Source organism: Jaculus jaculus, chromosome 7 (assembly GCF_020740685.1).
Source record: "Jaculus jaculus isolate mJacJac1 chromosome 7, mJacJac1.mat.Y.cur, whole genome shotgun sequence".
Classification (NCBI taxonomy): Eukaryota; Metazoa; Chordata; class Mammalia; order Rodentia; family Dipodidae; genus Jaculus; species Jaculus jaculus.
Window position 1 is genome coordinate 70223691 of NC_059108.1, and position 285769 is coordinate 70509459.

A 285769-nucleotide genomic window follows, 5' to 3' on the forward strand; every position below is an offset into this window, starting at 1 on the left:
AGAGAGAGAGAGAGAGGAAGAGAGAAACAGAGAGTGAGAATGGATGCACCAGGGCCTCCAGCCACTGTAAATGAACTCCAGACGCATGTGCCACTATGTGCATCTGGCTTATGTGGAACCTGGAGAATTGAACCTAGGTCCTAAGGTTTCAGAGGCATGTGCCCAAACCACTAAGCAATCTCTCCAGCCTTTGTTTGACTTTTTATTGTTTAGATTTTTGAGTTCTTTGTAGATTCTAGAAATTAGGCCTCTGTCAGTTGTATAGCCAACAATTTTTTTTTTTGCTTTTGTTTTTTTGAGGTAGAGTTTCACTGTAGCCCAGGTGAGCTGGAATTTACTTGTAGTGTCAGGTGGCCTTGAACTCATTGCTATCTTCCTACCCCTGCCTTCTAAGTGCTGAGTTAAAAGCGTGTACCACCATGCGAAGCAGATCTCTCTACTTTTGTAATGTAGGCATTTAGGACTATAAACTTTCCTCTTAGGACAGCCTTCATTGAATTCCATAGGTTTTGGTAAGTTGTGTTTTCATTGTCATTCAGTTCTAAGATATTTTTTTCTTTTTGTTTTCAAGGTCATGTCTCACTGTAGCTTAGGCTGTCCTGGAATTTGCTATGTAGACTCAGGGTGGCCTTGAACTCTCAGAGATCCTCCTACTTCTGCCTCCCGAGTGTTGGGATTAAAGGTGTGCACCACCGTGCCCAACCAGTTTGAAGAATTTTTTTAATTTCCTTATTGATTTCTTCAACAACCTATTCACTGTTCAATACTGTACTGTTTAATTTCTAGGGATTTATGTTTTCTGAAGTTTCTCTTGTTGATTTTTAGTTTTACTGTATTGTGGTCTAATAAGATACAAGGAGTTATTTCAGTTTTTCTAAATTTGTTGAGACTTGTTTTATGTCCTAATATGTGATCTGTTTTAAAGAAAGTTCCATGAGTAGTTGAGAAGAATGTGTATTCTGCAGTGTTTGGTTTGGATGGAATGTTCTGTAGATGTCTGTTAGGTCCATTTGACCTATGGTGTCTTTAAATCTCTTGTTTCTCTGTTTACTTTCTAGCTAGATGACTTGAAAGTGGGAATATTGAAGTCACCATTATATAATGTTGGAATTTATCTTTAACTTTATATATTTAGCATATTTTGCCTTATAAAATTAGGTGCATTTGTGTTTGGCGCATATATATTTAGACAATATTGGGTGCATTCAGGGTGGTATGGCCATAGAAGCATATATGTTTAGAATTGTAATCTCCTCTCAGAAAATTGTGACCCTAATCAGTATAAAGTGTCCTTGTCTCTTCTAATTAATTTTGGCTTTCTTTCTGTTTTTTTCTTTTCTTTTTCTTTTCCTGAGGTAGTGTCTCATTCTAGCCCAGGCCTACCTGGAATTCACTCTGTATTCTCAGGCTGGCCTTGAACTCATAGTTGTTTTCCTACCTCTACCTCTCAAGTGCTGCTATTAAAAGCGTGTGCCACCATGCCTGGCTTTTCTAAATAATTTTGGTTTGAAGTGTGTTTTCTCAGATATTAGAATAGCCATACCTATCATGGTATATTTTCTATACTTATGGACATTTTCAATAATTTTTTTAAAAAATAGGCATACCTGCTTGTTTCCTAGTCCATTTGCTTGAAATATTTTTTCTCTCCTTTCACTTTTAAGTAGTGCATTTTTTTTTTCAAGGTCGAGTCTCACTCAGTCCAGGTTGACCTGGAATTCACTATGTAGTCTCAGGGAGGCCTCGAACTCATAGCAATCCTCCTACCTCTGCCTCCCAAATGCTGGAACTAAAGGCATGCACCACCATGCCAGGCTGTAGTGCATGTTTTTACTATGAAGTGAGTTTCTTTCTTTCTCCTTCTTTCTTTCTTTCTTTCTTTCTTTCTTTCTTTCTTTCTTTCTTTCTTTCTTTCTTTCTCTGTCTCTCTCTCTCTTTCTTTTTTTCTTTTCTTTTGAGAGAGGGTCTCTCTCCAGTCCAGGCTGACCTGGAACTTACTCTGTAGTCCCAGGCTTGCTTAAAAACCACAGTGATGTAGCCGGGCATGGTGGCACACACCTTTAATCCCAGCACTGGTAGAGGTAGGAAAATCGCCATGAGTTCAAGGCCACCCTGAGACTACATAGTGAATTCCAGGTCAGCCTGAGCTAGAGTGAGACCCTACCTCAAAAAACAAAAACAAAAAACAAACAAACAAACAAAAAAAAACACAATGATCCTACTACTTCTGCCTCCTGAGTGCTGGCACTAAGGGCGTGCACCACCATGCCTGGCTTGAAGTGAGTATCTTTTTAAAAAAATTTATCTATTTATTTATTTATGAGAGAGAGAGAGAGAGAGAGAGAGAGGGAGAGAGAGGATGGGTGCTCCAGGACCTCCAGCCACTGCAAACGAACTCCAGATTTATGTGCCAACCTTGTGCATCTGGCTTGTGTGGATCCTAAGGAATCAAACTGAGGTCCTTTGGTTTTGCAGGCATGTGCCCTGAGGTGAGTTTCTTCTTTTTTTATTTTTTTTTAAATTTAAAAAATTTTTTTTAATTTATTTATTTGAGAGTGACAGACACAGAGAGAAAGACAGATAGAGGGAGAGAGAGAGAATGGGCGCACCAGGGCTTCCAGCCTCTGCAAACGAACTCCAGATGCGTGCGCCCCCTTGTGCATCTGGCTAACGTGGGACCTGGGGAACCGAGCCTCGAACCGGGGTCCTTAGGCTTCACAGGCAAGTGCTTAACCGCTAAGCCATCTCTCCAGCCCGGAGGTGAGTTTTTTTTAAGTTATTTATTTATTTATTTGAGAGCATCAGAGAGAGAGAAAAAGAGGCAGATAGAGAGAGAGAAAATGGCCATTCCAGGGCCTCCAGCCACTGCAGATGAACTCCAGATGCATGTGGTACCTTGTGCATCTGGCTTATGTGGGTCCTGGAGGACCATGCCTTGAACCAGGGTCCTTAGACTTCACAGGCAAGTGCCTAACCACTAAGCCATCTCTCCAGCCCCTGACATTTTTTTTTTTAATTTAAAAATTTTTATTAACATTTTCCATGATTATAAAAAAAAATCCCATGGCAATTCCCTCCCTCCCCCCTGACACTTTCCCCTTTGAAATTCCATTCTCCATCATATTACCTCCCCATCTCAATCATTGCTGACATTTCTTAAAGGTAGCAAAAACATGGATCCTGCTGAACAAGTGACCCACATCTTTAATACCAGCAGTTGGGATGCTGAGGTAGGATTGCCATGAGTTTCAGGCTATCTTGGGCTGTGAAGTGAGTTCTAGATCAGCCTGTGCTAAAGTAAGACCCTGCTTCAAAACAAAACAGAACAAGAAAAGGATGGATGGCTAGCCAAGCCAAATGAGCCAACGGGTGCAATAGTGGCACATCTGTTATGAGGTAATCCAACCACCTTCTAATTTGACTGGAGGTCCACTCCATGGGAGGGAATACATCCCTGATACTGGAAACCTACAACAGGCATAGTCATGAGCCCTAGGGGTGTAACTTCTATCGCTGTCTGGCTGAATGTATATACTGTGGTCACCAATCTTCCCAGTAAGCACTTCTCTTAATGTTCACACCCATATGCTAATGCTACTCTAACTTTTGGTTAGAGAACCTTCTCTTTTCAGATGACAGTGACCTTGTGATGACTCAGAAGTCATCATGGTGCTGAGAAGAAGTGACAGTGGAATGTTCTACATTGAAATATCTCAATCACACCTTCCATGGCTCAGAGTCCATTGCAGAAGTGGTGGCAGGAAGAATGTAAGAGCCAAAGGAAAGGTAGGACTCCTTACAACATGCTCCTCCAGACACAAAATGGCCTGGATATCCATGACCTCACAGTGCCTGACACTACTTACTCAAGACTATCATAATAGGAAGAAAAGATGATGACATTAAAATAAAAGAGAGACTGATTGAGAGGGGGAGGGGATATGATGGAGAGTGGAGTTTCAAAGGGCAAAGTGGGGGAAGGAAGGGAATTATCATGGGATATTGTTTACAATTATGGAAGTTGTCAATAAAAAACAAAAGTATAAAGAAAAAAATGAATTCAGTTTTCTCATCCAAACTGTTAGTCTATGTCTTCTGATTGGGGAATTGAGACCATTAATATTCAGAGTTATTATTAAAAAATATTTTCTGGGGCTGGAGAAATGTCAGCTAGTCCATAAGGAGGAGGTTTTCAGCTCAGCTCCAGCTTGATTTCTCAGTGAACTTATGCTTGATGTTTTTCAGGATTTCTATCTCCCTTTTTTGTTTAATGTATATATTTTTTATTGACAACTTCTGTACTTACAGACAATAAACCATGGTAATTCCCTCCCCTCCTCCACTTCCCCCTTCACAACTCCACTCTCCATATATCCCCTCCCTCTCTCCATTAGTCTCTCTTTTATTTTGATGTCATCATCTTTTCCTCCTATTATGCAAGTCTTATGAAGGTATTGCTAGAAACTGTGAGGTCATTGATATCAAGGCCCATTTCTGTCTGGACAATTGCATTGTAAGAAGTTGTACTCTTCCTTTGGCTCTGACATTCTTTCTTCCACTACTTCCACAATGGACCCTGAACCTTGGAAGGCATGATAGAGATGTTTCAGTGCTGGACACTCCTCTGTCACTACTTCTCAGCACCATGTTGCCTTTTGGGTCATCCCAGTGGTCACCATCATTTGTAAGAGAAGCTTCTCTAACCAGAAGTGAGAGTAGTGTTAATATCTGAATATGAACATTAAGTGTACTACTTACAGGGAAGTTTGGTGAGAATAATATATGCATTTAGCCAGACAAGAACAGGCATTGCATTCCTAAGGTTCATGACCTCTCCTGCCATAGGCTTTTAATTAGATTTTCAGTAATAGGCATGTATTCTCTCCCATAGAGTGGGCCTCCAGTCCAATTAGAGAGCAGTTGGTTTCCCCCAGAGCAGATAGTCCACCATTGCACTGTTCAGTCATTTGGCCAACCTGCCAAACTTGAAGCTTCCAGTGTTCAATGTTTTCACTACTGAGGACTTCTGTCTCCCATAGGGCTGCATGCAGTGTAGGTTTTTTTTTTGTTTCTTGTTTTTTGGTTTTTGGTTTTTTTTTTTTTTTTCCAGTTTTCAGTTGGCTGGTCTATAGAGAGAAGATTTTCAGCTTAGCCCCAGCTTGATTTCTCAGTGACCTTGCTGCCCAGGCATGTGACATTTTCAGCAATAGGGTCTTGCCATCTCTTTCTTGTGGGAACCAAGAGCACTGGCAATAGCCTGTTTTGGAGGTAACAGGAGCCTCCCTGGCCATCAGCTCACTGGAAGGCATCCCATCCCTGGCACTGAAAATTTTCTAGTAACAGTCTGTGGCTTCTGGATGTGTCATTATTCAAAAACATAGGTTTCATATGTCTTATTCAGCATATCTTGAATTTTGATTGACACTTGCCTCACCCTTTTTGTACTCACTCTCTTCCCTGGGCCTTGCTCAGGCCATCCACTCCCTGCAATTTATTCTTCTGTTTACATGTATATAATACAATCCCCTAAAGTCCTTCCTTCTACTCCCTCCCTTATAGCCTTTTTCTTGCTTACTGGCCTTTGCTACTGATTTTTGGTTCCAGTTCACACACAAGTATAAACATTTGGAGCTAGGATCCATATATGAGAGAGAACATATGGCGTTTGGCTTTCTGGACCTAGGGTTACTTAGTATAATTCTTTCCAGATCCATCCATTTCCCTGAAAATTTCATAATTTCATTTTTCTTTACCACTGAATAGGTCTCCATTGTGTAAATATACCACATCTTCATTATCCACTCACCAGTTGAGAGACATTTAGGCTGGTTTCATTTCCTAGCCATTGTGATTAAAGCAGCAATAAACATGGTTGTGCAAGTATCTCTAAGGTAGTGAGAAGAGTCCTTAAGATATATGCCTAGGAGTGCTATAGCTGGGTCATATGGTAAATCTATTTTTAGCTGTCTCAAGAACCTCCACACTGATTTCCACAATGGCTGTACCAGACAACATTCCTACCAACAGTGTATAAGGGTTCCTCTTTTGCTGCATCCTTGCCAACATTTATTGTCATTTGTTTTATTGATGATAGCCATTCTGACAGGAGTGAGATGGAATCTCAAAATAGTTTTAATTTGAATTTCCCTGATGGCAAAGGATGTAGGACACATTTTTAAATGTTTGTATACCTTCTGTATTTGTTCTTTTAAGAATTGTCTATTTAGTTCCATAGCCCATTTTTAAATTGTGTTGTTTGATTTCTTATTGTTTTGTTTTTTGAGTTCTTTGTATATTCTAGATATTAATCTTCTGTCAGAAGTATAGCTGGCAAAGATTTTCTCCCATTATTTAGGTTGTCTCTTTGCTCTATTCATAATGTCCTTTGCTATACAAAAGCTTTGTAATTTCATGAGATCCCAGTGGCTGATTAGTAGTTTTATTTCCTGAGCAGCTGGAGTTATGTTCAGAAATTTATTGCCTATACCAATATGTTGAAGGGTTTCCCATACTTTTTCCTCTAGCAGTTTCAAAGTTTCATGTCTGATATTAAGGTCCCTGATCCATTTGGACTTGATTCTTATGCATACAGAGTGGCAAGGATCTGTTCTCATTGTTCTACATATAGATATCCAATTTTTCCAGCACCAGTTGTTGAAGAAGCTGTCTTTTCTCTAATTAATTTTTTTTTTTTGCATTTTTGTTGAAAACCAGATGGCTGTAGCTGCCTTAATTAATATCTGGGTCCTCTATTCTATTCTATTGATCTATATATCTGTCATTAGTACCTTGCTTTTTTGTTACTATGGCTTTCTAATATAGCTTAAATTCAGGTATTGTTATACCAGCAGCTTTATTTTTGTTGCTCAAAATTGTTTTGGCTGTTTGAGCTTTTTTGTGCTTCCAAATGAATTTTAGGATTTTTTTTCTATTTCCTTGAAGAATACTATTGGAATTTTAATGGGGATTGCATTAAATGTGTAGATTGCTTTTGGAAAGTTGACAGTTTCACAATATTGATTCTCCCAATCCAAGAACATGGGATGTCTTTCCATTTCCTAGTGTCTTCTGCAATTTCTCACCTGAGTGTTTTAAAGTTCTCATTGTAGAGATCTTTCATTTCCTTGGTTAGGTTTATTCCAAGGTACTTTATTTGTATTGAGGCAATTGTGAGTGGGAGAGATTCCCTGATTTCATCCTCTGCATGTTTGTTATTAGTATGTAGGAAAGCTGCTGATTTCTGCATGTTTATTTTGTATCCTGCTATGTTGCTAAAAGTGCTTATCAGCTCTAACACTTTGCCGGTAATCTTTAGGGTTCTTTTTGTATAGAATCACATCATCTACAAATAAGTATAAGTTGATCTCTTTCTTTCCAATTTGTATCCCTTTTATGAGTGTCTCTTGCTTTATTGCTGTAGCTAAGACTTCCAGTACTATGTTAAATGAAAGTGGGGACAGTGGACACCCTTATCTTATTCCTGAATTTAGTAGACAAGCTTCAAGTTTTCCCCCACTTAGTTATATGTTAGCTGTAGGTTTGTCGTAAATAATCTTTGTTATGTTGAGATATGTTCCTTCTATTCCCAATTTCTGTAGGACTTTTACCATAATGGGATGTTGGATTTTGTTGAATGCCTTTTCTGCATCTAATGAGATGATCATGTGATTTTTGTTCTTCAGTCCATTTACATAGTGTATTACATTTATTGATTTGCATATGTTGAACCATCCCTGTATTTCTAGGAAAAAGCCTACTTGGTTAGGGTGAATAATCTTTCTGATATATTCTTGAATTATGTTTGTCAATACTTTGTTCAGAATTATTGCATCTATGTTCATGAGGGAGATTAGTCTGTATTTTTCTTTTTTTGTCCTGTCTTTGTCTGGTTTTTGTGTCAGGGTGATGCTGGCTGCACAGAAGGAGTTGGATAGTATTCCTTCCTTTTCTATTTTATGAAAAAGTTTGAGAAACATTGGGGCTAGTTCTTCCCTGAAGATCTGGTAAAATTCATCAGTAAATCCATCTGGACCTGTACGTTTTTAGTTGGAAGATTTTTTAAAAAATGGTTTGGATCTCTGTATTTGTTATAGGTCTATTAAAATAGTGTGGTGGTTTGAATAGATTAGATGGCCCCCAATATATTCAGCTGTTTATTTGTTTGTAGTTTGCATTCTACAGCCACCTGGCTGTAGGCAATATCACTGTGTGGATCTTAATGTGTGCTGGTGGGTTTCAGATTTCAGTCTAAAGATATGCAAAGTGTGCCTAGCTGGAGTTCCTGAAGTGTGCTGTGCTGTGGCTTTTGAGCTTTAGGCTTGTACTTGTCTCTCTCTGCTTGGACCTGTGAAGGCAGGCTAGCTTCTTCTGCCATTATGGAACTTCCCCTGGATCTGTAAGCTTCAATAAATCCCTTCCTCCATTACTGTGCCTGGTCTCTGGAAGTTCATCTCAGCGAACCTGAAGCTGTCTGCTACAAATGGTTTATCTCATCTTGATTTAATTTTGATAGGTCATATAAATCTAGGAAATCATCCATGTCTTTCAAATTTTCAAACTCAGTAGGGTATATGTTCTGAAAGTAGGTCTTTATGATTTTCTGAATTTCTTTGATATCTGTTTTAATGGTGCTTTTTCAACTCTAGTTTAATTAATCTGTGTCTCTGTTTCTTTCGGTCAGAATTGCTAAGGCTTTATCAATCTTGTTTATTCTTTCAAAGAACCAACTCTTTGTTTCATTGATTCCTTGGATTTTTTTTTTTTTTTTTTTTTGGTTTCTATTTCATTAATTTCTGCCCTAATCTTTTTCTTTTTTTTTGGGGGGGGGGGTTGAGATAGGGTCTCACTCTGGCCCAGGCTGACCTGGAATTCACTATGTAGTCTCAGGCTGGCCTCAAACTCACAGCAATTTTCCTACCTCTGCCTCCTAATTGCTGGAATTAAAAGCATGTGCCACCATGCCCAGCTGCCCTAATCTTTATTATTTCTTCCCATCTATTGATTTTTAGTTTGCCCTGTTCTTCTTTTTCCAAGGCCCTTAGGTGAAGCATTAAGTTGTTTACATATGATCTTTTAAATGTCTTAATATTAGGCACTTAAAACTATAAATTTCCCTCTTAGGACTGCCTTCATTGTGTCCCAAAAGTATTGATATGTTGCATTCTCATTATCATTTGGTTTTGTGAATTTTTTGATTTCTTGTTTGATTTATTTTTTAAAAGTTTTTTGTTTATTTTTATTTATTTATTTGAGAGCAATAGACAGAGAGAGAAAGAGACAGAGAAAGAGAATGGGCACGCCAGGGCCTCCAGCCACTGCGAACAAACTCCAGATGCATGCACCCCCTTGTGCATCTGTCTAACGTGGGTCCTGGGGAATTGAGCCTTGAACCAAGGTACTTAGGCTTCACAGGCAAGCGCTTAACCGCTAAGCCATCTCTCCAGCTCCTATTTGATTTCTTTTTTTAAGATTTATTTTTATTTATTAGATACAGAGAAAGGGATGGGAAGGAGAGAGTGAGAATGGGTGCATCAGAGCCTCTAGCCACTGCAAATGAACTCCAGAAGCATGCGCCATCATGTGCATCTGGCTTATGTGGGACCTGGAGAATCAAATTTTTCTGTATTTGTTAGGATTTGCTTTGTGTCCTAATATATGGTCTATTTTAGAGACTCTTCCATGTGCTGCTGAGAAAAATGTGTATTCTATAGTATTTGGATGAAATGTTCTGTAGATATATGTTAGGTCCATTTGTTCTATGACATCATTTAATCCAGATGTCATTCTGTTTATTTTTTGTTGGGATGATCTGTCAATAGATGGGGGAGGGGGTGTTAAAGTCACCCATTACAATTGTGTTTGGTATTACCTGTGATCTGAAGTCTAATACTGTTTGTTTGATGAAATTGGGAACACTCATGTTAGGTGCATATATGTTTATAATGGTAATGTCTTACATTGAATTTTGCCTTGAATCAATATAAAGTAATCTTCTTTATCTTTCTTAACTAATCTTAGTTTGAAGTCTATCCTATCAGATAGTAGGACACCAACCCCTGCTTGTTTCCTAGGCCCATTTTCTTGGAATACTGTTTTCCATCCTTTCATCCTAAGATAGTGTCTGTTTTTTATGGAGAAATTAGTTTCTTGGAGGCAACAAACAGAAGGATCCTGTCCTTTAATCCAAATTACAAGCCTGTGTCTTTTGATTGGGGCATTGAGGCCATTGATAATAAGTTATTGGGCTGGAGAGATGGCTTAGCGGTTAAGGCATTTGCCTGCAAAGCCAAAGGATCTTGGTTTGGTTTTCCAGGACCCACATAAGCCAGGTGCACAAGGGGGCACATGCATCTGGAGTTCATTTGTAGTGGCTGGAGGTCCTGGTGCACCCATTCTCTCCTTCTCTCTTTCTCTCTCTCTGACTCTTTCTCTCTCTTAAATAAATAAATAAATAAATTTTAAAAAGAGTTATTGTTAAAAGGTATGTATTTGCACTTACCATTCTTCTTGTTTTGTAGTGCTTCCTTTTTTCCCTTTACTCTCTTGTGTTAAGCATTTTTTGAGTGATTTATTTTCCCTGTTTTCTCATATGTGTGCTTTCCTTTCTCTTCAGCATGGAGGATCCCTTCAAGCATTTTCTGTAGAGCTGGCTTAGTTGTCACATATTCCTTTAGCCTGTTTTTGTCGTGGAATGTCCTTATATCTCCATCAATTTGGATGGATGGCTTTTCTGGGTAAAGTATCCTTGGTTGACAATTGTTGTCTTTCAGAACTCAGAATACATCATTCCAAACCCTCTGGCTTAAAATTTGTGTTGAGTATTCTACTGTGATACTGATGGGCTTGCCTTTATAAGTGACTGGCTTTTTCCCTAACTGCTTTTTTTGTGTGTTTGATAGTTTAATTATAATATGGTGAGGAGTGGTTCTTTCCAGGTTTTGTCTGTTTGGTGTTCTAAAGGCTTCCTGTATCTGCATTGGAGTAAAATTCTTCTCCTTCTACTATACCCCAAATTCTTATGCTTGATCTTTTCATAGTGTCCTGAAGATCTTGAAATTCCCATTCATGCCTTCCTATTAGCTTGTCTTTCTCTTTGTTGGACTGTATTAGATCTGCCACTGGGTCTTCTAGTTTAGATATTCTGTTCTCTCCTTCATCCATTCTACTGGTGAGACTTTACTATAGGATTTTTTATTTGACTTATTGTGTTTTTCATTGCTAGCATTTCTGACTGGTTTCTCTTTATTATTTCTATTTCCTTATTCATGTCTCATATTGACTTCCTTATTTCAGTAAATTGGTTTCCTGTGTCTTTTTTTGATTCCTTTGATTTCCTTGATCATATTTATAATCATTCTTTTGAAATCTTTCTAAGGCATTTCCTCTAAATCAGTCTCAGTGGGGGTCATTTCTGATGGATTTATGATTTTTGGTTAATTTATGTTGTCTTGAGTTTTTTGTGTTTCTTGTATAATATATGGATTTTGGCATCTGCATTAAATTGATGCTTGGATTGTCTGATTATCTGCAATACTATGAAATATATCAATCAATCTGATGTTATATATCTTCAGGGTGTGGCTCTTAAAAGACTCAGAGTAACCACAAAAGTGACTCTAGGTATTTGGTTTGTCTGCTATGTGAGTATTCTAGTAGGCTGGGTGGAACAAAATATAGGAAAATTCTAAAATTTAACTGAACATTATACACATTCCATGAAAACCAGCACAGAGTATTTATGCAAGAGTAGGTATTATGACAAACAGATCTTCTAACAAAGCCATAGTCCCTAAGGATGTGTGCTGCCCCACATCCTTAATCTTGTCAACTGGGAGGCTAAGATTTCTGGTCTGTAGAGAGTTCCAAGGTCAGTTTGTGACTGAGTGAGACCCTGCCCAACAAATGACAGAAGAGGAAGTAAAGACACTATAAATCAGGAAACACCAAATGACAAGCCCAAAATATAGCTTATTTAAGAATGGCAAATCTGACCATCCATAAGATTTAACATATAATTTACCCTGACATGGATGGTGCAATTAGCACTTTGAATGCAAGCCTATATACTGGTGATTTTTTTCTTTTTTGGTGGGTACTGACCTGGTGTAAACCTGGATGGCTTTAGTCTCAGTTATGCTTCGCACTCACTTGGGTCCCCCTTTGCTGTGCTGTGGGCTCAGGTAGGCTGGCTGGGTTGGTGAGTCACTGCTCTGATAGCCTGTGCCAGGTGCTGTGTAAGTGAGTTTCCTTCCCCAGGTCTCAGGTGCTTGCAGGTGTTTGTGCTGGCAGTGGGGGCAGGAGAGGCTATGGATGGTGGCTGAAGTTCTCCTGCTGATTCTCACAATCCTCTTCCTCATGAGCTGCTCCGCTGACCCCGGCTGTCCTCCTTGTCACGTTTCTTGAGTTTGTGAGGAGGCTGGTGTGAGCGGAGAATCCCCTCACCTGAGTTTTCCTGCCTATCAGGCAGAGCCTGGCGGCCATGGCTGCAGGGACCTGGTGCCGCTGCTGCTGGAGCCGCTTCTGACTGCCTCCGTGGTCTCCAGATGCTCTGGATCTCTCCTACTTCTCTGCTGTGGTTGACAATTTCTTATACACCTTCACATTTTTGTAGAAGTATATATTTTGCTAGCTTTTTTTATTCCCTCCCCTAGGCTGCTTTGCACGGTTCCTGTGCCACCATCTTAACTGGAAGTCCTGATTTTTATCTCTTTATTGAGTTCCCTTTTCATGTCCTAATTTTGTCTAGCTGGGTTTGTGTGTGTGTCCTCTTTGAACTCATTCAAAATTTTTAAAAAATGTATTTTATTTTTATTTGAATGATAGAGAGAGTGTGAGAGACAGTAAGAGAGAGAATGGGTCTATCAAAACCTCTTTCTGGGCTGGAGAAATGGCTTAGTGGTTAAGCGCTTGCCTGTGAAGCCGAAGGACCCCGGTTCGAGGCTCGGTTCCCCAGGTCCCACGTTAGCCAGATGCACAAGGGGGCGCACGCGTCTGGAGTTCGTTTGCAGAGGCTGGAAGCCCTGGCGTGCCCATTTTCTCTCTCACCGTCTATCTGTCTTTCTCTCTGTGTCAGTCGCTCTCAAATAAATAAATAAAAAATTAAAAATAAATAATAAATAAATAAATAAAAAATTAAAAAGCCGGGCGTGGTGGCGCATGCCTTTAATCCCAGCACTCGGGAGGCAGAGGTAAGAGGATTGCCATGAGTTCAAGGCCACCCTGAGATGACAGAGTTAATTCCAGGTCAGCCTGGACCAGAGTGAGACTCTACCTCGAAAAAAGAAAAAAAAAAAATTTAAAAATTAAAAAAAAAAGAGATCGTGGTCGTGTAAACAAAAACTTTAAAAAAAAACACAAAAAGCCTCTTTCTACTATAAACTAACTCTAGACACGTGTTTCACAATGTGTGTCTGGCTTTACTCGGGAATTGAACCCCAGGCCAGCAAGCTTTGCAAGCAAGCACCTTTAACCACTGAGCAATCTCCCCAGCCCCTACAATAGGATCTTTATTAGACTGAATAATGAACATCCAAAAACATGAAGTCCTGACTCTTAGAATTTGTAAATGTTATGCTATAAGGTGGTATCTCCATATACATGATAAGTTGTTAAATTATGATAGGAATATATTTATGGATTACTCAGATGGGCCCCCAAATCCAGTCATGAATATCTTTATAAAATAAAGGACAAGAAGATTTGACAACACAGATGAGGAGGCAATATGTCTAAGGAGTGAAGATTGTGGTGATGTGACCACAAGTCAAGGAATGTTGAGAGCCTCTAGTTTGGAAAAGCCAAAGAACAAATTCCTAAATCATCCAGACGGAGTGTGGCTTTGTGTCACCTTGATTCCAGACTACTAAGACTTGTTTCAAATTTCTGCCCTCCAGAATGTCATACAATGAATTTCTAATGTTTCAAGCCTCCAAGTAGCCATAGGAAACTAGTAAGACATGAAAAAGAATTTAAAATTTAACTTAAGTTAAATTTATGTAATGCAAAAATTTATGCTCTAAGTCGGATGTGGTGGCACACATCTTTAATCCTAGCACTTGGGAGGCAGAGGTAGGAGGATCACTGTGAGTTCTAGGCCACCCTGAGAATACAGAGTGAATTCCAGGTCAGTCTGTGCTAGAGTGAGACCCTACCTTGAAAAACCAAAAAAAAAACAAAAAAAAAAACAAAAAAGAAATTATGCCCTAAAAACTGCAATGTGTCAGGAAAAGAAATGAAAGAAGACATAAACAAGTGGGATGATATCTCACATTAATATATTGATGATATATTGTTAATATGGAAATAGTCCCCACATTAATCCACAAATTCACTATAATCTCTATCAAAATTCTATCTAGGTTCTTTGGCCAAAATTGACCTTTAAATTTATATGGAGCTTTCCTCTCGGAGGAGGTTAAGGTGCAACTTTCTTCGGTGGTCCCGAATCCGGGTTCATCCAACACCAGCCGCCTCCACCATGCCACCTAAGTTCGACCCCCATGAGATCAAAGTGGTGTACCTCAGGTGCACTGGAGGCGAGGTGGACGCCACATCTGCCCTGGCCCCCAAGATCGGTTCCCTGGGTCTGTCTCCAAAAAAGGTTGGTGATGATATCGCCAAGGCAACCAGTGATTGGAAGGGTCTGAGGATTACAGTGAAGCTGACTATTCAGAACAGACAGGCTCAGATTGAAGTGGTGCCTTCTGCTTCTGCTCTGATCATCAAAGCCCTCAAGGCGCCACTAAGAGACAGAAAGAAGCAGAAAAACATTAAACACAGTGGCAATATTTTGATGAGATTGTCAACATTGCCCGACAGATGCACCACTGGTCTTTGGCCACAGAACTTTCTGGAACCATCAAAGAGATCCTGGGCACTGCACAGTCTGTGGGATGCAATGTGGATGGCCGCCACCCACACGATAACATAGAGACATCAACAGTGGTGCAGTGGAATGCCCAGCTAGCTAAGAAGCATAAGAAAGAATATATTTCAATAAAAAAATCAAGAGAAAAAAATTATATGGAAATGCAAGGCGCCTAGGATAATCAAATTATCTTGAAAAAGAATACATTTGGAAAACATACAGTTGTTTTCTTTATTTTTTTTCTTTTTATTTTTTTTTTAAATTTTATTTATTTGAGAGTGACACAGAGAGAGAAAGAGACAGAGAGAGAGAGATTGAGAACGGGCGCGCCAGGGCCTCCAGCCACTGCAAACGAACTCCAGATGCGTGTGCCCCTTGTGCATCTGGCTAACGTGGGTCCTGGGGAACCGAGCCTCGAACCGGGGTCCTTAGGCTTCACAGGCAAGCGCTTAACGGCTAAGCCATCTCTCCAGCCCTTTTTTTTTTTTTTAATTTTTTTAAATTTATTTATTTGAGAGCGACAGACACAGAGAGAAAGACAGATAGAGGGAGAGAGAGAGAGAATGGGCGCGCCAGGGCTTCCAGCCTCTGCAAACGAACTCCAGAGGCGTGCGCCCCCTTGTGCATCTGGCTAACGTGGGCCCTGGGGAACCGAGCCTCGAACCGGGGTCCTTAGGCTTCACAGGCAAGCGCTTAACCGCTAAGCCATCTCTCCAGCCCCAGTTGTTTTCTTTTTTAATCTTCTCTCTCTCTCTCTCCCTCCCTCTCTCTCTCTCTCTCTCTCTCTCTCTCTCTCTGTGTGTGTGTGTGCTTTCATGGGCATGGGTGAATTTGGTGCATGTGTACATGTGTGTGTACCAGAGGTTGATACTGGGTGTCCTCCTTGATTGCTGTCTAGGAGGCAAGCTCTTTCCCTTAAAAAGGGCTTGCCTAGCTAGCTAGTTTGCCCTGCAGAGTATCCCCTGTCTCCACCTCCTAATCTCTTGGATTTCAGGTGGGCCTCCATACCTAACCAGCATTTACATGAGTGCTAACAATATGCTTACAATTTATCACACTTGTGTGGCAAGAGCTTTTATCCACGGAGCCATTTCCTTATCCTTACTTCTCATTTTCAAAACTTATTATAAAGCTCGAGTGTTGTACTGGCATGAGGACAGACATATAGATTGCTGGAACAGAATTCTGAATCCAGAATTAACCTTAAACTTTTATAGTCAATTGACTTTTCAAGGGTGCCAGGACAATTCTATGGAGAAAGAACAGTCTTTTCAACAAATAGGCTCATGTGTCTGGAGTTTGTTTGCAGTTGCAAGAGGTCCTGGAACACCCATTATCTCCCCGTCCTCTCTCCTTGCAAATAAATAAAAAATAAAATATTTAAAAATCTTGCATAAGGGCTGGAGAGATGGTTTAGTGGTTAAGGTGTTTGCCCACAAAGCCTAAGGACCCATGTTTGACTCTCCAGGTCCCATGTAAACCAGACACACAAGGTGATGCAAGCATGCAAGATTGCACATGTGCACAAGGTGGCATATGTGTCTAGAGTTCGATTATAGTCGCTGGAGGCCTTGGCACACCAATTCTCTCTTTTGCTCTCCTGCATAAGAAAAGGGCCAGTCTGTTGGGTTTGCCTCAAAAAAATCTTGTATACAAATATTCATAGCAGAACTTGTCATAATTTTCCAAAGTGGAAATAATCTAAATATCTCTCAAGTAATGAATAGCTAATAAAATATACAATCAAATGTGATTCATCAATAAAAAGAACTAAAGTATTGATAAGTACAGCATGTGAATAAAATCAAAAACAGTGTGGTAAGTGAAAGCAGCCAGTCACAAAACACTACAATGTTGTATACTTCCTGTAACAGAAATGTCCAGAACAGACAAATCTTTACAGACACAGGGTAGGTTAGTAGTTATCCAGGGCTGGGGTTGTGGTGGGGGCTGGGAAGAGTGACTACTGAAGGGTATACTAGTTTGCTCTGGGTGGTAAAAATGTTCTAAAAATGATTATGGTGATGTATGAAATTTTTTGTGAACCTCTGAATCATCATCATCATCATTATTATTATTTTATTTTATATTTTAGTTTTTCGAGTAGGGTTTCACTCTAGCTCAAGCTGACCTGAAATTCACCATGTAGTCTCAGGGTGGCCTCAAACTCATAGTGATCCTTCTACCTCTGTCTCCCAAGTGCTGGGATTAAAGGCATGTGCCACCGTGCCCAGTTGAATCATTTTATTTATTTTTAAAAATGTTTTGTTTATTTTTATTTAATTATTTGAGAGCAACAGACAGAAAATAGAAGATAGAGAGATAAAGAGATAAAGAGAATGGGTGCACCAGGGCCTCTAGTCACTGCAAACAAACTCCAGACACGTGAGCCCCCTTGTGCATCTGGGTTATGTGGGTCCTGGGGAATCGAGCCTTGAACCAGGGTACTTAGGCTTCACGGGCAAGAGCTTAACCACTAAGCCATCTCTCCAGCCCTCATTTTATTAAAAAAATATTTTTTTAAAGATTTTATTTATTTATGAGAGAGAGAGAGAGAGAGAGAGAGTGGGCACGCCAGGGCCTCTAGCCACTTCAAATGAACTCCAGATGCATTTGCCACCATGTGCATCTGGCTTACGTGGGACCTGGAGAATCAAATCTGGGTCCTTAGGCTTCACAGGCATGCACCTTAACTGCTAAGCCATCTCTCCAGCCCTAAAGAATATTTATTATGCCAGGCATGGTGCTGCATGCCTTTAATCAGAGCACTTGGGAGGAAGAGGTAAGAGGATCCCTGTGAGTTCAAGGCCACCCTGAGACTACATAGTGAATTCCAGGTCAGCTTGGGCTAGAGTGAAACCCTACCTTGAAAAACCAAAAAAGTTTTAAAAAATTATTTATTTTCAAGCAGAAAGAGAGAGAGAGAGAATATGCCAGGGTTGCTATAAACAAACTCCAGGTACAAATGAATACTTTTTGCATCTGGTTTTATGTGGGTACTGAGGGATCAAATCTGGGTTATTAGGCTTTTCAGGCAAGCACCTTAACCACTGAATGATCTCTCTAGCCCTGAATCATTCTTTTTTTCTTAAATTTTATTTTATTTTTTTGGTTTTTTGAGGTAGAGTCTTGCTCTAGCCCAGGCTGACCTGGAATTCATTATGTAGTCTCAGGGTGGCCTCGAATTTACAGCAATCCTCCGACCTCTGTCTCTCAAGTGCTGGGATTAAAGGTGTGTGCCACTATACCTAGCTTATATTCTTTATTATTTATTTATTTATTTGTATGAAGAGAGAGATAGATGGAAGAGAGACAGAGAGAATGGGTGTGCCAGGGCCTTCAGCCATTGCAAATGAACTCCAGCTGCATGCACCACTTTATGCATCTGGCTTTACATGGATATTGGAGAATAGAACTCTGATCATTAGGCTTTACAGGCAAGTGCCTTAACCACCGAGTCATCTCTCCAACCCTGAATCATATTCTTATTTTTTATTTATTTTATTTTTATTATTATTTATTTATTTAAGAGCGACAGAGAGAGAAAGAGGCAGATAGATAAGAGAATGGACATGCCAGGGTCCCCAGCCACTGCAAATGAACTCCAGATGCATGTGCCCCCTTGTGCATCTGACTTACATGGGTCCTGGGGAATCAAGCCTCGAACCAGGATCCTTAGGCTTCACAGGCAAGTGCTTAACCGCTAAGCCATCTCTCCAGCCCTTATTTTTTATTTTATATTTATTTATTTAAGAGATAAAGAAAGAGAAATAAGCAGGGAGAGAGAGGGAGAGAGAGAAAGAGAATGGGCATGCCAGAGCCTCCAGCCACTGCAAATGAACTCCAGATGCATGCGCTCCCTTGTGCATCTGGCTTATGTGGGTCCTGGGGAATCAGACTTGGGTCCTTTAGCTTTGCAGGCAAGCACCTTAACCACTAAGTCATCTCTCCAGCGCATGAATCATATTCTTTAAATGGTGAATTGAGGCTGGACATGGTGGTCCAGACCTGCAATACTAGCAGTTGGGAGACAGGGACTGCAGAACTGCACCAAATTTAAGGACAGTCTAGTCTGCATAAGGAGTTCCAGACCAGGCAGTGCTACATAGTGATACGGGAATTGGAGGTGTCTTTGAGAGCAATGGAGCTACTGATTGGGATTTAGGGTGCCAGACATTCACAGCCGCACAAAACTTCCACTGACTCAGTGGTCTCCAGTTTCTTGTCTTATGAATTTTGATGACAGGCTATAGCAGGTGAAGTTTAGAAAGATTTTGTTATAGAGCTTAAGAGAAGGAAAGACAGAACTCCTGTATAGCAGGACTGAGGTGCCTAGAAAATGAGAAAGTCTGACTGGTGACTCTGATTGGGTTCTTAAAATTTTTTATTATTTATTTGCAAGCAGAGAGAAAGGGAAATATCCCTTCTTGGAAGGGGGTGATTATCTCTCCCACGAAAGAGGTTACACTTTAGGGAAGAAGAGATAAGGAAAGACCAGCCCCTTCTAACATTGACCTCTAGCAAGTGGGTCTTCCAGGGATCCTTTAGGGAAAAAGATGAGGAAGAGCCCAGATCCCCCTTGAAGGCTCCAGGACATTTCCTGCTTTTATTTTCCGGGGCCTTGCTACCCCTAAAGTGCCTCAATAGTGAGATCCTGTCTCAAATAATGATATTGATAGAAATAAGTAAATGATGGATTGTATAGTATGTATATGAAATTTCAATAAAGCTGTTACAAATTTTGTTAGGGTTGGGCAATGTTGTACATGTCTGTCTGAGCACCTGGGAGAGGTGTACTGCCTCAAGTCCAGGGATATGAGGACAGCTGGGCAACGTAGCAAGACCCTGTCTCTAAAATTAAAAACTTTTTTTCTCAGTATGCGTTATGAGTAATTGCCAGTTTATGGAGCTGTTAAGTGATCTTGGTGATCTTGTGTTCTGTGCTTTTAGGTTGAATCTGGAAGAACTTTAGAAAGTTTCATTGCATTAACTAAGATTTTCTTGTAGCACAAGAGATGGTTGGTATTTTAATTTAAAAAAAAAGACAATAATCATGGAAGTTGTTAGTAAAAAATTTAAAAAATAAGACAAGGCAGTGGAACTTGTTTTCTCAGATATCATAATAGTTTGTTCATGATGCATATTTTCAAGTCCAAAGAAAGCAAAACCTTGTGTCAGGTATGAGCAATTATGTTGAAATAGAAGCTTTATGAATGATTCCAATAAACGTACAAAAACTATTGGTTAATTGGTTATGTTGTTACAGCTGAGGTTTCCAGTGGGTCTGAATCTGCAAATAAATGTCACAGGCAAGAGCACTGGTTAACACCTTGCACATTTTTCTGAAGTCCCGAAAGGCGTAGACACCATGACATTCCCACCCGGTGTGTGAGATACAAAATATTTTCTTTCCTTAAAGTTAGAAGAAACTCAGTCCTGGGTTATGTCTGTCGTTTGGGGGAAGATCCAAGAACATCACCTGTCCTTTTGGAGATCGGATGAAGGTGCGGAACGCTCATTATTCGTCCAGCCAGCAAGAAGCGAGTGAGTAGACTTATTTGAAAAGATGGGGCGGCGCGGGGACGACGGGGAAGGAAATCTGCACCGCCTGGGTTTGAACCGCGTTCTGCTGGGGACTGGTGGAGCCGGGAGGAAGTCGGGTGGGTGGCCCCCAGACGCGCTGCGACAAACGTCCGCAGACTGGAGGGAGAGAGGAGAGCTGTACCCGAGTGCACACGATGAAGGTGGGCCAGTGCTCTCGCAATTGGCTTCTGGACCCTGCCTCTGAGGTTCTCTAGCTTAACACTATTCACAGGTGAACAAAAATCCACGGTCACACAAGAAATGTCACAGGCCCAAGCCGACCAAGGGCACGCTGGGAGGTGCAGCCAGCAATGGCGGCTTCTCTGCGTGGCCGCCTCCGAGCAAAGTCAACGTCCGACACCTAGCGGCCTGCTTGAGCAGTACACGAAACGCTCCGAGGAAAAGACTGGCACTGCGGCATCTGGGAGCCAATACGATCTCAGTTAGCTCGGCTAATTCCTCTTTCTCATTGGGCCCTTTAGCCTTCAATCAGTCATTTGTTCAGCTTTTATTGGCTTAGAGTCATTCCACTTCTGTGGAAGCGAGAGAGGTCGTATTCCTATTGGTTTAAACTCGTACGCGGAGGTTGTCTATCAAATCTATGAAAGCCACCCTAGCGCTCCGGAAATGTGGCGCCGGAAGGGGTGGGCTTTGTAAAATGGCGGCGGCGGTAAGTAGGTTTGGTTCTCTTTTCAGGCAATTGTTGCGGACAAAAGTTTGTGTTTCCCTGAGCAGTTGGAGACAAACTACAGTCACTCGGGAATGGTGATGAGATTTGCTTCAGGGAAGTGTTCGCCCCGACCCAGCCAGAGCAAAAATAACAGTCGAGAGAGCTGGGGCTGGAGTTACAGCTCCTCTTCAGTGCCCGTGGGGCTGCGTCCGAGGTGGGGCTGGGTCCGAGGCGAGGCTGCCTGTGTGCCCGGGGCGCCTGGCCCAGCCTTTAGTGTCTAGAATAGGAGGTAATTTCTTCCCCAACACGGTCCCCAGTAAAGACTGACTTCTCTATACCGCCCCTCCCTCCTGTAGGGGATGCTGGAGTCAGACTTGCCAAGTGCCGTGACACTTCTGAAAAGCCTCCAAGAGCAGGTGAGTAATGTCTCCCCAGTGGAATAGATTAGTCTCGAATTAGCTTTGGCTTTGGATCATCTGAAAACTTTAGTGATCTAGGGGCAGATAATTGAATGTCACAGAACGCCTTAAGTGTAAAATGAGGGCTGGAGAGATGATGTAGCGGTTAAAGTGCTTTCCTGCAAAGCCAAAGGGCCCAGGTTCGATTCCCCAAGACCCACTTAAACTAGATGCATAAGGGGCACATGCGTCCGGAGTTCGTACCCATTCTCCACCCCAGCGCCTCTCTGTCTCTCAAATAAGTAAAAATAAAATACAATTTTTTAAAGTATGAAATGGTTAATGAAAACATTTCATACCAAAATTCAAAGGAATTGATTTCTGCTTAGTATCTTTTATTTTATTTTTTTATTTTTTTGAGGTAGGGTCTTGCTCTACCCCAGGTTGACTTGACTTGGAATCATTGTGTGCTATCAGGCTGGCCTCAAACTCACGGAGCTCCTCCTACCTCTGCCTCCCAAGTACTGGGATTAAAGGCATGTGAGACCGCCCCTAGTCTGGTTTCTTTTCTACTAATAGTCAACAAACAGATGTTGGGAAAAGGGAGATGATTCGCACTGTAGATGTCTACTCAATACATGTTTACATAGATTACATACATTGTAAGTTCAGTTAGTATTGAAAAATCAAGAGTCCCCTCCCCACCACTGTTCACTCCTTGTGTCCTTGGTAAAGATGATGTTTTTCCCAACATAGGGTCTTGCTCTAGCTCAGGCTGACCTGGAATTCACTCTATTCTCAGGTGGCCTTGAACTCTTGGCAGTGCTCCCTCTGCCTCCCAAGTGCTGGGACTAGCATCATGTGCCACTCACCCAGCTTTTAATTTCTTCTTTTTTCAATAATTTTTAAATTTTTTTTGCAAGCACAGAGAAGGAGAGACTGACTACTGGGCCTTTTGCCACTGCAGACGACCTCCAAACACATGTACCACTTTGTGTATCTGGCTTTATGGTGGTACTGGTGTATTAAACCTGGGTCATCAAGTGGTGCAAGCAAGCTTTTTTAAGTGCTCAGCTATGTCCCCAGTCCTTCTCTCTGTCTCTAAAATTTTAGAAAGAAATGAAAAGTTTTTCTTTACCTTTTGAAGTACTGTCAGAGACAACATGTTCATTACTGTTCAGTAATTTCAGATCATTTTGAGGTGGCATTGTTCAGCTTTTGCCCTTCACAGTTCACAGACATGACATGTGTGGTCTAATCAGATAATGGGGTGGGGGCTAATTTCAGGTGATGGCTGTGACAGCGCAAGTACAAGCTCTGACTAAGAAAGTTCAAGCTGGAGCATATTCTACGGAGAAGGTAAGGTATACTTGAAGAGGGAGAGAGCGAATATTGTATACCCTCAAATGATATTCTTGATACTGCTTTCATTGTAGATCTAGTACTTTAAGTATCCTAAGTGTTAGAGTTCCAAAGATGAATAATACTTTATGTGCTGGAGTCTACTGGAGAAGGCATATCAAAACATTGTGAAGCATTGTGAAGCCTGAGGACCCTGGTTCAAGGCTCGATTCCCCAGGACCCACGTTAGCCAGATACACAAGGGGGTGCATGCGTCTGGAGTTTGTTTGCAGTGGCTGGCAGCCCTGGCGCGCCCATTCTCTCTCTCTGCCTCTTTCTCTCTCTGTCTGTCACTCTCAAATAAATAAATAAAAATGATAAACAAAACAGTAGGCATGAGTAGTGACAGTTGTGTTACAGAGTATTGAGGGGTGCTGTGCTTGCCAAGGAGAGAAATTAGCTTCCAGAAAAGCAGAGGAAGTCAAGGAAGGCTTTTCAGAGAAAGTAACAGGGTTTGAGGAGCAAGTATGAGTTAGAGAGACTCCCATGTACAGTGGCACAAAAACCCTAAAACATTTCATTGTTCTGGGGAAGAAAGTAAATGATTTTTGTGGATGTGAGTTTGTAGGTAGGAAATAAGACTGGAAATGTAGTCCTGAAGAGCCTTGTAGGCCAACTGAGGGACTACTGTTGTGTTTCATCTGACTTTAGGCAGTATTGATCGGGGTATGCTACTTAGTTTTTTATATACAGTAGGTCCCCTCCCATCTTCAGTTTCACTTTCTGTGGTTTCTGTTACCTGAGGTTAACTGCAGTCTGAAAATACTAAATGAAAATTTTCAGAATTGCCTCATAGCTTAAAATAACTTGTAGTATATAATTATAATTGTTCAGTTTAAGTTGTTATTATTAATCCCTTACTGTCCCAATTTTGTAAATTAAGATTTGTCATGGGGGGGCTGGAGAGATGGCTTAATGCTTAAGGTGCTTGCCTGTGAATTCTAAGGACCCAGGTTTGATTCTTCAGCTCCTACATAAGCCAGATGCACATGGTAGTGCCTGTGTCTGGAGTCCGTTTGCTGTGGCTAGAGGCCCTGGTACACTCATTCTCTCCCCTCCCCTCTCTCGTTAGGCATTTTGGAATGGATAAATAGGTTGTTAATCTGTCATAAGATACCATTGATGCAGGGTGTGGAGCTAACAACTTTAATTTCAACACTCAAGAAACTAGACTACCAGGCATGGTGGCACACGCCTTTAGTCCCAGCACTCAGGAGGCAGAGGTAGGAGGATCACCATGAGTTTGAGGCCACCCTAGACTACATAGTGAATTCCAGGTCAGTTTGGACAAGAGTGAAACCCTACCTTGAAAAAACAAAAAGAAAAAAAAAAGAAACTAAGACTAGAATGAGACCATGCCTAAGGAACAAAAAAGATGCCATTGATACCATTGGCTTGATGCGTCCCACTTTAAGATGCTAATATAGGAAAATCTGGGGCCTGGGGGAAATGGCTCAGTTGATAAAGTGCTTGCAGCTCAAGCTAGAGTACCAGAGCTCAATCTTTAGACCCCATATAAAAAGCTGGAAGCCATGGCAGGCTTATGTAGTCCCAGCATGCTAACACCAACAGGAGATAGGAATTTCCCATGGTTCCCACATCAAAGAACAGCAGAGCAAAAATCCAGAGCCAGAAGCCCTGCCTTAAATAAGGGAGAAAGGCAGAAGACTGACCCAAAATCTTTCTTCTGTTCTTCACATGTACATCATGCCATGCATGCACCCACACTGAGACACACAAATACACACACATGTACACACAAATAGTAAAATTTATTACTGTATTCCTTCTTGTTTCTTTGCTTTTTTTTTTTTTTTAAACAGGTTTGGTATGTCTCACAGGAAGGTCTTGAACTCATGGTCCTGTTGCCTCCAACTCCTAAATGCTAGGATAATAGAGATGTACTCCCATGTACAGTGAAATACGGGAGTTTTTAGCCAGGCATGGTGGCACACGCCTTTAATCCCAGCACTCAGGAGGCAGAGGTAGGTGAATTGCCATGTGGCCACCCTGAAAGTAGATAGTGAATTCTTTCTTTCTTTCCTTCTTTCTTTCTTTTCTTTTCTTTCTTTCTTTCTTTCTTTCTTTCTTTCTTTCTTTCTTTCTTTCTTTCTTTCCTTCTTTCTTTCCTTCTTTCTTTCTTTCTTTCTTTCCTTCTTTCCTTTCTTTCTTTCTTTCTTTCTCTCTTTCCTTCTTTCTTTCTCTCTTTCCTTCTTTCTTTCTTTCCTTCTTTCTTTCTTTCCTTCTTTCTTTCCTTTCTTTCTTTCTTTCTTTCTCTCTTTCCTTCTTTCTTTCTCTCTTTCCTTCTTTCTTTCTTTCCTTCTTTCTTTCTTTCCTTCTTTCTTTCTTTCTTTCCTTCTTTCTTTCTTTCTTTCTTTCTTTCTTTCTTTCTTTCTTTCTTTCTTTCTTTCTTTCTTTCCTTCCTTCCTTCTTTCTTTCTTTCTTTCCTTCCTTCCTTCCTTCCTTCCTTCCTTCCTTCCTTCCTTCCTTCCTTCCTTCTTTCTTTCTTTCTTTCTTTCTTTCTCTTTCTTGAGAGCGACAGACACAGAGAGAAAGACAGGTAGAGGGAGAGAGAGAGAATGGGCGCGCCAGGGCTTCCAGCCTCTGCAGACGAACTCCAGACGCATGTGCCCCCTTGTGCATCTGGCTAACGTGGGACCTGGGGTACCGAGCCTCGAACCGGGGTCCTTAGGCTTCACAGGCATGCGCTTAACCGCTAAGCCATCTCTCCAGCCCTAGATAGTGAATTCTAGGTCAGCCTGAGCTAGAGTGAGACCCTACCTCAAAAAAAAAAAAAAAAAAAAAAAAAGAAAAAGAGAGAGAGAGAGGAAAGAAAAAATATGATAGTTTTAAAATGAGGATTTGATAGGCTATTCTCAAGAATCGTTGGTATCAGTCAATTTAAAGGACAACTCTGGGCTTTTTTTTTTTTTTTTTGGCGGGGGTTGGGTTTTTCGAGGTAGGGTTACTTGGCTGACCTGGAATTCACTGTGAGTTCTCAGGCTGGCCTTGAACTCACAGAGATCTTTCTACCTCTGCTGGGATTAAAAGCATGCACTGCACACCCTTCTCTAGACTTCTTAAAATCACTTGAACTAGAAAACCCCTGATGTTATCTGTATTCCATAAATTAGTCTTTTGAGATGGGGATTCACTACACACCCCCAACTGGTATGGAATTTTCTATGCAGAAAATGCTAGCCTTGAACTTGTGTTGATCCTCCTACCTTTGCCTCCTGAGTGCTGGGGTTACAGGTGTGAGCCACCAAACAAGCCATGATATTTGTTTCATATGTTGAGCTTTTGATGAACTGGCTAATGTTTAAGCCGAATATTTGATAGGTTAAAAACAAAAAGCACGAGCTGAATGTGGTGGCACACACCTTTAATCCCAGCATTCAGGAGGCAGAGATAGGAGGAGTGCCATAAATTCAAGGCCACCTGAGACTACATGGTGGATTCCAGGTCAACCTGGAATAGAGTGAGACCTTACCTTGAAAAAAACCAACAACAAAAACAGGAAAATTATTGTAATGTCAAAAAAGAAGGGCTTTGTTTTGAGGCCAGGTCTCACTCTAGCCCAGGCTGACTTGGAACTTACTCTATAGCTCAGACTAGCCTTGAACTCACAGAAATCCTTCTGTTTTGGCCTCCCAAGAGCTGGGATTAATGTTGCAAGCCATCATACCTGGCAAGAATGAAGGTCCTCTCCCCCCCCCCCACCCCCAAGATCCTGCCCTAGCCCAGGCTGACCTGGAATGCACTTGGCGTGTGCATGTCCCTGTGACCTACTGAGTTTAATTAGGTTTGTTTGCCTGGTCATAGCTGAGGGCTGATATTTATTAGAGCACATGTAGTTACCAGTGACTGCACGACTAAAGAAAATGTCTCTTCCTCCCTCTGCCTCAGCAACCTTTCACTGTCAGTAAGTCCCCAGGAAGGGATGTGGGCCTTCTCCACCTTCCATGATGGAATGTTGATGATGGGATCAGTTTTCACTTTAGTCTTTGTTCTTATCTGCTTGTCACCCAATTTAATAGTGCTCACGCATATGAGAGACATTTCTCATATTTTGATTTCACTGCACTGGGAACTATTCTTTGATCTATGGTTTCAGTGTTTGCCTACTAACCTTCTTAGGTCATTGTGTATTCATTTAACATATAACAAATGTTTACTAACTTATCTTTCTGTCTTTTGATGTAGGGTCTTGCTCTAGCCCAGACTGACCTGGAATTCACTATGTAGTCCCAGGCCTTAAACTCACAGCAGTCCTTTTACCTCTGCCTCCTGAGTGCTAGGATTAAAGGCATGTGCCAGCATGCCCAGCCTAACTTACTTTTTTTGTCAAATATATTTATAAGGTGCTTTACAGGTTACAAAGTGCTTTCATGTTATCTTACTTGTGCCAGGAGGAAATAATATACTACAGATTCTGCAGGTCACGGTCACAAGGTTAAGTTACCCAGTATTTGACTACCTCATTCAGAATTTAAATTTAACTTGTCAGTCTTTAAATCCTTTACTCATCTACTGATATCACACTAAAGCTAATATAAAGAACTAAACAGGGCTGGAAAAATGGCTTAATGCTTAAGGCACTTGGCTGCAAAGCCTAAGGACTCATGTTTGCCTCTCCAGGTCCCACACAAGCAAGATGCACAGTGATGCAAGCATGCAAGGTCGCACATGCACACTAGGTGGCACACTCATCTACAGTTCAACTGCAGTGGTTGGAGGCCCTGGTGCGGCAGCCCCCCCCCCCCCACTTTGTTGCATAAAGAAAGCAGAGGTAGAAGGATCACTGTGAGTTCAAGGCCAGTCTGAGACTACAGAGTGAATTCCAGGGCAGCCTAGGCTAGAGTGGGACTATACCCTGAAAAACCAAAAAAAAAAAAAATTGTGTAACATTTGATTTTTTTCTGGCTATAAATATAAAATGAGCTTTTTTGGGGGGATGGGTATTGAACCCTTGCATGTGCTAGGTAAGCACTCTACTGTTGGATTACATATACCCCCTAACTCTTAAATGCAGTTTTAATTTTGTAAGTTTGGAAGATACATAAAAGCACAAAGAAGAGCTGGAGAGATGGCTTAGCAGTTAAGGTGCTTGCCTGGGAAGCCTAAAGACCCAGGTTAGACATACATAAAGTACTCGTTAAAAAAACATATCAGCCCAGTGTGGTGGCACACACCTTTAATCCCAGCACTCAGGAGGCAGAGGTATGTGGATTGCCGTGTGGCCACCCTGAGACTACATAGTGAATTCCACGTCAGCCTGGGGTACAGTGAAACCCTACCTCAAAAAACAAAACCAAAAAAATTTTAAGAGTGTACCTTATAGAGGCTCAGTTGGTAGAATGCTTGCCAAATATGAATTAAGCCTTGGGTTTGATCCCTAGAATGGCATAAAACTGTAGAAAATATCTGTAATTGCAGCACTTGAGATAGAGGCAGGAGCACCGAAGTTCAAGGCCATTCTTAGCTGCATAGTTTGAGGCCAGCCAGGGCTAGATGCGACAGATCTCAAACAAAACAGGGCTGGGTATATAGGTCAGTTAGCAGAGACCTGGGTTCGATACCCAACACCCCATAAACTGAACACATCTATAATTCCTAGCACTCATAAAGTAGAGGCAGGAAGATCAAGGCTACATAGGGAGGTGGTTTTTTTTTTTTTTTTAAAGATTTATTTATTTGAGAGACAGAAATAGGAAGAGAAGGGACTGGGAGAGAATGGACATGCCAGGGCCTCTATCTGCTGCAAATATACTCCAGATGTGTGTGTCCCCTTGTGCATCTGGCTTATGTGGGTCCTGGGGAAAATCTGGGCCCTTTGGCTTTGCAGGTAAGTGTCTTAACCATTAAGCTATCTCTCCAGCCCTCCATAGGAAGTTTTAAGTCAATCTGAACTAGAGGAACCACACCCAAATACACTATACAAGCTCCTTCTTTTCCTGGATCCTTTGGTTTTACAGGCAAGCAAGCCATCTCTCCAGCCCACATATATTTTTTTTTGTTTTTGTTTTTTTGAGGTAGGGTTTCATTCTAGCCCAGGCTGACCTGGAATTTACTACGCAGTCTCAGGGTGGCCTTGAACTCACCATGATCCTCCTACCTCTGCCTCCCGAGTGCTGGGATTAAAGGCATGCGCCACCACGCCCAGCTCCACATACATTTTTTAATGCATAGAAAGTGCCTGGAAGGCAGTACAAATTACTGCCTTTGGATAGTGATATGATAAAAAAAGAAATGTAGGGCTGGAGAGAAGGTTTAGCCATTAAGGTGCTTGCCCCTAAAGCCTAACGACCTGAGTTCAGTTTCCCAAGTGGTGCATGCATCTCAAGTTTGTTTGCTGTGGCTGGAGGCCTTGGTGCTCCCATTCTCTCTCTGCTAGGTATGGTGGCACATGTCTTTAGTCTCAGCACTTGGGAGGAAGAGGTAGGAGTTCAAGGTCAGCCTGAGACTACATGGTGAACTCCAGGTCAGCCTAGGGTAGAAAGAGACCCTATCTTGAAAAACTTAAAAAAAAAAAAAAAAAAAAAAAAAGGCTGGATGTGGTGGTGCACTCCTTTAATCCCAGCACTCTGGTGGCAAAGGTAGGAGGATCACCATGAGTTCGAGGCCACTATGAGACTCATAGTGAATTCTAGGTCAGCCTGAGCTAGAGTGAGAAGAAAGTAAAGAAAAGAAAAAAAAGAAACAGCTTTCTCTTTTCCACTTCTGCCCTGATACTATGGCTGTCTGTTCTTGCAGTATTTTCCCCATCATGAAACTTCCCCTCTTAACTATAAACTAGGAATAAACCCTTCCCTTCCATAAGAAACCAAATCAACCAATCAGACAAACAAAAAGAAATGGAGTGCTTGTACTATACAAAAATTCATTTTTGAGCTGGGGACATGGTAGTGCGTGCTTTTAATACCAGCACTTGGGAGGCAGAGGTAGAAGGCTGGCTGTGAATTTGAGGCCAGCCTGAGCTATAGTGAATTCCAGGTCAGCCTGAGCTAGAGGGAAATTCTCCTTGCAGTGGGGGGTGGGGGGGTGCACAGAGAATATTCATTGAGTTGGAGAAATGGTTTAGTGGTTAAGGTACTTGCCTATAAAGCCAAAGGACTCAGGTTGGATTTTCCCAGAACCCACATGAGCCAGATGCATCTGGAGTTCTTGAGGCCCTGGTGTGCCCATTCTCTCTCTTCTTTTTCTCTCTAGTAAATAAAAACATTTTTAAAATAAACATCATATAGTACCCCCCATTGGGACCATAGCTTTTTTTTTGTTGATATTAGTTTAATTCAGTATCAGTATATATAACCATTATAAGCCATCTCTCTAGCCCACAGCTACTTTTTGAGACTACAGTGGTCTCCCATTATTCACAGGAGGTACTTCCTTCCCCCCACCCCCCAAGGTAGAGTCTCTCTAGCCCAGCCTGACCTGGAACTCACTATGAAGTCTCAGGTCTTGAAATCACAGCAGTCCTCCTACCTCTGCCCTCCCAGTGCTGGGATAAAGGTGTGTGCCACCTTGCCCAGCAGGAGATACATTTTAAGACCTACTAGGTGCCTGAAACCACAGATACTATCAAGTACTAAATATACTATATTTTTCCCTGTATGACTTGCAGTTTTTTATATAGTACCAGAGTTTATTCTTCCATGTTTTAGCCTTCATACCTTTTTCATCACTACCCTTACATATATGCTGAGGACATTATTAAGTAAAACAAGGGTTACTTGAATAATAGCTTTGTGGTGATTTGAACTTGAAGTGGCTGGTGGGATTTGCATTGTGGGTACATTAGATAGAGGATGATTCATATCAGGTGGATTGGAATGGGATGGCACTAGATTTTATCACACTTCGTGGAATACACGATTGAAAGCACAAATTATAGTGGGCATGGTGGTGCATTTCTGTAATTCCAGCATTTGGAAGGTGGAAGAAGGACTTTAGTTCAAGGTCGTTATCAGCTACACAGAATTCTAGGCAAGCTTGGGCTACACAAAACCCTCTCAAAAAAACAAATGGGGGCTGGAGAGATGGCTTAGCGGTTATGCGCTTGCCTGTGAAGCCTAGGGACCCCGGTTTGAGGCCCGATTCCCCAGGACCCACGTTAGCCAGATGCACAAGGGGGCACATGTGTTTGCAGTGGCTGGAGGCTCTGGCGTGCCCATTCTCTCTCACTTTCTCTCTCTGCTTCTTTCTCTGTCTGTCACTTTCAAATAAATAAATAAACATAAAACAAATAAACAAACAATAACAAAAAAAAAAAAAAAAGGGAGCCGGGCATGGTGGCGCACACCTTTAATCCCAGCACTCGGGAGGCAGAGGTAGGAGGATCACCGAGAGTTTGAGGCCACCCTGAGACTACATAGTTAATTCCAGGTCAGCCTGGACCAGAGTGAGACACTACCTCGGGGGATAAAAACAAAACAAAAACAAAAAAAATAGAGCTGGAGAGATGGCTCAGCAGTTACAGGTATTTGCTTGCAAAACGTGGCCCAGGTTTGATTCTCCAATGCCCATGTAAAGCCAGATGCACAAAGTAGTACATATATCTGGAATTGGTCTGCAGTGGCAGGAGGGGCTGGAGAAATGGGTCAGCAGTTTAAGACACTTGTCAAACCCTGACAACCCAGGTTCAATTCCCCAGTACCCATGTATAGCCAGATATACAAAGTGGCATCTGGAGTTCATTTGTAGTGGCAGGAGACCCTGGTATACCCATGCTCATTCACTCTCTGTTTCCTCTTTCTCTCTGTCCACATAAATAACTTTTTTTTTTAAATTCCATTTAGAGCCAGACATGCAGCCTTTAATCCAAGTGCTTGGGCGGAAGAGAGAGGTAGAAGAATTGCTGTGGGTTTGAGGCCAGCCTGGGACTACAGAGTATGTTCCAGATCTGCCTGGGCTAGAGGGAGTTCCTACTTTGGAAAAAAAGAAAATTTATTTATGGTTTTCTTTCCTTCTTTCTTTCTTTTTCTTTTCTTTTCTTTTTTTTTTTTTTTTTTTTTTTGAAGTAGGGTCTTACTCAACTCACACTCAGACTGCCCTGGAGTTCACTATGTAGTTTCATGGTGGTCTGTAGCTCTCAGTGATCCTCCTACCTCTGCCTCCCAAGTGCTGACATTAAAGGCATGCGCCACCACACCTGGCTATTTGTGTTTTTGAAACTACTTTATTTGCAAGCAGAAGAAGATTGGGGGGAGGGGGTTGGTAATGGGCACACCAGGGCCTCTGGCCACTGCAAACGAACTTCAGATACATGCGCCCCTTGGTATTTCTGGCTTTACATGGGTACTGGAGAATCAAACCCAGGCCATTAGGCTTTGTAGACAAGTACTTTAACTGCTGAGCCATTTCTTCAGCCCCTAGTTTGTTTTGAGACAGGTTCTCTGTAGCATAGCTGTCCCTGACTTTGTGGCAATCTTCTGCCTCAGCCTCCTAAGTGCTGGGATTATAGTCATGAGTCACTTGGTATTTTTGTGCTGCAATTGACTATGGATAGCTTAAATCACAGAAAGCAAGACTGCGATAAGGAGGGATACACCTCAGATTTCTTATATGAACTGATTGGGGAAAAGTTGAACTTGAAGAAACATCTTGATCTTTGCCTTAGTTACCACCCTTCCTCCCCTACCCCCTCCCTCCCCCCGGCTTCTTTGGCTAAAGCTAAGCTTGTATCTCTACCATCAGGGTCTCAGTTTCCTGGAAGTGAAAGACCAGCTCTTGCTCATGTACCTTATGGATCTTAGCCACCTCATCCTGGACAAAGCCTCAGGAGTATCTCTTCAAGGACATGCTGCAGTCTTGAGACTGGTGGAGATTCGCACAGTATGAGCTTCTAAATCCTCTTATTAAAGCAGGTGTTCTCATGTTTAAGCAAGGGAAAAGAGACATTTTTATCTTAATTTGCCCTACTTTGTGCATGTTTGAGTTGTCTTGTCTGGCAGCATCACAGGGACTCTGATGTGTGCTTGACTTGAGAAAGAAGATGTAATTCTTTTTAATTACCACATTGTAGGTTTTGGAAAAACTTCGTCCCTTGGACCAGAAACTGAAATATCAAATTGACAAATTGATTAAGACTGCAGCAACAGGCAACCTCAGTAAGTGGGAGGACCTCTGTAAAGTTGTGAGTCATCATAAAGTTCCAAATTGTAAAGTCTCTTGGGTTTAATATTTTAGGTGAGAGTGATCCACTTCGTTTTAAGCCCCATCCCAGCAATATGAAAAGCAAGGTAAGAAGTTTGCATTTTCCTCCTGATTTTCTAGCTTGTGTGGAATGCTTCAAGGTGAGGTCTCCTTTATCCTTTTTCATTACACTCCTATCTTCTCAAGCCACTCCAACATCGGGTTTCACCTCACTTGTCTGACTCATGCTTCTAAGTTTACAAGTATCTTTTTCCTTTTGTAGTTGAGCTCTGAGGATGAAGAAGAAGATGGAGCAGAGGATGACCAGTCAGGGGTTTCAGGGAAGAAATCTGAAAAAGGAGTATCTAAGAAGTACGTTCCACCGCGCCTGGTTCCAGTACATTATGGTATGATTCTGGCTGCTGCCTCCTTCACAGAAGTTGTGTTTCTCTTTTTCTTTTCTCTATTCTGGGATAACCCGTGTGGATTTTTATCACATAGATGAGACAGAAGCTGAGCGAGAGAAAAAGCGTCTGGAGCGAGCTAAGAGACGGGCATTGAGTAGCTCTGTCATTCGGGAACTTCAGGAGCAATACTCCGAAGCCCCAGAAGAAATCTGTGATGTCCGCCATCCTCATGTCACTCGCCAAAGTCAGGAGGACCAGCACAGGTCAGAGTCCTTTTCAGTTAGAAATTCTTTCAATCTTTCTTGGCTTTTCAACTATCTTGAACTTCCAGGTCCTGGCTCTGGTAAGCCCCCCTTGTCTCAGCCCAGCTGGGCTCACACTGGAAAGGACTTATATACCCACATGGGCTCCCTATCCCCTCTTGCCTTCCACATTGCAAGAGCTCTTTGTTCCTTCTTTTCTCTTTCCTTCTCTTAAGTCAAATAAAATCTATCTTAATCTTTAGAAAAGAAAAATTGGGGCTGGAGAGATGACTTAGTGGTTAAGGCACTTACCTGCCCCAAGGACCCAGGCTTGATTCCCCAGTACCTACTTAAGCCAGATTCATAAGGTGGCACATGCTTCTGGAGCTCCTTTGCAGTGCTTAGAGGCCCTGGCATCCCCATTCTCTCTGTGTGTCTATCTGCCTCTTTCTCTTTCTCAAATAAATAAAATATTTTTTTAAAAAACAATTTTAGCGAGGCATGGTGGCACACACTTTCAATCCCAGCACTTGGGAGGCAGAGGTAGGATGATTTCCATAAATTTAAGGCCAGCCTGGAACTACATAGTGAATTCCAGGTCAGCCTGGGCTATAGTGAGACCCTACATCAAAAAACAAAACAAAACAAAACAAAAACAATAAGAAAGAAGGGGGGGGGGAGGGAGAGAGGAAAGAAGAAAGAAAGAAAAGAAGGAAAGAAATTCTTTAAAATCTGTAGAGCCCTGTCTTCCTACTTAGGATGAATATGACACCAAGCAAACCAGCATTATGTAGAAGATAGAATGAAAGGCTTGGGATTGATTATAGTTCTAAGGGGATACAAATAAGAGCTAGAAAGAAAAATGGGGGGCTGAAGAGATAGCTTAGAGGTTAAGGCGCTTGCCTGCAAAGCTAAAGGACCCAAGTTCAGTTCCCCAGGACCTACGTAAGCCAGATAGATATGATGGAACATGTTCTGGAGTTGATTTGCAACGGCTGAAGGCCCTGGTGTGCCCATTCTCTGCCTCTATCTCTCTCTCAAATAAATAAAGTAAATAAGTTAAAAAAATTTTAATAAAGAAAAATGCTTCCTTTCTTCCCGCCATCTGCTTAGGCTAAGAGAATGCCATATGGAGAAGAATGTATGTGGTTCCATGAAATAGGGCTTTTTCAGGTCATGTATGTCACACTTTTCTCTTGTGCAGAAGGCAATAATGACAGTTTTTTGTTGTTGTTTTGTTTTTTAATAACCGAGTATCCTGTAGTTCAGGAAGAATAGTACTAATTTGAATATGGGCTTGTCAACTTCACTGGGATATAGTCTTTATATTTGATGGATTTGTGTGAAAGGGTGAATATAAGTTCATCTCTAGAGATGAAGGAAGACTAGCAGAATTTCAGTGAGGAAGTTTGGTACTGTACATTCCATATACCCTTAATAAATTTCCCAAGAACTCTCTGAACAAAGATGAGTAATACCAGAGTCCAAGTTCTGGGTTATGCTTTCCATGATCATGGGCAGTGCCACCTAGAAACTGTCTTTCTCTGCCAGGATTAACTATGAGGAGAGTATGATGGTACGTTTAAGTGTCAGTAAGCGAGAGAAAGGACGGCGAAAGCGAGCAAGTGTCATGAGTTCACAGCTTCATTCCCTCACGCACTTCAGTGACATCAGTGCATTGACAGGAGGAGCTCCTCATCTTGATGAGGTAAGACTGAGATGCAGTGGTAAGAGGTAACTCCTGCTTTCTGCCAAATATGTGTGGGCTTACTGAGGAACTTCGGAAGGGATGCCAGCACTTGGTAGTATGCTGCCCTTCCTTCATTTCTCCATCTTCTCCAGGACCAGAACCCTATTAAGAAGCGCAAGAAGATCCTTAAGAAAGGTCGGAAGAAAAAAGGTTAGTGAACCCTGGGCTTCAGTGATCAAGTGCACAGTGGGAAGTTTGAGTTGGGATGTCCCCTCTTAGGAATTACATCCTGGGTCTTGTCTATTTCCACAGTATCTCTTCCAAATTTGGCATTAATCTTTTTAGGTCTTTCTGAAGCTGGAAATCAGTGTCACTCACATAATGTGTCACCTGAAGGAACCATTATTGTATATTAATTTAGTTCCTACTACTACTGGTTTTTTGTCCTAGAAAGATATAGAGAGTACTGTCTGGGAACCCATTCTTGTTGAGCCCTTATCTATAGATGTCCTCTTTTCCTTGTCCTTCAGCTTTTCCACTGTCTTTTGCCTCATTAGCGGTTTCTCTTCTTTCAGGTTTCCGTAGGAGGCGGTGACGATGGATGTACATATTTATATATTTTGGTCATCTTGGGATGTTTCTCGTTTCGCTGTATGTAGGTTTTTTTTTCCCCTTGGAATTTATTAATTGCTTGCTTCATACATGTAGGAAGATATTTACTAATAAAACTGACTTTGCTTATGAATTAAAGCCCCTTTTGCACCTGTATTATATGATGAGTTTCGGGTGTGTGGTGTGCTTTTGGTGAATGGGTGGTGGATAGGTGTTTTTTTAGGAGGCTTAAGAAGTTTGGTTTGGCCGGCTGTGTTGGTATACGCCTTTAATCCCAGCATTTGGGAGGCAGAGGTAGAAGGATCGCCGTGAGTTTGAGGCCATCCTGAGACTACATAGTGAATTCCAGGTCAGCCTGAGCTAGAGTGAGACCCTACCTCAGGAAAAAAAAAAAAAAAGTTTGGTTTGTTGCTTTCTTCTGTAATACATTCCTCCCCCCATGGAAATTGATTTCTTTACAAAAAGGATTGAGAAGTTAGAGTAGAAACTCTTCCTAACTCATGTTGACCCAACTTCCTGTATGATTTGTTAGCAATACATGTTTCTGAAATATGTTGATTTTAGGTTTTGTTAATTACCATCTTGGCCACCAGGTGGCATTAGGGGCTTAGGAAATCAGTGGTGCTCGACTGTAATCAAAAGCTAATTCCACTTAGCAAGAATTATTCTTGTCTCCACTTTTCTGAATGCTTTTCTTTCAAAAATGACTACAGCTGGTAACTGTTCAGTTTTGGAACGACTTGTAGAGCAGGAAAAGTGAGTGAATGAAGGGGCTAGTGTGAAGAATTAGTACAGTCTGGTGCTTTTATATTTGCTTTGGCCCTCCTTCAAACAAGGCCCCAGTTTACCAGTCAATAAAGACCAGCTCTTTTTTTCTAAATAGGAATTGTTACATTTTGTGTGGTGAGGAGGGGGAGAGGCAGGCCCATGTGTGTGTTTGCATGTGCATGTAGATGCCAGATGTTGATGTGTGTTGTTCTAAGTCACTCTCCACCTTACTGTTTGAAAAGAGGCAGGGTCTCTTGCTGAACCGAGAGCTCAGTAATTTGGCTAGAGTAGCTAGCTAGTAGCTTCAGGGATTCCCTGCCTCCGGGATATAAACCTAGTCCTTATGCTTGCATGGCAAGCACTTTATCCCCCATGGCATCTCTGTAACCCAAGGCTAGCCCTTTAAACAATATGTAAATGAATGCCAGCAAGCAGAGAGACAAAATTCCTAGTGTGGCTGCCAAAAGAATAAAATTCCTACAGAAATACGAGCCAAATCTAAGTCAGGAGGTTGATGGGAATCACATGTCTGAGGTTTTAAATAATGTCTTAGGGTAAGAAGTTCCACCAGCTTTAGAAATGTAGGTGAACAGAAGGATGGAATGAGTTGAGTCTATAAATGTAATTAATTAGGTATTTTATGTTTTGATTTGAGCCAGAGCCTTTTTAATGATTCTGGAGCTTGCGGCACTCTGCCCATTCTCTGACACCAAGTTCTGGGGCTGACCTTGGCCAACAATGTCAGGATTCGATTTAAATTCTAGAACTGGGGTTTAGGTTTATGGAAAAACAGATCTGGGGAGCTTCTTTAGGCAAGAGATAGGGTGTCAAATCATCCTTTGATCTCCAGCAAGTTCAGACATTCCTGCCTTTACCTTCAGGGGCCCAGTCACCCTAACTGCCTAACAAAGCTACCTGACTGCATTTCATTCACCCCATCTTTTGAGAAGACACTGTTAGAGGAAAGAGGATGATGACTGGTCAGTCTTTAGCTGCTTTCAGCTGAGTGAAGTCGTAGATTAATTGCAGTTAGAGTCTCTCCCAGAGTGGGGACTATCTAAGGGACCCCAAAAGTGTATTGAAGGAGTACAGAAAGACAGTCCTGGAAGAAAATGTTGTGGAGAAAGAATAAAAACGAGGACTTAAGAGGAAAGTGGACACATAGCAAACTGGATGCCTTCAGGTTGCCCTTTTTTAAGAAAAAAAATATTAGAACAAAAGAGGCAGAGAAAGAATGGACAAACCAGGACTTCCAGCCATTGCAAAGGAACTCCAGAAGCATGTGCTACCTTGTGCATTTGGCTTACGTGGGTCCTAAGAAATTGAATCTGTGTCCTTAGGATTCGTAGGCAAGTGCCTTAACCACTAAGCCATTTCTCCAGCTTGGGTTTCCATTCTTGTAGACTCCCAGGCCTTGGAGAGCATTCGAGAGAACCCAGGTAGATGGAGTTGGATCATCTCAGGACCCTCTGAGTGTGAGCTGACTGAGATCCTCTCTCAGAACTGTCCACTGAATGGCACAGTCATGTCTGGCATGGTCTCTGCTCTCCTGTGGGACTGGAATGTGTCCATGCCAGCTGTTTATGTAGGATCTAGAGATTTGAACTCTTGGCAGTCTCAGGGTCTCTTAGGTCTCATGCTTGCAGGAAGGGCACTGTAACTGGTGAGCCATCTCTTTAGTCCTTTAGTTTTTTGTTTATTTATTTTTGGTGGGGGGAGAGAGCAAAAGAGGCAGATAGAGAATAGGCATGCCAGGGCCTCTTGTCACTGCAAACAGACTCCAGACACATGTGCTGCCTTGTGCATCTGGCTTACGTGGGTACTACAGAGTTGAACCTGGGTCCTTAGTCTTGACAGGCAAGCACCTTAACAGCTAAACCATCTGTCCAGCCTCGCATTAATTTTCTTTTTTTAAAAAGGCGGGTGTGGTGGTACACACCTTTAATCCCAACATTTGGGAGGCAGAAGTAGGAGAATCGCCATGAGTTTGAAGCCACCCTGAGATTACATAGTGAATTCCAGGTCAGCCTGCACTAGAGTGAAACCCTACTTCAAGCCTCCCCCCCCCAAAAATAATTTTTTTTCAGAGACTTTGGGTCTCATGAACATCTGATTTCAGTGTGTAGCTTTCCTGACCAGTGTCATGGGCAAGGATATAATTTGAATTGTTACATTACTAAAACCTTGTTGATTGTGAATCAGTCTACTAAATTTGTATTTATACTTAACCTGCCTGATTGGGACAAGAGTCAATATGCAGTCCATTTACCTGGTAGAAATTAGAGGACTGACTTTAGGATTGTCTCCTGCTAACTCTGTAATCAAATCACTTAACATCTCTGGCCTTTAATTTTCCTCAGCTAAAAAATAAGTATGTTTGAATCTCTGAGATTCCCTCCAAGTTGAACTTTGAATTATTATAGATGGTCCCAGGATATGCTTGCTTCTGAAGCCTCTGACTTTTAGTTCCTGGGAGATCTGAATGAGCCTGATGTGTCACAAGATCTCATGCTTCTGATTCTTCAAGTGACTAGGCAAGGGCCAGTAAACCTTGGTCTAGAGACCAATGGACTGGAAAGATTGGCTTAGCAGTTAAGGCGTTTGCCTGCAAAGCCAAAGAACCTCGGTTCAATTCCCCAGGACCCACATAAGCCAGATGCACAAGGGGGCACATACGTCTGGAGTTCATTTGCAGTGGCTGGAGGCCCTGGTGTGCCCACCCCCCCCACCACCACCCCGTGTCTGCCTCTTTCTCTCCTGCTCTTTCAAATAAATAAATACAAATTTTAAAAAACATGTCTAAGGGCTGGAGAGATGGCTTAGCGGTTAAGCGCTTGCCTGTGAAGCCTAAGGACCCCGGTTCGAGGCTCGCTTCCCCAGGTCCCACGTTAGCCAGATGCACAAGGGGGCGCACACGTCTGGAGTTCGTTTGCAGAGGCTGGAAGCCCTGGCGCACCCATTCTCTCTCTCTCCCTCTATCTGTCCTTCTCTCTGTTGCTCTCAAATAAATAAATAATAAAAAAAAATTAAAAAAAAAACATGTTTAAAAAGTTGGCCTAGAGATTCATTTCCCTTTCTGGCTAATTGGACAGGTGGTACAACTAAAATAAGCTTTGGGTGTCAGGTGTGGTTGTACATGCCTATAATCCCAACTACCCAGGAGCTAAAGCAGAAGGGTTGAAAAGGTTAGGCCTACCTGGACTGCATACTTCAAGGCCAGCCTGGACAACTTAGCAAGACTGTTTGGTAAGGGCTGGGAGTGGGAGATGGCTCAGCAATTAAAGGTGCTTGCTGTTCAGTTCTCCAGCCACCCCTTGTATAGCTGGCAGGTGTTGGATTGCAGCATCAAGAGACCCTGGCCAGTCCATATATAACACCCCCCACACAAACACAAATAGATTTAAAAAGAGGGGAGCTGGAGATATATCTCAGAGGAAGAGTACTGTCTAATGCATATAGGCCTTCATTCAATCCTCAGCACCATAAAACCACTTATCTAAGCCAAACAAGGCTACAAGGCTACAGAGGGAACCCCCCCCCCCCCCAGGCGGCACCCTCCTTCAAAATACAAAAAAAAAAAAAAAAGAAAAAGAAAAACCCTAATCCTCAATTTTCTCCCTCCAAGGTAGGGTCTCATATTCTAGCCCAGGCTGACCAGAAATTCATTATGTAGTCTCAGGATGACCTTGAACTCATTTTGATCCTCCTACCTTTGCTTCCCAAGTGCTGGGATTAAAGGTGTGTGCCACCATGCCAGGTTTCAAATCTTGATAAAAGTATAGACAGCAGTTGGGCATGGTGGCACATGCCTGTAATCCTAGCACTTGGGAGATGGAAGCTCCACATGGTTAAAACTACCACATTCACTTGTTAGTTGGAACAACTGCATTTGTTTCTAATATGTTTAATCTTAATAACTAATTTATTTGCAAGCAAAGAAAGAGGGGGAATGGGAATGGGTATACTAGGGCCTCTTGCCACTACAAGCAAACTCCAGATGCATGCTCTACTTTGTACATCTGGCTTTATAGGGCTGCTAGGGAATTGAATCTGGACCATCAGGCTTTGCAAACAAGCAAGTGCCTTACCCTCAGGCATCTCTGTCCCTGCTTTTAGTTTATTTATTATTATTCTTTGTCTGTGTGTGTATGGTATATGCACATGTATGTGCCCATGCTGCACCCCTTTGAGCACACCTGCAGTAGCCAGAGGAATACTTTTAGTGTCTTCCTCCATTACTTTTCTACCCTTATTACTTGAGCTAGAATCCTTACTGATTCTGAATTTTGCCAGCTTTTTTTGTTTGTTTTCATGAACTCCTGTAATCCTCTGGTTGGCTGCTGCTTCCTACAGGACTGGGGTTATAAATGGGCATGGACATGCCCAGCTGTTTATACAGGTCCTGGAAACAAATTCAAGTGGTCTCTCAGGCCTCCTCAGGCCCTCATGCATTCATAGGGACTGCCCTTTACCATCTTTTCAGCATACATAAATATATGTATTTGGCGGCGGCAGGGGGGCGGGTCTCAAGTAACCTAGGGTGACTTTGAACTTGCTATGTAACTGACAATGGCCTTAACCTCTTGATCCTCCTGTCTCTACCTCCCAAATGCTAAGATTACAGTGCCACCCTGCCCAGATCCTGTCTGTGCCTTAACAAGATTTGAGGATTAGGGATTATTTTGCCAATTTTTGGTGTTTTGAAGCAGTGAGGGGGGTCTTACTCTGTAGCCTTGTAGCCCAGGTTGGCCTTGAACTGATGGTGATCCTCTTACCTCAGCCTCCTGAGTGCTAGGATTATAGACATGAGCCACCAATCTGGGCCCTTTTTCTTAAAAAAAACAAAACAAACAAACAAACAAAAAAAAGACTTTAGGGGCTGGAGAGGTGGCTTAGCAGTTAAGGCACTTGCCTGCAAAGCCAAAGGACCCAGGTTTGACTGCCCAGGACCCATGTAAGCCATATGCACAAGGGGGCGCACACATTTAGAATTTGTTTGCAGTGGCTGGAGGTCCTGGTGTGCCCATTCTCTCTCTCCCTACCTGACTATTTCTGTACCTCTTTCTCTCTCAAATAAAATAGGAGCCAGGCGTGGTGGTGCACACCTTTAATCTCAGCACTTGGGAGGCAGTGGTAGGAGGATTGTTATGAGTTCAAGGCCATTGTGAGATGACATAGTGAATTCCAGGTCAGCCTGGGCTAGAGTGAGACCCTAGCTTGAAAAAGAAAAAAAAAAAAGAGTTTAGGGTTAGAGAGATGATTTAGCAGTTAAGGTGTTTGCCTACAAAGCCTAATGACTCAGGCTCAATTCCCCAGTAGCCACATAAGCTAGATGCACAAGGTGGCACATGTGTCTGGAGTACCCATTCTCTCTATTTGCCTATTCCTCTCTCTTTCTTTCAAATGAGGATGGAGGAGTACAAGTGTCTTAAAATTCCTGAAACTCTAAAGGACTTTTGCTCTTTATTTAAATACAGGAAATTTATAATCTTTTGTTTCCTACTACCTACTGCCCCATCTCTGTTAGAGGCCCTGCTTAAAAAAAAAAAAAGAAGGCTGGAGAGAGGGCTCAGTGGTTAAAGTGCTTGCCTTCAAAGCCTAAGGATCTGGGTTCCATAGCGCATCCTTCTGGAGACCCTGGTGCACCCATTTTCCCTCTCTCGGTCTCTCTCAAATAAATAAATAATACACACACATTGATTTTTTGAGGTAGGGTCATGTTCTAGCCCAGGCTTACCTGGAATTCTCTCTGTAGTCTCAAGGTGGCCTTGAACTCACAGCAATTCTCCCAAGAGCTGGGATTAAAGGCGTAAACCACCACACCTGGCTGAATTTTTTTTTTTTTTTTTTTGCGAGGTAAGATCTTGCTCTAGCCCAGGCTGACCTGGAATTCACTATGTAGTCTCAGGGTGGCCTCAAACTCATGATGATCCTCCTACCTCTGCCTCCCGAGTGCTGGGATTAAAGATGTGCACCACTGCGCCCAGCTGGGTTTTTTTTTTGAGGTAGGATTCTTTGGCCAGACTTACCTGGAATGCACTCTGTAGTCCCAGGCTGGCCTAATTCTTACAGGGTTCCTCCTCCTTCAAACTCCCAAGTGCTGGGATTCAAGACAAGCGCCACCATGGCTGGTGCTTAAATTTATTTATTTAAGCTGGGCGTGGGGGGCCATGCCTTTAATCCCAGCACTCAGGAGGCAGAGGTAGGAGGATTGCTGTGAGTTTGAGGCTGTCCTGAGACTACATAGTTAATTTCAGGTCAGCCTGGACCAGAGTGAGACCCTACCTTGGTGTGTGGGGGAGGGGAGTTATTTATTTATTTAAGAGCAAGAGAGTACATATGGCTTTAAGTGGGCACTGGGAATTTAACCCAGGCTAGGGAACTGAATGTGGTTAGGCAGGTTTTTTATTCATTTTAATTTAATTTAATTTATTTATTTGAGAGAGAAAGAGGCAGAGAGAGGAAGGGAGGGAGAGAATGGGTGCGCTAGGACTTCCAGGCCACTGCAAACAAACTTCAGATGCATATGCTACCTTTTGCATCTGGCTTACTCCAGCCCTGAAATAAATATTTTAAATATACAGCCCGGTTGGGGGGAGTGTGCTAGAGAGGTGGCTTAGCGATGAAGGTGTTTGCAAAGCCTAAGGACTCATGTTCTACTCTCCAGACCCCACATTAGCCAGATGCTCACACAATAGCACATGCGGCATCTGGAATTTGATTACAATGGCTGGAGGCCCTGGCATGACAGTTCTCTTGCTCTCGCTAGCTTGCTCACACTCTCTGATTTAAAAAAAAAAAAAAGCTCTGTACTATGCTGGCCTCTTGGTATAGCACTAAGAAGGATAGACAAGATTCTTACCTTTGTGGGCCATAAAAGTAATTTAAGTGTTTACTTTCTGGATGTGTTTTCTCTGGCCTTTTGACATCATTCAAAACAGGATTTCTGGGCCTGGCGTGGTAGCGCATGCCTTTAATCCCAGCACTCGGGAGGCAGAGGCAGGAGGATTGCTTGAGTTCAAGGCCATCCTGAGACTACAGAGTGAATTCCAGGTCAGCCTGAGCTAGTGAGACCCTACCTTGAAAAACCAAAAAAAAAAAAAATTCTGGGCTTGCGAGATGGGTTAATGGTTAAAGTGCTTGTTGGCAAGGCCAAAGGACCCAGGTTCTATTCCCTAGTACCCATGTAAAACCAGATGCAGATGCACAAGAAGGCAAATGTGTGTGGAGCTCATTTACAATGGCTAGACACCCTGGTACACCCATTTTTCTATCTGCCTCTTTTTTAATTTAATTTAATTTTTTGTTTTATTTTTATTTATTTGAGAGTGACAGACAGAGAGGAGGAATGAGGAAGAGAGAGAGAGAGAGAGAGAATGGGCGCGCCAGGGCTTCCAGCCGCTGCAAATGAACTCCAGACACGTGTGCCCCCTTGTGCATCTGGCTAACATGGGTCCTGGGGAATTGAGCCTTGAACTGGGTCCTTAGGCTTCACAGGTAAGCGCTTAACCTCTAAGCCATCTCTCCAGCCCTCTTTTTTTGTTTTTTTTTTTTGTTTGTTTGTTTTTTCAAGGTAGGGTCTCATTCTTGCTCAGGCTTACCGGCTCACCTGGAATTTACTATGTTGTCTCAGGGTGGCCTTGAACTCGTGGCGATCCTCCTACCTCTGCCTCCTGAGTACTAGGATTGAAGGCATGTGCCACCATGCCCGGCTCTATCTGCCTCTTAAGAAAAAATGAAAGATTTCCAGGCTGGAGGGATAGCTTAGTGGTTAAAGGTAATTGCTTGCAAAGCCTAACGTTCCCAAGTTCAGTTTCCCTGGTACCCATGTAAAGCCAGATGTACAATGTGGCACATGCATCTGGAGTTCATTTGCAGTGCTAAGAGGCCCTGGTGTGCCCATTTTCCCTCTTTGCTTGCAAATAATAATTGTTTTGTTTTCTTTGAGGTAGGGTCTTGCTTTAGCCCAGGCTGACCTGAAATTCACTATGTAGTTGTAGGGTGGCCTCAGACTCACAGTGATCCTCCTTCCTCTTCCTCTGGAGTGCTGGGATTAAAGGCGTGCACCACCATGGCCAGCTTAATATATTTATAAAAGACTTCAGCCAGGCATGGTGGCACACGCTTTTAATCCCAACACTCAGGAGGCAGAGGTAGGAGGATCGCTGTGAATTTGAAACCAACCTGGAACTATGGAGTGAGATCCAGGCCAGCCTGGGCTACAGTGAGATCCTACCTTGAAACAAACAACAAAAAGACTTCCAACAGTTATGAGAATTATTTCTGAGGACATTTATACTAGGATCATTAAAGAGCAAAATATATTGAACAGAATTTTATGTGTAGTATCAATATAGAAAGCAAGTAGTATAAGTGGGGTTATTTTTATTGAAGTAGGCATGAGGAGTCCTGGAGTTTCATACTCTTTTTTTTTTTCTCTTAAGCCTTTTTTCTCTTAAGATTTCTGAGGATCTACATGGAACTATTATACTTCGGTAGAGCATAGTTTAAGTATAGTGCAGCAAGAGAACTAAAGATTTAGAATTTCAACTTTTATGGCTGTTGAATTTGTACTCATTTAGTTCTTGATTCTTCAGACTGAATTGCCAAATGATAACAGACCATTTCAGTGTTTACAAGATAATATTATTAGTGCACATGAGCACCTGTTTAGGGTTCTTTGATGTAAGGGTTTGGGTTATTGGCTTTATTCTACATGATTAATTTAGCTTCTCTGCCTATTTTTTCATCTTACAGAATGGGGAAGAGAGATTGGCAAAGGTCTGTTTTAGCTTAAAAAGCTTTATTTTGTTAGAATTTTATGAAGGTTTTAGGAAGTGTCTGCCAGGAATTCCTAAAAGCCTTCATGGATACCTTATTAGAAAAATATATTTTGTTGGGCTGGAGAGATTGTTCCGTGGTTTAAAGGCGCATGCTTGTCTTGCCTGTTGGAGTTCCATTCCCCAGTGCCCATGGAAAGCCAGGTGTATAAAACGGCACATCTGGAGTTCGGTTGCAATAACAAGGGGTCTTGGTGTTCGTGTTCTCATTCACCCCCCCCCACACACACACACTTACTTCCTCTAAAAATAAATGAATATGTCATTTAAATTTATTTGCAAGCAGAGAGAATGAGAAGGGAAGGTGTATGCCTCTTGCCACTGCAAAGAACTCTAGATGCAGATGCATGTGCCAGTTTGTGCATCTGACTTTACATGGGTACTGGGTAATCAAGCCCAGGCCTAATGGCTTTTCAAGCAAGTGCCTTTAACCACTTAGCCATCTCCTCAGCCGAAATAAATATATATATTTTTTAAAGAAATAGACTGTCGGTGAGGAAAAGTTTGTGGGATTTCAGAACCATGGAGAGCTCTCTTTGCCTGGGGCAGTCCTTAGAGCTGCATAATGAAGACCAGCCCTTTTTCAGAGTCCAGTTTATGTAGCCTCTACTTCTGATTGGCACTGTCTTGGAGGTCCTTAGTCTTCCCTGGGATGTTTTCTCTGTAACTACCAGATTCATTTCATGTCAAGTATTTGACCAACCTAATGAAGGTGTATGAGTACAGTCCCGCTTCTCCTGTCTGGTAACCTCATTTATATTGTTAGACACAGGATTTTTACCATCACTTTAGAAAAAATTTGTCCCTTTTCTTACAGACCCTTGAGGAGACATAAAAGTTGCTTTTTTCATTCTTTAGGGCCTCTTTTTTGTCTATATACAGAAAAATGTCAGTGCTCTGGCTCTCTGCTCAGTCTTGCTTTTGTATTTCTTTGATCTCATTGTTCAGAAGGTCCCAGAGAAGCCCCAAGAGCCATGCCTTTGCATGTTCAAGCTATTGATGCTTTTGAAATAACAGCATCATTGTATAAGAACTATGTTAAAAGTCTATCTTGAACAAATTAGGTCAATATGTGGCAGTAGTCACTGAGTCCTGAGGTCATGACACCCCTAAACAGAAGCACACTTGATGACCATTATATTTAAGGGTATGAGAAAGAAGGTCATTTTGAGAGAAAAATGGAGAGAAAAATAGGCCCTTTCAGTGGAATCCAGGAAATGCTGAAATAGGCTAGGTGATTTTTGTGGAGTGCTGCTGTCAGCTAGTGAAGGACACTGGTAGGAAAGAGCTGGGCCTCATGATTGGGGAAGCAGTTCTAAGATGTGGGTGCTGCGATAAGGCTGTGTTTCTTAAGGACCAGTCTGAAAGGATTGAGTAGGGTTGGGAGAGAGAGGGAGGGAGAGGTGGAGGAGGGAGGGGCAGAGCTGTGTGAAGGGACCTTGGAAAGGATGGGCTGTGGAGGACTGCAGTTGGAGGGGGAGGGGGAGGCTGCTGCAATCTGAGCCTATCTAATGGGGGAGGGGAGAAGAGGGAGCAATCCTGATCTCCACCGCAGCTTCATTGGCTCCCTTCCCCCACCCTTCCCAAGGAGCCAGAGTAGTGCTGGCAAATCTGTCTTCATGTATTTATTATTAAAAATGTGATGGATCCTTCCTCCCTAGAAGCACAGCAAATACTACTGATCACACTTCCCTCCCCCTTCCTCTGCAGAGCTTTTACATTCTCTCTTTAATTCCTCCCTGTCCTTCCCCCCTTGGTCTGTCTGGCTGATGGAAGGACCTTTCTTTTCTCCTTTCAGCTTGGTGGCTCCCTGGGGCTTTCTAATGGTGGTTGGGAGTTTCAAGGCAGTACTGGGGAGGAAGCAGCTGAGTGAGGGGCATCTATTACCTCAGGGTGGGAGCTGTACTCTTCACTGTCCAGTGAGGAAAGAAAATCACTTGGAAATACCAATAAAATCCTTCAGCTAATGAAAAGAGAAGATAATGCTCACATTCTTTTAGTATCTAGCATTCTTCCCCTTTCATGCCTTTCTCTCTTCTGCTGTCTGAATTCTGAGGGCAACCCTCTTGGAATGGAAAAACTGTAAACAAACAAACACATGAATTCTCTCTTCTTGTGTCTCTCTCTTCCCAGGAGAGACACAGACAGTTTATTCTTATGCCACCGTGTTGTTACTGAGAGGTTTGAAGGGCTTCTTTTCCACCTGCACTGAGGCCCCCATGGCTAGGCAAGGGCCTCTTTGTTGCTGTCTGTAACCCTTCACCACACCCTAGGTGGTGCTACTGTTCCTCAGCAGGCAAGGCCCTCCCTAGCATCAATCCTTCCCACCCCACCACCCTCCCCTCTCTTTAGCCCTCTACTGCCTGATTGTTATTCTACCAACGTCTACTCTTCTGTTCCCTTCCTTAAATTAATTTTGTGGCTCTCTTTTTCCTTCAGTGCCATCTTCTTCCCCTCCCCCTGCTTGAACTCTCTTACTTTCTCTGTCTCTATTTTTCTTTCTGTCTGCAGGATTTCCATCTCACTCTCCTATCTAGAATGTACACTCTACCCCTTTTCTTTTCATTCTCTCTTCTACCCATGGCATCTTACAGATAACTCTTATTGTGAAAGGCTATAGATGAGAGTGGTTTAGAAGAGAACAGGGCAACAAAAACAAAAGGTCAGCTTTGAAGACTAGGTTGGGAAAGTCACAAGACTCTGGAAAGGAAATTGATAGAGATGAAAGAAGACAGGTATCTTTCCATATATATCCAGTTATGGGATTTAGATAATGAGAGCTTAGCTGATAAGAAGTCATATGGTATGACCTCAAAATTTGGCTCCACATACTTGGAAAATGAAAGTAGTAAGAACTCAGATATTAAGGGCTTCATTCACAAACTTTTGGGTTAGATTGTACCTGATAGCTGTAGTTTTGTTTTGAGACTGGAGGAACACTATGCCCTAAAACCCATGTGGTTCCCAGGAGATACCCTGCTCTTGAGCTTTCCAGTCCTCAACATGTATTTGCTGAGGAGGGAATCCATGGCACTTAAGTGGTGGGTAATCTGGCTATCATTGCCCAGCACAATTCTGGCTGCAAGACTTGTAGCCTGCTTCCCTTTTCTAGTCCATGTCTCTCCTTTATCTCAGCAGAATTTATGTGGCTGCTCCATTCATCTCACATCTCCCTTTGTTGTTTTGCTTTGCCAGGATGTAGCTCAAACTCATCAGACCATCACTCTAGCTCTTGCTTCATCTTCTTAACTTTATTTGGGGACCTCTTATTGTACAACCAGTTCCCTAGACCTCTCAGCTAATTCAACAGTACTGTTAGTTCTCCAACTTCTGAGATAACTAGTTTTCCTTGGATAGATTATTCTTTATGAATTCATAGTATCCTAGTAACTCCCTGGATAGTGCTGAGTCTTCATACACATCTTAGGAATTGTCCACAATATTTCTGCTCCTTTCTGCTGGTGGGAGGAAGTCTTCCTTGAGTGGCAGTTCTGGAATGGCTGGCTTCCATTTCCCCAGCATGTGTGAGTCAATGCTGACTATTGAACTAAGGAGAGGCAGTTTGCCAGAGCCCTGGGAAGAAGCACAGTAAAAAGCAAGGTGTAGAGCAATACATATTTTACTTTATTATCTGAGCCTGGGTGATGTCTGGGAAATTTCTTCCCTGTCAACCACTTGTGCCTTCCTCAAATGTATTGGAGGCAAGTACACCAGTGATCTCTCCATTTTCCTCAAATGATTTTTCTGCTGCCCTTCTTATCTCTTCCCCCATTTGAGGGACTCTAGTTAGGGTAGTATTCTCATATAACAGAGATAATGCTTTCTGCTCTAGAGTCTTTTGGAATAGTGATAAGTTTCATGTACTTCTAGGTACTGATGTCCTATAGCTGAAAGTGGTTGAACTTTGTTTTCCTGCATTCAGACCATGTGGAAGGAAATAATTTGTTCAAGACCATATGAATAAATCATTAGCAGAGTTGGCATCAAACCCATGTCCTCTGATGTTGCATCTGACTTTTCCTTTACTACCCCTTGAAAATTAGTGTCCCTCTTTCATCCCCAGGGTCACTGACATCCTTGAAGTGAGCAGGCTAATTTATGTCCAAGCCAGACTGGTTGGCTTGCTGAGGTGACTGACAGCAGTGAGAAAGGAGATAGCCAGACCTGGGTGAGGGACCTGGCTCACTGGTGAGGGGCTGGCATTCCCCAATCCTTGGGCTTCAAGAATGCCAAGGTAGGGCTGGAGAGATGGCTTAGCAGTTAAGGCATTTGTCTGGGAAATTTCTTCCCAAAGAATCCTGGTTCAACTCTCCAGGACCCACGTAAGCCAGATGCACCAGGGGTCACATGCATCTGGAATTTGTTTGCAGTGGCTGGAAGCCCTGGTGTACCCATTCTCTCTCTCTCTCTGCCTTTTTCTCTCTCAAATAAGTAAATAAAATATATTAAAAAAAAAAAAAAGAATGCCAAGACAAAGGGAAAATTGCCCCTCTAAGTTGAATTCAGTCTTTCTACTGATTAAGCCCTCTTTCCCTTCAAAATTACCTCAGGGCTGGGTGAGCTAAGTAGAGGCTGGAACTCTGGGCTTGATTTTTTGCTGTTCAGTTGTAGCAAACTCCTTATTCTAGCACCACCCAAATAACATAACACTCAGTGGATACCACATTCCGCTTTTCCACAAGCTAACCTTAACTTTACAGAATTTCTTTCTAGTGTCAAATCATCAATGTGGCCATGTTAGTAAATGCTCATACTTTTTCTTGTTAATTAAAACCTTGAGTAGACAATAGGTGTAGAAAGGATTTGTATGTTTCTACTTTGATTAAGTCTATGGCAGCTTACTGTGAAAACTGCTTTGTTTCATCCATCAGCCCTGGGTTAGCCCTACTGGTGGGCTGTGGAGAACAGAAAGCCCTTGCATTTTGATTTCCCCTCCCAGTTTTTGATTCACTTGCTGTTTGCTCATACTGGAGGCCCCTGGTGATAAAGAGATAAACCAGAATTCTTGGCTAGGTAGACCCTGTCTCTTAGCTGCAGTGACTCCTCTGCCATGGCATTTAACTATGTGGCACTTGACACCAGGAAAACTTTCTCTGCCTCATACCCATCTCCATTTCCTTCATTTAAGTCTTAGGTAATCTATCACTGATGGCAGATCTTCTTGCCCTCCTTAGCAACTCCCAAGACTTTAAGTACCAAAGCTTCCTAGATCCAGCTTCCCAGCAAAGGGCTGTTTCTGAGACTAACCCATCAGGTCAATCCCCCTAAAGAATGTATTTACCTTCAGAAAATCAGATGACACCCTAGAGAGCCAGGTGAGTGCTGCTAAAAATCCCATTCCTCACTCATTTCCCTGGTGGAGCTCCTGGAATTGGATTCTGCAGGCACCTGTCATATTAGTTTCCTTGCTGTTCATCTGGAAGTTTTTCTCCATTGCCTTTGATAAATTCCTGGTTTGACAGAAATGTCTGGTACCTAGGACCATCTTGTGAGTTGAGCTTCTGTCTCCAGCAGCTTGATTGACCCAGAAGGATCTACTTCTGCCCTCTCCCTGCACCCTCTCCCTGTCCTGGGAGGGTGGAAGGCTTCTGCAGAGACATCCCGTACTTCTATACATCTTGGCAAATAAAGTGTGACTCTGCCCTGGCTACCTCTTTCTTCATTAGTTTTTCTTTGCCTTCCCTTCTCTTTGTTTAAATCTCCTTGTCCATCTATTCTCATCTATGCCCACTTCTCACTCCCACCCATCTTTCAGTAGCCATTCTCCCCATCACCCGCTTATCCTGAGGAAACAGCATGATTTGGGAAGAATGACAGCAGAGTAGCTGTCCCTTTTTCTCCATGGGGTTGTCTATGCTTTACATCTTGTCCTTAGTAGTAGTCCTTGGAAGCAAGGAAACTCCAAGATCTTGCCATCTCCAAGGATGAGCATGCTTTATTCTTGGCTTATTCCAGGGTTAGGAAGGAGAGGAGTTACTTCATTCAGATGCCTTTTCTTGAGCTCTTCCTGCATGTGGGTCTGTCCAAATCTCTCCATCCTATTCTCTTGCTTTCTTCTGTCTGTCTCTCCCAACCGAAAACAGCAGCAGGACTGAATGGAATCTGTCTAGACACCGCCAGCCCATGTCCCTCACTTGCCCCTCCCCCGTTGCTGTGGGGGAGGGGAGATGGAGCCCCATGGCATGGGGCCAGCCAACCCAGAACCATTTGCAGGGCCTTCTGCACTGAAGCGAGAAATGTCTCTCCCACCTTCCTCTTCTCACTCTTCCTCACCCATTTTTAATTAGCTGCTGGATTAATTAAGTTCCACATGCTGATTAACATTCCTACAGGGAAGAATTACCAGGTCAGAAAAATGGGGAGTGGTAAAGTAAGTCCTCCACCCATTCAGGCAAGGAAATTTATTTATTTATTTTTTAAATTTTTTGTTTATTTATTTATTTGAGAGTGACAGACACAGAGAGAAAGACAGATAGAGGGAGAAAGAGAGAATGGGCGCGCCAGGGCTTCCAGCCACTGCAAACGAACTCCAGACGCATGCGCCCCCTTGTGCATCTGGCTAACATGGGACCTGGGGAACCAAGCCTTGAACCGGGGTCCTTAGGCTTCACAGGCAAGCGCTTAACCGCTAAGCTATCTCTCCAGCCCAGGCAAGGAAATTTAAAGATAAGGAGATAGGGAAAGGGGTGCAGGGGTAAATGAGGAAAGAACAAATCTAAGAGTGGAAAGAAACCTCAGAGGTTTGAAAAGAGAGGAAAGTCATGGAACCTATTAGGGAAATAATTAGAATTAACACTACAGAAATGAAAGTCTCTTGAAGCTTCTGAAGGTTAGAAGGTAGAACTGAGTCTGAAACATTCGCATGCATGAATAAGCTGAGAAATAATGATACAAACAAAGCATGCTAATTTGCTGCCTTGACTGTCTTCTAAAGAAATAAATTTCAATTTTATTAGTGCTTTAGATTGGAAATATAGGTGAACTTCTTCCTTGCAAGGTAGTGGGATGTTGTATTGAAGGAACTTTTTAGGAAGTATGTTCTGATGGGCTCAGAATGGTTGAAGTTTGCCCAAGGCCCGCAGAAATGATGAACTTTGAAAATATTTATCCTAGATAGACAAATATTAATCTTGTAGTATTCATTGTATTCAAGAGAACCAAAAATTAAACAAAAAAACAGGATGGGAAAATTCAGGATTTGATTTCAGTTCTTCATTACATCCAGGATAACTTGGAGCTTATTCTCTGTGGTTCTATCAACATTTTTTTGTTTTTGTTTTTTGAGGTTGGATCTCAGTCTAGCCCAGGCTGACCTGGAATTCACTATGTAGTCTCAGGATGGACTCGAACTCAACGGTGATCCTCCTACCTCTGCCTCCAGAGGGCTGGGTTCAAAGGTGTGTGCCACCACGCTCAGCTTACTATCAATTTTTTTAGGGATAAATCTATTCAACTTACATCATTCTTCCCTGAGAGGTTTAGAGCACTACTTCCTAGGATTGATTGATGACTGATGTTGTTGACTGATGGCTAGCATGGCTGTCTTTAACTGAGGATTGGAGAGACAACAGGCTAGCTGGAGTTTCACATGGGGCCAGAAAAAGGGAAGATGGAGATATAGACTGATAGTATATTTGGCACAGAGGGCTCCACTAGAGTCACTACTGTAGTCCAACGTGGAAAAAGTAGGGCAACTTACTTGTCAGTGCTTTTCTCCTCAAAGAATTAGAGAAAACTATATCCTGTACAAATCTAAATTCTCCTGCTTGGCTCAGTTCTCACCAAGGACTAAAACCTGGGGGAGATCCAGCAGGCCAACAGAACCTCCTCAAGAACAAATAGCATCTTGTATACTCCCCTAAGCCCCAGTCACCTAGAAGGCATTCTCCATTATCCTTGCTATAGTAATCCACTCAACAATGTTTGCATATCAACTGTGCGGAACAGAGAGTATCATTAATTTACTAAGCACTTATATATTATATTAGTTCACTATGTATAAGGGGTTTATATTTTAACTCAGAATGAAAAAAGATACAACAAAGTGTAGTAATAGACTACATAGGGCTGGAGAAATGGGTCTGTGTTAAGGCACTTGCCTGCAATGTCTCATGACTAGGGATTCCCCAGTATCCATGTAAAGCCAGATGCACAAAGTGTTTATGCATCTGGAGTTTATTTTCAGTGGCTAGAGGTCCTGGCATACCCATTCTCTCTCCCTTTCTGTCTTGTCACAAATAATAAATAAAATATTTTTAATTAGACAAAACAGATTGTATACTTTAACTGCCGAGCCATCTTTCCAGCCTACTTTTTTTGGTGGGGGGGGTGGTTTTGTTTTTGTTTGTCGAGGTAGGGTCTCACTTTAGCTCAGGCTGACCTGGAATTCACTGTGTAGTCTCAGGGTGGCCTCGAACTCATGGTGATCCTCCTACCTCTGCCTCCCAAGTGCTGGGATTAAAGACTTGCGCCACCACACCTGGCTTTAGCACACTTTTTTTTTTTTTTTTCTTTTAAGGCTGAGTCTTACTCAGTTTGGTATCCTGGATTCAAAAGATCCTCCTACCTCAGCCAAGTGCTGGGATACAAATGTGTGTCACCACTTCTCCCCCCCCCCCCCCGCTCCCTTTTTTTCCCCAGAGGTATTCAGGGTAGGATCTCACTCTAGCCTAGGCTGACCTGGACTTCACTATGTAGTTTCAGGCTGGCCTTGAATTCACAGTGATTCTCCTATCTCTGCCTCCTGAGTGCTGGAATTAAAGGTGTGAGCTACCACATTCAGCACCAGCCCTCTTTTTAATAGACATTTCTCTTTTGTTAAAAAAATATTTTGTATTTTTTTATAATCATGGAAGTTGTTAATAAAAATTTGAAAGAAAAAAAATTTTGATAGCACTTGGGAGGCAGAGGTAGCGTGCGTGTGTGCGCGCACACACACACACACACACACCACACACACACACACACACACACACACACACACACTTAAGGGGCTGGGGATAGTTCAACAGTTAAAGGTGCTTGCTTGCAAAGTCTCTTGGCCCGAGTTCAATTCACCAGCACCTATGTAAAGCCAGATGAAAGAGAAAGTGGGATAAGCATTTGGCATTTGTTTACAGCAGTAAGACTAGCACTCTCATACATACACATTTACATGCAAATAAACAAAAATATTTAAAAAAATATTTAAAGCAAATAAAAACATACTTTAAAAAAATCAAGGGAAAAAACTATACTTAATAGGTTTAGGCAGGGGAATTGATATAAGTTTGAGGCCAGCGTGGGCTACATAGTGAGTTCTATATAAGATCCTGCCTCAAAAAAAAACCTCAAACTGTTTAAAACACATACACACACACACACACACACACACACACACACACAATAAGCCAGGCCTGATGACATGCTTTTAATCACAGCACTTGGGAGGCAGAGGTAGGTGGGTTGCTATGATTTTGAGGCCACCCTGAGACTACATAATGAATTCCAGGTCAGCCTGGGCTAGAGAGTGAGACCCAACCTTGAAAAACCAAAATAAATAAATAAATAAATAAAAATTTAAAAACCTTGAGCCGAGGAGATGGCTTAGTTGGTAAATTGCTTGCTGAACAAGCATGAACACCTGAGTTCAGAACCCTAGCACCCTTCTAAAATGCTGGGGGGCAGACATAGTAGTAGGATCTTTGGGGCTTGTAGGCTAAGTGATCTTTGAGTTCAGTGAGAGACCCTGTCTAAAAATCTAAGGTGAGGGGCTAGAGAGATGGCTTAGCAGTTCAGCACTTGCCTGTGAAGCCCAAAAACTCCGGTTTGAGGCTTGATTCCCCAGGAGCCACATAAGCCAGATGCACAAGGTGGCAGATGCGTGTAGAGTTCATTTGCAGTGGCTGGAGGACCTGGTGCATCCATTCTCTTTCTCTCTCTCTGCCTCTTTCTCTCCCTGTCTGTCACTGTCAAATAAATAAATAAAAATAAACAAAGAAAAATAATAACAAAAAATCTAAGGTGAACCAGGCAAGGTGGTGTATCCCTTTAATACCAGCACTCAGGAGGCAGAGGTACAAGGATCGCCATGAGTTCAAAGCCACTCTGAGACTACATAGTGAATTCCAGGTCAGCCTGGGCTAGAGTGAGAACTCTACCTTGGGAAAAAAAAAAAGATAGAATGAATGAGGAAGACACCTGACACTGATCTCTGGTCTCCACATGTATGTGTACACTTATGCATGCATAGCATACATGAATGGTATGTATGCATAAAACTTGTAAAAATACTTGTTAGATATTTAAAGGTATTTTAAGTTAGTGGGTCTGTTTTATGATAGGGTCTGTGTTACCCAATCTGCTCATGATCCTGCCTCAGATTTCTAAACGTCTGGAGTTACAGATATGCATTACTGTGCCTGGCTTACTTCTGGGTTTTATTGTTTGGTTAGGGTTTTTCTCCTGTGCTAAACATGAATATCTTCTTGTTCAAACTTTTGAAGTTTTATGAAATAAATTTCTGGAGCAGGCCATAAAAACTTCTGTCTGGTTTGTGGATTGACCTGGGGAGCTTATTATTTTAAATAGGTAACAAAATCCAGAGGAAATAAAATGAATTCTTTTTTTTTTTTTTTTTTTTTGGCTTTTCAAGGTAGGGTCTTGCTCTAGCCCAGGCTGACCTGAAATTCACTGTGCAGTCTCAGGGTGGCCTTGAACTCATGGCAATCCTCCCACTTCTGCCCTCCCAAGTGCTGGGATTAAAGGCGGATGCCACCACGCCCGGCTAAAATGCAATTTTCTTCCACATTTGTCCCTCATTTTCCCTCTGTAGAGATGTCCCATGCATGCATGATCATATGTGTAAATATAGAAGATCTATGAAGAAAAAAATAGAGCTGGGTTTGGTGGTACTAAAAGCACTCAGAAAGCAGAGGCAGGAGGATCACTGAGAGTTTGAGGCTAGCCTGGGACTACAGAATTAAGTGCCAGGTCAGCCTGGGCTAGAGTGAGACCTCACCTTGCAAAAACAAAAGAAAACCTTTCACCTTTGGGCTGGAGAGATGGCTCAGTGGTTCAGGTGCCCCCAGAGCCTAACAACCCAGGTTTGATTTCCCAGTACCCACATAAAAGCCAGATGCACAAAGTGGCCCGTGCATGTGGAGTTTGTTTGTAGCAGCTGAAGGCCCTGGCCTGCCAATTCTCTGTCTCTCTCCTCTATGTCTTTGTGCTTGCAAAGAAAATAAATAAATATTTTTAAGCTGGGCATGGTGGCACATGCCTTTAATCTCAGCACTTGGGAGGCAGAGGTAGGATTGCTGTGAGTTCAAGGCCATCCTGAGGTTACATAGTGAATTCCAGGTCTGCCTGGGCTAGAGCTAGACCCTACCTCGAAAAACAAACAATTAAAAAAAAAATAGAGGTCAATGCCACTTTCCAAAAGATACAGTCTAAAGTAAAGCTTTGGAACATCTTCCCTACCAGTTCTTTCTGGCTAATTCTACTGTAGCAGCCATATTTGAGAACCATGAATTAGATGAACTCTTAGGATCCTTTGTAACTCTTTTTTATCTGTGTGTGTGGACACTTGTGCCATGGCACATACTTGGAGGTCAGAGGGTGCTTTGAGGTGCTCTACCTTATTTGAGACAGGGTCTCTTGCTGCTGCAAACAAATGTCAGATTAGCTGGTCTGCTAACTTCAGATTATTTTGGCTTCATTTCCTATTGTCATAGGGGGTTGGGATCACAGATACATATACCATTTTGAACCCAGGCCAGCAGGCTTTGAAAGCAAGCACTTAACCATTGAGCCAATTCTCTAGCCTCTCCTGTCCACCCTAAAATTTAATGACTGAAGCTTACATAATTGGTACTTTAAGAAAGAATAGCTTGTGAGGTGGCACATGCCTTTAATCCCAGCACTCTCAGAAGGTAGAGTTAAGAGGATCACTGAGTTCGAGGCCATCCTGAGACTATATAGTGAATTCCAGGTCAGCCTAAGCTAGAGTGAGACCCTACCTCAAAAAAAAAAAAAAAAAGAAGAAGTCGTGCAAACATCTGGTGTTTGTTTGCAAAGGCAGGAGGCCCTGGCACATGCATATACATGCACATGATCCCATAGAACTATAATTTAAAAAATGCTTTTAAAGATAAATAAAATAGAAAAAAAGCTACCAAGTGTACTGATACATACATGCCTATAATCCCAGCACCTGGGAGGCTAAGGCATGAGTTTGAAGTCATCTTGGATACATAGTAAATTCCAGGCTAGCCTGGGCTGCCTAGTGGAACCCTTTCTCAAAAAAGAAAAGGAAGGGTGGCAACACACCTTTAATACCAATACTTGGGAGGCAGAGGTAGGAGGATCACCGTGAGTTCAAGGCCACCCTGAAACTACATACTGAATTCCAGGTCAGCCTGGACTAGAGTGAAACCCTACTTCGAAAAACCAAAAAAAAAAAAAAAAAAAGAGAGAGAGAGAGAGAGAAAGAGAAGATAAAAGAGCTGGGTATGGTAGCACACATCTTTAATCCCGGTACTTGGGAGGCTGAGATGGAAGGATTGCTGTGAGTTCAAGGCCATCCTGAGACTACAGAGTGAGTTCCAGGTCAGTTTGTGTTAGAGCAAGACCCTACCTACCTACCTAAAAAAAAAAAGGAAAGAGAAGGAGGCTAGGGAGATGGTTTGGCAGTTAAAGGCACTTGCTTGCAAAGTCTGTTGGCAAGGGATCAGTTCCCCAGTACCCACGTAAAACCTGATGCACAAAGTGAAGCATGCATCTGGAGTTCATTTGCTGAAGCATGAGGATTGGGTGTGTCAGTTTTCTCTGTCTTTTCGTAAATAAATGCATATTAAGAAAAAAAAGCCTGGTGTGGTGGTGCATGCCTTTAAGCCTTTAATCCCAGCACTCAGGAGACAGAGGTAGGAGGATTAGCATGAGTTCAAGGCCACCCTGAGAATACATAATGAATTCCAGTCAGGCTTAGCTAGAATGAGACCCTACCTCGAAAAAAAAAGAAAGAAAGAAAAGAAGGGCTGGAGGAATGGCTTAGTGGTTAAAGCACTTGCTTGCGAAGCCTAAGGAGCCGGGTTCAATTCCTCAGTACCTATGTAAGCCAGATGCACAAGGTGGCACATTTGTTTGGAGTTTGTTTGCAATGGTAAGAGGTCCTGGCCCATTCTCTTTTTCTCTCTCTCTCTCCCATCCCATTCTCTCTCAAAATAAATAATAGATCAATATATTTTAGGAAAACTAGGGCTAGAGAGTTTTCTCAGTGGAGAAAGTACTTACTACATGACTTAGTACCTGATTTCGGATCTCCAGACCCCATGTAAAAACTGGCATGCTTCTGTAATCCCAATGTGCCTACAGCAAGAGGGGAGGCAGAAATAGAAGAATTTCCTAAAAGGAACCGTGCATGAGAGATCCTGTATCAAAGTGAGGTAGGTGGAAAGTAAAGACTAAGCTGAAAGTTGTCCTCTGACCTTCCCACATGTGCTGTGGCACACATATGCCTGAATATACACACACCAAATAATAATAATTTTAAAAAGGTAAAGAAAAAAGAAATGCCAACATACCATCACCATTCCTCCTGCTCCAACACACACTTACATTCCTTCCTTTAGGGAGATAACTAGAACAGGAACCCTATAGAGGGTACAGTGAAGGAAATATTCAAGAGAGGACACTTAATTGACTGGTTTGTGAGAATTTGTTGCTAAGCTGAAGGTAAACCAGTAGTCTGGTTCCAGCTCTGGCTGCAAGCAGTGAGAAATGCACTTTGAGCCCCTTTATTTTCTACTGTGCTCGCAGGTTCTGGTTGGCAGATTTAAGGAGGTCCCCTATTGGCTAACTCTGTTTCCTTTTAACCTGGAGCTGCTGAGAGAAAAATAACAGGTTGGCTTGTGTGTGTGTGTGGGGGGGGGGGGGGTTCCAATTGGCAGAGAAAAGAGGAGGTGCAATTAGAAGGTATATACATACACACATGTATGTCTATTTACACACACACACACACACACACACACACACATTTTCCAGGTAGGGTCTCACTCTAGCTCAGGCTGACCTGGAATTCACTATGCCGTCTCAGGGTGGCCTTGAACTCACAGCAGTCCACCTACCTCTGCCTCCCAAGTGCTGGGATTCTTGTATTTTTATTTTTATGACAGAAAGCAAATTGGCATGCCAGGGCTTAGTAGTTAAGGTACTCATCTGCAAAGCCAAAGCACCCAGATTCCATTCCCCAGGAAGATGCACAAGGTTGCACATGTGTCTGGAGTTTGTTCGCAGCAGCTGGAGGCCCTGACATGCTCATTCTCTCTCTCTCTTTGCCTCTCTCAAATAAACATATTAAAAATTAAATGAAGCCGGGCGTGGTGGCGCACGTCTTTAATCCCAGCACTCGGGAGGCAGAGGTAGGAGGATCGCCGAGAGTTCGAGGCCACCCTGAGACTACATAGTGAATTCCAGGTCAGCCTGAGCCAGAGTGAGACCCTAACTCGAAAAACCAAAAAAAAAAAAAAAAAAAAAAAAAAATTAAATGAAAGAACAGTAGAAGCCAAGCTTAGGCTTGATGGCTTATATCTGCAATCACAGTATTCAGGAAGCAAGTCTCCTGAGCTTACTGTAAATTAAAGACCAGCCTGGGCTATATAGTGAATTTGAGGCCACGAGACTATCTCAAGAAAACAAGAAAAGGTAGATGTTCCATCGTCAAGTGAATGAGAATTAATGAGTTAAACATTGTCAACTGTTTTTTTTTTTGGTTTTGTTATTAAATTATTATTATTTATTTTGTGTGTGTGTGTGTATACATGCTGTTTTATCTGGCTTTACATGAATACTGGGAAAGTGAATCTGGACCAACAGGTTTTACAGGTAACTGCTGAGCCATCTCCCTAGTCCCTTATTATTATTTTTTTGAGAGCATTTTATCAGATTATACCCCACCCCCAAAGAAGTCTCACTATACTGGCACCTGTCTTTGAAAACAACATCTTGACAGAGGGCCCTTTCTTTTTTTCTCAAAGTCATAATCTTCCAGGTGAGTAGAAATGTCTACTTTGCCTTGAAGACAGGCTATGTTTTGTCATGGTCTTCCCAAGGTCACCTTAGTGGCAGCGGCAGTGATTCTCTGCTGCTGGCTATTGAATAAATGCCCACTGAATTGACACTCTCATACTGATAAAGTGGAGGAGAACAATTCAACATGGTGTAGATCCTTGGAGCTCAGAATCTTCTCTTGGTGACCTAGTCTGAAGGTCAGTATAGGACTGACTGTGATTTAAGTTGGATTTCTAGAAGAGAAAGAAAACAAGGAAAACCTGTCCTAGTCCCATAGCCTAGGCATTGAGCCAGCCTAGGCTGGAACAAAGGTGACCTTGTGGAGCTGTTTTACTTGGGTAGGAAAGGCTGTGATGTACTCACTTGCCCCTCAGACAGCTTTTGTACACCATTTTCCATGCCAGTTTACTGTGTCCCCTGCCTACCTGTCACCAATCTGCCCTCTTTCTCCTTCATCCTTCCTTTGGGTTCCTTTTCTCCTGTGTTCTAAGCAGACAGGCTTCCTCCTGCCTCCACTTGTCTTATCCCCTCTGCCCCCAGCCTGGCAGCCTGCCCTGTAGGAATGTTAATTAGCATTTACAATTGAATTAATTCAGTAGCTAATTAATGATTGGGGGCTGTGGGTGAGGAGATGGGGTACAGTGGGCTTATGAGCTGGAGGTGGCAAGAAGTAGCACCGAGGCTGCAGAAGGCATTGCAGATGGCTGTATGGTGGCTGGCACGGTGCCCACTACCATGGATGCAAACACACTTGGGCGTGTGCGTGCATACACATACACATACAAAACCAGAAAGGGTAATGGAGGAATAAAATCAAAAGCAGGAAGAGAAGGACATGGGAGTCCTGGGAAGTGGGGCTGGGAAGGGTCTAGATCTATTTGAATCTACTCTGGAAGTAGAAGGGTAGGAAAAGACAGAAAAGCAACCACAGGCATAGAAAGAAGAGAGTTTTCTGCATACCCGACCCAGGCCCCCTCCTCCCTGGCATAGGATCTATGGGCACCAGCTGAGGACAAGGGTCCCCTCCCTCTGCCTGCCATAGATATTGGTACTGAAGAGCCAGGCTCCAAAGGACAGGACATGCTAAAGAAAATGGTTTTTCTTTCAAGTTACATACATGCATGCATGCATGCATACATACATACATACTTTTATAACATATCTAAACTGCACCCGTTTGGGCATGAGTGTGAAGGCAAGTGAAAGAAGGTGACTGAACCAGGAGGAGAGAGCACAGATGACTTGGTGGTGGTATAGTGTGGTGAGTTTGGGGGAGGAGAAGAGGAGGATTTGCAGAGGTTGGGGTGGGTGAAATGGGAACCCTGTTTTCTTCTTTTCATTTTGGTGTGGTTGAAGGAGAAAGACAGAAAAAGAGAAAGGGGGTGGGGAAGAGAAGCGAGACAGATGGCAGAGTGGAGAGGCGGCAGCCAGTGCCGGCACTGCCCAGCCTGGGCGGACCCAGCTCCCCCCCCCACCGCCTGCCAGCTCTCCAAATGCCACCCTTCCCCCATCTTCCCCTCTCCCCATCCCCCAGCTTGGCACTGATCTCAGGGAGGGAGCGGGAGGGAGGCTGGGCAAAGAGCATCTGTTCCCTCCATTCTCCCAGCTCCATCGGCTGCCAACCTAGGGCCATCGTCTGCCTCCATCACCCCTCCGCCCGCTCGCCTACCCACCCAATCCCAAACGGGTGTTGGATCAGGTGCCGAATCCGGCTGCCTCCTCGGGTACCAGTCACTGCATTGCTGTGTGTCTGCCACCGCTGCCTGGCACTCATGGGGCCGTGTGTGTATGTGTGTGTGAGCGTGCGTGTACATGTACGCATAAGCGTGTGCTGTATGTGAGCCTCCTGGGCATGGGTGGGGGTTGGCATTGCGGTTACAACTCTAGCGTCCAACCAGAAGGACAGAGGGATGGAGAGGAGGAAGGAAGGGAGAGGCCTTGGGGGGGGGGGGAGAAGAGGGTGCATGAGTTGCTTCATGCTGCCTGATTGCAAGCATTGGCATTGCAGCTGCCACCCTTGTGCCCATGGAGATGGGAGGAGGCAAATGAAGGGGACAGTTCCAGGAGTCCCTGTGCCTGGGAGGAAGGCACAGTACCCAAGAGCAGTTGCTTCTGTCAGGCTGGTGCCCAGAGATGGGGCAGTGAGGAATGGGGTTCCAGGAGTCAGGGAGGAAGGGCAGAAATGTGTTGGTGATGCTGCTGTCCCTGTAGAATCCTCTTTGAGAAATAGTTGGACTGTGAGATGGTTAGCTCTGTTCCAGCCTGGGTAGTGACGTTGTGGAGAAAGTAGATAGGGAAGTGCCAAGAAAGAGCCCAAGAGCCAGGGTGGAGGGACTGTGCCATTATTACCCAGTGAGAATGTGCTGGGCTGACAGTGTGGCCCTTTGTGAGAGCACTGAAGAAGATCGCAAGCAACTGGACTGTGCGAGGGGGTGGAGTGGTGCTGGCACCAGCTCTGGCATTGTGTGGAATAGGGAAGGGTGCTAGTGCCTTGCCAATCGGGCTGACAGGTTTGTTGTCCATGGATGAGGTGGCGAGATGGGAGGGGTGCTTTATTTGGGAGGATAGGCATTTTTCTGCCAGGATCTTCTCCCCATTCTCTCTTAGGCATGGGGAGTGCGATGGCAGATGGAGTGCTGCCCGAGGACACAAAGGAGGAAGCGCACCATTGCTAAGGTCCCAGGGAAGAAGAGTGGAGAGCGGCTGGCAGTCCTGCCTGGCCTCCAGCCAGTTCCCTGCTGAAGATGGTCATATCCTCTAGCTGGTCTGTATGTGCCACTATGACAGGTGTTGCCGGGAGGGAAGGGGTTTGCTTGCCGAGCTGGTCTGCGGAATGGGAAAGGTACCTACCTTTTTGTAGATCCCACATGGACTCTCCACTCTTAACAAGTGTGGCTAATTTTTCTCCCTAGCATCTCCCTCTTCTCTCCCTCCCTTTGCCTCTCCCCTCTTTCATCATTACCACCTGGGTCCTACTGGTTGGCAGCTAACCAAGTAGATGCTGCCATACTTGGCAGTGTTGTACTGGCATGTGAACAGTGTCTCAGATCCTAGTACTGAGGAAAACCCAAAGCTTTTGGGTTGCTTGGCGGCAGTGATAGAGAAGGGTCATGCACACAGGCGCAGAACACTTTACAAGGAACTCTGCAAGGAAGAGGTACTTGGGGCTGCCCTTAACAGCTGGGTTGAGTCAGCACTCCAGAACATCCCACCCCTGCCATTCTCCTAACTGGGAATCTTCCTTCTGTCTTCACTAACCCTAAGAAAGGAATTTAGATGGCACTATACTGTGTTTGAACAGATTTGCAAAGGAAAACTAGAGCATAAATGAATAAAGACGTAGGTTATAGCCACAATCAAGGCCAGTGGCTTTGTAACTCTAAGAGGATAATCCCCAGCATCTGTGGTGACAAGAGACCAGCCCCTTGATCTCCATCTGGAAGAATCTCTAGGATTCCTGGATAGCCAGGGGCTGTCGTTCAGTAGCCAATTTTGGCTCTAAGTGATACCCAGGGCTAAAAGGCCCTCCAAAAGGGAAGTTAACCACTTGTTGCTCATGCCGCTAAGGGCAGGGCAGTTTTGGTTTTACTATATCTGTAAATGCATAACAGCTTCAGAAGAAACAAGTTGGTTCCAATGGAAGAAGAGAAAACAGGAGGCCCTCAGCCTCAGGGTTAGTGGGTAGTGTTTATGGTTTGTTTTCTCCCGATTAGGAGCAGTCACCATAAACAGTGGATTGGAAGATATGAAGATGTCAGGGAAATGAAGAAGATGAGTCTAAGGAAGGGAAAAAGTAGTATTGCATATTACTATATTATGTGTGAGGCCCTGGATTCAATCCCTAGTAGGAAAGGAGGGAGGAAGGAAGGGAGATCTTAGGTGATGTGGGAGCCCCTGGATTGGTTCTGGGGATGAAGAGCTGGGCATGTCACGCATGTATATGGGGCTGAGCTCTTTAGGCCAGTGGTTCTCAACCTACAGAGATCATAGATAAATCACTTCAACAGGAATTACTGATTCAGTTGTTATGTGTTGTGGTCCAGAAATGTAAATTTTATTTAATGTGTTTGCTTATTATTTATGGTACTAGGAATTGAGCCCAGGCCTTGTGCATGCTAGACAAGCACTTTATCACTGACTGAGTTTTTATCTATCTCCAGACCTCATTTTATTTATTTATTTATTTAGGTTTTTCAAGGTAGGGTCTCACTCTAGCTCAGGCTGACCTGGAATTCACTATGAAGTCTCAGGGTAGCCTTGAACTCATGTCAATCCTCCTACCTCTGCCTCCTGAGTGTTGGGATTAAAGGCGTGCGCCACCACGCCTGGCTCTCATTTTACTTTTTGAGACAGGATCTTGCTAAATTGCTATGCTTGTCTTGAACTCACTCTGCAATCCAAGGTGGTCTTGAACTTGTGATCGTACTACCTCCACCTCTCTAGTAGCTTGGGTTAGAGGTCTGTGCTACTAGGTCATGCTTAGGAATGTATACTTTTAAAACTTTTACTTATTTATTTGCATGTGTTTATGTGGGGAGGGGGGAGGAAGGGGGCCAGGGCCTCTTGCCTCTGTGCAAATGAACACCAGATGCTTGCTTTACTTTTTGTGTCCAGCTTATGTAGGCAGCTTGGGAATTGCACTTTGCAAGCAATAGCCTTTAACTGCTGAGCCATCTTCCAAGCCCAGACATGTACATTTAAAACAAATACTCAGGTGACCACTATATAGATGCACAAACTGTTCTGATATAGCATTCAGCTGTAAGCTAGTTGATCTCATCTGAATTTTCCTTGCCTTTGGATCTCCCTTTTTAAAAAAATTTTTCTTTATTTATTTGAGAGAGAGAAATAGGCAGGAGGAGAAAGAGAGAGAGAGAGAGGGAGAGAATGGGAGCGTCAGGGCCTCCAGCCACTGCAAACAAACTCCAGATGCATGTGCCCCTTTTTGCATCTGGCTTATGTGGGTCTTAGGGAATCGAACCTTGGTCCTTTGGCTTTGTAGGCAAGTGCCTTAACCACTAAGCCATCTCTCCAGCCCTGAATCTCCCTTCTTAAGAATTCAATGATATTCACATCATACTCCTGGGATGTGCATATGTTTGTGTTGAGTAGAGACAGTTGACAAAAATAAGGGATTATGAGGTTCACTTAGGCAGATAAAACTTGTTAGAACAGTGATTTTCAAGGCCCTTCTTCTTTCTGTCCCAGATTCTAATGGCTGACTATCATTTTGAAACCTTGCCACTGAGAACCATGAGATTAGGTGCATTGTTGGGAGGTTATTCTGTGTTCCTGCAAGATCTGTGAGGAGTTTGTGATGAAGTTAGCGTATAGGTCCTAGCCATATGTCATTTTGGAAACTTGGATTCCGAGTTGTGAAGTAGGGGTCAGCAGTGTATAGGACCAGCTCTATTGCCAACACTCAGGAAATTGCAGATGCTGTTGTTGCTTGAGCAGTATGGCGGTGCTGTTCAGAAGTAATCCCAGGTTGGGCGTTCTTCAAGTCCAGATGAGAAGAGGTACAGAGTTTTATATTAGGGAAGGGCTATGGAAATGTAGAGGGCAGCAACAAGCCCCAGCTGATACTGGTTTCTGTGTTGTAGTCATTGGGTAAGAATGTATTGCCTTTCCCCTCTCTCTGGATAGGTTCATTTTCTTTCTGTTAATTCTACTTCTCCACTAACTTCTAGCTATGGCTGGATAACTTTAAGAGACCCTAGGCTAAGATAGGACATTTACCCCATTTCTTATGTGTCCGAGTAGAGGACTAGCTGGGTTCTTTGGTACCAGAGAGTCACCAAATGGTCACACAATTGAGTCACTCAATTTTGTCATGTGTGTAATATTCTTATAGTCTTTTCAACTGAGCCTGATGGTCCAGGCCTGTAATCTTAGCTACTTGGGAGGCTAAAGCAAATAATCTCAAATTCAAGGCCTGTCCAAGCTACAGACCATGTTCAAGGACAACTTGAGTAACTTAGAAAGATGCTGTCTCAAAAAATAAGAAAAAAAAGAGAAGGAAAGAAAAGAAAGTTGCCAGGCATGGTAATGCATGCTATAATTCCAGTACTCAGGCATTCAAGGTCATTCTCAGCTGAAGGGCAGCCTGGGTAACATGAGACCTGTCTCAAAAAAAAATTGTATGCACGCCCAGCAGTGACTTTCTCCCATCTTCCAAAACTTAACAAACCTTGGTCTAGGTATTCTACAAATGTCCCCTCTCATTTCTTTCTTCTTCCTCTTTTTTTTTTTTTTTTTTTTTGTTTGTTTTCGAGGTAGGGTCTCACTCTATCCTAAGCTGACCTGGAATTCACTATGTAGTTTCAGGATGGCCTCAAATTCATGGTGATCCTCCTACCTCTGCCTCCCAAGTGCTGGCATTAAAGGTGTACACTACCATGCCAGGCTCTCTCATTTCATCTTTTCATATTACATCTAAGCTATAATCCTATAGCACCTGATGTTGGGTATACTGCCTTTCTTGTAGTTTCCTTAGTACTGTAGCATTTCTTCCTAACTCAGCCCAGAAATGGCAACCTCATTGTTGTTTCTGAGAAAAATGACCCCCAATACCAGGCCCTTCTTGGAACACAGGAGTCATAGCCCAGTTTTAGGGTGATACAGATTTCCCCACGTTTCCCTGTTTTTTTTTTTTCTTCCTACCTCTTCCAGTTCTAACTCTAGTCATACGAGGCCCTTTTCCCATGAGTTAAGTTTAGCATTAACTGATGCTGGCTGCATTTTCCTATGACCTTTTCTATAAGCTTTCCCTACCTAGCATCTATTGGGTGTTTCTATCCAAGTGCTCTACCTCTAAGCTACCTCAGCCCCTAGATGGTGTTTCTCTTTAGGGGAGTCAAGGTTCTTCTCTGGGGGTGTGTTCCTTGTTGGCATTTGTGTGTACCCTGTAGCCCTCGTGGCTGCCCTGATAGGCTTGCTTGTTTGGTTGGTGGAGTTATGTACACAGAGCTTTATGTTTCAATTCGGGTATGAATATTTTTGCAGTGATGAATGATTGGTTGAGCAACTATCTTAAAATAGCAGGGTAGTGCTTGGTGTGGTGATGCTACCTTTAAACCTAGAACTTGGGAGGCAGTAGTAGGAGGATTACTATCACTGTGAGTTCAAAGCCAGCCTGGGACTATAGAGTGAGTTCTAGCCTCAAAAAAAAAAAAAAAAAGGGGAGGGGGCTGGAGAGATGCCTTAGTGGTTAAGCGCTTGCCTGTGAAGCCTAAGGACCCTGGTTCGAGGCTTGGTTCCCCAGGTCCCACGTTAGCCAGATGCACAAGGGGGCGCACGCGTCTGGAGTTCGTTTGCAGAGGCTGGAAGCCCTGGCTCACCCATTCTCTCTCTCTCCCTCTATCTGTCTTTCTCTCTGTGTCTGTCGCTCTCAAATAATAAAAAAAAAAAAAAAATTAAAAAAAATCCAAGGTCATGAAGATTTGGGGAGTCAGTAATCTGGTCCATAAGCCCTAGGAGGAATAAGGAATAAATAGAATTAAACTATTATGCCTGGAATAATTGGCTTTTTGGTTATTATACAAGATTTTGTAAGTATACGCCAGGATTAGAGGTGTGGTATAAGAATAGGTTTCTTTCTTTGGTCTTGCTATAGCCACTGCCTCATTTGTCCAGATTTTTTCATGTTCTTACTGCAAACCTTGATTTTTGTGTCTAGCTTAGAATTGGGCACCTTAAGTCATTCTCACATATTCTGGTTTAGAGCAAAGACAAACAACATCATTTATACATCCTGCCTTCCCATAATGACCTTGGAGTAAATAGGATACATTTTTAGGTCCCTGCATGTTAGAACCACAGTAGCCACACCCCAAGCCATGGAGTAGGGGTACTTCTAAGTGTTGCTGTTCTTGACTTTAGTTTTATAGTCCACAGTGTCCTGGTAACTCAGTGGTCACTTCTAGCATTCTTTGTAGGGCTGTGCTGATTCAACTTTCTATCTGCCAGAACCACTGTTGTATACTGCTCTCTGAAGCAGGAGTGCTGCTGCTAAGGATGTCTGGTCTGAGAAAGGGACTAGGAAAGATTGCTTCCAGCCACTGGGATATGGTGTACCCTTAAGATGCATATTAACTGACCTGTCAGCAACTCCAGGATTCCAGGTAAGTGCAAGTGCTGAATCAGTGCTTGTCTATAGCTGTGAATATACATGGTATCTCCTAGACCAGGGTATCTGGGTCCAAGAGGTATTTGGTATAGGAGGAATTTTGGCTATATTAACCCCGGTGTAAACATTCATAATTCAAACTGAAGCCAATCTGACTTGGCTATACATTCCTAAAATGCATGACACCACACCTCTAATCATCCCATGCCAAATGTTTACCAAGATTTCCTTTTAAAGTTTCTTCTCTTTTTTTTTTTTTTTTTGAACTTTATACACAAGTCACATTCCCAGAAAGCAGAATGAAAAAAGTTTCTTTCCTTGTACACATGCTGCTAAGAAAATAGTTTTATACATAGAATTTCAACAGGAGAGAGAAAGGGACAGGGAAGAAGGGATATGAGAGAGATGCTGAGAGGCAAGAATAGAAGGTGGCAGTAAGTGCCAGACCACAGTTTATCTCCCATTGCTTGCATCTGTAATGGGCATTTTTGGTATCAACAGAATATAGATACTTTTATCCACAACTGGATGGAAGTGAGATTCACAGGATATGTGAGGGTTAGGTACTTAAGCTGAACTTTTTTTTTTTCCCCTCTCTCCCCTCTTTTCTATACATAAACGTCAGTATTAACATGTTCACAGAGCAGTGGCCAAGAGACTAGGTAACTGAAGTTCCAGGGCCAGCTTGTGTTAAACGGACTAGTGGAAGGAGCTCAAGGAGAGGGGTCTCAGGCATGAGAAAGGGACAAAATATCTGGAAGCTGCAGGAAATGTTGCAAACTTTTCTTGCTAAAATAAAACACACTAATCTACCCTGTGCCACTTGAGTTGGATTCGGGGATTGCCAAAATGATCTTCTGGTGGTTACAGAGCAGAGGTTCAGGGAAGCATCTAGGACATTTCTCTTCTGTTGAGACTCCTGATGAGAGTACCTTGTGCTTTAGTGATCCCCTTGCTCATCCATCCTCTCAACTGTCAGCTCTAGGTCCCCAGGGGCCTCACAGATAAGCCTTGACTCCTTTGGGGAGACTTCCAGCAGTTGCTGCTAACAGAGGGATTGGGCTGAGCTGGAGGGAACAGGAGCAAGGGAAAGGACAAGGGGAGGAAAAGCAAATGGGGAACAAGGGACCCTGCAAAGGCAAAAGGTTCTCCAGAAATATTTAGTATGTGACAGGACCTCAAGGAAGGGAAACAGTAGATTTGTGGAAAAAGTAAATGGTGGAAGGCAAAAGGGATGCATACTCTGATTTTAGAAACCAAACTGTCCTGTCCACCCCTTTCCCTGGGACTGCCAAGATACTTCTGGCAACACTGTCTTTTCTGACAGCTGAGAATAAAGGGACATTACCTTTTTGATATTCAACTCAGGGGACAGGGATAGCTCTCCCCATTTTTGCTCTTCTCTGTGAGACTGAACTTGGCAAGGGGAAGGCTGTCCTTTGAGATCACCAGACCCCTAGCAAGGAGTTAAAACCATCTGGTCTTCAGAGTACAGGTTTAACAAAACTCTTAAAATGGGGTAAGGAGTGACATAAACAGGAAAATAAAAACTTGTTTGGTGGGAGTTTTCTCTCTCTTTGTATTTTCCAAGTTTTGTTTTTCTTTAGTTCATTCCTCTGGTCTCTCCATCTCTCTTTTGTGTATGTGTGTGCACACACTCTCTTGCTTTCTCTCTCTTTTTTTGGTTGTGTGTTTCAGTTTTTAAAAATAACTTTGGATTTGCCATTGGTGGGCAGTTCTGGTCCCCAGAGGCTGGACTGCCTTATGGCAGGGTTAGGACAAGGGACAGGCCCACGGCTGCTGAGAGGATCTCTGTGTTTAAAGCCTTTGAGAATAAGTTACTGCAGTTCCCAGGGTGTAGGGTGAGAGGGCTGGCAGAGGGGTTCCTGGTGGCAGCTTCCCCTGGAGTTCAGGCCACAGGGGACCCCTGTCAGGCAAGGAGATGGTTAAAAGGGAGGGGCGTGGGGAGAGTGAACAAGGGCACTTCTCCCCCTGTCAAAGTTTGGTTAGAGTTTTATGGGCTCCCTGCCCATCTCAGGCTCCAGTCTTGGGAGCCAATTGAGTTTTTGGAGTTTGTGAGCATCATAGTGCTCTAGACAAGGGGCAGGAAGAATGGGGAGTGGCAGTTTTCCATCCCCCCTTTGGTGTTTTTTTCCCCCACTTTTTCTTCTTTGTCTTTTTCTTTTGGTGTTTTCCTCAGTCAGTGTAAAAGCACAGGATAGGTGTGTTTTCAAGGGTGGGAAACTGGGAATTCAATGGCAAAAGGGAGACAGAATAAAGGGTAGATCTCGTTTGATAGGCAGACATGTATGAGTGATCAGGATGCTACGGTAGGGGTGTGTCTGTCTCTCTAGTCATAGGAGCAAAGACTATGTGTCTGCAAGGAGCTGAGGATGAAGATCAGTTTATCTGTGGGATGGGAAGGCAGGACTCTGCTGGAGGTGGGTGTGTAAAGCCCACTGAGGGTAGGAATTGGAAGATTCCCATGAGGTGGGCAGAGCTGAAGGTTTGGGTGAGGGATTTGAACTCCCACCAAGCACCCCTTGGGGTATAACAGGGAGCCCTGAGGCCCTCCCCTCTCTTCATCTTGGTTTATCTGTTTATAAAGCTAGAAGTGTAGAGGTAGTAGTAGTTTTGGGGTTGGGGTCCGTGTGAGGTAATCTTGCTTCCTCTTTGGCAAAAGCCACAGCAGCTGAGGCAGGAGTGGCCATGTTGGTGACGGTGATGGGTGGGCCCCCTGGGGGTGGGGCTGCCTTGCGCCTGTGGGCTGAGGAGCGCAAGTGGGAGGCTAGGGCTTCACGCCCACTCAGCAGCACCTCACATGCCAGGCAGTGGTAGGTGCAGATGGGCACCCGCAGTGGAGGGGGCATGGGGTCCCCAGAGCCCCGCGCAAAGAAGCAGAAGGATCTCTGGTGGGCAGTAGCTGGGGCCTCCCCATCAAATGCCATCTTGCACTGGCGGCACAGGTAGCGATGAGTCACATCCACGGTAGAGATGCCAGTGCTGCCTGTCAGCAGCTCATCCACCTCACCAGCTTCTCCCTCCCCAGGAGCAGGCAGTTCAGGAGGCTTTGGAGGTGTGGTAGCTGTGGGCTCAGGGGGCTGGAGTGGTGGCTGAAGGAGGGCATTGGGGAGCAGTCCAATGAGGGTCTGAGGTATCACAGGGTTCATGGGAAATAGCCCCTTCTTCATGCCATAGAGCTGTTGGAAGTAGGCCCCTTGGAATTGGGGGCCAAAGACAGCTGATGGTGCTGCCCCACCTGTAGGGGGCAATGGAAAGGGCAGGAATTGGCCTCCCAACAGGGCTGGGACAGTGGCCTTCAGTGCTTTGAGGTTCTTCAGGGCATCATTGGAGAGGTTGGTAGGGGTTGCGACTGGCTTTCGCTCACTAGAGACCTTGTCACCTGAGGGCTCAGTAGCTGGGCCTGGGACAGGGTCAGTGGAACTGTTGGTTTGGTCGGGCACAGGTCTCTGAGGTAAGGGGCGGCCTGGACCAGCAGTCTGAACCACTGTGGTAGCAGGCAGGACAGAAGTGGCAAGGCCAAGGAGGCCTGAAGAGGCTGCAGGGCCTAGGAAGATGAGAAGAGTGATGAAGGGTTAATGATCTCTCGCCTTCACTGACCTGCCTGATCCAGATCACTCCTGCCACTCTCTTGCCCTTCCTGCCCCCATGTGCTGTGCCCTGTTCTCCTTCTCAAGAGTCTGGAGCAAGGAAGCCCACAGGAAGAGAAGGACAAGGACGTGTCATTAGAGGGGATGTTCTCTGAAGTCCAGTTCCTCCCAACCTTCCCGACTCACCTGAACTGAAAGGAGCTATGCCGCTGAGTGGTGGCTGGGCCACAGCTGAGCCAGATAAGAGGACTGGGGCCAGACGAGGGAGGGCTGGAGCAGCTCCCAAGGACACAGAGGCAGGTGTGGTAGCAGGTGTGCCTTTGGAAGGTGGTGGGGCCTCAGGGGCTGGGGCCACATCGTAACACTTGCTTTCACTCTTTAACTGGGCTTGGACTGCCTCCTTGAGCTTGGCCAGGTGCTGGCGGGAAAAGAGGTGGCCCCGACAGGAGACATAGAAATCATATTTGACATCACAGTAAGGACAGTCGGTCCGCTGGGCTGCCAGGGGGCCCTCACTGCTGCCCCCATTCCCTGCAAGTGCTGTCCCCTGTAGCTTGGCCTTCTTTTCCTTGGCACGAGCATTCTGGAACCAGACCTGAATGACTCTCTTGGGCAGCCCAATTTCTTCTCCCAACACCTCACACTCCTGCATGGTGGGGGTGCGGTAGGCTTCATAGCAGGCTTTCATGATCTTCAGCTGCAGGCTGCTCATCTGGGTCCTATAGCGCCTCTGCCCCATTCCATCTGGAATCCCAGTTCCACCTCCGGATCCCCCACTGGTCCCTCCAGCCCCAGGGGATTCTGGTTCAGCCAGGCTAGAAGCAGATGAGTCGCTTAAATCTCCTGCAGAAGGACTGCAAGCCTCACTCTCTGGAGAGACTTTAGAAGGTTCCTCTGGGCCCTCATCCTCACTAAGTACAGGGGGAGGTGGAAGGGATGGGGGTGGCTCTGACGTTGGTGTGATGGTCTCCTTCCCAGGTGGTAGGAAAGGCAGAGGACCAGCAGCAGGAGTGACCACGGGGTAGGGAAAAGCAGGTGCCTCCCTTTTGGAAGCCTCCCTCCCAGTGCCGGCATCTACTTTGCCCAATAAGAGGTTGAATTTGGGAAAGGGTGCAGGGGAAGATGTGACAGTGGGTTTGACGATTGGACTGGCTGCTCCCCCAGGGGTGTTTCGAAACTGGCCTTTCCGCTCCCGGGCTCTGGTATTCTGGAACCAGACTTGTACTACTCGCTTTTTGAGCCCCACCTCCTCAGAGATGCAGTCAAGCATCTTGCGTGTAGGGTTGGAGTCTTGCATGTACCAACGATACAGGATCTCTAGCTGCTCAGGCAGGATGGTAGTACGCAGGCGCTTGTCCCTGGGAGGATCACTCTCCCCTCCACCCCCTGCTTCACTGCCTGTGGGGGATAGGCTGCCATCCTCATGCTTCCGTTTGAGGGGTGTCCCTGGCACTGGTGGGGTGCCTGCTAGCAGAGGGTTTCTCTCCCCAAACACTAGCAAGGGCAGATCTAGGAGTTGTGGGGGAGCACTGGGCTGCACAGATGGCAGGAAATGTAGTCTGCGGTGACTGGCCAGGAGATCCTGACTGGGGAAAGCAATGGCACACTGGTCACAGGTGTGGGCTGGGCAGGGTGAGGTAGACACCTTCTCTTCAGGCTCTTTGCCTCCTAACTTTGATGCCTCTGCTGGGCTCAGCTCCTCTGCCCCTGCAGGTTCTGGTGATGGGCCCTCAGGCCCTGCTGCGGGTTCCAACCTCTGGTCTTCATCTACTTCTTCTTCTTCCACCTCTTCCTCCTCTTCCCCTCTCTGTGCCTCTTCCCCCTCCTCTTCAGGGGGCCCATCATCATAGCACTTCTTGAGGTGCCGCACTAACTCAAAAACACAGGAGAAGGTAGCCTGGCAGCGCCTACAGCCAGAGGCTCCTCTGGAGCCTCCTGCAATCTGGATAGACCCACCCTCACAGGCAGTTTTACGGGCTTTCTGGCGGGCATTCTGGAACCACACTACCACCACGCGGCTAGCCAGACCCAAGAGATTTGCAAGCCTCTCCACCTCTCCATCCTTGGGGTAGGCACTGGTCTCAAAGAAAGACTGAAGGGCCTGGGTCTGGAACTCCGTGAACTTGGTTCTAGAGAACCGGCGGCCTGCAGGAACTAGGGGAGGAAGATTCCCTCTGGGACTTTCTTCCTCCTCTGGGTGCCAATGCCCTCCAGCCCGGCTTCGCTCTTCAGGACCTTGGGTCCCGCCTGCTTCAGGCTCTGGGGCCAAGAAAGGTGGGGCCACTGGGGAAGGTGACTCCAAAGACTCATCCAGAGATTTAGAGGGCTCCACTGGGGGTGGGTACAGGCTGTCATAGCTCTTACGAAACTGCGCAGCATAACGGCTCAGTGCCTCAAAGGGCAGAAACCGGCGGTGGACGTGCTCTTCATGCGTCTTGAGGATAAGCATATTGGAGAAAAGTTTTCCACAGGTCCCACAGGCCAGCTTGTCCCCACCCCCCAGTACCTCTGGAGGAGGAGGTATTGGGGGAGGGGGTATTGCCTGCTTCCCTTCATTGTACTGAATCACCAGCTCAAAGCCAAAGTTTTCTAGGAGGGCTTTGGCTGCAGTGCATGTGGCCTCATTGAGCGACGGGTTGGGTGGCGAGGAGGGCCCTGCCTCATTCCCCTCCTCAGCTCTGGGAGGCCGTTCCCATTCCTGCTCAGCTAGCTCAGCCTTGGGAAGTGGGGGTGGAGGAGGCAGGGTGGCAGCTGGCAGGGACAGCATGGGTGTAGGGCCAGCCAGTGCCAATTTGGGCCCCACTTTGAGGTCATGGAGGTAGAAGGGCAGGAGTAGCTGCTGTTGCTGGAGCTTAAGTAGTGATTCTGGCACGAGAGGGAAGGGGGGCAGGACTGGTGGGGTGAAGAGGGGAGCTGGGAATCGGTGCAGGTCCAAGGGAGGGGGTGGTGGAGACAGAAAAGGCAGTCCCGACATGAAGCCACTAGAGTTAGGTCCCTTCTTCTCAGTGCCCACCTCCCCCTCCATCTCGCCTTCCTTGAGCTCTTCTTGGCTGCGCTCTGGTCCATCAACCTTGGCATCAGTCTTGGTCCCCCTTGAGCGAGTCTGATGCAGAACCGATCGCATATGAATCTCCAAGGTGGAGCTCTGGTTGTAGGAAACTCGGCAGACTGTGCACTTGAAGGGCTTGTCTGACACAGCAGTGCTGGTGGGTGGGGCACCAGCCTCTCCTAAGGCAGGGCCAGAGGGGTCAATTGCTGCCTTCTTCATCTTATGAAGGTGGGAGACGGAATTATAATGAACCAAGAGAATATTCTTCTGAGTGAACGACTCCTTACACACAGTGCATTTATAGGGTCGAGCAGGGTCAAGAAACTTGTCCAGGGCAAAGTTGGTGGTTTTTCGATAGGCCAAGGGGTGGCGAGAGTCAGCTGGTGATGGCTCTGCAGAGCGAGACTCCCCCACAGTCCCTTCTTCCTCTTCAGCCATGGTGGGTGGAGGAGCCACTTCTTCAGCTTGGACATCAGACAGAGGCACTGGGGATGGAGCTGAAGAAGGAGGTTGATCAGAGCTTCCTGAGGGCTTCTCTGTGCCCTCAACTGGTACCAGGGGAGGCTCAGGTGGAAGCACTGGGCTGGCTTCTGGGGTCAGGCTAGGGCCTTCTATAGGAGAGAGGAAAAGGTATAATGAGTGGGGAACTGTGTTCAGTCTGGACCCCATCCATTCAATATCCAGGGTAACTGACCCTCGGTTGTCTTAAGACCCTTTGGGTCTATTAAGACCAGGTTCCCTTTCTTGCTACCTTTCTTACCTTCTGCCTGGTCTCTGCTGTGAGTGTGCTCTGGCCCAGGTGTGGAAGGTTCTGGGCCATCCTCCAGCGGGCTTAGTGTGGGCCCAGGCAGCACTTTGGTTTCAAAGGTCATCTCTACCGTTGTGGCCTGTAATACAGGAAATCCTAGTGGCTCACCACCACCCCTATTGCCCTATTGCTATTCCTCCCCATCTTGCTCTGCTCCTATATTTGTGCTGAGCTTCCTTATGGGTGCAGCTTCCTCTCAAGAGTCTGGGCCATGCATTTCTCCTTTGGCTCCCTCCTAGCCCAGGCTGGAAATCATCTTACCTCAAGGCCATCTTGCTGATAACCACCTCTTCTTAGGATTTAATGGAAGTGAGAAGAATGCTTAGTTTTTTTTCCAGAGAGGCAAGTAGACAAGCTTAGTGCTGAGCATCTCCCCAACTCTAAAGTCCCACTTCAGCTCTCTGAAATGCTATTTCCTTGAACATCTCCCCGCAGCATATACCCTGGCCTGAATATTCCTGCCCCATGCTTCCTTCTTGCATGTCCTTCCCCAACCTGCACTCACCACAAGCAGCAGCTTCTCAACACACTCGGGCACCACATTGTGCAGGTGGCTAAGGTGGAAGTGCAGGGCAGGCCGGCCCACCAGCTGCTCTTGGCACAGTGGACACCTGTATTTGGGCTGCACGGCATGCTGGGATAGTGTATGAGCCCTCACCTGGTCAGACTCCAGGCTCAGGAAGCTGCAGTATGGACAGCAGTATGCCTGGGGAGCACATAGGGTGATAGAGGAGGTATCAGGGAATGGGGGACCCACCATACAGTTACTTGGATTCAAAATGCAGTATGTCCCCAACTTCCAATTTGGGACGAGCAGGCCAGACAAAAAGGCACCTTAGCCCACCCAGCCTCTAGCCATGGTTCTGAAAGTTGGCAACTCCCTTGGACAGGGACAAAAGCCTAAGCTGCTACCTTGACTTCCTTCTTTGTCTGGCCATCTCCCTCCATCATGGCTTCTACCTTCTTTTTGTAATGAACTAAGACAATATTTTTCTGGGTGATATTCTTCTAGTGTTTTTCCCTGTCTGCTGCCCTATCAATTCTCCAGCTCCCAGATGGCCTTGGGCCCATGCCCTCTCTGCCTGTCTCCTTTGTGAAATGCCTCCATTTCCTCTGGGTATTTTCTGTCCTTGCCCACTCTTCCCCTGCAAGATCCTCAAACATCTGTGCAAGGCACTACCTGAGTGCTACTGAAGCCATCCTTTCCTCTCCCTCAGGCTCAGCTGCACCCGTTTCCCCGGCCCCACTTCTTAATATGAACAAATGCCCTAGCAACCCGGTGGCCCAGAAAAATTATGGTCTGACCCTGTCAGTACACTGTAGCCCACACCTCCAGAGGAATGGAGCCACAAGAGGCCCATTGTCACCTGACTGAACTGTCTAGCCTGCTGCCTCAAATCAACTTTGCCTCTCTGGCCTGCTTCCTCTCCTGTGACCTGGCACTTGTCCAGGCCTGCATGTTAGGGCAGGATTGGCCATAAAGGAAGGGATGCAGGCACTCACCTTAATACATCTAACTCTTAGAGAAGATTCCTGTAGTATAGAGACTGTAGGGCACAGGAGGAAGAGGAGTGAGGGTCAAGGTCATCACTGCACATTGCAGTGCAGTTTGGAAAGCTATGGGGCCCAGGATAGTATCTGAAGATCAGAGGCTGGGGGCTGCCTTAGAATCCACACTTTAGAGACCACAAAGCCACTCTTGGTTCCCAGGTGTAAGTCCTGGTGGGTTGGAGACACGTGGGACTTCCCATCAGCTGAGCCATTTGTTCAGTGCCTTTACCTTCAAGAAGGGGTGCTAGGTCAATGTTGTCCAGGCTCAAAGCTTTCTATAGGATATGAATATCTGTGTCTATTGTCTTTTTGCAGCTGGTCTTGTTTTTGCCTCTCTCTTTTATTTGTTCCACTCTTTCCCCCCTTCTTTCTTACATCAACCTCCAGTCTTTCCTACTGTCAACAGTTTTCTCTCTTCACCTTTCCTTGAGTTCCTGCCATCCCTTTCTGTCATTTTCTGCTACATTCACTCACTAGCAGCCAGTCTTACCTATTCCTTGTGTGCTGGACATACCTAACTGGCCGTGGGGAAAACTTTTCCACATATGGTCTTCTGAGTGAAATAAGCCACAAACATGACAGAAGCTTTTAGAGTACAAACAGTAAAGACAGACCCAGCCCTGACTTGTCCCAGTTACCCCAGTTCTGACCGTGGTCTGGTTGGCACTGCCTCTGGAAGGACCAGTTCTGTTCTCTTTCTCTTCAGAAGCTGAGGATGAAAGGGAGGAGATCAAATATTTCTGACAAACCTCTCTCCTTCTTATATAGATTACCATACCTCACACCACCCCTTAAGATGGATTTATAGTAGCGAGCTTTCAGGGTTGGGAGTATTGCTAGAGAATAGGAGAGTGGTCCAGAAACTAGGTGGCTTGGTGAGGCCTGGCAGGGATCAACTTCAGGTTAGCAGGATGGCCAGGTTTGAGTCCTCAAAGAGGACAGAAATGCCCATATGTACTTCTGTGGCTCATCCTCCCTTCTCCTTGATGAGCCCTTTCTTTGGTTGTTTTGTTCCTTTGGGGCAGGACGCTTTGCTGGCTGGGTATTTGGATTTCTGCAATGCCCTGAAAGCATCCTGGGATTTGTGAGGGCAAGGGAGGGAATGGATCAAAGGAGCAACTCACCCAACTGTTCTGTCTTGTTCTGGGCATCTTTCTCAGGTGTGGGTGGCTCAGCTAAGGGGGTCTCAGGAGCCTTCCCTGTGTAGGATGTAGAGAGTCAGCTTAAAGAGATGAGACATCAGGGAAGGGAGGGCAGAGGAAGCAAGATAAGCAGCCAATCAATGGGCAAGAAAATGGATGAGTGAATTAATAGGCAAAAGAGTATGAAAAGCCACCAAAAAGAAATATAGTACTCTCTGCATATATAAGGGGGAAAGTCTAGTATTAGAACCAGTAGGGTATAGAAGATCATTTTGTACAAGTCTAGCCACCTGTAGTTTTATAGAAACAAACCCTACAGTGGACAATAGAAACTGGACTAAACTTGGCTAAACCTCTCAACTAAACCTGGACGCAGGAAACCCCAAAAATGCATGGAGGGAGTGCTGCAGAGGTTGGGTGGAAGTGGTAGCTGTGTTGAAGAAGCAGCAGCAGGTCTAGCAGGAGAGGAGATTACCACTCAAGTAAGGACTGACAGATGTGTAGGAATTTATTTTCGGTGGCAGCCTAATTAAAGTGTTAAAGTTCCTTAACTCCATTCAGCCCTGCACCAGGATCGTTAGCTATTGATCTAGGCCCCTCCAGCACTTAACTCCAGCCAGCATATTGGCAATTCAATTAGCACCAGTCAATGCTGCCTGTTCCTGGTTCCTACTGCCCATGCCCTCACCCTCGCCCACCGCTGGCCTTTCCAAAGCCCGAACGCCCATGCCCACCTCTGACAGCCCCTTCCAGGCTCTTCTCCTGCACCCTCTGGATCAATGGCGCCTGGCTGGCTGTTCCCGGCCTCTGCTGGTACAACCTCAGCTGCCTAAGGGGGACTCTAAGCCCAGCCTTAGGGCTGAAGACCTCCTAGGAGACAGGAAGAGGCTGGGAAGCTTGTCGGGGCCTCTTCTCATCCCTTCTGTCTTTGGACCATGCCCAAAGCTCCCATCTCTTCCAACAAGTTCTGGCCCAGCACAAATGAGGGTCTAGTGGTTTATTTTTGCTGCCTGCTCTGTTCTTCCTGCTCAGTTCCAGATTAGCTCACTCCCCCACAACTAACAGTCACTCCTCAGAATCACTGAACGATTCTTCCTTACCTCCTTCGTGTTCTCCATCCAGCAAAGTTCCTGTCCTTCTCTAGTAGCATCTTGTTCCCCTGGTTTGCTGGGAAGCCTCCATGTTCCTGGAGCCTCTATCTCTGTCTCCTCATCCCTTCTACTTGTTGTTGATGACTCATAAATCCATTTCTCCTACCTATGTCACTTCTTTATTAGCTCTCTATACTCCTGTCTGCTGCTGTCCTCCTACCCAACCCTTATTCTCCTCTCCCCTTTCTCACCAGAAGTCTGGAGCTGCCCATGGCTGAAGCTCAGGATGCTATGAAGGGCAGAGAGTCCTTCTTCAGCCACTGGGCCATTCTGTAACAGCTGCAGTCGCCTCTGGGCCTGGGCATCACGGTGGGCAGGTGTACGTAGGTGTTGTAGCACAGCCAAGCGGGAGGGTGTCTCCCAGGCACACAGCAGGCAGCGGTAAAACCCCAGATCAGCTGCTGCCTCTGTTCCCTCCATTTCCAGCAGAAACTAGAACCATGGAAGAGGCTGGCTCAGGCCCAGAAGGAACACCTCCAGATCTTAGGGGCCTCTTCTTCCCCACCCAACCCTTCTACCTACCCCTCAGGCCCCCTTTCCCTCCTATAGCCACCTCAGTATCATTGTTTATTCTTGCAGTTTCCCTCTCTTCTTTCTGTCATTCCTGCACTCCCTAGTATGTGAATGGAATCTGGTTCTGTCCCATTGAACTTTTGGTGGCATGATGAACTGAGCTGCCCATCAAACTCTCCTGCCCATCAAAATCAAGTCTTTGTATCCCCTCTTCATCATCCACTCTTCTTTACTTTCTTTCTCCATGTTTGTCCAGACAGTTTGTTACCCTGTTGCATACTCTTCCCTTTTCTTCACTTCTGTCATTAGGTTTTTTCATCACTTCCCTACTCTGGGTCTCCTTCCTCTACCCCGGTCCCTTTCCCTTCCCATCCTTCCTGTCTTCTCCTCCCTGAGCCTTACCTTATATATCTGGCTGTTTTCTTCATGGGTTGAACCCCGGGCATGCAGCTGCATCTTCTCCTTGCTATTGGACTCAAAGTCACAGATGTTGCAGCGCAAGTGCAGGGGGGAGACAGAACCATAAGGGGCCCCATCCCCCAGGGGCAGTGTGGAGGAGGCCCCACCCCCCTCCCTCAAATGGGCTGCCAACTGGTACTTCTGAGCATGTTTGTCGGTCTTGAGATGGAGCTGGAAGTTGGCCTTGAGTTGGGTGCCGTAGCAGCAGAGCTTGCAACGGTGTGTGTCACCGGCCACCTCTTTCCATTCAGCTTCTGGGAGGCTCCGGCCTACACTGCAGTGGTAAATCAGCAGCCCCAGGCTGTCTGTGCTGAAGGCCTGGCACACTAGGCAGCAGAACACCTTCAAGGATGGGCTGTCATCTGGGAGTGGTGAGGTGGGCAGGCCATCATCAGATGAGGAACCCAGGAACTGACTTGGAGGCAGGTGTGCCTCAGGGGAGAGGCTTCCAGAGGCTAAAGGACAGAGAGATTAGTGCTCAAGGAAGAAAGATCAGTGTGCTATGTGAAGAAATGGAATTAACGATGGAGCAGTAATTAGAATGAAGCCATGGTTTTCTAAGTTGGGGAGCTGGCCTTAGAAACTTAGAAAGCAGGGAATACACTTTGGCCTGGGGAGAGGGACAGTTGTAGCAGACTTCAGGGAACTTACCGGCTGTGGGGAACTTGCGGGACGCTCCAAGGTGATGGATACCGTTGAGAAGCAGCTGGGCTTCCAGGGGCTTGTCTGGCCTCAGTCCAGGGCCAGGCATAGGAGTCTGGGGCTGCCCTAGGGCTGGGGGCCCAAAGTATTGGAAGAGTTCAGGGGTGTTAGTTGGGGTAGCCCCTGGTGGGGGAGTAGGTCCTGTCCCCACCAGCCCAGGTGGCAGGCCCAGTGGCAGCCCTTGGTGCAGCATCAGGACATTCTGCATGTGCTTCTCAGATGTCATGTGGATGCGCAGGTTACGGGAAATGTTGGTCTCGTAGCTGCACACCTTACACTGCCAGGGTGATTTGGTCTTGGGCTCTTTATCCCCCACACTGGGGGGAAGTGATGCTTCTGGGGGGCTTCCTTGCCCTCCAGGCCCTGGCTGGAAGCCCTGCAGGTTGGCCAGGTGCTTGTCAGACTGCATGTGGATGCTAAGGTTGCCTTTGGTGGTGGTGGAGTAGTTGCAGACGTCGCAGCGGTAGGGCTTGTAGCCACAGCTGTAGCTCTCTCCACGAGCAAGGCGGGGATGAGCCCCCCCGGCACTACAGTAGCTGCAGTGACTGTTGCTCTCAGGGTGCTTCTCACGCATGTGCACATCCAGGGTCTGCTGGTACTTGTAGTGCCAATTGCACTTGGGACACTTGAGTGTCTTGCAGGAGTTGCGTGAGTGTAGCAAGGACATGTGGCTGGACAGACTGAGGCCCTGGAAGGCTGCAGGGGTTGCAGCACAGTCACCAGCCAGGCGGTGTGGCTGGGGTGGGTCACTAGGGTCTTCAGGAGAGCCCACTGGAGGGGGGAGAGCGCCCCCCTCCTTAGTAGTGGGTGAGCTTTGGTTGAGTGGGGGGCAGAGCCCTCCATCCTCTTCTTGCCCCTCAGGAAACCAATGCAGCCCTGCCTTGCTTACTGGTATCGGCGATTCTTTGGCTTGTATTGGGCTGGGGTCCCAGGTGGCTGGGGATGGTGGGCTGAGGGCCATGACTTCTTCATCAGGGAGGACAAGGGCCTGGATTCCTGCTTCAGGGGTGCTGTTTTCAGTCTTGTCTACGTTTGCCTCTGTGTCTACTGCCCCCCTGTTGTCAGGGGATGTTTCAGGAGAACAGCAAGCAAGGGGTTTTGGTTCCAGAAAGCCTATAAGGGCCATGCAGCCCTTGTCCCCCTCCTGGAGCACAGCTGGGCTGCCCAACAGGTCCTGGTGTTGGACAGGGTTTAGCTTCACCCCATGAGATTGTGTGTGACCTATAAAGGCCTGGGGCCTGCTGAAACTCAGGCGACACAGAAGACATAGCCAGAAGAGTGCCCTGTGGTCTCCCCATTTGCTCCCCATGGGGCCATCTTTGGAATCTTCAGGTGGGTTTGGAGCCAGCTGGTAACTCCAGAAGGCTCCATCCCTTCCCTTACAGGCAGCCAGAGATAGCGCTGAGGTATCATGGGACAGAATTTGGTCAGAAGAGCTAAAGCCTTGGATTGGATCAAAGCCATGTTGGACATGCAGGGTAGTGAGATGTGAGGGGGGTGAGTGGGCAAAGAGGGGCAGGCTGGGCTCTTCCTTGATGCTTTCCTCATCCCAGGGGAAGCCCTTTGGTAACAGGAGTTCATTGCCATCCGTCAGGGACAGATTGGCCAGTAGGTAGGCCTTACCTCCAGCTGTGAAGAATAAGTGGTTGCTTAGGTCCAAGGGAGGGATTCCTTCTTTCTTCTCCTCCTCCAACTCTTTGTCCTCTTCCACCCCTAGGTCCTTTGGTGGGAAGTGACTGTAGCCAGACTCTTGTTGAGGCTCTCTGATCTCTTTTGGTGGGACAAGGCCATGATCTGACTCCAGAAGCTTTACCCCTGGCTCTGAGGGCCTTATGCTCTCAGAAATGGAGGGGACGTCAGGGGGCTCTTTGGCAACAGGATCAGAGGTGCTGGAGGAGGTGGTGTCCAGAAGTGGGGATGGGGCATTGTGCCCAGGGGAGGGCTTGGTGCTAGTGGTAGAGGCTGAGTTAATGGTGGCCATGGTAGACGGAGGAATGCTGAGGGTTCATTTCAGCGTGATGGCCAGGACCCTGCAGGGGAACATAGAGGGAATAGTGCTATGAGGTCATAGGACCCCAGCCAGGCTCTTAAGAGATTCTAGTCCTATCCTCTTCTCTGAGCACCAGACTCAGATGTCCTTGTGCCAACTTGAAGTTTTTAAGTCCAATAGGCTTTAAAATTAATATGTCCTGCCAGCCATGGTGACATATGCCAGCACTCAGGAATCAGCAGAAGGATCACTCACAGAGGATCACTGTGAGTTCAAGGCCAGCCTGGGACTACAGAGAGAGTTCCAGGACAGACTGGGCTAGAGTGAGACCCAACCTTGAAAAAAACAAACAAAAAATCAATGTGTCCCATGTAGACACTGGTAAGTTGTCCAAATTTCAGTAAATAACCTTCCATCATACACGCAATCCCAGTTGAATTCAGTGGGTCTTGGTCTCTCTCCCTCACACACATAAAAGTCTAAGTAGAACTGGAACTTGTTGGGGAAAAGAAAGGGTTTAAGCCAGACATGGTTGCACATGTCTTTAATCCTAGCACTTGGGAAGCAGAGGTAGGAGGGTTGCCATGAGTTCAACCTGGATTAGAGTGAGATCCTACTTACCTCAAAAAAAAAAAAAAAAAAAAAAAAAGAGAGAGAGAGAGAGAGAGAGAGAGAAAGAAAGGGTTCCATGGGAGTAGGAAGGGGGTAAGAAGGTAACAGGGGTGTATGTGATCAAAACATATCATACACATGTATACAATTGTGAAAAATAACAAATTGCCAGGTGTGGTGGCACACATCTTTAATCCCAGCACTCCAGAGGCTGAGGTAGGAGGACTACTGTGAGTTCAAGGCCAGTGTGGGCTGCAAGTGAGTTCTAGATCAGTCTAAGCTAGAGTGAGATCCTACCTCAAAAAAACAAAACCAAACAACAACAAAAAACCCCATAAGTTAAAAAAATTAACATGTCCCAAATCAGAAATCATTATTTTTCACCAAACTGAGCTCTTCATCTTCAGGTCTTGAATTTGGTACCATTTATCTAGCTGCTTAGGTGAAAAGCCTAAGAATTTTCTGTTGCCTGGCCCTCGCCCCATCCAGTTTCACAGCAACCTGTAGAACACATCTAGCCCTACACTTAACCAGTTTCCTCACTAACATGCTCTTGGTCCAAGCCATTATTTCTCTCTTGAACTAAAACAACAAGGTTGGAGGGATGGCTTAGTGGTTAAGTTGTTTGCCTGCAAAGCCAAAAGGACCCAGATTCTATTCCCCAGTACCCACGTAAGCCAGATGCACAAGTTGGCACATGTGTCTGGAGTTCGTTTACGGTGGCTGGAGGCCCTGGCATGTTCATACTCTCTCTCTCTCTCTCTGCCTCTTTCCCTCTTTTGATCTCTCAAATAAATAATAAAATAAATAAAATTTTAAAATATTAAAAAAACCACCACACTGATCACCCATTTCCACTACTTCCTCCTCTAATTCAGTCTCTTTCCACGTAGCAACCAGAATGATCTTTCAATTTTCAATTACGAAAAATACCAAACAGGGGCTGGAAAGATGGCTTAGCAGCTAACACATTTGCCTGCAAAGCCAAAGGACCTTGGTTTGACTCCCCAGGACCCACATAAGCCAGATGCACAAGGTGGCACATGTGTCTGAAGATCATTTGCAGTGGTCGGAGGCCCTGGCACACCCATTCTCTCCCTCTATCTCTGTCTGTCTCTTTTTCTCTCTTGCTCTCTCAAATAAATAAATAAAAAGAATGAATTTTTTTTTTTTAATGCTAAACAGAGCTGGAGAGATGGCACAGCAGTTAAAGGCACTTGTTTGCAAAGCCTGGAGGCCTGGATTCAATTCTCCAGCACCCATGTAAAACTAGGAACAGAAAGTGATGCATGCATCTGGAGTTCACTACAGTGCAAGAAGCCCTAATGTGCCTATATTCTCTGTCTCCAAATGAATAAATAAATATAAAAATATTTTTTAATGCCAAACATGATGGGTGTCGTGGTGCATACCTTTAATCCCAGCACTTGGGAGGCAAAGGTAGGAGGATCACTGGGAATTCGAGGCCAGCCTGAGATTAGATAGTAAATTCCAGGTCTGACTGGGCTAGAAAGTGAGACCCCCTACCTTGAAAACAACCCCCCCCAAAAGGCAAGTATTTATAAGGAAACCCTTCTACTTGCCATCCTTTTTTTCTTTGATTTTATTTATTTATTTGAGAGAGAGAAAAAAAGGGGTGGGGGGTAGAAATGGCACACCAGGGCCTCCAGCCACTGCAAACGAACTCCAGACACATGCACCACCTTGTGTATCTGGCTTATGTGGGTCCTGGGCAATAGAACCTAGGTCCTTTCACCTTGCAGGCAAACACCTTAACTGCTAAGCCATCTCTCCAGCCTGTATCACCCTTCTAGAACAGCTATCAACTCATGAACAAGTCCTGTTTCATTTGTATCCTAATCAACTTCCCACCTTTTGAGGCAGAATAGAGAGACAAAAAATTATGGGGATCTGAGAAGGAAAAGGAACCCCTCATCCAGGAGTCTGATTAAAGCCTCTCATCAGCAGAGAGACAAGAATTCCACCACAATTAACAACTACTTAAAGAACAATTTTCTGGGCGTCTCACTGGAAACCTCATTTACAGTAAAAGCCATCCCTTGTGCAAATCTACTGGCTTCTGGTTTTATCTCATCAGATTATAGAGGTGCTACCATATAATCACAATTATTGAAGAGGAGAACAGAGATAAAAAAAATCCATTGAACAATGGAATATCACTTGATTGTGACTCTAAAGAGCCCACATCCATAGTTCTATTCATTTTCTGAATGCCTTTTCTCTTTCATGCTTATTAAAATATCTTTAGGGATGAGAAGATGGCTTAGTGGTTAAAGGTGTTTGCTTGCAAAGCCTGATGGTCTGGGTTCAATTCCCCAGTACTCATGTAAAGCCAGATGTACAAAGTGGTACATGGCAGGAGGCCCTGGAATACACTCACACTCTTTGTCTCTCTCTCAAATAAATAAACAAATAAATTTAATAAAATTTCCAACTCTGCATAAACTGGCTGGCTCTTCCTGAAATTTTTTTCTTCTGTTGATGCTACAGTCCTAGGCTTAGGCTGATTTGAGGTCCTTAAAGTCTAGGGGAATTCCTCAGATTGTTGAAAGTTAGTGTGTGGACCCATGTCCCAGTCCTCTTACCACTAATATCTCACAATCTGTTTTAAAACAGATCTTACATTGTAATTATCTTTTATTTTTTTAATATTTTAATTTTTATTAACATTTTCCATGATTATAAAAAAAATCCCATAGTAATTCCCTCCCTCCCCCCCCGCCGACACTTTCCCCTTTGAAATTCCATTCTCCATCATATTACTTCCCCATCTCAATCATTGTACTTACATATATACAATATCAACCTATTATCTTTTATTTTTTTGAATATTTTATTTTTGTATTTTAGAGAGAGAGGAAGAGGCAGATGGGAAGAGAGAGAGGGGGAGAATGGGTACTGCAAACAAACTCCAGATGTATGCACCACCTTGTCCATCTGGCTTATGTGGGTACTAGGGAATTGAATCTGGGTCCTTAGGCTTTGCAGGGAAGTACCTTAACCACTAAGCCACCTGTCCAGCCCTACTTTTTTTCCTGTTAAGAACATACTTTGTATGGCTATATCATATGTTGATACCATCTTTTCCCTCCTTCCTGTCTCCATTCTGATGGGGGACTTCCTCTGTAGGGTTGTCCAGCCTTTTTTAGAAAAACAATTATTTATTTTAGAGAAAGAGGCAGAAAGAGAATATTGCTTCTTCTTCTTCTTTTTTTTTTTTTAAATAGGGTCTCAGGCAAGCTGACTTTGAACTTCTGATCCTCCAACCTCCATTTCTGAATGCTGGGATTAGAGGGACACACCATCATACAGCTTTATGTGGTGCTGGGGATGGAACTCAGGACTTTGTGCTTGTTAGGCAAACATTCTACCAACTCACAATTGCCCTCATAATTGCCTTTATAGTATAAATTTTACTGTACTCTACTTAAAACTCAGCAGTGATTACTCACTACACTGTGAATAAATTGACTCCCATCTGAATACTGTCTTTTTATTTTATTTTATTTTTTTAAGCAAGCCCAGTAGACTGGCTTTATTTTTTTTTCAAGATAGGGTCTTACTCTAGCCCAGGTTGACCTAGAATTTACTATATAGTCTTGTAGAATTGTAGAATGTAGAATATTCTACACATGTAGAATATGTAGAATGTGGCCTTGAACTCATGATGATTCTCCTACTTCTGCCTCCCAAGTGCTGGGATTCAAGGCTTGTGCCACCACGCCTGGCCTTTTTGTTTAAATTTATTTTCTTTTTTAAAAATTTATTTACTAGCAAACAGAGAGAAATAGAGAGAAGAGAGATAGAGAATGTGCACACCAGGTCCTCTAGCCACTGTAAACAAATTCCAGACACATGTGCCCCTTGTGCATCTGGCTTACGTGGGTCCTGGTGAATTGAACCTGGGTCCTTTGGCTTCACAGGCAAATGCCTTAACCACTAAGCCATCTCTCCAGCCCTTTTAAAAAAAAAAAAACAACTTTATTTTTATTTATTTATTTGAGAGAGAAAGAGGCAGAGACAGGGAGAGAGAGAATGGGCATGCCAGGGCCTCCAGCCACTGCAAATGAACTCCAGATGCATGCGCCCCCTTGTGCAGCTGGTTTACGTGGGTCCTGGGGAATTGAACTTGGGTCCTTTGGCTTTGCAGGCAAATGCCTTTAGCGCTAAGCCATCTCTTCAGCCCTTCTTTTTCTTCTTTTTTTTTTTTTTAAATTTATTTATTTATTTATTTGAGAGTGACAGACACAGAGAGAAAGACAGATAGAGGGAGAGAGAGAATGGGCGCGCCAGGGCTTCCAGCCTCTGCAAACGAACTCCAGACGCGTGCGCCCCCTTGTGCATCTGGCTAACGTGGGTCCTGGGGAATCGAGCCTCGAACCGGGGTCCTTAGGCTTCACAGGCAAGCGCTTAACCGCTAAGCCATCTCTCCAGCCCTTCTTCTTTTTTTAAATGAGGGAGAAAGAGAGCTTTGACGCACCAGGGCCTCCAGCCACTGCATTCAAACTCCAGATGTGTGTGACCCTTGTGTGCATGTGCGACATTGCGTGCTTGTGTCACTGCATCTGGTTTACACTAGGCCTGGAGAATTGAACATGAGTACTTTGGCTTCTCAGGCAAGCGCCTTAAATGCCAATCTGACTCTCCAACCCGTTAAGGCACTTACCTGCAAAGCCAAAGGACCCAGGTTTAATTACCCAGGATATATATAAGCCAGATGCACAAGATATTGCATGCATCTGGAGTTCATTTGCAATGGCTGGATGCCCTGGTATGGCAGACTTATTTTTTTTTCTCTCTCTCCCTCAGAAAAATAAATATTTATAAAATATTTTTTAAAAATTTCTTTTTTATCTTTTAAAAATAGTTTTATCCATTTTTTTGCAATTAAGAGAGAGAGAGAGAGAATGGGCATGTCAGGCTCTCTTGTCACTGCAAACAAATTCTAGGCTCATGTGTTACTTTGTGCATCTGGCTTTATGTGGGTACTTTGGAATTGAACCTGGACCATCAAGCTTTGCCAGCAAGTGCCTTTAATTGCTGAGCCATCATATATATATATATATATATATATATATATATATATATATATATATATATATATGTATGTATATATATATATATTCACAACGTCTATACTTACAGACAAAAAAACCATGGTATTTCCCTTACCTCCCCCCAGAAATATTTCTTTTTAAAGACAGTATTCAGGGCTGGAGAGACTTCTTGGAAGTTAAGGCACTTGCCTGCACCTAAAGAGCCAGGTTTGACCCCCCCCAGAACCCACATAAGCCAGATGCACAAGGTGGCGCATGCACACAAGGTGGCACACATGTTGGGGGTTCGTTTTCTGTGGCTAAGGCCCTGGTACACTAATTCTCTCTCATTTTAAAAAATTATTTATTTTCAAGCAGAGAGAGAATATGAATAGATGTGTCAGGGCTTCTAGCCACTGTAAATTAACTCCAGATACATGCGCCACTTTGTGTATTTAGCTTTATGCAGGTACTGGGGAGTCAACCCTGGGTCATGAGGCTTTGCAAGCAAGCATCTTAACTGCTGAGCCTTCTCTCCAGCCTAATACTTTCCTTTTAGAAAATTATTTGCACATACATGTATATGTGCAGTATGGGTGCACTAGGGCTTCTTGATACTGCAAACGAATACCAAGCTTGTGCCATTTTTTTTTACATCTGGCTTAAATGGGTGGCTTAGGAATTGAACTGGGGCTGGAAGGCTATGCAAGCAAGTACCTTTAACTGCTGAGCCATTTTCACAGCTCAGCATCTTAATACTCTCTAAGTTTCCTTTGCTCCAGGCCTTTTCTCAAACATGTCAAGTTCATTCTCACTTGAGGTCCTTGCCCAAGGGTCTAGTCTGCCTAGAAGACCCTTTTCCAGATCTCTGCATGTGAGCTTCTTGACATTCAGGTCTTGAGAAAACCTGCCCTTTCCATGGCAGCAAAAATAGCACCAAGATTTTTCACTGCCTAGTATTTCCTAGCTTGCTTCTTTCCCTCTCATAAGGTAATTTCCACTGAAAGCAAGGACTCCTCCATCTGCTTTATTTACTTGTGATTATACAGAAAATGGTGCCTGTCACTTTGTTTTTGGTTTGTTTTATGAGGGTTTTATGTTTTATGTAGCCTAGTCCAGTTTCAAACCAGCTATGGTGCTAAGGACCTTGGACTCGCGATCCTCCTATTATAAGCATGTGCCACCGTGCCCAGCTAATAAATATCTTTCTAAGGAATGGAAATACAGAAATGACCCTCTGATAATTTAAGCTCTAAAGAGTCAAATCCCCCAAGTCAAGATCTTCTTACCACAAAAGGTCACAATTGTACTGGAGAGATGGTTCAGTAGCTAAGGTGCTTGCCTTCAAAGCCTAATGACCCAGGTTTGATTTCCCAGGACCCATGGAAAGTCAGATGCACAAAGTGGTGCATGCATCTGGAATTTGTTTGCAGTGGCTACAGGCCCTGGTACACCCATTTTTCTCTCTTCTTGCGAATAAATAAATAAAAAAGATTTTTAAAAAGAAGAAAAGGTCATAACTGCCTCCCCTGCATGGAGGTATTGTGCTCCTCCAATGCTTTCTATATCCAATTTTGGTCAGGACATGTAGATAGAATTTCTCTGGCCATTTGGAAGCTCCTTTGTTGCCTCCTCCCCCATTGCCAAGAAAGTTTTTAACAAAGTAAGTCATAATCGGGTGTGGTGGCGCATGCCTTTAATCCCAGAACTCAGGAGGCAGAGGCAGGAGGACTGCCATTGAGTTCATTCAAGGCCACCCTGAGACTACATAGTGAACTCCAAGTCAGCCTGGGCTGGGGCAAGACCCTACCTCAAAAAAACAAAAAAGAAAAAAAAATCATAATGCTATTAAGTTATGAAGGTATATATACCATGGTGTTGGTACTATGCTAAATGCTCATCAGCTATCTCATTTAATCTCACAGCAGCCTTATTTTATAGCTGAGGCAATTAACAGGCTTACGTAATCAATTTATAGTACTGTCCTGGCAGGAAGGAAGATACTCTAGAGACACTTGTGCCTCTCCTTTTGCCTACCAGACTATTGAGACAATACACCCCAAGGAATTTCCCTTGGAGTCTCATGCTTGGAGGAAGAAAGGGCTGAAGCCTGTTCCAGCTAGAAGGGGAACTTCTCTCCCAGAAAGAAAGTTTACATAGTGTTGGCAACTTCTCAGACCACCTTACAGCAGCCTGGCCCTGACATGATGGGCAGGACCACACCTTGACCAGAACTGCTTAATTATGTATATCTCTTGCCTTCTATGTAAACATAAGCTTCATGTCAGGACCTCAGAGGTGAACTTGGGGAAGATTTGTGTATGGCATGTGTGTTTATGTCTCAGTGTGGGCATGCGTGTGACATGGTGCATGTGGAGGTCAGAGGACAAACTTGGGTGTTGGGCATTGCCTCCCACCTTGTTTGAGGCAGGGTCTCTTATTTATAACCACATATGTCAGGATAAGCCACCTGTCCAGCCCTGTGGACTCCCAACTTTACACTACAGTTTAGATGTGGCCTGGAAAGACCTAAAATTCCCAACCCCACAGTCTTCCCAGATTCCCTCTCCATAGCACTTTTCACAACTGGAAAAGACCACTGATTGCTAGCTAGAAATCAAAGGAGCTAAGCTTTAGGCTAGCTTGTAGGTGAGGTACAGGGTAGGTTGGCAAATCTGTTTAAAATTGCCAGTCTTAAGCCAGGCGTGGTGGCGCACGCCTCTAATCCCAGCACTCAGGAGGCAGAGGTAGGAGGATCGCTGTGAGTTCAAGGCCACCCTGAGACTACAGAGTTAATTCCAGGTCAGCCTGGACCAGAGTGAGACCCTACCTCAAAAAACCAAAAAATAAATAAATAAATAAAATAAAATAAAATTGCCAGTCTTTTCTTCAACTCCCAATTTACCTATCCTCCCTCTTTTACAAAAATTTCAATTGCAAATTGATCTCTTCTGCAGTGCACCCTTATCAGTTTCCCCTCCCTCTTCTCAGTGCTTCTCCTATCACCCACTATTTATTAGGAATCTTTTGCAGCAGCATTTTTTCATTCCATTCCCTCTTCTATCTTCCTTCCCTTTCTGAATCTCTATGTCCCTTCCTTTGTCCTTCCTAGTTTTAATTGGAGATGATGCAGAAACAGGCCTACAAGTCATCTCCCACCTACCCTCTACACTCCAGGCCAAGTTTCTCATTCATCCCCTTCAGACTCACTACCATTTCTCCCGAGGTTTTTCTTTTCTTTTTCGGCTTTCTATTTTTATTTATTTATTTATTTATTTATTTTTGGTTTTTCAAGGTAGGGTCTTGCTGTAGCCCAAGCTGACCTGGAATTCACTTGTAGTCTCAGAATGGCCTTGAACACACAGCAGTCCTCTTACCTCTGCCTCTCAAGTGCTGGAAGTAAAGATGTGCACTGCGGGCTGGAGAGATGGCCTAGCAGTTAAGGCATTTGTCTGCAAAGCCAAAGGACCTCAGTTCGGTTCCCTAGGGCCCACATAAGCCAGATGCACAAGGTGGTGCATGCGTCTGGAGTTTGTTTGCAGTGGCTGTAGGCCCTGGCACAGCCATTCTCCTCTCTCTCAAATAATAAAGTAAATAAAATACTTTTTTAAAAAAGATGTGTACCACCACACTAGCCTTTTCAGCTTTCTTTAAGGGCATTTTTTTCTCCCTTGGGACAAGTTTCACATGTAGGTAAAGGCAGGAGATATCCCATCATAGGCCCTGGTGTTCCAGCCTCCGAAGACATGGGGAGGAAGAGAGCTAGCTAGTGTAGTGGAGGTAGGACAGAGCCAAGGAAGCTGGGAAGAGTAAGGGATAGGCTCTGCAGAGGAGAGGGTCTGCTGAGCATGCAGTGGCAGCAGTGTGATTAGAGCAGAGATTGATGTAAAGGGGCACCACAGACAGCAAAGAGAGTCAATAAAATGAGAGGATCACATTAGAGGCGACAGAGAGAGCTTTAAATTACAAGGATGCTGCCACTGAGGGGGAGGGAAGGAGGGAGCCAAGGGAGGGTAGAGTTCTGAAGATGCAGTCATCCCTAGAGATGGATTGACCAGCCCCAAAATGGCCCTCAAGTCTCTGGAGCTCCCTGGTTGTCCTTTCATTGCATCCTCCCTCCCTACTGTTCAACTCTCTGACATCACTGAGGAGCAGATGGGATAAGAGAAAGCTGTAGAGAGACAGAAAAGAGACTTTCATTCCTTTTTGGTATTATCACCTTTCAGGGTGAAATGGGAAGGGTGGAAATGCTACTTTCAAAGCACTGAAGGAGTCACTGCCCATAAGCAAAACACAATCCCAACTGCTGATCTGTCAGTGGTAGAAGATACCAGGGGGCCAGGAGGCCCGTAAGTCGTAAGCTAGGAGAGAGAGACAGAGAGAGAATGAGAATATGAAGCGGAAACAAACAGAAAGAATTAGAAGTTGCATAAACAGTAGAAAACCTTGAAGGCAGTCTTTGAGACCCAGTAAAATCCTTGACACTTAACCAAAGACTTCCTAGTGCCAAGAGGGCAATGGAAAAAAGACTGAAATAAAGTCTGAGGAAGGAAGAGTATTGGCCCTCACTGATGAGCCAGGGTGTGGCTTGGACTAGTCTGCCAACCTGGAGGAAAAGCAGGCCTGGGGCCCTTCCCCTGGAGCTCCATCTAGACCTACCTCTGACAGCCGGGTGAGGAAAAGAAACACTACTGCTCCCTAGTGGTCATGGAGTGAATACAATGAAAGACAAGGCAGGCCAGATAGGGGACACAGTGACTTATCCTCTCTACAAAATACAAAACAGGGCTGGAGTGATGGCTTAGCAGTAAACGTACTTGCCTAAGAAGCCTAAGGACCTAAGTTTGATTCCCCAGGATCCAGATGCACAAGGTGGCACATGCGTCTGGAGTCTGTTTTGTAGTGACTAGTGGGCCTGGAGGGCCCATTCTCTCTCTCAAATAAGTGGACCCTCTCTCTCAAATAAGTATTTTTTTAAAAAAGAGAAAACACAAAGCAAAAAGCACTCAGTTTTTCTATATGCCTCTCTGTTTTCCTCTTTTTCAAATAAATATTTTTAAAAGAAAGAAAACACAAAGCAAAATTTACCCCTTTTTCCTGTAATTTTTATTTTTATTTTTATTTTTGTGGTGCTGGGGACTAAACCCAGGGCCAAGTATATGTTAGGTAACAGGCCTATCACTGAGCTATAACCTCAGCCCTGAGTTTTATTTATTTACTTATTTTACTTTTTCAAGATGGCATCTTGCTCTAGCCCAGGGACTGACCTGGGATTGATTGAGATTTAAGGCTAGCCTCAAATTCACAATGATCTTCCTACCTCAGCCTCCTGAATGCTGGGACTAAAGGCATGCACTACCACATCCAGTTTTGAACTTTATTATTATTATTATTTTGGTTTTTCAAGGCAGGGTCTCACTCTAGTCCAGGGTGACCTGGAATTCACTCTGAATTCTCTGGGTGGCCTTGAACCCATGGTGATACTCCTACCTCTGCCTCCTGAGTGCTGGCATTAAAGGCATGGGCCACCATGCCTGGCTCTCTGAGCATTATTTTTTAAGGTAGTGGAAGACCATGGGATTTGGATCCAGGCAGCCACAGATTCCATCTTGCTCCACTACTCATAATAATAATAATAATAAAAACAGTGCTGGTAAGTTATCTATCCAGACTGTTTATCTGGGAAAATGGGAGTAATGGATATTGATGCTTTCCTTTTCTAGGTGTGCACATATGAGAGGTGCATGGACAAGAATCAGTGAGGTGAGCTCTTTACCTTCTGTTTTGGCTATTTCTTCCTGTGGAGCACAGCAAGGTGCCTAACAGAGCAAGGTTCATTCTGCTTTGCCCCTTTCTTGATGGATGCATCCTCCAGTTATTACTCTTTTCAACTGAAGGCAGAACAGGTGAGCAAGACTGAAAAAAAAAAAAAAACTCCTCATAGCAGAGTTCACTTCAGTTTTATTTTTTTAAATTATTTATGAGGAGAGAGAGAATGAATAGGCATGCCAGGGCATCTTGGCACTGAAAATTCCAGACACATGAGCATCTGTCTTTATATGGGTACTAGGGAACAGAACCCTAACAGGCTTTGAAAGCAAATGCTTATAACCATGGAGCCATCTCCCTCAGGCTCTTGGTTATTTATTTATTTATTTATTTTAGATAGGGTCTTGCTTTGAAGTCCAGGCCCACCTCAAACTGTCTGTGATCCTTGTATCTAAACCTCCCAAGTGCTGGGACTATAACTGGCTAGCAGAACTCAGTTCTTACTTGACTATTTATTTATTTTTTTCTGTGATTCTGGGCATCAAACCTGAGGCTTTGCACAAGCTGGACAGGTGCTCTACCACTTTATTACATGCCTAGTTTTTACTTGGCTTTCTTGACTACTAAGTCTGGAGATATCCATTATTCCCAGAGCAAGAGAGGAAGCTTCTCATAGGCTTATAGTTTAACTATACATTGCAGGAGCTAATACCTGGGTCAAAACTACTATGGCCACTTCCTGCATCCATTTATTTATTTATTGGTTTTTTGAGGTAGGGTCTCACTCTAGCCCAGGCTGACCTGGAATTCACTATGTAGTCTCAGGGTGGCCTCAAACTCACAATGATTCTCCTACCTCTGCCTCCCGAGTGCTGGGACTAAAGGCATGCACCACCACACCCAGCCTGCATCCATGTTTTTCAAGTATTTATGTGTTTGTTTTGTGGTAGTGGGGATTTAACGTAGGGCCCTGTATATGCTAGGCAAATATTCTACCTCTGAGATATTTGCTTCTTTTATTATTTGAGAGAAGATCTCAATATATAGCCCAGACTAGTCTTGAACAAACTCAGCAGTCCAAGCAGGTCTTGAATTTGTGATCCTCCTGACCCAGCCTACCAAGTAGGTGAGATTACACACTTATGCCACCAGGCCTGACTCCCTGCAGTTAAAACTATAATTTTATGTCTCTGAATCTTACCTTATAAGTTTAAAAAGAAAATGAAAAAATATAAATCATTTCTCCATTTTACTTTAACCTACTTCTAAACCTCCCTCATCCTCATAAGCATTTAGAAAGTGCTTACTTCTTAAGATTAATTTTATCCAAAAGAGTGAGAAAGAACATGAAGGGAAATGAAATTGACAAGAAGAAGAAATGTCACAGAGGGCAAAGAGACTGTTAAGGCAAAAGAGGGGATGGAGCTGGATCTTAATCTGCCTATGTAAATACAACATCTTTTCCAAACTTCCCAAGCTTTGGCATCAGATTGGGCAAGTGGGCTGCCCCAGTGAGAAGGAGGCATCAAAGAGGCTGTTTTATACCATGCAAGATGCTTACTGTAGGCATGAGGGAACTGGATGTGACGTGAGGAGACAGGAGAGGCTCTAAGGAAGATGTGTATGAGTAGGGAGTAGGGAAGTTGTGGGCTAAAACTAGACACATTCACATGTGCATGGGTTTTCTGAGATGCATTGGATGACATCTGCTACTAGTAGAAGTAGATGTCCAGGTGAAGAGCATCCTGTTCAAGCATCTCCCTTGATGAGGCACACGCTTTAACCCCAGCACTCGGGAGGCAGAGGTAGGAGGATTGCCATGAGTTCAAGGCCACCCTAAGACTACACAGTAAATTTCAGGTCAGGGGCTAGAGAGATGGTTTAGCGGTTAAGCGCTTGCTTATGAAGCCTGAGGACCCTGGTTAGATGCTCCATTCCCCAGGACCCACATTAGCCAGATGCACAAGGGGGCACATGTGTCTGGAGTTCATTTGCAGTGGGTGGAGGCCCTGGTGCATCCATTCTTTCTCTCTATCTGCTTCTTTCTCTCTCTGTCTATCGCTGTTAAATAAATAAATAAAAATAAACAAAAATTTAGAAAAATTTCAGGTCAGCTTGGGCTACAGCAAGACCCTACCTTGAAAAACTAAAAAAAAAAAAGTCAATACAGCAGCACAGGGCTGCTCTAATGCATAAGTCTGGGGAATCAAGATTCAGAGGGGCTCCTGTTCTCTAGCTGTAGGACAGCCACATGAAATCAGTTTGGAACCACATGATGGAAGTGAAGGGGCAGGAGTGTGTCCAGCACTCAGAAGGCAGAGGTAGAAGGAGGGCCGTGAATGAACAGGGTCAGCCTGGGCTAGATTTAGACCCAACCTCAAAAAAAAAAAAAAACAAACAAAAACTCCATTTAAATATGACACAAAAGCCTGGCTTGTGTTACAGGCCTACAGTCCCAATTACTCAGGAGGATTACAAATTCAAGGCCTGCCTGAGCAATTTAGGAGCTCTTGTATCAAAATAAAAAAGTACAACAAAACAAAGTGCCAGGCATGGTGGTACACACCTGTAATCCAACATTCCAGAGGGAGAGGCAAGAAGATAAAGAATTCAAGGCCAACCTTAGTTACATAGAGAGTTTGTGGTCAGTCTGGGCTAAAGAGTAAGACCTTGTCTTTTAAAAAACTGGAAACAGCCAGGTGTGGCAGTGCATGCCTTTAATCTCAGCATTCGGAAGGCAGAGGTAGGAGAATCACCATGAGTTTGAGGCCACCCTGAGACTACATAGTGAATTCCAGGTCAGTCTGGGCTAGAGCATGACGACCTCGAAAACAAACAAACAACAACAACAAAAGGAAAAACAGAAGTTGGGGAGATGGCTCAAAGGTTAAATGCACTTGCTTACAAAGCCTGCCAGTCCAGGTTTGAGTGACTCTGGTGTGCTCATACACACACAAAAACATGCAAATAAAAAAAAATAAAGTTAAAAATGATACAGCTGGAAACTGGGCATGGTGGCGCATGCTTTTAATCTCAGCACTTGGGAGGCAGAGGTAGGAGGATCGCTGAGAGTTCAAGGCAACCCTAAGACTACATAGTTAATTCCAGGTCAGCCTGGACCAGAGTGATACAAAATGATACAGCTGGGCTGGAGAAATGGCTTAGTGGTTAAGCCTAAGTACCCAGGTTCAGCTCCCCAGAATCCACATAAGCCAGAAGCACAAGGTGACTGACACATGCACATAAGATGGTGCATGCACACAAGTTGGCATACATGTTCAATTATAGTGGTTGAGAGGCTCTTGTGCACCAGTTCTCTCTGTCTCATAAATAAAAATAAAATTTAAAAACATTAAAAACTGCTTCAGCTAGGCATGGTGGCATACACCTTTAATTCCAGCACTTGGGAGGCAGAGGTAGGAAGATCACTGTGAGTTTAACAAGGACAGCCTGAGACTACATAGTGAATTCCAGGTCAGCCTGGGCTAGAGCGAAACCCTACCTTGAAAACAAAACAAAAAAATAATAAGCTTCAAAATCTAATCTTTTTTTTTCTCCATTTTTCTGAGATAAAGTCTTGCTAAAGGCCGGGTGACCTAGAATTCATTCTGTAGTCTAGGCTGGCCTCAAATGCATGCATTCCTTCTACCTCAACTTCTTTAGTACTGGGATTACAGGCATGTATGTATCTCTGGCTTCAAAACCTTAATTTTTTTTTTTAAAAGAACTCCAGATGCATGCGCCACCTTGTGCATCTGGTTCATGGGGGTCCTGGGGAATCGAACCTGGGTCCTTTGGCTTCACAGGCAAATGCCTTAACCACTAAACTAGCTCTCCAGCCCAAAACCTTAAAATTTTTTGACCAACATTATGTCACAAACAAAACATAGGTGCACTTAAAATATTGTATAAAATTTCCCAAAGGTTCCTATGTATAAAGTATGTATGAAACATAAATGTCTAGGCTTTGGTCCTCTCCTAAAGTTCTCTATATTTATAGAAAAGTATACCTAAACATTTAGGGTAAGGGATACTCATCCTGTAGTTGTCATAATAAGAGCTACCATCTTGAAATGCTTACCATGTGACAGGTATTATGTGGAGCTCTCAGCAAGCATCATGTCACTAATCTTCCACTACCATCTAACACATGCACATAGTTATTCTTCCTATTTTGCAAACATGGAAACAGACTGTGATGGGTTCAGTGATTTTTAAGGTCTCACTTAGAAAGAAGCAAGATTGGAATGCGGGTGGCCTGACTGCAGGGCCTCTATTTTTTAAGTGATGTGTAAGCTTCTGAACTCTGGCAGATTTACATTTCCATTGAGGTCCTTGAATCTGAATGCTGCTAGGCCCTGGGTGCCTTGAGCATGTGCTGTCATGATTCTCTTCACATGCTATATCTACTTCCGTGGGCTACAGTGGAACTGACTGTGCCAGGAAAATACAAAAAAAAAAAAAAAAAAAAAAAGCAAGAGTAAACATGACTGTTACCGAGATGCCCTGCCCACTTTTTTTTTATAGCACTTTGGATGTGATCAATAAATGAATAAATGGAAATGGTGATTTTTCTACCCACGTGCTTTATTTTTGAATTTGGAAGGACGTGTATCATTATTGCACTTTGTGTGTAACCCCCACTGGGACTCCTTTGGGAGCTAGTGAAGGTGCTCACCTCAGGTAGATAGCCCCCAAGGCCAAGCGGTTACATTTGTGTAGGCCTGGATCTTTCCATTCAGCATGAGGGTTCTCTGTGCCCTGTGTTGCTGTGCGCCTGCATGGTGGCTGGCTTGTACGGGTGTGTTTGGCATGGTGGTAATTACTGGGAAGACCCAGCCCTAATGAGTGTGCTCTCCTTACACTCTTGCTGCCTCTAATGGGGCCAACCTCATTTCACAGCCATTAGAGATGGAGATGAGGCCCCGCCCACAGGTCTCACCAGCTGCAGCCTTTGCAGCTTTGGCCTTGTTCCTTTCTTCATGGCTGTCTCAGCTCTTCCTCCCTCCAGGTCTCTTATCCCTATTGCTCTGTTCTTCATCCACCTTCCACTTCTTTCTCACCCTTTTCTTTTCTTTTCTTTTCTTTTCTTTTCTTTTCTTTTCTTTTCTTTTCTTTTCTTTTCTTTTTTCTTTTCTTTTCTTCTTTTCTTTTCCTTTCCTGTCCCATCTTCCTCCCCTCCATTCCTGCATTCCTTTCCCTAAGCACCCTCCCTGCAGTCTCCACAGTAAGTCAGTCCTCCACATTTCCAATCTCCTTCCTCTCCTGTGCCCCTCCCCCACCTTCCACCTCTGCTGTCCTCTCCCCGGCCCCATACTGTCCTGTCTGGCCAAAAGGACAAATTGCAAGGACAAACAAGGGGCACTGACTTCATTATCATCATTAATTTGTCACTAAAGTTCCTCCAGCAAGGGTCAAAACCATTATGGTTTGAGCTCAGGATTGAGCTGGTGGTTGTGTTGAAGTCCGGCTTTTCAATTTGACTTTCTTACATGATCACCCACCCATCTGCCTCATCTTTGAAAGTTTCATTTTTCTAGGCTTGGCATAGCTCCATGCTTTCCCAGTTCCCTTCTTGTCCACATAACCTACTACTCTTTCTTGTTTTACTTTTAATTTATTTACTTGTGAGGAGAGAGAAACCAAGTGAGAGTACTGTTGCAACCAGGGCCTCTTGCTATTGCAAATGAACTCCAGATGTATGGTCCACTTTGTGCTTTGGCAGCAGCAAGTTTTGCAAAGCAAGCACCTTTAACCACTGAGTAACTCCCCAGCCCCTCCTTTTCATTTAAATTGTAGCCATCTCTCTAGGCTGCCTCTAATCTCTTATCACCAAGTCACTCCCTCCATCCCTGTCACTCTCCAGGCTCAGTCTTTTTTTTTTTTTTTTTTTTTTTGAGACAGGGTCTTGTGTAGCTCAGGCTGGCATCAAACTCCTCATGAAACTGAGGATGATCTTGAACTAGTCCTCTGGTTTCCAATTTCCAAGTGGTGGCCTGTGCCACTACTGTTGGCTGTCCTGAACCTATATCTTATTTCTACTCTTCTCTTTTGCTATTCTCCAGTGTACTTCTTACCCTAAAGCACTAGATGTAGCTCTAGGTTTTTGGAAACCACAGAGCCTGGAGAAGTCATACATTGAAGAAAGGCATGTGTTGCCCAAAATGGAAACAGCTATTGAGAAGATAGGAGGCCTGTGAGCGGGGGAAGAGGGTGGTAGAAAAACCTAGACTCACACTGGGTAAAATGCACAGATGAACAAGAGCAGGGGGTCTTGGGCTTGTGTAACTAACAGAACAGGGAAGGAAAGAGGGGATGAAAATTTTAAGGATGGAAATGGGGGTCTACTTCTTCCTGCAGTCAAAGCCCAGCCCCAAAGTGAAAGGTAGTTTAGTTAGCTGTGACTGGAGGCTATACTGAGAAAATATCTACACACAAAATAAAATTTTTTGGCTTAAACCCATCCTGCTCAATGACTTGGCACATCAGCATGTTACCATGGAGCAGACCCTTCATGCATACACCCGCTTCTCTCTATGGAAGGCTCTTGTAAACACTGGATAATTATGTTCTCCTAACTGCATATGTCCTTATGTGCACACCATTCTGGCGGATGGCCCTGCTGTGAATTCCAAAGTTAAGCTTTGATAATCCCATATTCCTGACCAAACACAATAGATAATTGTTTAATTTGATTTTTGCGGTGGGGGTGGGGGAAGTTGAACTGCTGAACTGTCTTGGTAGAAAACAGAAAAGATGCCAGGCATAGTGGTGTATGTTTGTAATACCAGCACTTGGAAGTTCAAAGCTAGTCTTGTCTGTAAGGCCAGTCTGGGATAAATAAGACTCTTTCTAAGTAAAACAGAAAAGAAAAATCCCAGTCTTGTTGGTCCTTGCCTTCCACCTGGGTTTTGAGGCAGTCTGTCTTATCATTTACAGCTGCACTGGTCACTGGGATTGTCCTGTGTCTGCCTCGCTCTTCTCTGTAGGTATGCTGGGATTGTAGACACTTGTGCTCCATGTCCAGCTTTATGTAGACTCTAGGGAACTGAACTTGGGTTGTCAGGCTTACTTAGTAGCACTTTCCTGACAGAACCATCTTCCAAACTCCAAAAAGATTTTTTTTTTCTTTTAGGCAGGGTCTCACTCTAACCCAGGCTAACCTCAAACTCAAGTCTGTAACCTAGGGTACCCTTGAACTCCCAGCAATCCTCCTACCTCAGCCTCAAATCTCAAGTGTTGGGATTATAGGCACGAGCCATCATGCCTGGCTCTTCTTCTTCTTCTTTTTTTTTTTTTTTTTAAAGAATGTCTTTCTAGCACTTAAGAGGCAGAGGTAAGAGGATCACTACCAGTTCAATGACAGCCTGGTCTTTGTAGCCAGTTCTAAATTTGCTACTGCTACATAGTAAGAACTTGACACACACACACAAATAGCAACAAAAAATGTTTCAGATTCAGATCTGTGCAGGCCCTATGCCACTGGTGTAGCTTAGGGACAGGAGCAGTCTGCCAGCTGGAAGTCACTGCAAATCTTTCACCCATCTCCCAGCCTGCAGCGGAGGAGGGATAGGTAGACAATTAATTTGCTGGGCTTTCCTCAGAGATGCAAGGGGCTCTGGGAAAGTGGGTGGTGGGATGCCTGAGCTGAGTGTGAGGAGCCTTAGAAGAAAGATGGAAAAATCAATGAAATGAGTTTCTAACAGTGAGGTAAAGGACCGCTGTGTCGACAGCCTGTCACCTGCTGCAAAATATGAGCTGCCCAAGTCAGTGGTGGCTGACAGTACATGCAGCCACCACTGTCCTTTCCTTTCAGGTCTCCTCCAACCAGGCCCCTCTCCTGCTGCCCTGGCTTTTTGTTTTCTAAACTATCTCCAGGTTCCCAACACTGTTTCCTTGTCTTCTTTCCTAGATTTCTCAACCCATTTGGGCTCTTTATTACAGGAACACATTTCTCTTCTATTGGCTCTGTGTACTTACATCTTTCTGCAGATATCCTTTGAATTGTGGTGAATTCTTTATCTCTTGGCTCCCCCTCTTCTAGACTCTTTCAACAATGAACAGTCCATTTGAAGGCTATCTCTTACAGGGTTGTTTACATCAAGGTCTGGGGAGCAGTAACTTCTGATTCCTGTCTTTTGGTCCACTTGGCCCAGCTCACTTCCTTGAAATCACCTGAGATTACAGGTGGGACAGGTATTGAGAACAGATCTGGTACTGACTTATTTATTCATAATCACTGTGTGCATATATCACTGTCATTTGTAATTTTATGATTGGGAATGGGTGGGATACTACTTCAATTCCTATTTGCCTACTCTTTGAAAACACCTTGTTCTTTTTTTGGAATTTGCCTCTTTATCCTCCTCTGCATCTTCTCTTAGACTCCTGTGATGTTTCATGCATCTTCTCCTCTTGTCTCTAGGCAGACTCCAAGATCAGTTCTGTAAGTTAGCCCTGACTATCTCCCTCTGTGGCCCTAGCCCAGTCTCTCCTCTTTCTGCCCTCAGGTCTCATTGTCACTGGTACATGCTTCCACCCTTTCCTCCTATTTGTGCAGATTTGGGCCTGAAAGATCTGGGAAGAATTAGGAGAGCAGTCCTAAGTCTCCTTGACTAACATTTGCTAAATAGATACTTTTATTAATTATTGAGAAAGAGAGAGAGAGTGGGTGTGCCAGGACCTTTAGCTGCTGTGAACAAACTCCAGACACATGTTTCCCTTTGTGGCACATGTGTGACATTGCATGCTTGCATTACTGCATCTGGCTATGTGGGACCTGGAGATTTGAACATGAGTTCTTATACTTCACAGGTAAGCACCTTAACCACTAAGCCATCTCTCCAGCCCTAAATAGATACTTTTTAAAAATTATTTATTTGCAAGCAGAGAGAGAGAGAGGGAGAGGGGCGGGGAGAAAATGGGTGTTCCAGGTCCTCCAGTCACTGCAAATGAACTTCAGATGCATGTGCCACTTTGTGCATCTGGCTTTATGTGGGTACTGGGGAATCGAATCTGGGTCATTAGGCTTTGTGCCTTAACTGCTGAGTCATCTCTCCAGCCCCCCTAAATAGATTACTTACTAAGCCTGTTCTGTGTGTAAACACTGCTAGGTTTAGAAACTATTTAGAAACTAGAGTGGCTCGAGCCACTACTCCCAGCACTTGGGAGGCAGAAGCAGGAGAATCTTCTTGAGTTTCAGGCCAGCCTGTATTACATAGTTAGACCCTGTCTCATCTGCTCCCCTCACCTCAAAAGCTAGAGAGGTGTAGTCCTTGTCTTGTTCAGAAGAACACTGTGACTAACCCTTGTCTCTCAAACTAAAGGGACCTTATTTCCATCTTTACCTAGGCAGATTCTACTGAGACCTCTGTCATTTCAGAACCTTCCACTATTTTCTATGTGAGTATCAGTTTATACCGTGCCACAGCTCTTCTGCATTTCTGGCTTTGGCCTTCATTCCTAAATGCAAAGTCAGGTTCATCTGACATTTTCAATCATTCTCTTCCCTGCTTACAAAGCCCATTTCCTTTTCTATTTTCTAACTGCCATTAATTTTCTTTATTTATGAGAAACGGAGAGAGAGAAAGAAAGAATGGGCACACCAGGGCCTCTAGCCACTGCAAACTCCAGACATATGTGCCACCTTGTGCATCTGGCTTATGTGGGTTCTAGAGAGTTGAACCTCTGTCCTTAGACTTCGCAGGCAAGCCCCTGAACCACTAAGCCATCTTTCCAGCCCACCCTCCTCCTTTTTTCTTGTTTTTTTGAGGTAGAGTCTCATTGTAGCCCAGGCTGACCTGGAATTTACTATGTAGTCTCAGGCTGGCCTCAAAGTCACAGAACTCAATGATCCTCCTACCTCTGCCTCCTAAGTGGTGGGATTAAAGGTGTGCACCATCACATCTGTGACTGCCATTTTTAATTCTCTTCCTTCTTTGCCTGTCTTTCATTCCTACCATCCCAACCTCAATGTCCACTGTCTCTCAAGGTCACTTCATGGATCTGTCAGTGTCTAGCCAATCTCAGACACTCACAAACAGGAGTACTCTTTGATAACTTTTTCTAAGAACAGCTCTATAGAAGAAAAGTCAAACTATCAGAGCCAAGAGTCCTACAGATTTGACTTGGCTCAGGCCCTGGCTTTGGCCTCATACATGATGTAGCTTCTTGGTAAAACAGTACCTTGTTCTGTATGGGTCTCAGTAAAGTAACACCAGCTGCCTCTGACATCATGGAAGGAGGTACCCTGTCAAGTTGCCCAGGCAACACCAGCAATTTATGACATCAGAGGCTTGAAGTCTTTGGTTCTCACACAGCTGTCACATGAAGTAAATAGGAATTCACTTTTTCACCTCTTTGCTGTGTTCTTCTGGCTTGGGATTGAAGCAAAGGCCTTTGGAGGGTTAGTGACTGATGGCACCAGTGGAATGAATGCTGGTGGGAGTTTCTATCCCATTCTCTTCATCCCTGCACTCTCTCTCCTCATGAACATCTCTCTTTTAGGGCCCAGTGGTGTTTCTGCCAGTCCCTTTCTTCCAAATTGCCCATCCCCTGCAGTGCTCTTTGCATTGGTCACGCTGTGCTGTCGTCACACCAGAAGCATTTGTTTCCTTTGATTCCTCACTCTGTCCTCTTTTCCCCTTCCAAGCTCTGCACCACTCAACTCTGATCTGCTCAGTACTTCTGTCTTTGCCATCCATTTACCATCTCTGTACCACACTCTCTTCCTGCCTCACCTTATTCCTCAACTCCTCTTTTCCCCCACATGACCATTGTATTCATTTCATTTTGCTTATTTGTTGACAGCTTCTCTAGGGATAGTCTATCACTTTTCTTCCTCTATCCTTCTGTATAGTTATCAACTCATATTTGTCATTTTCTCAGTTTTTCATTAATCACTCCTCAGTTCTTCCTCTTCTTTCCCATTCTGCAAACATTTTCTTCCCTTCCTTTGCATGGTCCTCACATCATACATCTTTCTACCCCATGTGTTTACTGCACCCAGTCTCCCCTTCCCTTCTATAATCTTGTTCACCTCTGAAATCTTCCATCATCTGCCCATGTCTATTTCCTCCTTTTATCCTCCCAAGATTCTGGGGTCTAGAAAAACAATCATGGGCTTAAAACTAAGATTAAATTCTCTAAACCCTTGACTCACCTTTATTGTTCTTTATACTGAATTAACCTGGCCCCTTGCATAAGATAGGGATTCTCACAGTAATAAAACCTGTCTCATAAAGAATGGTCTGGAATTCAAATGTGATAAATAGCAGAAGCCCAGGAGAAAAAGTGAAGAAAAAGCCACTGATATCTAGAATGAACTGAAGGATGGGGGGGGGGGGGCAGGCAGGGTGGAGCTTAGAACATCCTCTTTCAAAATTAAAGTTGACAGTTAACTGACATAATGACACAGATTGATGAAGGGGTTATATGCCCCTGGAAGCCCATTAAATTGATTTCTTGGCCTGTTTATGTGCCATCACAAACCATAACCCCCACCCCTCTAAGCCCCTTGCTTGTGGTTTCTTCTGTTTCTGGGGCTACAATGCTGGGTAGGAGGGTCAGGGATAAAAGAAACTTAAGGTGCCCAAAGAGAACAGGCAACAAAGATGTAGAATAAGCAAGGGAACTCATGGGATACAGGGATAGGAAAATGGGATGAGATGAACTGGTGAAATTTTACATAGATAGATAGATAGATAGATAGATAGATAGATAGATATAGAAATTAAGTCAGTAGAGATGAGTTTTGTGGTGGAAAGCTCTTGGAAAGGTAGAAGACACATTGGAGACAAGAAGGCACATGGTAAAGAGGACAGTCAACAATGCTAGAAGTTCCAGGGTTTCCTGCTGAAGGTAAAGGAGGCTGTCCTGCCCATGCTGCGAGGGCAACCCTCTGCCTTATCCTTACTCTTCAGGCCCCTTACCAGAGAGACTACTGTAGTCATGGCTGATAACTCCAAAGTAGCTTAAAAGGCCGCAGATTTGTAGACAGACCCTGAAGGAGAGGGCATGGAATCCTGGATGGTAGAACAGACAGGCAGCCAAGGCGTAACACATAGTAACTGGGAAGAGTCACATCAGAGACCACGGTGACACACAAAACGGGAGATGGATGGGGTGGGGAAGTCTAGTGAAGAATGGCAAAATCTGAGATTAGCGGGGCCACAGGCACAGTAAGAAGCGTGGTCCAGGGCTCAAAAACGACAAGAGGGCACACACGAGCGTATAGAGAGCTGGCGTGGTAGGGGAGTAGGACAGACGGGATTCACCTTGAATGGGACTATTCTCACCAGGCAAAAAACGAAAATTGAGAGTATCCACATCCCTTCCCACCCCGCACCCCGCGCTAGTCCATCCATCAGCCCTCCCGGTGCGGTGCCTCCCCGCCATCCCGCAGCCAGCGGGGGTCCTCTGCGACCCAGCACCTCCAGCCTGACAGCTCCGGGTCCTCGCACTCACCCGGCCTCCCCTGCCCTCCGGGGAACCCTCTCTCAGTGCAGCTCGGCGCGGTCTGTCTGGCTCTGGCTACCCTCTGTGCAGAGGGCCCCTGTCTTCCCTTCCCCGGTTTTCCACCCTCGCATCTCGTCCCCCATTCCCGCTCGCAGGCTGAGTCTACCCCACCTCCCTGCCCCGGCGGCCCAGGTTGTCTGTCAGTATGTCCGTGTCCCCTCCCCCAGCCCCTTCCCGTCCCTCTTCGTCCCCTCCAGCGGCAGTCTCCGAGTGCCTCCTCTCCCTTCGGTTTCGAGCTTCCAAAGAGCGAAGAAGGGAAGAAGAGCGAAAGGGAGAGAGAGAGAAAAACAAAAAACAAAAAAACCAAAAAACAACCAAAAAAAAAAAAAAAAACAACCCAGCCGCATCGGAAATCGATGCACTTACACCTCAGCTGGAAGCAGGGACGGGAGTCGAACCGCGGCCGCCGAGCAGCGCGAGGCGGGGAGGGGAGGGGGCGGCTCTTGGAAGGGACTTCTCCGATGTGTTGATTCCTTTTTTCCCCCTCCTCCTCCCTCCCTTCAGCGCTCGCTCCGGGGCGTCGGGGACGGAGATGGAAAAATAAATAAATAAATTCACGGCGGTGAGGGAAGTGAAAGAAAATAATCAATGCTATTTGGCTGCGGCTGAAGTGTTTTCCCGGCTTCGTGAGGGAGTTTCCATTGATTCACCCTGGGCACTCGCTTGTTCCCTGCCTCCTCCTCCTCCTCCTTCTCCTCCTCCTCCTCCTCCTCCTCCTCCTCGCCCTCACTCCTCCGCCTCATTCACTGGCTGAAGCCGAGGCGTCCCACACAATGGAATAATCAATACCCAGGCGCCCGGGGCGGCCCCACTGAGCAGGTGCAGCGACCCGCCCGCCGCGGCGCATGCTGGGAGTTGTAGTCTGTTCGCCCCCGCCCTCCCGCAGGCCACGAGCCTGGCCTGACTTCCCTCGATGCTGGAGCCTGGATCCGCGCTTGGGGCCTGAACTGTGTGGCAGTAGCTTTCCCAAGGCCAAATATCTAGAAAGTGAAGCTGAATCAACCCCAAAATTTGGCTCTGGAGTCTAGTCCATTCCTATAAACATACAGCTGTGTCTGCTCTACTGGATTGGACCTTATAAACAACAGAAAATATATTAGTTCCTCCTGGTTCAACAAAACTTGCAAAGTAAAAGATGAGTGAAATAGGGGCCAATGAGAAGATTTAGGGGCTGGTATCTATTTCCTCCCTACTCAATGATCTTTGGCTTTTTCAGTTTTGTTGTCCCAGCAAGACCTGCTATTTTCCTTTGACATAGAAGGCTCAATTCAGTGGGATAGAAGTAGTTTAATGACATCCCAAGTTTAAGATATGTCTGAAAACCAGTGACCACCTCATAATACTTGCTCCTGGTCGAATGTTTCCAGAAACATACTGAGAAAACGATAGGTACAGGCCCTGATACTTTTCACCAGTAACAGAAGTCTAGGAGTTGACAGTATTCTCATTAAGAGGTCAGACACTATAGTCCTCAGAAAGAGTAAGGACAGGACCCTTCTCTGTGTGGTCTCCTAAACTAGAGGGTTACTCATGTCTTTCTGTATTTTATTTATATTGTTCTTTTTTTCCCCCTCTTAGCGAAGGCTGTTTTCCAACTTGCAGAGGTGATCCTGTCTCAGCCTCTCAAATGTTGGGATTACAGACATGTGCCACTACACTCAGCTATTTTTTCTCTTTAATGTATTATTTATTTTCAAGAAGGGAGAGAGAGAGAGAGAAAGAAAGAAATAAAGAAAGAGAAAAGAAGGAAGGAAGGAAGGAAAGAAAGAAGGAAGGAAGGAAGAGGGCTTGCTAGGGCCTCTTGCCACTGCAAACTAACTCCAGATGCATGCACCACTTTGGGCAGCGGGGTTTACATGGGTACTGAGGAATCAAACTTGGGCCATCAGACTTACAAGAAAGTGTCTCCACCAGCTAAGTCCTCTCTCGAGCCCTCGGCTGTCTTATGTGAATGCTGAATATTCCTTTTCTAACAGAAAGTTTCCCACCACCTTTTATTCTAAACATTAGTAACAGGACGTATGAGGCAAGGGATCATCAGTGATGCATGCCTGTAAATTCTAGCACGAAGAGGTGGAGCAAGAAGATTAGGGGCTCAAGGCCACTTTGGGCTACACGAGACCCCCGTGTCAAGAAATTAAAACAGTGACACACTCTGGGTAGCCAAACAATTTCCCCATTCGGCCCAAACCATTGCCACTGGCCTGCACTTAGTGGGCAACCATAAACTGTGCAGTGTCAAGGGTGGTTTGTTTCATCAAGTCCACCTACGGCCCACGTTAGGAAGGAGTGGAAGCAAGTAAGAGCCTACGCTCTGGCTCTGCATTCCACTTTCCCCACCGCCCATCAGTTCAACATTATTAGGTAGAGTCCTGTTGGCACTAATTGCAGGTTTCCGGTCACCATAGCGACGGGTGGCTAGAGAAGGCGAGATGCCTTGTTAGGACTACAACTCCCATCGTGCATCAGGATTCAGGGTGTCAGGCTTACACTAAGGCTCCAAGACCCGGTTTACACCTTAGCTCCAGGAGAGATCCGGGTTGAGGAGCCAAACGTGAGGAGACGGTTTCGCTGCTCTGCTCATCGCAAGAGTCAAATCTATCCAAAACCTATAGGCCTCTTGGGCCCAGCCTGCCTACGGCCCCGCCACCACTGGTCTAATATGGCTGCTGCTGCTTGGGCACGCTAGGCGCAGAGTGTGTGTGGGGCGGGGGGGGGGGGGGCATGGACTTCTCCCGGCATTCCTCGCGGGTGTGGCGTGGGCTCCCTCCCCGCACCTCCGGGCCCGCGCGAGAGAGACCCTCGGCTTCCGGGGTGAGAGGCGTCTCCCTTGGTGCTATGGCGAAAAAGGGCGGGTCATCCTGAGCAGTGAGCCGCTGACCTCTCGGATTAGCAAGGCGAGAGGATGTTGAAAGGTCATCAGCCAAACGGCCTGCTTTCTAGGGAGTCCTTTGGATTCAGCACATTTATCAGTGATAGCATTTAACTGTTGTAGCTTCCTAAAGCCTCTCAAACAGGCATCATAGCACAGAATCAGAGAGCTCTGAAACAGTGGGTGCCTCTTAAATTCATCCTAGACCTGGGATATAGGTTGAGCATCCCTGAGTGCTGAGTGAATCATTGTAAATGTTTGTTGCAGATAACATGGCCCAGGGCTGCATCGAAGTGGAGCGAAAGTTTGTTCCGGGGCCTGGCACAGAGGAAAAGCTGAAGGAGTTGGGGGGCACCCTGGAGCACCAAGTCACCTTCCGAGACACCTACTACGACACCAGTGAGCTAAGTCTCATGCGGTCTGATCACTGGTTGAGACAAAGAGAAAGTAGTGGATGGGAGCTCAAATGTCCTGGAGCATCAGGTGTCTCCGGACCACACACCGAGTACATGGAACTTACATCTGAATCTGCAATTGTAGCCAGGCTCTCTGAGCTGCTGGGGACTGAGGGGCTAGGGGCTGCAGGTGTGGCTGCTGTGCTGGGTCCACTGGGGCTGCAGGAAGTAGCTAGTTTTGTGACTAACCGGAGTACCTGGAAGCTAGTGCTCTCCGGAACTGATGAACAGGAACCGACGCTCAGAGTGGACCTGGATACCGCGGACTTCGGGTACGCTGTCGGTGAGGTAGAGGTCCTGGCGCACAAGGAGGCTGAAGTACCCGCTGCCCTGGCGAAGATCCTCACCATCAGCAGCATGCTTGGTGAGGGAGACAGGCCTCTCTCTCTGCTTTCCCTCCTCCCATTTCCCTTTATTGGAGTTGCCCGCTGGATCATGTATTGGTGGAAAGTTTCTGGATTGTCTTGGTAACAGAAATTGTTTTAGCGATTTCTTAGAGGATCCTGTCTGCTTACAGTTTAATAATCAAATCTAGCTTTTTCTTTTACAGCAGCTAATTTGGATTTAGTTCTTTCATGTCTGTAGGATTAATCCTACTCTTCTCATTTAGTTCTCAGTTCCATATCAGGTCTCTGCTTTGATCCTTTCTTTCCCAAACTTCTATCCTCTTACAGCTTCTAGATCCCTTATTTTGCTATTGTTGCTATATAGCCTAAGCAGGCCCTGAACCCCCTGCCTCAACCTTCCCAGTGCTATAATCACCCCAGGCTTGGGTCACCATGCTGGCTAAGCTTTCTTGGCTTTAAGTAAAAGGCAAAAACAGTACATTTATGTGAGACAGTGAATATATACACAGGCAGACTTTTGTTTTTGGTCAGAGTTTTGTTTTCCTGTCCCCATGCTTATCCACATACATGAGGTTGTGTACCCCACAAGGCCTAACAGCTCTAGAAGGTTGAGTCTCCTTAGCAGTTGTTACACATGGAGTTTCCTGCAGACCCTGGCTGTAGACAGTTCCAAAGCCAAGAATTCTACATGAACCTGACCCCCACAGCTATAGCTTCTGCTTTCTTCTTTACACAGCCCTTGGTTTTTCTCTGTGTACATCACTGTGTGTGCTTCATTACTAAGCTAATGAGCTTTGGCTTGCCTAGATGGGCTTGAAATTTGATGGGGGGGGGGCAGGGGTAATAACTGAAATGAGTCAGTATCCCTATCTTCATAGCATAGGGTGCCTCTTCATTGCTTCCCAGCAACATTACCTGAGTGGACCTTTGGGATCTCACTTCCACAATCCAGTAAGGGATGAATTTCAGTGCTGCATTTAAAAACTTTGGAACCCTGGCTGTGTGGGCAGGGGGCAAAATAAAAGCACATACAGCAGCTCTATCTGCTTCTTTATTCATGGTTCTCTTGCCCACAGGTGTGCCAGCACAGGAGAAGGCACCTGCTAAGCTCATCATGTACCTACAGCGCTACCGGCCTCAGGACTATCAGCGCCTGCTAGATGGATACAGCTCCGAGGGACCATAGGGACTCAACATCCAGACAGTGGGTTGGGCTAGTGACTTTACTTTCTATAAAGAGAAGGGAACTTTGGGTCTGATGCTGCTGTTCACACCTGAACTCACTGTGCCCTTTCCCTTCCAACAGACCCTCTTCTCTATCCACCTCTGCCCATTTCTTTCAGCATGTCTTCAGCTACCAGTCTTGGAGTCCTCTTTGGCTGCCTCCTCTCTCATCCGTCAGATGCAATCTGTGGGCCGCCCCTCTCCCCTGGCCGCTAAGCAGCCTTCATTGATTTCCGCTCGTGTTTATAGGATTTCCACTTAGCCGTGATCAGTAGTTAAGCACAGGAAAATCCCTTGTCACCCCCCCACACACCCCGGTCGATGCCATTGATTCTGCCAGCGGCTCCAAAACCGCCTTACAGCTGAGTTAGAGATGAGGGGAGGCAGCAGGGATTTCCCTGCCTTGGGGTGTAGGGAATAGCAACAATGTGGGAAAACAGTTGGGAATTCTTACTAGAAATCTAGAAATTCTGCCAGTGTGTCCAGCCTTGGCCCAGAGGGTAGAGTGCCCTGTGTGGCAGTTTAGGGGCAAATTTGTTCCCCAACCCAGTGAGGGATAGAAAGAAACCCCTTGCTGTTAAGACAGGTTCTGGGGCTGGGCGTAGTGATGCACACCTTTAATCCCAGCACTCAGGAGGCAGAGGTAGGAGGATCACTGTGAGTTCAAGGCCACCCTGAGACTACACAGTGAATTCTAGGTCAGCCTGGGCTAAAGCAAGTGAGACCTACCTTGAAAAAAAAGGGGGTTCTGGAGAGATGGCTTAGCGGTTAAGCTTCACTTGCCTGTGAAGCCTAAGGACCCCGGTTCAAGGCTTGATTCTCCAGGACCCATGTTAGCCAGATGCACAAGGGGGCACACGCGTCTGGAGTTCGTTTGCAGTGGCTGGAAGCCCTGGCGTGCCCATTCTCTCTCTCTCTATGCCTCTTTCTGTCTCTGTCACTCAAATAAGTAAATAAAAATGAATAAAAAAAAAGAAAAAGAAGAAGAGGGTTGGGATGTGTCTAGGCCACCCCCCTCTTAAAAAAAAAGACATGTTTTGGGGGAGAGGCATATTTCCTTGTGAGAAGGCTCTTCCCTTGTTATTCATATACATTTTTCTACCTCAAATATGTCAAAATATGCCTTTTTGCCCTCTTCAGACTTTATTGGGCTTTCATTATTTGTAAGGGAAGAGGAAAGCGCCCACACTTCGGAGTGGCAAATGTAGAGCAAGAGTGCCACCTGCTGGTAGCCCTTAGGGGTAAGTTTCAGCTGTGAGGGGCTGGAGGATTTCAAATGGAGTTACTGCCATGTCTCCACAGGCAAGTTGTTCACCTCAAAGATCTCCTGAACCTCCTGACCAAAGTGGTTGTAGGTGAGGCGCAACTTTAGCCGCAAAGGTGCCTAAGAATAGGAAAGCAGAGGCCAGGGTTAGCATCTCTGATTTCTCCTACCCCTCTTATCCATGGGGTCCTAGGATTCACCTTGTTAGGATTGAGGATTCTGAAGATCTGGGTGATAGGAAGGTCACCCTGAGCTGGAACTGTGTCCCCGCTGGGGGCCTGTAGCTGCAGCTGGAAACTCTGAACATGGGAATTTGGGGCAGAACACAGAAGGGTAGATGGTGGGGTTCAGGCAACTCCTTCCTACTTCATGGTTCCCCACACTCTTGCTATAACTCCCCAGCACTGCTCTCCCACCATTCCTTCCCATCTCACTCTGCCTCCCACCAACACCTTGCTACTTTGTGGCTTTTTCTCCTGGAGCCTCTGGGCCACCTCTGAAACCTAGTTGTTATTTTGAAACAGGGTAGCCCAGATTGGCCTCAAGTACACATTGTTCCTCCTGCCTCAGCCTCCCAAGTGCTAGAATTATAGGCATGAATCACCACACCTGGCTGAAACCTGATCTTTACAAACCTTTGGCACAGCTGCCTGGCAGATGAAGTGGGTCACGTCACCCCCTGAGGAGTTGGTGGTAGTGACAGTGACTAAAAGCAATGCAGGGGCTCCAGGGGGCCGGGTGAAAGACAGATTTAGCTGTACTCCCTCGCGCTCAAACACTTTGAGATTGGGGATGGAAGCTAGAGAAAGAAGAGAGGTAGCTCAAGATAGCACATCTGTCCAACAAAGTGGAGTGAGAACCTCTAAGTACACAAGCTGAGGTTGGAGCTACAGACCAGTGGAGTGGGGAGAGGGGAAGAGTAACAAAACATGCAAAGTAATCAGATTGCCATGGTGCTATGAGTAAAATAAATTATCCTGGAATAATTGGGAAGAACTAAAATAGCAGTGGTAGGGAAAGGCAGCTGACATTTCAGCTAAAGTCACTTGATGTGTTATGGAAGGAACAATCTATGTAACAAGAACATGGAATGCTAAGGACTTGAGGTGAGAAAATTTGAGGAGATGAAGAAGCCAGTGGAATGGTAGTACAAAGGTGATATGCCACAGGCTCAGGAGGAAGCAAGGGCCTGCAAACTGTGGTGATAAGTCAGGGACAAAGGGAAGTCATTAAAATGTGGCTGACTGAATGGACCTTTAACCTACTGGGATGGGATGGGGGTGGTATGGGTACAGGAGTCTCATTCCTTGGCTCAGGAGCTATGACACATGTCCACCCGCCTTTGCTATGACATCTCCCCTTTGTTGAGTCTTACCTGGGGGAGGAGTTGCACAGGGAAGGTCAAGGGGGTGTACTAAGGCATTCCCTGGGGTGGAATCCAGAGAGACAGGATGCTGAGAATCTCTAGACATGCCATCCAGAAGATCTAACAGATCCAAGAGCTTTGTGGCCTGGAGGGGACAGAAGGGGGGGACTGTCATGGCAGTGCATGGAAGCCCACACGAGTTCTCTTCATCCAGGTCTTCCAGTTTCTTCACCTGAGGCTCTGCAGTGTCAGGGACTGTTGCTTCCAAAAGCTGGGGTACTTCTTTGCTTTCCTTTGCTTCCTCATCAACTTGAGGGCCACCTCGCTCCACAAGAGGCATCTTTTCAAGGATAGCAGCCCTGAGGATAGAATGTGAGGTGAGAGGAAAGACACAGGACGCTGAAATGCTCATACCTAGAAGGAAGCATTTGGAAGGACAGAAATTTGAGTCCTACTTTGTAGCAGGTTGTGGGATGTACCTCATATGGTCGTACTTCCGAAACAGTGTACTATATTCCACAGCCCGCTGCTGCAGCTCTACATCCACACAGCTCCCATAGATGGACACCACCTGGCGGATGCGACTGGGCCACATATAGCATGTGAGTGGCAATGGCAGTATAGCCTGCTCTTCCATTCCAAGATGTGACAGGGAAGGGAGAAGCCACACAAACAGATACCCATGATATGTGGTTCAAAAACAGATCCTGCTGGGTGTGGTGGCACACGCCTTTAATCCCAGCACTCGGGAGGCTGAAGTAGGATTGCTGTGAGTTTGAGGCCAACCTGGGCTACAGAGAGTTTCCCAGGTCAGCTGAGCTAGTGTAAGGCCCTGCTTCAAACAACAAAGCAGCTTCTAAAGGCTTGGGGAGGAAAGGTGGGTGTTGCCTGGAGAGGTGAGGCTAACCTGAGTGAAAGGCTGTCTTTCAAGCAGATGGAATCCCCTCTTACTTGTTGTCCTGGAACCGAGTGCTGAGTTTCATGAGAGCTGTGATAGCATATCCTCGGGTAGCGGGCAGGGACATATGGGACTGTAGTACCTTTTCCAGTAATGCTAATACCTCCTCCTCTTCCACCTTCAGGTGTGGACAACAGGTAGTGACCACAGGTCCAGCCATGACCTTCTTGATGAGTACTTTGCTGTGTATGTCCCTCCTGCAAGTCTCACCTGAGGAGGCTCAGTTTCCTCACAGCTCCCCTCCAGCAAGAGGTCCCCGTACTCCCCAATGCACCAGGCCGCTACCTGAACAAATGGTTGCTGTATGGGAGAAGAAACGCCATTAGGCTAGTGTTGGAGGTCCTCCCTCTTCCAGGCCTTACAACATCTTTTTAAGGCAGTGCAAAGATGGTGGGGTTGGCAAGGTGGGGAAAGGAAAGTTTGTTGGCAGGCTGTCTTGGCATCTGGGCTCCCACTGCCCTCTGCTGGGCAAGCACCAGAACTACAGCCTAACCACCTAGACAAGTTCTCTTCCTTGAGGAAGGGGGGATCATTTATACCCAACCTACTTAAGATGAGAAAAGGGGCTATAGATACTGGCAGGTACCTGTTATTCACTCAGCATTCCAGATAGTAATAAAATCGAATACATGTGTCAAGCTTTAGCTCATGTGATCCTGAAGACAGTCCCAGGAGGTAGGCAGATAGAAAGCCAAGTACATGTAGACTTAAGGTGGTTAACCTAGTCATCTGAGGTTAGTTAATAAGCAGCACAGCCAGCACAGAAGCCACCCTAAAAGGTGGCTCTGCCTTTGGGCATCTCTTGCACAGCTGTGACTGTGGGACAAACCATTCGAAATCCAGTGTCAAGGGCCCTAGGAATGGCTGGAGGAGGCTGGTCAGCTGGACCTGGGAAGGGGATGGTGGTACCTGGGAGATGTCCTTTGCCAAGGCAGTGTAGAGGCGGCGCACAGAGTAGGCGTGTAGCTCCTGGGCTCCGCCAATCAGCTGGGTCAGATTGGCCACTGCATCATCTTGCACATGGGCACCTGCCTGAAGAGGGGTGGATGAGGCCAAGTTAGAGTGGTAAGTTCTACCTACTCCTGCCCAGCTCTCACTGCCCTGTCTCACCGTGGTCAGCACATGCAGGATGGTATCTATGTGCCACCTCTTGGTTGGAGCAAACCTAGGGGATGTGGCTCATCAGTCCTGGCACTGTCCTTCCCAAATGAACCCTCTGACTCCTGGGAATGTGTCACCTCACCTCTCTGCAGCCAACAAGATGCCTGAGGCACAATCAGCCCGTAGGTCAATGGGGCAGGTCTCCAGAAAGGTCTGTAGCTCTTGTGTCATGGTTCGCACGTTGGAGCTATTCACCAAAGTCAAGCTCAGTTCCAGGGCCCGCCTGCAAGGAGAAATGTGTCCATGCAGATGGCCCTGTTCAAATGCTCTGTGTGTCCCTGTCCTTGGGCAATTGTCTCTTTAGTCCTCTTATTCCAGTTTCTCTGAGCTGGTTTTGGCCCCAGCTACCAGGCACTGAGTCCTCTACCCTGACTTCTTGTCCCTTCGATCTCTGCTCACCGGCTGAGAGAGGCATCAGTGTCCTGCAAACATTCTACTACAGTGGGTCGGTGACGCTGCACAGCACTGTGATCGGATTGCACCAGCCGCAGCAGCGATGTCAGGGCCACATACCTGGTTAGGGTGGAAGAGGTCATATCACAAGTGGCCATATCGCCCAGTAAAGTCCTAAAGTTAGGTGGATCAGGAGGCTGCTCTGGGGAGGGAAGAATGCAGAGGGCCAGGGGCATTGGGCACAGCTGATACCAATACCTAATATTCTTGTCATTGTTGAGTAAGAAGCGGCCAAGAATGTTGACAGCTAGAACCTATGGAAGGGAGAAGGTGGGAACCGTCAGGGATGATGCTATCTGCTCACTCAGGAGTGGGGACCACATGGCACAAAATGGTAAGGGTTGAGAAGCCAGTGACCAGAGCCTGTCTGCCTTCTGGGGTGGGTGAGGTCACAGCTGGAGGGTACACGGGCATGGAATGATACCCGTAGGCCAGCTGCAGAGTGGATGTCCATGATGGTAAGCACAGTCTCAAACAGGACCGCGTTGCCTGCGTTTCTGCTGGTGTCTGTGTTGGTGGCTACCTATATGGATGAGAGAACAGATACATTTGCATGGGGCTGTATTCAATCTAGGGTATGGGGACGTTTCCACCATGTCCTGTGCCCCATCCTTCAATTCCACAAAGTTCCCTGAACTCCACAATATGCCAGACTCAGCCTAGACTCTGGGACTATGTCCTACCTTCATGGAACTCATTGGTTTGGTGAGTGGGGGATGGGAGGAACAGAGTGAAGCAAATGGTTATATGAGGACCGCCCAGCACTGGTGGACAACCAAAGCCAGATGCTTAAGTGGTACTCCACCCCCCACCTGGGCCAGCAAGTCATTCATGGTCTCACTGCTTTCTTCATGGTTACGTCCCAGGATCCGAAGAAGATGAAGTATCTTGACCTAAGATTGGGTTAAAGGTTGAAAGCTGGAAAGAGTCATAGGATAGAGTTGTGGGGCTGAGAAGAAAAATGTAACACAGAGGGATAACATTGTGAGGGGCCTATCTAGCTCCCTAGAGCCTTCCACTCTTCACTCTCACCTTGGGACCTGGGAAGAGGGTCAGAGGTGTGTGAGGTCAGGGAAGTTTAGGACATGTTTTTTCAGACTGTTACCACACTGTGTTTTTCTGACCTTTAGGTGACTCCCCTACTTTCCAGCCTGGAGTCCTTGGATGACCAGGGTAATTTTGAGACTACCACCCTCTTGCCCTAGATACAGTGCCAAAGTGGGATGTGACCATTGGCCATGGTAATACTGTTCTAGTGACACAGCAGGGAAAGCTTAGCCCACCTGCAAGAAAGGGTCACTGACTCCAGAGATGCTGTGCTCTGTAGAGCATCCTGTTGTCACTAGAGTCCGGAGGATCTGTACCAGTTGGGGTACTACCTGGAGGAAAGACATACCAGTGTTGTTTGGGCATTTCTCCTCGCCTTTCAATGATCAGTTCCATTCTCCCATAGCCTCTCTGCCAGGCCTAAAGTCTGCCCCTTTACCAGCCCACCTTTCGAAAGTGCCTGAGGGCCACAGGGCTTCGTTCGCAGAGTTCCATGATCAGTGTGATGGTGCCCAACAGGATGCCTGGGGTCAGAGTGGGGAAGCGAATGGTAGGCTAGGGCACAAAGCACTCTACTGTATGTGTCTGTGTGCATGCACTGCCCTTGTCCTATGAGCTGGTGCTCCTGGCTTGTTTTTCACTATGTCTGTCCATAGCCAGACCTGAAGTAGAGAGTGGGGAGCCTTACCATGATGGCACTCATGGAGCAGTTTAGAACAAGGTGGGAGGAAGATGCTGGCAAGCTCGGGGTCTTTCCGGATCATGTGCACTGCAGTCAGAATAGCCTACAGAGGTCAAGAGCTCAGGCAGGGCTACTAGGCTGGAACCCTCACCTCCTCTACATGGCAGACCAGGAGGGCCAAGTTCTGGAGAGGAAGGACATCTCACCTTCTTGAGCACATAGGAACTGGACTCCTGCAGAAGCAGCCTCTCCACCTCTGTGGCCAGGTTCCGGCACATCTCAGCAGAACCCATGGTGCTCAGAGTGCACAGGGCCAGGCCTCGAACAGGCTGACTGCCCTGGCTCAGATCACTGTAGGGTTGGGAGCATGGTCAGTCAAGACCATGACTTGTGGAAATCAGTTCTTACCAGTACCTGCAACAGGCAGCCCTCTAGTATTTTGCAGTTCCCCACTCTCCCATCTCCCCAATTTCAAGTGCCCCAGAACCCTCTCACTTCTTGATGCTGTTGGTAATGAGCAGGTGGGCATCGTGCCTCTCATCCAATAGAAGCATGGCCCCTAGGTAGCCCACCCTCTTGTCTGTGAATCTGGGGGAGGCGATCAGTTTCAGGCACTCCATCTATAGGGAAGGGGGCACACCAGAAAGGGCAGTGTGAAACCAGAGACACCTCTCTTCCATCCTCCTTAACACCATACTAACTTGTGGGGCATCTTATTTCATCACCCTTTAACCTGAGAGGCCTGGGAGATTTGTCAATGGGCAGAGCCAAGGACCTGGGTAGGAGTGGAAGATGAAAGCAGGTAAGGGGCCGTGAATGGGGCTAGCTGGGGAGCAACCGATGGAGGTAGTATTGGGGAGAGGTTTTCATCTTCAGTATGCAGCCTGAAGGGCTTCCAACTGGTGAATATAGCCGTGCAGGGTGACATATGCGTGTGAATCTGATTAAATGCCTGAGGCTGAGGCATGGGGTTCTAAGTCTGTCTACATAGTGAGACCCTGTCCAAAAAAAGATAAGATAAAACAAAAAGGAAAGAAACTATTGGAGAATGGGAACAAAAACAATTGGGGCATAAATATGCAAAGGGACCTTCTCAAACTCTCGTATTCTAGACCAACCTGTCCAAAGTGGGCGGGGTAGCCCAACATGTGGACATAGAGCAGTTTGGCCAGCTGGCGATGCCTCTGCAAGGGGTCCCCATCGCGGAAGGAGGCCCGGATGTAAGCACACTCCTTTTGGATCACCTCCCGCTCCTGGGCCTGGGTCTTGGCCCCGCGAATCTCTTGAATTAGGTCAGGAAGCTTCAGCGATGGCACCATCATCCTGGGAGCAGAGCCCGGGAGTGACGGAGACTTTAGCATTTTTCAGCCAGGTGTCCACAACAGCCCTTTTCTAAGATCTTAAGGACCGGGGTGTTACAGCCACATTTGCCTTCCCCCATCGTAATTACAGCCCCCCATCTCGCCTCACAAGATTTCCACTACGCATGCGTCCCTACCCCACCCCATGCTTGTTCCTCCTGGGCATGCGTCAGAGCCCCGCCTGTTTCCCTCTTTTTGAATTCCCACCCGAATCCCAGCGAGCTCAGCCGTCTGGCTACTTCAGGGTCCCGCGGCTACTTCCTTAGCGAGATTCCTCCTCCATCCCCACCACTGGCGACATCAGTTTTCCAGGCTCTGGACGCCAGCCTCACCTGGCTTCAGTGCCACCTCCGTTCTTCTACCCCCCCAGCGCTTCCGGGTTTGGAGCCGAGAGGGGTGGGTGCTTGGTCGGGGCCTTCCCTCTCCCCGCCTCCACCACGGGAGCCCGCCCCTCCTGGGGCTTCTGGAGCTTCCTGACCTTGGGGCCCCGGCTTTGGCGCTTTGGGGAAGGTGCGCTTCCCAGTGTCAGGCATGGCCTGCCCTGCGGGCTCCCCAAAGAGGCTTCCTTTTTCAACTTCAGTACCTTGGAGACCCCCAGAAAGTTTAGGTTTGAAGCCATCACACCCCAAAGGAGATGACAATTCCCCCCCCTTTTTTGAACTTTTTTATTAATATATTTTTTTGTTAAATTTCTTTTTTTTTTGTTTTGTTTGTTTTTTTTTTTCTGCAAGACTTGGTGTTGGCGGCACTGTTGTAGAACTTCAGTCCCAAATTCCATGAAATAGAAATCAGAAGTAAAGGTTGAGAGGGGAGGAAGGAGGGAGGCAGGCCAAGGAATAAACAGAGTTTGACTAGAAAAAATAGAAGAGTGTGTGTGGTGGGCATTCCTGGGCAAGGCCATTCCTTGAGGGAGGGGTTGGCAGGCAGCTTGACTCTGCCTCATGCAGGGAAGGAAAGTTCCCCTGGGGACTTTACAGTCCCCTCTTGTAGGGCTTCTGCTCCCAGAGGAAAGGCTAGTACCAGGGATCAGCCACATCTTCAAACAGGGCTCTTCACCCATCCACCCATTTGACACTCATGTCTCTCTGCCTGAGAAGTAGGAGACATCAGCTTCTTTTGAGCGCTTCTTGTTTTCCCATTTCACAAGATTCTGACGCGATGGGGGAAGAGACAGAACCACCCACTTGCTATAACTTCTGCTGCCCTGATCTTGCTTGGTCCCACCCCTCAGAAGTGTCCCCCCACCTCACAGCTACCAGAGCTGGGGAGTGGGGTCCTTGCTTTAACCTCTACAGCAGTGTCTTCTTCAGGCCCCTTAGGAATTTGATCAAAGGCCACAAGTGAGTCCAAACCAACCAAATAAACTTTTAGGGAGATAACGGAGGGTGGAAAGGTCAGTGACAGAGTCTGAGAGGGGTAAGCTTGGCTGCACTAGATAGGTTTTGATCCTATCCACATTGCTCTTGGCATGGTATGCCATCCTCGGGTTGGAAGAGGGGCTGGCTGTTGAAAGAGAAAGCAGGACAATCTAGGGAGTTAGTCGGTTGTTCATTTCTCTTCTCTTCCTCAGGAAAGGGTCAAGTTAGGGAAGAACCTAGCTGAATTCTGGGAGGAAAGATGATATCCTCCAAGGTAGGAGTGGAGGTGACTCCTCTAGCTTTCCACTTGGGCCAGGAAGCTTTAGTGGTTCAGCCAGCACCTTTATCCAGCTTTCAGGCACCCCTTCTCCATTTTCTTTCTCACTCCCCTCCCAACTCAGCTTCCAGGAGACTCCTCAGGACACCAAGCCCCACCCTTGGTGAAGTTTGGGTTTAAATAAAAAGGTGGGAGGGCATAGGGACACTGGTCTGACTTAGATTTGTGTGTCTCAGAGAAGAGAGCCACTCTGAGAGAGAAAAGCCCTTCATATGTAAACAATCTAGAGAAGGAGGGGATTGGGGTGGGAGAGGAGCAAGGAAGACAGAGACAGATCCAGAATAAATGAGATCATCTGAAAGAAGAGAGGGAAAGGAAAAAGCAAAAGATAAAAATAAAAGATCACAGAAAAGGACAAAGAGATAGGAGAAAACAACGAGGAGGAGGAAAAGAGAAAAAGGCAGGTCAAAGGGGTGGAGAGGCAGGCAACCAAAGCCAGGAGGAAGCCAGGACATGGCCTCAGGTGAGGAGCTGGGAGAACAGGAATGCCAGGCTGAGGTCCAGCAAGGCCACGGCTCCCACCACCAGGGGGTTGGCAGCTCCCTAGAGAGACAGAAGGAGAAGGAGGCTCAGTTCTTCAGGTCTAAGCCCAGTGCTAGGTTCTACCTCCATTCCCTGGCTTTAGCGGCAGGGTCCCAGGCATCTCCTTGCATAGGCCAGAACAGAGGGTTTGCCAATATTTGTTTCACATTCAAAACACCTCTCTTCTCCCAGTTAAGATCCTACCTGCACTCTACACGCCCCCATATCATGCGGGTAGTAGAGATTGGTAGCAGCAGCCAGTACTGCAATAAAGCAGGGGAAAGGAACAAGGATGTGGTTGCTAGGAGATGGGAGGTCTGGCACCCAATCAAAGTACAGGGTTTTGGGGGAAACTCCGCCTCTCCTGCTTTTTGTCTTTTCCCCCCTCCTCCTTCTTCTAAGGAGAGGGAGGGAGAGAGAGGGTAGGGAGGGAACAATTTTTTTCCTTTTTTATTTCTGGACACTAAAGAGAGAAAGTGTGGAGGTGGGGGTGGAGTAGGAAACGAGATGGAAATGACATGGAAGGAGAAGAAAAACGATGTTCTGGTTCTACCATTAATTATTAGTTTATAACTAGGGGTCTCGCTAAGGTTCCTTCCAGCTTGAAAGTTCTGTCAGTGGGATATGGTCCAGGACTAGCCAAGCAGAGGAGGAAGTGAATGGAAACCAGTGCCCCTTAGGGGGTTAGACGAAGATCGGGAAGGGAGGGAGTCTAGCCTTTGAAGGGGGCACAAAGTAACTGCAGAGGGTGTCTCACCGGCTGGGCAGGCCTCTCGGTGGCAGCAGGCTCCTCATACTCTTCCGTCAGGCACCCGGCGTCAGGATCCCTTGAGGATGGGCCCCTCAAGACCGGTGTGCTCAAGACCGGTGTGATGACAGGTTCAGGCTCCAAGCCTCCTTGAGCCCTCAGCTGGGGTAAAGACTCTTCATCTTCCCCCTCTTCCTCTCGAAGACTTCCTGAACTGTCGCTGCAGCCTCCCAGAAGTGGGGAACCATCTCTGGGCCTCAGCCCCTGCAACCCAGCCTCATCCTCGGCCTCATAGCCAGCTAGTTCCTCTCCCTGCTCACCTGGGCCTCCCCACTCCTCAGGCCAAGCCTTGGGGCTGGGGAAGGGGCCCCAGTCCCCTCCATGAAGCAGTGGGCTTCGGCAGGCAGGGGGCTGCCAAGGTTGGTGAGAGGAGGCAGGACTGCTGGGAAGTTCGGGGGAGCATTCTGAGGGGGTCAGTCCATTCTCATACACCCCAGGGCTGTCCTCATCCAGGGGCTCTGTGTCAGAACCTTCCGAGTCCTGCCTGGGTCTGTGACCTGAGTAGGGACAGCTAAGAGTCAGTGTGGCCTAACTGGCCAGGAGCCAGAGAGGCTGCAACTTTACTTCTTGAAGGACATCTCCCAGGATTTTAGTATCTCCAGGGTCATAGCGTCTTATCACCAGACCTCCAAGTCTTTCACTGCCCTACCTCTTAAATTCCCATTGTACTTCCCAGATAACTGGGTCTACCTTGTCTCTGCTCTCCACTTGAAAGTACTCTCCACCCCCTTGAACCTTAAATCTTAGACTGCCCCACCCCCAGATACATGTAGGACTTCCCACTCCCTTTTCCCACACCTGAGCCCCTCCAGCTCCTCAGAGAGCTTCCCTCTCCCCAGGCTGTCCACATCTCACCTGGGGCTTCTAGCATAGGTTGTAGGTCCTGGGCTATCAGTTTGGCCATTCGCGCTGCCTCCACAGCCTTCTCGGCGATGCTGCTCGCTGCTACTGCCTTTAGGAGGGCGTCAGCTGCCCTGTTGGGTTCCAGGGACAGGGATTTGGCTGACTTTCCCCTGCTCAGATGCTCCAGCACCTCACCATGCCCCCACCACACAACATCTTCCTGATCTGAGCTTACCTCTGGAGTCTTTCTCCCTCCTCACACTCTGCCAGCTGCTCTCCTTCCAGAGCAGATCACCCTTTCGTTTACTCTTCTAGTCCTGAGCTTTGTGTTGTAATCACACCCTCTGCTCCTCTCACACATGCCCCTGGCACCCTGTAGTAACACTTCCTTCTCCAGAGGTGAGAACCTCCCTGAACTCTTACTTTACTGTTCTTCTGCTCCCTCTGTGGTCCTGTTGGTGCTTACTATATCTGCCATTCATCTTGCCGTTAGGTCCTCTGGTACTTACTAAACCCTCTCATGGCCCTGGAGTCACACCTCCTGTGGGATTCTAGATGTTGTCCTGTACCTTGATCCTTCTCACAGCTGAGTCTCTTCCCTGGCCCCTTGTTTCACCACTTCCTCCTTTTTTGTCTCTTCTACTTTCCAGTGCAAACCAGTCCTGTTATTTACTCCTCCTTTCCAGTACAGATTTCCCTGCATGGAAACTTTCCATCTAGCTTTTGGCTGGCCTCTTCTGTTGTTACCGTTTGCCTCTATCACTGCCACTGCCGCTGCCGCTGATCCTACCTTGTGTTCTCCTCAACTACAGAACTGGATTCTAGAATCTCTCTCCTTCTTGCCTTCTCTCTGACTTAAGTAGACTAGGATGGCTCGAACTTGATATGTAGCTGAAGCTGGCCTTGAATTCCTAATCCTTTCAGCCTCATCTCCCAAGTTCTAGGATTACAGGCATGCATCACCATGTCCACTTTAGAACTGGAATAAAGGAGGGCCTCTCCTGTCTGCAATGATCACTGCACTTCCTGTGCCAATATGCATGCTCTCTCACCTGTGCAGTTATACCTCCAGGGTTAGGGTACTCTGCCCTCTGTGCTTCACTCATGCTCCTTCCATACAGATCATTTTATTTTATTTTATTTTTATTTTTTGGTTTTTTTGAGGTAGGGTCTCACTCTAGCCCAGGCTGACCTGGAATTCACTATGTAGTCTCAGGGTGGCCTCGGACTCACGGTGATCCTCCTACCTCTGCCTCCCAAGTGCTGGGATTAAAGGCGTGCACCACCACGCCCAGCTACAGATCATTTTAAAACATTATCAACCTTTGCCCCAGAGTAGTTTCTCAGTTTTCTTTCTTCCTCAATGTTTCCTTGCCTTTCACCCTCTGCTGTTAGGTGGCTTGGAATTATTGAGTTGGTCTTGTAATCCTGGCTGAGGGTAGGCACAAAGGAGTAGATAAGATGTATTTTCCATGGGTTTGAATGTATGGCTCCATGGCTCCTTCTGGCCACAGGCCTATTTTATCTGGTTTAGCAAGGCAGTCTAGCTCTGGCTGTTGGTGATGTCCACTGAGGCCTTAGGTATCCTCTTATTTATGTATGTTGGAGATATGGTCAGCCTCTCTCCTTCAAATAAGATGGGCCAAGGACTTCAGAATTTAACTGGAGGGATTTCAGAGAACTGTGTTGTTTTGTCGCAGGGCTTTCAGATTGATTATGACTAAGCCTGTCCTGAAAGTAAGCTGGTTTCAGGTTTCTGGGTGAGTGTGGGGGTAAATCTTGGGTTGCAGTGAGATTTGTTGGATGGCTACAGAATTGACAAGCATCTGTGTTTCTGAATATGGAGGGTGTGGATTATCAAGTATAAGCAATAGATTTTAGCCTGTGCTCAGGCATTAGGCCAGACTCAAGCTACCTGGCAGATGTACCTGCTGCTGAGGCTCTGCTATTTCCATGGCAGCCAACAGCCAATGAGGGTTGCCAGGCCTGTTGCTGTGGAGACCAACCAGCCTCCTCCTACTGCTTGATTTTCTAGTTACTGCCATCAGTTTTTTTCCTGCACATGCCTCCACCCTATGTAGCCCAAAATGTTCCCTGGTGCTCTGCCCTCCCCCTTCCCTGGCTTAAATCACCAGATTCTAAGATCTGTACACTCACAAACATCTACAGATGCACATATGCGGGCTCAGACATGATCATACTCAGGCATACACACATGTGCGTGCACACAAAAAACCTGCCACCTTTTATACAAATCCACCCATGCATAATGTGGGATATCCTGATTTCTGATCCTTTGAAACCTCCCTCAACTATGCTTCTATCCTGTGTTTTTTTTTTTTTTCTTCTAGGTAGGGTCTCTGTCTGGCCCAGGCTGACCTGGAATTCACTACATAGTCCCAGGGTGGCCTTGAACTCATGGCAATCCTTCCACCTCTGCCTCCTGAGTGCTGGGATTAAAGGTGTACGCCACCACGCCCGGCTGCTTCCATTCTTTCTAAAGAAAATATGATATTTAAAATGTGTGTGAATTGTATAAATCAGGGCCTTTGAATCTCATCACAAATGGAATTTTGGTTATCTGAATATCTGTGCTATCCAATTCACTAGTCAGAATTCACAAGTGGCTATTAAGCACTTGAAATGTGGCTGGCCTGAATGGACATGATGTGCTGTAAGTGAAAAATACACACTGGATTTCAAAGGCCAATGTTAATTAAAATTTATCTCACCTGTTTCTTTTCATTTTTAATGTGGCCATTAGAGGATTTAAAATTACAGGTTCGGCTTACATCAGTGGACACTGCTACTTTAGATAGCAAGATTCTGATGCATCAAAATGTAATCTGATTTACAGAAAGAAAACTTCATTTTATCAGCAAGCCTTCTTTGTTCAAACGTTTACCATTTGGATAAAAGGTGGCAGAGAAGGCAAAGCCAAGAGAAACTAGCTTTCAGCAGTGAAAACTAGACCTCCTTAAGGCCCAAGGCTGAAATGATGTCAGGTTACAAACTGATTAGAAAGGGGCTATGTCGTGTTTTGCCTAGGACTGATGTTCCCAGCCTGTGTCCGGAAGGCTGGATGAGCCGCAAGAGGAAGAAGACTGAGGATATGTCTGAGTTTCGAGAGGCTTCTGGGCCTGTACAAAGCAGCATTCGTTGCTGCCCCCACACGATGGATTCCATAGACACTTATCTCCACACAATACATCCGGGACACATTCTTACATTACCTCCTTCCAATACCCTAACACCCACAGTTACACTCACACCCACCTGTAGTCTCAGACATAAACACCCCCAAATCCCAGCACTACAACTGCCTAGCCATAGGTCTGCATGTGCTTCCCCAGCAAGGCCTTATGCATTCTTGCCCTGCCATTGTACCCAGAGCAACTTCTCCTCAGCCCAGCTTTGGTCTCTGCACCAGATGCCCACCTGGCAGCAGCGATTTCCTGGCGTTGGCGGGCAGCACTCACAGCTCGACGGGCTCCCTCGACAGCCCTGTCCACCTTCTCCTTGACTTTGCCCCGCCTAAGGGCCAGAGGCAGGAGGCTGCGGACACGTCCCCCGTGCACCAGCCGGTTGCGCTTGTACTTGCCCTCCTCTCGGGAGCCGTCAGGCCGGGTGGTGCGCCCGTAGCCGTGACGCCGGTTGCCCAGCCACTCTCCCTCGTAGCGCAGCCCGTTGGAACGCTGGCTCACGCCGTAGCCGCTGCGTCGGTCTGCGCGCCACTCACCGGCATACACCTCGGTGGCCGAGCCCTCGATGAGGGCGGGAGGCGCTGGGATAGGGGGCCCGCTGGCCTCGGAGCCTGGGGGTCCTGTGCTGCCCACCTCACTGCTCACCTCGCTCCGCAGGGATCCCCTCTTGCTGCCTAGGGAGCTGCGGCGCCCACCAGCCCGGAGCCCGCTGAGCAGCAGAGAACGGCGGAAGAAGCCACCCGCCGCTGGGGTGCGCTTTCGGGAGGATGCACCGTCGGTGTCCCCAGGCCCTGCCAGCACGAAGCCGCCTCGGGAGCCGGAGGCTGGGCTGCCTCCCTCGTCTCCTGGCAAGGGCAGGGGCGGGGGCGGCGTCGGGGGGTCGCTGTGTCCCGAGTCCAGGGAGGTGCGGCGAGGTGAGCGCAGAAGCGCTGCTTGATGGTAGGGTACACTCTGGCGAACCCCGTAGCCGTGGCGCTTCCCGGCCTGCCACTGGCCTTGGTAGGTGCCTGCGGGCGGAGTAGGAGAGAAAGAGTCAGAATCTTTCACTGGGTCCCCAAACCCAAACCCTCCCTCATTCCCCAAGCCCAAGTGTCAGAGGGAGGGGCGGAAGCCCGAGGAGCTGGGCAGGGTCGGGCCAGGTGGGAAGGTGTGGAAGGCAGGGGACTGCAGGCATGGATTTTGGCAGTGTGGGTAAGCGGGGGAGAGGGCAAGAACGGGCAGGCCGGAGAGGTATGAGCCACGCCGCCCAGAGGACATGAGCGGCAGGCTGACCGCCGTTGGAAGGGTAAACTGGGCATGTGACAAGCAAACAGGACAGTGGGGACAGAAGGATGAGTAGGGGAGGCTGAGCGCTCGGCGATGGTGGGGTCAGGCAGGCAGAGGGCAGGAGGGAGGGGCAGGCAGACCGAGTGGAAGGAGACGCAGTCGACCGAGGAAGGCAGTACGGTGATGGCAGGAGCTAAATGAGGACTGGAGTCATGAGGTGGGGGACGCGGGGAGCAAAGGGCTGCGCGCACAGATCTGGGGACGGCAGATGGGGAAGCAGGGCTTGGAAGGCGCATGGCTGAGGAAGGCACCCGCGTCCAGCAGGGAGTAGCGGGCCGGGCCGGGCCCCGCACCTCCGTCGGAGTAGGTCTCGGTGCCGTAGCCGTCCTGGAAGCCGTCCTTCCAGAGCCCGGCGTAGCGCAGGCCGGACACGCTCTCCCACACGCCGCTGCGTCCCTTCAGCCCGCCCAGCCACTCGCCGCGGTACGTCCAGCGGCTCTTGCGCTCCACGCCCAGCCCTTCGCGCTTGCCCTGCTTCCAGTGGCCCTGGTAGCTGTGTCCGCCGGGCCCCGAGAAGACGCCCAGCGACTCGAAGCCTTGTGCCCAGCAGCCGCTGTACTCGCCCTGGGCGCCGGGCCCCGTGCACACGCCGTAGCCATGTGCCCGCCCCGCCTCCCAGCCCCCCACGTAGCAGCCCCCGTCGTCAAAGTCGAACTTGCCCCCGGGGGACATGCATGTAGTTGGCGCGGCCTCAGCCCCGGGGCGGGTCAGCGCATCCTGGGGCGGGAGAGCCGGCGGGGGGCCTGGGAGCCGGGCGACGCCTGGGGGCGGGGGCAGTTAGACCCGGGCTGGGCGGAGGGGCCCCGGCGCGGGCAGGCAGGGCTGGACCCTCATCCTGAGTGGCTGCGGAGAAAGAGGGGAGCATGTGAAGAGCGAGGCCAGCGGTGAGCGTGGTTCCTCCACTTGGCCTGCCGCTTCCAGGCCGGGTGGCTCTGGGGCATCAGCACCGCCCTCGAGCCCTCCCCCCTCGCAGCATCTTTTCAGCGGCTCCGGAGCTCTGAAGGCACGGGGGCTTTCCCATCCCTCCCAACTTAAGGGCGCCTGTCCGGACTGGGTCCCTAACCTTAAACCAGAGTACCACTTCTCCGGCCTAGAACCCCAGAGTGCTGTGAATGGATGGCCGTGTGGGGGGGGGGGCGATCCTGAGAGGGGGCTGGGCAGAAGCCTCGGCCACCTGCTTTTCCGGTTATCAGGCCCCCTCAGCCTCGGTTCTTCGGCTTCTCTAGCAAACCGAAGGAGGAGGAGGGAGGTAAAAATATTGTGGGGAGAATGGGCCCACATGGACCAACGGTTGACCCGGGAGAGGATGGGGGTGAGGGTAGCTCCGTGGGGGAAAAGCTAGGGTGAGGATGGGCAGACAGGCGAAAGGGAGGGGGCAGGTTACTCACCATGTGGGCTGGGGCTCAGGCTGCATCCCGGGCGCCGCATCCATGGCAGGATCCCTCCACTCCCACCTCACCCGGACAAGCCAAGCCCCCTCCCCTTCCGGAGAGCCTGCTCCAACCCAAAGCAAGAAGGAGGGGGGACTGTGGGAGAGTCCCCTCTCTCCTCTGCTGGAGGAACAGGCTAGTGGAGGGGGGTTAGTAGAAGAATGGGGTAGATGAGAATAGTGTAGGGGGAAAAAAAATCTGCCCTGAACAGAGATACCAAAGAGGAGCTGGGAGCTAGATGGGAAGGGGGAGGGGGCGACTAAGAGGGGGTGTTTTATTATTTTTTTCTTCTTATGTTTAGGAGAGGAAAAAAAATATCAAAATTCCAATTCTATCCCAGCTCAAATCAATGTTTGCTCCAAACCCAGCATCACGAAGGAGGCTGGGCCAGGCAGATTTAAAGGGGCCGAGAAGCCAGCAGTGGAGAGGGTGGGGAGAAGAGTCACTGGCGGTGCTGCTGCGAGTGGTGAGAGGTGTCCGGGCAGAAAAAATATGGGCGCCCACTAACCCTGGGCTGAGGAAGGAGGCAGGTGGAAAGGAGAATGAAAGGCAGAGAGACCCTCAGGGTGGAAAGAGCCCCCATGCAAGCGGGGAGTGGGGTGAGATGGAGGGGAGGGAAGAGGAGCTAGAGGGAGGAGACTGAGCTGAAGACGGGGAGGCAGAGGGAGGCCAGAGGTAGGCGGGGGAGGAGAGATGCTGGGGAGGCCTGAGGGCGAAAGGAATACAAAGAAAGAGGTGCAGGGGTGAGAGCTAAGGAGCGGGGAGATACAGCTGGCATGGACAGCCAGGGATGAGAGATGGCTGGGGTGAGAAGCAGGGGAGGAGGAAAGGAAGGGAAATAGACACAGGCACAGATATGGGGAAGGAGGGAGGGAGGGAGAGCGAGCGCACAGAATAAGGGCTGTGAAGGGAGAGAGAGAGCTTTGCTGAGGAAAGGGCAGTAGTACAGAAATTCACACTGGAAGAGCCCAGGTTGAGGCTGGAGGGCCAAGAATGGTGTTTGTGGGGGTCCTGGGGAGAGGGATGAACCTACCAGCAGCTTGGCCTGAGGCAAGGAAGCATTTTGAATGTATGGCTCTGTCCTTTGAGCCCACTGACTTCCCTAAGACTGCACTGGTGTGTAGGTGGGGTGGGGAGCACACACCCTCTTTTAGTTTTGGTGAAAGCTTCAAATGGACCCCTGCCAGGCCGCACTCATGCTCAATATTCTCCACCTGACCAGCTGTTTCTGTGTTGTCCCTCTGGGAGTGGACATTCATAGTTTTTGAATAGGGACAGGACCAAACTAATGAAGCCGTGAAGATGTTGAGGCTTTAGAGTCTCCTATTTTGTAATCTCAGAGGCAAAGATATATAGGTATGCTTGGGTAGGACTTTACTGTGGCAAGTCCCTTTCCAGCCTACTACCCCACTGTCGTCTCAACGGCATGCCCAGACAGAGACAGGCAGTCTTCCTTCTTTGGCTTCTTTAGACTTTGTCTCCATTTGTATCCCTACCCCTAAGCATTTGAAAAAGAGGGCACTGTGTTCAGTTATATGCAACTGAGTAAATAGTCAAGTGCACTCAATTGCTCTTATTTTAAAAATTTTTTATTATTGACAACTTCCATAATTATAGGCAATAAACCATGGTATTTCCCTTCCTGCTCTTATTTTTTTTTCTCAATTTTTATTAACACTTTCCATGATTATAAAAAGTATCCCAAAGTAATACCCTCCCTCCCCCCACTTTCCCCTTTGACATTCCATTCCCCATCATATCCTCTCCCCATCTCAATCAGTCTCTCTTTTTTTATTCTGATGTCATGATCTTTTCCTCCTCTTATGATGGTCTTGTGTAGGTAGTATCAGGCACTATGAGGTCATGGATATCCAGGCTATTTTATGTCTGGAGGGAGCACGTTGTAAGGCTCAGAAGAGGAAGTCACTCACCAGAGGCCACACTGCACTTGGCAGAGCTAGGGTTAGAATTTAGGTCCATTCATCCTTTCTCTCCCACCCTGTTTCTTCCACCCCCCCGCACCCCCCCCCTGCTGATAATTAAAACCCAGGGGCTTGGCAAATCATATATATGCTCTACTACTATGTTAGACTGGCTTCAGACCATTTGAGGGAAGAAGGGAAGGAGGGAGGGAGGGAGGGGGAGAGAGAGAGAGAGAGAGAGAGTATGGGTGGTCCAGGACCTCTTATCACTGCAAGTGAATTCCAGACACATGCATCACTTTGTCCATCTGGATTTATGTGGGCACTAGGGAATTGAACCTGGGCCAACAGGATGTGCAATTATACACTGTGCTTTTCTAAACGTTTGTATGAGGAGAAGCCTATAAAGTTTAAGTCTCCAGGGTAGGGACCATATCTTTTTTTTTCCAGGATCTCAGTATGTTAGGGAGGCTGTTCTCTGTCCTCCTGCTTCAGCCTCATGTGACACTATGCCCAACAGGAACCAAATCTTTCAAGTACTTGGCGCAAAACAGGGTAGCTATAGGTTCACTTGAGATTTGACTGTTGATAGAGTTTGTTCACCCATCCATTTATTTCTCCAGTCGTTAAATATCTTAAATATATTTACTTAGTACCAAACATATGTCCAGGAGCTAAAGATCCAGTGGTAAGTATTCCTAAGACTTTCCTGTTTAGTAGAGAAGACAACCACCAAGAAAACTAGTCTACTTAATGTCATAACAAGTTCATAGGTTGTGAATAGGGTGTGGTGGTTTGAATGTAAATGTCCTCTATAGCCTCATCCTTAATTGTGTTTGTGATTAAACCTCATCCTTAATTCCCAGCTGGTGGAGCTTTTGGGAGGTAGAGCCTTGCTGGAAAAAGTATCACTTGTGGGGGGTGGTGGCACACACCTTTAATCCCAGCACTTGGGAGGCAGAGGTAGGAGGATCACTGTGAGTTTGAGGCCACCCTGAGACTACATAGTGATTTCCAGGACTAGAGTGAAACCCTACCTCGAAATATATATAAAAAAAAAAAGTGTGTCACTAGCCAAGCTCAACAGTGCTATCCAGCCCACTCCCCCTCCTTCACACCTACTGATGGAGAGATGTGAAGCCCAGCTGCTTGCTACTGCTGTGCTTTCCCTACTGTGACCATGCTTTCCCTCAAAACTGTAAGCCAAACTAAACCCTTTCCTTCCATAAGCTGCTTCTGGTCAGGTGTTTCACCCCAGCAATGAGAAGGTAACTGCTACATAGGGTGTAGGGACAGGATTTAATTTGGGCTGGCTTCCCCAAGAAAGATGAGTTGCAGTGAGATCCACAGGTATGCCTGAGTAAGCCTAGCTGCATTGCTCATCACTAGGTGTACAGCCCTCCTCCACACAGTACCTCACCTCTAAAATTTTTTTTCTCCAAGAGAAGGGGAAAAGTATAGAAAAAGCAAGCATCTATGGGTCTGAGAGACATTTTTTTTAAATACTAGGGTTCAAATCATCTAATGTCTTGTTCATGGTGTTTTCTTTTATATATATATTCATAAATAAAATATAAATAAAATATATAAATATATGTTTATATAATATATATATTATTGACAGCTTCTATACTTACAGATAAAAAACCATGGTATTTCCCTCCCTCCCGCACTTTCCCCTTCATAACTGCTATCTGTCATATCCCCTTCTTCTCTCCATTAGTCTCTCTTTTAATTTGATGTAATCATCTTTTTCTCCTATTATGAGGGTCTTGTGTAGGTATTGCTAGGCACTGCGAGGCCATGGATATCGAGGCCAATTTCTGTCTGGACAGTTGAATGTAAGGAGTGGTGCCCTTCCTTTGGCTCTTACATTCTTTCCACCACCTCTTCCACAGGACCCTGAGCTTTGGACGGTGTAATAGAGATATTTCAGTGTTGGACACTCCTCCATCCCTTCTTCTCAGCATTATGCTGTCATTTGGGCCATCCCAGTCGTCATTGCCACCTGAAAAGAGAAGCTTCTCTAACCAGAAGTGAGAATAGCATTAATATATGAATATGAACATTAAATGTAGTGCTTTCAGGGCAATTTGGTGAGAAAAATATATGCATTTATCCAGACAAGAGCAGACTTTATACCCCTAAGGCTCATAACCTTCCCTGCCATAGGCTTCTGATTAGGTTTTCAGTAACAGGCATGTATTCCCTTCCATAGAGTGGGGCTTCAATCCAACTAAAGAGCAGTTGGTTTCCCCCAGAGCAGACATGCCACTATTGCACTCGTTCAGTCATTTGGCCTGTGTGGCCAAACTTGAGGCTTCCAGTGTCCACTGTTTTCACCGCTGATGACTTCTGTATCCCATAAGGCTGCATACAGTGCAGCTTTTTCCAGATTTCAGTTGGCTGGACAATAGGGAGAAGGTTTTCTGCTCAACACCAGCTTGATTTTTCAGTGACTTTGCCACTCAGGCATGTGAAGTCTTCAGCAATAGGGTCTTTTTACCATCTCTTTCTCATGGGAAACCAAGGGCCTTGGCAATAGCCTGTAATATTTTGGAGGCAACAGGGACCTCCCTGGCCAACAACTCACTGTATCTAAGGTATCTCATCCCTGGCACTGAAAATTTTCTAGTAACAATCTATGGCTTCTGGATGAGCAATTATTCAAGAAAGTAGATTTTCATGTGTCTTATTCAGAATATCTTGAAGTTTGATTGACCTTTCCCTGCCCTTCTTTTATACAGTCTCTTCCCCTGACCTTGCTTAGGCCTTTCCCCTCCCTGTAATCTATTCTTCTACTTACATATATACATATATACACATATATACATATATATATATACATATATACAATACCATCCCTCTCCTCCTTCCCTTATAGCCTTTTTCTAGTTTATGGGCCTCTGCTACTGATTTTTCATTTCAGCTCATACACAAGTCTACACGTTTGTAGCTAGGATCCATATACAAGAGAGAACATGCAATGTTTGGCCTTCTGGGCCTGGTTCACCTCACTTAGTACAATCCTTTCCAGATCCATCCATTTCCCTATGAATTTCATAATTTAGTTTTTCTTTACTGCTGAATAGAACTCCATTGTGTAAATGTACCACATCTATATTATCCATTCATCTGTGATTGGACATCTAAGCTGGTTCTATTTCCTAGCTATTGTGAATACAGCAGCAATAAACATGATTGTGCAAGTATCTCTAAGGTAGTGAGAAGAGTCCTTAGGATATATGCCTCGGAGTGCTTTAGCTGGATCATATGACAAATCTATTTTTAGCTGTTTCAAGAACCTCCACACTGATTTCCACAATGGCTGTTCCAGATTACATTCACCAACAGTGTAGAAGGGTTTGCCTTTTACTGCATCCTCCTCACCAACATAACATTTACTGTCATTTGTTTTCTTTCTTTCTTCTTCTTCTTCTTTTTTTTTTTTTTTTTTTGGTTTTTTGAGGTAGGGTCTCAATCTGGTACAGGCTGACCTGGAATTAACTATGTAGTCTCAGGGTGGCCTCGAACTCTCGGTGATCCTCCTACCTCTGCCTCCCAAGTGCTGGGATTAAAGGTGTGCGCCACCACACCCGGCTCTCATTTGTTTTCTTGATGGTAGCCATTCTAACAGAAGTGATATAGAATCTCAACATAGTTTTAATCTGCATTTCCCTGATGGCTAAGGATGTATAACACGTTTTTAGATGTTTATATGCCATCTGTATTTCCGGTGAGAACTCTCTATCTATTCCTTCCTTCCTTCCTTCCTTCCTTCCTTTTTCTCTCTCTCCCTCCCTCCTTCTTTCCTCCTTTCCTCCCTTCCTCTCCTCTCCCCTTCCTTCCTTCCTTCCTTCCTTCCTTCCTTCCTTCCTTCCTTCCTTCCTTCCTTCCTTCCTTCCTTCCTTCTTCTTTCCTTTCTTCTTTCTTCTTTCTCAATCTCACTATGTAGCCCAGACTGCCTTTGAACTTTTGGTTCCTCTTCTTCTGCCTCCTGAGAGCTAGCACTATACCTGTGCAGCACTAGATCTTTTCTGATGGAGAAAGTATGGCAGGGATAAGAGGAAGTTGGGATGTGATGCTTTGTTGATAGGGTGACTCTGTAAATATTTTGAGCTTCAAGTTAAGATGTAGGATCTGTGATGTCCCAAAGAAATCTTTGAAGGAAGGCAGTACTCAGGAGACAGGTTGTATGATTGCTATGAGTTTGAGGCTAGCCCGTGCTACAGAGTGACCACTAGGTTAGCCAGGGATAGAGTGAGACTCTACCTCAAAAAATAAAACAGACAAGAACAACAAAAAAATAAATCTTGGGAGGAGTCCCTCGGAATATGCTGAATACAGTCCCAGTCTTTTGTATTTCTCCGAGGGAGCTAGTCTTCCAGCCCTTCTGGTTTGTTTTGAAGTTCCTATAGTGTTCTATTTCAGGATAGGAACTCTTCTTTTTAATTTTATTTTATTTTTTCAGAGAATTAACTGCTTTGTTTTGCTACAATTCACAAACGTAAAAATGTCACAGAAAAAAGGAACTAGGGCTGAAGAGATGGCTTAGGTTAAGGTGCTTGCCTGTGAAGCCTAAGAACTCATGTTCAAATCTCCAGGTTTCATGTAAACAGATGCAGTGACGCAAGTGCACACTAATAGAATGCACCACAAGGAGGCGCACGTGTATGGAGTTCATTCTGTAGCAGGCTGAAGGTCTTGGCATGTCCATTCTCTCTCTCTCTCTCTCTCTCTCTCAAAAATAAAAACAATTTAAAAGAAAGAGAAAAAAGGAACTACTGTTAGCTGGAGAAGCTCAGAGTTTGGAGCCAGGTACTGTGCTTGGCACTTCATCTGCATTAGCTCATCCAGTCCTCAGTACAACACTGTAACTGATCAGTCCAGGCTGAAGGCCAAGAACTGGTCTTCCAGAAATGGACAAAACAGCATATACCTAGTGTTCTGGGCTACAGTTGGCCTATCACTAAAATGGGAGTTTCATACTCTATTCTCATAGCTTGTGAGGATTAAAATGATTATATACGAATACTGTATATGATAATATGTGGAGGCAAAATCATAATGTCCAGTTCATGCTAAATATCCAGCAAGTGGTTGCCTGAAAAATAGGTTGGTGTTATTCCAATTTTCTAAGTACCAAATCTGGATTCAGAAGTTAATTAATTTGCTCAGTGTTGCACAACCAATGTGTGGCAGCCCTTGGAGCTTAATATGTGTCGGACTCCCTAGTTCATGTGCATATACTTACTTCTCTTGTTGTGACAAAACAATCTGACCACAATAACTTAAGGAAGGAAGGGTTTATTCTGGCTCGCACTTTGAGGGTCAATTAGGGTGGTGAAGGCATGGCCACAGGAGCACCAGGCTGCTCATATTACACTCACAGTCGGGAAGCAGATGAATGCATGCTGCTTAGCTCACTTTCTCTTTTTTATTCAGTCTGGGACTCCATCCTATATTCAGGGTAAGTCTTCTGTCTTCCATAAAACCTCTCCAGAAACATCCTTACAGACATGCCCAGAGTTGTGTTTCCATGGTGATCCTAAAACCTGTCAAGTCAACCATGAAGACTATCCATCATGGTATGCTTTAACAAATGCATTTTAAAGCCTATTTATAAAAGTAAGACACCCATTGTTAATACCTTCTTCTCCACCTCCCACCCCAAGGTAGGGTCTCACACTAGTCAAGGCTGACCTTGAATTCACTATGTAGTCTCAAAGTGGCCTCAAACTTACAGTGATCCTCCTACCTCTGCTTCCCGAGTGCTAAGATTAAAGGCGTGCACCACTATACCCGACACTTAGTGTATTTTCATATAATCTCTTTTCTGCATCATTTATTTAACACAATTAAATATTGTACATGTAATCTTGTACCTTACTTATTCACTTAGTTTTATATTACAGCCATTTTCTATGTCATTAAAACATCTTTGGATGCTTAATGGCTGCATAATATTCAGGAGTTAGGATGCATCATAATTTGTTGAACTAGTATAGGACTTTCACAGAATTTGCAGTTTTCCTTTTTTTTCCTTCCTTCCTTCCCTTCCTTCCTTCCTTCCTTCCTTCCTTCCTTCCTTCCTTCCTTCCTTCCTTCCTTCCCTCCTTCCTTCCCTCCTTCCTTCCTTTCTTTCTTTTTTTCCAAGGTAGGGATTTGCTCTATCCCAGGCCAGGCTGACCTGGAATTCACTATGTAGTCTCAGGATGGCCTTGAACTCATGGAAATACTCCTACCTCTGCCTCCCAACTATTAGGATTAAAAGTGTACACCACCATGCTCAGCTGTTTGCAGGTTTTTTATAATATGTAAAATTGGTCTTATTTAACTTCAGTTATACATTTTGATGATACTGATTTATGACATTTCTTTTTTTCTTTATTAGTTATATACATACTCAATGTGCAAAACAGCCATGTTGATACCATTGTTAGACTCCTTCCTGTCCTTTCCCCTCCAGAGTGATCCTCCTTGTTGGGGATTGTGTGTCGTGAATTGTGGGGGTAGCCATCAGTTATGGGGAAGAGGCAATGTCTCTGTGTGTAATGTCCCAACTTGCAGCTTTAACAATCTTTCTACCCCCCTCTTCCACAAATTTCCCTGAACCATGTTGGGTTTGTTTTAGGTCTACTTAAGTGATGAGGTCTTGGGAGCCTCTGTGCCTCTGGATATCTGGTTTGGTAGGAGTTGAGTGTTCTCTGTGTCTATCTCTTTCACCCTTGTGCTGGTACCAGGTTCACGAAGAAAGCAGCATTTTTATTCCTTTCCCCAATTACTGTATGGTTTCAGCTGGGGCCCTGGTGAGGTGTGATGAGCTGATTTTCTCCTCAGGTTCTGTGCCAATCTGGAAAAGAGAAACAGATTCTCCAATGGAAAGTGAAGTCAGCACTGGAAAAATGGGATAACCATTATTATTTTAGAGAGAATTTAATAGGTGTAGGTTCTCTTGTAGTCCAAGATTGGTGGGAGCTTGATATTGGAGAGCGGACTCATTTTGTGGATATTGTTCTGACTTGTTTCCTAGTTCCAGCAATGGGTTCTGTTCTATTGAGTGGCTCCATTAGCCAATCCAAGAGCAGTTGGTTACCCACCATGGCTGTGTGCCACTATTGCACTTGGGTGAGCATCACGTCAGGTTTTTTGCTGCTGAGTAGCTTGGACCATGGGTTGCTTGGACAGATATTGGTCATTTTCCCTCAGTTGCTTGTGTAGCACTTTCTGGCACTAGGCAAGCTAACTGTCTGGGGACTGGCTCTCTTCCTGCTTTCATCCAGGTGTCTCCATGTTCTGTACCAACAGCATATGGTGTCTTCAGCAGTAGGGTCTTACCATTAACCTTTGGTGGGTAATAAAGTGCTCTGACAGAAATCTGTCTTCTTTTGGGAAACCTTGTAGGTTTCTCTGATCAACAGCTTATTGTGGATATTAACCACATTCTGGTACTAGGAGTTACAGGTGAGCACCAAGGGAAAAGAAGAAAGAAAAAGATAGATAATATAAAAGAGAAAGAGAGGAGAGAGAGAGAGAGAGAGAAGAGGAGAGGGGAGAGGGGAGAGGGGAGAGGGGAGAGGAGAGAAGATTAAGGTTAGTCTTGATTCAGGTCTTCCAGCCATTGCAAATGAACTCCAAAGTATGTGCTCTCTTGTGCATCTGGCTTAAGTGGGTCCTGGAGAGTTGAACCAGGATCTTTTGGCTTTACAGGCAAATGCCTTAAACATTCAGCCATCTCTCCAGCCCCTCATTTGAGTTTTTAATGTTTTCTATCCTTACTGGGATAAGGTGGAATCTCATAGTGGTTTTAATTTGCAATTCCCTGATAATTAGGGATGTTGAACATTTCCTTAAGTGTGTTTTTGCCATTTGTATTTCCTCCTCTGAGAACTGCCTATCCAGTTCTCTGTCCCATTTTGTGAGTGGGCTGTTTGACTTTTTGTTTTGGTTGTTGAGTTCTTTGTAGATTTGAGAAATTAGGCCTCTGTCAGTTTTATAGCCAGCAAAAATTTTCTCCCATTCTGTGGGTAATCTACTGGCTCTGCTTATTATATGTTTGTCTGTGAAGAAACTTTTCAGCTTTATGAGATCCCAATGGATGAGTGATTTTTAAGTTCCTGAGCTACTGGTGATTTTGTGCAGGAAGTATTTTCCCACTCCTGTATCATGGAAAGTTCCTCCTATTTTGTCTTCCAGTAGTTGCAGAGTTTCCAGTCATATATTGAGGTCTTTGATCAATTTGGACTTGATTTGTGTATGGTGAGATATGTGGATCTAGTTTCATTTTCTTGTATATGGTTATTCTGTTTGTCCAGCACCATTTGTTGAAGATGCTATCTTTTTTTTTTCCAGTCTACATTGTTAGGGCCTTTGTCAAATATCAAGTAGCTGTAGTTACTTGACCCAAAGTCTGGGTCCTTGATTCTGTTCCATTGGTCTATAATCCTGTTTTAATGCCAGGACCATGTTGTTTTAATTACTATGGCTTTGTAGTATAGCTTTAGATCAGATATTGTGATGCCTAGAGAGGTGTTTCTTTTGTTGAGAATGTGTTTGGATATTTAAGGCCTTCTGCCATTCCATATGAATTTTGAGATCATTTTTTCTATTTCTGTGAAGAAAAGTGTTGGGATTTTTATTGGTATTGAATTAAATCTGTATATTGCTTTTGATAAGATTGCCATTTTCACAATGTTAATTCTGCTTATCCAGGAGCATGGGAGGTCTTACCATTTTCTCAAGTCCTCATCAATTTCTTTCTTGAGTGTTTTCATTGTATATGTCTTTAACATCCTTGGTTAATGTTATCCCAAGGTTTTTTTTTTTTTTTTTTTTTTGTTGCTATTGAAAATGGAGCAATGTTGCTAATTTCCTTCTCTATATCTTTGTCCTTTGTATATAGAAAGGCTACTGACTTTAAAAAATTTTTATTTTAAATTATTTTATCTTTTCACAATTTAAAAAAAATATTTATTTATTTATTTATTTAATTTTTATTAACATTTTCCATGGTTATAAAAAAAATCCCATGGTAATACCCTCCCTCCCCCCCAACTTTTCACAATTTTTATTAACATTTTCCATGATTATAAAAATTATCCCATGGTAATACCCTCCCCTCCCCACTTTCCCCTTTGAAATTCCATTTTCCATCATATTACCTCCCCATCTCAATCATTCTACTTACACATATACAATACCAACCTATTAAGTACCCTTCTCCCTTCCTTTCTCTTCCCTTTATATCTCCTTTTTAAATTACTGGCCTCTGTGCTACTGATTTTTGTGCACTGATTTTTTTTTTGTTGTTTTTTTAAAAAATATTTATTTATTTGAGAGAGAGAATGGGTGCACCAAGGCCTCCAGCCACTGCAAATGAACTCCAGACACATGTGCCACTTTATGCATCTGGCTTATGTGGGTACTGGGATATTGAACCTGGGTCCTTAGGCTTTGCAGGCAAGCACCTTAACCGAGAAGCTCTCTCTCCAGCCTATAATGCTCCTTTTGAACTGGACTGCCTGGTCAGTGAGCATGGCATCCTGTTGGAGTAGCAGAGGCCATTTGGCAATAAACAGTGTGCACTGATTTTTAAAAAATATTTTACTTATTTATTTGACAGAGAAAGAGGGAGAGAAAGAGAATTGGCATGCCAAAGGCCTTCAGCCACCACAAATAAACTCCAGATGCCTGCACCCCCTTGTGCATCTGGCTAATGGGGGTCTTGGGTAATTGAACCTGGGTCCTTTGGCTTTGCAGGCAAATACCTTAACTGATAAACCACCCCTCCAGCCCTGTGCATTGATTTTGTATCCTGCTATTTTTCTGAACGAGTTAATCATCTTTAAGAATTTTGAGATGGAGCTTCTCAGGTGACTTATGTATAAAATCATGTCATCTGTGAATAGGGCTAACTTAACTTCTTCCCTTTCAATTTGTATCCCTTTTATTTCTTTTTTCCTGTCTTGTTGCTTGTGCTAGGACTTCCAATATTATGTTGAAGAGCAGAGGTGAGAGTGGACACCCCTGTCTTGTTCCTGATCCCAATGGGAATTCCTCCAGTCTCTTTCATTAAGTATTATTTGGGTTTTAGGATCTTTATATATAGCCTTTCTTATATTGAGCTATGAACTGTCCATGCCTGGTTTTTTCCAATGTTTTGATCATGAAGTGATGTTGTATTTTGTCAAGGCCTTTTCTGTATTTATTGAAATGATCTTGTGGTTTTTGTGTTTAAGCTTATTTATGTGGTGTATTACTTTGACAGATTTCCATATGTTGAACCAACCCTGCATTCCTGGGGTAAAGTCTACTTGATCAAGGTAGATGCTTTTTTGTTGTTGTTGTTTATTTTCATTATATTTATTTGAGAGTTATGGACAAAGAAGGTGGGGGAGAGAGAGAGAATGGGCATGTCAGGGCCTCCAGCCAGTACAAATGAACTCCAGATGCATGTACCACCTTGTGCATCTGGCTTACATGGGTCCTGGGGAATCAAGCCTCGAACTGGGGTCCTTAATCTTCACAGGCAAGTGCTTAACTGCTAAGCCATCTCTACCCCAGATAATGCTTTTGATGTGTTGTTGAATTTGGATTGTGATTATTTAGAGATAATGTGCAACTTTGTGCATATGCCATTACATGGGTACAGGGCAATCAAACCTGGATCATTAGGCTTTGTAGGCAAGTGCCTTAACCACTGAACCATCTCTCCAGCCCCCAAAGTGCTTTCTTTATATGCTTTCTTTGCAGGCTTTAAAAAAGTTTTTATTTGTATTTGTGTGTGTGTGTGTGTGTGTGTGTGTGTGTGTATAGCTATGCCAGGGTATCTTGCTGCTGTAAATGTATGCTCATTTAAATTTTTATGTGGATGGCTGGGAAATAAAACCCAAGTAGACACAGGCTTTGCAAGAAAGTGCCTTTAACTGCTGAGCCATCTCTCCTCAGCCCCTATTTTTAAAAAAGTATTTTTATTTATTTATTTGAAAGAGGGAGAGGGAGAGAGACAGAGACAGAGAATGAGAATGAGAATGAATGGGCACACCAGGGCCTCCAGCCACTGGAAGTGAACTCCAGACACATGTGCAACCTTGTGAATCTGGCTTATATGGGTCCTGGGACATTGAACCTGGGTCCTTTGGCCACTAAGCCATCTCTCCAAGCCCTTTTTTTTTTTTTTGAGGTAGGGTTTTGCTCTAGTCTAGACTGAGCTGGAATTCACTGTGTAGTCTCAGACTGCCCTCTAACTCACAGCCATTCTCCTTTTTTTTTTTTTTGATTGTCAGGCTTTTATCAAAAGGGCATCTGGAGTCACTCACTCCAGAAGGGGCTTTAGGAAACATGTCACTTCTTTGGGACCCCAGCTGAGGTCCTTGGTGTGTATGTGTGTGGCAGGGTTGAGGGTGGGGTGGGGGGGGGAAGGCTATTCATCTTTCTAGCTGTTTTGGGACTAGCTAGCTCCTAGAACAGGGAGGTGCTTAAGAGTTATGTGGCTTCATCTAATGAGCAGCCACCAGGGGTCAGAATGGGCCAGAGATCCTGCTGGTGGAAGACAGTAGGAATGGCCAACAGCCACATACCGTATTTCCTGTTTGGTCACTGTTGGCAGGATGCACAGCTCTCCTGTGCTTGTCAGATCATGATTTTGTAGTGTTTTGCAAGGCTATCCTTCCTTCTCTGTCTGATTGTTTCTGTCTCTCACAGCTGCTGGAAAGGGAGACAGGCTAGCAACAACCATACTTTCTCTCTGTACATGTCTCTGTGGGACTGAGTGTACTCTGGAGCAGAAATTTTTAATTTGACACCCATGGACTGAGGGGCTGTGAACCCTTTTATTCTGAGGCAATGGGAAATGCATATTTCTCTTCCCTGAGGAGAGAGAACAATAGCTTTTGTGAGATGCATGCACTCTGGAATCCAGTATCTTCTGATACCCCATCCTTTGCTTCCTATGGTGATTGTGAAGAGAGTAGATATTTGAAGCAGGATTTTCTTGGAGGTGAGACTAAGGGGCTGGACTTTCCTCACCATCTAGTGAGCTGAGAAAAAGCCTGACTTTTCCCTGGAGGGGGAAAGAGATACTCAGTGGGACTATGCTGGATTTGGGTACATACCAAGGTACCCTGTCTCACACAGGTGCATATCTTTGTGCATTTTATCTATTTTATGTTTTTTAATTTTTATATTTTGATTTATTAGAGACAGAGAGAGGGAGAAACAGAGATGAGATAGAGAGTGAAAGACAGAGAGAGAGAGAGAGAGAGAGAGAGAGGGAGAGGGAGAGAGATGGATGTACCAGTGCCTCTAGCCACTGCGAACGGACTGCAGACACATGAGCCACCTTGTACATCTGGCTTACATGGGACCTGAAGAATCGAACCTGAGTCCTTAGGCTTCACAGGCAAGTGCCTTAACTGCCAAGCCATGTATTTATTTATTAGAGACAGACAGAGGGAGAGACAGAGAGTGAGAGAATACTGAGAGAATACTTTTTGTTTTTAAATTAAAAACATTTTTGTGTATATGTATGTGAGTGTGTGTTCCTGTGTGTGTGTGGGTATGTACAAGACACAGTATGTGTGGAGGTCAGAGAACACCTTCCAGCTGTGGGTCCTTGCCTTCCACTTTCTTTGAGGCAGGGTCTCTTATTTTTCTTTTTGTTCAAGGCTGTGTTCACCAGGCTAGCTGGTCCACAAGCTTCTGGGAGATTCTCCTGTCTACACCTCCCATCTTACTAGCATGGTGCTGTTATAATAAAAGCCCACCTTGACTTTAAGTATTTATGTGAGGTCTTGGAATCAGAACTTGCTTGCTTAGGCTTGGTCATCAAGCACTTTATCCACTGCGATATGTCCCCAGTCACTTTGGGCACATTAAATGACTATTGTGGGGAGCAGAAGATAAGGGAAGGAAGTGTTGGAGCTTTACTTTGAATCCTGAGTGGTGGCAGGGGCAAAACACCCAGGAGGTAGCAGCCAGCTAGGTTATTTATTACTGGGGCACTGTGCCAGGTCTCATTTCACTGTAACTTGTTTCAAGTCTTTAACCGTGTACAAGTATGGGTAAGTGGTTGGCTTAGTTGTTACAAGAGTCTCAAGACAAGGTGGGCTTGCTGTGCAGCAAAAAGGGGATGTAGGAACCTGGAGAGAAAGAGGTTGAGGGTCCAGACTAGAGTTCATCATGTCAGATAGGGAGAGAAACTTTTTGAGCATCCCAAATTCCCATACAAGTGCTTCATTTGATCACACAACAGTGGCTATTTGTACAGAGAGATAATCTGACGTATAGTAAGTTGTGATCATTACCTGAGTCCTTGTTTGGCAATGGCATGAAGAGGAGGACTTATACAGGTGTAAATTCAGGAAATCAGCTTCTGACTTTGGATTCTGAGTTCTTGGTGCTTCCTTTGGACTCATAGTTCGCCTGTTCTGTTTCTCAGGGTGGAATCTCACTGTTTGCCTCTGCAACTGCAGCTTCTCACAGACTTTCCTCATTAAGTAGGAAATAAGCAGGTGCTAAGAGGAGTTTGAAGGAAATGGAGCAACTGTTTGAAGGGGTGTGCTGAGAATAGCTGCAGTGGGTTTTGGGATTTGTGGACTCCATTTCTAGGGAAAGATATCTCCTGGCGTCTGTGGATGCCCTACTCCTCTCCTCCTTTGCCCCTGTGTGACACCTTCTTCCTGACACTCAGGTCCCACAGGAGATACTGGATTCCAGAGTGCATGCATCTCACAAAATACCAGATTCTCTTTTGCAAGGCTACCCTTGACTTGAATTTGCCCTTGCACAAGACTAAGAATACTAACACCATGAGGTCATCTCTGTCCCCACACTTCGTTTGCTTTTCAAGTCAGGTCCTTACACTGTGGCCCAAGTTGACCTTGAATTCATGGTGATCATCTTCCTTCAATCTCTGGAATACTGGGATTATAGGCATGTACCTGTGATCACACCCAGCTCTCCACTATTTTGGGGTGTGTGTGTGTGTGTGTGTGTGTGTGTGTGTGTGTGTGTGTGTGCATGCTCAGTCCCATATGCATGCATGTGGAGGCCAGAGGAGGATGTTGGGCTTCCTTCTCTCTCAGTGAACCTGTAACTTATATGATTTCTTTGGTTATACTGGCTGACCAGCAAACCTGAGTGACCCACTTGTCTCTGCCATTTTCAGTGCTGGGGCTACAGGTGTGTGTGGTTGTGTCAGTTACCTTCTCATTGCTGGAAAAATATATCTGGTCAGAAGTAACTTGGGGAAGGAATGGGTTTATATTCTCAGCTTACAATTTCAAGGATAAGGCTACACGCCCCAAAGGTTCCACAACTTCCAAAATAGCACCATCAACTGGGGAATAAGAATTCAAATACAGCTGGGAGTGGTGGCACATGCCTTTAAATCCCAGCATTTGAGAGGCAGAGGTGGGAGGATCTCTCTGAGTTCAAGGCCTGGCTGAGACTACATAGTGAATTCCAGGTCAGCCCGGGCTAGTGTGAGACCCTACCTTGAGAAAACAAACAATAAAACAAAGCAAACAAATGAACAAAGAATTCAAACACAAAAGTCTGTGTGGGACATTTTACATTAAAACCATTACATTCTACCCCTGGAGCCCATAAACTCGTGGCCATCTCATGATGTAAAATGAACTCACTCTGTAACACAGGCTAGCCTTGAATTCATGGTGATCCTCCTCTCTCAACTTTCTGAGTATTGGGATTATATATGTGTGTCACCATATTCAGCTCTCCACACTTGTTTTAGTGTGTGTATGTGAAGTATGTGTGGAGTGTGTGCATGTGTGCCTATGTATGTGTACAGATGCACAGGTCCTGTGAGCATATTTGTTTTATTTCTTTGAGACAGGGTCTCTATTAATGAACCTGTAGCTTATTCCAGTGTTTGGTTATACCAGTGACCAGCAGGTCCTTTTGCAGCAATCCTTCTGTCTCTGCCTCTCCTCAGTGCTGAGGTTATAGCATGCACAGCCATACCTGGCTTTTAATGCTGGTACTGGGGAATTAATTCAAAGGTCCTCATGCTTACATAGCAAGTGCTTTTACCCATCGAGCCATCTCCCCACACCTCTACACTTAAAAAAATATTTTTTAATGTTTATGTTTTTATTTTGTTTGTTTATGTGTGAGAGAGAGAGAAAGAGAGAGAGAGAGAGAGAGAGAGAGAGAGGTAGATCGTGAAAGGCAATGGATGTGCCAGGGCCTCTAGCCATGGCAAACAAACTCCAGATGCCCTTGCCACCTTTGTGCATGTCTTACATGGGCACTGGAAAATTGAACCTGGGTCCTTATGCTTCATAGGCCTTAACTGCTAAACCATTTCTCCAGTCCAACCCTATACTTTTTGTTTGTTTGTTTTTTTGAGGTAGGGTGTCACTCTAGCCCAGACTGACCTGGAATTCACTCTGTATTCTCAGGGTGGCCTCGAACTCACAGCCATCCTCTGCCTTCTGAGTGCTGGGATTGTGCGCCACCATGCCCAGCTTAACCTTAAACTTTTTAATGAGGTCTTTGCATAAGCACATGATCCTTCTCATCTACCTTTCCAGCATCCTTGCAATAGGTATTGGTGCAGAATGCCCAGCAACTGGGCCATGGTGCAGTTCAGGTCCATTTTATTCTTCAATGAGTATTAAGCAGCTACTATTCCCCTAGTTCCATTGTGTGGGAGATACATGATGGCTTCACACCTGACTGTGCTTGCTTCAAATAGTTGTCAGCCCCAGGGCTGGAAAGAGAGGGGCTCAACAGGACATGAATGCTTTTGCCAGAGTAAGGTATACCTCCTGGCTTTCTGTTAGCCTTGTGGGTGCTTGTTGGATAACCTGACCCGGTACCTCAGGAAAAGAGCACCATGAGGCCCTCTTTGTTTTGAAGATTAGGAGAGGGATAATAGTAATAATAACAGACATTACTGAAGTAACTGAAGGCATTTGCAAAATATAGGTCAAGCATTTGGAACACATGAGTTTATGGGGGTCATCTGATCCAAAGTACCACAACTAAATACTTCAGGCTGGCTTTGAAGTCATGATCCTTGTGCCTCTTCTTCCTGATTACATGCCTGCTCCACCAAGTCTGGCATGGCTCAATGCTTTGTTATGAGTTTTGTGTTCTCCTAAATCTGTGTGTTGAAACCTAGTCCTGAGTGTGGTGTTAGGAGGTGAGGCTGATGGGAGATGAAGGGTGGAGCCTTCATGATTAGAATTGCTGTTCTCAAAAAAGGTCATACAGAGCTGACTTGTCCCTTTCATCAAATGGGAACATGTAAGAAGTTGAATCAGTAAGAATAGGAAGTTGGTATTTATCAATCACATAGTCTGTCAGTGCTTTACTTTTGGACTTCTAGCCTCTAATCTTGGTACTTTGTTATAACAGCTCAAATAGGCAAGACACTGTTACCAGACAGGGATGTCTTCCTAATGAAGTATTCTATCCTCTCCTTCACTCCTCAGTGGGATTTTAGATGCCACCGCTGGATGAGAAGTACAGTTGTACTTTGCTAGCTTGGTTTCAAGGCCATGTGGCTGCTGGCCTTGTAATCTTGAAGCTCCTCTTCTCTAGATGTAACCTTGTAGCATCATGCTCTAGACCACAGTGACTGAGGATGCTGCCTTTTGTCTCCTCCTTCCCTCTTTCTCCCCCTCCCTCCCTCTCTCCCTTTTTTTAAAAATAATTAATTAATTTTTTCTTAATTAATTTTTAATTGACACCTTCCATAATTTAAAAAAATATCCCATGGTATTACATCCCTCCCCCACTTTCCCCTTTGAAACTCCACTCTCCATCATATCTCCTCTCCCTCTCAATCAGTCTGTCTTTTATTTTGATGTCATCATCTTTTCCTCCTGTTATGATGGTCTTGTGTAGCTAGTGTCAGGCACCATGAGGTCATGGATATCCAGGCATGCTGTAAGGAGTCCTACCCTTTCTTTGACTCTTATATTCTTCCCACCACCTTTCATCAATGGACCCTGAGCCATGGAAGGTGTGATAGAGATATTTCAGTGCTGAGCACTTCTCTGTCACTTCTTCTGAGCACCATGGTGCCTTTTGAGTCATCCCAAGGTCACTGCCATCTGAAAAGAGAAGGTCCTCTAACCAAAAGTGAGAGTAGCATTAATATATGGGTATTAACATTAAGAGAAGTGCTTACTGGGCAATTTGGTGAGCATAATATATACTTTTAGCCACACACTAGCAGACGTTACATCCCTAGGGCTCATAACTACCCCTGTTGTAGGTTTTCAGTATCAGGGATGTATTCCCTCCCATGGAGTGGGCCACCAGTTAAATTAGAGGGCGGTTGGTTTCACCAATAACAGATGTGCCACAATTGCCCCCATTGGCTCATTTGGCCTGGCTGGCCAAACATAAGGCTTTCAGTGTCCACTATTGGGTATCTTCACTGGTGATTTCTCTCCCTCCCATTGAACTGCATGCAGCATGGCTTTTTCCAGCTTCCTGTCAGCTAGTCTACATGGAGGAGGTTATCAGCTCAGCTCCAGCAGGATTTCTCAGTGACTTTGAAGTCCCAGTATGTGGAGTCTTCAGCAATGGGGTCTTACCATTGATTCCTGGTGGAAAACCAAGGGTCTCAGCAATGGCCTGCAATGACTTGGGGCATCAGGGACCTCCCTGGGTAACAACTTACTGGAAGGTATCCCATCCCTGGCACTGAAAATTTTCTAGAAACAATCTATGGCTCCTGAGTGTTCCATTGTCCAAAAAAGTAGGTTTACATATGATTTATTTATATCCTTTTTGATTTTGATTAGCCCTCCTTTCTTTTTTCTTTTTTTTTTTTTAATTGAGTCTCAGAGAGGTGACACTGCAAATAAACTCAGACACATGTGCCACCTTGAACACCTGGCTTACGTGGGTCCTGGGGAATAAACCTGGATCCTTTGGCTTTGCAGACAAGTGCTTTACTTGCTAATCAATCTCTCCAGCTCCTTCCTTCCTATATTTTTTGGCTTTTTTGAAGTAGGGTGTCACTCTAGCTGAGACCCTAGTTCCAGGCTGACCTGGAACTCTATAGCTCTAGGTTGGCTTTGAACTTGGCAAACCTACCTTAGCCTTCTGAGTGCTAAGACTAAAGGTGTGTGTGTTTACACCCAGCTTCCTTGGGGACATTTGATATCATTGGCCACACCTATTTTATATTAGTTCCCTGCTTGCTGGAATTGTAAGAGATCTCTTTATGCTCATCTGCAAGTCTGCTTATGTGTTCAGAATGATATTTGGCATTCATCCCTCTGGGGTGATGACCTAACATCATCATCCCATCCATGGAAATGGGCTTCTTTCAACTACCACGGGCTCTCTTTGCTGATAAACTACAGGAAAAAGAGAATAAGGTAAATTATATTGCACTGCACTAATATTTAGTGGTGACCTAAACTCCTCTCCTCTGTCAGAGCAAAATCTTAGGGATGGACCAATGTGTGATGAGACCCTTTTCCAGAAGATAGTACTACAAGATGGGGCATAATATGAACACTGGGCTCCCCCCCCCCCAACCACATGCAACAGCTCCAGCGCCTAGTGAGGCTCCCACCACTAAAAGCCACTCTTTCATCTCCAATAAATTAAACATTAGATTCAGCACATTTGAAGGCCAAGTGACTCATTTCTATTTCTGGTTTTAGACATCAGTGAGAGGGTGACCTCAGTCTGTGGACAGGAAGGATTGTTTGAAAGTTGGCAGCAATAGGATGGGCCCTATACTTTCCTTAGGAGACCTCTGAACAGCTTTAGATGGACTTCTGGCAGGGTTTTCTGATGACATACAGTCCTTTTGGTCCTTTCATTTGACTTCTGACCTTTTGTCAGTCATTACCAGCTTATACTTGAACAGCCCTTATGTCACAATCTTTCAGTTTCTGAGTTACTCAGCAAGCAGAACTAGCTCTCTCCTTTCTGGAATATTGTAAGATGGATGCTTATTATAGCATAGGAATAGGAGCTTCCTATATCTTATTATCTGTGGTTATGCTGCCTGAACCCCACTCCTTAGTCAGGAAAGACAGAACTCCATTCCCAAGAATGAGCAAATTCTGACCATGATGAATAAAATCTTGAAGGCCTTCATATAATCTCCAAGGCTCCAGAACTCTGATACTAGAAGGGCTCCTAGTTTTCTTTATTCTGTGATTCAAAGCTCAAACTACTCCAGCCAAATTACCATACTAAGAGAGAGGAAGGGAAGCAGGCAGGAAGAGGGTTGCTGAGGAACCATTTATTAAGCTGGGCTCCAGCACAGACTATGGGCCAGAAGGGAGGGTATATACTGGTGGGTGTGGATGAAAGAGGTGCAGGTATACACTGTCTGGAATAAGCCTCTAGCATTTAGGGGGACCAGGCCCCTAGTAGCCTGTATGGACTAGACCCACCCTCCCTTGAGAATGCATTCTTGTTAATTAGATACCAATGTCAGATGAGATAGACCTTAGGAAGGAAAGCAGCACAGCAGGGAGTCTGGGGCTCCCGAAGCAGGATGCAAGAATGACCATTATAGTTTGTTAGGACAGCGGACCACAGCTGTCTCTCTCTATAGACACAACTTTGGGGTTAGGCCTGAGTTTATATGTTTTCATAGGCTGCTGTGGCCCCTAGTGAGGTATAGGGGATTCTTCCCAGCACACTGAGAAGGCCCAGGACATGTCAGCTCCGCAAAGTTGTAGCTAGTGTGTTTTTGATAAAGTTGTGTCACCTCTCTGAGACTCAATTTTCAAGAGGTACAAGGGGGTAGTTGCCTGAGAGGGGCAAACCAGTGGAAGGTCAGCTAGCTGCTAGCAGGGCCGCAAGCCATTGTGAGACTGAGCTGAGTGTAGGGTTATGTGCCAAGGGTAGACACCATTCCAAGGGGGTTGCCAGGGAAGGGACAGACCAGCAGAAGGTTAGCAAAGAGCAACCAACCAACTTGTATTCTATTTCTCCCATCCACCTTGCAAGTCCATACCCCCCAAAATTATCTGAAGAAGGGAGGAAGCAGAGGGTAGCTGTGCACCAGCCCCAGCCCCCAAGGAGAAAGCTTGGAGCTGATCTCACTCTAAAAAGCCAGACAGCAAATAAGACTGGAAGAAAAGCACCCAGCTTGGACACCAGGAAATCCAGGCCTTCAAGGTCTTACCCAGATTTTCCAAGAGGTGGAACACACAAAGTATCTCCTGCTCAGGCTCAAAGTGTACCCACTCCAACCCAGTGAGTAGTCTTTAATCTCTCATCCACCTTGACCAGTTTAGACCAGGCCGCACAACACAGGCTACACAAGAGCTGCTACTGTTGCATCCTCAATGAGACAACTGATGTGGAGATGGGATGACCCAATGCAAAGAAAATAACACATAACACCCCCAAAAAGGGATCCCCACCAAGATTACCTAGTCCCACAATGAAAACCTCCAATAAAAGCTTAGAGGAAATGCAAGACATAGAAGCACAAAATGGAATCTCAGCAAGGATTTTAAATAAACTTAGTGACACCAGAAACAAATAGCTGGTTGAATGGGAAGAAGCTGGGCAAAGAGTAATCAAACAGGAACTCCAAGAATGGCTGAAGGAAACTCCAGGAATGAAAGAAACTACAAGAATGGCTGAAGGAAACAGAAGAAAATAAATAAATAATTCAAATTACAAATAAAAGATTGTCTCACTGAATTGAAAGAAAGGCATCAAAAAGAACTCAAAGGATGTTTGAAGGAAATGGAAAATAATCAGCAAGAACAATGTATTTGGTGGTTGAAGGAAACCAAAGAGAGTCAGGACAGTACTCCATAGATAGCTTAATGAAATCAAAGGCAATCAAAAAGAGATCAACAGAAGCTAAAGGAACTTGAAGAGAATTGTGGTGGTTTGATTCAGGCGTCCCCCATAAACCTGGGTGTTCTGAATGCTAGGTTCCCAGCTGATGGAGATTTGGGAATTCATGCCTCCTGGAGGGAGTGTATTGTTGGGGGTGGGCTTATGGGTATTAAAGCCAGTTTCCCCTTGCCAGTGTTTGGCACACCCTCCTGTTGCTGTGGTCCACCTTATGTTGGCCAGGGTGTGATGTCCACCCTCTGCTCATGCCATCGTTTCCCCCTGCCATTGTGGAGCTTCCCCTTGAGCCTGTAAGCCAAAATAAATCTCTTTTTTTTCCCAGAAGCTGCTCTTGGTTGGGTGATTTCTATCAGCAATGTGAACAGGACTGCAATGGTAAAGTGGTACTGAGAAGTGGGATTGCTGTTAGACACCTGACTGTGTGGCTTTGGTCTTTTGGAGCTGATTTTCAAGAGGAATGTGGGAGGATTTGAAACCTTGGCCTAAGAGATGCCTTGCAGTGCTGTAAGTACAGCTTGATGGACCATTCTGGTCTGAGCTGCAAGACCTGAATGTAGTAAGAACTATGGACTGTGAGGTTTGGCTTATTAGGGTGAGAAAGAGCTTTGCTTGGACTGGGCTAGCAGTTTGTGTGAGAAGCTTGCTCTTATGCCCATGTCCTGAGAAGTTGTGCAGGGTTGCTTTGCATAGAAATGAACTGGTGTGAGCAGAGGGATATGGCACAGAAAGAAAAAATCTTTGGGTGAACTGTTGCCTGTTTAGCTGCAAATGAGAGGTTACAACCTTTGAGACTGGGCTAGTTGACCTGCGCTGGGGTAACAGGAAGAATGTTGATTCTTTTGAAGGGGCCTGACTGCTCAAGGGGTGTCCTATTCTTCAAAGTCTGCTTTATTCCCCCCCTGGATTAACAAATTGGCACTCTACCTGGTATCGTGGAGTATAAGAAATGCTGGAAAGAGGGTCATTGAGTTTGCAACATGGTCTTGTGTTTTGGAACTGGCCATGGGCAGTGTGAAGCAGGTTTGCTGGTTGCCTGCATGGAGACCCCATGGGGCCATGAGGATGAACCGTGGCTCCCAGTGGAGATGCCGGGACCATGAGATGGCTGCCAAGGAGAGCTGCGGCCCTGATGAAGTTTCCCAGGACTGTGAGTAGCCTAGCTGGAGGGGTGGAATTGGAATGCCAGAGACTTGTTGCTGGTTAGAATTATTGGACTTGAAGATTTGTCACTGGCTAGAGTTGCTGGACTTGAAGCTATAGAGTTTGATGTTTGCACTGGTTGTTTTAAATCTTGTATTGGTTGAATGTTTCTTTGCTATGCCCAATGCCATCTTTTGCAGTGTGAATATTTATTCTGTGCTATTTTGGTTTTTTTTTTTTTTTTTTTTTTTGAGGTTACTTTTTGGTATTATGGCCCAGTTAAAGGATCTTAAACTATGGGGATGTATGAACATCATTGGAATTGATAAAAACTATGGGACTTTTAAAGTTACATGAATGCATTGCATTTTACATCATGTATGGTTATCAATTTATGGGGTCCAGGGCCGGAATGTGGTGGTTTGATTCAGGTGTCCCCCATAAACCTAGGTCTTCTGAATGCTAGGTTTCCAGCTGATGGAGATTTGCGAATTAATGCCTCCTGGAGGGAGTGTATTGTTGGGGCGGGCTTATGGGTATTACAGCCAGTTTTCCCTTGCCAGTGTTTGGCACACCATCCTGTTGCTGTGGTCCATCTTATGTTGGCCAGGGTGTGATGTCCACCCTCTGCTCATGCCATCGTTTCCCCTGCCATTGTGGAGCTTCCCCTTGAGCCTGTAAGCCAAAATCAATCTCTTTTTCCCAGAAGCTGCTCTTGGTTGGGTGATTTCTACCAGCAATGCAAACCAGACTGCAACAAGAATCAACAAATAAATGAGCTCATGGGTCAGTGGAACAAGCTCAATGAGGACATACCCAAATGCAGGAATGAACTCCAAAAGACAATAAAAAGGTCACATCATAAAATTAAAATGAAATTCAAACAAGAGATGGAGATGCTGAGGAAAAACATAACAAAAATCATAAATTCAATAACCTCTTGGAATGCTCCCAAGAAAGTCTCACCAACAGAGTGGATCACATGGAGGACAGAATTTTGGAACTTAAGGATAAAACAGAAGAATTAGACTGGGACTCCCAACATATTGTCAAAAAAGTGTGTGAACAAAACATAAGGTAACTTTGGGACATATTACGAAGACTAAATATTTGGACCATAGGCCTATAGGAAGGTGAAGAAATAAAGGCCAACAAAATTATTGAAGAAAATTTTGTCAACCTTAAAAACAGAGACCAGTCAATCCAGGTATAGGAGGAGCACAGAACACCAAATAGACAGGATCAGAGAAGGAGAAGACATTCCCCATGTCATATTATAATTAAAACACTAAACACAGAAAATGAGGAGACAGTACTAAGAGAGTACTAAAAGCTGTAAGAGAAAAACAGCTCATTGCATCCAGAAGTAAGCCCATCCTGAATTTTCAATGGAAACTCTTAAAGCCAGAAAAGCTTGGAGCAGAGTATTTCAAAAGTTGCATGACCATGGCTGCTCACCCAAACTACTGTACCCAGAAAAATTATCCCTCATAATAGAAAAAAAAAAAAAAACTTTCATGATATAAACCACCAAGCCAGCTCTGGAGAGAATACTGCATGGCATACTCTACACTCAGGAGAGGAAACAACATGCACATGAAGAGAGTTAAAGAAACAATCAAATCTAGAATGGACATAGAAACATGAAAAGACCAAGAAAACATCAAACTCCACAAAACCTTCAACATAACAGGGATTAACTCGCACATCACAATTATGACTGAACATTAGTGGGCTCAAGTCTCCAATCAAAATACACAGGTTAACAGGCTGGATCCAAAGTTGGATCCATACATTTGCTATCTACAAGACACCCACCTCACAATTAAAGATAAACATCACTTTAAGATGAAAGAGTGGAAAAAGATATTCATTTTTTTTAAAAAAATGCATTTACTTATTAGAGGGAGAGATAGGGAGAGAATGGGCATTCCAGGGCCTCCAGCCACTACAAACAAACTCCAGATGCATTCACCACCTTGTGTATCTGACTTATGTGGGTACTTGGGAATTGAACCTGGGTCCTTAGGCTTCCCAGGCAAGCACCTTAAGTGCGATGCCATTACTCAAGCCCAGAAAAAGATATTCTAAGCAAATATAAACAAGAAACAAGCAGGAATGGCTGTACTGATTTCTGACAAAATAGACTTAAAACTAAGAGTAATCAAAAGAGATAAAGAAGGCCACCTCATACTCATTAAAGTAACAATACAAGAGGATATTACAATCATGAATGTATATGCACCAAACACAGGGACACCTAACTTTACAAAGCAAAATTTATACCAGGTGTGGTGGCACATGCCTTTAATCCCAGCTCTCAGGAGGCAGAGATAGGAGGATCACTTTGAGTTTGAGGCCACCCTGAGACTACATAGTGAATTCCAGGTCAGCCTGAGCTAGAGTGAGACCCTACCTTGGAAAAAAAAAATTACTAGACAATAAAACAGATATAAATCCTAATACAACAGTAGTAGAAGACTTTAACACCTCACTATCATCAATAGGTAGATCCTATAAGGAAAAATAAACAGAGAAACAATAGTGCTAAACAACACCCTAGACCAAATGGGCTTAACAGACATCTACAGAACATTCCACCTTAATTGTATTAAATACACATTCTTCTCAGCAACTCATGGTCTATTCCAAAATGGACCATATATTAGGTATAAAGCATGTCTCCACAAATTAAGAAAAAATGGCCTTATTTCCTGCATTATTTCCAACCACCGTGCATTAAACTAGAAATCAACAACAGTAAAATAAAAAACACACCAACTCCTGGAGACTGAACAACTCACTATTAATGCATAGGTTGAAGAAATCAGAAAAGAAATACATAAATTTGTTGAGCTGAATAACAATGAAAACACAACATACCAAAAGTTATGGGACACAATGAAGGTATTTCTAAGACAAAAGTTCATGGTTATAAATGCCTACATTACAAAACCAGACAGATCTCAAATTAATAATTAAAATATCCATTTGATGGCACTGGAAAAATAAGGAGGGTCTAAGCCCAAAAATATGAGATGAAAAGAAATTATCAAGATCAAAGCAGAAATCCATGAATTGGAAATAAAACAATTTAGGTAGGCATGGTGGCACATATCTTTATTCCCAGTACTTGGGAGGCTGAGGTAGGAGGATTGCTGTGGGTTCAAGTCCAGCCTGAGACTACATAATGAATTCCAGGTCAGCCTGGGCCATAGTAAGACCCTACCTCAGAAAAACAAACAAACAAACAAAAAAACAAAAAAGGAAAGAAGAAAATTGATGAAACAAAGAGCTGGTTCTTTGAAAAAAATGAACAAGATTTATAAACCAATTTCCAAATTGATCAAAGAAAAACAAAGAAGACTCAATAAGATTAGAAATGAAAATGGAGACATCACAACTGATACCAATGAAATTGGAAGAATCATCAGGACATATTTGAAAAACCTATATTCCACAAAATTGGAAAAATTGAAGAAATGGATGAATCCTTGGATTATATCACCTTCCATAACTAAAGCCAGGAGAGATAGACTTCCTAAGCAAACCTATTATTTCTAACAAAATTGGAAAAAGTAATTAGAAATCTCTGAAAACCAAAAAATGTCCAGGCCCGGAGGGATTCACTGCTGGGTTCTGCTAAACCTTCATTCAAGAACTAAAATCACTTCTTCACAAATTATTTTGCATAATCATAAAAGAAGGACTGCTCCCAAACTTCTTCTATGAAGTGAGCATTACAATACCTAAACCAGATAGAGACTCAATAAAAATAGAAAGTTATAGAATGATATCCCTAATGAACTGAGATGCAAATATTCTCAACAAAATTCCTTGAAAATCAAATTCAAGAACACATCAAAAGCATCGTTTACCTTGATCAAGTAGGTTACATCCCAGGGATGCAGAGATGGTTCAACAAGTGGAAATTGATAAATGTAATTCACCATATAAATGAACTTAAACACAAAAATCACATAATTATTTCAATAGATTCAGAAAAGGACTTTGGCAAATTACAGTACCCCTTCATGATTAAAACACTGGAAGCACTAGGTACATAATAAAGGCTATTTATAAAGCACCCAAGGCCCAGATTTTACTAAATGGGGAAAAACTTGAAGAATTCCCATTAAGGTCTAGAACAAGACAGGGATGCCCACTCTCACCATTGTGTTTTAACACAGTGCTTGAAGTTTTAGCTCAAGCAAGAAGATAAGAGAAATAAAAAGAATACAAATTGGGTAAGGAAGAACTCAAACTAGCCCTATTTGTGGATGACATAATTGTATATATAAGTGACCAAAACACTCCACTGAAAAATTTCTAAAGGTGATAAATTCTTTCAGTAAACTGGCAGGACACAAAATCAATACACAAAAATTAGTAGTCTTTCTATATGCCAAACACAAATATACAGAGAAAGAGATCAACGATGCTATCCCATTTTCAATAGCCACAAAAATTAAATACTTTGGAATATCACTAACCAAGGAAGCGAAAGACTTATGCAAAGTGTGTGCCCCTTGGGCAGCACAGCACTTTTCCCACCTCTGCATCTGCAACCCTAGCAGAGTGCTCACTTTGTGGCAGGAAGTGAGCTTTTCAGTGAGGGTCAGTTGGGTATTTTTTTCTCCATGGTTGTGGGGGAAGTGGGAGGATTACTTGAGTCTGAAAGTTAGAGACCGGCGTGGGCAGCAACATAGACCAAAATTTAGAGAAACAAAAAGGGTGAGAAAAAGGCATTTTACTGTGCAAGTAGTAAATGAACACAGTGTTATATGATGAGAAATTGAGGAGGACACAAGAAGATGGAAAGACCTCCCATGCTCATAGATTAGAAGAATTAATATTGTGAAAATGGCCATCCTACAAAAAACATTATGCAACCTCAGTGCAAGTTCCATTAAAAATCCCAGCAGCGTTTTTCATAGAGATAGAAAAAATAGTTTCAAAATTTGTATGGGGCTGGAGAGATGGCTTAGCAGTTAAGCGCTTGCCTGTGAAGCCTAAGGACCCCGGTTCGAGGCTCGGTTCCCCAGGTCCCACATTAGCCAGATGCACAAGGGGGCGCACGCGTCTGGAGTTCGTTTGCAGAGGCTGGAAGCCCTGGTGTGCCCTTTCTCTCTCCTCCCTCTATCTGTCATTCTCTCTGTGTCTGTCGCTCTCAAAATAAATAAATAAAAAAAAATTAACAAAATTTGTATGGAAGAACAGAAGGCCTCAGACAGCTAAAAATATCCTAAAAAAAAAAAAAAAAAAAAAAGAACTACAACTGGAGGTATCACCATACATGACTTCAAGACATACTACACAGCCATAGTAACTAATACAGCATGGTACTACTGGTATAAACCATACATACAGATCTATGGAATGTAATAGAAGACCCATCTCTAAATCCAAGCAACTATAGCTACCTCAGCTTTGACAAAGGGTACAAAAATACATACTGGAGAAAAGATAGCATCTTCAACAAATGGTACTGGAGAAATTGGATAACTTCATGTAGAAGAATGAAATTAGACCTACCTTTTTACCCTGCACAAAAGTCAGTTCTAAATGGATTAAGGACCTCAATATAAGACCTGAAACTCTAAAACAACTAGAAGAAAAAACAGGGAGAACATTTCACAATATAGACATAGGGAAAGACTTCCGGAATAAAACCCTAGTACCACAGGAAATTAGATCAACACTCAACCACCAGGACCTCATTAAACTAAAAACCTACATTGGAGAATCTGCTTCTCTTTTTCAGATAGATGTAGATCCTAAGGAGAGAGCCACCCCATCATACCTCAAAAGGGCCCCTGGTGAAACTAAGAAAAATTGGTGAAACAAGCAAGGGTGCTGTTTTCCTGGTGAACCAGGTACTAGCACAAGGGGGATCAACACAGAGAAAAATCAACTCCTACCAAATCAGAGAGCCAGAGCCTCAGAGGCTCCCAACACCTCATCACTGAAGCAGACCAAAAATGAACCCAACATGGCTCAGGGAAATTTTGCGGAAGAGGGGGTGGAAAGAATGTCAGAGCCATATGTTGGGTCATGATATGCAGAGACATTTATTCTACCCATAACTGTGAGCTAACACAGGAGGGGCCAAGGGGAGGGGTTAGGTCACAGATGAGCCTAATAATGGTGCCAAACTGACTGTATTTGCTGAATACAAAGCTAATTAATAAAAATTAAAAAAAAAAACCCTACTGTACAGAGAAGCAAACCATCAACAGAGTCAACAGACATTCCACAGCTATACCTCTGACAAAGGTCTAATGTCTAGAATCTACAGAGAACTTAAAAAAAAAAAAACAAAACCTAAAATCAAACCACCTAATCAAAAAATTGGGCAAGCCGGGTGTGGTGGTGCACACTTTTAATCCCAACACTTGTGAGGCAGAGGTAGGAGGATCACTGTGAGTTCGAGGCCACCCTGTGACTACATAGTGAATTCCAGGTCAGCCTGGGCTAGAGTGAGACCCTATCTTAAAAAACAAAACAAACAAACAAAAAGGGGGGGCTATATGGGTTCAATTCTCCACTATCCATATAAAGCCAGATGCACAGGATGGTATATGCATCTGGATTCCTCTGGAGTGGCTGGAGGCCCTGGTGTGCCTATTCTATCTCTGTCTCTCTATGCTCGCAAATAAATAAATAAATAAATAAATAAATAAATAAATAAATAAATAAATTTATAAATATATAAATAAATAAAAATGTAAAAATGGTTGAGATTTGAATGGAATTTCAAAGGAAGAAATACAAATGACCATTATTTACCTGAGGAGATGTTCAACATCTTTAATCATTAGAGAAATGCAAATCAAAACAACTCTGAGATTTCATCACACTCCAGTCAGGATGGTATCCATTAGATTAATAAAACACAGCTCTGAGGCTTTGGGTAAAGAGGAGACCTTACTCACTGCTGCTGGAAGTGTAAACTTGTATAACCACTATGGAAATCAGTGTGGAGACTTCTGAAAAAGTTGAATATAGATTCAATCCAGCTATACCACTCGTCCACTCTTTACTACACAGATACTTGTTCAGCCATGTTTCTTGCTGCTCTATATACAATAGCCAGGAAGTGGGGTCAGCCCATATGCCCATCAATTGATGGATGAATAATGAAGATGTGTACATATACACAATGGAATTCTACTCAGCAATAAGGAAAAGTGAAATAATGAAATTTGCAGCAAAATGGATGGAGTTGGAAAAAAATCATTCTAAGTGAAATCACACAGGCACAGAAAGACAAACACCACATGTAACCTTTCATCTGCAGTTCCTAACTGGGATCAATTGGAGATGAGTGTAAATGGTAGGAAACACTAGGAATATGGGGATAGAACTAGAATAAGACCAGGAGAGAGAAGAACTAGGGAGAGAGGAGAGGAGGAGTTACCTGACCGATTAGGGGAGGGACAAACTATCATGGGTGAGAGGGGCTTGGAGGGATAGGGGGTAAGGTGGGTGGGGAGGGAGTTACACAAAAGTTAAGACAACATGAGTCAGTTCCATAGAAACCTTCATTCTGGCTAGCATTCTACATGATATAATTACTAATAAAGAGTGAGTGGAGGCAGTCTTGACAGAAGGTGGAAAAAGTTTAGCCTTAAAACCATGGACTCTGGCTGGTAAATCCCAGGCCCAGAATTAGGTTGTCCCCTGCACAGTGAGCTGTTGGTCAAGGAGACCCATGAGGTCCCCAAAACAATGTAGGTCATTGCCAAAACACTTTATTACTTGCTAGAGTTATAAAGGTAAGACCCAGGGCTGGAGAGATGGCTTAGCACTTAAAGAGACTTGCCTGCAAAGCTAAAAGACCCAGGCTCAGTTCCCCAGGTCCCATGTAAGCCAGATGTACAAAGTGGAGCATGCGTCTGGACTTTTTTTGCAGAGGCTCAAGGCTATAGCATGCCTAGTCTCACTCTCTCTGCTTCTTTCTTTATCTCTCAAATACATAAATAAAAATCAAATATTTTAAAAAAGGTACGACTCAATTGCTGAAGACACCACAGACTGTGGTCACAGGACATCGGGTTACCATGCTGGAATTGAAATGGAAACTAGCTTCTGGTAATTAGCCCTCACAGTGATGGAGAGCTGTATGGGAGCCACTGGAGGACAATAGTACGAATAAGCAGGGGACTCTGCAGATTGCAAAACCAACCAAGACAAGAACAGTCAAGAAGCACACACTTGTGCAATAGTGGCACACAGCCTATGTGGGTAACCAACTGTTCTCTGATTGGGTATGAGGTCTTCTCAGTGAGAGAGAACTCATATCTGGTACTGGGAACCAAATTAGAATCCCATGGTCAGGAGTCTCATAGACTTCACAGAGATGCCCCTGCTGTTTTCTGGAGAAGAGTGGGCTTTCACACCAAAAATTTCTAAAATAACTTTGCATACCCCCTTTAGCCCAAACTGCTCTCACTCTTGGTTGGAGAATCTGCTTTATTTTATAGATGGCAAAGAAAATGGAGGAGAGCCAAGATCCATCGATAAGACAAAAAGTTAGCTGACTGCCTATCACAAGACTTTCTTCCTCTTCCACATCTGCCAGGGCCCAGAAGAAATTGTAGAGGAAGCTGGGACATGAATATTGTTTTCACTGCTAGGCTGACAACCAGCTCCAGTGTGATGGTGACAGACATGGTGATCAAAACCTATCAAAGCAGAAAATTCAGAGGCTACAAAGAACTCAACACTAAATCAGACTGCCAACAGGCCTGTCATGGCTCAGGGAACTTTTTTGTTTTTGTTTTTTCTTTTTTGGTTTTCCGAAGTAGGGTGTCTCACTAAGGCTGACCTGGAATTCACTATGTAGTCTCAGGGTGGCCTTGAACTTATGGTGATCCTCCTCCCTCTGCCTCCCACATGCTGGGATTAAAGGCATGTGCCACCACACCTGGCTTCAGGGAATATTTTGAAAGAAAAAGTGGAAATACTGTAAGAGCCACAGAGTGGCTAGGAATACCCTGATGCACAGTACCCCCGCAACCCCATAGGGCTTGAATGAGGGTTTCATGACTCCACGGTAAATAACATAACCCCACTGAATATGTCTTCCAGGGTCATGGGAGCCAGGGCAAGGGGATTTAAGAATGCATACTGCTACAATATATAAAATAAAATTTATAAAAATGGGTACAAGTTTATTTCACAGGTTGCTGAAAGAATTAACTCACATGTCATAGGAAAGTACCTCAGAGCATGTGCCACCAGGAGGGGTCCAGTAAGTAGTCCTTGGGCCTGGTCCCTCCAACCTTTCTTGTAGTTCCAGATAGTTAAAGTCTGTGGAGCTACTAGCAGCTCTCTGTCAAAGTTTCTGGGCCACCAGCTTCAATTTCCATCCACTACCACCTCAAAGAGCCATTGTCTTCCAGTCTGTCCAGGGTGCAGGAGCAGAAGATTGGCTGCAGTGTTATAGACGGAGCTGAAGAAGGAGGAGAGGGCAGCGGCTCCCTCTCTCTGTGGCAAGGGCACTGGCTTAAGTTCCTTACCTAACCCAGCCACTCAGTTCTTCCTGCTTCAAGGTTCCATTTTTTTCTGGATACAAGGTCCTGCAGGGATTTCATTTCCAGTCTTGGCCTGGAAAGGGCATGGGGATTGATTGTAGGTATTTTAAGTGCTAGCCTTGCATTGAAAACATTGGGGAGTTAAAGATTACACATCGACTCCCTGGACAATTCTGCCACACCTGGCCCTGACTATCTTCATGCAGGCACAAACATTCCTGACTCAGTCTCATGATGCTTGACCAGGGAGGTCTTTTCTGGCAGAATGTCTGTTCCACAGAGCATCACAGATATGGAACTCTATCAAGGAAGCAGTTGTAATAATTAGAGCATAAACCAGAGTGGCTCACAAGAGAGATGATGATAATGATTTTTGTTTTTCTGGCCTTGGGCCTTGCCATTCCCAGATCCTGCAGACAGCCCCTCATCTTTCCTCTTTACTGGAGAGTGTGGTTGGAGGCAGATGAGTGTGTGGGGAATGGCATTCTGGCCTTGAAGCCTCTGGGCTGATTCTAGCTGAAGTGTTCCAGGGAGAATTTTGAATTTTTCTCAGGGCTCCCAGGCAGTTACCTGGCTTCTCTGCTTCACTATTTTTATTTCAAATTTTTATTAACAACTTCCGTGATTATAAAAAATATCCCATGGTAATACCCTCTTTCCCCCCACTTTCCCCTTTGACACTCCATTCTCCATCATATCCCCTCCCCATCTCAATCAGTTTCTCTTTTATTTTGATGTCATGATCTTTTCTTCCTCTTATGATGGTCTTGCATAGGTAGTGTCAGGCACTGTGAGGTCATGGATATCCAGGCCATTTTGTGTCTTGGGGGAGCACGTTGTAAGGAGTCCTACCCTTCCTTTGGCTCTTACATTCTTTCCATCACCACTTCCAATTAGACCCTGAGCCTTGGAAGGTGTGATAGAGATGTTATAGTACTGAGCACTCCGGTCACTTCTTTCTATCACCATCAGGCCTTCTGAGTCATTTTTATGTCAAAGGTCACTGCCATCTGAAAAGAGAAGATTCTCTACCAAAAGTGAGAGTAGCATTAATATAAGGGTATGAAAATTAAGTGAAGTGCTTACGGGGCAGTTTGATGAGCATAGTATATACATTTAGCCAGACAGCAGCAGACATTACATTCCTAGGGCTCGTGACTACCCCTGTTTTAAGTTTTCAGTATCAGGGATGTGTTTGCACCCATGGAGCAGGCCTCCAGTCCAATTAGAGTGTAGTTGGTTTCCACCATGACAGATGTGCCACTGTTGCACCTGTTGGTTCATTTGGCCTGGCTGGCCAAATACAAAGCTTGTGGTGTCCACTGTTGAGTACCTTCACTGGTGATATCTCTGTGTACCATGACCCATCATGTGGCTCTGATGTTCTTTCCACCCCCTCTTCTGCAAATTTCCCTGAACCATGTTGGGTTCATTTTATGTCTGCTTTAGTGATGAGGTCTTGGGAGCCTCTGTGTCCCTGGATATCTGATTTGGTAGGAGTTGATTGTTCCCTGTGTTGATCTCCTTCCCCCTTGTGCTAGTACCAGGTTCACCAAGAAAACAGCACCCTTGCTTGTTTGGCCAATTATTCTTAGTTTCAGCTGGGGCCCTTTTGAGGTATGATGGGGGAAGTTCTCTCCTTAGGATCTGCGTCTGTCTGAAAAAGAGAAGCAGATTCTCCAACAAAGAGTAAAGTTAGCACCAGGTAAATGGGATAACCCTTATTATTTTAGAAAGAATTTAATAGGTGCAGACCCTCTTGTAGCCCACGATTGACGGTAGCTTGATAATGGAGGGCTCATGTTTGGATATGGTTCTGGCTTGTTTCCCAGCCCCAGCTATGGGTCCCATTCCACTGAGAGGACGACTTAGACAAATTGAAAACAGTTGTTTTCCCAACATGGCTGTGTACCACTATTGCACTTGTGTGAGAATCACATCAGGTTTTTTGCTGCTAAGTAGGTTAGACTATGAGTTGCTTGGACAGATATTGGTAATTTTCCCCCTGTTGCCTATGTGGCACCTTCTGCCACTAGACATGCTGACTGTCTGGGGACTGACTCTCTTCCACCTTCCAGCCATGTCACTCCATGTTACATGTCGATCGCATATGGTGTCTTCAGCAGTAGGGTCTTACCACTAACCTTTGGTGGGTCATCAAGAACTCTGACATAAATCTGTCTTTCTTTTAGAAAACCTTGTAGGTCTCTCTGATCAAAACCTCATTGTGGATGAAAGCCACATGCTGGTACTGGCAGTTACAGGTCAGTGCCCATTCAGAGAAGGAAGAAAAAGATAACTAATATAAAAGCGTTAGAGAGAAGAGAAGAGAAGAGAAGAGAAGAGAAGAGAAGAGAAGAGAAAAGAAGAGAAGAGAAGAGAGAGAGAGGGAGAGAGAGGGCGGGGGAGGGAGAGATATTAAGGTCAGTCATCATACCCTCTCCACTGCCTTGTGTTTCCTCTAAGTGCCTGGTGAAGGTTCAACCATTTGGTCTGCCTTTTAGGATGTAGAATTTTATGGTACCATTGCTGTTTGGGTCCAGATTTGTGTCCCCCATCCCCTCCTTTACCCTCCCCTCCCTCCCCACCCACCCTATTCTCGAGATGCTTGCTGGGTTGTCAGCATCTTGGATAGATTCAGGTTAGGTGTCATAGATGCATGAGACTATGTGGCAATTATCTTTCTGTGATTGGGTAAGTTCACTGAAAATGATCTGTTTTTCTTTAATAAAAAATTTTCTTCAAATTTCATTGTGTCATTTTTTCTTTTTCTTTTTTTTCAAATTTTTATTAACAACTTCCATGATTATAAAAAATATCCCATGGTGGACTTCCAGTTAAGATGGTGGCATAGGTACCACGCCAAAGCAGCCTAGGGGGGAAAAAGAACAAAAAAACTCAGCAAAACACACACTTTTACTAAAAAGTGAGGTGTATAGGAAATTGAAGTGGCAGCGGAGAAGTACAAGAGATCCAGAGCATCCAGAGCCCGCACAGGCCCGCAAAAGTGGCCCCAGCAGCTCTGCCAACCGCGGTGGCGGCAGCGCAACAGAAAGTGGCCAGACTCGGCTCCAGCCACAGGAAAAGCCAGGCGCGGGAGCTTCCCCTCCCACCGGTGCTCTCCACAAATCAGGAAATGTGAAGGGAGAGCGGCAGTGAGCAACAGAGGAGCAGACTGTGGGGAAGAAGCACACGTGGAGCAGCGAGAGAACCAAAGCAGCTGCAGCTCCCTCCCCTCCCCCACCGCCTGAGCCCAGCTCCGGCGAACAGAGCAGCGGTCCGGGACCTGGCCACGCCAACTTGAGCCAACAGCGGGACCCAAGCAGGAGCAGAGTTTGGCAGCAACATCAGTGGCTCCGGCACCGGTAACAGCGGCCCCAGAAGTAGCAGCTCCAGTCACAGCAGCACCGGCAGACCCAGCAGCAGCAGACCTAGGAGCGACAGCAGCAGCAGATCCCGCAGCAGCAGCTTCGGCAGCAGCAACAGGGGACACAGCAGCAGCAGCTTCAGCAGCAGTGGCTACAGTCCCAGCAGTGTCAGCTTTAGTAGCAGCAGTTCCAGCAGCGGGGGTGCTAATCTGCAGGGCCACACTTGCCAGGCTTGGTTTACTCCGCAGGAAAAGCCAGTGTCCAGCTCCAGAAATCAGAACAGCAGCCTGACAACCCAGGCAGCAACTTGATTGAGACCAAAATCATCCAAGGTAACTGGGATTGCACCAGGGAAGGGTCTCACTTGGTCTCAAGGTGACTTGGATCCCTTAACAGACCAGATATCTTAACCACTTTCATGATAGAGGATCTGGTCACTATAATAACTATAACTTGGGGCTGTTTTTTATTGAATGGGTACAGTGTTTAGTTAACTTTTAGAATCTACCTGTATTTTATTCCACTCAGCCTGCTTGAATACTCCCACAGCAGGGAAACTCAACCCTTTGTAGATACTCTGAGAGTCTTAAGAGCCACACCTAACACCTTAAGCTCCTACCCTGAAAATATATGACATCAAATCAATTGATACACCTAAGAATAACCAGCTAGCTAGAAAATCCAAGCATTAACTTAATCCAAGATGCAAAAATATGTACATTATAACACAAGAAACACTAAAAAGCAAGACGATATAAATCCACCTAAAAGTATTAATGCATCAGAAATGACCACCAGTGAGAGCGAGGTAGAGGAAATGCCTGAGAAAGAGTTCAAAAGAATGATTATAAATATGTTTAAAGAGGTCAAAGAACAAATCAAAAAAATCAAAGAAGAAATCAAAGAGGAAATGAAAAAGAAAATCAAAGGAATCAAAGAAGATGTAGGACACCAATTTAATGAAATAAAGAAGGCAATACAAGACATAAATAAGGAAATAGAAATAATAAAGAAAAACCAGTCAGAATTACTAGCAATGAAGAACACAGTTAATGAAATAAAAAACTCTGTAGAAAATCTCACCAGTAGGATGGATGAAGGAGAGGACAGAATACCTAAGCTAGAAGACCAGGTGGCAGATCTAATACAGTCCAACAAAGAGAAAGATAAGCTTATAGAAAAGTATGAGTAGGAATTTCAAGATATTCGGGACACTATGAAAAGATCCAACATAAGAATTCAGGGCATAATAGAAGGAGAAGAATTCCATTCCAATGGCATAGTAGGCATCTTCAACAAAATCATAGAAGAAAATTTCCCCCAAATTGGGAAAGAGGTGCCAATGCAGATACAGGAATCCTTTAGAACACCAGCCAGACAAAACCTGGAAAGAACCTCTCCTTGCCATATTATAATCAAACTTCCAAATACACACACCAAAGAAAAAATATTGAAAGCAGTTAGAGAGAAAAATCAACTTACCTACAAAAGCAAGCCCATCAGGATTACAGCAGATTATTCAACACAAACTTTTAAAGCCAGAAGGGCTTGGAGTGATATATTCCAACTTCTGAAAGATAACAACTGTCAACCAAGATTACTTTATCCTGCAAAGTTATCCATTCAAATAGATGGAGAAATAAGGACATTACATGACAAAAGCAGGTTAAAGGAGTATTTGAAGACAAAACCAGCTCTACAGAAAATACTTGATAGAATCCTCCATGCTGAAGGAAAGGAAAAGCACACATATAAGGAACGTAGAAAAAACAAGCAATACTCAAATACTAGTTAACAGAAGAGAGCACAGGTAGAACCAGAACCACACACACACACACAAAAAAAAAAAGGCAAACATAAATACACACCTTTCAATAATATCTCTTAATATCAATGGCCTCAATGCCCCAACGAAAAGACATAGATTTGCAGACTGGGTTAAAAAGCAGGATCCTACTATTTGTTGTCTCCAAGAAACTCACCTTTCTACAAAGGATAGACATTATCTTAGGGTGAAAGTTTGGAAGACGGTGTTTCAAGCAAATGGGTCTAGAAAACAAGCAGGGGTTGCTATCCTAATATTGGATAAGGTAGACTTTAGTCCAACATTAGTCAAGAAAGATAAGGAAGGTCACTTTATATTGATTAAGGGCACACTCCAACAGGAGGACATTACAATCCTAAACATATATACACCTATCATGGGGGCTCCCAAATTCATCAAACAAATACTATTAGAACTAAGGTCACAGATAACACCAAACACAGTGGTGGTGGGTGACTTTAACACCCCACTCTCATCAATTGACAGGTCATCCCAGGAAAAAATAAAGAGAGAGGCATCTGGACTAAATGAGGTCATAGAAGGAAAGGATCTAACAGATATATACAGGACATTTCATCCAAAGGCTGCAGAATATACATTCTTTTCAGCAGCACATGGAACATTCTCTAAAATAGACCATATATTAGGACACAAAGCAAATCTTAACAAATTCAGGAAAATTGAAATAATTCCTTTCATTCTATCTGACCACAATGGAATTAAACTACAAATCAGTAGCAAGAAAGGCTATAGAGCATACACAAAATCATGGAAACTAAACAATACACTACTAAATGATGAATGGGTCAATGAAGAAATCAAGATGGAAATCAAAAAATTTATAGAGTCAAATGATAATGAGAACACAACATAGCAAAATCTCTTGGACACAATGAAGGCAGTCCTAAGAGGTAAATTTATAGCCTGAAGTGCCTATATTAAGAAATTAGAAAGGTCGCAAGTAAACGACCTAATGCTTCACCTTAAAGCCTTGGAAAAAGAAGAACAAGACAAACCAAAAATCAGTAGACGGGAAGAAATAATAAAGATTAGGACAGAAATTAATGAAATAGAAACAACAACAACAACCAAAAAAAAAAACAATCCAAAGAATTAATGAAACAAAGAGTTGGTTCTTTGAAAGGATAAACAAGATTGATAAACGCTTAGCAAATCTGACCAAAAGAAAGGGAGAAGAGACACAAATTAATAAAATCAGAGATGAACAAGGTAACATCACAACAGATTCCAGAGAAATTCAAAGAATCATAGGGACATACTATAAAAGCATATACTCCACAAAGTATGAAAATCTGAAAGAAATGGATGATTTTGTTGATTTATATGACCTACCTAACTTAAATCAAAATGAGATTAATCACATAAATAGACCTATAACAAACATGGAGATCTGAAAAGTTATCAATAATCTCCCAACTAAAAAAAGCCCAGGCCCAGATGGATTCACTGCTGAATTTTACCAGACCTTTAAGGAAGAGCTAACACCATTGCTTCTTAAGCTTTTCCAGGAAATAGAAAAAGAAAGAATTCTACCAAACTCCTTCTATGAGGCCAGCATCACCCTGATACCAAAACCAAGCAAAGATAGAACAAAAAAAGAAAATTACAGACCAATCTCCCTCATGAACATAGATGCAAAACTTCTCAACAACATATTGGCAAAAACAATACATGAGTATATCAAAAAGATCATTCACCCTGACCAAGTAGGCTTTATCACAGAAATGCAAGGATGGTTCAACATACGCAAATCTATAAATGTAATACATTACATAAACTGGTTGAAGGACAAAAATCACATGATCATCTCATTAGATGCAGAGAAAGCAGTTGACAAAATCCGACATCCCTTCATGATAAAAGTCCTACAGAGACTGGGAATAGAAGGAACATATCTCAATATAATAAAGGCTATTTATGACAAGCCTACAGCCAACATATTACTAAATGGGGAAAAACTGGAAGCTTTCCCACTAAAATCAGGAACAAGACAAGGGTATCCACTGTCCCCACTTTTATTTAATATAGTTTTGGAAGTCTTAGCCATAGCAATAAGGCAAGAGACACACATAAAAGGGATACAAATTGGAAAGGAAGAGATCAAGTTATCATTATTTGCAGATGACATGATTCTATACATAAAGGACCCTAAAGACTCTACTAGAAAACTGTTAGAGCTGATCAAAACCTATAGCAATGTAGCAGGATACAAAATAAATACACAGAAATCAGTAGCCTTCATATATGCTAACAACAAACACACAGAGGATGAAATCAGAGAATCACTCCCATTCACAATTGCATCAAAAAAAAAAAAAAGTACCTTTGAATAAACCTAACAAGGAAGTAAAGAATCTCTACAATGAGAACTTTAAAACACTCATGAGAGAAATTGCAGAAGACACTAGAAAGTGGAGAAACATCCCTTGTTCCTGGATTGGAAGAATCAATATTGTGAAAATGGCAATCTTACCTAAAGCAATCTACACATTTAATGCAATCCCTATCAAAATTCCAAAGGCTTTCTTCATGGAAATAGAAAAAACAATCCAAAAATTCATTTGGAATCACAAAAAACCTCGAATATCTAAAATAATATTGAGCAACAAAAAGAGGCTGGTGGTATCACCATACCTGATTTTAACCTATACTTCAGAGCCATAGTAACAAAAACTGCATGGTACTGGCACAAAAACAGACATGTAGATCAATGGAACAGAATAGAGGACCCAGATGTAAGCCCAAATATCTATAGCCACCTGATATTTGATAAAAATTCCAAAAATACTCATTGGAGAAGAGACAGCCTCTTCAGCAAATGGTGTTTTGAAAACTGGATATATATCTGCAGAAGGATGAAAATACATTCTTCTCTCTCGCCATGCACAAAAATTAAGTCCAAATGGATTAAAGACCTTAACATCAGACTGGAAAGTCTGAAACTGCTATAGGAAAAAGTAGTGGAAACCCTGCAACATATTGGTCTTGGCAAAGACTTTCTGAATACAACCCCAATTGCTCAGGCAATAAAACCACAGATTAATCACTGGGACCTCAGGAAATTACAAAGATTTTGCACTGCAAAGGACACAGTGAGAAAAGCAAAGAGGCAATCTACAGAATGGGAAAAAATCTTTGCCAGCTATATATCTGATAGAGGATTAATATTTAGGATATACAAAGAACTCAAAAAGTTAAATAATAATGAATCAAACAAGCCAATCAAAAAGTGGGCTATGGAGCTAAATAGAGCATTCTTAAAGGAAGAAATATGAATGGCATATAAGCATCTAAAAAAGTGTTCTACGTCACTTGTCATCAGGGAAATGCAGATTAAAACTACATTGAGATTCCATCTCACTCCTGTCAGATTGGCCACCATCAAGAAAACAAATGATCATAAATGTTGGTGGGGATGTGGAAAAAGAGGAACCCTTCTACACTGCTGGTGGGAATGCAATCTGGTCCAGCCATTGTGGAAAGCAGTGTGGAGGCTCCTAAAACAGCTAAAGATTGATCTACCATATGACCCAGCTATAGCACTCCTAGGCATATATCCAAAGGACTCATCTCATTTCCTTAGAAGTACGTGCTCAACCATGTTTATTGCTGCTCAATTTATAATAGCTGGGAAATGGAACCAGCCTAGATGTCCCTCAACTGATGAGTGGATAATGAAGATGTGGCACATTTATACAATGGAGTTCTACTCAGGGGTAAAGAAAAATGACGTTATGAAATTTGCAGAAAAATGGATGGACCTGGAAAGGATTATACTAAGTGAGGTAACCCAGGCCCAGAAAGCCAAGCGCCACATGTTCTCTCTCATATGTGGATCCTAGCTATAGATGATTGGGCGTGAGAAGGAAAATACTTGGTAGCAGAGGCCAGTAAGTTAAAAAGGAGACATAAAGGGAAGAGAAAGGAAAGGAGGAGGATACTTAATAGGTTGATATTGTATATATGTAAGTACAATGATTTTAATGGGGAGGTAATATGATGGAAAATGGAATTTCAAAGGGGACAGTGTGGGGGTGGGGAGGGAGGGAATTACCATGGGATTTTTTTTATAATCATGGAAAATGTTAATAAAATTTAAAAATTAAAAAAAAATATCCCATGGTAATACCCTCCCTCCCCACCACTTTCCTCTTTGAAGCTCATTCTCTATCATATCCCTTCCCCTTCTCAATAAGTCTCTCTTTTATTTTGTTGTTATGATCTTTTCCTCCTCTTATGATGGTCTTATGTAGGTAGTGTCAGGCACTATGAGGTCATGGATATCCAGGCCATATTTTGTCTGGGGGGAGCAAGTTGTAAGGAGTCCTGCCCTTCATTTGGCTCTTACATTCTTTCCATCACCTCTTCCACATTGGACCCTGAGCCTTGGAAGGTGTGATAGAGATATTGCAGTCCGGTCACTTCTTTCCAGCACCATGATACCTTCTGAGTCGTCCCAAGGTCACTGCCATCTGAAAAGAGAAGATTTTCTACCAAAAGTGAGAGTAGCATTAATATAATGGTATGAACATTAAGTGAAGTGCTTACTGGGCAGTTTGATAAGCATAGTATATACATTTAGCCAGACAGCAGAAGCATTGTGTCAGTTTTTCTTACTACTGTGTAGAATTCTACTGTGTAGATAATACCACATCTTAGATATCCATTCATGTAGTGATGGACATCTGTGTTGATTCCAGCTCTTAGCTATTATGAATTGAGCCATTATAAACATGGTTGAGCAAATCTCTCTGAGCTGAAGCATGGAGCTTTTAGGATACATGCCCACTAAGGGGATAACTGGGTCTGTTGGTAACTCTATAGTCAGTTGTTTGAGGAGTCTCTATATTGCTTTCCAAAGTGGTTGTAATATTTTACATTCCCACCAACAGTGGATGAGGGTTCCTATTTCTCCATATCCTCACCAGCATTTGTTTGTATTTGATTTTTTGATGTTTGCAATCCTTACTGGGGTAAGGTGGAATCTCACTGTAGTTTTAATTTGCACTTATCTGATGATTAAGGATGATGAAGATTTCCTTAGGTGTGTGTTTGCCATTTATATTTCTTCCTCTGAGAACTGCCTGTCCAGTTCCTTATCCCATTTTGTGAGTGGGTTGTTTGACTTTTTTTTTTTTTTTTTTTTTTTGGTTTTCTGAGGTAGGTTTTCACTGTAGACCAGGCTGACCTGGAATTCATTATGTAGTTTCAGGGTTTCCTCTGCCTCCCGAATGCTGGAATTAAAGGCCTGTGACACCATGATCGCCTTTGTTTGATGTTTTATTGTTTAGGTTTCTGAGTTCTTAGTAGATTCTAGAGATTAAGCCTCTGTCAGTTGGATATTCAGCAAATATCTCCCATTTTGTGGGTAATCTAGTGGCTTTGCTTGCTATAGTTTTGTCTGGGGAAAAAAAAAAACTCTTCAGCTTCATGTGATCCCATTAGTTGAGTGATTGTTTAAGATCCTGTGCTACTGGGGTTTTGTTTAGGAAGTCTTTTCCCCTTCCTATATCATGGAAAGTTTCTCCTATATTTTCTTCCAGTAGTAGCTGAGTTTCCAGTCTTTAAAATTTTTTTTGTTTATTTTTATTTATTTATTTGAGAATGACAGAGAGAGAAAGAGGCAGATAGAGAGAGGGAGAGATGGAGAGAATGGGTGTGCCAGTGTCTTCAGCCACTGCAAATGAACTCCAGATGTGTGCACCCCCTTATGCATCTGGCTAAGGTGTGTCCTGGGAATCGAGCCTTGAACTAGGGTCCTTAGTCTTCACAGACAATTGCTAACTGCTAAGCCATCTCTCCAGCCCAAGTTTCTGGTCTTATATTGAGGTCTTTGATCCATTTTGACTTGAGTGTTATGCATGGCAAGATATGTGGATCAAGTTTCAATTTCCTGCCTATGGTTATCCAGTTTGTTCAGCACCATTTATTGAAGATGCTGTCTTTTTGTTCAGCCTATATTGATAGGGCCTTTATCAAATATCAAGTAGCTGTAGTTGCTTGACCCAAAGTCCGGGTCCTCAAGTCTATTCCATTGATCTATACTCATGTTTTTATGACAGCACCATGCTGTTTTTATTACTGTGGCTTTGTAATATAGCTTTAGATCAGGTACAGTGATGCCTCCAGAGGTATTTCTTTTGCTGAGTATATGCTTAGATATCTGAGGCCTTCTGCCTTTCCATATGAATTTTGAGATCATTTTTTCTAATTCTGTGAAGAACAATGTTGGGATCTTAATTGGAATAGCATTAAATCTGTATATTGCCTTTGGTAGGATTGCCATTTTCAGAATGTGAATTCTGCCTATCTAGGAGCATGGAAGGTCTTTCCTTTACTCAAGTCCTCCTCATTTTTTTTTTTTTTTGAGTGTTTTATGTTTTCATTGTATAGATCTTTCACTTCCTTGGTTAGCATTATTCCAAGGTATTTTTTTGTTGTTGTTGCTATTGAAAATGGGACCATGTCCCTTATTTCTTTCTCTGTATCTTTGTCATTTGCATATAGAAAGACTACTGATTTTTGTGCATTGATTTTGTATCCTGCTACTTTGCTAAAGGAGTTAAACACCTTCAAGAGTTTTGGGATGAAGTCTTTTGGGTCTCTTATGCATATAATCATGTCATCAGCAAATAGAACTAACTTAATTTCTTCCTTTCCAAATTATATCCCTTTTATTTCTTTCTCCTACTTAGTTGCTTGAGCTAGGACTTCCAGTACTATATTGAAGAGCAGAGGTGAGAGTGGACACCCCTGTCTTGTTCCTGATCTCAATGGAATTCCTTCAGTTTCTCTCTATTAAGTATTACTTGGGCTTTAGGAGCTTTGTATATTGCCTTTATTATGTTAAGATAAGAACCAACCATGCCAATTCTGTTCAATACTTTGATCATGAAGTGATGTTGTGTTTTGTCAAAGGCCTTTTCTGCATCTACTGAAATGATCATGTGGTTTTTGTGTTTGAACTTGTTTATATGGCATATTGCATGGGCAGATTTCCATATGTTGAAACACCCCTGCATACCTGGGATGAATCCCACTTGGTCAAGGTGGATGCTTTTGATGTGTTATTGGATTTGGTTTGTGAGGATTTTGTTCAGGATCTTTGTGTCTAAGTTCATCAGGGAAATAGGCCGGTAGATTTCTTTTCTTGTGGCATCTCTACCTGTTTTGGAATTAGGGTGATAGTAGCTTCATAGAAGGCGTTGGGGAGCTTTCCCTGTTCTCCAATTGTGTGGCACAATTTGAGAAAGGTTGGTTTGAGTTCTTCCATGAAGGTTTGATAGAATTCAGCTGAGGGGAAATTTTGTGGAAGAGGGGTCATGATACACAGAGACGTTTCTCCTACCCATAACTGTGGGATAATCCCATAATGCATGACCCATATACCTCAACAAGGAGGGGCCAGGGGGAGAAGGTAGGACATGAATGACCCTAACAATGGTACCAACTTGACTGTATTCACTGAGTACAGAACTAATTAATAAAAAAACAAATTATAAAAAAAAGTATTCAGCTGAGGAGTCACCTGGTCCTGGACTCTTCTTTTGGGGGAGGATTTTTTAAATTACTTCTTCAATCTCAATGAGTGTGATAAGTGTGTTTAGGAGATTAATCTGCTCTGAGTTTAGCTTTGGTAGATGGTATGTGTGGGCAGCAGGAACAGACTAAGCTGCGTGTGGTGGGCTGCTGAAGCAGCGTGAGGTCTTGCATGGCAGGCCCCTGGAGGTGGGCAGATGGACAGGCAGCAGGCACTGCAGACAGGGGATTGGGTCTGAGGTGACATGGACAGACAGGCAGAGTGAACCTGAGCTCAGGTATGGGCAGGTGACATGGGCCTGAGCTCACACGTGGACGGGGGAGTGGCTAGAGCAGTAAGTGGGCAAATGGGCAGAGCAGGCTGAGGTTGCATGGGCAGATGGGTGGGGCATGTGCGGGGTGGGGGGGCAGATGGACTGATGGAGCCTGAGCTCCCATGGGCCAGCAGGCAGAGCCTGCCAAAGGTCACACGTGGGTGGGGATAGCAGGGTGATCACCCCTGCACAGTAAGGCTAGTGGAACTATGTTGGCCTGGGTCCCCTTTCCTATAGTAAGTACTGGAGTATCCTGAGGCTGGGACTATGGCTACTGTGCCTGCTTGGGGAGATTGGGGGACTGATGGGCTACCCAAGAGCGAGGGAATCAGCCAATTCCCTTTTCTCCCCTCTGCACTCTCCCACTGGCGATTGATTAGAAATTGCTCTCCCCTAAAAGACCCCGTGAACCCTTAATGCATTGCCTTTCTTTCCCAGGGAGTTGTGGCACGTTTAGGCAGTCATCATCTTGACCAGAAATCTACATATTCTTTTATCCAGAATTTGGTCATGTGGCCACAACAAAGGCTGGAAAATGTTGCTTTTATTCTGGTTGGTCAATTATACAGCTAATTTTTTTTTGGGTATGCATCTAAAGAAGAAACAGATATTAGTAGACAAATAATTGTTTTAGTTAACCCTCTTTTTAAAAAAATTTCTGCCTGCCCAAATTCTCCAAAACTTATTACAAATGTCATTTTCTGCTTGGATCTTTTCTTGATATCTTGGTTAAAAGCTAGAGATTTATGGGCTGGAGGGATGGCTTAGCGGTTAAGGCATTTGCCTGCAAAGACAAAGGACCCAGGCTCCATTCCCTAGGACCCACGTTAGCCAGAGGTACAAGGGGGTGCACGCATCTGGAATTTGTTTGCAGTGGCTGGAGGCCCTGGCAGGTCCATTCTCTGTCTCTCTTTCCCTCTTTCTCTGTCAAGTAAATAAATAAAATAAAATAAAATATTAAAAATGTTAGAGATTTATGTTTGAACAGACATGTGTTGTAGACATATAAAAATAAGATAGAACTGAATTGATTTGCATCTTCAATGTAATTATTAACTGTTGGGAAAGGAAAGAAAGAAGGAAGGAAGGAAGAAAGGAAGGAAGGAAAGGACTTGTCCCCTCTAGACTACACTAGACATATTTTCCCAGTTTTCTTCAGTGTCTTCCAAAAAATGGAAGTGGAAAGGACACTTCCCAGTTTATTTCCATTAGTTTGTAAAGCTAATTATTATTTTTATATTAACACCAAACAAAGGTACAGTTTAAAAAAAACCCTACAGTCCAAGATTTCTTATAAATAGAGGATTGGAGAGATGGCTTAGTGGTTAAGGCTCTTGCCTGGGAAGCCAGAGGAACCAGGTTCAATTTCCCAGTACCCATGTAAGCCAGATGCAAAGGAGGTGCATATGTCTGAAGTTCATTGGCAGTGGCTAGAGGCCCTGTTATGCCCATTCTCTCTCTGTCTCCTCTCTCTCTTTCTGCTTGCAAATAAATAAATAAAAATTTAAAAAATATATAAGTAAATAAATAAAATAAAAAATTTTCAAGCTGGGCATGGTGGTGCACACCTTTATTCCCAGCACTTGGGAGGCAGAGGTAGAAGGATCACCATAGTTCAAAGCCACCCCGAGCTACATAGTGAATTCCAGGTCAGCCTGAGCTAGAGTGAGACCCTACATTGAAAAACAAAACAACAACCAAAGCAACAGAATAGAGACAAAGCTTTTTTTTTTTTTTTTCGAGGTAGGGTCTCACTCTAGCCCAGGCTGTCCTGGAATTCACTATGGAGTCTCAGGGTGCCCTCAAACTCACGGCAATCCTCCTACCTCTGCCTCCTGAGTGCTGGGATTAAAGGCGTGCGCCATCATGCCCAGCCAAAGCTTTTTTTTTTTTGTTTAGTTGAGGACATATATAAACATATTGCAAATTAGACAGATTCCCATCTGGTTATACTCTTGCGTTCCCTCTCCACTCTACTGCATTCCACTGAGGGAACCTCCTCCATGAGTTTTGGGGTCATGAATGCACAGTCAGTCTCTGTGGAGGGAACAATCCCTCAAGACTATACCTTCCCACCATGTGGCTCTTACATTCTTTCTCTCCCCTCTTCAGCAAAGTTCTCTGAGCCTTGGGGGACATGTTATAAGTCTACTGAGTTCTCTGTATCCTCTGATTTTCTGCTTTATGAGTTTTGAGTCTCCTCAGTCTCTACTGCCGTCTCCCTAGAGGAGGTTCTCAAGACAGCAGCGACAACAGCACTCATGTTTAATCTGACACTTACTTTTGTAATGTTTCTTGGTTCCTGGTGGGTGTGATTGAGATGATTCATCCTGGGCTAGACACTTGGCTTTCTTTTCTTGTCATACTGATGGGTTTTGGGTCTCCCAGCATTCATTGTCATTTTTTTTTTCGTTTTGGTTTTTCGAGGTAGGGTCTCACTCTAGCCCAGGCTGACCTGGAATTCACTATGGAGTCTCAGGGTGTCCTAGAACTCACAGCAATCCACCTACCTCTGCCTCCCAAGTGCTGGGATTAAAGGCATGCGCCACCACACCTGGCTCTGTTTATCTGTTTTGATCTGTGCTGCTCTCACTCTTGACTAGAGAATCTGCCTTTTTAAAAAATGGCAATGAGCCAGGTGTGGTGGCGCATGCCTTTAATCCCAGCACTTGGGAGGCAGAGGTAGGAGGATTGCTGTGAGTTTGAGGCCACCCTGACACTATCTAGTGAATTCCAGGTCAGCCTGGGCTAGTGAGAGACCCTACCTCAAAAAGCCAAAAAAGAAAAAAAAAAAAAAGGATAAACATAGATATTTAGAAGACTTTTGATATACATATCCTATAATTTTAGCCAAAGAACAGTAGAAGCTTCTCTCTAGGGTCAATACCTTTCAAGCCATAGGTTTCTAACTTGGTTCTCAGTACCAAGTATGAATTCCCTTCCACTGAGTGGACCTTATATTCAGAGAGCAGTTGATTACCCACATAGCCTATGGGTCACTATTGCACCAATGTGTACATTTTGCCTGGCTGGTTGATTTTGTAGCTCGCAGGATCCACTACTTGTTTATGCTGTTGGTGACATTTGTCCCCCAGAAGCTCACATAGCACTCTTCAGCACTGTGAGAGCTAGCCAGTAGGGAGCTGACTTCCCTCTCAGCCCTAGCATGATCTCCCAGTGTCCTGCTACCACAGCCTGTGCTGTCTTCAACAATAGGGTCTTACCATTCAGATCTGGTGGGTAACCAAATGCTTTGGTTATGGTATTTTGGGGGTGTAATGGGCCTTGCTAAACAACAGCTCACTGTGAGAGGTAGCCCAATTCTGGCATTGGGATTTACCAGCAACAACCTGTAGTTTTAGAGTAAAGCTTTCTCCACCCTCACAGGGTGCTTTTACCCAGACTATCCACCCCCTTTCTCATTAAGAGATTTATAACTTTTAATTAGCTTATCAAAAGGAAAGTTTCTATGGTACTAATTCATGCCATCATGAATTTTATGCATCTCCCCCTTCTCCTCCTTTCCTTCCCCAAGTAATCCCTGAATCCCTTCCACCTCTTGAATTCTGTCCCTCTACTTGTGTGCCAAGTATCCTCTCCTCTCATCCGTCTCGGATTCTCCTCTCTCCAAGCTTCATTTTAGCTTCCTTGCCAATACTACTGGTGCTTACCACAACTTATAAACAAATCATACTATTCCATGTTAGGATCTGCATATGAGAGAGAACCTACAGCATTTGTCTTTCTGAGCTTGTGAAACCTTGCTTAGTATTTTTTTCCAGGTTCATCTTTTTTCCTGCAAATTTAATTTTTCTTTATTTGCTGAGTAGAATTCCATTGTGTATATGCACTACATCTTAATTATCCATTCATCAGCTAATGGGCATCTAGGCTGATTCCATTTCCTAGCTATTGTTAATAACACAGCAACAAACATGGCTGAAGGGCCAGGCATGGTGGCACATGCCTTTAATCCCAGCTCTTGAGAGACAGAAGTAGAAGGATTTTCATGAGTTTGAGGCTGCCCTGAGGCTACAGAGTGAATTCCAAGTCAGCCTGGGCTAGAGTGAGACCCTACCTTGAAAAACAAACCAAACATGGCTGAGCAAGTCTGTATTAAAGAGTTAATAGCCTATATGCCAGGAATGGTATAGCTGGGTCAAATGGTAAGTCTATTTTTAGATTTTTTAAATGAATTTTATTTTATTTTTTATTTATTTGAGAGAGAAAGAGAGGGAGAGAGAGAGAGAGACACAGAGAGAGAGACAGAGAGAGAGGAGGGAGGCAAATAGAGAGAGGGAGAATGGGTGCTCCAGGGCCTTCAGTCACTGCAAACGAACTCCAGATGTATGCACCCCTTTGTGCATCTGGCTTACTTGGGGCCTGGGGAGTTGAACCTGGGTCCTTTGGCTTTGCAGGCAAATGTCTTAACCACTGGGCCATCTCTCCAGCCCTATTTTTAGATTTTTGAGGAACTTCCATACTGATTTCCATAGGAGACACAAAAACTTTTCACAGAGTATTATCAATTAGTATTCAATAATATGTAAAAGTCATTATAAAGCATGATCAACCAAGGATATTAAAAAATCAATCCATGTACTTTACCAGATCAATTAGCTGAAGATCTTCTAAGTGTTCTTTTAAATGTCTTAGAGTTTCTTTCTTTCTTTTTTTTTTTCAAGGTAGGGTGTCACTGTAACCCAGGATAACCTGGAATTCACACTGTATTCTCAGGGTGGCGTCAAACTCATGGTGATCCTCCTACCTCTGCCTCCAGAGTGCTGGGATTAAAGGCGTGTGCCACCCCGCCTGACTTTAGAGTTTCATATTTTAAGTCTTTGCTCTATTTTGTGTTGATTTTTGTGTAATGTGTGAAGATTGGGAGGCTGACTCACACACCTGGCCTTGGCAGCCCTGGAGGATGTAATGGGTATGGGAGAATGAGAGTGGCATGAAGGGCGAAGGAGTATTCTGGGGATGGTCTGTGTTATATTGTGAAATGAATGCTTTACTGATTCTTAGGAAAATAATTTATGAGTAAGCAAATAGTTTTTTGGGTCACTAGCTAGAATCAACAGTGGAATATACCCTCAGAAAGACAGGGAGGGGAAGAAGCTCCTCAGATCTCTGGTTTAAGCCTTGATAATCAATCTTTCAACTACTTAACCTGTCATGTCCAGAAGCCTAAGCTGTGCTTATGTAGTGGGGCCTGAGGGTGGGGACTGACAGTCTCCAGTCAGGGTTGAGTTAGATAGAGGAGAAAGCTGGAGGGTTTTTTCCATGATGGGAGGTGATGGGAAATGATAGCTGGGTGGAAACCTGCGCTCAGTGATTTTCCCAGGGGCAAGAGCTGACATTGTTGTGAAAGAAGGGCTGACTGGGGGCTGGCTGTCAATTCTGTTGTACATGGAGTGGTCCAGTCAGTTCTGGCTGTCCAAGGTGAGTAGGCTTTCAGACCTAGGGAGTTGAAAGTACAAAGGTATTGGAGGAGTGGGTTCAGGAAGTCCCAAGCAGATACTGAAATAAATTAAAAGATTATGTTTTTGTCGTGGAAGTTGTTAAAGTCAGAGACTCAACAGGCTAATTAGACAAGTCATAGAGAAAAGCAGAGAAAGGAGACAGTCAATGTAGCCACACTGGGAAAAGGAACAAATAAAGTGGACTAGTGACCCCTCAAGTCCATCTTTGGGGTCCTGACATGAAGCTTAAGTTTAATTGGAGAACAAGAGGTATACATGTCAGGTGTGGTGGCACATACCTTTAATCTCAGCACTCAGGAGGCAGAGGGAAGAGGATTATTGTGCGTTCGAGGCCAGCCTGAGACTACATAGTGACTTTCAGGTCAGCCTGGGCTAGAGTGAGACCCTACCTCAAAAACAAACACCCCCCCCCCCGCAAATAAAACAAACAAAACAAATAAGAAACATAATTCATCAGTCCTGGTCAAGGAGGTCCTGACCATTATCATCTCAGCTCCAGTCTCTGCTGCAAGTGGTCTGACAAGTTGTCAGCACTGGGTAACGTCTTTCTGGGAGACAAGTTCTCCCTTCCATTGGTACCAGACTTTAGCCTTTTACTTCTCCCAGCACAAGACTCCTGGGGAAGTTCCAATTTCTTGGGGATGTGTTTCAGTAGTCTTTTAACTCTAGTGACACCAGTGTCTCTTTAAAATATTTTCTTTTCTGCCAGGGTGGCTATATTTTCTTCTTTAATTTTTTAGTGGGGAGCAGATAAAATAATTCTATCTCAACAGCTTTCCATTGCTAGAGGGTGTGAGGGCCAGGATGGATGGTTTGGAACATAGGGAAGTTTGGAACAGACATTTTCAAGCTCTGACATGTATGAAAAAAGAAAAAGAGAATTGCCATTGGCTCAATGCCTGCTACACTCCAGGCATACTGCACAGAGCATAGCACCTTTTTGTGCAGTCTCTCACCTCCACCTGACAGACGTGCTGAGCATCCCAGGGGTTACATTCTGTGCCAGTATTGCTATGCGTTATTGCAGAGGGTCCTTTCTGATAAGGCTCTGACTACAGACACTGTTCCTTCCCTCTCCCCTTTATCCATAAATCACAGCCACCTGATAATTGCTGATTACCATTGATTTTGAATAGTTTCCCCTAATAATATGTGTTAGGGGTTTGAGGTATAGGGTTAGAGTGCTTGCTTAGCACAACTGAAACTCAGTACTGAAAATAAAAATTTCTCTTACTTTGTGGACAAGAAAGCATGTACAAAAAAAAAAAAAAAGAAAGAAAGCATGTACAAAGATACTTATTACAGTATTTCCTAAAATTGTATGTATTTATTTATCTCTGTGTGTGTGTGCACGTGCGCATGTGCATGGCGTGTTCATGCAAGAGTGAGTATGTGGGCAGACACGTGTGTACCACAGTGTATGTGTGGAGGCTAGAGGACACCTTTCAGTGCATCCTTTCTTGTGCACCTCATTTGAGCAGCTTGTTGCTATGGATTGTCATTCTGGTGTTCTTTGCTGGGTTCCTGTCTCCACCTCACATTTCGCTGCCATGACTTTTACTGGGTCTGTGGATCAGACTCTAGTACTGCAGCTTGAGCAGCAAGTGCTTTATCCACTGAGCCATCTCCTCAACCCACACACTTGTTTTCAATACCAAAATGGAACAATCTAATGCCCAGCGGTAGAGAAATAGTCAAATAAGCTAGGACAGGTTAAACCTTTTGCTTTCAGGGTCCCTATGCTTAAAATTATTGATCGTTCCAGAAAGCTTTTATTTTTATGGCTTATATTTGTCAACACTATAAATTGAAATTAAAAGTGAGAAAATAAAAAGTTGCTAATTAAAAACAATAAACCTGTGATATGCTTACATAAATAAGACTTCAAATGAAAAATTGCTATATTTCTAAAACAAAAATAGACGAGTGGCAATTGTTATATACATACATACATATATATATATATATATATATATATATATATATATTTTTTTTTTTTTTTTTGCAGTACTTGAGATTGAACCTAGGGTTATGAGCATACTAGGTAAGTGCTCTACCACTGAGCTATATGGCTACAGCCATTCCTTACTTTTTTAAAAAAATTTTATTTTTTTGTTCATTTTTATTTATTTATTTGAGAGTGACAGAGACAGAAAGAGGCAGATAAAGAGAGAGAGAGAGAGAGAATGGGCGCACCAGGGCTTCCAGCCACCACAAATGAACTCCAGACGCGTGCGCCCCCTTGTGCATCTGGCTAACGTGGGTCCTGGGGAATTGAGCCTTGAACTGGGGTCCTTAGGCTTCACAGGCAAGCGCTTAGCTGCTAAGCCATCTCTCCAGCCCCATTCCTTACTTTTAATTATTTTTTTGTTTTTTGAGGTAGGGTCTCACTCTAGCCCAGGCTGACCTGGAAATCACTCTGTATTCCAGGGTGCCCTCGAACTCATGGCAATCCTCCTACCTCTGCCTTCTGAGTGCTGGGGTTAAAGGTGCGTGCCACCATGCCAGGCCTTACTTTTAATTTTTAATTTTTCTTTTAATTTTGAGAGAGTCTGCTTAAGATGTCCAAGATGGCTTTATACTCACTCTATAGCCCATGTGGGCCTCCAGAGTTGTTGGAATTCCAGGTTTGTGACACCTGGCCTGGGTCATTTTTACTAACCTCTTCTATGTCTGAATTAATATAGATATGAAAAGACAGCTGGTCCCTCACACATGCTTCTGTCTCTAATCTGTTAGAATATGCTGTTTTGGTGGAAGAACAATATTTGAAGAATGTCTGGCCTCATCCAGACAAAGAAAAAAAAGAGGAGTGTTAACTTTTTAGGTAATCATGAATATTCTTTGATACTACACCAAAACTTGACAAGTAATAGTTTTAACTTTTATTTATTTATCTATATGTACATGTGTGTATGAGTGCCAGGGTCTCTTGCCACTGCAAACAAATACCAGAAACACAGTGCTTTTTGTGTCTGTTCTGGCTTTATGTGGGTGTTAGGGAACTGAACCCTAGCAGAGAGGCTTTGTAAGCAAGCACTTTTAACTGCCAAGCCATCTCCCCAGCCTGATAAGTTGTACTTTTTTTTCTATTAAAATATTTTATTTATTTATTTGCAAGCAGAGAGAGATAGAAGAGAGACAGACAGAGAGTATGGTTATGCCAAGGCCTCTAGCCACTGCAAACAGACTCTAGATGCATATGTCATTTTGTGCATCTGGCTTTATGTGGGCAGTGGGGAATCTAACCCTGATCCTTAGGCTTTGTAGGCAAGCACCTTAACTGCTAAGCCATCTCTCCAGCCCAAGTTGTACTTTTTAAAAGGTTACCTGAATGTGGAGTCTGAGACAAAATTAATGAATAATTTTGTGTCCTACTATTTTAAAATTCCTTTTTTCTATCAAACTTTTTTTTTTGTTGTTGTTGTTTTGAGGTACCGTCTCACTGTAGCTCAAGCTGACATGGAATTCACTCTGTAGTCTCAGGGTGGCCTTGAACTCATGGTGATCCTCCTATTTCTGCCTCCCAAGTGCTGGGATTAAAGACATGCACCACCATGCCAGGCTTCTACCAAACATTTTGAGTGCATATATCCTGCACACATGATTTTGTAACATCATATATTGATCATCTGTAAAATTTTATTCACTTAAGTATACAGATATTCTAAATATTGACACATTCCATTGTGTAATATTAAAAAAAATCACATTTATTAACATTAATGTTGGTCTCACCCAGAGGCTCCTAAGAGCCCATCATTGTAGTAGACTTAAAACAAACCCAACATGGCTCAGGAATTTTTGTGGAAGAGGGGGTGGAAAGATTGTTAGAGCTACAAGTTGGGACATCATGCCCAGAGGCACTACCTCTCCCCAATAACTGACTGCTGTTCCCACAATGCATAACCCACAATCCCCATGGGGAAAACCTGTGACCCTAATGAGGAAAACCCCCTTCAGAAGGGGGCATGCATGAGGGAAAGGATGGTACCAACACATGATGTATCTATACTATGTCTGTAATTACTAAAAAAAAATTAAAAAAACAAATCACTGGTTTCATAAGAAAAATCATCTAGTGTCAGGAGACTGTGAGCTTAGGATGGCATATACAAATTTCCTACAATTTGTTTCTCGCTGGAAAGTTCATATTTTGTCACTGGAAGGTGATATTGCAAATATTTCCCTAAAAGTGAAATGCTTTTCACTTCTGAAAAATGTCTGAAAATACCCACATAAGAATAATCATAGTTTGCCTGTCATTTTACATGAACAAACAGGATAGTTCAGCTCAAATAAATGTCTCAAATAATTGCACAAAAGCCTTTCTTGAGATAACCATTACTCCTTTAGCTTGCAGCAAATAGTTTTATGTATACTTCCTATTTCTTTACAAAGAATGCTAAAAAGACATGTTCTCGAGGATCAAGATGTAAGGAAATAACCTGAAGATTTAAAAAGTTATTATATTTATTGAGGGAAGTACAGAGCCAAGGAAAAGCACTCATGTGGCTAGAGATCACATGTGGAGGGCCTGGGAAAACCATGGAAAAAAAAGAAGAGCGTAAAGAAAGTTTAAAAAGCTCCTGTCCTGTGGGTTGCTGGAAGGGGTAAAGAACCCACATGGAGACCTGGGGATGGCTCAGAAGGCACCATAGTGCTGAGAAGTGACAGAGGAGTGCTCAACACTGAAACATTTCTATCACACCTTCCAAGACTCAGGGTCCATTGCGGAAGAGGTGGCGTGCGGGGCTCCTTCCTGCTCAGGTAGTGCCGAGGGAAGGACCAGGCCTGCTGGTTCCTCCCTAGGGGTTGAGAAGGATGATGATGAGCGTCGACGACCCAGACCTCTCCTGGCCACCGGAGAAAAACCACACTGAGTCGGGAGTCTTTTCAATGCAGGAACTCGCAGAAACAATTCGCTTTATTACTCTGAGCAGTTGCCTATATCATGTTGGGGATGAAGGTGGGGATTTTAGGATGGGGGAAGAGGTAAGGGCCAATAGTAAACTGTAACTATTGAAATGGTGATTACAATTGCCACGTGGAGGTGGCAGGCCAGAAGCCATTAGGCGTCTTGCTGAGTCCTAGCTGGCCAGAGACAGGTCACCAAACTTTAGCTAGGCTCAGGAAGTTCCACTAGGCCTCACGCCTGGGCCTTTCAGAGCCCAACAGTGGCGGGAATAAAAAGGAAGATGCAAAGAAGGGGTAGGACTCCTCCAAACACAAAATGGCCTGGATATTCATGACCTTGCAGTGCCTGACACTACTTACACAGGACCATCTTAATAGGAGGAGCACCTTAACTGCCAAGCCACTTCTCCAGCCCTAACTGTTTTTCTTAAAAATTGTTTTTAGGGCTGGAGAAGTGGCTTAGTAGTTAAGGCACTTACCTGTGAAGCCTAAGGACCCATGTTCGATTCCCCAGTATTCACATAAGCCAGAAGCACAATGTGGTATATGCATCTGGAGTTCATTTGCAATGACTAGAGGCCCTGGTGCATCCATTCTCTTAATCTCTCTCTCTTTCAAATAAATAAAATAAAATAAACATTAAAATTTTTTTTTTTCAGGGTTGGAGACATGGCTTAGTGGTTAAGGTGTTTGTCTGCAAAGCCAAAGTACCTTAGTTTGATTCCCCAGGACCCATGTAAACCATATGTACAGGTGCCACATGTGTCTGGAGTTCATTTTCAGTGACTAGAGGTACTATGTCAAATAAATATCTCATTCTATCTATTCTATCTCAAATAAATAAATAAAAATAAAATATTAAAAATACTATTTATTTGCAACGAGAGGGGGAATAGATGTGACAGGGCCTGTTGCTGCTGCAGATGAACTCCAGATGCATGTGCCACTTTGAGCATCTAGCTTCATGTGGGTACTGGAGCATTGAACCTAGGTTACAGGCTTTGAAATTAAGTGCCTTTAGCCACTGAACAATCTTCCCACCCCAATTTAACTATGAAGCCCAAACTTACTTTGAACTCTCTGTCCTTCTGTCTCTACCTCCTGAGTGGGATTAGGTGTGCACCACCATATCTGGCTTGCTTTTTGAGATAAGGTCTTGTTCTTTAGCCTAGGCTGGTCTTGAGTTCATAATCTCTCTCTCTCTCTCTCTTTTTTTTTTTTTTTTTTTGTCTTTTGAGGAAGGATTGCACTCTAGCTCAGGCTGATCTGGAATTCACTATGTAGTCTCAGGGCGGCCTTGAACTCATGGTGATCCTCCTATCTCTGCCTCCTGAGTGCTGGGATTAAAGGCATGCACCACCATGCCCAGCTCGAGTTCATAATCTTTCTACCTCAACCTCCTAAGTGCTTGTATTACAGGCACTCATTGTCACTTCTGGCTTTAAAAATATTCTATAAAGAATACTTTGGGGCTGGAAAGATTGGTCAGTGGTTAAGGTGCTTGCTGCAGAGCCTGAGGACTAGGGTCCAATTCCTCAGTACCCATATAAAGACTAAAGTCAGATGCACAGAGTAGCAAATGTGTCTGGAGTTTATTTGCAATGGCTAGAGGCCCTGGCACTTCCATTCTTTCTGTCTCTCTGCTGGGTGTAGTGGCGCACGCTTTTAATCCCAGCACTTGGAAGGCAGAGGTAGGAGGATCACTATGAGTTTGAGGCCAGCCTGAGACTACATAGTGAATTTCAGGTCAACCTAGGCTACAGTGAGACCCTTGAGACCCTGCCTCTTAAAACAAAAGCAAACAGAAAAGAGAGAGAGCGGGGGGGGGGGGGGATATCTCTGGGCTATACTTTTCTTCTGGATGATGTTATATAGTTGGAATTTTTTCAGATCATTTAATAAGTTTGCCATCATTCCCTAGAAAGTCATTATTACTACACTGAAAGGTTATATTGCTAAGTAAAATACAGAATGCCCTGTTAAGAGTTCAATTTCAAGTATAAGTATGTCCTATGCAGTATTTAAGATATACTTATACTAAAAGATTATTTGTTATGTATCCAAACTTCCAATGGAACTGGGCATATTTTCATTTTCAAGTCTGGCAACCTCCCTTTGGTGTCAAGATGTGGAGGAGAACCAGATCCATGGGTCACTTGCTGGCCATTGGCGTATGTTGTGTGCCACTAGAGGATAGGATGCTCTGAAACTAGGATTCTGGTGGTGGCCAGTTTCTCTCCTGATGAATGCCCTTGCAGCTTGTCAAATCTTGAGATATGATGGTCATGACTGGGTGATGAATTATTTGGGGAAGGTTGTAAGATACTTCAGCAAGAGCTTTTGTGTTTATATGTTTTTTTTTTTTTTTCCCATGCTAGGGATTGAACCCAAGGACCTTGTCCATACCAGGCAAGTGTTCTGCCACTGAGCTATATTGGCAGCCTTTGTCTTTATTCAAAAACACATATTAATCTTTTATAAAGTGTACCTTGGAGTTAGACCTGCATATATCCCCAGTGACTTCCATATACTGGGAACATTTCCTGTGATCCTAGGCTCTGTTTGAGTTCCTGTCTGTTTACAGACTCCTGGCTATTAAAGGCCATAGTCAATCTTATCTGCCTACCCAGAGTGTCCTTAAAACTAGAAAAGGTGGTTGCAAGATCTTTCTTTCCATTTTCTCCCTCCCCCCCCATGAGGTGTACAATACACTACTTTCCTCATTTATAAGCGTTGCCCACTTTTGTCTTATGAAATTTCTCCATGGGCAATACAGACCTTGAAAATTTTTCCTTCTTAGAAACAAACTTACTATACAGTCAATCAACTCAACAAACCAAGTAGCCCTTGCCAGAGACAAAGACTGGAGGATTCTCCAGTCTGATGTGGAGCCCAAACCAAAGCAACATGTGCATTAGTGACAACCTCAGCCCTGTGGAGCCAGCCCCACATGCCATGAGTGTGCAGCCTGAGGTGAGGCCAATACAGGGTCATAGCTAGAGAAGAAAGGGGTTGGCTACAAATCAGGATCCAAGGCTACAGATTCTTATGGAGAGACCTTTTTTTTCCTTTTTACCAGGGATTGAGCTCTGCCCAGACTTATCCATGCTGTTTTTTTTTTCCCCCCACACATCAAAACTACTGACATTTCTCCTTAACTTGGCATTTCTTTCTTTAAAAATATAGCACTGTTGGGGCTAGAGAGATGGCTTAGTGGTTAAGTACTTGCCTGCAAAGCTTCAGGACTCAGGTTTGATGTCTGCAGTACCCACAAAAGCTAGCTATGAAAGAGTAGCTAGAGGCTCTGGCACATACATTTCTCTATCTCTCTGCTTGCAAATAAATAAATAAATTAATTAAAGAAATATATCTAAAATATATACTTAAAAATATATCATTGTGGCCAGGCATGGTGGTGAACTTCTTTAATCCCAACACTTGGGAGGCAGAGGTAGGAGGATTGCCAAGAATTCAAGGCCAACCTATATTACACTCTTGTAGTATGTTTCCCAGTCAAAATCTAGAATATTTCCATTATTTTAGAAAGTTTCCCTGTCTCCCTATACTCAGTCATTGATCTGATTTCTATTGTTGCAGTTCCATTTTGAACATCCTAGAAATTTTGTATAAATTGCCTCTTTCTCCTGGTTTTGCTTGTTTACTTTCCTCTTGCGTAGAAAACCAAAAGAATTACAGTTTTATGGTCTTAAGATTTTACAATTAAATCTTTGATTTATGTGGCATTTATTTTGGTGCCTGGCATTAAAGACAGATGCCATTTATTTTTCTTCATAGAGCTACCCAGTTGTCCGAACATCTGTTAATAATTCCTTTTTTTTTTTTTTTTTGTGGTAGGGTCTTGTTCTAGCCCAGGTTGACCTGGAATTCACTCTGTAGTCCCAGGCTGTCCTCAGACTCATGGTGCTCCTCCTATCTCTGTTTCTGAGTGCTGGGATTAAGGGTGTGTGCCACTATGCTTGGTTTACTGATAATTTTTTTTTGAAGCAAGGTCTTAGTATGTATCACAGGCTGGCTTCAAATCTGTGACCATATATTAAATTCCAAAGTGAGTTTGGATCTGTTCTGAACTTTCTCTCTTGTGCCTTTATTTGTTCATATAGATACATTTCTATTTTCACGAGGGCTGCTTTATTTAACATACTGTATTTTTGGGTTGTCTGCCCTCTCTTCAGTGGGGTAATTCTTAGCAGAGTTCCTATATTAGCTATCTATTGTTGCACAGTAAAATAGCCTGTGCTGCTGTTTCATGAAAATGCATCATTCTCGTATGTTTCTGAGTTAGGTTCTGAGCCCTGTGGCCAGTGTATCTGGTTCAGGGCTCTCCGACATTGTGGTTAAGGTGCCAGCCAAGCTGCAGTTCCATCACTTGATGGGTTGAGAGGCTAGCTGTCAAACTTGCTTGATCAATTGTTAGCTATAGGACTCAGTGCTTTGCCACCCAAACCTTGCCATGGCAGACTCCCAACAAGGTAGTTAGGAATGAGCCAAGACATAAAGAGAGAGGGAAGGCCCAAAACAGAGCTCTGGGTTTTCATATCCTAATCTCAGAAATGGCAGACTTTTCTTTTTGCCACCGACATTGATCTGGTGTGGATGGAGCCACACTAGGAGAAGAATGCCAGGTGGGTCACAGGAGCCAGCCAAGAGGCTGGTGACTATAGTTCCAGTGTTGGTGTACTTCTCTTCACTGTGTTTACATTTACAAAAGCTGATAATACCTATGATCATTGATTCCTGAATCATTCCCCTGATCACTAACAGGTTCTCTGAGTTCTAGAACTAGTCTCCCAGAGGTGTGGTGTCTCCTCCATGGACTTGTCAACCTTTGGCCATTTAACTCAGTTATCCCCTGAGCCTCACACCTGCTTCCATGTAGACATGTATCATTGCATTGTACTTATTTGATTCCTCCATTAGAAAGAAATTTAATAAAAAATGGGTGTGGTTATGCCTGAGTAATTTTATTTTTATTTATTTTTGCCAACTTATTTAAGGTAGGGCTTGCCTTCATCATTTTGGCATTGCTGTACTTGACATAGTGCCTAACTTGAAGTAGGCAGTCATGAATATTTGGGTTCTGGTGACACCAGGACAGCCTGGTTGATTCATGGGTGCCAGGCAGTTCCTGAATCCTGATCTGGGGAGGATGATCCACTTCAGTAGTTTGAGACTGGCCTGTGAACTCTTTCTAGTGCTGGTAGAAATGTCTCTTGTCCTTGTATCCAGATTTGCTTTCTGAGTCTGCTGAGCCTGTCTGTGGCTGCCTGACCTGCTTATCTTGGATTCCCCAGTGTAGGGTCTGTGCCTTTGTGAGAAATCACCTATGGGGTCCTTGGAAAACAGTGTGTGCAGCCTTCTGCAGAACACTGCTCAGACTGTCCCACACTTCCTCTAGTTTCCTCCCTCCCAATTGTGGTTTTTCCTCACCTTCCTCCTACCCCTCTCCATTATAGGGTTATAAATTCCACCAGTGTTCAAATCTTTCAGATATAATCAGCAGTGTTTGAAGACCAGGCATCCCTACTTACACCTATACTTCACGACAGAGCCAAGTAAGGCCGACCAGGCATCACAGCAGCCCAAGATTGGTAGGAATGGTGTAACCCAAACTGAGGCCACTTAGCTTCACTGGGGTGCATGATGCCTGAAACTCCACATCTTCATTCTTTTTACTTTTTGTGCTGATGTTTCTTTCTCCCTAGACTCATGTCTGCAGCTCAGTCTCTTTCTGGCCTGATTCTCATAACAAAGCTGTGGGACTATCAGAGCCATTAAGATCTCCCAAGCCAGTGCCTCCTTATGTCAACGTGCAGATGGGGACCAGAGAGTATAACAGATTTGTTTAAGATTACACAGCCTCTTTATTTTTATTTTTTTAAGGCCATTTTATGAGTTAAGGAGTATCAAATCAGGTTGGATGGGCCACCAATGTAAGAAGGGGACTGGCTGGAAGCCCTGGCCGTTTGGAAGGAGTGGGTCCATTCCTCAGGAGGGAGTGTGGTAAATTTTTGAAGTAAAACTTTCTGGGTTTATCATGTTTTAATTTGAGGGACAGGGAGTGATGAATCATCCAGTTACCCCCTTGCCTAGCCCTGTGGAAGTGAGGCTCTCAAGGAGGGGACACTTCCCGTCTGAGAAGCTGGGGCTTGATTTTACACAGAGTCTACCCTCTTACCTCTGCTTCCATTTCTGGGCATAGGGGGAAAATCAGTGATGTTGAAGATGGCTGGTTGCTGTGTTAGACGCCTGAGTTGCATTTGGCTATAAAACAGTCTTGGGAAAATAAGTAGCAAGCAGGGGAATGGGGGAGGCCTCTTCCCAATACATGGAAACGTCCCGCTCTGGTCTTACATGGAGGGATCCTATTAGCTGAACGGCTGGAAAGGAGGTGGCTGTCGGATTGTACCAGCTTAGCTAGTATTGTTAACCAACTGTTGCAGGCTCTGCAAATAAAAATGATCTTGAAAAAAAAAAAAAGATTACACAGCCTCTCTTTTTAAATATTTTTATTTTTATTTATTTATTTGACAGAGAAAGAGAGATAACGGGCAGGGCAGGGCCTCTAGGCACTGCAAATGAGCTCCAGATGCTTGTGCCCCCTTGTTCATCTGGCTAATGTGGGTCCTGGGAAATCGAACCTGGGTCCTTTGGCTTTGCAGGCAAGTGCCTTAATCGCTAAGCCATCCCTCCAGTTCCACAGCTTCTCTTTCTACTTCTCATTAATCTCTCATTCATTCAGTGTTTCTAAGTGTTTTGTGTTTCTTATTCTCTCCCTTATTATTATTGTTACTCTGTGTGTGTGTGAGTGTGCAGTGCCAAGCTCATGGACCACTCTAAGCTCTAAGGCTTTTTGGTCACCTCTGCTCCAGATGGCTAGCTGAGTGCCTTGGAATAAAATGTAAGTGAGGGGGAGTGAGTGATAGCCCTTGGCAACTGTTGGCTCTCCCCTGGAATAAAAGGAGCTTCTTATAAAAGGAGAAGCAATGAACAGATGAGGCCCCGCCTCATCTCTGCAGGCGGTTTACCTGCAACAAGGCCACAGCTGATTTTCTGTTCAACAGGGGCAGCTTTGCTGCAAATGACCTTGAAGCTAAAACTAGCAGGTCAGAGAAGAGACAGCCACAGACTATAATCAAGACAGGAATGCTTCTCAGACATGTTGTAACTCTAGGTGTCCAGCAGGGGGTGATCTATCACAGAGTTGGAACCCTCTTTTTTTTCCCTGGCCAAGGAGACCTGATTCTGTCCTGCTTCTCATTTTATGAAAGGGTTTAATCTGAGTTGGCGGAGGTGGGGGGGGGGGGCGGGGGGAAGGAGAAGCAGACAAAAGTCCGTTAGGATATTTTAGAATAGTTAGACCTGGTGTACTGTTTAAGAAAGGTAGAATAGCCAGGAGCCAAAGCTCCTGGAGATATCATAAAAGGCTATAAATGTGATCTTTCAGGAGGCAGTGAGGCTGGGGGAAAAAGGCGACTACAAAGTGTGTCTTTGAAGAGATATATATTGAAAGCCAAGGCTGAGCCCCCAAAGCAGAAAATTGGCCATCTTCATTAGGACACTGGATACAGGCTGATAGTTAATCTGAAATGTCTCTACAATTCCTGAGCAGCACCCATTCTCTTATAATTTATAGATAACAACTACTAACTCAAGGGAATTGGGTTATTCAGGGGTTGCTAAGGAACAAGGGCAGATGCAGTAGGTAAGGCAGAGGTTGCTTAGTAACCAGGCGTCCCTGGGTGATGGATTGGCCAGGGCAGGTTTCGAGCTGAGAAGGGGTTGTGGAAAAGGGTCAACTGAACTGAGATCTCCTGGAAGTTCCAGAACCAGCTGCTCTTCCTGTCCTTGGTACTTGTCCTGCATTAAAAAGCACGCTTCCTGAGGATCCTGACTAACTCTGGTTCCCACAATTCCCTCTTCACCAATCTTGTGAGTTAATCAGGCATTAGCAAGCTCATGGGAATCTCACAGAGTGTGGGAGAGGTGCCTAATCTGGGGGGCAGAAGAACTTCTGGGCTAATGTGGAGTTGGGAAAGTTGAGGTTTGAATAGAAGAAATTTCTTCACACAGGGTGAAGAAATTGGTGTTTCCCCAATTTATGGAGAAATGTCTTCAACTCTAAATGAAGTGTTTCATGAGACTGTATTTTCAAAGGCAGCTGGACCTCCTCCTTTTTGCCCCAGTCTCACTTCCTCCTGTAAACCCACATTTACAGCCTTTTATTTCCAGGAATTGAGGATGTTTCTGCTTCTTATTGGTCTACCTTTCCTAAGTTCCCATAGATAAGCATCTTTAGTATTTTTCTAGTTCATGGAGAAACATCTCCATCTTTATACCCTCACCCTGCCTTCACACCTGCACATACCCCCAGAGGGACATTCCAGGGCACTGGTCTCCATACTGTGCTTGGCTTTTCTCCTTGTGATGCTCCTCAGAGAGCTTCACCTCAGTGCCTGGCCGCACCACTTACAGCACAGCCTGCATTCTCGGTCACCAGCCCTTGCATTCCAGGAACACAGGTGTCCCTACTATCTTCTGAGCCACCTGGACATTTACACCCCACCATCCAGCTGTCTCCTCAACCTTCTACATCCAGTTGATCAGCAACTTTACTAGCCTGCATTTCTCAAGCCTGCACCTAGCTGTGCTGAGCCTCTTGCTTTGCAGACCCTTGATAAGACTTGGTCCCAGGGGAGCTGGTGCCTTCCTTCATCCCCACCAGTCCTCTGTGTCTTTACTAGGCTCCTCACAGGAACCCTTTGAGAACTGAATGTTTGTAACTGGAAAGAGTGTTTTTTAAAACAAACCTTTTGCACAAATATCTCTGAGAAAGTAGTTGAGACATTGGCAAATTCATTTTTTTAAATTAAAATTTTTAAAAAATTAATTGATTTATTTGAAAGAGAGATAAAGAGGCAGAGAGAGGGAGAGGAAGAGAGAGAGAGAAAGACAGAGACAGAGAAAGAGAGACAGACAGAACAGGCATGACATGGCCTTTAGCCATTGCAAATAAACTCAAGACGCATGTGCCACCTTGTGTGTGTGGTTTTACACAGGTATTGGGGAATTGAACCTGGGTCCTTAGGCATTGCAGGCAAGTGCCTTATGACCAAGCCATCTCTCCAGCCCTCTTTTTTTGGGGGTGGGTGTGGGGGACAGGTTTTACTCTGTAACTTAGGCTGGCCTCAAACTTGAAGTAATCCTATTTCAGCTTCCTGAGAAATAAGATTCAAATATGCTTCAAAAAAAGGATTTGATTTCTGAACAAGGTCTCACATTCTTTTCTTTTTGTATTGTGGTACTGTGGATTGAACCTAGGGCCTTGCACATACTAAGAAAGCACTGCATGAGCTATAAGCTAAATTGCTCAGGCCTTGAATTTGTAATCTTCCTGACTTGGCCTTCGCAGTAGCTGGGATTACAGGTTTACTGTACCAGACCCAATGGATCTCATATCCTCTTATTTATTGGTGTATGTTCATTGCACATAGCACTGTATTTCATAAAGGCATTTTCCTACATGTACATGACGTGCTGTACTCTGACCATGTCCTCCCCGCACCTCCCATCCTCTCACTTTTTACTCCTGCCTGCTCTTGTTATTCTCCTGGAAGTTCTGTTTCTATTTTCATGTCATATATACATACATGAAAGAAAAGCATGTGACATTTGTTTCCCCAACTTTGACTTAATTCACTTAAAATGATAACATTCAGTTGCATTACTTTATTATTTAAAAATTATTTATTTGCATGCATGTGTGTGTGTGTGTGTGTACACAAAAGTTTCTTGGCCACCACAAATGAATGCCAGTTTTGGCATTTGGTTTTACATAGATGCTGGAAAATTGAACTTCAGCCAGGCTGGCAGGTTTTGTAAGCAAACACCTTTAACTGCTGAGCCATCTCTTCTACACCCAGTTGCACAATTATATTTTCCAGCAAACACCATAATTTCAATCTTCTTGAGCCCTGTGTAAAATTCCATTGTGTATATATACCTCAGTTTCTTTATCAATTTTTCTGTTATTGAACACCTAATTTGGTTCCATAACTTAGGTATTGTGAATAATGATGTGCAGGCATCTCTGTGATGTGTTGATTTAGATCTTTCTGGTGAATACCTAGAAGTGGCATAGCTGGGTCATATCGTGGTTCTGTTTTTCATTGCCTTAAAAAAAATGCCATACCAATTTTTTATACCAATTTTCATAGTAGCTGAACTAATTTATATGCTTTTAAAATATTTTTATTGATTTATAAGGAAAGAGAGAGAAAAAGAGAAATGGGCACATTTAGGGTCTCTTGCCACTTCAAATGAACTCCAGATGCATGTACCATTTTGTGCATCTGACTTTATGTGGGCACGAGGGAACTGCACCAGAGCTGGCAAACAAGCAACTTTAACCACCAAACTCTCCCCAGCCCTAATTTACATCTTTACTAGCAATGTATGAGTTCCGTTTTCTCTGCATCCTCAGTAGCGTTTATTGTTCTCTTCATGATAACCATTCTGACTGGGGTGAGATGGAATCTTAAAGTAGTTTAAAAAATATTTATTTATTTGAGAGAGAGGAACAGAGGGTAGCAGACAGAGAGAGAATGGGCATGCCAGAGCCTGTAGCTACTGCAAACAAACTCCAGACATATGCGTTTCCTTGTGCATTTGGCTTACTTGGGTCCTGTGGAATCAAAAGGTATTTCTTATGCTCTGCAGGCAAATGTTTTAACTGTTAAGCCATCTCTGCACTCTCCCCCCTTTTTTGAGGTAGCGTCTCACTCTAGCTCAGGCTGGCCTGGAATTCGCTATGTAGACTCAGGGTAGCTTCAAACTCACGGTGATACTCCTACCTCTGCCTCCCAAGTGCTGGGATTAAAGGCATGCGTGACCACACCCAGCTTCAATGTAGTTTTAACTTGCATTTCTCTAGTGTAGTCATGGTCTTGGTTGAATCTGGATTTTATCTGGATCTGAAATCAACTAAGAGATAGGGCAAGCTGGGCATTGTGGCTCACACCTTAACTCCAGCACTTGGGAGGCTGAGGTAGAATGATTGCCATGAGTTTGAGGCCAGTCTGGGCTACAGAGTGAGTTCCAGGTCAGCCTGGGCTATAGTGAGACCCTGCTTCAAACGAAAACAGCCAAAAAAAGAGACTGGGCAAGCCTATGTGGGTGTTTTTAGAAAGGATTAACTGAAGAAGGAAGACCCTTCCTCAGAGCGGGTGATGCCTTCCAGTGGGCAGCCTGAACATACGGAGGCCAAGGAGAAAGCAGTGCTGGGTTAGCGTCTTGCTGGGTGAGTACCCCTCTGCCATGGCCTCTGCTGTTACCATCCTCCGCTGACATCAGGTTCCAGCTTTGTTAGCTTTCCCATGTGGACTGTAGACCAGGCTTCTTCCACATCTTCAGTGCCGCATTGGGACTGCTGTGCTATCCAGCTTTGTGGACTGAGCAGATACTGGTTCTCAGCCTCTAGCCTCCCACTAGACAGCCCCATTGTGTAAGCCAATTCTGTGAAGCCCCTTCTATAATACGTATACATTCTATCAGTTCTGTTTCTCTAGAGAACCCTGCCTAATACAGCTTGTGGTACCAAGAGTGGCTCTAAAACCCGGAATTATAAAGGATGAATTTCTCTGCTGGGCTTGGAGGTGTCTGAAGTAAGCTCGTTCAATGTAACTAAAATCTACGATGCTAAAGAACCTCCTGGGAGCATGGAGAGCACTGATAACCCATGGTGTGAGCTGTGTAAAGGACTTGGCAAGACAAATGCATTTGATAACCCTCATTTGCCACTTATGAGGGGCAAGGAATTTAGTGTCTCTATAAATCAAACTTTTGAACATTTCCATAAGGAATATAATGATGCTGGCTAGCTGCTTCTAGCATCTCTGGATGTAGAAACAAAGGGAAACACTGAACACAGAGTCAGCTTCCCAGATCCAGATGCGCATAGACCATCTAAAGGCTTCTGCCCTTGCCCAGGAAGAGAATCTTCTCTCCAGCAACCATAGGGCTCAAGTTGCTAAAAACCAAACCAAGTCTGCATCATTTGGATGGTTGAATTTACAAGTCTAAGAACCAGCCTTGAAGGGTGTTCATAGTTCAAGTGTGGGCACTGATTGGAAAGGGTGGGATCTGGTGATGTGGGATGGAGATGTGTGGGAGGACCCTGACGAGTCTAAAGGTGTTGAACTCTTAATGGCAGATGTATCCACACCTCCCACTTCTTGTAGTGTTGCTTTCTGTTTGACTGAGGGAATTAATCCTGGATTGTCTATGGAACCCTAATGACCTCCATGAAGAAAATCTGAGCAAGACAATGCTGATAATCACTCAGAGACCCCCCCCCCCATTACCACCCATCTTTGCTTCTAGACCTATAACCAGACTAAGTCTCAGTGGGCCCTTGGAAGTGAAGAAACACAGTGTGACCCTAGAAGAGGTATACTGCATTCCCAAAGAACTTTTTCAAACTTTTTATTGATGACTTTCATAAGTACAGACAATAAACCAAATTAGTTCCCACTCACCACCCCTATTTCCCCCCCGAAATCCACCCTCCATTGAAGAACTTCTTGAGTTTAATTCATACAAGCATATGTCTAGGGAATAGACTTTAGTGGTGTGAGGTAAGGTGGAAGGAATATAAAACTATGGGTTCATTGAGCAGAGATTCTGGGGTTAATGTTGCAGCTTGCACAGTTGCAAAAGGTGTTTTGGTTGATTGAAGTATGGGTCAAAAGATGATCTACCGTGAATGAGCTGTGTCAGCTCACAGGTGCTGCTCAGCAACACCCCCCCCCGCCCCCGCAGCCGTCTCCACCCTCACAGCTGTGAGCCTGCACTCTCCACTCCAGCTGTTGCTATGGAGAACTGACTGCTGTCACAGAGGGCGAACTCCTCTCTCCTCCTTCCAACAAGAAAACACCCAACCCTCCTGTCATCTTGGGTCTAAGGCAGCTTACTTAGTAGGGTCACATATGAACCAACCCCACCCTCTGTAAATCCTCCATACAGTTCAAGTACGTATGCTGAGTAGCACAGATCAACTAGCCACCCCTGCATTTCAGTGAGAGACACTGTCCCTTTAAGAGGACAGATATTAGTCCTCGGAGACAAAGTAGTCACACTCTTTCAATTCTTTCACCACCCAGGAATAGTAAGAAAAAGAAAGCTGCCAGCCTGGGTGGGGCAGCAGGACTAGATGATGCTCTGATTTCTGACCCTGTAGCTTATCCAGTCCCTTCTCTCAGCCTCTATCACTAGTGACCTGAGTCACATCTACCCTGTAGCCAGGACTTATCACTAGTTAGAGACCCTCCCACTGAGAGGTCATAAAACCCAGGAATTTCCCTTGTCCTGACAGCTTCTGCTAGAGATATCTCCCACCACAGAGTGGCTGGTGTAAGTAATTCTGCCTAAAAATCATTTTCAGTGCCTCGCCATTAGAAATAGGTCTGAATTTTTTTTTTTTAATTCACGTTCTTCTCTTTCCTCAGAAACCCTTCAAAGAAGACATCTTGCTGCGTCTGCTGGTGCTGTTGGAACTCTCCACATTGCCTTCTGTACTGTTAGTAACCTCATTAATAAACCTCTCACCTGAAGGACAATTCCTCTCAGCAGCTCTCTTTTGAATACTTTCTCCTCATCTCATCTTCCCTAAAATCTAACAAGTTGAAGATGCTCGAATATCATGGCTTAATATTGATGAAGGGATTTAAAGGCTCAGGGAAATTGGAACGCTGGAGTGGCAAAACCTACTCCTCTACAATGGGAAGGTCTACATGATATGACCTTCACTAATGCTATAGGAAAGATTTATGAGAGAAGTAGCAACATACTTGAAGAGCTCTGTCATTGCTCTCCCTTGTATCCAGACATTATGATGAGAGCTACAGTTGCTCAATTAGATAACTAAAATGCACCGGGTCTGATTGGATTCTGGAGTAGCAGGTGTCAAGTGGCAGCAGTGACTCACCAAAAACAAGGCAAATGTTCCTACCTTAGTGGATAGCATAGGCAAAGCAGTGCTCATAACGACCTGACTCCTGTAGACCTTTGGCACTGACTAATTAACTGTAATATTCCTATAGGAGAAATAATATGATGGCTACTGAGTTCTTGCTTGATTCATATAAGCAGAAAAATTCCGGAGCAAATGAATGAAGGGCTACCTTGAATCATAGCAACAGAACACTGTGGACCCTCAACAATTTTTCACACTTGAGCAAGTTTACAGGCCTAAAACCCCTCAAATGAAGGGGAGGCCAGGTCCTCTTGAGGAAGAACCTAGCTACAATAGCAAATGTTTTACTGTTAGTCTCTCTTCCATCTTTCCTCAAAGGGAACCATGGCCTTTTATTAGAGTGACTGTACATTGGACAAAGGGAATCATCAGACCTTTCAGAGTCTATTAACACAGGCTTTAATTTTGTTTTAATTTTTAAAAAAGATTTATTTTTATTTATTTATTAGAGACAGGGAGAGAAAGAGAGAGACAGAGTGAGAATGAGCATGCCAGGGCCTAGCCACTGCAAATGAACTCCAGATGCATGCTCTACCATGTGCATCTGGGTTACATGGGACCTGGAGAATTGAACCTGGGTCCTTAGGCTTTGCAGGCAAGTGCCTTAACTGCTAAACCATCTCTTCAGGCCCCCTTTTTGTTTTTGTTTTGAGGTAGGGTCTCATTCTAGCCCGGGATGACCTGGAATTCACTATGTAGTCTCAGGGTGACCTTGAACTCATGGTAATCCTCCTGCCTCTGCCTCCCAAGTGCTGGGATTAAAGGCACATGTCACCACACCTGATTTAACACTGGCTTTAAATTGATGTTGATTCCAGGAGATCCCAGACAGCATCAGCATTGTGGTCTTTAGGGCCTTTTGGAAGTCTGGTGGTCAATGACCTTTATGTTTTTTAAAAAATTATTTTTTTTTAATTTGTGAGAGAGAGAGAGAGAATGGGCATGCCAGGATCTTCAGCCACTTCAAACAAATTCCAGACCATGTGCCACCTTGTACATCTAGCTTATGTGGATCCTAGGGAATTGAACCTAGGTCCTTTAGCTTTGTAGGAAAGTGCTTTAACTGCTGAACCATTTCTCCAGCCCATCAATGACTTTTTTTTTTTTTTTTTGGTCTTTCGAAGTAGTGTCTCACTCTAGCTCAGGCCAACTTGGAATTCACTATGGAGTCTCAGGGTGGCCTCGAACTCACAGCGATCCTCCTACCTCTGCCTCCCGAAAGCTGGAATTAAAGGCATGTGCCACCACGCCTGACACCATCATTGACCTTTTAATCAAAGTTTAGTTTACAATGGTCTATTTAGTCTCTAGAGTCATCCTGTTATTTACATAGTTCCAGGCTTCATAATTGTGATAGATATACTTAGGTGTTGGCAAAATCCCCACATTTGTTCCCTGACCTGTGGAGTGAGGACTATCATGGTTAGAAAAGCCAAGGGGAAGCCACTGGAGCTGCCTCTAATAGGGACAATAATGAACCCCAAACAATATCACATCCTTGGAGGGATTGTAGACACTAGTGCCAGCATCAAGGACTTGAAAGATTCAAGGGTGGTGGCTCCTACCACACCTTTCTTTAACTCCTTTTTGTTCTAGGCAGATAATGGGTGGGTCCTGGAAAATGACAGTTGTTTGTTGTGAGCTTAATTAAGCAGTGACTCCAGGTGCAGCTTTTGTATCAGGTGTGGCTTCCTTGCTCAGGCAGATTAACACATCTCCTGGTGTCTGGCATTCAGCTATGTTATTTCCCAAATAATTTTTCTCTGTATTTATCCATAGGGCCCACCAGAAGCAATTTGTTTTCAGCAGCTAGCAAGACCAGAAGTATGCTTTTACTATCTTGATTGCCTGTCTCTTCCACAAGGTATCACACTGATCCATTACATTGATAACAGTATGTTGATTGGACCAAGGGAACAGGAGGTGGCAACCACTCTAACTTGTTTGTACAGTACATGTGCATCAGAGGATGGGAAATAAATCTAATGAAAAGTCAAGGGTCTTCTACATCAGCAAAGTTTATAGGAGTGGAGCATAAAGAGATATTCCTTTTTGAAAATTTTAATTTAACTTTTTAAAAATTTATTTGAGAGAGATAGAAAAAGGAGAGAGAGAGAGAGAGAATGAATCTTCAGCCACTGCAAATGAACTCCAGTCACACGTGCCACCTTGTGCATCTGGCTTATGTGGGTCCTGGGGAATCGAACCTGGGTCCTTTGGCTTCTCAGGCAAATGCCTTAACCACAAGCAATCTCTCCAACCTGCAATACTCCCTTTTATTTAAAAAGTATTTATTTATTTGAGAGAAAGAGAGAGAGAGAGGGAACAGATAGATAGAGAATGGGAACACCAGGGCCTCTAGCCATTGCAAATGAACCCCAGATGCCAACTTGTGCATCTGGTTTATGTGGGTAATGGAGAATCAAACTTGGATCCTTATAATACGTAAGTCATCTCTCAAGACCTGGGAGATTCCTTTTTTTTTTTTTTTTAAATATTTTTTATTTTCTTATTTATGAGAGAGAGGAGAGAGAGAGAGAGAGAGAGAGAGAAAGAGATAGAGAAAGAGAGAGAGAGAGAACAGGCACGCCAGGGCCTTCAGCTGCTGCAAACGAATTCCAGATGCAAGTGCCCCCTTGTGAATCTGGCTTACCTGGGTCTTGGAGAGTTGAACCCGGATCCTTTGGCTTTGCAGGCAAATGCCTTAACCACTAAGCTCCACTCCAGCCACAGAGATATTCCTTTTAAGGTGTAGTGTAAGTTGAAACGGGCCCCTCCTAAAACCAAGAGAGAAGCACAGTTAGAGGACATATTCAGATATTGGAGGCCACACATTTACTGCTTTGATGTATTAAGAATTTTGGGGCCCTCCCTGGTGCCCTGGGGAATCAGCTACAGGCTTGTGCATCAGCTACACGTCTATTACATCCACTGCCCGCTGTGATCCCAGACATCTACCTCCTGGTGCATCCAGTCCTTGGCCAGTCCTCTGAGGCCGGTCTCTCTCTAGCTAGCTGTTTCGGTGTGCGCATGTGTGCGCGTGCGTGTGTGGGAGTGGTGCAGTGGGGAGGGCGTGCGCTTCTCCTGGTGGTTCCAACTGACGTCAGTTGGAGCTGAGAGTGTTGAACATCTCTGCTTTGCGCTTGCTCCTATCACAAGGCAGCCTCTGGCTGCACAGCCTGCGCTGGCCCTGTGTCCCTCTGCCTATGCAGCCGTTAGTGTCACCCCCATAGCCTGTTGTCACCAGATAACTGTTCCTGTGGTACTGTTGTGGCATGGGGGCAGGGATGAAGCCCTTGGTCCATGCACAGGTAATCTGTGCTTTAGGCCCATGTGCATCACACTTCATCCCTGACTCTACAGTCTGCAGCCATCCCATGTCTCTCGGACCATGGCTTGTCCAGCCTTTGGTTAGCCCCTCTCTGACTAGCTAGCTGTTCTATGGCACTGAGCGTTGTGGAGGGAACACTTTGCTGGTGGTACCTACTGATTTCAGCCCTAGCCTGTTATCCATGTAGTGCATGCGGCTGGATATCCATTCATGGCTCCTCCTGCCTGCTTTTTTTTGTATTTATTCATTTATTTTCATGCATGCTTATGTGTGGTTATGTGTGGTGTGTGTGATGTATGGTATATGCATGTGTATGCAGATGTGTGCCCCATGTGTATGTGAGAAGAGGCCAGAGGAGAAAGTTGGGTGTCTGTTTTCATCACTCATCCACATACTTCCTTGACATAGGGTTTCTCCCTCAACCTGGGTTATCCCACGTGATTCCCCAGTCTCCACCTCCCATGAACCTGACAGACTGGGGTTATCCATGTGCATGGTCATGCCAGCTTTTTAACCTGGGTTCTGAAGAGTCAGCCTTGGAAAACTGCTCTGAGAAGGCACCATGCTTAAGCAGTAAGTGCTCTTTACCACTGAGCCTTCTCCCCAGCCTCTATTTTGGTTTCTAGCCAGACTGACCTGGAACTTATTCAGTAGTCTAGGCTGGTGATAAATACATCATGATACTCCTACCTCAGCCTCTTGAGTGCAGGGATTAAAGGAGTGAGCCACCATACCTAGCTAAGTCTATTGTTTGCTATCTTATTTTCCTTTTACCAAGTCACTCTTATGGGGCTTCTAAGTCACCATCTTTCCCAGAATCTTGGACATTGGCTCTCATGCTAGTGTGTCAATATTTTTCCTCTCTTTCTTTCCCCTCCCTTCCTTTTTCTTTTCCTTCCTTTCTTCTTTCTTGCTAGAGATGGAACGCAGGGCTTCATACATGCTAGACAACTGCTCTGCCACTGCGCTACATACAGCCTTAGCCTTTGTGTGACAATTTTAGAATGCGGGGCTCTTCAAGAGCCCATTTACACTGACTACTTAGCTGCCCTGCCACTCTGCTGCTGGCCTGTACACACCGTGTAGTGGTGTTTGGAACTGAACACAAACACACAACATGCAAATATGATTTAATGGAAGGTTAGGGGATCCACTCAAGTGGTCCCTGAACTGACTGTACTCACAGCTTTTATTCAGATTCAGGCAGTCAAAACTATGGGGAGTCAGAGCATGAGACAGATCATGAATTTGCATCAGACCAGATCATGGTTGTTTGTTTAGGTTTATTTCATCAGGAAATCTTTGGAGAAGCTGTGAGTTCCCATTTTCAAGAAGCTCCACCCAAGGCACATAGTTTTCCATGTCCCCAGGCTAGCCTGTGCAAAGATTAGCTTTTTGTTAATTAGCTTGACCTCCGCATCTGCCTATGATGTGGGGGAGGTAGAGTACTTCATGCTCACTGATGCCATCACTGGTAAGTGAAATGGACTCTCTCCCACAAGGCTGATCCAGAAAGAAGCAGCTCAGGCCTACTCCCCATGTGCCCAGCCATGATCTCAGTCCAGTGGTGCTTGTTTAGTCCATGTACTGGGCTCTCTATGAGGATGCATAGCATTGGAGCAGCCCAAGGGGGAGTCCTGGCCAAGTGGGTAGCTCTGGTCACAGGATCTACTGATGGGTGAGTGGTCTGATTGTCCCTGGAGTATTAACTCCTTATATAGAAGGACCCTGGCTTCAGTGGAAAGACTCAGTATTGTAGGGCAGGTCACTCCTTACTTTATTTATTTCTAGGATGGGTAGAGGAAGGATGGTACAGAAGGGCTAGGCTGACTTGTACCCTCCAGCCTGCCTGTAGGATTGGCTGGGCCATCACCCAGTGTCTGGCCCAGGATGGGGCCCACGTGGTCATCAGCAGCTGGAAGCAACAGAATGTGGACTGTGCACATACCATACTTCAGGGGCAGGGTTTGAGTGTAACAGGCACTATGTGTCACATGGGGAAGGCTGAGGACTGACAGTGACTGGTGAACAAAGTGAGGTCAAGGAAGGGAAGGACTCAGAGAAGAGCTCACATCCCATTGAGCCCTAGGAGGCACAGGATGGGAATGAGGGCCAAGGCTTTCTGGAAGATGATTTGTTGATGAGAGAACTACAACTCTACACTTGAGGAGATATCTAAAGGAATAGGGGAAGTCACCATGGCGGTCCTGGAGCACCACACAGGCCTACCTTTGGGCCTAGTCAAAACGCTTTCCTTAATAAGTATTTGGTTTTAGCAGTGTCTTGTGACCTTTCCTGGTGGAGGTATCAACTGATCAGCAAGCCTCAATACCCTGCACTTCTGGGCTGCTCTGAATGGGTGTCTTCCTCATCTACCTCTATACATTCTAATATCCTTTTCCTTTGGCTCTGGAGTACTATGGAGACATGGGCTTCCTGGTGTGCAATGCTGTTGTCAACCCTTTGGTGGGAGCACTCTGAGGGCCAGTGAACAGGTGTGGGAGAAGGTGAGAGGTCAACGCTAGACTCCATCAGGTCTGTCCCCACAACAGCCTCTTCTCCTGCTTGAGGTTATTAGAAAAGCAGGCCCTGGGTAGCAGCCTGAATATGTTGCTTTGTGGCTTATTTTATTAATTCTTTTATTAATACATTGTTATTATGATTATTATTATTATTATTATTATTGATTTTTTGAGGTAGGGTCTCACTCTAGCTCAGGCTGACCTGGAATTCATTATGTAGTCTCAGGGTGGCCTAGAAGTTTCGGCAATCCACTTGCCTCTGCCTCCTGAGTGCTGGGATTAAAGATGTGTGCCACCATGCCTGGCCCAATACTTTATTTTATTTATTTATTGGAGAGAGAGAGGGAGAGGCAGAGAGAGAATGGGCATGCCAGGGCCTCTAGCCAATGCAAATGAACATGCGCCCCCTTGTGCATCTGGCTTACGTGGGTCCTGGGAAATCAAACCTAGGTCCTTTGGCTTTGCAGGCAAACGCCTTAACCACTAAGCCATCTCTCCCGTCCTTTATGGTTTATTTTAAAACCTAGTGCCTACATTCTTTCTGTTCTTTTCTCTTTACATCTCTTTGCATATATTCAGTCATCAAGTGTTTATGATGTTATATTTCTGCCAGAATAAACAATTTAAGGGAGGAAGAACTGATTTTTGGCTCAGGGGTTCAGAGGTTTCCACCAAAGATCAGCTGGCTTTGTTGTTTCTGGGATGTGCTGAAATACAACATCTTGGCAGAAGGGCTGAGAGGTACAGAGTCATTCACTTCATGGAGGCGTGGGCCCCCAGGCTGTTGGGTGGTGCTAATCTTCCATCAATCAATCCTCTCTGGAAATACCCTCACAGACACACCCAGAGGTGTGCTTTACTGATCTACCAGGTGTCTTTCCGTCAATCAAGCTGATGATCAGGATTAGCCGTCACCTTTATCTAATCCTTGCTACTTGCTAGACACTTCTAGACCCTGGTTTATGTCTATTAGGAAGTCTTATGGAGGTATGTAATGGTCACTGGGTTCCTCTTTGGTGACATTCCAGCCCACCATGAATTCATTTCAAGGTCTGCTCTCTTATCCCTAAGGGTCCAGGAGAGACATGTAAAATGCCTCCAAATCCATCTTGGGCTTTCCCCCTCCCTCCTGTTCTATTCCATCCCAGGATTTGTTCCCAATTCCCTATCACAGATCAAACAGATACAGATCGAACCTCATTCTTCCTGCCATTAGCATTCCCACTGTGCCCTAAGTTCTGGGTCAAGGCATTTACCACATTGCCCTCACTAGCCTCGGCCTTTTATTTTGCCAACACATCCTCAGGTTGGCTTCTTCTTTCTCTCTGGCCTTGGCTGGGTGCCCACCACTCTATCCTCAGAGATGACCTGAAATTTGAACTCCCTGCAAGCAGCCATAGAGCTGCACAGCCTCCCAGGCTCTTGAGCTTCATTCCCAATGTCCCTGAAAGATCATCTGAAATTATCTAGCTGGCAGGTTATTGCTGACAGCCTCCCAGTCCTCCTGAGTCAGTTTCCTTTTTGGTGTCTTAGTTCACGGGATCACATGGCTTTTTCTCAGAACTGTTAGAACCCTGAAGCAGAGGACACATGCCAGCAATCGATCCAACTTTCTCGGATGCTCCCTTATCCTCGAAAGACTTGCTACTCAACGAGCAGTTGTGCACAACTGGATAGAAATCGATGGAGTACTTGTCTGTGGGTCACACCTGCCACCACCTTGGAGGTGAAATTATCACAAAGAGTTTAGAATTTTTCAGATGCTCTGCTTCATGTGGTGTGTCTATGCATGCTCATATGTATGTGGGCACACATGCATGCATATGCGTGTGGTGGCCAATTTTCAGCTGTCTTTATTGTACTCCTCCTTACTCTTTCAGTCAGTAAAATATAAAATTTTTGGTTTGTTGAGGTAGGGTCTCTCTCTAGCTCAGGCTGACCTGGAATTCACTATGTAGTCTCAAGGTAGCCTCAAACTCATAACAATCCTCCTGAGTGCTGGGATTAAAGGTGTGTGCTACCACTCCTAGCAAATAAAAATATTTACAAACAGGGCTGGTTATCCAGTTTGTCCAGCACCATTTGTTGAAGATGCAGTCTTTTTTTCAGCCATATTGTTATGGCCTTTGTCAAATATCAAGTAGCTGTAGTTGCTTGACCCAAAGTCCAGGTCTTCGATTCTATTCCATTGGCCTATATGCCTGTCTGTATTCATTGAGTACAAAACTAATTAATAAAAAAATTAATTAATTTTTAAAAAGGCTGGAGAGTTGGCTTAGCAGTTAAGGCGCTTGCCTGCGAAGCCTAAGGACCCAGGTTTGATTCCCCAGGGCCCACGTAAGTTAGAGTTCATTTGCAGTGGCTGGAGGCCCTGGCATGCACATTCTTCCTATCTGCTCACTCTCTTTCTCAAATAAATGAATAAAATATTTAAAAAGAACATTAAAAATATTTATAAAAGACAGCTCGCTTCAGGAAGGATGCTTTTTTAATCTCAGCTTGCACTCTGCCTCTCTTTGGGCTCAGTGTCTATACCTTTTCTTGCCAGGCCCCTGCCTACATCTCCTTTGTTCCAAGTCCCATGAAACAGAGTTTCCAGTGTACAAGGACCCCATGGGAACCCAGATCCAGGCTTCAGCTGCAGATAGAATCAGCATAGACACCTAAATCCAATGGCAGCTGTCTGTTGTCTCTGGACTGGCTGCAGGAAGCTCAGAACCAGTGGGCAACTAGTGTGTTGACCCTTATTGTCTGTCTTCTTGTGAACAAACAATGGAATAAAGCCTTGTCTGACCATGTGCTGGGACCAGTGGATACCAATGTCACTTGCTTTTTCTTATATTTCTTCCTTCCTTCCTTCCTTCTTTCCTTCCTTCCTTCCTTCCTTCCTTCCTTCCTTCCTTCCTTCCTTCCTTCCTTCCTTCCTTCCTCCTGCCCTCCCTCCCTTTTTCCCTCCCTCCCTCTTTCCCTTCCTCCTCCTTCTCTCCTTCTTCTTCTTTTGGTTTGTTTTTCCATTTTGTTGAGGTAGGGTCTCACTCTAGCCCAGGCTGGCCTGGAATTCACTATGTAGTCTCAGGCTGGTCTTGAGCTCATGGTGATCCTCCTACCTCTGCCTCCCAAGTGCTGAGATTAAAGGCATGCACCACCATACTTGCTTTTATTTTTCTGTTTTCTATACTTATTTTTCCTATTTTACATTTCTTCACATGATTCCTATTTGATTTTCTTTGGTCTATTTCTTTGTGAGCAGGCCTTAAATTCTCTCAGGACAAAGTATAAACATTATAAAACATGAACCAAAGAGATAAAGACGCCTGCTCTCCTGTTTCTTGTCTATCTTCAATGGCTTTCCAGTGGCTTATGCTTACAGTTTCTTTCTGAACATCCAGAACAAAGTCCAGTTTCTCTCTGCCACCTTTTTCAGACAGGGTCTCTTGTAGCCCAGACTGACTTCCAACTCACAAAGTAGCTGAGGATGTTCTTGAACTCTTGACCCTCCTCTTTCCTCCTCTGAGTGCTAGGGACTATAGGACTGCACCATCACACCCAGCTCAATCCAATTTCTTTAAGAGGTTTGACCATGCTCATCCTTCACCCCTTTCCGAACATTTTTGAGGCTGTGCTCATAGATGTATCTCTTAACCTGACCGCCCATGAAACCATGGGCAGGCTGGAACCATTTTTTGGCCCAATCAGAAGGGAAATTAGTCTCCTAAGGCTGAGCACATTGTTTTGATAGGACTTCAAGTGTCTTGTTCATATGCCAGGGCTGACCATTGCGCCCGCCTCATTTGCTTCAATTTCAGATCCTGAATGTGAACGTGAAGGCCCCAGCCTTACTCTGAGCCAGCTGCTGCCCTGCAGGAGAAGAGAGGGAGAAGGTAAGGTTGCAGGGTGAGGGTTGGAAGTGATGGGAGCTGGGGAGACTTAGTACAGGACTGGAGAACCCATGGACACCTCCAGGATGGGGTGAGAGATAGGAAGTCTCTCTGGGATCTCTATATGACCCTATTTCCCTCTGTTATACTTTATCTTCGGTGTGGGTAGTGTTTATTTTTAAGTATTTTCATTTACAAATATACATATACATATGTGTGTGTGTGTGTGTGTGTGTGTGGAGAGAGAGAGAATGAGAATATGGGCATGCATGATAGGGCATCTTGCCTTGCAATAAACTTGATGCGTGTACCATTTTGTCCATCTGGCTTTACATGTGTACTAGGGAATTGAACCCAGGCTGTAAGGCTTTACAAGCACATGTATTTAACTGCTGAGCCATCTCCCCAGCTCCATGGCTACTATTTCTTTTATTTTAAGATTTATTTCTTTACTTACTAGAGAGAATGGGAGAGATAGATAGATAGATAGATAGATAGATAGATAGATAGATAGATAGAGAGAGAGAGAGAGAGAATGGGCATGAGAAGGCCTCCAGCCACTGGCACTAAGTTAAAATCTATGACAGGGTTTTCCCTGTTCCTCTCCCATAGGGAGGAGCCTGTTCCTGGCCTCTCCCAGTTCCCTGCAGCCTGGTCTTCAATGACTTCTCTGCCTAGGCCTGGCAAGTGTGATTTTATTCCTTCCAGGCACACTCTGTTGGAGCTGGCAGAGGGTTTTTCAGACAGAAGAGGAAGTTTCTGACCAGCATCTTCTTCTTAATGGATGATTGTTAATAGACATTTGTCTGCTGTTCTTGGGGCCTCTTCACCAAGTTAACTCCCTTCTTCCTTCTAGCAGCTAGCTGCTTTTCTGCTCATCTCTTTCCCAGAAGAGGCAGAGGAGTACAGAAATAGGATTGTAATCCAAGCTCAGTCAGTCATTGGCTATTACCAAACCCTTATATCAGCCTCAATTTTCTTATGTGAAGTGGAGGTAATAATGGGACCTGCACTCCAGAGTTTATTGGCCGTCATGGTACTCTAATCAGCAGTTAAGTCTTCATCTTTATTTCTCCTCCTTCTGTCTTCTCTTAGGGGGCTGCTGTCATCCTGGTCTCTTCTATTTCAGCTTATATACCATATGTGGCAAGTGCTTGGCCTTGTCCTCCTGGTTGGTGTAGAGTGAGAGGTAAATATCTATTCCACAGAGTCACATATGGGCAGTGCCCAGGACAGTGGCCTGCTATCCCGGGTAGAGCTTGTACCCATGTGACTTCTGGATCCCTTAGATCCAGCCTCTGTTTCAGACACAGGTGGACAGAGTGAGTCTGAGCTCTGGACTTATTTCACTGTGATCCTCTGTAAGTAAGAAATCCAATGGGTACTTTCATCTACTCTTCTCAATCATAACCATCTCAATTCTCTCCCCAGGAGCTTGGTGCCTACAGTGTCAGCAAGACAGCACTGTTGGGCCTCACCAGGACACTGGCTTTGGAGTTGGCCCCTAAGAACATCCAGGTGAACTGTCTGGTTCCAGGAATAATTAAGACTAACTTCAGTGCAGTGGTGAGGACTGGGTGTTCCCATCCACATCATTGTTCAATGGAAACCTTCCCCAAGGATGAAAAAATAGAGGGGTGACTGAGGCCTAAGACCAGTGTCCTTTTACCTGATGTCTTCAATGTCCCCTAAATCCAGCCAGGAGCATATTCCATTTATGCTTAGAAAGGCAAACCTGCCATGGGTGTTCTCTAGGTGGCCAGCTCAGAGCCCTACCTGTGCGAGCAGTAGTGGCTCTTTCATTACTTCCCTGTGCTCAGTTATATGACAGTGAGACTTTATGGAACTGCTTCAAGGAAGCAGCTGCACAGGCAAGTGGGGTCTGGTGCTTTGTTGACCTGAGGACAGCTGGAGAGGGTGGCTGAGTGTATGCCATGGACATTCCTCTGTCTACTGGTCCTGCCTCTTGTTGAAGTCTGGGGTCTACATGGCTGAATCAAAGTGCAAGTGATGATGGTGCCCTTCTTCCATCCAGGATTGGGCAACCTGAGGACTGTGTAGTCTCATGTCCTTCCTGTGCTCCCCAGATTCTAGCTACATCACTGGTGAGAACATCATTGTGGCTGGCTTCTCCCCTCGACTCTGGGGCTGGGAGGTGGCTGTTCAGCTGTGGGTCAGGGTCTAAGAGCCTAGGGATCTGTAAATTGTCCAGGAGGCTTAAGAAAGAAAACTCTTCAGTATCCTTAGCCTAAGGACTCTCCCCCAGAACCACTGTCAATTCTGCCTGATCTAGCCAACACATGTGACTCTTCTTTTTTTAAATTATTTTTTGATTATTATTATTACTATTATTATTATTTTGCTTTTTCAAGGTAGGGTCTTACTCTGGCCCAGGCTGACCTGGGATTCACTATGTAGTCTCAGGGTGGCCTTGAACTCACGGTGATCCTCCTACCTCTGCTGCCCAAGTGCTGGGATTAAAGGCATGTGCCACCATGCCCAGCTTTTTGTTCATTTTTATTTATTTATTTGAGAGTGACAGACAGACAGAGAAAAGGCAGACAAAGAGAGAGAGAGAGAGAGAGAGAGAGAGATTGAATAGGCACACCAGGGCCTCCAGCCACTGCAAATGAACTCCAGACTCATGTGCCCCCTTGTGAATCTGGCTAACACAGGTCCTGGAGAATCGAGCCTCGAACTGGGGTCTTTAGTCCTCAAAGGCAAGCGCTTTAACCACTAAGCCATCTCTGCAGCCTCACGTGGCTCTTCTTGTGTGTATGCTGCTGTAAGCAACTTTAAGGAAAAAGTTTTCAGCCTTTTCTCTAATTTGTGCTGTAAGCATGTCTTTCCTAAAGTAAAATCAGGGCTGGGCATGGTGGCACATACCTTTAATCCCAGCACTCAGGAGGCAGAGGTAGGAGGATCACAATGAGTTTGAGGCTACCCTGAGACTTCATAGTGAATACCAGGTCAGCCTGGACTAGAATGAGACCCTACCTCGAAAAACTTAAAAATAAAATAAAATTTATCCTCACAGGAGGCTTGTGGCAAATGTGGAATGCAGGACAATGTTTGTGGGGGGGGGGGGACAAGCTTCTCCTGTGGCATACCCATTATAGTCCAGACTGATCATGTAGCTTCACGGGAGGCTTTATACCTCATGTGTGAGCTGGGCCTGCTGGAAGCCATGCAGAGCCAAAGAGAGGGCTGGGTGGTAGAAGGATCCTGAATTATTTCTGGGGTTTCCTAGGCAAATAGATATTTTTCATCTTCTGGGCCACACAATCATTTGAGAATCTGAATTAAAAATTGTCACAACAGGGGCTAGAGAGATAGTTTAGCAGTTAAGGACACTTGCTTGCCAAGCCTGATGGGCCAGGTTCTCCAGTACCCATATAAAGCCAAATGCACAAAATGGCACATGTGTCTGGAGTTCATTTGCAGTGACCAGAGACCCTGTCATCCCCATTCTTTCTCTCCCTCCCCCTCTCTCTGTTTGTTTGTTTTTTTGAGGTAGGATCTCACTCTAGCTCAGGCTGACTCGGAATTCACTATGTAGTCTCAGGGTGGCCTTGAACTCATGGTGAACCTCCTACCTCTGCCTCCCAAGTGCTGGGATTAAAGGTGTGCACCACCGCGCCTGGTTTTTTTTTTTTTTTTTTTTTTTGAGGTAGGGTCTCACTCTAGCTCAGGTTGACCTGGAATTCATTCATTATGTAATCTCAGGCTGGCCTTGAACTCATGGTGATCCCCTTACCTCTGCCTCCCAAGTGCTGGGATTAAAGACGTGCACCACTATGCCTCGCTCCCACAATATATATATATATGTACATATATATATGTATATATATATTTGTTTTACTTATTTTATATTTATATATATAAATATGTGTATATATATATATATATATATATATATATATATATATATATATATATATTTTTTTTTTTTTTTTTCCTGAGGCAGGGTCTCACTCTAGCTCAGGCTGACCTGGAATTCACTATGGAGTCTCAGGATGGCCTTGAACTCATGGCGATCCTCCTGGAATTCATTCATTATGTAATCTCAGGCTGGCCTACCTCTGCCTCCCAAGTGCCGGGATTAAAGACGTGCACCACTATGCCTGGCTCCCACAATATATTTTTATTATTGAAATCTATTCAGAACAATGTGCAACAGATCTCAAAGAAAAGTAAACTTACTTGTGCTGTCTGAGGTTTTATACTGTTTGGCCATCCGTGATTCCAACTACTCCTCCTCAGAATCTTGTAAACACCCCATTCTGCTTCCTGCTTCGTTGAGTTCAGTTGTTTTACATTCCATGTACAAGTGAGACAAAGCAGTATTTCTTTTCCTATTCCTGACTTATTTTACTTAGCATGACATTCTCAAATTCTACCCAGGTTGTGTTATGACAGAGTTTTCTTGTTTTTAAAACCTGAATAGTGTCCTGTTGTGTAAATACCATGCTTTCTTTATCAGTTTATCCCTTGATGGACACTTGAGTTGATTCTATACCTTCACTATTGTGACAGGGGTTGCAGTAATCATGAGATAATATGCATGCAGATGGCTCTTTGAAAAACTGACTTCGCATCTTTTGGATAAATGCCCAAGAGTAGAATAATGCAATCTATTTTCAGTGTTTTGAGTAACCTCCAGTTAGTTTTCGGTAATGGTCATATTAATATACATTACCATTGTATCAGTTACTTTCTCATTGCTGTGAAGAAACACCTGACCTGAGGCAGCTTATGGAAGGAAAAGAGCTTACAGTTTCTAAGGAAATTCATCATGGCAGGGGTAGAAAATTGTCATCACATTGTCACATCAGCAGGGAGGAATTGAAGAGAGGGATGCATGCTGAATACTCAGTTAGCTTTCTCCTTAAAAAAAAAAACCCTTTATTGATCACCTCCATACATACCAGACAGTATCTCACAATCATATGCCTTCCCTCCATCCTCCCTTTTCCCCCTTTTGAATCTCCTCTCCACTGAATCCCATTTTCTTCCTAATTAGTCTCTCTTCTGTTTTGCTGTCATCATTTCCCCCTTCTATTTATGCAGGTCTTGTGTAGGTAGTGTCAGCCACTGTGAGGTCATGAATACCACAGCCATTTTGTGTCTGGAAGACACATTGCAATGTACTCTTCCCCTTCTTTTGGTTCTTACATTCTTTGTGCCACCTCTTCTTCAATGGTCCCTGAGCCTTGGAAGATGTGATTTTGGATGTTTTTAATTGCTATCTGCTCCAGAGAGTTTGTCTGTCTGTCTGCCCATCTGTCCCACCATCCATCCATCCATCCATCTATATATAGCTTGGGAGAGGCAAGGCTGGGGCCTGAATATAAATCTGTCTCTCAACCATCTTCTGTGATAAAGTGACAGAACTCACCAATTCTCTCTTGCAGTTCTGTCTTCTTGATTTCTCTATGGAGCAGAAGTGAGGGAGCAAGTGTTGGAGTGAGTTAGGAAAGCAGGGGCTGCTATGGGGGTATATTATGGAGGGAGCACTACAAGCCACTATCCCCACTCCCCAAAGAGGAGTGTGGAGTGCTTCTAACAAGTGAGGCATCCATTTTGAGACTGGCATGGGGAACATTTATCTATGACTTGTCCCTTTCCATTAACCCAGGGTTTTCCTGGGAGGGAGTTATCAGTGTCCCCTCCAATCAGAGAGGAAAATGCTCCTCACAGTGCAACGACTCAAGGACCACAGAAAATAGCTCATGCCAGCCACATCTGAAATCAGGATGAAGGGAAGAGTGCATGAGTAGGGCATTAAATGTGTGTTTGTTTCAAGGTCTCTAGGAGGTAATAGTCTATGGTCTCAAATATATTTAAGGGTCAGAACAGTCAAATCTTTGTTTCTGCTTAGCTCCAGGGAGAAGCAGAAACTCTCTGTACAAAATAAAAATTAGTTCATTTCCTCCAAAGTATTGTTCAGAAAATTCCTGGAGGCTTTCAAGCTACCTGAACTCATATCACACATTAATGGGTTGAACAGTTCCTATGGCTGTCCCTCAGGGTTGTTAGAAAAAAAACCCAGAGTTAAATTAAAAAGATGGGGGCTGGAGAGATGACTTAGTGGTTAAGGTGCATACTGGCAAAGCCAAATGACCCAGGTTTGATTTCCTAGTACCCACATACAGCCAGATGCACAAGATGGCATGTGCATCTTGAGTTCACTTGCAGTGGCTAGAGAAATTCACTATGTAGTCTTTGGATGGCCTCGAACACATAGTGCTCCTCCTGCCTCTGCCTCCCCAGTGCTGGGATTAAAGGTGTGCGTCACCATGCCCAGCTTGTTACTTTACCCAATGCTGCCACCAAATACCTGTCAAGAAGCAGCTTAAAGAAGATAAGAGTTGGATCACTTGGGAACGTCCAGCTGTAGGTGCTTTCACTCATCGTGAGGGCCCCTAGCTCTTACTCTCCACATGGTTTCTTTTTTAAAAAAAATTATTATTATTATTCATTTATTTGAGAGAAGATAAGAGGAAGAGTGTGAGAGAGAGAAAGAATGGGTGTGCCACGGCTTCTAGCCACTGCAAACAAACTCCAAATGCATGTACCTCCTGGAGCATCTGGCTTACGTGGGTACTAGGGAATTGAACCAAAGTCCTTTGGCTTTGCAGGCAAGCACTTTAACCACTAAGCCATCTCTCCAGCCCTCCACATGGTTTCTTTATCCCCTCCAGCTCCCCACATGGCAGGGGCTCCTTGAACTTCCTTTTCTCTTTCTATACTTGTTTTCCCCAGGCCTTCCATGTGGAATGTCTAGCCACATGGGTGCCTTCCCTTGGCTCTGAACTTTCCTCAATAAATATAAATAATTTAATTTAAAAAATAAGGCAAAGAGTTAATTCTGGCTTGTAGTTCTAAGAGGATACATCTCATCATAGACATGGCAGCAAGAGCAGAGGGGTGTTTGGTCACATTGCATCCACAGTCAGGAAGCAGAGGATGAATAGGAAGTGGGGCCAGGCTATGAAACCTCAAGGTCTGGGCTGGGGAGTTGGCTGAGTAGGTAAGAGTGCTTACTGCTTAAGCATGAGGGCTCTTAGACTGGAAACCACTGAGTCTGACTCTCAGGAAATCATGTAAAAAGCTGAGCATGACCATGTACATCAGAAACCCAAGTCCTTGGGAGTCAGAGACAAGAGAATGAATGGGGGTCACTGACTGATGGCCATGCTGGGTTTAGGGAGAGACACTGTCTCAAGGAAATACATGCTTGAACAATAGAGAAGGGCACCCAAAGTTCTCCTGTGGCCTCCCCAAGTGCATGACTATACATCTGCACACACATATGCATACACAACACATCATATAGTATGCCACATGCATACTGTACACACACACACACACACACACACACACACACACAACCTTCAAGGTCTGCCCTAGAGCCCACTTCTTCAAAGAAAGCCTCTACTTCCTGATGGTTCCACAACCTTCCCAAATCCCACCACCAGCTGGGGACCAAGTGTTCAAACATGTGAGTCTATGGGGGTTACTTCACATTGAAACCATAGTAAGGCCTTTCAATAATGTTCAGTGACAATTCTAACTGCTGCAAAATAGAATTATTTAAATGCAAAAATTAATATCATAATTTTTACATACATAACAAAAAATTCACATTAACTAAGTTAGTTACTATCAGAATAGTTTTAGAATGTGAGAATCTGGGAAGGGGACTTCCTTATGTTCCATTTCTGGTGACCCAACTGACAACTGATAAAGATGTTGGTGGTATTGATGGATGCCTTGGTGACCTGAAGCAAGCCAAGGGAGGGATTGAGATGTGGGTCTTTGGGGTTTAACAATTGGTTCCTTCAGCAAGCATTTTAGAATCAGATTGAATGATGACGGTTCTCCGTGCCAACTAGAGAGTTTCCAGAGAGCACAGTTGGTTCACATCTGGAGAGTGTCTTCTAACAGGTGGGAGAGGTGAGTACAATATGTAAAACACAGGAAACTGCAACCCTTGTTTTAGTTGGTTAATCTGCTGTAACAAAATACCACATTATAAAGATTTCACTCACTCATTCATTCATTCATCCATTTGAGACATGGTTTCATGTTCCAGACTGGCCCTGAGCTTGCTGTGTAGCCAAGTGTGACCTTGAACTTCTGATCCTCCTGCTTTTTACCTCTGTTGTTGGGATTACTGGCATGTGCTACTATGCTGTTTATGTGGTGCTGAGGATCAAAGCCAGGGTTTGTGCATGCCAAGTAAGCAGTCTTCAAACTGGTGTATATCTTCATTCCATAGTGGAGAATTTACAAAAATTAGTTTTACTTTTTACCATTTTGAAGACTAGGATGGTGCTATCATTTGGTGTCAGATAACACTACTCTACTTGCAGATAGTGCCTCACTGTTGTGTCTCCATTGGTAGAAGAGGAAAGAGAGACACTACTTCCTCAAGCTCCTTTTAAAGACCCTAATCCCATTAGTGAGGGTCTTAGTCTCATGATTTAATCCTTCCCTAAAGGCCTCACTACTATCACATTAGTGATTAAATCTCAACATATGAATTTTGGAGAACACATTTAGACCACAGAACCCTTAACCTCCAACTATGAAACAGATCCCATACCCTTTCATCAGAAAGAAACATTTTTAATTTAATTTATTTATTTGAGGGGGGGGGAGGGAGAGAGAATGGGTGCACCAGGGTCTCTAGCCATTGCAAATGAACTCCAAATGCATGTGTCACCTTGTGCATCTGGCTTATGTAGGTCCTGGGGAATTGAACATGGGTCCTTAGGCTTTGCAGGCAAGCACCTTAACTACTAAGCCATCTCTCTAGCCCAGAAAGAAACATTTCCAGAACCTTCCTCTAATCATTCTTTTGTTTTCTGTCCTGAGCTTTGTCAGCTGACTTTATGCCAAACCTTTCTGGGAGGCTCTTTGCTTCCTGCCATGAATGACTTGTTGGGGTTAGGCATTGATGCAGGTATGAGGAGGTGTACTCCTGAGGATCATAAGATCCAACCTGTGTGCCTATCAAAGAGGCTATGTTTTTCCAGTTCATCTGGTCTGTGTCCTTGAAACCTGCCCATCACCTTCTTTGGGAGTAGCTATACCCCAGAATCCAGGAAGAGAGAACTGGAAAAGATTATTGAAAATATCTAATTTATTTCACCTTTCCTCTCTTTTTCCTGGCACAGTGGTGGGCTTGTGGGAGATATGGCCCAGAAATCAAGTTCCTTGGCCTTCAGTGTAGGCAGCCCCTGCTTTCCTAACTCACTCCAACACTTGCTCCCTCACTTCTGCTCCATAGAGAAATCAAGAAGATAGAACTACACGAGAGAATTGGTGAGTTCTGTCACTTTATCACAGAAGATGGTTGAAAGTTTCCCAGCTCTCTGTACACCTCCATTGATGATTTCCTATGAGGTTGTTTTTCAGGGCAGGTGCTTCTGGATTTGAACAGAAATAGTCCTTTATGACTATGCTGCAGAGCTGGCATTAACTTCTGCCAACCCCTTGGTCAGAGAGCCTGGCCAGTCCTTTTGCTTTCCAGCCAACAGTGGGAATATTGGTTTGGATGTAAAATGACCCCCATAGCCTCATGTGTTTGTGATTAAACCACTTACTTGGTTCCCAGCTGGTGGAGCCTTTGGGAGATACAGCCGTGCTGGAGAAGGTGTGTTACTGGGGGTAGGCCTTGAAATTTATTAGTCCAGCCTATTGGGTGTTCAGAGCTAGCTCACTCAGGATGCTTCCTCTCCCTACTGCTGATGTATGAAGATATGAGCCATTGCCAGGCTTTTTTCTACCATGATGAAACTAAGCTGGAATATATTCCACTAAAGAGACTTTTGGCATTCACAAAAAGTTGCTGAACCAACTGTAAAAAAACTCCAGACTCATGTACCACCTGTGAATCTGGCTTATGTGGGTACTGGGAAATTGAACCTGGGTCCTTTGACTTTGCATGCAAGAGACATAACCATTAAGCAATGTCTCCAGCCCAGAGTCCACAGGCTTTTAGTGATGCAGGGAAACATCTTTGGCTCTCTTTTCTTCTACTGTGACTTGACTGTGTGCCTCACCATGAAATCTCACAAGACCTTTAGGATCCACTGATTTTTTTGAACAAAATATAAAAACAAAATTGTGCCATTGCACAATGGGTTCAGATGACAACTGGTAGTAAAGTTGATACAACTTTAAGATACTGGAGATGAAACAAACTGGGTCATATGTTCATGAGGTAGCACATAGTTTTATGTTGCTTGAAAACTACTATCATCTTACTATAATAAGTTGAAAATGTTATTTTTTCCTTTGGCTTTTCAATGTAGGGTCTCCCTCTAGCTCAGCCTGACCTGGAATTCACTATGGAGTCTCAGGATGGTCTTGAACTCATGGTGATCCTCCTACCTCTGCCTCCCAAGTGCTGGGATTAAAGGTGTGTGCCACCACACCCAGATGAAACTCACAGAGATTCTCCTACTTCAGCCTCCTAAGTGCTAGGATTAAAGTTGGACATAGTTATTGGGAATATGAGTTTGATTTTTTAAAAATTTTTATTAGCATTTTCCATGATTATAAAAACATATCTCATGGTAATTCCCTCCCTCCCCCGCAAACTTTCCCCTTTGAAATTCCATTCTCCATCATATTACCTCCCCATCACAATCATTGTACTTACATATATATAATAGGTGGTGGTTTGATTCAGGTGTCCCCCATAAACTTAGGTGTTCTGAGTGCTAGGTTCCCAGCTGATGGAGATTTGGGAATTAAGGCCTTCTGGAGGGAGTGTATTGTTGGGGGCGGGCTTATGGGCTTTATAGCCAGTTTCCCTGTGCCAGTGTTTGGCACAGCCTCCTGTTGCTGTGGTCCACCTTCTGTTGGCCAGGGGGTGATGTCCACCCTCTGCTCATGCCATTGTTTTCCCCTGCCATCGTGGAGCTTCCCCTCGAGCCTGCAAGCCAAAATAAATCTCTTTTTCCCAGAAGCTGCTCTTGTTGGGTGATTTCTACCAGCAATGCGAACCGGGCTGCAACACAATATCAACCTGAGTTTGATTTTTACTAGTAGGTTGATGAAGAAATACATATGTGAAACTAAGGCAAGCTAATGGTCAGAGGCTGTGTTCCTAGGATCTGATCTTCTTTTACTGATAAGGAGAAAATAGAAGACTTCACACCTCAAAGGAATTCAACCTTCAAACACCATTGGTGGAGGCACAATCCCACTGATCATTTGCACTCCTCTCGACAGTATCAGCCAAAAACTTTGTTTACTAAGAACTGAACAATGTCAAAGGGAAGGTGGGAGTGGTTTCCTAGAAACCATTAGGGATGTAGGGGAGCCCTCACACATGCACGCACATGCACATGCCTTACAAAAACACGTTTGCTTTTTAAAATTTGGTTTCTTTCTTTGTCACTCTAGCCAAGGCTGACCTGCTAGAACTCACTCTGTAGCCCAGACTGGCCTTGAACCTACAGAGTTCCTCCTACTTCAGCTTCCTGAATGCTAAGATTGAAGGCGTGAGCCACCATGCCCACCTTCAAGAGACATAGAAATGCTGTTGCCCTCCTTTGAACAGCATGTACACACTTGGGTACATTATTATTATTATTATTTTGGTTTTTCAAGGTTGGGTCTCACTTTAGCCCAAGCTGACCTGGGAATTCACTATGTAGTCTCAGGGTGGCCTTGAACTCATGGCAATCCTCCTACTCTGCCTCCCGGGAGCTGGGATTAAAGGTGTGTGCCACCACGCCTGGCTGGGTACATCTTTTCCTTTCTGTAGGTAGTTCTTCTTCAGAGAAGCCCCACACCTGTTTATCTTTTGTTCCTTTCACTTTCTTGAAACACCTGTTTCTTTCTACCTTAAGAAAAATTATTTGAGCATGTGTGTGTGTGTGTGTTCGCATGCATGCACATCAGGGCCTCTTGCCACTGCAAACAAATAATAATTTGTGATACTTTTTGTGTCTGACTTGCATGGGAACTGAACCCAGGCTTGGGAATTGAATCCAAGCCATCAGGCTTTGCATGCAGGCACCTTAACTACTGAACAATATTCCTAGCCTCCTCTGTTTATCTTCTAAAAGCATATTTGTTTGGGGGGGGGTGAATGAGAATGGGTGCACCAGGACCTCCTATCACTGCAAATGAACTTCAGATGCATGTACCACTTTGTGCACCTGGCTTTACATGGGTACTGGGGAATCAAACCCAGGGCTGCCAGGCTTTTAAAGCAAGCACATTTAACCAATGAGCCATCTCCTCAGCCCCCTTTTCTACCCTTTTTAAATTTAATTTTTATTTATTTATGTATTTGCAAGCAGAGAGAGATAAAGAGAGACAGAGAATGGGCATGCCAGGGCCTCCAGCCACTGCAAACAAACTCCAGATGCATGTGCCCTTTGTGCATCTGGCTTACGTGGGTCCTGGGGAATCAAAACTGGGTCCTTTGGCTTTGCAGGCAAACGCCTTAACCACTAAGCCATCTCTCCAGCCCCCCTTTTCTGCCTTTTAACAAAGTTCTCAATTTTGATTTTTTTTGTTTATGTTTATGTATTTATTTGATAGCGACAGAGAGAGAAAGAGGCAGAGAGAGAGAGAGAGAGAATGGGCGTGCCAGGGCCTCCAGCCACTGCAAACAAACTCCAGACACGTGCACCCCCTTGTGCATCTGGCTAACGCGGGTCCTAGGAAATTGAGCCTTGAACCAGGGTCCTTAGGCTTCACAGGCAAGCACTTAACCCTAAGCCATCTCTCCAGGCCAAAGTTCTCGATTTTGCTTCACAGTAGCTTTTCCTGGAATTCTCTTCTGTGTTGAAGCCACAGACCTTGGGGTGGTGGTCTCTGGAAAAGGTTCTCCCCAGATTTCTGAGAGATGGACAGATGCATAAGGTCTGGAGTAACTGGAGTTAGAATCTGCTTGTCACTGTTGGCAAAGCCTTAAAAAAAAAAAGATTTTATGAAATCCCAACATCACTCTGCCAACTTGATGAGTAAAGACAAACGTAAGACCACTGTGAAATCACACCTGAACACAGACTCCCCCCAACTGATGATTAAAGTATGATCAAACATTGCCCCTCCCATCTTGCCTGACAAGAGTGAACGTTGCTGCTCTATTGGTGGTGCCTTTGACTTTGCTCTTTTCTTCTTGCCTATGACGAAGGCTGTAATTGAACAACTCCTCTGCTTCTGGTCAGTGTCTATCCCAGCCTTGCTTCCGTGGGTCCCCTGCAAGGTATCTTAACATAAACCAACTCCTATAAGTCCTTTCTTAATGTTCCTTACTGAGACTGCCCACAGTTCCCCAGGGTGTGCTCCCTCATTGCAGTGAGTCAGTAAAGTCAGTTTTATTTGATGACAGTTGTGTTCCTAGTGCTCTTTGCTGGAGGATATAGACAACACTTACACTTATTAAAGAAAACATTTTCAATAAACACAGTAACAGATTTAAGTACTTCAAAATGAGTGAAGGTGAAAGGCCTCTCTTCTATTCTGAGTTAGTACCATGTGGATGATGTTGCCAAGTTCTATTATCAGCTCAAGATGGAACCTGGCACCCATGGAAGACAGCTATAGCAGCCTCATGCTGACCTTGGGAAGCAGAACCCACTTTTAGTATTCTTCCTTTATTCTTGCATTTTTTTCTGTCTTGAGCCTTCAGTGGGTTGGGTCTGACCCTCAGGGCATCTTTCCTATTGTCCCAGGGCAGTGTAGTTGGTTTATTCTGGTTTTTATTTTTATTTTTATTTATTTAGAAGTAGGGTCTCACTCTAGCCCAGGCTGGTCTGGAATTCACTATGCAGTCTCAGGGTGGCCTCGAACACAGCAATCCTCCTACCTCTGCCTCCCGAGTGCTGGGGTTAAAGGCGTGCACCACCACACCCAGCTTTCTCTGTGTTTTTTTTTTTTTTAAAGATAATTTCATTTATTATTTATTTGCAAGAAGACACACACACACACACACACACACACACAGAGTTTGATTCATTCTCCTTTTTCTTTTCTTTCTTTCTTTCTTTTTTCTTTTTTTTTTTTTTTAAAGTAGGGTCTCATTTTAGCCCAGGTTGACTTGGCATGTGCTCTGTAGTCCCAGGCTGGCTTTGAGTTCACAGCAATCCTCCTTGTACTTCAGAGGCAGCTTATATCGTTCTTTTTCCTTTTCTAGATAGAATAGTACTGTTACAGAAGTTGCCGCTTTGTTGGTGTTTGTTTTTTTGAGATTTGATTTTGCTTTGGACCCCAGGTTGGGCTTGAACTTACAGTCCTCCTACTTTAGCCCTAGTATTATGGATGTGTGCTGCCACTCCTTGGTTAAGATGAAACATTCAGAACAATGAGGGATATTTTATCTGCCTGGGCTGCTATGACAAAATATCCAAGATTGGGTAGGTGCTTTATAAAAACCAGAAACTGGCATGTGCTCCGGGCTTCCCTCCGCCTCTGGCTCCGGACGTGTCTCCACCGCTGCTGCTGCTGCTGCTGCTGCACAGCCGACTCTCGCAGGGATCCAGGCGGCCACCAGCGACCGAAAATGCCCCGGCCAATCAATGTCCGCGTGACCACCATGGATGCGGAGCTGGAGTTCGCCATCCAGCCCAACACCACCGGGAAGCAGCTTTTCGACCAGGTGGTAAAGACTATTGGCCTCCGGGAGGTATGGTACTTTGGCCTCCAGTATGTGGACAATAAAGGATTTCCCACCTGGTTGAAACTTGATAAAAAGGTGTCCGCACAGGAGGTCAGGAAAGAGAACCCCGTCCAGTTCAAGTTCCGGGCCAAGTTCTACCCCGAGGATGTGTCCGAAGAGCTCATCCAGGACATCACGCAGAAGCTGTTCTTCCTGCAGGTGAAGGAGGGCATTCTCAGCGACGAGATCTACTGTCCCCCCGAGACGGCTGTGCTCCTGGGCTCCTATGCCGTACAGGCCAAGTTCGGGGACTATAACAAGGAGCTTCACAAGTCTGGGTACCTCAGCTCCGAGCGGCTGATCCCTCAGAGAGTCATGGACCAGCACAAGCTTACCAGGGACCAGTGGGAGGACCGGATCCAGGTGTGGCATGCGGAGCACCGGGGCATGCTCAAAGACAGCGCCATGCTGGAATACCTGAAGATTGCCCAGGACCTGGAAATGTACGGAATCAACTATTTCGAGATCAAAAACAAGAAAGGAACAGACCTTTGGCTTGGAGTTGACGCCCTGGGACTTAACATTTATGAGAAAGATGACAAGTTGACCCCAAAGATTGGCTTCCCTTGGAGCGAAATCAGGAACATCTCTTTCAATGACAAAAAGTTCGTTATCAAGCCCATCGACAAGAAGGCTCCTGACTTTGTGTTCTACGCTCCCCGCCTGAGAATCAACAAGCGGATCCTGCAGCTCTGCATGGGGAACCACGAGCTGTACATGCGCCGCAGGAAGCCGGACACCATCGAGGTGCAGCAGATGAAGGCCCAGGCGCGGGAGGAGAAGCACCAGAAGCAGCTGGAGCGGCAACAGTTGGAAACCGAGAAGAAGAGGAGAGAGACCTTGGAGAGGGAAAAGGAGCAGATGCTGCGCGAGAAGGAGGAATTGATGATGCGGCTGCAGGACTACGAGCAGAAGACCAAGAAGGCCGAGAAAGAGCTCTCAGAGCAGATCGAGAGGGCGCTCCAGCTGGAGGACGAGAAGAAGCGAGCCCAGGAGGAGGCCGAGCGCCTGGAGGCTGACCGTGTGGCCGCCCTGCGGGCCAAGGAGGAGCTGGAGAGACAGGCCCAGGATCAGATAAAGAGCCAGGAGCAGCTGGCCACAGAGCTGGCGGAGTACACCGCCAAGATCGCGCTGCTGGAGGAGGCACGGCGACGCAAGGAGGACGAAGTTGAGGAGTGGCAGCACCGGGCCAAGGAAGCCCAGGACGACCTGGTGAAGACCAAGGAGGAGCTGCACCTGGTAATGACGGCGCCCCCGCCGCCCCCAGCCTACGAGCCCGTGAACTTCCACGTGCAGGAAGGTCTGCAGGACGAGGGTGCGGATCCCACGGGCTACAGCGCCGAGCTGTCCAGCGAGGGCATCCTGGACGACCGCAACGAGGAGAAGCGCATCACCGAGGCCGAGAAGAACGAGCGTGTCCAGCGGCAGCTGCTGACCCTGAGCAACGAGCTGTCCCAGGCCAGAGATGAGAACAAGAGGACCCACAATGACATCATCCACAACGAGAACATGAGGCAAGGCCGGGACAAGTACAAGACGCTGCGGCAGATCCGGCAGGGCAACACCAAGCAGCGGATCGACGAGTTCGAGGCGATGTAAAAGGCCGGGACTGAGGGTGGAGGGCGCCTCGCCGCGGGGCTCTGCCGCACTTGGCTCTTGAGTACTCTAAATCTAGAAACCTCCCTCCCTGCCCCCAATGTGTTCCAGTACCTTAAAAAAAAAAAAAAAAAAGAGCAGTTACCTGGCAGAAGTGTTCTGGCCCGGAACCCATGGAAGCCTTCCCGGTTGATTCTTCCAGCTGTATCATAGTGCCAAACAGGCCTGATTTTGATGCGAGTAACGGAATCTCTTCCTGCTTCATGCTTGGAGCAGGGCCGATGGGCTTCAGGTGCCTGTAAAGCCTAACAAGCTTCGCGCCGGCCCACATGACTCGAGGTTCACTGTCATTAAGACCACACTCCGCGGCTCACATGTGTGCCATACCTTCCCTAGTTTTGAAATGAGCTGATTGTTTGATTTGTTCTTGATTTCTATGAAGGATCCCTCTCTGCGTTTTGAGGGGTGAAAATTATTCTGAAATTTGAGTCTTATTAAACACTCCTCCCCACACAATGATTTCCTCCCTCCAGACACCAGTGGAGGCTGCTGACAGAATCTGTAGCAGTCATTTAGAGTGAACAGTACAGGACTCTCTGATTTAAAAAGCAAAACAAAAAAAAAACCTTGTTTTCATCCTTAACTGTTAGAATACATTGTTGGACTTATATACCTAATGATCTGCTATAGAGTATAGTATTTATATATGTGATAATATGGGTTTGTAACATTAGTTTTAAAAAGGGAAAGTTTTGTTCTGTATATTTTGTTACCTTTTACAGAATAAAAAAAAATATTACATATTAAAACCATGTCAAAAAAAAAAAAAACCAGAAACTTCTTTCATCATGTTTCTGAAGGCTGGGAAGTCCAAAATTAGTGTGGTAGCAGTTTAAGGTTCAGCCTCTCTGCTTTCAAGATGATACCTTGAAATTTTGCATCCTGAGGAGGAGAAGAAAGCATGGTAGGAAATGGAAGGGCAAGACATCCAAATGCTATGTGAAACTTATTTTTTAAAGGTCTCAATTCCATTCGTAAGTGGAGCAGCCCCTATGATCTAATCACCTCTTAAAGGTCTCACCTTTAAATTCTATCACATTGAATGTTAAATGATTTAGGAAGGGGCATGTTCAAGCCATAGCAGTGTGGTGACTGACAGATGTATATGTAAGTCCTTTGGAATGGTTTTCCATCAACTTTAGATGAAGCCCCATTTCCTCTTAGATCCTGCCTCTGCCTCTCTTCTCAGTCATTTATTTATTTATTTATATTTATGAGAGAGAGAGAGAGCAGAGAGAAAGAGAGAGAGAGAAAGGAAGGAAGGAAGGAAGGTAGGAAGGAAGGAAGGAAGGAAAGAAGGAAGGAAGGAAGGAAGACAGAACAGCATGCCAGGGCCTCCAGCTACTGCAAACTCCAGACACATATGCCACCTTGTGCATCTGGCTTATGTGAGTACTAGGGAATCGAACCTGGGTCCTTAGGCTTCACAGGCAAACACCTTAACCGCTCAGCCTTTTCACCAGCCAGCACTTATCAGTCTTTTTCTTTTTACAGCATCACTCCTTGTGCTTAGGAGCTTTATTCCTACTAATAACAGGGCATGGGCATCATTGTTTTGCTTTCCTATTTGTCCTGAAGCTACTAGTGGGCAGCTTGGCAATACAAAGTCCTCAGCAAAGGCTGGTTGAATAGATGAATGAAGTAAATGAGAATTCTTCTGAAAGTCTACTCATGTATGTCTAGCTTCTAGCACTTCCTGCTTCTTTGGAATCCCCCCCTTTTTTTTTCCCCCAAATTCCTGGAACATAAGAAGATTATTCCTTCTAGAATAAGTGGAGGATACTGCTGCCTCCCAGCTCCTGCTATAGCCTTCCTTGTCTCACCAACTCAGGCTACATGGGTTGTTTTTCTTTTGGGAAAGAGAAAATCCCCTATAGAGCTTTCTAGACCTGGAACTCAGGATACTCCTCCAGAGTAATTTCTTGCATGAATTTCGGTCCTGTTGGATTTGAATTCTTCCAAAAGGTGGGGTGGGTGAATGCAGAGTCTTACAGTTCAGCAATGGTGCTCCCTCAGTCACAACCAGAGAGTGGCAGCTGCTTTTCATTGAGTCTTTATTCTGGGCCAGACACTGTGCTATGGCTTCTCAGGAATTCTTTCTTAAAGTTCATAACTGCTCTGTGAAGACCTGACAATCTCAGGGAGAACCTGAGATTCCAGAAAGAGTCAGTGACTTACTTGCCCAAATGGCTTCAAGAAATACTGTGTGGGATATGTACAAAAAATTGAAAGTGTAGGGTGAATGCAGCAGGGGACAGGAGCTGGCCAACACTACTTTCAGACCCATGGGAGGAAAGTCCAGAGGCATTCTGGATGTATCTCAGTAGATCCTTATAGAATTGATATTGGTTGCTCACAGATATAACCTCCACAATGCATTCTTATGTCAACTCTTGTTACTGACCTGTATCTCTGTCCCCACTTCTTCACTCCTGTACCTCAAGGCCATATCACAAAGAATTGGCCCTTATAGGTTCTACTTTTGGAGGAGTCTCAGCAAAGACACAGTGAACAAACTGGTAAAGTTGGTACTTGAGCCCAGGTGTACCTTTTTGATTTGTTTTCAGTGGGAATCTCCAGAAGAAAGTGAGGGTCATTAAGAATTGGCTGCCTAGGGTTACTGTTGTCCTCTGTGGGCACCCCAATTCCAACGTGGTGGTGTTCCAAGGTGTGTATCTTCTGGAAGGAAGCAGTGACACTTAGCAGGAAGGTAAAGTCACCATATAGAGACAACACACCCAGCTCTAATTCAGCAGAATTTTATGATAAATCACATTGCTTGGTGTATTAGTCAGGGTTCTCTAGAGGAACAGAACTGCTAGAATGAATTATTTTAAAAGGGGATTATTGGATAAGCTTACAGTAGTCCAATAGCAGTTGCAGGTCTGAGAATCACTGAACCTGGTAGCTGCTCAGTCCTCATGTCCAGAAGCCCCAGCAGTCCCGACCTGGCACTGCAGGTGGTGCCTGAAAGCCTGGAGGATTCCTGAGGAGCCACTGGGTTTTGATCCATGTGGGTCTTCAGTTGATGCTGGTCTTTAGTCTGCACTGGTCTTCAATCCATGCTGGCAGCCAAGTGGAAGGAAGGAAGGAAGGAGGGAACTCATTTTACCCAGAGCCTCCTTATATTGTTGTGCCAAGACCCCTGACCAGGAGCCAAGACCCCCAGTTATCCCGAAGTCACCCAGAGGATCGCCACAGAAGCCGAGACACTTGAATATAAAAGCAACAGGTTTCTTTTAATGTCAAGCTTAAGCAGGGACTCAATCCACACAGACCGACACAGCGGGAGTGGGAGAGAGCCCCGACCTTCTAAAAGTAGGGGTTTATAAAGGAAAAAGAGCGGGAAGGGGGCAAAGGGGTTACATCACATTGCATCTTTTAAAATGATTGGTTCCAAGAAGGCACGTGCAGGAGCATTTCTAGTTGCTTATCTCTGGTCAGCAGACTGCTTGCAGAACCTATCTATTGCAAGAGGCTGGAGGCTCCCACAGTTAAGTATTTCTAGAATGTCCTTTTGAGCAAGCAAGCATTACAGAAGTAAAGGTCAGCACGTTAGTCAGCTGGTTCCTTATCTGAGCCAAGCCTGGGCTCCTCTTTTTGTTCACAGTGATTTGTCAAACAATGGCAGTGCCATTGTTTAATTATTTATGTGTTATTTCTTTTGTGTCTTTCAATATCAAGTCCCCCTCTGAGGTGGGCTGCCCACTCTGGGGGAAGGGCTCACCCTGGGGGAAAGACTTCCTCCTTTAGTTGATCTCTCCTGGAAGCAACCTGTGGATTACTAAACAGATCAAGTTGATAATACCTTAAGTATCACACTTGGCTTTTAAAATAAGGAATGAAAAGGAAATAAACTTCCTTTAGAATTTAAGGGAGTCAGACTCTGGATAAGACCTATATCATGGTACTGTTTTTCTACATGTAAAGTCCATAGTCTACTCTTGCATCACTGATTATTGATTCAGTTGCTGTCTAAATCTGATTTGTTTATTAATGATTTCTTTCCTTGAGATAATATAAGCCAATCAGCTATTAATCACAGTTAAGTAGGAATGGGTTTCTGATCCTTCTTTGAAAGCAAGTGTGATAGAGTGAGATAAGACACAATTGTGCCCAGAGGTGGTGGGAAATGCTTCCTTCCTGGGAGGCAAATCTCTCTGAACCCAGCTTGGCCTGATTCTGGTTGGGCAAGTGTCTGTATAAAACTCATTCATTTTTATTTTTAGGTAGTATTCCATTGGCTGAATGTACCATAATTTGTATATCTTGTCATTTGTGCATTTCAGCTGCTTGTTATTTTTTTACTGTTATGAATAAAACTGCTATGAAAATTTGTGCACAAAAATTTAAGAGGTTTAAGGACTGCAAAGATTGCTAAGTGGTTAAGGCACTTGCCTGCAAAGCAAAAGGACCTGGGTTCAGTTCCCCAGTATTCATGTGAAACCTGATGCATAAGGTGGTATATGAATCTGGATTTGTTTGCAGTGGCTAGAAGCCACTAGCATGCCCATTCTGTTGCTCTCTCTCTCTCTTTCTCAAATAAATAAATAAGTAAAATATTTAAAAAATGGAGTTTGAGAGAATCCTATTGACTTTACTGCTGTACTGTGAGCTTGAAGTGTGCCAAAGTTTAGACTCATGGTTTGAAACATAGGGACAGACGACACACAGGTGGGCAGAGATAGCCTTCAGAGACTGGACACTAGCAGATGTTTGTTTTGTTATCAAAGCTTGTCCAACACATACACTTTTTTTTTCAGGGGGAAAAGGGATGCCTTTATTAGCTGTATAAACTCGTAACTGCTGATGGAAGAGTGGGTCTAGGGTCAAGTCAGTGTGGGAGAGAGGCTGAGTTCTATGTAGACTGTGGCAGGAAGGAGAGAACAAGCAGGGTTGGCAGAAAGTAATGACAGTGAACCACCAAAAGGGCAGACGAGGTGTAACTCAACTATGCTTTCCTCACTTGCGATTTTCTCCTGGTACTGACAGGAATTTGGAGATGGCATCTATGGTGGCCAGGTGTGATGACACTTTCTTTTAGAAAGCTGACTTCCCAGGCCATTGGAAGGGCTATGGCATTGCATCTATCTCCAGCAGGAGAATTTCTGTTGTCCCCTCCCCCTTACTCCCCATGCCTCTGCAGAGGATGAGGCTTATTTCCCAGGAGTCTTCCCAGGAGTTCATTTCCAAAGCCAAATGTCCTTTCTGCACAGATTCTTTTTATTGCCATGGAGACAATCTGCAGTTCTGTCCAATCACAAGTTGAAGCAGCAGGTACCATGACAACCCGTGGGGGCTGAAAAGGCAGCTCCCCAGTACTTCTCAGACCAAAGGCAGGACAGAGCTCTGAAGACATTGTGAGTCTCACAAATGCCATTGATGAAAGGCCATCTCCTTCCTGTCTTTGACAGTGAGCTCCTGATGTGGGATGGGCGGGGTGTGGATCTGCGGTGGGCTGAGGTCTGAGGCTTCCATGTTCAAAAATCTTTTTCTTGGGCTAGAGAGATGGAGATAAGGTGCTGCTTGTGAAGCCTAAGGACACATGTTGGACTCTCCAGGTCCCATGTAAGCCAGAGGCACAATCTGACACATGTTCACAAGGTGGTACATACAACTGGCATTCAATTTCAGACTGGAGGCCTTGCATGCCAATTCTCTCTCTCTTTCTCTGATAAAAAATTAAAAAGTCTTTTTCTTTATTATTTTATTTATTTATTTTTATATTGTAAACTTCCATAATTGTAGACAATAACCCATGGTAATCCTCTCCCTCTCCCCACTTTCCCCTTAGAAACTCCACTTTCCATTATATCCCCTCCCCCTCTCAATAATTCTGTATTTTATTTTGATGTCATGATATTTTCCTCCTATTATGATGGTCTTGTGTAGGTAGTGTCAAGGCACTGTGAGGTCATGAATATCCATGACATTTTGTGTCTGGAGGAGCACATTATAAGGAGCCCTACCCTTCCTTTGGCTCTTACATTATTTCCACCACCTCTTTTGCAATGGACCCTGAGCCATGGAAGATGTGATAGAGATATTTCAGTGCTGAGTACTCCTCTGTCACTTTGCCTCAGCACCATGACCTTCTGAGTCATCCCAAGGTCACTGTCATCTGAAAAGAGAAGCTTCTCTAACCAAAAGTGAGAGTAGCCTTAATATATGGGTATGATCATTAAGAGATGTGCTTACTGGGAAATTTGGTGATTTTTTATTTTATTTTTTGAGGTAGGATTTCACTCTAGCTCAGGCTGACCTGGAACTCTGTAGTCCCAGGATGCCCTCAAACTCACAATGATCCTCCTACCTGTGCCTCCCAAGTGCTAGAAATAAATGCATGGCTCCTTTTTATTTTTTTAAAGTTTTTTTTTTAATTTTTTTTTAATTTTTATTAACATTTTCCATGATTATAAAATATATCCCATGGTAATTCCCTCCCTCCCCACCCCCACACTTTCCCATTTGAAATTCCGTTCTCCATCATATTACCTCCCCATTACAATCATTGTAATTACATATATACAATATCAATCTATTAAGTATCCTCCTCCCTTCCTTTCTCCACCCTTTATGTCTCCTTTTCAACTTACTGGCCTCTGCTACTAAGTACTTTCATTCTCACGCAGAAGCCCGGTCATCTGTAGCTAGGATCCACATATGAGAGAGAACATGTGGCGCTTGGCTTTCTGGGCCTGGGTTACCTGACTTAGTATAACCTTTCCAGGTCCATCCATTTTTCTGCAAATTTCATAACTTCATTTTTCTTTACCGCTGAGTAGAACTCCATTGTATAAATGTGCCACATCTTCATTATCCACTCATCTGTTGAGGGACATCTAGGCTGGTTCCATTTCCCAGCTATTATAAATTGAGCAGCAATAAACATGGTTGAGCATGTACTTCTAAGGAAATGAGATGAGTCCTTTGGATATATGCCTAGGAGTGCTATAGCTGGGTCATATGGTAGATCAATCTCTAGCTATTTTAGGAACCTCCACACTGATTTCCACAATGGCTGGACCAGATTGCATTCCCACCAGCAGTGCAGAAGGGTTCCTTTTTTTCCACATCCCCGCCAACATTTATGATCATTTGTTTTCATGATGGTGGCCAATCTGACAGGAGTGAGATGGAATCTCAATGTGGTTTTAATCTGCATTTCCCTGATGACTAGTGATGTAGAACATTTTTTTAGATGCTTATATGCCATTCGTATTTCTTCCTTTGAGAACTCTCTATTTAGCTCCATAGCCCATTTTTTGATTGGCTTGTTTGATTCCTTATTATTTAACTTTTTGAGTTCTTTGTATATCCTAGATATTAATCCTCTATCAGATATATCGCTGGCGGAGATTTTTTCCCATTCTGTAGGTTGTCTCTTTGCTTTTTTCACTGTGTCCTTTGCGGTGCAAAATCTTTGTAATTTCATTAGGTCCCAGTGGTTAATCTGTGGTTTTATTGCCTGAGCAATTGGGGTTGTATTCAGAAAGTCTTTGCCAAGACCAATATGTTGAAGGGTTTCCCCTACTTTTTCCTCTAGCAGTTTCAAAGTTTCCGGTCTGATGTTAAGGTCTTTAATCCATTTGGACTTAATTCTTGTGCATGGCGAGAGAGAAGAATCTATTTTCATCCTTCTGCAGATATATATCCAGTTTTCAAAACACCATTTGCTGAAGAGGCTGTCTCTTCTCCAATGAGTATTTTTCGCATTTTTATCGAATATCAGGTGGCTATAGCTACTTGGGCTTATATCTGGGTCCTCTATTCTGTTCCACTGATCTACATGTCTGTTTTTGTGCCAGTACCATGCTGTTTTTGTTACTATGGCTCTGTAGTATAGGTTAAAATCAGGTATGGTGATACCACCAGCCTCTTTTTTGTTGCTCAGTACTATTTTAGATATTTGAGGTTTTTTGTGATTCCAAATGAATTTTTGGATTGTTTTTTCTATTTCCATGAAGAAAGCCTTTGGAATTTTGATAGGGATTGCATTAAATGTGTAGATTGCTTTAGGTAAGATTGCCATTTTCATGATATTGATTCTTCCAAGCCAGGAACAAGGGATGTTTCTCCACTTTCTAGTGTCTTCTGCAATTTCTTGCTTGAGTGTTTTAAAGTTCTCATTGTATAGGTACTTTTCTTCCTTGGTTAGGTTTATTCCAAGGTATTTTTTTTTTTTTTGATGCAATTGTGAATGGGAGTGATTCTCTGATTTCATCCTCTGTGTGTTTGTTGTTAGCATATATGAAGGCTACTGATTTCTGTGTATTTATTTTGTATCCTGCTACATTGCTATAGGTTTTGATCAGCTCTAACAGCTTGCTAGTAGAGTCTTTAGGGTCCTTTATGTATAGAATCATGTCATCTGCAAATAATGATAACTTGATTTCTTCCTTTCCAACTTGTATCCCTTTTATGTGTGTCTCTTGCCTTATTGCTATGGCTAAGACTTCCAAAACTATATTAAATAAAAGTGGGGACAGTGGACACCCTTGTCTTGTTCCTGATTTTAGTGGAAAAGCTTCCAGTTTTTCCCCATTTAGTAATATGTTGGCTGTAGGCTTGTCATAAATAGCCTTTATTATATTGAGATATGTTCCTTCTATTCCCAGTCTCTGTAGGACTTTTATCATGAAGGGATGTTGGATTTTGTCAAATGCTTTCTCTGCGTCTAATGAGATGATCATGTGATTTTTGTCCTTCAACCCATTTATGTAATGTATTACATTTATAGATTTGCGTATGTTGAACCATCCCTGCATCTCTGGGATAAAGCCTACTTGGTCAGGGTGAATGATCTTTTTGATATACTCTTGTATTCTGTTTGCCAATATTTTGTTGAGAATTTTTGCATCCATGTTCATGAGGGAGATTGGTCTGTAATTTTCTTTTTTTGTTCTATCTTTGCCTGGTTTTGGTATCAGGGTGATGCTGGCCTCACAGAAGGAGTTTGGTAGAATTCCTTCTTTTTCTATTTCCTGGAAAAGCTTAAGAAGCAATGGTGTTAGCTCTTCCTTAAAAGTCTGGTAAAATTCCGCAGTGAATCCATCCGGGCCTGAGCTTTTTTTAGTTGGGAGATTATTGATAACTGTTCGGATCTCCATGTTTGTTATAGGTCTATTTAAGTGATTAATCTCATTTTGATTTAATTTAGGTAGGTCATATAGATCAAGGAAATCATCCATTTCTTTCAGATTTTCATACTTTGTGGAGTGTATGCTTTTATAGTATGTCCCTATGATTCTTTGAATTTCTCTGGAATCTGTTGAGATGTTGCCTTGTTCATCTCTGATTTTATTAATTTGTGTCTCTTCTCTCTTTCTTTTGGTCAGATTTGCTAAGGGTTTATCAATCTTGTTTATCCTTTCAAAGAACCAACTCTTTGTTTCATTAATTCTTTGGATTGTTCTTTCTGTTTCTATTTCATTAATTTCTGCCCTAATCTTTATTATTTCTTCCCGTCTACTGATTTTTGGTTTGCCTTGTTCTTCTTTTTCCAAGGCTTTAAGGCGAAGCATTAGGTCGTTTACTTGTGACCTTTCTAATTTCTTAATATAGGCACTTAAGGCTATAAATTTACCTCTTAGAACTGCCTTCATTGTGTCCCAGAGATTTTGGTATGTTGTGTTCTCATTATCATTTGACTCTATAAATTTTTTGATTTCCTTTTTGATTTCTTCATTGACCCACTCATCATTTAGTAGTGTATTGTTTAGTTTCCATGATTTTGTGTATACTCTATAGCCTTTCTTGCTACTGATTTGTAGTTTAATTCCATTGTGGTCAGATAGAATGCAAGGAATTATTTCAATTTTCCTGAATTTGTTAAGATTTGCTTTGTGTCCTAATATATGGTCTATTTTAGAGAATGTTCCATGTGCTGCTGAAAAGAATGTATATTCTGCAGCCTTTGGATGAAATGTCCTGTATATATCTGTTAGGTCCATTCCTTCTATGACCTCATTTAGTCCAGATGCCTCTCTGTTTATTCTTTCCCTGGATGACCTGTCAATTGATGAGAGTGGGGTGTTAAAGTCACCCACCACCACCGTGTTTGGTGTTATCTGTGACCTTAGTTCTACTAGTGTTTGTTTGACGAATTTGGGAGCCCCCATGTTAGGTGCATATATGTTTAGGATTGTAATGTCCTCCTTTTGGAGTGTGCCCTTAATCAATATAAAGTGACCTTCCTTATCTTTCTTGACTAACGACGGACTAAAGTCTACCCTGTCTGATATTAGGATAGCAACCCCTGCTTGTTTTCTAGGCCCATTTGCTTGAAACACCGTCTTCCAACCTTTCACCCTAAGATAATGTCTATCCTTTGTAGAAAGGTGAGTTTCTTGGAGACAACAAATTGTAGGATCCTGCTTTTTAACCCAGTCTGCAAATCTATGTCTTTTTGTTGGGGCATTGAGACCGTTGATATTAAGAGATATTATTGAAAGGTGTGTATTTATGTTTGCCATTTTTTTTTGTGTGTGTGTGTGTTTCTGGTTCTACCTGTGCTCTCTTCTGTTAACTGGTATTTGAGTATAGCTTGTTTTTTTTAGGTTCCTTATATGTGTGCTTTTCCTTTTCTTCAGCATGGAGGATTCTATCAAGTATTTTCTGTAGAGCTGGTTTTGTCTTCAAATACTCCTTTAACCTGCTTTTGTCATGGAATGTCTTTATTTCTCCATCTATTTGAATGGATAACTTTGCAGGATAAAGTAATCTTGGTTGACATTTGTTATCTTTCAGAACTTGGAATATATCACTCCAAGCCCTTCTGGCTTTAAAAGTTTGTGTTGAATAATCTGCTGTAATCCTGATGGGCTTGCTTTTGTAGGTAACTTGATTTTTCTCTCTAACTGCTTTCAATATTTTTTCTTTGGTGTGTGTGTTTGGAAGTTTGATTATAATATGTCGAGGAGAGGTTCTTTCTGGGTTTTGTCTGGCTGGGGTTCTAAAGGCTTCCTGTATCTGTATTGGCACCTCTTTCCCAATTTGGGGGAAATTTTCCTCTATGATTTTGTTGAAGATGCCTAGTATGCCTCTGGAGTGGAGTTCTTCTCCTTCTACTATGCCCTGAATTCTTATATGGGATCTTTTCATAGTGTCCCGAATATCTTGAAATTCTATAAGTTTGTCTTTCTCTTTGTTGGACTGCATTAGGTCTGCCACCTGGTCTTCTAACTTAGATATTCTGTCCTCTCCCTCATCCATCCTATTGGTGAGATTTTCTACAGAGTTTTTTATTTCATTAACTGTGTTCTTCATTGCTAGTAATTCTGACTGGTTTTTCTTTATTATTTCTATTTCCCTATTTATGTCTTGTATTGCCTTCTTTATTTCATTAAATTGGTGTCCTGCCTCTTCTTTGATTCCTTTGATTTCCTCTTTGATTTCATCTTTGATTTCTTCTTTGATTGTTTTCATGTGTTCTTTGACCTCTTTGAACATATTTATAATTATTCTTTTGAACTCTTTCTCAGGCATGTCCTCTAACTCTTTCTCACTGGAGGACATTTCTGATGCATTAATACTTTTAGGTGGATTTATATCGTCTTGCTTTTTAGTGTTTCTTGTGTTATAATGTATATATTTTTGCATCTTGGATTAAGTTAATGCTTGGATTTTCTAGCTAGGTGTGTATTCTTAGCTGTATCAATTGATTTGATGTAATATATTTTCAGGGTAGGACCTTAAGGTGTTAGGTGTGGCTCTTAAGACTCTCAGAGTATCTACAAAGATGTTCTTAGGGGTTGCGTTTCCCTGCTATGGGAGTATTCAAGCAGGCTGAGTGGAATAAAATACAGGTAGATTCTAAACTTTAACTAAACACTGTACACATTCAATCAAAAACAGCCCCGAGTATGTATGCAAGAGTAGTTATTATAATGACCAGATCCTCTATCAACAAAGAGGTTCAGATTTCTGGTCTGTTGAGGGATCCAAGTCAGCCTGTGACCAAGTGAGACCCTTCCCTGGTGCAATCCCAGTTACCTTGGGTGATTTTGGTCTCAGTCAAGTTGCTGCCTGGGTCGTCAGGCCGCTGTTCCGATTTCTGGAGCTGGGCACTTGCTTCTCCCATGGGGCAAACTGAGCCGCTGCTGCTGCCTCTGCTGCTGCTGTAGCTGCCACTGATGGAGCCACCAGTGCTGCTGACGCTGCTGCTGTGTCCACTGCTGCTGCCCCTGAAGCTGCTCCTGCTGAGTCCACCGCTGCTGCCACTCCTGGGTCTGCTGCCGCTGGGGCCGCTGTCACCGGTGCTGGAGCCGCTGATATTGCTGCCGAACTCTGCTCCTGCTTGGGTCCCGCTGTCAGCCCAAATTGACGTGGCCGTCCCGGGCTGCTGCTCTGCCCGCTGGAGCCGGGCTCAGGCGGTGGGGGAGGGGAGGGAGCCGCAGTTGCCCGGGTTCTCTCGCTTTTACGTGTTCCTCTACCTGGCGGTCTGCTCCTGCGCTGCTCACCGCCGCTCTCCCCTCACGTTTCCCGAGTTGCAGATAGCGCGGTGCGAGGGGAAGCTCCTGCACCTGGCCCCTCCTGCGGGCTCAAGCGGAGTCTGGCGGCTTTCTGCTGCGCCACGGCCGCGGCGGTTGGGCGAGCTGCCGGAGCTGCTCTCCCCGCCTGTGCGGGCTCTGGATGCTCTATAACTCCTCCACTTCTCCGCTGCCACTTCAATCTCCCATACACCTCACTTTCCAGCAAAAGTGTGCACTCCGCTGAGTTTTTTTGGTCTTTTTTCCCCCCTAGGCTGCTTTGGCTGGTACCTATGCTGCCATCTTAACCGGAAGTTCCTATTTTTTAAAGTTTTTATACATGTGTATATTATATGCTGAGAATGTTCCCCACCATGTTCCCTACCCTTTCTTTACTTACCCCTTACCCACTGGTTAGTCCTCTTTGTACACCTACACAGTCTTACTTCTACTTTCTTCTCATATATATGTATACACATTTGATTTACATGTATCCATGTAAGATCTAGGAAGTACAAATGAGAGAAAACATGATATTTGTCTTTCTGAGACTGGCTTAGTTAACTTTGTTGTCTGCAGTTGCATCCATTTTTCTGCAAATGACATTGTTCTTTCTTTATGGCTGAAAAATATTCTATTGTGTATGTATGCCACATTTTCCTTATCTATTCCTCTGTTGTTACATACCTATATTGCTTCCATAATTTTATGAATAGTGCTATAATAGACATTGATGATCAAGTATCTCTGTGATATGTTAACTAGGAGTCCTTTGAGTAGTATAGCTGGGTCATATGGAAAAACTCTATTTGTAGGTTTGAGAAACTTCCATACTGACTTCCATAATGGCCAGACTGGATTCCATTCCCATTAGCAGTTGTAGCAGTTACCTTCTTGTTGCTGAGACAAAACACCCAAGCAGAAGCAGCTTATAGGAGGAAAGGGTTTATTTCAGGCTTACAGATTCCAGAGGAAATTTCATCATGGTGGAGGAAGCTCGCTCACTTTACACATCCATAGATGAGAGAGCAAGCATGAGCTGGCTCTGAAAACACAGGAGGGCTGGACTCCTCAACCCCAAGGCCCAACATCAGCAATGCACCTCCTACAGCAAGGCTCCCCCTCTCAAATGCTCCATGAGCTTGATGACCATGTAGGAATCTCAATCACAAATGTCTGAGGCTATGCATTTATGTTCAAACCCCCATAGCACTATATAAGGGTTCCCTTTTCTCTACAGCCTCACTAGTATTTATTGTTTGTTTTATTAATGACTGTCATTATGACCAGGGTAAAATGCATTCTCATTGTAGTTTTTATTTATTTAATTATTTGAGAGAGAGGGAGAAAAAGGGAGAGAGAAAGAGAGAGGGGGGGGGTAGAAGAGAGGGAGAGAGGGAAGGAACAAGAGGAACAAGGAAGAGAAAGAGAGGGAGAGAGAGAAAGAGAGAGAGAGAGAGATTGAGATTAAGAGAATGGGCCTCTAGCCACTGTAAATGAACTCCAGTGCATCTGGCTTATGTAGGTACTGGGGAATTGAACTTGGGTCCTCAGGCTTTTCAGACAAATACCTTAACTGCTAAGCCATCTCTCTAACCCCTCACTGCAGTTTTTATTTTCATTTCTCTGATGGCTAGTGATGTTACACACTTTTCAAATGTTTATTGTCCATTTGTATTTAATCTTTTGAGAACTGTTTGTTCATTCATTAGCTGATTGACTGATTGGATTGTTTGATTTAAAAAAAATTTTTGTTTATTTTTATTTATTTGAGAGAGAGAGAGGGGGGGGGAATAGGCACACCAGACCCTCCAGCCACTGTAAACGAACTTCAGATGTGTGCGCACCCTTGTGCATCTGGCTAAAGTGGATCCTGGGGAATTGAGCCTCAAACCAAGGTCCTTAGGCTTCACAGGCTAGCACTTAACAGCTAAGCCATGTCTCCAACCCTGTTTGATTTCTTATTGACTACCTTTTTTATATTGTAGTTATTAATCATCCTTAAATATAGAACTGGCTGTACAGAAGCTTTGTAATTACAAGAGGTTTCATTTTTCAATTGTAAGCCTTATTCTCTGAATCACTGGAGTCCTATTGAGAAAGTATCTTGAAGTGTTTGCCCTACTTTTTCCTTTATCAGTTTCAGTTTCAGGCCCAATATTAAGGTATTTGACCCTTTTGGGAAATGTTTATCCAAGGTGAAAGATAGGGATCATGTGCCATTCTTCTAAATGTGGATATTAAGCTTCCCCTTGTCATTTGTTGAAGATGCTTACTTTTCTGCACTGGACATTTTTGGCATCTCTGTTAAAAATCAGGAGGCTGTAGAGTGGGTAGGAATACCCTGAAGTGTGGTTCCCCCACTACCTAACAGGGACTGACCAACCCTTTAATGACTCACAGTGAATACAATAACCCCAGTGAGAAGGGCCTCTGGGGTGATGGGAGCAAGTGCAAAGGGATAAAACCTGTTATAATATATAAAATAAAATCACTTAAAAAATCAGGTGGTTGTAGCTGTGTGGGTTTATATCTGGGCCTTCTATTTTATTCTTCTAATCTATATGTCTGTTTTGTGCCAGCACCATGCTTGATACAACAGTGGACACTGCAAGCCTTAAGTTTGGCCAGCCAGGCTAAATGAGCCAACAGGTGCCATAGTGGCATGTCTGTTATGGAGGAAACTAATCACTCTCTGATTGTGCTGGAGGCCTACTCCATAGGAGAGAATAAGACTTGATAGTATAACTTGAAGCCATATATGACAATACCTTCAGCATTATTCTTTTTGCTCAGGATTACTTTGGATATTGGGGATTTTTGTGCTTCCATATAAATGTGAATTTTTTTTTTACTATTGACAACTTCTACAATTATAAACAATAAACCATGATAATTACCTCCCTCCTCTCTTTTCCCTTCATAACTCCACTCTCCATCATATCCCTTCCCCCTCTCAATCAGTTTCTTATATTTTGATAATGTTGACCTCATGGCTCACCTTAAAAAATTTTTTTTTGTTTATTTTATTTATTTATTTGAGAGTAACAGACAGAGAAAGAGGCAGAGAGAGAGAAAGAGAGAGAATGGGCACGCCAGGGCCTCCAGTCACTGCAAACGAACTTCAGATGCAGGCGCCCCCTTGTGCATCTGGCTAATGGAGGTCCTGAGGAATTGCCTTGAACCGGGGTAGGCTTCACAGGCAAGCGCTTAACTGCTAAGCCATCTCTCCAGCCCAGTCTCTTATATTTTGATGTCATTATCTTTTTCTCCTATTATGATGGTCCTGTGTAGGTAGGGCCAGGCATTGTGAGGACATTGATATCCAGGCCATTTTGTGTCTGGAAGAGTGCATTGAAAGGAGTCCTACCTTTCCTTTGGTTCTTACATTCTTTCTGCCACCTCTTCCACAATGGACCCTGAGCTTTGAAAGGTAGGATAGAGATGTTTCAGTTCTGAGAACTCCTCTGTCACTTCTTCTCAGTACCATGGTGCCTTTTGAGTCATCCAAAAAGTCACTGCAATCTGAAAAGAGAAGCTTCTCTAACCAGAAGTGAGAGTAACATTAATATATGGGTATGAACGCTAAGAGAAGCACTTACTGTGCACTTTGCTGAGCATAATATCTGCATTTAGCAAGACACCAGCAGGCATTAAAACCCTAGGGCTCATGACTTCCCAAATCATAGTTTCTTTTTAGTATCAGGCACTTATTCTCTCCTGTGGAGTAGGCCTCCAGCCCAATCAGAGAGTGATTAGTTTCCTCCATAACAGACATGCTATTATGGCACCTGTTGGCTCATTTGGCCTGGCTGGCCAAACTTAATGCTTGCAGTGTCCACTGTTGTTTATATCTACTGATGCCTTCTTTCTCTTCCCTGGAGCTGCATGCAGTGTAGCTTTCCCAGATTTCTGTCAGCTGGTCTATGGGAGGAGGTTTTCAGCTCAGCTCTAGCAAGATTTCTCAGTGACCTTGCAGCCCAAACATGTGGAGTCTTCAGCAATAGGGTCTTACCATATATTCCTGGTGGGCAACCAAAAGCTTTGGCAATGGGCTGTAATGTTTTGGGAGCATCAGTGACCTCCCTGACCAACAACTTACTGGAAGGTATCCTGTCCCTGCCTGGAATTTTCTAGTAATAATCTATGGCTTCTGAGTATACCCAGAAAGAAAGTAGGTTTCAATATGACTTACTCATGCCCTCTTAGATTTTGGTTAACCTCCCCCCACCCTTCCTTTACTCAATCTCTTCCCCTGACCTCACTTAGGACTTTCCACTTCAGTAATCCATTCTTCTACTTACATAAAATACCTTCCCTTTAAGTTCTCCCCTCTCCCCTCTCCCTTATAGCCCCTTTAAAGCTCATTTGCCTCTACTACTGAGTTTTATTCCAACTCACATACAAGTTCAAACATTTGTAGCTAGGATCCACTTATGAGAGAGAACATGTGGCACTTGGCTTTCTGGGCCTGGGTTACCTCACTAAGTATAATCCTTTCCACATCCACCCATTTCCCTGCAAGAACTCCATTGTATAAATGTACTACATCATCATTATTCATTTATCAGTTGAGGGACATATAGGCTGGTTCCATTTCCTACCTATTGTGAATAGACCAGCAATATATATGGATGTGCAAGTTTCTCTAAGGTAGTGAGATTTGAGTCGTTAGGATATATGCCTGGGGTGGTATAGCTGGGTCATATGGTAAATCTATTTGTAGATGTCTCAGGAATCTCCACACTGATTTACACAATGGCTGTACCAGATTACATTCCCACCAACAAACAGTGCAGCAGGGTTTCTCTTTTACTGTATCCTCACTAGTATTTATTATCATTTGTTTCAGCCATTCTGACGGAAGTGAGATGGAATGTCAAAGTAGATTTTTGTTTGTTTGTTTTTTGAGGTAGGGTCTCATTTTACTCAGACTGACCTGAAATTCATTATGTAGTCTCAGGGTGGCCTCAAACTCACAGTGATCTGCCTAACTCTGCCTCCCAAGTGCTGGGATTAAAGGCATGTGCCACCATGCCCGGCTGTTGTCAAAGACGTTTTAATTTGCATTTCCCTGATGGCTAAGGATGTAGAACTTTTTTTTTAATGTTTATATGTCACCTGTATTTCTTCTTTTGGGAACTCTCTATTGAGTTCCATAGCCCATTTTTCTTTGTCATTATTATTATTAATATTCTTGAAAACATATTTTGTATGGATACATCATGTATTGGTACCCTCTTTTCCCTCATTCCTGCACCTAGCACCTATTCTGCTGGGGATCCTCCTCAGTGGAGTTGCAGGTATTCTCTATGGTGTTGTGGGTTATATGTTGTGGGAGCAGAAGTCAGTTATTTTGGGGGGTAGTGAATACCTCTAACCATAGCCCATTTTAAGTTAGGTTATTTGATTTCTTATTATTTGGTTTAAAAATATTATTTATTTATTTGAGAGGGAGAGAGAACATAGGTGCACCAGGGCCTCTAGCCACTGCAAACAAACTCCAGAAGCATGTATCATCTTGTGCATCTGGCTTATGTGGGTCCTGGAGAATTGAACCTGGGTCCTTTGGCTTCACAGGCAAGCACCTTAACTGCTAAGCCATCTCTTTAAGCCTTTATTCAGTTTTTTTTTTTTTTTTTGGAGTTCTTTGTATATTCTGGATATTACTCCTATGTCAGATGTATAGCTGGCAAACATTTTCTCCCATTCTGTAAGTTCTCTATTCACAGTGTCCTTTGCTTTACAAAAGCTTTATGATTTCATGAGGTCCTAGTGGTTGATCAATGGTTTTATATCCTGTGAAACTGTAGTTATGTTCAGAAAGTCATTGCCTATGCCAACACGTTAAAAGGTTTCGCCTACTTTTTCACTAGGAATTTCAGAGTTTCAGGTCTGATATTAAGATCTTTGATCCATTTGGACTGAATTGTTGTGCACAGAGAGAGCTAAGGGTTTAATTTCATCCTTCTACAGATGCGTATCCAGTTTTCCCAGCATAATTTGTTGAAGAGGCTGTCTTTTCTCCAATTAGTAGTTTTGATATTTTTGTCAAATATCAGGTGGCTGTAGCTTCCTAGACTTATATCTTGGTCCTCTTTTCTGTTATTGATCTATGGGTTAGTTTTTGTGTTGGTACTATGCCGTTTTTGTTACTATGGCTCTGTAATATAGGATAAAATCAGATATGGTGATACCACCAGTCTTATTTTTGTTGCTCAAAATTATTTTGGATATTTGAGGTTTTTTATTGCTTCCAAATGAATTTTATGACTTCTTTTTCTATTTCCATGAAGAATGTCATTGGAATTTTGATGGGGATTGCATTACATGTATAGATTGCTTTTGGTAAGATTGCCATTTTTGGGCTGGAGGGATGGCTTAGTGGTTAAGGCATTTGCCTTCAAAGCCAAAGGACCCAGGTTTGATTCCCCAAGACCCATGTTAGCCAGATACAAAAGGGGGCACACATGTCTGGAGTTCATCTGCAGTGGCTGGAAGCCCTGGCATGCCCATTTTCTTCTCTCTGTCAAATAAATAAATAATTAAAATTTTAAAAAAAGATTGCCATTTTCACAATATTGATTCTTCCAATCCAAGAATGTGGGATGTCTTTCCATTTCCTAGTGTCTTCTGCAATTTCTGTCTTGAGTGTTTTAAAGTTATCATTGTAGAGACCCTTCACTTCCTTAGTTAGGTTTATTCTAAGGTACTTTATTTATTTAATTTGAGGCAATTGTGAATGGAAGAGATTCCCTGATTTCATCCTCAGCATATTTGTTGTTAGACTATAGGAAGGCTACTGATTTCTGTGTGTTTGTTTTGTATCCTGTTACATTGTTAAAAGTGTTAATCAGTGCTAACAGTTTGTTGGTAGGATCTTTTGGGTCCTTTATGTATAGAACCATATCATCTGCAAATAATGATAATATGATTGGTTCCTTTCCAATATGTATCCCTTTTATGTGTGTCTCTTGACTTATTGCTATAGCTAAGCCATCTAGTACTATATTAAATAAAAGTTGAAACAATGGAACCCTTGCCTTGTTCCTGATTTAGGGGCAAACTTTCATGTTTTTCACCATTTAGTATTATGCTAGTTGTAGGTTTGTCATAAATATCCTTTAATATGTTGGGATGTGTTCCTTTGATTCCCAGTTTCTGTAGGACTTTTATCATGGAGGGATGTTGGAGTTTGTCAAATGCATTTTCTGCATCTATTGAGATGATCATGTGATTTTTGTCCTTTAGTCCATTTATATAGTATATTACAGTTATTGATTTGCATATACTGAACCATCCTTGCATTTCTGAGATAAAGCCTACCTGGTCAGGTTGAATTATCTTTTTGATATATTTTTGTATTCTGTTTGCCAATATTTTATTGAGAATTTTTGCATCTATGTTCATGAGGGAGAATGGTCTATAATTTTCCTTTTTAAAAAATTCTATTTTTGTCTGGTTTTGGTAACCGGCTGATGCTGGCTTTATAGAAAGAGTTTGGTAGAATTCCTTCCTTTTCTATTTTATGGAAAAGTTTGAGAAGCAGAGGTGTTAGTTCTTCCATGAAGGTCTAGTAAAATTCACCAATGAATCCATCTGGGCCTGGGATGTTTTTAGTTGGGAGATTTTTTTTTATAACTGCTTGAATCTCTGTACTTGTTATAGATCTACTGAAGTGTTTAGTCTCATCATGATTTAATTTTGGTAGGTCATATAAATCAAGGAAATCATTCCTTTCTTTCAGATTTTCAAACTTGGTGGAGTATATGTTCTTAAAATATATCCTTATGATTTTCTGAATTTCTCTGGTATCTGTTGTAATGGTGCCTTTTTCATGTATGATTTTATTAATTTGTATCTCTTCTTTCTTTCTTTTGGTAAGATTTTGCAATTTATCACTTTAGTGTTTTAAGGTTTTCATTGTAGAGATTCTTTACTTCCTTGATTAGGTTTATTCCAAGTTACTTCAGTTTTTTTTTTTTGATGCATTGTGAATGGGAGTGGTTCTCTGATTTCATCCTCTGTGTGTTTGTTGTTAGCGTATAGGAAGGCTACTGATTCTGTGTGTTTATTTTGTATCCTGCTACATGGCTATAGGTGTTTATCAGCTCTAACAGTTTGCTGATAGTCCTTAGGGTCCTTTATGTATAGAATTATGTCATCTGCAAATAATAATAACTTGATCTCTTCCTTTACAATTTGTATCACTTTTACATGTGTCTCTTGCCTTGTTGGTATGGCTAAGACTTCCAGTACTAAGTTAAATAAAAGTGAGGACAGTGGACACCCTTGTCTTGTTCCTGATTTTAGTTCTCCATTTAGTAATATGTTGCATGAAGGCTTGTCATAAATAGCCTTTATTATGTTGTGATATATTCCTTCTATTGCCAGCCTCTGTAGGACTTTTTTTTTTTTTTTTTCGAGGTTGGGTCTTACTCTAGCTCAGACTGACCTGGAATTCACTATGGAGTCTCAGGGTGGCCTTGAACTCACGGCAATCCTCCTACCTCTGCCTCCCAAGTGCTGGGATTAAAGGCGTGTGCCACCATGCCTGGCTTTTTGTATGACTTTTTTGTTTGTTTTTTTGAGGTAGGGTCTCACTCTGGCTCAGGATGACCTGGAATTCACTATGTAGTCTCAGGGTGGCCTTGAACTTATGGTAATCCTCTCACCTCTGCCTCCTGAGTGCTGGGATTAAAGGCTGTGCCACCATACCTGGCTCTGTAGGGCTTTTATCATGAAGAGTTGTTGGATTTTGTCAAATGCTTTTTCTGCATGTAATGAGATGATCATGTGAATTTTTGTTCTTCAGTCTCTCTCTTGCTCTATCTATCTATATTTCATTTATCGATTTGTGCATGTTAAACCATCCCTGCCTCTCTGGGATAAAGCTAACTAGGTTAGGATGAATGATCTTTCTGATATATTCCTGTATTCTGTTTGCATTTTTGCATCAATGTTCATGAGGAAGGTCAGTGTATAATTTTCTTTTTTTTGTTCTATCTTTGCCTGGTTTTGGTATCAGGGTGATGCTGGTTTTGTAGAAGGAGTTTGATAGGATTCCTTCTTTTTCTATTTTATGGAAAGGTTTAAGAAGCATTGGTTCTTCCATGAATATCTAGTAAAATTCACCAATGAATCCATCTGGGCCTGGGCCTGGACTTTTTTTATTTTGGAGAATTTTTGATAGATCCTTGGATCTGTATACTTTTAAAAGTTGTATTTAAGTGGCTACTCTCATCTTGATTTAATTCATGTAGGTCATATAAATCAAGGAAATTATCCATTTCTTTCAGATTTTCAAATTTCGTGGAATATATGTTCTGATAGTATGTCCCTATGATTTTTTGAATTTCTTTGGTATCTGTTGTGATGGTGCCTTTTTTCACCTCTAATTTTATTGATTTGTGTCTCTTCTCTCTTTATTTTGGTCAAATTTGCTAAAGGTTTACCAATCTTGTTTATCCTTTCAAAGAACCAACTCTGTATTTCATTGATTCTTTGGATTTTTTTGGTTTCTATTTCATTAATTTCTGCCCTAATGTTTATTATTTTTTCCCATCTACTGATTTCTGGTTTGACTTGTTTTTCTTTTTCCAAGGCTTTAAGGTGAAGCATTAAATTGTTTACTTGAGACATTTTATTTTTTTCTTAATATAGGCACTTAAAGCTAAAACTTTCCTTCTTAGCCTTCATTGTGTCCCAAAGGTTTTGGTATGTTGTGTTCTCATTATCATTTGACTCTATGAATTTTTAAATTTCCTTCTCAATTTTTTCATTGACCCATTTATCATTTAGTAGTGCATTGTTTAGTTTCCATGATTTTGTCTGTGAACTATAGCTTTTCTTGATAATTATTTGTAGTTTTCTCCCATTGCAATCAGATAGAGTGCAAGGAATTAGTTCAATTTTCCTGTATTTGTTAATATTTGTTGTGTCCTTATATGTGGTCTATTTTAGAGAATGTTCCATGTGCTTCTCAAAAGAATGTGTATTCTGCAGCATTTGGATGAAATATCCTATATATATCTGTTAGGTCCATTTGTTCTATGACTTCATTTAATCCAGATGCATCTCTGTTTATTTATTTTTTTGCCAGCATGACCTGCCAATCGATGAGAGTGGGGTGTTGTAGTCACCCATTACAACTGTTTGGTGTTATCGGTGGCCTTAGTTCTAACAGCATTTGATGAAGTTGGGAGCCTCCAAGTTAGGTGCATATATGTTTAGGATTGTAATGTCCTCCTGTTGGAGTGTGCCTTTAATTAAGATAAAGTGACCTTCCTTATCTTTCCTAATGTTGGACTGAAGTCTACCTTGTCAGATATTAGGATAGCAAACCCTGGTTCTTGTTTAGGCCCATTTTCTTGAAGCACCGTTTTGCAACCTTTCACCCTAAGATATTGTCCATCCTTTTTAGAAAGGTGAGTTTCTTGGAGGCAACAAATTGAATGATCCTGCTTTTTAATTTTTTAAAAATTGTTATTTATTTATTTGAGAGCAAGAGAGAGAGAGAGAGAGAAAGAGAGAGGGAGGGAGGGAAGAGAGAGAGAGATAATGGGTACACCAGGGCCTCCAGGCACTGCCAACAAACTCCAGATGCATGTGCCTCCTTGTGCATCTGGCTAACGTGGGTCCTGGGGAATTGAGCCTCGAACCAGTGTCCTTAGGCTTCACAGGAAGTGCTTAACTGTGAAACCATCTGTTCAGCCCAGGATCCTGCTTTTTAATCCAGTCTGCAAACGTATGTCTTTTGGTTAGGGTATTAAGGCTGTTGATAGTAAGAGGTATTATTAAAATTGTGCATTTATTTTTGCCATTTTTTTTTGTAGTTCTTCTGGTTTTACCTTTGATTTCTCATATTAACTAGTACTTGAGTATGGTTTATTTTTTCCAGGTTCCTTATATGTGTGTTTTTCTTTCTCTTCAGCATGGAGGATCTTTCAAGTATTTTCTGTAGAGCTGGTTTTATCTTCAAATATTCCTTTAGCCAGATTTTGTTGTAGAGTGTCCTTATTTATCTGTGTATTTGAATGGATAGCTTTGCTAGATAAAGTTACCTTGGTTGAAAGTTGTTATGTTTCAGAACGTGGAATACATCTGGCTTTTAAAGTTTGTATTGAGTAATCTTCTGTGATCCTGATGGGCTTGCCTTTGTATGTGACTTGTTTTTATGTCTAACTACATTCAATATGTTTTCTTAGGTTTGTATGTTTGGTAGTTTAATTATAACATGGTGAGGAGAGGTTCTTTCCAGATTTTGTCTGTTTGGTGATCTAAAGGCTTCCTGCATCTGCATTAGCATCTCTTTCCCAATTTGGGGGAAGTTTTCTTCAATGATTTTGTTGAAAATGCCTACTATGCCTCTGGAGTGAATTTTTTCTCCTACTATACCCTGAATTCTTATGTTTGAGCATTTCATAGTGTCCTGAATACTTTGAAATTCCCATTCATACTTTCTTATTAGTTTGTCTTTCTCTTTGTTGGACTGTACTAGATCTGCCACCTGGTCTTCTAGTTTAGATATTCTATCTTCTCCATCCATTCTACTGGTGAGATTTTCTACAGAGTTTTAAAATTCATTGACTATGTTCGTCATTGCTAGTAATTCTGACTGGTTTTCCTTATTATCTCTATTTCCTTATTTATGTCCTGCACTGGCCTCTTTATTTCATTAAAATGGTTTCCTGTGTCACCTTTGGTTTCTTTGATTTCCTCTTTGACTTCTTTGAGCATATTTATAATCATTCTTTTGAAATCTTTCTCAGGCATTTCCTCTAAATCATTCTCACTGGAGGTCATTTGTGATGCATTAATACTTTTTGGTGGATTTATATTGTCTTGATTTTTTGTGTTTCTTGTGTTATAATGTATATATTTTTGCATCTTGGATTAATTTAATGCTTGGATTTTCTAGTTAGCTATAGTATTATTATATGTATCAATCAATCTGATATTATATATCTTCAGGGTAGGAGCTTAAGGTGCTAGGTGTGGCTCTCAAGACTCTCAGAGTATCTATAAAAGTAACCCTAGGTGTTAGGTTTGTTTGCTATGAGAGTATTCAAGTAGGCTGAGGGGAACAAAATACAGGCAGATTCTAAAATTTAACTAGACAATGTACATTTTCAAAGAAAAACAGCACAGAGTATTTATGCAGAAGTAAATATTATGACAACCAGATCCTCTAACAATATCTCTGTCCCTCATGGTATGTAGTGTCTCACTCCCTTCATCCTGTCAACAAGGAGGGTTTCTGGTCTGTTGAGGGTTCCAAGTCAGCTTGTGACTAAGTGAGACCCTTCCCTAATGAACAACAGAAGAGGAAGCAAAGCCACTATAAATCAAGAAGCAACATGTAAGAAGCCCAAAATATAGCTTATTTAAGAATGGCAAATCTGACCATCTATCAGATGTAACATATAATTTATTCTAATATGGAAGGTGCAATTAGCACTTCCAGTTCAGGCCTATATACCAGGCTTATTTGGTGGGTCCTGACCTGGTATGTTCCCAGTTACCTTTTGGGATGATTTTGTCTCAGTTATGCTGCACTCCTGCTTGGGTCCCTCTTTGGTGCACTGTGGGTTCAAATAGGCTGGCTGGGTCACTGGATCACTGCTCTGGTCTCTGGTGCTGGGTGCTGTGAGCTCCCTTCCCCTGGTCTCTGGTGCTTGCATTGGTGGTGGGGAGGGGAGGCTGGTCCACATGATTCTCTACTTTGTAATCTGCTCCTCCGTTGTTCACTGCCATTCTCTCTTCACATTTATTGAGTTTGCGAGGAGCTCCAGTGTGAGTGGAAAATCCCTTCACCTGGCTCTTTCTGTGGGTCAAGCCGAGCCTGGCAGCTGTGGCCCTGTGGACCTGGTGCTGCCGCTGCTGGAGCTGCTTCTGCCGGCCTGTGTGGGCTCTGCATGCTCTGGATCTCTCCTACTTCTCTGCTGCTGTTGGTACTTTCTGATACACCTTAATTTTCATTAGAAGAGTGTGTTTTGCTGTTTTTATTATTATTTTTTTTTTTGGCTTTTTCTCCCCTAGGCTGCTTTGGTGTGGTTCCTATGCCACCATCTTGACTGGAATAAAGATTTTTTTTAAAATTATTCCTATGAAGAATAACATAGAATTCTGATTGGGATTAATTTGAATCTGTAAATTGCTTTGGTAGGATGTCCATTTTCATAATATTAATTCTTCAAAGACACAGACATGGAAGGTCTTTCCATATTATAGTGTATTCTTCAACTTTATTCTTCAGTGACTCTTTAAAATTAAGAACATACTTTGTTTTTTCTATTTTTTAATTTTTATTATTATTAGTTTTTGTTGTTGCTTTTTCGAGGTAGGGTCTCACCCTAGCCCAGACTGACCTAGAATTCACTATGGAGATGCAGAGTGGCCTCAGACTCATAGCAATTCTCCTACCTCTGCCTCCTGAGTGCTGGGATTAAAGGTGTGTGCCACCACACCTGGCTTATTATTATTTTTATTGACAACTTCCATTATTGTAAACAATATCCCATGGTAATTCCTTCCCTCTCCCCATTTTCTCCCTTGAAACTCCACTCTCCTTCACATCCCCTGTCCCTCTCATCAGTTTCTCTTTCATTTAAAAAAAAAAAAGAACATATTTTGTATGAATACATCATGTGTTGGTACCATCATTTCCCTCCTCCCTACCACCATTCTGCAGGGAGCATTCCTCAGTGTGGTTGCTAGTAATATCCATAGTGTTGTGAGTTATATGCTCTGCGAGCAGGAATCAGTTATTTTGGCTGGGGGGAGGGAATGCCTGTGGGCATGATGTCTCAACCTGTAGCTCTTACACCTTTCTGCCCCCTCTTCCACAAAATTCCCTGAGCCTTGGTGGGTGTGACTTAAGTCTACTTTAGTGATGAGCTCCTAGGAGCCTGTGTATTTCTGCTTTGGTATGTGTTGAGTGTCATCAGCATCAGTCTCCTTTCTCTAGTGCTGCTTGTCAGGCTCACCATGGAAGCAGCACTCTGGCTCATTTCTCCAGTTCCTCTGTGGATTCATCTGGGCCTTGACTGAGATGTGAGGGGTGGTTTATCTCAATGGTTCTTGTTACCTTCTGACAAATAAAAACAGATTCTCCAATGGAGAATGAAGTCAGCATATATATTGGATAAGCATTATTAATTTAGCATTAGCATAATTAATTTAGCATAATAAGCATTATTAATTTAGGGAAAGTTTTTTAAAAATTTTTATTAGCATTTTCCATGATTATAAAAAAATCCGGTGTTGGGCTGGAGAGATGGCTTAGCGGTTAAGCGCTTGCTTGTGAAGCCTAAGGACCCCGGTTCGAGGCTTGGTTCTCCAGGTCCCACGTTAGCCAGATGCACAAGGGGGCGCACGCGTCTGGAGTTCGTTTGCAGAGGCTGGAAGCCCTGGCACGCCCATTCTCTCTCTCCCTCTATCTGTCTTTCTCTCTGTGTCTGTCGCTCTCAATTAAAAAAATAAAAAAAAATATTTAAAAAAAATATTTAAAAAAAAATCCGGTGTTAATCCCCCCCGCCCACTTTCTCCTTTGAAATTCCATTCTCCATCATATTACCTCCAATTTAGGGAAAGTTTGATGGGTGTAGCCCCGCTTTTAGCCTAAGACTAGTGGGAGCTTGACATTGAGGAGCATAATCTTTGTCTCCATAGGATTCAGACTTGGTTTCCAGTTCCAGATATGGATTCCTTTCCAATGAGTGGATCTCTTAGTCAATCAGAAAGCCACTGGTTACATACCAAGGATGTGTGCCACCATTGCACTGGAGTGTACTTCTTCTCAGGCTGGTTTCTTCTGAGTAGCTTAGACCCCTGCTTGTTAACATTATTGTTGGCCGCTTTCCCCTAGTACTAGACAGGCTAACTATCTGGGGACTGGCTCTCTTCTGGATTTCAGCCAAGTCTCTCCATGTTCTGTGTTGGTGGTATATGGTATATTCAGCATTAGGGTCTTACCTTTTACCTCATATGGGTAATCAAGTGCTTTGATAGAAGCCTATCTTGTTTTGGCAACCTTGTAGGTCTCTCTGATCAACAGCTCAATGTGAGTAGCACCTGTTTCTGGTACTGTGAGTTACAGGTCAGAGCCAAAACATTTTAAGGTTAGGTTTCATCCTACCCTCTCCAGGAACCTTCTTTTCAGTTGCTTCCCCTATACTTCTAAAGGTTGTATCTTCCTAGTCTACCTTCAAGGAGAAAGGTTTCTATGGTACCAGTTCATTTCAGGTTTAGTTTTGTGTTTATTTCCCTTCACCCTCCCCTTCTCCTCCTCCATACCCTTACATCCTTATTGTGTGAGCCTCAAGTTGCCTATTAGGTATGCCAGCAACTCAAGATGATCCAGGTTAGGAACACAGATAAGTGAGAACATGCAGATTTGTCTTTCTGTGGTTGTGTGTGTTCACTGAGTATGATCTGTTCAAAGTCCATCTCTTTTCCTACAAATTGCATTGTATTATTTTTGCTTACTGCTGAGTAGAATTCCATTGTGTATATGTATCACAACTTCATTATACAAAACAGGACTCCCTGTTCTGTGATTATGTAAAACAGTTTCACAAAAATTGGTTTTCGTTCTACAATGAATGTTTGATAGAATGTGGCCAAGAAGACATCCAGTCCTGGACTTTTCTTTTGGAGGATGTTTTTGCATATCTTTTCAATCTTGATGAATGTGATAGGTTTGTTAAGGAAATTAATTTACTCTGAGTTTTGTTTTCATAGGTGGTGGTATGTATTAGGAATTCATCTGTTTCTTCTAGATTATCCAATTTCGTGGAGTGGAGGTTTTGGAAGTATGTCCTGAGGATTTTTCCAATTTCCCTGATATCTATTGTTGCCATTCCTTTTTTCATTTCTGATTTTGCCAATTTGAGACTTGTCTTTTTTTCATTTGATCAAATCAGGCAAGGGTGTAGCAATCTTTTTTATTTATTCAAAGTACCAGCTCTTTGTTTCATCAATTTTCTTAATTGTTTTCTTACTTTCCAGATTATTAATTTCTGCTCTGATCTTGATTATTTATTTCTGTATGGAGCAGTTAGGGTTGGATTTTTCTTGTTCTTCCAATGCCTTTAGGTGGATGGTTAGGTTATTCATTTGGAATCTCTCCCTCTTTGTTATGAAGGCATTTAGCACTATGAATTTTCTCCTTAGGGCTGCCTTCGTCCCTTAAGTTTTGGTAAGTTGTGTTTTCATTATCATTGAATTCTAGAAATTTTACAATTTATTTTTTGATTCCTTCTACAATCTATTCATTGTTTAAAAGTGTGTTGTTCAGTGTCCAGGAGCTGGTGGAATTCCTGATGTGTCTTTTGTTAATTTCTGTCTTTAAATCATTGTCATCTGATATGATGCAGAAGTTATGTTAATTTTCCTGAATTTATGGAGGCTTGCTTTATGACCTAATATATGATCTATTTTGGAGAAGGTTCTGTGGGCTGCTGAAAAGAATATGTATTCTGAAGAATTAAGGTGGAATGTTCTGTAGATGTCTGTTAGGTCTAGTTAAGCTATGGTGTTGTTGAACTCTCTTATTTCCTGTTGATTTTCTGTTTATTGATGATAGTGGAATATTGAAGTCCCCAGGTATGATGGTGTTGATTTGTTTGTTGTTGCTGTCAAGTAGGTTTTGTTTTAAAAACTATGGTGCACCTGTGTTTGGTGCATGTATATTTATGATTGTCTTCTTGTTGGGCCATTCCCATGATGAATAAGAAGTGACTTTCTTTGTAGTTTTTGATTACCTTTGGTTTGAAGTCTATTTCATCATATATTAATATAGCAACACCTGCTTAATTTTTATTCCATATGCTTGGAATATCATTTTCTGTCCTTTCACCTGAAAAGGTGTCTATCCTTAGTGGTGAGGTGGGTTTCTTGAAGACAGTAGATAGAAAAATTACTTTTTCTGATCCACCCTGTTAACTTGTATCTTTTGATGGGTGAGTTAAGACTGTTACTATTTAAGGTTATAAATGTGAGGTTTGATTTAAACCCTGCCATGATGGGGTGCTTTATGGGGCATGGTGCTTTCTTGGGTTTTGTACTTTTTTTTGCTTTTTCGAGGTAGGGTCTCACTCTGGCCCAGGCTGACCTATAATTCACTATGGAGTCTCAGGGTGGCCTCGAACTCATGGCAATACGCCTACCTCTGCCTCCAGAGTGCTGGGATTAAAGGCATGCGCCACCACACCTGGCCAACTTTGTACTTTTTTGAGCCTGCTCTAGTTTTTGTTATTGTGATGTTTTTCTTGTAGGTGCTTAAGATTGGTTTTTTGACTCTTCTGTGTGGAGAATTCCATGAAGTATTTGCTGTAGGTTTGGCTGTGTGTTCATATAATCATAAAGCTGACTTTTTCATGGAAAGTTTTCCTTTTAGCAACTATTTGAAGGGATATTTTGCTGAGTTTGGGTTGGAAGCCATAGTTTTTTTTAGAAGTTTTTTGAAAATTTTTATTAACATTTTCCATGATTATAAAATTTATCCCATGGAAATTCCCTCCTTCCCCACCCGCACACTTTCCCATTTGAAATTCCATTCTCCATCATATTACCTCCCCATTAATCATTGTACTTACATATATATAATATCATCCTATTAAGTATCCTCCTCCCTTCCTTTCTCTTCCCTTTATGTCTCCTTTAGAACTTACTGGCCTCTACTACAGAGTACTTTCATTCTCACACAGAAGCCGAATCATCTCTAGCTAGGATCCACATATGAGAGAGAACATGTGGCACTTGGCTTTCTGGGCCTGGGTTACCTCACTTAGTATAATCCTTTCCAGGTCCACCCATTTTTCCGCAAATTTCATAACTTCATTTTTCTTTACCACTGAGTAGAACTCCATTGTATAAATGTGCCACATCTTCATTATCCACTCATCATTTGAGGGACATCTAGGCTGGTTCCATTTCCCAGCTATTATAAATTGAGCAGCAATAAACATGGTTGAGCATGTACTTCTAAGGAAATGAGATGAGTCCTTTGGATATATGCCAAGGAGTGCTATAGCTGGGTCTTATGGTAGATCAATCTTTAGCTGTTTTAGGAACCTCCACACTGATTTCCACAATGGCTGGACCAGATTACATTCCCACCAGCAGTGTAGAAGGGTTCCTGTTTTTCAACATCCCCGCCAACATTTATGATCATTTGTATTCATGATGGTGGCCAATCTGACAGGAGTGAGATGGAATCTCAATGTAGTTTTAATCTGCATTTCCCTGATGACTAGTGACGTAGAACATTTTTTTAGATGCTTATATGCCATTCGTATTTCTTCCTTTGAGAATGCTTTATTTAGCTCCATAGCCCATTTTTTGATTGTCTTGTTTGATTCCTTATTATTTAACTTTTTGAGTTCTTGGTATATCCTAGATATTAATCCTCTATCAGATATATAGCTGGCAAAGATTTTTTCCAATTCTGTAGGTTGCCTCTTTGCTTTTTTCACTGTGTCCTTTGCAGTGCAAAATCTTTGTAATTTCATGAGCTCCCAGTGATTAATCTGTGGTTTTATTGCCTGAGCAATTGGGGTTGTATTCAGAAAGTCTTTGCCAAGACCAATATGTTGCAGGGTTTCCACTACTTTTTCCTCTAGCGGTTTCAGAGTTTCAGGTCTGATGTGAAGGTCTTTAATCCATTTGGACTTAATTCTTGTGCATGGTGAGAGAGAAGAATCTATTTATTCCTCCTGCAGATATATATCCAGTTTTCAAAACACCATTTGCTGAAGAGGCTGTCTCTTCTCCAATGAGTATTTTTCGCATTTTTATCAAATATCAGGTGGCTATAGCTACTTGGGCTCACATGGGTCCTCTATTCTGTTCCACTGATCTACATGTCTGTTTTTGTGCCAGTACCACACTGTTTTTGTTACTATGGCTCTGGTGTATAGGTTAAAATCAGGTATGGTGATACCACCAGCCTCATTTTTGTTCCTCAGTATTATTTTAGATATTCGAGGTTTTTTGTGATTCCAAATGAATTTTTGGATTGTTTTTTCTATTTCCATGAAGAAAGCCTTTGGAATTTTGATAGGGATTGCATTAAATGAGTAGATTGCTTTAGGTAAGATTGCCATTTTCACAATATTGATTCTTCCAATCCAGGAACAAGTGATGTTTCTCCACTTTCCAGTGTCTTCTGCAATTTCTCGCATGAGTGTTTTAAAGTTCTCATTGTAGAGATTCTTTACTTCCTTGGTTAGGTTTATTCCAAGGTAGTTTATTATTTTTTTTTTTTGATGCAATTGTGAATGGGAGTGATTCTCTGATTTCATCCTCTGTGTTTTTGTTGTTACCATATATGAAGGCTACTGATTTCTGTGTATTTATTTTGTATCCTGCTACATTGCTGTAGGTTTTGATCAGCTCTAACAGTTTGCTAGTAGAGTCTTTAGGGTCCTTTATGTATAGAATCATGTCATCTGCAAATAATGATAACTTGATCTCTTCCTTTCCAATTTGTATCCCTTTTATGTGTGTCACTTGCCTTATTGCTATGGCTAAGACTTCCAAAACTATATTAAATAAAAGTGGGGACAGTAGACACCCTTGTCTTGTTCCTGATTTTAGTGGGAAAGGTTCCAGTTTTTCCCCATTTAGTAATATGTTGGCTGTAGGCTTGTCATAAATAGCCTTTATTATATTGAGATATGTTCCTTCTATTCTCAGTCTCTGTAGGACATTTATCATGAAGGGATGTTAGATTTTGTCAAATGCTTTCTCTGCATCTAATGAGATGATCATGTGATTTTTTTCCTTCAACCCATTTATGTAATGTATTACATTTATAGATTTGCGTATGTTGAACCATCCCTGCATCTCTGTGATAAAGCCTACTTGGTCAGGGAGAATGATCTTTTTGATATACTCTTGTATTTTGTTTGCCAATATTTTGTTGAGAATTTTTGCATCTATGTTCATGAGGGAGATTGGTCTGTAATTTTCTTTTTTTTGTTCTATCTTTGCCTGGTTTTGGTATCAGGGTGATGCTGGCCTCATAGAAGGAGTTTGGTAGAATTCCTTCTTTTTCTATTTCTTTGAAAAGCTTAAGAAGCAGTGGTGTTAGCTCTTCCTTAAAAGTCTGGTAAAATTCAGCAGTGAATCCATCTGGGCCTGGGCTTTTTTTAGTTGGGAGATTATTGAAAACTGTTTGAATCTCCATGTTTGTTATAGGTCTATTTAAGTGATTAATCTCATTTTGATTTAATTTAGGTAGGTCATATAGATTAAGGAAATCATCCATTTATTTCAGATTTTCATACTTTGTGGAGTACATGCTTTTATAGCATGTCCCTATGATTTTTTGAATTTCTCTGGAATCTGTTGAGATGTTGCCTTGTTCATCTCTGATTTTATTAATTTGTGTCTCTTCTCTCTTTCTTTTGGTTAGATTTGCTAAGGGTTTATCAATCTTGTTTATCCTTTCAAAGAACCAACTCTTTGTTTCATTAATTCTTTGGATTGTTCTTTCTGTTTCTATTTCATTAATTTCTGCCCTAATCTTTATTATTTCTTCCCATCTACTGATTTTTGGTTTGCCTTGTTCTTCTTTTTCCAAGGCTTTAAGGTGAAGCATTAGGTCTTTTCTTGCAACCTTTCTAATTTCTTAATATAGGCACTCAAGGCTATAAATTTACCTCTTAGGGCTGCCTTCATTGTGTCCCAGAGATTTTGCTATGTTGTGTTCTCATTATCATTTGACTCTATAAAATTTTTGATTTCCTTCTTGATTTCTTCATTGACCCACTCATCATTTAGTAGTGTATTGTTTAGTTTCCATGATTTTGTGTATGCTCTATAGCCTTTCTTGCTACTGATTTGTAGTTTAATTCCATTGTGGTCAGATAGAATGCAAGGAATTATTTCAATTTTCCTGAATTTGTTAAGATTTGCTTTGTGTCCTAATATATGGTCTATTTTAGAGAATGTTCCATGTGCTGCTGAAAAGAATGTATATTCTGCAGCCTTTGTATGAAATGTCCTATATATATCTGTTAAGTCCATTCCTTCTATGACCTCATTTAGTCCAGTTGCCTCTCTGTTTATTTTTTCCTGGGTTGACCTGTCAATTGATGAGAGTGGGGTGTTAAAGTCACCCACCACCACTATGTTTGATGTTATCTGTGACCTTAGTTCTAATAGTGTTTGTTTGACGAATTTGGGAGCCCCTATGTTAGGTGCATATATGTTTAGGATTATAATGCCCTCCTGTTGGAGTGTGCCCTTAATCAATATAAAGTGACCTTCCTTATCTTTCTTGACGAATGTTGTGCGAAAGTCTACCTTGTCCGATATTAGGGTAGCAACCCCTGCTTGTTTTCTAGGCCCATTTGCTTAAAACACCGTCTTCCACCCTTTCACCCTAAGATAATGTCTATCCTTTGTAGAAAGGTGAGTTTCTTGGAGACAACAAATTGTAGGATCCTGCTATTTATCCCAGTCTGCAAACCTATGTCTTTTCATTGGGGCATTGAGGCCGTTGATATTAAGAGATATTATTGAAAGGTGTGTATTTATGTTTGCCTTTTTTTTTTTTTTTTGTGGTTCCGGTTCTACCTTTGCTCTCTTCTGTTAACTAGTATTTGAGTATTGCTTGTTTTTTCTAGGTTCCTTATATGTGTGCTTTTCCTTTTCTTCAGCATGGAGGATTCTATCAAGTATTTTCTGTAGAGCTGGTTTTGTCTTCAAATACTCCTTTAACCTGCTTTTGTCATGGAATGTCCTTATTTTTCCGTCTATTTTAATGGATAACTTTGCAGGATAAAGTAACCTTGGTTGACATTGTTGTCTTTCAGAACTTGGAATATATCACTCCAAGCCCTTCTGGCTTTAAAAGTTTGTGTTGAATAATCTGCTGTAATCCTGATGGGCTTGCTTTTGTAGTAACTTGATTTTTCTATCTGCTTTCAATATTTTTTCTTTGGTTTGTGTGTTTGGAAGTTTGATTATAATATGGCGAGGAGAAGTCTTTCTGGGTTTTGTGGCTGGTGTTCTAATGGATTCCTGTATCTGTATTGGCACCTCTTTCCCAATTTGGGGGAAATTTTCTTCTATGATTTTGTTGAAGACGCCTACTATGCCTTTGGAGTGGAATTCTTCTTCTACTATGCCCTGAATTCTTATATTGGATCTTTTCATAGTGTCCCGAATATCTTGAAATTCCCACTCATACTTTTCTATAAGTTTGTCTTTCTCTTTGTTGGACTGTATTAGATCTGCCACCTGGTCTTTTAGCTTAGATATTCTGTCCTCTCCCTAATCCATCCTACTGGTGAGATTTTTCTACAGAGTTTTTTATTTCATTAACTGTGTTCTTCATTGCTAGTAATTCTGACTGGTTTTCCTTTATTATTTCTATTTCCTTATTTATGTCTTGTATTGCCTTCTTTATTTCATTAAATTGGTGTCCTGCGTCTTCTTTGATTCCTTTGATTTCCTCTTTGATTTCTTCTTTGATTCTTTTGATTTGTTCTTTGACCTCTTTGAATTATTTATAATCATCCGTTTGAACTCTTTCTCAGGCATTTTCTCTAACTCGTTCTCACTGGAGGACATTTCTGATGCATTAATACTTTTAGGTGGATTTATATCGTCTTGCTTTTTAGTATTTCTTGTTTTAGCATGTATATATTTTTGCATGTTGGATTAAGTTAATGCTTGGATTTTCTAGCTAGCTGGGTATTCTTAGCTGTATCAATTGATTTGATGTTATATATTTTCAGGGTAGGAGCTTAAGGTGTTAGGTGTGGCTCTTAAGACTCTCAGAGTATCTACAAAGGTGTTCCTAGGGGTTGAGTTTCCCTGGTATGGGAGTATTGAAGCAGGCTGAGTGGAATAAAATACAGGTAGATTCTAAAATTTAACTAAACACTGTACACATTCAATCAAAAACAGCCCCAAGTATGTATGCAAGAGTAGTTATTATAACGACCAGATCCTCTTTCAACAAAGAGGTTAAGATTTCTGGTCTGTTGAGGGATCCAAGTCAGCTTGCGACCAAGTGAGACCCTTCCCTGGTGCAATCCCAGTTACCTTGGATGAGTTTGGTCTCAGTCAAGTTGCTGTCTGGGTCATTGGCTGCTGTTCTGATTTCTGGAGCTGGGCACTGGCTTTTCCTGTGGGGCAAACCAAGCCTAGCAAGTGTGGCCCTGCAGATCAGCACCCCTGCTGCTGGAACTGCTGCTGATCAAGCTGCCGCTGCTGGGTCTGTAGCTGTTGCTGCTGAAAGTGCCGCTGCTGGACCCACCACTGCTGCTGTAGCTGCCACTGCTGGAGCCACCACTGCTGCTGAAGCTGCTGCTGCTGTGTCCACTGCCGCTGCTACTGCTGGGTCTGCCACTGCTGCTTCTCCTGGGTCTGTTGCTGCTGGGTCTGCTGCTGCTGTGTCTGCCGCTGCTGGGTCTGCTGCTGCTGCCGCTCCTGGGTCTGCTGCTGCTGGGTCTGCTGCTGCTGGGTCTGCTGCTGCTGTCGTGACTGGAGCTGCTACTGCTGGGGCCACTGTTACCAGTGCCAGAGCCACTGATGTTTCTGCTGAACTCTGCTCCTGCTTGGGTCCCGCTGTCAGCTCAAGTTGGCTGGCCAGGTCGCGGGTTCTGGCTCTGTTCGCCGGAGCTGGGCTCAGGCAATGGGGGAGGGGAGGGAGCCATAGCTGCTCTGGTTCTCTCGCTGTTCCATGTGTTCTTCTACCTCGTGGTCTGCTCCTCCGTTGCTCACTGCTGCTCTCCCTTCACATTTCCTGAGTTGCGGAGAGCGCCGGTGTGAGTGGCAGCTCCTGCATTTGGCTTTTCCTGTGGCTGAAGCCGAGCCTGGTGGCTTTCTGGTGCCCTGTTGCCATGGCGGTTAGCCGAGCTGCCGGAGCCGCTTTTGCCGACCTGTGTGGGTTCTGGATGCTCTGGATCTCTTCTACTTCTCCACTGCAGCTTCAATTTCCTATTCACCTCACTTTTTAGTAAAAGTTTGTATTTTGCTGTGTTTTTTTGGTCTTTTTTCCCCCCTAGGCTGCTTTGGCATGGTACCTACACCACCATCTTAACTGGAAGTTCCTGTAGAATTTTTTTTTATTAGCATTTTCCATGATTATATAAAAAATTCCATGGAAATTCCTTCCCCCCCCCCCACACTTTCCCCTTTGAAATTGCATTCTCCATCATATTACCTTCCCATTTCAAGGAAGCCATAGTTTTTTAGATTTTGAAGTGTTCCATTCCAGACCCTTCTGACTTCCAGGGTTTCCACTATGAAATCTCACGTAATTCTTATGGGCTTGCCTTTGTATGTAGTTAGTTGTTTCTCTCTTGCTGCTTTTAGCACTCTTTCTTTTTTCCATTGTTAAGAGTTATAGTTATGATGTGCCTTGGAGAGTTTCTTCTTTGGTCCTGTCTGTTTGATGTTCCGTGGGCATCTTGTATCTGGATGGGCCTGTCTTTTAAGAGATTAGAAAATTTTTTTCTTCAATAATTTTGTTAAATATGTTCTCTGTTCCTCTGGTCTGAATTTCTTCCCCTTCTGGTATACCCATGATCTGGATGTTTGGTCATTTTAGGGTATCACACAGTTCCCTCTTATCTGTTTGCACAATTTTTTGAACTTAGCAATGTTTTTGGACTCCTGATCAGTTTCTTCTGTCTTGTCTTCCAGCTCAGAGGTTCTGTCTTCCACATGAGCGATTCTATTAGTGAGGTTTTCTATAGAGGTTTTTAAAATCTCATATTTGATTTTTGTATTCTGAGTTTTCTTTTCTTTTCTTTTCTTTTCTTTTTTTTTGGTTTTGTGAGGTGGGGTCTCACTTTATCCCAGGCTGACCTGGAATTCACTATGGAGTCTCAGGGTGGCTTCAAACTCATGGCAATCCTCCAACCTCTGCCTCCCAAGTGCTGGGATTAAAGGTGTGTGCCACCACATCTGGCTCATCTCTTTTTCTGATGTACAATTTCAGTTTGAGGTCTGATTTTCTTTATGCTTCCTGGAATTCATTCTTGCATTGATCATGTCATCATTAAACTTAATTAGCTGGTTATTGAGTTACCGACCTTCAATTCATTTATCTCTGTCTTTTGAGGCTTCTCTAATTTTCTTCAACTAATTTAAGCCTAGCAACAAAAGCTGAGTGCTCCAAGAGACAGTTCTGGTCAATTTAATTTATGCTATTGTTGGTTTTTTGATCCTTTCCTTCTAGTTCAGCAATTCTCTTGATTAGGGTCACATAGCTTATTGTGTTTTCATTTGGGATTCAGTTTTTCTTTTTTTCTCTATGACTTCATTGGAGGTTTCCATTGTGGGACTAGGCATCCTTGGTGGAGATCTCTCAGTTTCTGACTTTTGTTGGTTTTATTGCACAGTGGTCTACCAATCTCAGGGTAGAAGTCTTATTTCATTGAGTAGGAAGCAAGTATTTGTCCTTGTAGAATATTCAGTGAGTATTCTGTTTTAAATGTGAACTGGATTGGAGTAGGATGGGGTTATAAGCACAGATGCACAGATTATGGAGGTTGCAAGTACATCAAAGGTACCTGGGGAACTGGGAGGTGTAGAAATGGGAGCTCAGGCCTAATCCCTCTACCTCAGAGCACTGCTCAGCACAGGGGCCCCTGGGGTTGGGGAACCAAGAGCTGGGAATCTGGGGAGCCAGGGGCAAGAGGCCATCTCCTCCAGTGACCTGTGCACCCTCTGGCTCAGGGAAATAAGGAATTGTGGACCAGTACTGGTTAATCAGGAAACTGGAACAAAGGTCTGTTTCCACAGCACACATGCAGGGTCCAGGATGCCCCAAGCCAGCAACAGGGGTTCTGGGACCAGGGAACTGGGAGGTGGGGAACAAACTAGGAGTTCAGGCCTACTCACTCTGCATAAGCACACTCCTGATCAGGGGATCTGGGAGTTGAGGACCCAAGGGTCATTTGATCAGGAAGTTGGAGCATGGGGCCTGCTTCTGTAGCTCATTTTCAGGGTTCAGGTTGCTCCAAATCAGCAGCAGGGCTACTGGGACCAGGAAACTGGGAGGAGGGGACCGAACTGGGAGATGTGGCCTACCCACTCTCTTCAGTGTTTTAAAATGATTATTGTAAAAGTTTTTTATTTCATTGGTTAGGGTTATTCCAAGGTATTTTTTGTTCATTCTTATTTCTTTATTTGAGAGTGACAGAGGGAGAAAGAGGCAGATAGAGATAGAGATAAAGAGAGATTGAGAATGGGCATGCCAGGGCCTCCAGCCACTGTAAATAAACTCCAGACACGTGTGCCCCTTGTGCATGTGGCTAACGTGGGTCCTGGGGAATCAAGCCTCGAACTGGGGTCCTTAGACTTCATAGGCAAGCACTTAACTGCTAAACCATCTCTCCAGCCCCTCCAAGGTATTTTTTGAGAAAATTGTGAATGGGAATGTTTCTTCCTGATTTGTTTTTAATTATTAGTTTTTTTTAAATATTTTTTGCTCATTTTTTATTTATTTATTTGAGAGCGACAGACACAGAGAGAAAGACAGATAGAGGGAGAGAGAGAGAATGGGCGCGCCAGGGCTTCCAGCCTCTGCAAACGAACTCCAGATGCGTGCGCCCCCTTGTGCATCTGGCTAACGTGGGACCTGGGGAACCGAGCCTTGAACCGGCGTCCTTAGGCTTCACAAGCAAGCGCTTAACCGCTAAGCCATCTCTCCAGCCCCAATTATTAGTTTTTTAAAAAATTATTTAGTTATTTATTTGAGAGAGAGAGAGAGAATGGGCATGCCAGGGCAAACAAACTCCAGATGCGTGTGCCCCCTTGTGCATCTGGCTTACGTGGGTCCTGGGGAATCGAACCTGGGTCTTTTGGCTTTGCAGGCAAGCATCTAACCATTAAGCAACCTCTCCAGCCCACTTATTAGTTAGTCTTATTTAAAAGAAAATATTGTATTTTTGACAGTTTTATACATGGATATAAGATATTTTGAAATATCTTTTTTTTTTTTTTTGAGGGAGGAGTTTTCAAGGTAGCATCTCTGTGTAGTCTCAGGTTGGCCTCAGCCTCACAGTGATCCTCCTACCTTATCATCTGAATGCTGGGATTAAAGGTGTATGCCACCATGTCTAGCTAAGATATTTTGAATATTTACCCTACATTATCTTCTTTGGTCCTCCTCACAGACTTGGTGAATAACTTCTTCCCAACTTGTTTTGCTTCCACTTTTATGTCTCTCTCTCTCTCTCTCTCTCTTTTTTTTTTTTTTGTGATCCACCAAGTTTAATTAGAGTTGCTTATATGCTTAAGCTTGAGAGATTATTTACTGGGGAAAGTCCAATTTACCAGTGACTACACCACAAGAGAAAATGTCTCTCTGTCCCCTAGTAACAATTAACTGCCAATCGCTCTTTAGGGAGTGGTAGGTCTCATGAGTCCCTCTACCCACCATGGTCTAATGTTGCCCTAGTCTTGTATAGGTCTTGTGCAGATAACTACAGCCACTAGTGGCTTATGAATGCAAGGGCCATATCATGTCCTGAAGTGAGAATTCCACATTGCTCCTCCTCATCTTCTGGTTCTGACATTCTTTATGCCTCCTCTTCCCTAAGTTTTAGAGGTGGTGATATATACATGTTCCATTTAGGGCTGAGCACTCAACAGTCTCATATTCTCAGTACTTTGATGAGTTTTGTGTCCCAGTATACTTACCATACACTGCAAAAAAGCTTCTCTGACTAAAGCTAAAATCAGCTCTAATCTATTGGCATAACACAAATGTTTAGAAAGCAGTTTGATAAGCACAGCATGTAAATTTTGCAAAACAACAGTAACAGCTTTCCTATTGGGTCTATGATCTCTCAAGCTATAGGCTTTTGACTAGGTTTACAGCACAGAAATGATTTCCTTTCCATGGAGCAAGCCTCAAGTCCACTGTTGCTCCAGTGGGTAGATCATACCTGGCTGGTTCAGTTGTGTAGCACAGAACCCACCACTGGGTTAGAGAGTTGATGAATTTTTTCTCCTGCAGCTTGCACAGCACCTTTTGGCACTATGAAGGCTAGCCAGAAAAAAGGAAGCTTCTAGTTCAGTTCCAGCTTGATTTCTCTGTGTCCTACAATTAAATTGTGTGGTGTCTTCAGCAATATATTGTTATTTTTGCTTCTTGCCACTTTGATTAAAGTGTCTATCTAGGCCAAGTTTTCTGGTGCAGTCTTTAGGGTCTCTCGTGTATAGAAATATATTGTCTGCAAATAATGTTTCTTTGACTTCTTCCTTTTCTATTTGTTTCGAGGAATGGATAAAGTAGACACCCCCTGTCTTATTCTGCACCTTGCTGGAAATGCTTTGAGCTTTTCTCCTTTTAGCATAATGTTGGCATAGGTTTGTAATACATAATCTTTACTATGTGGAGATATGTTCCTTCTATTCCTAGTCTTTTAGGGCTTTTATCATGAAGGGATATTGGATCTTGTCAAAGGTCTTTTCTGAATCCATTCTTGTGAATTCTGTTCTTGAGCATAATTATGTGATATGCTACATTTAATAATTTGCATATGATGAACTATCCTTGCATCCCTGCTGCTGATTTCTAGCTTTATTCCATTATGGTTAGATAGAATAAAAGAAGTTATTTAATTTTTTATGTATTTGTTGAAACTTATTTGGTGTACTGTTATGTGACTTAATTTACAGAAATTTCTGTGGGTTGCTGAAAAGAATGTATATTTTGCAGCATTGGGATGGAATATTCTGTAGATGTGTTAGGTCCATTTGATCTTTGATGTCATTTTAACTCAGGTATTTCTCTTTATATTTTTTGTTGGAGTGACATGCCAATTGGTAATAGTGGGATATTGAATACATCCACTATTATTTTACTGGGATAAATCTGTGACTCTATATTTGGTAGTATTTGTCTTATGAAATTTGGTATACCTGTCTTCAATGTATATTTGTTTAGAATTGTAATATCCACTCATTGGATTGTTCTTTTAATCAATATAAAGTGACTTTCTTTGCTTCTCTGATTAATGTTGGTGTGAAGTTTATCCTGTCAGATATAAGAGCAGCAACAACTGCTTGTTGCCTAAGTTCTTTTGCTTGAAGTATTGCTTTATATCCTTTTATCCTAAGATAGCCACTGTCTTTTATGGAAAGTTGAGTTTCTTGGACACAATAAACAGAAAGGAAAGATGGCTACTGCCTAACTGTGCCGCACATCCCTGGGAAAGAAAGGCAAGGCATTAACGGTTTACTGGGTCTTTTAGGGGAGAGCAATCTCTAATAGATTGCCAGTGGAAGGGCACAGAGGTGGAAAAAAAAGAGAATTGCTGATTCTTTCACTCACAGGTAGCCCACCAGTCCCCATATTTCCCCAAGCAGCCGCCATACCCACAGTCCCAGCTTCAGGATACTCCTGTACATACTGTAGGAAAGGGGACCAAGGCCAACATAGTTCCACTTGCCTCACTGCACAGGGTTGATCACCCTGCAACTCCTGCCTACCATAACCTTGGGCAGGCTCTGCCCTCTGGCCTGCTGGAGCTCAGGGTCCATCATCCATTAGCCTGCCACACAGACACTGCCCATCCCCAATTGTGCAAGCTTAGCCTGCTCTTCCCATTTGCTCACTTACTGCCACCCATCCACGTGCGAGCTCAGGCCCATTCTACCTGCCCATGCGAGCTCAGGCTCACTCTGCCTGTCTTCTGTGCCACCCACCCACCAGTGTCCTGTTGCATGTGAGCTCAGACTGCTTCTGTGTTCCAGTGTCCCGCCATGTGAATTTAGGCTGCTTTGGGCTTGGTGCTTCAGCGTCCCTCCAAGTACGAGCTCAGGCAGCTTTGGTGCATCACCATGTGAGAGCTCAGGCAACTTTGGCACCCCTGCCACACAGAAACTCAGGCTGATTTGGCATTTTGCCAAGTGAGAGCTCAGACTGCTTTGACATCTGACCTCAGGCTGCTTCAGCTTCCCACTCTGCTTGAGCTCAGGCTGATCCACCCACCAATGTGTTATCTCAGGACCACATCTGCTTGCTTGCTAGCTAGCTCGGGCCAGCTGCCCCAAGAGGTACCACTTCCCTCACCCATCAAGACCACAGTCCTACTCTCCCTGCCCATACACTGTGATGGGCAGACCACAGTGCAAAATAAACAACATGAAAAATCAAATGCAAGTAAATCCAGTAAGATCACCGAGTCCTACAATGAACATCTCTAATCAAAACATAGAAGAGACATTAGGACCAGAACACCAAAATGAAGCTATGAGCAATGCAACATTGACCAAGCTACTGGTAGAACTTGTTGAAAAGCAACAAAGGACTGATAATCATGTAGATGCTGCCATCACTAAACAAGACCTAATAGATAAGAAAATGGAAGGAGTTCAAAGACATTTAAGAGATATGAAGGAGAGTGCAAAAAAGAGGATCTCAAAAATCAGCTGGCAATGCTAAATGAAGACATAAAGAAATGCAAGGATGAATTCCAAGAAGCATCAAGAAAATCAGAAAATGATGTGAAAAGGGAGCTTGACTGAAGGATGGGAACCATACATAGAAAAGTAGTTGAAAATGCAAACCTAATTGAACAAGTCCAAAACTCTCTAGAAGCTCTCAAGAATAGAGTCAGCCATGTGGAGGATAGAAACTCCAATCTGGAAGAAAAGATGGAAGAAACAGTTCAATAGTTCAAAAGTTTCAAAAAGTTCAAAAATTTCTGTGAACAGAACATGAGGGAATTGTGGGATACCCTTAAACGTCCCAATATCCAGATCATTTGGAATGCCAGAAGAAGAAATTCAGACCAAAGGCATGGAGAACTTATTTAACAAAATAATCGAAGAAGACTTTCCCTCTCTTTCAAAAGAAAGGCCCATCAAGATACAAGAAGCTAATAGAACTCCAAACAGATTGCACCAAAGGAGAAACTCTCCAAGACATATTGTCATTAAGACTATAAACATTGACACCAAAGAGAAAATACTAAAAGCATGAGAAAAACAGCACATCACTTTTAAAGGTAACCCCATCAGAATTACTTCAGACTTCTCAATGGAAACCCTGAAAGCCAGAAGGACCTGGAATGAAACATTGCAAACTCTAAGAACCTATGGCTTCAAACTCAAACTACTTTACCCAGCAAAAGTATACCCCATAATAGATGGTGAAAGAAAAACTATCCATGACAAAACTCAGCTTTACAATTATATGAACACAAAACTAAACCTACAGAGAGTATTTCAGGAAATTTTCCACATAGAAGAATCAAATAATCAACCTCAAATGCCTATAAGAAGCAGATCACAATACCCAAACTCAGAGAAGGCACAAAAAACTTCAAAGTCCATGAAAAAATCCAAACCACATATACCAACACAATATGGCAGGGATCAAATCAAACCTCACAGTCATTACCCTAAATATTAATGGCCTTAATTCACCCATCAAGAGACACAAGCTAACAAGATGGATCAGAAAATTAGACCCCTCAATCTGTTGTCTTCAAGAAACCCATCTCACCACTAAAGAGAGACACCTCCTCAGAGTGAAAGGTGGAAAACAATATTCCAAGCAAATGGGAATTAGAAACAAGATTGAAAAAGTAATTAAAAAAAAAAAATCTCGGGCTAGAGAGATGGCTTAGCGGTTAAGCGCTTGCCTGTGAAACCTAAGGACCCCGGTTCGAGGCTCTGTTCCCCAGGTCCCACGTTAGCCAGATGCACAAGGGGGCGCACGCGTCTGGAGTTCATTTGCAGAGGCTGGAAGCCCTGGTGCACCCATTCTCTCTCTCCGTCTATCGGTCTTTCTCTCTGTGTCGCTCTCAAATAAATAAATAAATAAAAATTTAAAAAAAAACATTAAAAAAAAAATCTCCCCCAAAAGAAGAGTCTAGGACCAGATGGCTTCTCAGCTTAATTCTATCAAATCTTCATGGAAGAACTCAAACTAATCTTTCTCAAACTGTGCCACACAACTGGAGAACAGGGAGTTACCCAACTCCTTCTATGAAGCTAGTATCACCCTAATTCCAAAATCAGGCCTAGATGCCACAAGAAAAGAAAACTGCCAGCCTATTTTTCTGATGAACTTAGATGCGAAGATCCAAGACAAAATCCTTGCAAACCGAATCCAACAACACATTAAAAACATTATCCACTTTAATCAAGTGGTATTTATCCCAGGAACACAGGGGTGGTTCAAGATACAGAAATCTGTCAATGTAATACACCACATAAACAAGGTTAAACATAAAAACCACATGATCATTTCGATAGATGCATAAAAGGCCTTTGACAAGATATAACATCACTTCATGATCAAAACATTGGAGAGAATCGGCATGGCCGGTTCACATCTTAACATAATAAAGGCAATATACAAAGCTCCGAAGGCCCAAATCATACTTAATGGAGAGAGACTGGAGGAATTCCTATTGAGATCAGGAAGAAGACAGGGTTGTCTATTCTCACATCTGCTCTTCAATATAGTACTGGAAGTCCTAGCTCAAGCAATAAGACAGGAGAAAGAAATAAAATGGATACAATTTGGAAAAGAAGAAGATAAGTTAGCTCTATTTGCTGATGACATTATTATATACATAAGATACCCGAGAGACTCCATCCCAAAAGTCTTGAAGGTGATTAAGTCCTTCAGCAAAATAGCAGTATACAAAATCAATGCACAAAAATCAGTAGTCTTTGTATATGCAAATGACAAAGACACAGAGAAAGAAATAGGGACATGGTCCCATTTTCAATAGCAAGAACAACAAAAAAATACTTTGGAATAATGTTAACCAAGGTAGTGAAAGATGTCTACAATGAAAACATAAAAACACTCAAAAAAATTGAGGAGGACTTGAGAAAATAGAAAGACCTCCCATGCTCCTGGATAGGCAGAATTAACATTGTGTAGATGGCAATATACAGATTTAATGCAATTCCAACTAAAATCCCAACATTGTTCTTCACAGAAATAGAAAAAATGTTCTCAAATTTCATATGGAAAGGCAGAAGGCCTTGGATATCCAAGCATATCCTTAGCAAAAGAAATACCTCTGGAGGCATTACCATACCTGATCTAAAGCTATATTAAAAAGCCATAGTAATAAAAACAGAATGGTGCTGGCATTAAAAACCCACAGAATGGGAGAAAATATTTGCTGAATATCCAACTGACAGAGGCCTAATCTGTAGAATCCACAAAGAACTCAGAAACCTAAACAATAAAAGTCAACCCACTCAAAAAATGGGGCAAGGAAGTGGACAGGCAGTTTTCAGAGGAAGAAATACAAATGGAAAACACACACCTAAGGAAATCTTCATTATCCCTAATCATCAGATATGTGCAAATTAAAATTACAATGAGATTCCACCTTACCCCAGTAAGGATTTCAAACATCAGAAAATCAAATACAAACAGATGCTGGTAAGGATATGGAGAAATAGGAACCCTCATCCACTGTTGGTGGGAATGTAAGATGGTATAACTACTTTGGAAAGCAATATGGAGACTCCTAAAACAGCTGACTATAGAGTTACCAACAGACCCAGTTATTCCCTTACTGGGCATGTACCCGAAAACCTTTAAACCTCAGTCCAGAGAGATTTTCTCAACCATGTTTGTAGCAGCTCAATTCGTAATAGCTGAGAGCTGGAATCAACCCAGATGTCCATCACTAGAAGAAAGGATAACCAAGATGTGGTATATCTACACAATGGAATTTTACACAGCAGTACAAAAAAATGACACAATGAAATCTGAATAAAAATGGTTGAACCGGGAACAAAGCATTCTCAGTGAACTTACCCAATCATAGAAAGATAATCACTGCATAGTCTCACTCATCTATAGCACCTAACCTGAATGTACCCAATATGCCGACATACCCAGCAAACATCTCGAGGACTAGACACTAGGGTGGGTTGGGAGGGAGGGGAGGGCAAGGGATTGGGTGGGGGACCCAAATCTAGACCCAAATGGCAATGGTACCATAAAATTCTACATCCTAAAAGGCAGACCAAATGGTTGAACCTTCACCAGGCCCTTAGAGGGAACACCTGAGTCACAAGGCACTGGAGAGGGTATGATGAAGACTGACCTTAATCTTCTATAGCTTCTCTCTCTCTCTTCTCTCTAACTCTTTTATATTAGTTATCTTTTTCTTCCTTCTCTTAATGGGCACTGAACTGTAACTGCCAGTACCAGCATGTAGCTATCATCCACATTGAGCTTTTGATCACAGAGACCTACAAGGTTTCCTAAAAGAAAGACAGATTTCTGTCAGAGTACTTGATAACCCACCAAAGTTTAGTGGTAAGATCCTACTGATCATTTTGATCATTTTGATAGATGCAGAAAAGGCCTTTGACAAAATACAACATCACTTCATGATCAAAACATTAGAGAGAATTGGCATGGTTGGTTCATATCTCAACATAATAAAGGCAATATTCAAAGCTCCTAAGGCCCAAATAAGACACCATATGCAGTTGACATGTAAAATGGAATGACATGGCTGGAAGCTGGAAGAGCTCAGTCCCCAGTCAGCACATCTAGTGCCAGAAGGTGCTAAATGGGTGAATGGGGGAAAATGGCCAATATCTGTCCAAGCAACTCATGGTTTAACCTACTTAGAAGCAAAAAACCTGATGTGATGATCACACAATGCCATAGTGGCACACAGCCATGGTGGGAAACCAACTGCTCTTGATTTGGCTAACTGATCTGCTCAGTGGAACGGAACCCATAGTTGGAGCTGGAAAACAAGTCAGAACCATTTCCAAACATGAGCCCACTCTCCATTATCAAGCTATCACCAATCGTGGGCTACAAGAGAGCCTACACCTGTTAAATTCTCTGTAAGAAAATAAGGGTTATCCCATTTGTCTGGTGCTAACTTTACTCTCTTTTGGAGAATCTGCTTCTCTTTTTCAGATAGATACAGATCCTAAGGTGAGAACCACCCCATCATACCTCAAAAGGGACCCAGCTGAAACTAAGAATAATTGGCGAAACAAACAAGGGTGCTGTTTTCTTGGTGAGCCAGGTACCAGCACAAGGGTGAAGGAGATGAACACAAAGAACCATCAACTCCTACCAAATCAGATATCCAGGGACACAGAGGCTCCTAAGACCTCATCATTGAAGCAGACCCAAAATGAACCTAACATGGATCAGGGAAATTTTGTGGCAGAGGAGGTAGAAAGAATGTCAGAGTCACATGTTGGGTCATGACACGCAGAGACATTTCTCTTACCCATAACTGTGGGTTAACTCCACAATGCATGACCCATTTACCTCAATAAGGAAGGGTTAGGGGGAGGGGGTAGGACATGGACGAGTCTAAGAATAGTACCAACTTGACTGTATTCACTGAATACAAAACTAATTAATAAAAAAATTAATTAAAAGATAAACAGAAGGATCTTGCCTTTTCAGAAAACTTTGCTTTATTGACAACTTCCACAATAATAGGCAATAAACCACGATTATTCCACAATTGGCTCCCTCCCCTCACTTTCCCCTTCACAAATCCACCTTCTATAATATTCTGTCCCCCTCATAATTAGTGTCTATTTTGATGTCATCATATTTTCCTCCTTTTTATAAGGGTCCTGTGTAAGTAGTACCAAACACTGTGAGATCATGGATATCCAGGCCATTTTGTGTCTGGAAGACTGCATTGTAAGCAGTTCTCTCCTTCCCTTGGCTCTTACATTCTTTCTGATACCTCTTCTGCAATGGACCTCAATCCTTGGATGGTGTGATAGAGATATCTCAGTGCTGAACACTCCTCTGTTACTTTTCAGCACTCTGGTGCCTTTTGAGCTATTCTAATTTCCATAGCCAACTGAAAAGAGAAGCTTCTCTAACTGAAAGTGAGGGTAACAATATATGGGTATGAACATTAAGAAAAGTGCCATGGTGAGCATGATATCTGGCATTTAGCCAGACAATAGCAGGTGTTAGGGCTCATGACCTCCCCTGCCATAGGCTTTTGACTAAGTTTTCAGTACCAGGCATGTATTTCCTCCATGGAGCAGGCCTGCAGTTCAATTAGAGAGAGGTTGATTTCTCCCACAATAAACATGCCACTGTTGCACCCATTGGCTTATTTGGTTTGGCTGGCCAATCTTAAGGTTTTCAGTATCCACTGTTATTTATCACTACTGATGACGTCTCTCTCCCATAGGGCTGCATGCAGTGTAGTTTTCCCCAGCTTTCTGTCAGCAGGTCTACAGAGAGGAAGTTTTCAGCACAGTTTCAGTTTGGTTTCTCAGTGATCTTGCAGCTGAAGCATGTGGATTCTTCAGTGAAATGGTCTTACCTTCTATTCCTGGTGAGAAACCAAGTGCCTTGGCAATGGCCTGTAATGTTTTGGGACCTCCCTAGCCAACAACTTACTGGAAGGTATCCTATCCCTGGCACTGAAATTTTTGTCTTTTTTTTTTTTTTTTTTTTTTTTTTTTTAGGGTTTCAGAGATTTTATTGATTTTTCTCCTTTCCACATAAACATGGCTACTGTGGGATGACGCCCAGCCTGACATGTGGAGCCCACCCTGGGTTGTCCCAGGCAGCCCCAGGACATGTTGCAAACAGAGGTGACACTGCCTAGCCAGGGACAGCAGCCATGAGAAACACAGGAAGATCTTTCTTCTGAGGCAGAAACAAGCTCTTTGGAGACACGTGGGCCTGTGTGTGGGAAGTGCAGCTCAGAAGAGAGTGCATCCTGTCTGTCTTCACCTTGTGCGTGGCTGCTCTGGAGCACTCCCCACAGGCCAGGGACAGATTCAAAGACCACCGCTGGCCTTACCTTGTCACCCTGCTCAGAGGGCATAAGCTCTGGGAGAGCAGACATGACAGGAAGTCAGACACCCTGACAGCATTCCTGGCTTGCTTGGCTTGGGGTGACAATACGAGCAGGCTGTAGACACTGCAAGCAGACTAGTCACATGTCCAGACCGCCACAGCGAGGCACTGAAATTTTTGCCAAGGACTAGTGAAAGCTTGACACTGGAGAGCATAATCTTTGTCTCCATAAAGTTCTGACGATATTCTGAGTTCCAGATATGGAATTAGCCAACCAGAAAGCCGTTGTTTACCCACCTTGGCTATGTGCCACTATTGTACCGCTGTGCACATCCTGTCAGAGTGTTTGCTTCTCAACGAACTCAAACATACCTGATGGGCAACTCAAGGTCCAGACAACAGGGATGAAAGGGTTTGGGAGAGTGGAAGGGGAGGGTGGGGAAAACAAACACAAAATTAAATTCAAAATGACTTAGTACTATAGAAACCCTTATCCTTGAAGATAGACTAAAAGATATAAGGAAGGGGGGAGCACCTGAAAAGAAGGGCCCAGGAGAGGGTGGGATGAAGCCTGGGCTTATTTATTTAATTATTTTTGTCTCTGACTTGTAACTCCCAGTACCAGAAATCGGTTGCTACCCACAATGAGCTGTTGATTGAAGAGACTCTACAAGGTACCCAGAAACAAGACAGGTTTCTGTCAAAGCACTTGATTATCCACCTGAGGCAAAAGGTAAGACCCTATTGCTGAAGACACCATATGCTGCCAACACAGAGCATGGAGAATCTGGCTGGCTGGAATCTGGAAGAAAGCCAGTCCTTAGACAGTTAGCCTGTCTAATGCTGGTAAGAGCTACATGAGCTACTGGGGGAAAGTGGCCAACAATGGTTTGGGCAACCAGAGGTCTAAGCTATTTGTAAATTTGTATCTATCTTTGTGTCTGATATAATGTCCCAATTCCTCCAACTTGTCTTTAAACCCTGATATGTTGTCACTGTGGTCCTTTCTACAGAGGATCTCTGTAGAGGCTATCTACAGAGCCTTTTCTTTGATTTATTGAACTTTTCATTTCCAGTATTTTGGTTTGGATTTTCTTTAATATTTCTATCCCTTTACTAAATTCTATTTTCATATTCTGTATTGATTCCCTTTTTTCATTTACCAGTTTGTATTCTTTTAGAATTCATTCAGGAGTTTGTGTCCTCTTTGAATTCTTTGAATATATTTATAATCATTCTTTTGAATTAGTTGTCTGGGATTTCACCTAGCTCATTTTTTATGGGGCCATTAAAGTGGGATTGATAATTTTTGGAATAAGACATGTTGCTTTGGTTTTTCATAGTTTTGGTCTGAATCAGATGTCCTCCATAAACTCGTGTGTTCTGAATGCTTGATTCTCAGCTGGTGGAAATTTGGGAGGTGGGACCTTGCTGGAGGAGGTGTGTTGCTGGCGGTGGACCTTGAGGTTTATTAACCCTGGATTTCCAGGGTTAGTTTGGCTTACTCTCTTGCTGCTGTTTTCCACCTGATGTTGCAGAAGTGATGTCCAATCTTTGCTCATGCCATGCTTCCCTTTGCCATCATGGAGCTTCCCCTTGAGACTGTACACCAAAATAAAAAAAAAATAATAAAACAAATTACTTTCCTCCCACTGGATGCTTTTGTTTGTTTGTTTTGTTTTTTGAGGTAGGGTCTTATTCTAGGCCAGGCTGACCCAGAATTCACTCTGTATTCTCAGAGTGGCCTCAAACTCCCAGCAATCTTCCTACTTCTGCCTCCGGAGTTCTGGGATTAAAAGTGTGCACCACCCACCATGCCCAGATCTATTGGCTGCTTTTGATCACTTGCTTTATCCCAGAAACATGAAGGTAACTACAATGGTTATGTTTTGGCATTGGGACTTAAACTTCTGGTCATTGCTTGGATTTTTTTTTAAAGTCATCTTTCCTCTTTCAGTGGAGATATTTGCAATAGTCTAAAGGAACTAGGCTGTCTTAGGGTTGAGGTGACATTTTCCTTGTTAGACAAGTTTTCAGGGTACCAAGATTGATCACCAGTTCTCTGGAGAGTAGAATACCATCTTCAACAACAATAACTATCAAGGGTTGGCCCATTATGAAAACACAGTAACAGTTAAGTGAAAAGCAATCACCCCATAAGTGCCAATCATTTTGGGAAGTGAGAGGTCAGTGATAGTACTGTGTACGTGAATCTATTATTTATTGTGGGTATGAGAGGAAAGGAAGAGAAGCAGCATAAGACTGGTGAGTAGTATTGGGTTGATGGAAAGTAGTGGAGGGGAACATAGAAGAGGGAGTTGTAGGGGAGTGGCAATGAGGCAGTTTTCGCTACAGGTAGATTGAAAGCAGAGAGGTTAAAAAAAAAAGTGCAACTGGGTAACACAGAACTTTCCTAGCTATCAGGAGGCTCAGGGGAAGAGATTACCATAAACTGTGCCAGTCTTTGTTCTTTAAAAGAGGAAAATGAAAAAAAAAAAAAGTAAAAAGACAGTACCAGGTATGGTGGTGCACACCTTTAATTTCAGTAGTTGGGAGGCAGAGGTAGGAGGATCACTGCTATATAGTGAATTCCAGGTCAGCCCAGCCTAGAGTAAGACCCTATCTTGGAAACCCGCCCCCCCCAAAAATAAATAAAAATAGATAAAAAATAAAAATAAACACAAAAAACAAACCAAGAAGACTAAACGAGCAATAAAAAATAAATATAGGACAAGAACAGAGCAGGAGTACACTGGCCTTCTAAATTGACATTGGGTATTAATTAAAGAAAGAATACATATGAAGGAGGAAAGAGATGGATGGGGGTATAGCATATGCATGCTATCTGGCCTGCTTACTGGATTCAGTTTTAAGTTTCTTGGCATTTTTTTCCTGGATCCAGGCCAGAGTCAAGCTCTCTGTGACTGTTTTCTTATGGGTCAAATGGTAGTAAACTTATAAGGCTATTATGAGCATGAAGTGAATGAGCTATGAGCCTGACTTATAGTATATGTTAGGTGATATGAGGACAAGTCCTCATGCTGAGCATGGAGACACACCTACCATTTACTTGTCCTTTGTGGGAACCCCAGTTCAGAGAGGGTTTGTTGTTTCCTTCAATTTCTGTGCTGAGGACTGGCCTCTGCCTGCGCTTACACATATGAATCATTTATCTGAGGAGTGAAGGACACTTACCTCTGGGGTGTAGGGAGATTAAAGTAAGATGGCACCTGTGAGGTCCTCAGCATAGGGGTTGGCATAAAGTAAGCCATCAGTTGTTTGGCACTTGATGCAGAGGTTTTATGTCCTCACACATTTCTGTCAAAACTTCATTCTCCAATTTTGCAGAATTTTTGGAAGTGGAGGTGACCTTTGGGTAATAATTAGGTAGTTGAAGCCATCATGGGTAATTCTTTCTTTTGTAAAGTGCTACTAAATGGCAGTACTTTAAAAAACATAATTTTTTAATTTTTTTGCAAGGAGAGACAGAGAGAGAGAGAGAGAGAGAGAGAGAGAGAGAGAGAGAGAGAGAGAGAGAAAGGGAAAGTGAGTGTATGCACCAAGGCCTCTAGCCATTACAAATGAACTCCAGATGCATGCACTACTTTGTGCATCTGATTTTATGTGGGTACTGGGCAATGAAACATGGATCATTAGGCTTTACAGGTAAGTGCTGAGCCATCTCTCCAGCCTCATGTGTAATCCTTTATAAGTAATGAAAGGACTGGAGCTTTCTCAACCATGTGAGGACACAGCAAAGCTGTATGTGTGCCAGGAAGAGAGTTCTCACCAAGAATCCAACCATGCTGCCACCCTGATCTTACTTCTAGCCTCCAGCACAAACATTTGTTGTGTGAGCCATCCAGCACACTTGTTCTGCCACAGCAACCCATCCTGACTAGACAGTGCTTTACTGAATCATATTTGTCACTCTAAATTCAGTCGACTAAACTATGGGACCTAGCAAACTCTGACGTGGGAGAGTCAGATAGTGGACATAAACCAATGCAATCCCAGGATGGAGGTGCTACAAGACCACAGAAGAAAACCAGTATCACTTTTCCAGAGAGGTGCAAATAGGGGTGCAGGGGTTCAAGAACTGTTCACCAAAGAGGCAATATAATGGGGGGGGTTATGGGATGGTCGGGACACCTTTCGGCAGAGATAGCCTATGCGGAAGCTACAGGGCGGGAGGACTAGGCCCTCTGGTCTTACCATGGGGCTGCAGGGCAGGGTAAGAGGAGAGGAGGTGAGACATGCTCTAAGGGAAAGCTGATTTTAGGTGGCAGTTCTCAGCATCAGTGTTTGTCAGGTCTTCCTGGTGGCTACCCCCTTGGACTATAACCAGTTTCAAACAGGGACTGTGGAGGCTAAGAATCTTATGCAAAACATGCCTTGGGGCTTCTCTTTCAGCTTCAGCTCTCCTTCCACAGTAGCCAGGAAGTATAGCAACCTGCATTCTTTAGGGCAGGAGGGGTTTGATTCCATGTACATACAGTATTGCCGCTGGCTACCTCTGCTTCTGTTTGTTTAAGCAAGGAAGGGTCAATGTAGGGACTGTGATTGAACCAGGCATCTCTGGAAGGAGGAAGAGCTGAGACGACAGTCAAGTTCTGGTGATCCTCTACCACCAGAAGAGAGAGACCTGGCAGTGTTCTGTCAGCTGATTAATTATACAAGCTGGGAAAACAGCTGAGCGTGGCACTTCTCTCCCTGTTTCCTGACTGATATCACCTGTAGATGACCCAGCAACAACAAAGATGAAAACGAAGAGCACAATAAGCATGGTGTAAACAGATGGGGCCTGATGCTGGCTAGCTGTGGTGGAGGAGCAGGAAAAGGAGCCATGTCCAGAAAGGGTAGATGGGGCTTTCTTGTGTGGCCTCCAGCCAGGCCTTCATTGTGTCACTGTGACTCAGCCAATTAGAGCTAATTTAAAGTTTTTTTTTCTCTTTGTGATGTGATGTGTGTGTGTGTTTATGTGTGTGAGAATGGATATGCATGTGCCATAGGCCTCTGTGGAGGTCAAAGGACAACTTTCAGATCCGCCATTGCCTTCCATCTTATTTGAGGAAGGATCTTTCAGTTGTGTTTACCAAGCTAGCTGGTCCATGGGAAATTCTCCCATCTTACTGTAGGCATGCTCAAATTACAGATTTCAGCTTTTTCACTTGGGGTCTAGGATACAAGCTTAGGTAGGCACTTGTGTAGTAAGTGCTTTATCCATGGACACATCTCTAATAGATAGTTTTGAGTTCCTAGGGTGACAAAACCATCAGAGAGGGATTTGAAGTCCTAAGTAAAGGCCCTAAGTTAAGTTCTGTTTTGGTAATGAAGTTACTGCCTTGGAGGACCTTCTTGACGTCCAGTGAGGATCAGAAAATGATCTGTAGTTGGGTAGTGTTCATTGTAATGCCACATTCAAGAGTCAGAGGTTGGGAGGTTCTCCCTGTGCCATGTAGTGAGTTCCAGACCAGCTTAGGCAACAAAGGCAGTGACGTCTGCTTCAAAAGCAAAACAAAAACTATGAGAAGAAAATTATCTGTTATTGTTTGGATCAGAGAATTTCCCCATAGGTTCATGGGGGCTTGGTTGACAGCTGATGGATTTGGGAAAGTGGTTGGCTCCTAAGGACAAATTTGTAATATGATGGCATTACAGGAAAGTAGAGACAAGGAGGAAGGGTCAAGTGAGGGGAAGTTGGAGTCACTCAGGGTATGCCTTTGTCCCTGGCCCTTTCCTGTCTGTCTCTGCTTCCTGGCTGCCACGAGGCAAACAGCCCCTTTTTCTGCCACATCCTTCCACCATGTCCTTCCTTGTTTCAGGTCTGAAAGCAACAGTGACCACTGGTTATGGACTAACACCTCTAAAACTGTGAGCCAAAATAAATCCTTCCTCCCTTGATTATGTCATTATGTTGTAGTGACAGACTAGTGGCTACCACACAGTCTAAGAATTAATGCACCAAAACTTTTCTGAACATCTTGTCCGTACAGTGCAGTGGAAGATTCCTGTAATATGTCCTTTCCCTTTGTTTGGTTGGCAGCTTGGAGTGACTAATGATAGGTCTTCCTAAGGGGCAGGAGAGACCGTTTGCCACCAAGTCCTTCCATAGTCTTTATTTAAATTATTGATTTACTTATTTTGGTTTTGTGAGGGATGGTCTTGCTGTAGCCTAGGGGTGACTTAACTTACTTTTTAAAATTTAACTTACAAGTATTTTGCATAACTAATGTATGCATATAGTAGGGCATTCAAAAGGAACAAAAGGAATAAAGAAAAAGACAAATATCTTATTTTCTCAATCTACATTGAGATTTCTTCCCTAGAGGAACCTATGAACAGAATATTCTTGTGTTTTTCTAGAGGCTTGCTAAGTATGTACACACCCACTCACTCCCACACACAGAATTTTTTGTTTGTTTATTTTTATTTATTTATTTATTTGAGAGTGACAGAGAGAGAGAGAGATAGAGAAAGGCAGATAGAGAGAGAAAGAGAATGGGTGTGCCAGAGTCTCCAGCTGGTGTAAACAAACTCCAGACACGTGTGCCCCCTTGTGCATTTGGCTAATGTGGGGCCTGGGGAATCGAGCCTTGAACCGGGGTCCTTCACAGACAAACACTTAACCACTAAGCCATCTCTCCAGCCCATTCTTTTAAAAAACTTTTTTGTTTATTTTTATTTAATTATTTGAAAGTGACATAGAAAGGCATATACATACATGCATGCATATATATATATATATATATATATATATATATATATATATATATATGGACAGAGAGAGAGAATGGGACACACACAGTTTTTTTTTAAGCACAAATGCTAATATATTCTTTGCATCAACAAGAGTCCAGAAGAAAACAGATGGCATGCATCAGATTAGTCATTTAAGTGGGGTTTTGTACATGTACTGCTTGCAAAGGTAAGGGCGGGCTATGGCAAAGTAAAGGGGCAGCACAGCAACCAGGGCAGGCAACAGTAGAATGTACGGCACTATGACCTTGTCTGAGCCCTACAGCTGGTCAAGGGCCATAACAAGGAGGAAGCAGGGACACATACATCCATTATTAGACTCTTACTGCAGTAGTAACCAAGCCTGAGTCACAGAGCAAGACAGCCTATTGAGATGACTGAGAGGAGGGAAGAGTAGAATGAATGAGAAAGGCAGAGACGATGGGCGCCCAGCTTGCTGCTCACCACCTTCGTTTGCACTTTGCCATTTCCCACTTAGCTTTCTCTGTACTTGTGCCATGAGTGATTTGACTAGCATGGAGTATCCTGCTTCATCGGTGGTGGAAAACTATTAGGCTACATGTTGTAGATTGAATCCCCACCCCTTCCTACGTTGAAGTCCTAATATGCAATGTGCCTATTTGTAATAAAGATGTCATTACAGATAAGTGTGGTCATGAAGGTGGAGCCATGGATTAGGCATATAGCAGAAGGCATCCTGTAAGAGAAAGCATGAAAGAAGACTGTCTTCCATGTGAGGAAGGTGGGAGTCCGTAGGCTGGAAAGAGGACCTTCACTAGGATTCCAATCAGACACCCTGATCTTGGACTTCCCAGTCTTCAGAACTGTGAAACCATTTTTTGTTTAAGCTACCCAACCCTTGGCATTTTATTTTGGCAGCCTGACCTGTCTTAGACACATATAATAAATACTACACGTGCCATCATATATTCAACTATTTCTTCACTAATGGACTTTCAAGGTCTTTTAAAATCTCCTGCTATTGCAAGCAATGCTGCAAGGCATATCCTTTTACCAAGTCATTTCATATGGCAAGGATATGTACAGAATAAATTCCAAAGGAAGAGACTGCTGGATCAAAGAGTGTATGATTTTAAATTTTTGATAGATATGACCACAGCATCTGGCATTGAATTTCTACCAATTTACATGCACATCAGCAATATATAAGATTCCTGTGCAAGTTTTAAACATGTGGATTCCGAAGATGTGGATGACTTAGTGGAACATCTTTCAAATAGTGCCTGTCTCTTTCACAAAGCATATCAAATCTCAAGTTTCAAAATAATAAAAATAAACAGCTTCCTCTTGTTTTCTGCCATCCCTCCCAGATTTATTTGACAGGAATAAAATTCTTTTTTTTTTATTTTGTTTTCCGAGGTAGGGTCTCACTCTAACCCAGGCTGACTTGGAATTTACTATGTAGTCTAAGGGTGCCCTCGAACTCATGGCTATCCTCCTTGCTTCTGCCTCCCAAGTGCTGGGATTAAAGGTATGTGCCATCACCCCAGCTAGGAATAAAATTCTTGTACTCCTGAATGGAGTTCTTCTCATTGTCTAGGAATAATTCTGTGCCCTTCTAGGTTACAAGCAGCATCAATTCAGAAGTGTCTCACACACACACACACACGCACACACGCACACACACATGCACACACACTGTTCCTATGAACTCAGATCTCCATGAAAACTCAAAGGAAATGTCCAACCAAGATATTAATCAACATTTCACATTTGATTTGTAGGTAGATTCCCTACTGCTTTTCTTCCTCCCCAGCCAGGCCCCATGGTAAAGAGTCTGGGATCTAGAATGGAGGTGACATGCTTCTGCTCTTTCCCCCTGACCAGAGTTGAAGAGAGGTGGTCAGGGGATAGATGATTCATACTTGGCTCTCTGTACCTAGAAGATGTCTAAAACAGCCTGGTTTGAGGCTGTCTTGGGCCCAATATGATCTGTGGCTTGGGTGGTATTGTTTGAATGTAGGAT

General features: G+C 43.8%; 7 protein-coding genes and 1 pseudogene across 28 annotated transcripts; 5 read left to right on the forward strand and 3 right to left on the reverse strand.

The window, feature by feature from the left end:
• Positions 1 to 14461: 14461 nt before the first annotated feature.
• LOC123462049 lies at positions 14462 to 14969 on the forward strand (annotated as a pseudogene).
• A 5273-nt stretch (positions 14970 to 20242) lies between these two features.
• On the forward strand, positions 20243 to 36139 carry Ngdn (neuroguidin). 2 transcript variants are annotated; one of them, XM_045154646.1, is made up of 11 exons: positions 20243 to 20410; positions 21476 to 21535; positions 22805 to 22876; positions 32618 to 32755; positions 32946 to 33030; positions 33110 to 33162; positions 33339 to 33462; positions 33557 to 33725; positions 35256 to 35412; positions 35547 to 35604; positions 35970 to 36139. In XM_045154646.1, exons 2-11 carry the CDS (start codon positions 21479 to 21481, stop codon positions 35987 to 35989), a joined length of 933 nt encoding a protein of 310 aa, XP_045010581.1. In that variant the 5' UTR covers positions 20243 to 20410; positions 21476 to 21478; the 3' UTR covers positions 35990 to 36139. The 2 variants fall into 2 exon arrangements, with proteins under 2 accessions (XP_045010581.1, XP_004661860.1); XM_004661803.3 differs by lacking the exon at positions 20243 to 20410 and adding an exon at positions 21100 to 21119.
• Positions 36140 to 61861: 25722 nt separating this feature from the next.
• On the forward strand, positions 61862 to 112762 carry Thtpa (thiamine triphosphatase). 13 transcript variants are annotated; one of them, XM_045154033.1, is made up of 6 exons: positions 61862 to 61923; positions 62269 to 62386; positions 63270 to 63430; positions 68631 to 68785; positions 110860 to 111411; positions 112471 to 112762. In XM_045154033.1, exons 5-6 carry the CDS (start codon positions 110865 to 110867, stop codon positions 112578 to 112580), a joined length of 657 nt encoding a protein of 218 aa, XP_045009968.1. In that variant the 5' UTR covers positions 61862 to 61923; positions 62269 to 62386; positions 63270 to 63430; positions 68631 to 68785; positions 110860 to 110864; the 3' UTR covers positions 112581 to 112762. The 13 variants fall into 13 exon arrangements, with proteins under 13 accessions (XP_045009968.1, XP_045009966.1, XP_045009969.1 ...); XM_045154031.1 differs by lacking the exons at positions 61862 to 61923; positions 62269 to 62386 and adding exons at positions 62636 to 63172; positions 95159 to 95198; XM_045154034.1 differs by lacking the exons at positions 61862 to 61923; positions 62269 to 62386 and adding an exon at positions 62636 to 63172 and having other exon boundaries at positions 63246 to 63430.
• Positions 69075 to 108384, reverse strand: Zfhx2 (zinc finger homeobox 2). 6 transcript variants are annotated; one of them, XM_045154026.1, is made up of 10 exons: positions 108087 to 108384; positions 81726 to 83806; positions 81018 to 81529; positions 80294 to 80399; positions 78934 to 79008; positions 78448 to 78518; positions 76764 to 76964; positions 76211 to 76337; positions 72588 to 76061; positions 69075 to 72358 (listed from the first exon to the last, which is right to left on the reverse strand). In XM_045154026.1, exons 2-10 carry the CDS (start codon positions 83755 to 83757, stop codon positions 71391 to 71393), a joined length of 7566 nt encoding a protein of 2521 aa, XP_045009961.1. In that variant the 5' UTR covers positions 83758 to 83806; positions 108087 to 108384; the 3' UTR covers positions 69075 to 71390. The 6 variants fall into 6 exon arrangements, with proteins under 6 accessions (XP_045009961.1, XP_004661861.2, XP_045009962.1 ...); XM_004661804.2 differs by having other exon boundaries at positions 78460 to 78518; positions 80294 to 80534; XM_045154027.1 differs by having other exon boundaries at positions 69075 to 72049; positions 80294 to 80534.
• An 881-nt stretch (positions 112763 to 113643) lies between the features above and the next one.
• Ap1g2 (adaptor related protein complex 1 subunit gamma 2) lies at positions 113644 to 121467 on the reverse strand. 3 transcript variants are annotated; one of them, XM_004661806.2, is made up of 22 exons: positions 121243 to 121467; positions 120668 to 120948; positions 120045 to 120169; positions 119756 to 119900; positions 119556 to 119652; positions 119315 to 119391; positions 119104 to 119199; positions 118633 to 118713; positions 118245 to 118343; positions 118019 to 118074; positions 117767 to 117880; positions 117450 to 117590; positions 117317 to 117371; positions 117116 to 117238; positions 116417 to 116506; positions 116200 to 116324; positions 115728 to 115832; positions 115481 to 115607; positions 115258 to 115393; positions 114518 to 114681; positions 114083 to 114181; positions 113647 to 114002 (listed from the first exon to the last, which is right to left on the reverse strand). In XM_004661806.2, the coding sequence occupies exons 2-22, from the start codon at positions 120908 to 120910 to the stop codon at positions 113901 to 113903; spliced, it is 2400 nt and encodes a 799-aa protein (XP_004661863.2). In that variant the 5' UTR covers positions 120911 to 120948; positions 121243 to 121467; the 3' UTR covers positions 113647 to 113900. The 3 variants fall into 3 exon arrangements, with proteins under 3 accessions (XP_045009903.1, XP_004661863.2, XP_045009904.1); XM_045153968.1 differs by lacking the exons at positions 114083 to 114181; positions 114518 to 114681 and having other exon boundaries at positions 113644 to 114002; XM_045153969.1 differs by lacking the exons at positions 119315 to 119391; positions 120045 to 120169; positions 120668 to 120948; positions 121243 to 121467 and having other exon boundaries at positions 113648 to 114002; positions 119756 to 119897.
• Positions 121468 to 121599: 132 nt separating this feature from the next.
• Positions 121600 to 131818, reverse strand: Jph4 (junctophilin 4). 2 transcript variants are annotated; one of them, XM_004661807.2, is made up of 6 exons: positions 130696 to 131622; positions 129601 to 130150; positions 128217 to 128988; positions 124791 to 124909; positions 123885 to 124432; positions 121600 to 123148 (listed from the first exon to the last, which is right to left on the reverse strand). In XM_004661807.2, the coding sequence occupies exons 2-6, from the start codon at positions 129977 to 129979 to the stop codon at positions 123065 to 123067; spliced, it is 1902 nt and encodes a 633-aa protein (XP_004661864.1). In that variant the 5' UTR covers positions 129980 to 130150; positions 130696 to 131622; the 3' UTR covers positions 121600 to 123064. The 2 variants fall into 2 exon arrangements, 1 of the variants encoding a protein (XP_004661864.1); XR_006638086.1 differs by lacking the exon at positions 121600 to 123148 and having other exon boundaries at positions 124403 to 124432; positions 128627 to 128988; positions 129559 to 130150; positions 130696 to 131818.
• Positions 131819 to 206568: 74750 nt separating this feature from the next.
• LOC101605136 (dehydrogenase/reductase SDR family member 2, mitochondrial) lies at positions 206569 to 213603 on the forward strand. The gene is given in 10 exon segments (XM_012949497.2): positions 206569 to 206696; positions 206874 to 207050; positions 207424 to 207482; positions 207485 to 207525; positions 211347 to 211421; positions 212514 to 212564; positions 212850 to 212984; positions 213239 to 213288; positions 213448 to 213473; positions 213476 to 213603. Coding segments are annotated over 10 exon segments (870 nt in total).
• Positions 213604 to 225907: 12304 nt separating this feature from the next.
• LOC123462240 (ezrin-like) lies at positions 225908 to 228497 on the forward strand. The gene has a single exon (XM_045155263.1). It carries the CDS (start codon positions 225958 to 225960, stop codon positions 227710 to 227712), a length of 1755 nt encoding a protein of 584 aa, XP_045011198.1. The 5' UTR covers positions 225908 to 225957; the 3' UTR covers positions 227713 to 228497.
• Positions 228498 to 285769: the final 57272 nt, after the last annotated feature.

Bases quoted from the DNA above. Each gene is read 5' to 3' on its own strand.
- Ngdn (XM_004661803.3), top strand. The intron at 33,463-33,556 runs GTATGATTCTGG...TTTATCACATAG, and splicing joins CCTGGTTCCAGTACATTATG to ATGAGACAGAAGCTGAGCGA. The intron at 35,413-35,546 runs GTAAGACTGAGA...CATCTTCTCCAG, and splicing joins GAGCTCCTCATCTTGATGAG to GACCAGAACCCTATTAAGAA.
- Zfhx2 (XM_045154023.1), bottom strand. From the start codon at position 83,757: ATGGCCACCATTAACTCAGCCTCTACCACTAGCACCAAGCCCTCCCCT. The intron at 81,530-81,725 runs GTAAGTTCCCTG...TCTGTCCTTTAG, and splicing joins CCGCAAGTTCCCCACAGCCG to CCTCTGGAAGCCTCTCCCCT. The intron at 76,965-78,447 runs GTAACTGGGACA...TGTGCTCCCCAG, and splicing joins AGACCACGGTCAGAACTGGG to GCATACTGCTGTCCATACTG.
- Thtpa (XM_004661805.3), top strand. From the start codon at position 110,847: ATGTTTGTTGCAGATAACATGGCCCAGGGCTGCATCGAAGTGGAGCGA. The intron at 111,412-112,470 runs GTGAGGGAGACA...TCTTGCCCACAG, and splicing joins CACCATCAGCAGCATGCTTG to GTGTGCCAGCACAGGAGAAG.
- Ap1g2 (XM_004661806.2), bottom strand. From the start codon at position 120,910: ATGCTAAAGTCTCCGTCACTCCCGGGCTCTGCTCCCAGGATGATGGTG. The intron at 119,200-119,314 runs GTGGGCTGGTAA...TCTTTCCTCCAG, and splicing joins CCCTCAGGCACTTTCGAAAG to GTAGTACCCCAACTGGTACA. The intron at 117,881-118,018 runs GTATTGGTATCA...CACCCTAACCAG, and splicing joins AACAATGACAAGAATATTAG to GTATGTGGCCCTGACATCGC.
- Jph4 (XM_004661807.2), bottom strand. From the start codon at position 129,979: ATGTCCCCCGGGGGCAAGTTCGACTTTGACGACGGGGGCTGCTACGTG. The intron at 124,910-128,216 runs GTGGGCATCTGG...GGAACCCAACAG, and splicing joins CAGGAAATCGCTGCTGCCAG to GGCAGCTGACGCCCTCCTAA. The intron at 124,433-124,790 runs GTGAGATGTGGA...GTCCCTACTCAG, and splicing joins ACCTATGCTAGAAGCCCCAG to GTCACAGACCCAGGCAGGAC.
- LOC123462240 (XM_045155263.1), top strand. From the start codon at position 225,958: ATGCCCCGGCCAATCAATGTCCGCGTGACCACCATGGATGCGGAGCTG.